Here is a 288,358-nt window from a genome sequence, read left to right as displayed (position 1 = left end):
TTAAGGCATACAATTTTAAGGTTGAAACAGTGTGTCATGCTGGTTTCTCTCACAGAAGATTTTTCTATGATCCCTGCCAATTAAACATGACCGTCCCCCAGTATCCCCTCCTTATAGAACCACTCTGTGAACCATAATTGCTGTAAGTCTCAATGTCTCTGTACTGTCTCTGTCTGTTTGTCTTTGTCTTTCTCCAACTGTCTCCGTCCCTGTCTCGCTGTGTCAACTCTGTATTCATTTCAAAGCACTTTAGCAGCATTAGAGCTGATAGCTGTTCTAAATGCTTATTAAAGATTAAAATACTCTGCCAAACCAGAGCCATCCCTCTTTTATGTGTCTTTGAAATACAGTGAATTAGAAAGGGAAAGAGCGACGGAGAGGCGATGAGAGACAGAGAGAGGAGGAGAGAGAGAAGAGCTGCAAGCTACAATTTAATTTTTGATCCAAACCAGCAGTAACTGACACACACTTGTGTGCTTTGGACACTTGTAGGTCACTGACTGCTTCCTCTGTGTGTGTGTGTGTGTGTGTGTGTGTGTGTGTGTGTGTGTGTGTGTGTGTGTATGTGTGTGTGTGTGATGCTGTGCACTCAGCTGTGCAAGCTGCCTGGGAAATGTGCCGAGTTGACAGAAACACAGCAGTGCGTGTACGTTCATGTGCGTGTGTGTATGTTTGTGTGCATTTCTGTCTGTACGAGTGTGTGTGAGTGTGTGTGTGTGTGTGTGTGCAACAAGCTGCAGTTGCTTCAGTCAAACTCTTGTTATATTTATAACAAGGGATAGCAGCCTCAGTCTTTACATGCTTGCCGCACTGCTGCTGCTGCTGCTGCATGTTTCTCTGTTCTCTCTGTCATCAGAACACCTGGGATCTCTTCATCTCACATTTGACCTTGGTACAATGTGAAAACCACCGGGCTGCACGAACAGTGTTACACACTTCTCCCTCTGCTGTGGCACACACAATTTTCCCCCTAGGTTTTATGGCTGCATTAATCATATTGTGGCCACTAGGGGGCAGAAACAAGTTAACAGACACACAACCCTGGCAAATTATTGCCTTATAAAGCTGACATGACCAATGTGTTGCCTATGCCTTGCATATTTACTATTACAAGCATAATCATCCCACTTGAGTTATGATTTTGGCCACTAAAGTCAAATTACTGTTCTCCATTAGCTCTGTCTCTGTTACCTCCTAAATATATATATATATATATATATTGAAACAGATGCTTTTGTCTGCCTGTCCTTATTCAACAAATGGCACAAACAACACAATGTCAAATGGAGCACCACTGCTTCCATTTCTAGACTAACAAGGGAGACCAAACCGAACCGAGAGAAAACCTGAGAGCTCCAAAAACTGGTACAGAAAACACACCAACAAATTGTTGGTTGATACATTTTTAATTGGTGAAATTTGTAGCAGCGATTAATGATTAATCATCAACATCCCTAGTTCAAGATTCTTCATCAGCTCTTGGTTTAACTTTGTCTCTCTGAGCGCTAATTTACCCAAAACAGCTGCATGCTGCTGCTGCAGAGTTGATGACAGTAAAAGTGCCATTAAAACCAAAACAATGAGCTAAAAGAGGCTAAAAGGCCTCATAAGGCTGCACATCTGGGTGGGCTTGTAACTGCATAAAAAATATTAAAATATTAACACAGCTTTTACATAAAGAAGGCTGTTACATTTGTTCCTAATGCAATGAATAAGTGCACAAAGCTGTGGTTCACTCCTAACACCGCCAGAATAAAAAAAAAAACAACCTTTAAAGGGACAGGTCACCCTAAAATGAAAAAAAAACCAAAAACATATTTTCCTTCCACCTCTAGTGTCTTTAGTGTTATTTATCGATCTAGTTTGTTTTGGTGTGACTGTCCGAGTTTTGGAGATATCTGAAGAGCTGTCTGCCTTCTCACAAATATAACTGAACAAGGTGGCACTTCGTTCCTCAAGATAACCCACAGACCTTGTTGTGAACTGCCTCATGTAGGGACTACTTTATTTATATGGTGCAAAGAAAATAGTTCCTTAATGGAACTGCACACAGCAAGGTCTGTGGATCATCTTGAGTAACTGGGTCATGGTTTCTGGAGAGAGAAACAGTTTTTCAGATGCATTTGTTGCCATTATATTCAGGAGAAGACAAACATCTCTACAGCTTTTATCTCCAAAACTCACACCAAAGCAATTTAGACAGATAAATAGCACAAGAGGAAAAATATGTATTTTTGATTTGGGGGTGAACTATCTCTTTAAGAGCAAATATAAACCTGTCAGCGTCTGTTCAACAATGCAAGTATTTTATCAATACTTGAGGATTTCACTGAATGTCTGACCTATTCTCACTGACTCTTTATTGTATTTTGCCTGTGTATCCAGGATTATGCAGTGCGTGGGAACCATTTAGCGTCAATGTAGCTGTGCAATATTGTTGAAATCTTGGAGGGAGACTCACAGCTGCTGGAAACAACCTGATTTGAATAATTTACTGGCCAACAGAACAACAGAGAATCCTACTGCATGTGTGCTGGTGACATAATCTATCAGCATAATCATTTAGCATAGTTTTCTGCAAAAAAAAAAAAAAAAGACGGGGTTTTTTTTTACTGACTTGTGAGCAATTATGCTGGGTTGAATATGTGTGTGTTGTCCTGTATATCTAGGTGGGCAGCAGATGAAAAACAACAAGTACTTTTTCTATTCATGTGGCATCAAAATCCCTTTCAGGATGACAAGAGTGTGGGAAAACAAAAATGTGTGAAATGTTGCAGTTGAATTGAGAGATCAACAGTTTTATTTGCTGATTTATAAGATGTTGCTCATGATGGCATGGCACAAGTCTGACCAGAGAGCCTGCCCTTGCCAAAAAATTGCATTTGACTGTTTAATTCACAAATTCACCTATTTTGACCACATGCAATTTTCATCTCAGATGTTAAATCTATTCATGTGAGTGTATATGACGTGTTTACTCAATGGGAAATGGAAAATGTCACATTTTCACACACAGATTGTGTTTGGTTAATCACTGAGTCATCAAAAATGACCCCCGATGAGGCACCTTTGAGAAAGACCCCTGTGCCCTGCCTTGACCTGTGACCTGGCAGTTGGAAAAGGTCACACATTCATTACATTATATTACTTAAACTATGTTCTTCCTGTGTCTTTTGCAGCTCTAAGGCTGTGGGGTTCTCAGTAGGTTGTTAAGTCTGAAGATTTTCTCACTTACTGTAATCTCTTTGATCTGTTTCTCCACATATTTCATGGAAATAATCTTTGCAAGAAAAAGACTTACTCAGTGCCTTTGAATGATATATTTATGGGTTGTGACCGTAGTTTGACCCGGTAATTCCTTTTTTCTACTCATTCTTCTGGCACAGTCATGACTAATGCTTTAAATCTGGGGATCAAGAAATACCCTGAATGATGTATGGCAGATATTGTGTGTGTGTGTGTGTGTGGGTGGTAGGGTGACGAACCTTTGTCATGATGATGGAATCGCAGACTAAGTTCTTCTCTCCTGCTGTGACCATATGAGCTCTCCAGCTCTGCAGCTGAGAAATCGTCCAGTTTCACTTTCTTCACCAAGAAAGAGCGAGGCATGATGGGACAGTAGTTGCTCCTACACTCAGACAAGAAAAGCACACTCTTCCTCTGTTTCCCAGTCCACTTCAAACTGACCAAAATCTATATGTCAGCTCTTAATCGCCTGGTTTTCACTGTAATGTCCTTCCTGGTTTCAGCTACTAAAGGTGCGTTTGTTCCCTCCAATCAAACAGCCACAAAAGTGGAGAGGTGACATGGCTTTTTCACGTGCTGTTGTTTTTTAGCATAACTAATATTTATTTTTGCTCAGGTTATTTTTGGATCCTAGGCAAAAAACAGACTGTTATTTTTAATTCCTGGGGAAATGTCTGTTTTCTTTGACAAGTTGGCACCGGAGGACCTGTGGAGTAGGTCAAAAATAAAAAATAAAGCAATTCCTGTACTGGCTATAGCCCCGGCAACATGGGTGGTGGAAACAGCCGTAAAAACGTCGCTTTTTCCTTCTTTATTTGTTTTATTCCGCTGCCTCAAAAAGAAAGACTGCCGTTATTGTTCTCGTTCCAAACCGTTGGTCTTCAGCACGCGGACAGCTCCCAGGACAGTTCGTCGCGTGCCCCTTGTCTCGTGCTTTCAGCACCGGACAGCTCCCCTCGGAGCAAGACTCTTTTCCGCTTTCCCCGCGTGCCACAGCCAACCGCCAGTCGCGACTGTCCGTTCAGCACCGGAGGAAAAAAGAGAGAAGAAAAAGAATACGAAGTTTCCACCGGTTTGATAATACCTCAACTCGGAGCGAAACACACACTGGTGGAAATTCCCATGCAGGTTGGTCAACTCAATCAGGGTTAGTTTTTGTCGAAAACAAACCGTTAGATGTACCGACGGTGCCTGCAAAAGAAGCGGAAAGGTAACGAGGTGTAACGGTCAGAGAACTGAACGTTAACAGGGTTCAAAAAGACAACCGTTGACTCCAGAAAACGCCTCGAGAATAAGACTTAAGCTTCTCAAGAAACAGTCAGCCGAAATGTCCTCACAGACGGAGACAGAGGTGCAAACACACTCGGGAGAAAATTCCAGTGCAGGTGAGCCAAGCTTTCTTTTCTGCAACCGTTAAATGTACCGGCGGTGCCTTCAACAGAAGTGGAAATGTAACGACTTGTAACGGTCGGCCAGCGGTCAGAAAGAATGGAAGGTTAACGGGGTTCAAAAAGACAACCGTTGACTCCAGAAAACGCCTCGAGAGGAAGATTTCAGCTTCTCGAGCCAAAGTGTCTTCACAGTTCCTTAAAAATATTGCTCAAATAAACGTTAAAAACTACCCTTGGAAGACCATAAGAAGAGCTCATCTCCCCGTCGCTAACTCTCTCTTTCACTCTCTCCTCTCCTCCTCCTCTCTGTCTCTCTTCTCCTCCTCTGCTCGGCGCGTGCGGAGCTGCGGCTCGTTCTGATGCACGAGATCAGCTGTTGCAGCTTTATAGGCCGCGAGACAGAGAGGGAGAGAGAGAGGGAGAGAGAGAGAGAGAGAGAGAGAGAGAGAGAGAGAGAGAGAGAAAGGTGGGGGGGGGGGGGGGGGGGGTGGGGGGTGGAAGTGCTTAATTTTATTCATCAGAAGAAGAAGAAAAAAAAGAGCATCTTGTCTTGTGGGACCAGCAGCGGCGCGCGGTGATGGCCGGGCAGGGATTTAATGACGTAGTTTAAAGTGCACGCTAACGCTGATTTTTATGGCAATGAAATTAAAAGGCAGGTTGGATTTTTTTTGGTTCCCAAAAAGATCCCTGTAGAAATGATGCTCGGGACAAATGATAAATAAGATGTGAACATTACTGTAAACATTACATTTTGGGAGCAATGCTGATACTGATATTACAAACATTCTTTATACATAATATATACAGAATATACAGTAGGGCATCACATAGAGTACATAATCGATCAAAATGAGTTTCAAAAATCGAATCAAAAGCCAGAATCAGCGATTGTCCCAGTTGTTGTTTTTCTCTCCACCCCTGCCTACTTTTTTCCAAAGACAAAAACAACACAGCATATCACATTTGACACTTATAACCATATAGATTGTTTAAAAGAAGAATTTTAAAATGTAAATGACAGCTGTCAGGGCGTAAAACAAATGTATGATGTATGAATGTATGTATTGATCTTTACAAATCAAAATTTGATAGTCTAATCATCAATGCAAAAAGAAAAAAGTTTAAATCAAAAAATTTGAGTTGAATGGTGACCTTAAAATCAAAAGTCATTTTGAATCGTGGAAAAACAGGAAAAAAAAAAAAACACCAACAACAACAACAAAAAATCATTTCAGGGCACCAGTGAATGACTGTAATTATCTTAAATTAAAGATACCAAAATATCATGGAATCAATTGATCAGGCATTTCATGGGTCAGACCTAAGGTTGTCCAAAGTATCAATACTTGAATACTTTTTTGATACCACATCTTTAAAATGACAGAGTATCTATAAATTATAGTATTGAAAGCTAAAAAAAAAGGGATTTAAGTCATTCAAGACAGTTCAATGCTGTCTTTAGTGTCCTACGTGAAATTTGGATGTCAGCATAACATAACCAGATAGTGTTTAGTGGCCAGCACTGTGTGCAGGTTGTTTATTTACATTTTTTTTTTTTTTTATTTGAGCATACCATGTTTCATTGCATCCATGATTTGTTTGAGTTAAACATGTTAGTGAAGTAACAGAGCAAGAGATACAAAGTGATGAACTGATGAAATTATATTGTCAAAGCACAACAAGCACAATCTGGCATAATGACAGATATTTATGTGACAATTTCAACAAGTGAAAAATTGCAGAGCAATCTGTTTTATAAAATTTATTACTGTGAATGAAAAGGTACAGAATAATACTTCTTATGTGGAAAGAAAAATCACCCTCCCACCTCCCACTCTAGCCTTTCTCAGGGACTGAGATCCATCAGATCAACCACTGTAAACCAACTTCTTGTGGCACTGAACACAGGTCAATGATTTTACACTGCAGTCGACCAATTGAGTTCCTTGTATGCAAATCAGCTCTCCTCCTGGGCCAATCAGATCCTCTGTGTGTAAATCCAGACTCAGCTTTAGCCAATGAGTTTAGTTAATGTAACTGAGGTGAAGGTGTTTTTTCCTGAATGGTCTTTAACAGAGCCAGAGAGAGGAGGGGGGGGGGGGGGGAGGGTCTGTCAGAGCTTCACAGGACTCTGTGTTACACAACGTTAATTTGCGCATGTATGTGTGTCAGACCAAAGAGACGTGCAGCAGAGTGATGATGCACTGTTATGGTGTTTACACACTCAAACAAACAGACTTCTCCCTCCAGCCAGTAGACAGCAACACACACACACACACACACACACACACACACACACACACACACACACACACACACACACACTCATGCAAAGCCCTACCCCCATTCATACTCATACAGGCAGGCAGGATGATGGTGCGTGATGTAATTCAGTGACGTGTGCATTTATGTAAGTTCTATTCACTGAGGTCCTTGGAGTTAACCTATTTTTATATTTCATTGATAAATGTTTGAGAGAGACAGAGACAGTATGTCTTTGAGTGTGAGTGTGTGTCTTTTTTTAAAACTCTGTGTGTGTGTGTGTGTGTGTGTGTGTAGTTAAGTGCATTGCAGAGTATTGCTTTTTACCTTATCGGTCTGTCTGTCTCTTTGGTCATCACTTAGCATTGCTGCTTTATTTATGCCTTGATGCATTGTGTTCAAGGACTTTCTTGTTCGCTCGCAGATGGTGCATTAATAATAATATTAGATATAGGGGCTAACAGTACGTGTTTGCACAAGCCCATTCTCCCAAAGTGTCAAACACAGCAGCTTGGTCAGAAGTAGGGCTGTCTCACCACATTACTACTGTGGCCAAAAAACAATATTATCTCAATATCCATAGATAATTTAAAAAGAGAAATTATTTGTTTGTCAAATTTAATAGTTTATTGTGTGTTTTGTGTCTTTTTTGGCAAATGAGTTACACTAAAAGTGTGAGGAGGTGGAGAGAGTCTGTAACCATAACTATACAACAGCGTACAAAAAGTGCAACTACACTATGGGTGCTGAAAGGCAACCAGGTGAACTGACAATCAAAACAGACACAAGGCCCAGCAATGTTATCATATGTGTATTATTAACGTGATAGCAAATTATTATTATTTTTTAAATATCACGGTTGTCATTAATACAGGTATATCGTAACACAGCTACTTCAAAGTTAGTCTGACTCACCTGATGCACACTGCAGGTGTGAGTCCTGCCACTGGTTGCATGTTTCACGCTGCATCTGCAAGTTTTCAATTCTGTAATATTGTTGATGACCCTTTCTGCCCTCTAGAAGGTGATGATATGTCAACTTAATGTTCAAAACTTGACTCTGCTGCCCCCAATTGGCCACAAAAAATCTGTTACCACTGTTTAAAATGTGAGTTTCAATGAGAATTTCCCTGAAATTGGATCCGTTAAATAAATTACTGAGTTCTGGTTGTATAAAAGAAAAACACAGGCAGTGACATCTGTGCTTTATACGGTTTATACTTGTTGAGCAAAATGAAAAGACTCCTTTTCAGCTCATTTATAGTATGTTGACTGCAGAGAGAGACTTGCAGAAAGAGCAACAAGGCAGATATTGAATGCACAATATCTGCTGGTGGGGGATGAGAGCGGTTCTCTCGCCGATTGTCTTTCTGTGCCGATCGATGACACACCAGGAAATACCAATTCTATCTGGTCTGTTTCTACGATGGTGAAATTGTCCACTCCTCGTTATTTTTTCTGCGAGCCTGCGAGTGCAGCTATACTGCTGAGCTCAGCGAAATATATCTGTGTATGTATGTGTGTGTGTGCATGTGTGTGTGTGTGTGTGTGTGTGTGTGCAGAGGCTGTGGGGACATGTGGAGACTGGAGACTCATTAGCATAATAATAGACTCAGATGCATGTAGACAGGCAGGCGGTGTGCGAGCATGTGTGTGTGTTTGTGTGTGTGAGTCCTGTCAGGAAACACAATCGAAGGGTCCTTGTTGACTTTTCATTCCTCTGTCTTTTAAAGAGCTATTTAAATGACAGGGTTTTAAATAAAACTCCATTCAAATAGAAGGGTTTTACATATAAAGCAATATCCAGATGAAAGGGTTTGTAAACAAAAACTGACAGAGAGAGATACAGAGCAGCAGGCAGGGGAGAAAACAGAAGGAGGGGGAAAGACAGACAGAAAAACAAAGAGAGGGAGCGAAACAGAAAAATAAAGAGACAAACCACTTATAGAGGACAAATGGAAGGTCAAACAGGGTATTGAATGCAAGGAGAGACACAGAGAGAAGCAGCTCAGTGTAACATAACTGTCACAGTGGCTAGATAAAGGTAGTGATGGATGACCCTGACTTTGATTCCACCAATTCCTTACAACACCAATTTCCTATTTTAGTCTTTAAATGAGACCCACTGGGAAAAACACTAAAGACGAACCTTTTCGTTCTAATTATGCATCTCCTTGTCTTATACTTACAGTGCTTGATATTGACACAGTTCATGTTGATACGACAACGATGATGATGATGATGATGGGTGACAAATATGTCTTTTGTCATTGCCCTCCAAAACAACCCATATGAGTGTTTTCTGATCTGACAGCCCTATTGCAGGGCAACATTGTTTGTCAGCGCCTTCCAAAACCACCACAAGAGCCTTTTAAAGCTGCGAATTAACATTAAAAAAAGATCCATGTGATCTCCAGCCGCTGTTTAGGTTTGGTTAGGTTTAAGCAGGTTAGTGTGTGAGGTTAGTGAAAGCTCATAATCGTGGTGGTGTGAGGAAGCAGAAGGCAGCAGAGCTCTTTCATGTTGAATCACCACCTATGTTGACCCGACCGACCCCAGCCTCCTGCCTACAGCGTTCTCGGGATCTAAAACAACTTATGGTTTTGCTCCAAACAAACAAAACATATGATTCACATGCGAGAAAGAAAGAAATCCTTGGGCTGTATTAGGTTGAACAGATGTGGTGCTTTCATGGGAGGACAGTCTCTTAATGCTCCTTGTCATAGATTCTTTTAAGTCTACGTGATTGCTATTTTTATTTTTTGTTTTAATGATGTTGGCGGTGAGGGCTGTAAATGCTGGAGCGTGCTCTGAGCTGCATGTAGACAAACAAGCAGAAAGTTGTTTGGAGATGTTTGTGTGTCTGTTTTTCCTTTTATACCTGTACATACTATGAGTGTGATGTTTTCATGCTTTTTCTTTCCCACTTTGAACCTGCGTCCAAAGCTGGCACAACCTGTGATTGATTGTTGACCCTCAGACCTGTGCAACACTTTCTTGAGATTTGGGCGGCGTGCCAATCCATTCTCATCCCTGGTCGTCAAATACCGACATATTTGTCACATCCCTCTGTGTCTCATACAGACACACAAGGTACATTATAGTGTCTGTATGAGATGCTGCATTTTTAACCAGTGATTAACTTGTAACAGTCACAATTTGGTTATGGTTAGGCAGCAAAACTACTTGGTTAGGTTTAGGATAAGATCATGTATGTTCATTTAAGTATGTCTCAAGTAAGTCACATGATGTAAGTCAGGTGAAATGCATAACATTAAGTAACTTCTGCATGTATATCTATATTTGACGTTCAGGGAATGAGGCTCAACATTCAAATATCTTTCTTCTGTGTTCAGAAACTTCAAATCCTACTCATTTAAGACATACCACTGCTGCTCCGCATCCATACAGCCCACCTCTGCGTATGCAAACTTTCTCACTCTTTATACAACATCACCCGGTGCAGCTGGGTTTACACTGAAGTTCATTGAAAGCCTGGTGCGTCTCATAAAGACGCTAATGGGTACCTTGCGCGTCCGTATGAGTTGCTGAGGGGCGTGACAGTATGACTGGTTTGGCGCATACATCAGCTCCTCTGTGACCTATGTTTACCCATAACACCCCTCTCTGCATACACCTGGGATGAGAAAGAGAAAGAAAACACATTTTATATTCTGTCTTTTTTCTAGCGAAATACTGGATATTTTTATAACTTCAGGCTTCCAAAACAACTTGAAATAAAACAACCTGAGAAGGAAGAATCACTGTGGTTAAGTAGACACTGACTTGCAAAAATGGTTAAGAATAACCATCTGTACTCAATTGAATTCAGTCTACAGGACAACAGTAAGTTATTAGCCAGAGATATGTCTCATCTAGTGCATTAACATGTGAACAGTCCAGAACGTGAAAAAACAAAGGTAAAAAGGGCAGTAGCACACAGCTGGCCTTAATAAAACAAAACAAAGAATAAAAGAATATCACCAGTAAACCAGTAATGTCCATGTCATTAAGATACATATATGACCCTGCATGTGTGCTATGAATATGTATGTTGTATGTATAAGATGTGACCCTGGACATTAATATGTATTGGGTGGTAATGAGGCGAATGGGCAGATCAGATGGGTCCTTTTTAACTGGTCACATGTGGCTCATTAGGGTAGGGCCACACAGAGCACCTGATACCCTCAAGATGACTACGGCACCCCAAGAATTATTTTTTATGTCATCTCGGTTTTGTCAGGCGACGCAGACAAACAGAGGAGATGAGAGACATAAGTCTACGTTTGGATCTGAACTCACTGGACAGGTATGTGCTCTCTCACGTAGCCGACAGGAACGGTTACGAGGAGGTAGAGTGAAGTTCAAATGTTGATGAGCGTGTCCCGGGGCAAGTCTTTCAAGTCTCCCGCAGCTGACCCTGACCCCTGACCTATTGGTGGAGCTTGGGAAATCAAAAACAGAATCCATCCAACAGGAATCATCATCACACATCATCGCCATAACCCTGGACATGCGGCGACAAAGGTGGATAGAAAGTAGCAGGACAGATAGTTGGACCCATATTAACTAGGCACATGTGTGTCATTATAGTCAGTTGATATAAGACAGCTGATACCCATGTGGGGAATATGGGGTTATAGAGTCATAACACTGAAGCACAGTGTCTCTTTGTGCACCTTATAATGTTTTTCCTTTTCATACAAGGCCATATAACACATGGCCAGATTTTAAGGGCAGTAAACCTGGCCTTGAATGTGTTCAGCTAAATTTTAGGGCTTCAAGATGGTTTGGGAGGTAGACGGGCAGAGACAGTAAATGTAATAAAAGTCAGACAGATAATTAGGTCCATATAAATGGAGCCACCTGATACCCAAAGACCTCAAACAAGTGATGACTTATAACCATTTGCAGTAGATTTTTAGCATATTGACGTATACAGCAAGTACAATTACACTGCCTGGACGTTTTTAGTCTGAACGATCATCCTGTAATGGCTAATCCAATTATATTGCTTCAAAAATGCGATGAAATTGCAGTTTTAACAGAACCAATAATATCGCAATTTTGCTGAAACTCCAATCCAATCAAAATCCAGGAAATGTGCTGTCTCTGCGTTGATTGTGCAAGGACTGATATTAAACTGGGAACAGATTAGTCGTAATGAATCCCGAGCCCAGCTTGAAAACTTTCCAATACTTGAGAAAGATCCAACTTGTTGGTGATCTTCCTGTAGTCCTCACTTTAAAGACAGAAAGCTGTGCTCTTCACTGATGCTTTTAAACACCGAAGGTGCTTAAAATCTCCACTCTTTATTGTCCAAACACTTCAGGGACGGTTCAGTGGACGGACCACAGCAGGATTTAGTTTGTTCAATCAATCCAAAGCCATCCTGGCTGAGCTGTTTGCAGACACATCCCCTGGTTATGTCTTTTATGTTGCCACGGTCCAGCATTTTTGCAAGAAGTTCAGTACACAGCAAAACTTGACTGATGATGGCAGGTGTTTATATGAGCATACAATTTAATAATCTGCAAGAACATCCCTTCAGAGGCTTCCCACTGAGCACCAACCAGGGTTTCAGTATTGATTTCTAGTTGAAAACTGATTGATATTCACACTGAATGTCCAAGACTGTTTTTCACCCTCTTTTCAAGCAGATAAAATGCAGTTTCAACATCAACACATAACGAATCATCATATTGATAAGTAGTTCAGTTGTAAATTGAAAGAGAAATTATATTGATTAGTGTGAATGCATTTCTCTAAAGTCACGGGTGAAATCTGGTCTACACAAAGACAAAATTTCAGTGCGCCAGGATGTTTTATAAATAGCGACAAAGACACATCAGTGGACAGGAAGATATGGTTATTGAGTGGATTGAATAGTTTGCTTTCATCCTGGTGACTGGGGTTTAAGACTTGCATGTTACAGGTATTTTTTCTGGCTTTCAACTGAGAAATTTGGATGTAGTTTCTTAATTAGGCACCAAAGTGACAATAGGCTTTTATTTGCACATTCTAAAGGATGAAAAATGTCACTGTTGCAAATCAAAATGGTCTAAATCTGAACGTTCAATCAACGTCTTCAAATAGTCTGAAAAAAACTTTCACTTTTGAACTAATTCTTAACGTCTTTTGACCGGTGACCATAGTCATCTTTTAAAAGTCTTTTCAGTGGAAAACGCTCACAGAAAAGTGCCTGTGACAGTGTAATACCACCTCCACGTCCTTCACTTATGATTTTAAAACTTGGCAATAAAAGAAGGAAAAGCGCAGCTCTCTGTCAGAGTAAAGAATGAGCAGCAGCAAATTAGATCACTCTGAACTGTATGAAAGTTTTCTAACAGCAGTAAGGATTCATTTCGAACAATCTCTTCATATTTTAATGATTCGAGTCTTTGTACTGTGTAGGATAACTATGTTTCTCGGATCTTGTGTTTCTCAGCTCTCTACAGTTTCATTTTATCTCTTTAGGCCTAAATTGAATTTGCCATTACACGGCGATCTGAACACCCTCCGACATCGCTGATGTATTCCTCTCCCGGTACAATATACCGGAGGTGTCACACAAATTTTTCACTGGCAGTTTTAAAAGTCAGGAGACGCCACGTACTGGTAATGACACAGTTGAGTTTTTTTTTTTTAAAGTTATTGCTGTTGTAAAAATAATTATGACATCAAACTATAACATTTAAATCTAATTTTATGACATTTTCTTGCGCAATTTTTGAACAATTTTCAGCCCCAACGCACTAAATCATTGCTCAGGGTGGCATTATATGAACATCATTTTAACATGTACTGAAGCTTAATATTCCTTTCTTAGTATGGGGCAACACATGTTCATGACAGACAGACAGATAGATAGATAGACAGGTTTATGACTCATTAATTCAAACAAAGACAGCTTATTAACCAGTCTGTGTTCACAGCTGGCTTACACCTGATACCTTCAGTATCCCCTAGACTCCTTTAACCACGTGCATCATTTTGTGTGTGTGTGTGTGTGTGTGCGTGTGTGTGTCAGTGCATGGTCCAGTGGTGCTATAAAATGATAAGAAATGTTTTTACTGGTTTCTCTCTGGCGCCCTGCCCTCCACCTTACTCGTCTGGAGGACAGCTCATAGTATCAAAGTACTCAGACACATCTATCATTTTACATCAAGGACTGAGTTTACAGTGGAAACAGCAGAGGGCACAAAATGAGACACAAGTACAGGAAAACAAGAGGACCATGATGAAAAGCTAAATGAGACCAGCACTCTAACAATGTGCTCACCCATCGGTCACATCACACGCTTTCTCTGATCTTAGAAATGGATGTAAGAGGAGGATTACACGTCTCAAGATGGAGCTTCAGTCATTCCAGTGAAAGCTGCTCAACAGATGCAAACCTGCAAAAGGCTGCTCTTCCTCTTTGTCCCGTACTCACCAGTTAAACAGTCATCTGTGCCTGCAGTTTATCATCCATGTTCAGGCTTACTGTTACGAGGTGACAGGAGCAGAATGAAGAAAAATAACATGTATGGAGGAGGCTGGGGTGGATGGATGGGTCAAAAAAACAAATACACAGAGAACCTTTTTTCTATTCAAGTATATGTATTTAATATGTAGGCCTGATATTGATATTGTTTGATATAATACATATACAAATTCTTTATGTTTGTTTTAATAACAGTTAAAGGGGTAGTTCACCCAAAAATGAAAATTCAGTCATGATCTACTAACTCACAAAACACTGCTCACTGAAAACAGCATTACAGTATCTCCTAAACATGCAAGTGACTGGTGACCAGTTTTCAGACATAAAAAACAACAGAACAAAAACATGAAATGCCTCCATACTGCTCGTCTGGTGTAATCCAAGTCCCCTAAAACCCCAACTTGACAAGTTGACTGAAAGAAATGTTATTTAAACTGTTTTTAGCCTAAATCGTCACTGTAGATGCTTAGCTTGGAGCCATGTGCACAGGCACACTGTCTGTGTGTGCAAACGGCATGTTGGGGCTTTAAGAGACTTGAATTACGCCAGATAAGCAGTTTCTCCAGCTGTTTTTTTTTTCCATTTGAAAACTGGTCACTATTCACTTACATTGTTTAGTTGATTCTGCAACACAGTTTTCATGTGAAACTCCAGCAGTGTTTTGCGGCATAACATAATAAACCCGACCCTCAATCTGTATGAGGGTGATGATGATGGTTTTTGATGAACTGTCCCTTTAATGGATGAATTTAATGTTACCAATGATCGAAGAAGGAAAGTGCTTACAACCCTTACAACCCAAGTCGTATTGACCCTAAACTTAACCCAGTTTTGTGACCTAAATCACCAAATTGCGACTATTTTACCAAGTGTTTAATGTCATGTTTTTTAAGGTCACATGACCTCCATGACATACTGTGGGTCCAGTATAGCCTGATGCTGCTGGATTTAATTTCTTATTAAAACAATATTCATGCACTGATACAAATTTCTTGCTCTAATGAGATTTCATATACATTTCCTTTATTGTTTTCAACAGGAGTTCTTCTGGTTGAATGCACGCAGTTAAATAATATTTCTACATCCTTTTGAATGTTGTGTTTGTCTGTTTTCTAATCGGAGCGAATGCAACCAGCAGGAGCACCAGTGATGCATTTACCCTCCCTACTGTTGTGTAAATTAAGACATCTTCAAAGGCTTCTGTTCACAAAGTTAGTCAAGTGTAGACGATGTCACCTCCCCAAAAATTCAAAGGGAATAAGATAAATCAGCTGAAGTAACTGGAAATCAGCTAAAATTAGAGCCGCAACAAGCGAAGCAAAGCCAGTTTTGATTGGCAGTGATGTTCTTGTGATGAAGAGATATCAAACTGCGATATCTGTAAACCAATCCACCTCTGATTTCGAAGCCACATGCAGATCTATTTTAGCTCAGGTCTGAGCTGTGTCAACATGTTGATCTTCATATATGAGGAAAAGACGGTTCACATGACGCTCCTCCCGTGACCTCAGACAATTAGGTCTCCATTTGCAAACATGAAAACGTCACACCTAAGAGCAAGTTATTTAAATCGTCTCTCATTTTGTGCAACAACTCAGCAGAGAGAAGAGATTCAGGGGGTTAATTGGGTCTAGGGACACAGCACACACACACACACATACACACACACACACACCAAATCCTCTTAGCTTTATAATGAAGGAAGTAGAGATGGGTAGAGGAAAAGGGAGGAACGGGGAGAGAAACATGGTGTAAGAGAGAAGAAGAGAAAGAGGGCGAGGATGGAGAGATGAGAGAAATAAAGAAGGAGAGGGAGACAGAGATGCAGGTCAAGATAAAAGGATAAACACAGAGGGATAAAAAAAAAACGGAGGGGATGCTGTGATGGAAGGAACAGAGAAATAGGAGACAGAAAAAAGTTGAAGGGGTGACAGTTATGAGTGGATTGTAAAATAACAATGCTTTGTTGCCATGGAAACAAACATTTTTATCAGCCCGGGAGGCGAGGAAGTAACCTGCTTGTTAAACCTCCTGTGCTATCTTGTTAAGCTGTTGTTGTGTTTGTGCGAGCAACAGAATGTTTGCAGCTGTGGCGTTCCCTAATGAAAACACTGTGGTGGGCACACGTTCTGTTTTGGGTTCTTTATTCTCCCCAGATTTTCAGATTAATTACTCTATTCTCTCTCAGACGAATGTGCAAGGGTGTGTTATGTTTATAAAGTACACTCTTAGAAATAAGGTTTCCAAGAGAGTTCTTCGTGAAGGGCTGAGGTTCTACCCAGAACCATTTGTTTCTGAAGAACCCTTTTGTGAAGAAAGGGTTCCTCCCTTGTAAGACTTAAGGCTTTCATTAAAAACCCTTTTCATTCTTTTCTTCAAGGATCGTTGAGATCCTTGAAAAACTCTTTCGTCAAGGGTTCTTCAAGGGTTCTTTGTACCATGATATAGGCTCACTTGAACCTCAGCGTGGGTTCTTGATAAAAGCCCATGGACTATAAAAGAGTTGTTGGTGGAACACCCTAGGTGGGTTCTAGTTAAAACCCATGGAATATAAAAGGGTTCTAGGTAGAACCCCCTAGATGAGTTCTAGTCAGAATCTATGGAATATAAAAGGGTTCTAGGTAGAATCCCCTGGGTGGGTTATAGGTATAACCCTTGAAATATAAAAATGTTCTTGGTAGAACCCCCTCGGTGCATTCTAGATAAAAACCCTTGGAGTACAAATGAGTTTCTCAGTAGAACCCCCTGGATGGGTTCTAGTCACAACCCTTGGAATATAAAAGGGCACAAAAAGGGGTTCCTAGTAGAATCCTTAGATGGGCTCTAGTTAAAACCCTTGAATATAAAAGGATTCACAGAACCCCCTTGGTGGTTCTTGTTAGCCTCTGAGGATTGAAACGTTCTGGATAGAACCCCCAGAAACAGTTCTGGGAGGAACCATTACACCACTGAGTTGATGAGAACTTTTCACAGATTGTTCTATTGTAGGTACGGCCCTTTATGTTGGGTTCTGAAAGGATTCCAAATGAAACCTTTATAAAAGGTTCTACCAGGAAACCCAAAAAGGTTCTCCTATGGGAATATGAGGAACTGTTTAAGGTTTTCAGTCAGCACCTTTATTTTTGAGAGTGTGTGTTTGTATTTAGGCCACAGTGAGTTTGGGAAGTTGAAAACTTTTTGTTAAAAATCTTATTTTAAGCTTCATTAATGTGTCTTTTTCAAAGGGTGAAAACATAAACATCAACAAAATTTGTAATTTGCTTATAGAAAGTTTTCACAAAATAAGATGAGGGTCTGATATTTTATGAACTCTGTTGTTTGGGACCAAAACAAGCAACCAGATGTAGTCAGGCTTGTTTTCTTATCAGTTTGGACACAATAGAGATCATTTGTATTCAAGCAAAGCGAAGAAACACAGAGCCTAAAAAAGTAATGCTGCTTCAGTGTTAACACAAATACCACCCATTTTACAAAGGAAAATGTTTCTTTCGTAACCCTCTGGGGAGCTCTGTGATCACAGACAAAATACTCAAATCAGGTCAGTTCATATCAGCAGCTCACATACCTCCTCGCATGCTAATGCAGCACATCCCTTTTCAGCGCAAAGCACTGTCAACAAAAAGATCAGATCTAAGTCCTGCACCTGATGATCTGAAAGCAGACTGACAGCCTGTCTGATGGCCTCCAAACAGCCGCAGGAGATCCGGCCATTTTCTGGTCATGCGTGAACATAAAATGATAAAGCAAATCTATAAAAAAAAAAAAAAAAACAAGTCCAATTTCCTAACATGCTGTTCTAAATCTTTGTGCAGCTGAGTTCTACATCTATTCGTTTGATTAAAGTTAGAATAGACTTCATAAGATGTTTTGGATACTATTTATGGGTTACATTCAAAAATTATATCTGTTTGTAAATTTATTTCACAGACTGCAGCACAAGTTTGTGATAGTATTTCCTTAACTAACTAAGTAGCTTTGTTGCTTTTATTTTGAAAGTCTACATGGACATTGCATATTTATTATTGGTGACCCGACTGTGGAGCCCTGCACATGCAAAAGAGACACAAGAGAGGCACCTAGAGCAACATTTTGAAGCGATCAAGCTGCTGTATTTGACAAGTCAGGGGTGTGAACAAGTCTCCAAAGCTGCAAGCTGCACATAAGTTGCTGCCAATACATGGTGTGGTTTTTATTGCGAGGCAGTCACAGGGAACACAACATATACACCAGTGAGGTTAGCCCTGACAGCAGCCGTTCATTTAAAATGCATCTACAAAACACAACAGTGATCAATGGCATTTTTCCTCGTTTGTTTGAGTTCGCCAATAAAAGACGAGACAAAACAAACAAAAGACTTGACAGGGGGAAAAAAGCACTGACCACAGCAGAAATATCAACAGTTATGGCTGAATTAGAGCATTTCTCAAAGACCTGCAGTTTTCACAGCCAAAAAAAAAAACAAAAAAAAAAACACAGGATGTCATGGACAGGATAGACAGAAGACCACAAAATCATTTTGGGTCCTGCTCTGTGCCTGAAAAGTGACTCATCCACATGACGCAGATGATGGAGCTGTATTATATTCTGTCGTTGTCAATGTCAATTTATTTATGTAGAATTTTAATCTTATACGCTCTATAGTGGGTGGATTATTGCACAGGAATTTCTTGGTCAGCTAAGACAGTAAACGGATCAGGGGAAAATATCATATAGAAGTTTGGCTCAAAAAACACATGCACCAGCCAGTCCTTCTCCATCACTTTTTCCTCATTTGCCGTGAACCTCGGCCTCCCTCTCCGTGATACTGCTGATTCCAGTGTCACAGAGTTGCAGAGCCATGCAGTTATTCCATTGAGTTATACCGTATCTACTCTGGTGGACGAGAGCGGGATCATATCTTTCGTCTGAGACGGAGATGAAAGGCAGAAGTTATGTGTGTAATCGCCAGAAACCACATGGACCACACTGAAGTTTTTTTTTCTTTTTTTTAAGACTAAATTAATGATAAGGGGTAAAAGGCTTTGATGTCATTATCAAATCAAAAAATCTTTTATCTTTATTTTTTATCATCAGGGTATTAAATTACATTTATTTTCCCATGAAAAGAGGAAGGAATTCTTCTCTTTTCAAAAAGATAGTACAATATTTCTGACTATTATTTTTATTAACTGACTTTTTATTAACTGTAATGAGTCCCGGATGATATTTGGGTTTTTTTGATCACTTTCCTAATTTGTCTGACAACTCTCCAACAAAGGATATTATTGCTAGATGATAGTGAAATAGACTGACTCACTCCATCTGTTTTCATGCGTGTGTGCATGTGTTATAGGACGCAGGGGGAACAAAGGATTTCCATGACACAAGGGGCCCAGGACAGGACTGAAGGGGAGGGGAGGCATGGGGGGGGGGGGGGGTTGTTGGAGGAGCGGAGGATAAATTAGGAAAACGTCGCCCAGCAGAGCCGCGGACAGACTCTGGAGGAGTCGAGACAACAGAAGAGGGGATCAGGGGATAAATGAGGAATAAATGACAAGGAAGTTTTAGAAAGACATGCTTTAATGGTTTTAGGGTTGAGCACTTTTGAGGGCTTTTTTTCTTTGCGGTTTCTGAGCCTTGGAGTCATTTAACTTTGTCCCACAAAGCTCAGTGGAAGTCTGGTTAAGTCAGCTCAGGTCTGCTCAGTTAATGGGCAGCTGTGTGGACCAGTTAACTGAATTTTGGGGGGGGAGCTTGAAAAGTCAACTCAAACAGCCAAAGTCGCTCTGACCTTGCACAATTTTAATCCCTCTTTGTCGTCGCCCGAAAGCCGTTACCGCAAAGTGAAGAGCTCATTTATAAAAAACACAGATAAACGACATTCTCAATCAAAACAAATCAACACCAGTGTCATTGATATTCATAGAGTTCACCATGAAAAAACATGATTTAGTAAAATTAATACAAATGCAGATATCTGGTTTTGCAAATGAGCTCTTCAAATGTAAATTTCAAATTTCAAATGTCAATAAAGCTCCAGCATAAATACCAGCCTGATTCAAAACATCTGAATCTCTGCATACATCTCCGTTTTCTTTCAATAAAGTAAAAGATTAAACAAAGCAAACTCCCCAAAAATTACTGATTTGTATATGAAAATGCCGCCTCAGTTCTGTGCTTATCAATATGATGAAAAATTAAGTCATTTGCAAAACCATAATATATTTAATTTGTTTTCACTATAACATGGCCTCATAGCAACTCAAGCACGATAAAAACTTTTTCATGATTATGTTTGGATGCTCACAGCACTTTAGGGAAAGATTGTGGTGTTGAAAGTAAAAGATGAGACGAGACACGATCACGCAATTAACATTTGACTGAAACCCTGGTCTTTCATAACCACAACCACAGACGTTTTATTATCTAAACGTTACACACATCCGGTGTCCATTCAAAGTGCTTTCTATGACCACCATCTCTCCCACATGTTGGCACTTTGTCTCCTGAAAGAAATCCCATCAGAGGCAATGTATTCCTCAAAACACGACTGGCAAAACAAATTAGTGTTGTATTTACTATAATATAGGGCCGAACATAAAGGCAAGTTAGTCTGATTGTTGCTACAAAAACACGAGACCTGTATATATTTTATTGATTTGTGTACTGACATTATCCTGATTGTTTCCAACGACGGTCAAATGTAGAGAAATCCATAAATTATACAAAGTAATGGTTTCCTACTAGCTGCTAGTTGCTATAACTTTCAAGAAAACACGGAATATGTCAGATACGTTCAGCGTGAATAAATCTTTAAAACATTACCTCGCCTGTGAAGTTCTGCCTGAGTCATGTCAGATAGATTTTCATCTGTACTGGTGGCTGTTAAACAAGGAAGACAACAACTCCCATGATCCCATGCTACTTCGCGATACCAGGAAACTTGGAGGTTTGTTATTGTCTTGATGTGAACAAGACAGAACTTACATGTTGTGTGTTTAACAGGATAACATTGAACATGAAATCTGTGGGGAAGTTTTTTTTGTTTTTTTTTTACAGGACCAAACAGAAAGATGTCACTGTTCTTTCAAAACAAAGTGATTTGGTAAAACATGTGAAAGCCAAAAAAAGCTTTATCTCTATGTTTCTCTTTCTCTTCAAGAAAGTAAAGCACAGCAAGCAGTTATAGAGTAACACCAGGGACAAAATGATATATGAACAATTCTGTGTTTTTATCTGAAAAACACCAGAATTAACAGTGACTCTAACACAAAATTCATCCCAAATATTGTCTATTTCTGAAGACAAGTTTAACCTACTACAATTAAAAAGACAAAAATTAAATGTCAGTTTAAAGTGTTAGACTTTTCTGCTTATTTTTGTTTAGTTTAAGCATTTTACTGTGTTTTTACTGTGTGATTTGATGTTTTTATTCAGTTGTTAGTTGTGTCGAGCTGAAGTACAGCATGTGAACGCTCGTCCATGTTGTCACGCTTTTCTGGAAAATGCTTTGTAAAATCTGGTTTGATGGTTGATTATCAGCGCTCACCCAGACGTCTGTTGTTCCCCCAACAATAGACTACCACCACCAGCCTCTCTCTGTACGTATGTGTGTGTGTGTGTGTGTGTGTGCGCGCGTGTGTGTGTTAATCATGCAGCTCTTATCAGCGACCGTCAGACCTGCAGAGTCTCCGATGTGCTCCCTGCTGATAGCTGCAAACACAGAGGTCTCCTCCCCCATTGGGGTTTTAAATAGAGAACTAATAGACCTCGGCTTGGAAAATAAAAGCCGAAGATCATTACCAGGCAAGAACGACAAGTCGGTGGAACAGTAACTAGAGTAACAAACAGCTGATGATACACTGGCCTCTTGATGTGCAGTCGCTGAGTGGGAAGGAGCTGGGAAAAGACACCGCTGTACGAAACGCCTCCATCTGACAGCAACCACAATTTACACAATCCTGCTGCAAAATCTGATGAAAACATGCTCCATCAAGCAGAAGATCTCAGCTTTTTATTCAACCCCATGCCATCTTTTGCATGCAATTGATAAAAATGCAGAAAAGATGTCTCAGAACTGAAGGTTTCAGGATGAAAATCACAAAATATGAAATCCAGAGGCATTTGTTTTGTTTTTAAATCATATTTAAAACAAGCTACATCTATAAAAAACAAAAGCTTAAAAATTTGAGCGTTTTCAGGAAGCATTTCCTGGATCATATCAGTTTTACAACCTGAGGTACTGGAGGTCAGACTGAGACGACTGCGTGTGTTCGAATTCATGTCCTGCAACTCGTGACTCTGACTCTGATTTCAGCTTTGACGTTGAGAGAAAGACGCTCAAAGAGGAGGGGGTGAAGGATAAAATCAGTCATTAGAGTCTATTCAGTGTGTCCCTGTGGTGCCAATGGAAAGGCTCTTAACCTGCTGACACACACACACACACACACACTAACACAGAAAGAAAAGAGAGCCGTAATGAACAGTCGAGGGAGTCCATTGCCCCCTCTGTTCACATTTAGACTCTTGATTGGCCGAGACCTCTGACCACGAAGGTCAAAAGGTCGGAATTGTGACCCTAAGGACAGCTGTGTGTGTGTGGGACAGAGGTCTGACTTGAAGAGGTTCAGAAGCAACAGCCAAAGCTCTCCTGAATATTTTGATGGATAACTTTAATGGCCAGACGCTGATGCGAGTTCACAGGATTTCCGATGAATAAACACATCATAATGGGTCAGTGTGAATAGCAGGTCGGCGGCTCGTGAACTCGAGGTCTGTTTGGTTGTGTGGGAACTCCAGGCTGCAGTTGACAGCTCGTTAACAGAAGGAGATTTGACCGCCAGCCCCAATCACTCTCACCCCCCCACCACCACCACCTCACCCCCCCTCCAGGCTCTGCAGCAACAAGGTCAAACACAGAGGTGGAGGAGGAGGAAGGCGAGATACAGGCAGGAAGGTGTTTGTGCTGATATTTCACTTAACCACACACACACACACACACACACACACACACACACACACACACACACATGCCTGACATATGAGTGGTTGAAGAGTCTGTCTCCAACATGTGAAAAGTTTGGTCCACAAAAACAAGATCTGAGGCTTTGAAGATGGATGACGAGTCCGCGCCACTTCCTCACTTCCTCTTCGTTTCCTTGCTCGTCTCTTTTTCTTTGTGTCTGATCAGCAGTTTATGAACTCCTGCAGAGTTCTGTGAGATGCTTCCTAACAAACAGTAAGGAACCCAGAAACAGCAGATGGACAACAAAAGCAGCGGAGAAAGAAACCGGCACTTGTTATAGTGTAATCAAGTATCCCATACTGAGCTTAGTATTGCCCCATTAACGTTGTCAGCTGGTAGGATGGAACCAATAAGATCTCACAATGTTTTTAAGAAATTATTATTATTATTTTTTTATCTCTTCAGTAAAACGAAGACAATGTGAAATAGGTCCCTCGTAGTGATAAACCAACAGCAGATTATGACCCAAATCTGCAATCCCCTCAGCTTTATGGACCTTTATGGAGTTTCAACTCATTTTTTAGCTGTCTAGTCTACAACTTTATTGTCTGGGTTCACTCTCACTGCCCTCATGATATTGTTTTCATTTGTGGTAGTCAGCTGTTTTCAGGGAAAAAAAAAAGCTTGAAAAACCAACTACCTGCCACTACCTGCTCAGCACTAAATAGCAAACAGACTCAGTTTTCTGTGTTTGTGAGGGTCTGCGAGGGTCCGCTGGGCTCCATGTGATGATAAGGTTCATTATCAGAGTTGTTGAGACCGCATGGACTCGTCCACGGACTTTTCCATGCTGCCACTACAGATGGCGATCCACTGTGCATGCGGAGCGCGTCCCCCAAACGGACTCCAGAAAGTAATATAAATAGAGCTATAAGGCATCGCTGGGGTTCACAGCTGTCCATGTGCGTGTCTGTTCTGGACTATAATAGAGGCCTTAGAGCCTAGTTGGGGAACATAGTGAAGAATTTAGTGCTAAAGAGACAGATATTTCACTTTAGAGATGGTGGAGACCAAAAACAGAGCAAAAAGACAGTATATATTGGACTTAGATTCGTCAGGTGAACACAACCGTTACTACAAATGAATGACAATGTTGCTGAATAAATGATGAATAAGGTCTTTCATAGGTGTATGTTTTTATATTGTTTGTGAGCCCCCTAACCCAGGACATTCTCTCCAAGAATGACTGAATGACCTGGTATACAATATAGAGTATACATCTAACTAGTAAAGTTTTATGTCTTTCCATTACTAAATTGTCAATATTTTCATCGCTACAGTCTTTAATAAAAATTATTTCCCAAGTTTTTCCTGGCTTTTTCGGAAAGTAGTCTCGGGTTGCACTGGTAGAAAAGTTTGACAGCCTGTTTTTAATCTGTGTCTATCCTCGTCCATCACTCTACAATCTCTTACATGCATGATTTAATTTGAAATGTAGCTTCCAGCCAGTAGCAACCACTTTAGATTCATGGTTCACCTCCAAAATGTCACTAAAATAGGGGGAAATGACCAATTTTAAAACTCAATACTGCCTGTTTGCCTCACTTGCACACATTGTGAGTGTAGATATTGTAATTGAGGCAACTGGTTGCTGTTTATGTTTTTGTGCTGCACCACAGTTTGCTCGTTTGCAACAGTGTACCATGTTTTAAAAATAGGCACTAAGTGCAGCCAAAAGTTTTGCACAGGGCAACTTGTGGTCAAACTGTTGAATGGGGAAAAAATATATATAAAGTGAACAAATACCTGAGCCATTGTTAACAAAGCCACATCACACCCATAATTGCTTATCATTTCAACTTTCTCGCTTTAATCTTGCCGAACGTGACAGTAATTGTGGGGTGCAGAGGCACATGTCAGCGGAGGGATCGACTACCTGCAGAGAGGATGAAAAAGATGACAAAGAAAAGACATAAAGGTGATGAAAATCCTGCAAAAATCTAAATTTAAGTACAAAACTGAAAAGTCTTTAAGATGCAATTGACAGTTCAAAAATCAATCAGTCTATAGCAGGATGTGTGACAAAATATAAAAATAAACAACAGAGGCGAAAGGGACACAGAGGTGTAGAGATATAGGAAGGTAAAGAATTGGGCCAAGCAGGGATCAGCTTCACACCGAGATCACAGACATGGAGCGTTGTCTGTCTGTCTGTTTACCTCCCTCGCTCCATCTTTACCTCCATCACTGTCTGATTTTCTTCTCTCCGTCTAAGCTTGTCTCTGAGAGAGAGAGACAGGGAGAGTCAAAGAGACAGAGAGATAAAAGATAAGCAGAGGCAGAGAGAGAGACGGGGCTGCAGTAAAAACAGGCAGTTAGAGGAGAAAGGAAAAACGAAGAGAAAGAAGGAAATGCAAATAGTTGTTTTATGGCCGGGTCAATGAAAGCAACAATGGTCCTCTCTCTCAATTTCTCTTTTTTTTCTCAATAGGCTGCGGACAGAGCAATAAGGTCAGAGAGAAAGATCACACCCTGATCAATAACACCATCTCCTGCTTTTCAGATTTCAAAAAAGCTCTCGACTCCATCTGGCAAACAAAAAAATTGACTGAAAATGTAAATAAAAGTACGTAAAAAAAACATTAAATGTTCTGTAAAAACTGACGGTATGGGACAGATTTCATCACCTGAAAACATAAACATTACTGTAAAACATGGTCGCAGTATTATTCCAGTCTTGTTTAATTTACTGTATGCATCAAAGAACTGACAAAATCACAGGAACAATCAGATATCCCTGGCCTCCCTCTGTTAGATTCTCAAATTAAATGCCTTTACGTTTGCAGATGACTCAGGAATCAGCTCGGTCTCTCCTTCACTCTGCACACAAGCTCTTATGCAGCCATGTGAGCGCTGTCCACAACTATTCATGTGTAAATGCCCTCGTTATTACTGGAGGTCCTTTTCCTTTCCAACACTGTTGTGGGGCCTTTGGACAAATTTTAAGCACAAGGAGAGGCCACTTATGAAGTGGGAAAAAAAAGGAAAGGAGAAGCCGCATTTGACATCTCCTTGAAAACATTTTAACAACAGCTGCTTATAATAATGTAGATGAATCTGTGATGAAAGAACGTCTGCGTGATGAGGAAGAAGAATGTGTGTGTCAAAGATGAAGATTCAACAAACTTCTGGAGCCAAGACGACTGAAAGAAAACGATGAGAGAATTTCAAACTAAAAATACTTTAAATTCACTATAGATTTGAGATATTAGTTCTAGATGAACCCGATCTTTTACACTGGAAGTTCATTAGTAACACTTTCAACACTTTCAGTGGACATATGAGCATGTGAGTATTGTTATAAGGCAGTCCTGTCAGCCTTTTTTGATTATCCTGGCCTTGTCTGCTATACCATATATATGTTATATCACAGCTCAACTGTGAATCTGAAAGGTCAAGATCATTTAAAGTGGAAACCTGACATACTTCAGTCTTATGGTACCAAACAACCCTACTGATCATCTGGGACTTCTAAATGCAAAGTAGTTCCTTGAAAATGTCTGCTAACCCTTTTTTTTTCAAAGACATGCCCTAAAAACTTTGTTCTTTGTTTTAGAAACAAAAACAGGGAAATTGTCTCTATTGAATATTTAGAGACTGTTTATGAAACAGTCTCAAATTAACACTGATGCCTCTATATGACCTATAAGCGATTAAGACCATTTGTGAGAGGATTAGCTATTTTTGTTATTTTTATTAGTTATATTTAACGGGTGCTAATGCGTTAGATTCTCCTTGAAATCAGATGAAACAAGCCTGTGTTTACATTTTCCCAAGAAAAGTCACAGTGAGTAATAGGTTAGCCAGTTAAAAAGAAGCAGGAAGACATCTGTTTTCCCATAATTTTATTTTTGGTGTTGTATTTTGTGGTTATTATGGTGGAAACACTACCGCTTTTGTCCACAGGGGCTGCCAAAATCACTGAAGTATGACAGTTCCTTGTAGTTGCTTTAAAATTATATCCAAGGCAATTTAAATTTTGCGGTGAATGATCTTAAAGACAGACTATACCAACTTAAACTCAGCTAAAATTATTCAGATTTATTATTGAACAATTATATGGTGTAGCGGGGGCCCACAGGAGTCCACAGGAACACTACAACCAATGGATGTCAAGCTGAATTTCACTAATTTAATTGTTACAAAAGTCAAAATGAAATAAAAAATGTCTTCTTAACCCTTCTTAATCCCTCTTCATATTCTGCACCTGTTTAACAATATATGCCAGAAAAATCTACGTCTTTGTATTCTTCAGTGCTTTCAATCATGTTTTCGTCCAGTAAAACAAAACATGGTGTGCTTATGTTGGCTTGAACAAACTAGTTCCAACCAATAATATCATGACATCCAACGATCAATCAGCAGCATGCAGCCATTCATTAGTTAGCTTGCTAGCAGCAGCATGGTATGTTGGGTTATGACACGCCCACTTTCACAAATTTGAATCAAATACCTCCGAACATTATGTCCCGCCATCCTTTTTCACTTGGAAAAATATGTCACGATTCAGAAGCCAGAAACTCTCAAAATGTCGTTCCATCTCAACTTTAAAAAAAAGAAAAGAGAGTCTCTGTGTTTCTCTACAATCCAAAGAAAGAGCTGATTGAGTCTTTTGTTTCCGTCTTTGTACAGTGAAAAGCCAAAAAGCGAGAGGTGCATATGTGCGGTATACGTCTGTGTTTGTCTGTACGTGAGTGCGTGATTGGACAGATTGTGAGGAGAGGAGCAGTCGAGGAGATCATGATGACAAAAAATAACATGCACACTCTTAGACATATACACAGGAAGAGAGGGGATGAGGAGTGTAATCATCTCCAATCAAGATGTTATTGATTTGCTGCTTGATTTCTCCCTCTCTGTCTCTCTGTCTGTCTCTGTCTCTCACCAGCACCTGGCTCTTGTCACAGTGGGACACTGAGGCTCAATGGCAGCAGTGAGACAGACAGTTACACATCATTATCTTTCCGTCTTACACACATACATAAAGTCTCTCCGTGTGTCTGTTCCCTGGTCACTGGCTGCGAGACGAAACTCACACAGATGTTTTTTGCTCTCTTCTGCTCTCCAGTCGTGATTGGCTGCTTGTCTGCGGCCACGGCACCTACACACAAACACACAAACAGAAGATCCTTCAGTTTCCAGGAGACTCAAGTGTTTCCAGTTGAGACAGAGAGCCTCTAAACTTCACTTCTCATCTACTGTACAGTAACCTGTCAAATCTCATTTTTATTATCATTTTAAACTTAAATATGAAGGCACGTGGTTTGATTATAAGGTCATCATTTAGCCAGTTTTTCTGTCCAAGTTCTATGTTATATATAAACATTATACAGTATACATTGTGCACTACAGTAATGTGCACTATTATTAAAGTTAGTATATAAGAAATTGGTATATTTGACAGTTTTTTACAGACAGATGTCAACACAGCAGCAACATTATTGAGTCCCAGACTCTCTTGTAAAATTTTGCAGTTTTGTGGGTTGTTGAGTTTGGATAAACTTTATAAACTTTGTGAAATGATTTAAAACAAATTCTTAATTATTTGTGTCTTGTTATAAAGCTGCCATTAAATGTAATGCACTAATACTGTTTTATGCCAAAATAAGTCAAGACTCAACTCATGTCTGTGCAGGAGGCCAGAGTTAAAGAGTCTCTTGTGTGTTCAGCTTTCAGTATTTTGTAGCTTCTAACTGAATCTCTGTGGTTTAAATGACGGAGGCAACAAGCCTGTCCACTCAGATGTTTCCATCACATACCTGGGACTACTGCAGAGTCATTTGACCTGGAAATGAATGCCGATTGTACCCTTTCCCTTTGAAGACAAAAGACATATATTTGTTGCTGTTGCACAGCATAAAAGCTGTTACTTCTTTCCTCATTTAAAAAACATTGTGCCATTTTGTCCCTTCTGCCTACACATTGCTGTGCCGATGTGTAAGATACTCTCTGTCACAGCTCAGGCTGCAATTTCAGATGGCCGTACTCCTGTAACACCCCATTTACGCCTAGTATTAAAATGTGATCTGTATCCAGATACATATCCAGATTCTTGTACCGATTGCGTTGATGTGGTCAGGAAGATTTGAACACAAAACATGTACACCTTGCAACAGCATTTTCCTTATCTGGATAAAGTATCTGGATACTGATCACAATCTAATGCCAGGTTTAAATTGAGTTTAAAAGATTGCAGTGTTAATTTTCTAACTTGCTACCCTTGTCTTTTCTGTAGATTTTCTACACAACTAACTGAAGGAGTCACAAAACAGACCCAACTCTTCAGAGATGCGCACAATTAACTTTTCCACCATTTTTCTCTGCAATAAAGTTGTAACTGCCATAACTTTCTTCTCCTATTGAAGCCAGGATCCCTTTGGATGTGAACTGTGGAGTATGTTTGGGGTCAAAGGTCAACTTAGTGGGCATTTAGCTGCACAACCTTGTGGAAAACCAGTGTTTTGCTCACCACTATGGCTCAGTCTGCACACTGTCGAAAAGTAGAAATATTATTTTATGCCAAAAGTTGATGATAAACATGTCTGTGTGTGTGTGTGTGTGTGTGTGTGTGTGTGTGTGTGTGTGTGTGTGTGTGTTGATGCGCAGGTTGTGTCTTTTGTGTTTTAACAGACCAGCCCACAAAATCTGGTTGCAGTCTGCCAGAAAAAAAAAGCTGAAGGAATCACAAGGGGTTCCCCAGATGTGTGTGTGTGTGTGTGTGTGTCAGTGTGTCCACAGCCGTATGTTAATCAATGCCGTTAATGTAGCAATGAATTAGTAGTTTAGATGTCACGGGACGCTTAACACAGCTGATCCTTACCAGACACCCACACACACACACTCAGCCCACAGGACCCCTGGGGACCACAGGCGGACATTGTATAGTAGGCTAATTATCCCAAATTGCTAAAGTAGTAGAGAGGGTGTGTGTGTGTGTGAGTGTGCGCTCTCACAGCTGCTCCTGGTGTCAAGCCTTTGATAGATGAGAGATAGAGAGAGTGTTCATTTACTGCTCGGAGACACACACACACACGCACACACCTGACTGCTCATTTATTGGTCTAACAGATTGGTCTTTTGTTGCTCAGTCGCTGGTTCACGCTGGAAGAACCGCTGAAGTTCAGACTACGACGCTCGAGGGGAAAAGCACCCTGTCGTCAAGCATAAATGCCTTAAATGCTGCAACCAGACCTCCTATGAAATTTGTGGTTATAATTAGGAAATAAGAGGCGTCATAAACAGACAGTAGCTTGACAATGAACAGACGCAGGGGAGAGTAAGTGTGTGATGGATGAGTGAATATGATTGCCTTCAGTGCTGACAAAAAAGACTCCCAATTCACTCACAGGGGCTTCCTATTGTCGAGGAAGTTTTTCACTTATCCAAGACCAAACTTTTAATTTATATGTAGCTTTTAAAGAATAAAGAAGGCAAACTTCTAAATTCAATCATCTCTCAATCATTTTTAAAGGTGTACATCCTCGCTGGGAGCGAATGGACGTCGGGCAAACTGCTGCAGAAACAGCAGGATAGTCGCGAAGCGTGGAGAGACGGACTAAGCCAAGACTGGAGCAAAAAAGTTTGTTTGATCTGATAAAATACACGCGAATGCAAGAACAGAGAAAGACAGATTGGATATTTCCAAATGTTCTTTTTACTGTTGGAGAAGCTCAGTGAGATTTACCCTGTGGATGGAAAGTTTAAGCTCGACTGGATGTCGAAGATACTATTAACCCTGATGATCCACCCAAAGTAGCCAGGAACTACTTTTCAAGGAACTAAAAGATTCCTTCAGCCTGTTCTCGCCACTGCAGTCTGCAGACCCACCAAGATTAGGCAAATCAGTCCACTGACGTACGAAAAAGCAAATCTGTTTTATAAAGTGGTGGCTGAAATAAAACGCTGTGGGTGCTCAGCCAATCATAAATGTTCAGTGCTACAAGCCCCACCCCTAAAGTTCCTGTTTTTCAGAAAGCACTACCTCCAGAGCAGGGACTTTTTTGGGGGGTAAAGCTTAATTTAGACCCTGATCCCCACAGTGGAAATGCACCAAGTTCCTCCAAAGGTTTTTAATCCCTCCGGTGGCCTTTCTACTGACATATAACTTGGTAGAAAGACCAACATAAAATGTCAGGTTATAAACTCATTCTATAACACTAATATTCAAACTGACCTGTACTTGCCAACCCTCTGGATTTTCTTGTGAGACTCATGTTTTCATTGCCTTCTCCTTGCTTCCTCCCGGGGAAATCACAATTCTCCCGTATTTCTCCTGATTTATGACAAATCTCTGACACTGTACAGCGCGTATAAGCCCCTACAACTCTTAAAGTCTACTGTTTCCCCCACGGCAACAATATTGCTACAGCAAAGGTTCTCCTTAATAAATCCATGCTTGCACCTTGTTGTCCTCAGTGAGTGAGTTCAAGAGTAAGAAAAACTTCAGAAAAATTTCAGAAGTCCTAGAAGTAAAAAAAAAATTCCTGCTTCTTACGGAAAGTTTTGAAGGAAAGGGGCAGATTTGTGAGCAACCTAACTAACACATCTCCTGGGTAACAGTCCTGGTTTTGTTTCACTCATCCCTCCACTTAATGCTCAGTCTTTATACTACGTCACCTGACATTCTTTATATGTGTTTTATTGGATGCATCTACGCTCCACAGAACTTAATGTGAAGGACTGGTGAATCACCTGCATGCAAAGTTGAACTTTGGCATATGCATGCCACTTAAAAGTATTATGTCGCGCTATTTATACTCAGATTGAAGAGTCCAGACCAGGCTGCTGCAGTTTTTTCCACCAGAAAATCTTTTTAATAATAAGAGATACCTCCAAAAAGTACAGTACAACGGACATCCAGCCGCTTGGCTCTATTTTGTTCCAGTTTACAGACAATAAAAACGGCAACAAAAAACCCAATAATGTATCGAAGGATGTGTAAAGCCAATATACGTTTGATGACTTCTTCTTTTTTTTTTTCATTTTCACTGACATGTTGTTGCCCTGAAGTAAAAACTAAATCTTTCCTATCTCTGTATCTATCTATCTATCTGTCGACTATTGTTTCTGTCAGCACATTTCTTCTGCAGGGTCAGAGCTAAATTGTTAGGGCAGCAAGGAAATGTTGGTGAAATTGAACTTCATTTCTAGATAGATAGATAGATAGATAGATCCTCTAATCCTTTGTCTTCTTCCCATTTCCCTTTTTTGTAAGACAATGCTTCCCCCTTTCTTCACCTCCGCCCATCCATCCATCTCCTCATTCCTCCGTCCCTCCGTCTCTTCGATATTGATGAAGTGACGGGGCCACAGGCTGAAAGACACCACCTCATCTGGTTTAAATTACCTCCAAACCACACACACACCTGCACCAACCAGCACCAGCACGGCTGTGGGTAGGTCTAGAGCGGCGGGAGGGGGAGAAGAGCCTCTGGGATATGTGATGGGGGAACGCCCATGACCCCCGACCATACAGATAAACACACACACACACACACACACACACACACACAACAGGGAGAGAGCAACAGAGCGGGTGGGGTGTGAAATAAGCTGTAAGGCAGAGGGGATATTAAGCTGCCACATGTGTTCTGTTTACTATTCTCTAATTAACCCCCAGGCTGTCTTATAGACTACACACACACACACACACACACACACACACACACACACGCTCTCTCTTCCACACACACAGACGCACACAGAGTATCTTGTCTGCAATAAATTGGCTCTGGTGTCATACAGCCTGAAAATCATCAACAGTGATATTTAGTTTCCAGCAGAGATCCCAAAAACCCAGTATATATGTGTGTATATAAAACACACCGTTCACTGTACATAAAGGAAAAGTGTGTGTGAAGATGCTGACCTCCAAGTTTGACTTCTTTACCCGTCCCGTGGTGCGCAGGGGGCGGCCATCTTACTCATGTCGATGATGGATGGCTCGCCAGGAAACAGGGACTTGAGATGTATGAGTTTCCTCCACCTGCATCATTTTGTACGTCCGAAAGAAGGATTATTGTTGGGCTGCAGGACTGCCTAGAACTGACTGAATGTCTCAGATCATACAGTGTGGAGGGAAAGGCTTTTTTGTGCTCACATTTGAGTATATGCGTGAGTTATATTGGAGTGCATTCATCTCTCTGGATAGTTTTAGTGTGAGTTGCTGAGTTTTGGAGATATCGGCCATAGAGACGTCTGCCTTCTCGCTAATATAAAGAACCTAGATGGCACTCGGCTTGTGGTGCTCAAAGTACCAAAAAATACATTTGAAAAACTCAACAACAATGTCTCTTTCCAGAAATCATGACCAGGTTACTCAAGATAATGCACAGACCTTGTTGTGAGCAGTTTCATGTGGGAACTATTTTCTTTAGTAGTAGGAAATCTAGATTCTGGCGAAGTAAGTTCCTGCATCAAACTGCTCACAACAACGTGCGTGGATTATCTTCAGTAACTGGGTCAGGATTTCTGGAACAAGACATTGCTGTTGAGTTTTTCAAATGTAGTTTTTCATGTACAAGCTGAGTGCTATTATATCAGAAAGAAGGCAGACATCTCTATGACCGGTATGTCCAAAACTGTACAACTCACACCAAAACAATCTAGACGGATAAATAGCACCAGAGGAAAAACACATATTATTGATTTTTTTTGAAAAAGCTAAAGTTATCAACATTTCCTAGTAATATTAAGTCTTCATAATGATAAGCCAACAGCAAAATATAGCTGAGTAGAAATGCCAACATTTAGACCATGCTCTATTACTCTTCCTGTCTCCACCTACTATTTCTTTACCGCACTGTGAAACTGTGCTTGGGAAAAGGTAAAGAAAAATGTAAACTCATCTAGTCTGTGTGCCATAAATAATTTTGTCTGATTTCAGGGGGAAATGGACCTGAGCACAGATATTTAGAATAACTATATAGAAATAGCCAATCTCCTTGCAGATGTTCTTGTTCTCTTATGTAGGTCATGTAGAGGCATCAGTTTGAAATTGAGAGTGTTTCATAACAAGTTAAAATTTCTTCTTGCTGCTTTAATTCAGTGCCAAATGTTAGTTTTTATCTTCCCATTCTGCTGGGAAATATCTTGTTTTGACAACAGCAAAGACCTACATAGGACTTTTGAAGTCTGCTATGACACGTGCTGTGTTATCTCCTGCTTTACATTTTTGCCAGAACCCATTGTGTGCATCCTAAGGCCTGACAAACAACGCATTATCTTCCTTATAATGAAGCTGAAAAGCCAATACTTTGTACAGTACATCGTTTAAACCAACGGTTGGCTACTAAACTGGTTCTTCTCAGACATTTGCTGGTGCTGGTGGTGATTTTTCATCGTGGTTACAGTAGTAAACATGCGGTTAAGGTTGGGGAATGATTGTAATCCTTTACAAAAAAAAAAACCTTGAAAAACAAGGCAATTGATTCTCGGTGTGTTCAGCCTAATTGATTAACAAGTGAATGGAAGCGAGCAATGCTTCGTTCCACTTCAGCATGCTGTCTTTTCTGTTACCACCCCTCAGCAAGCTTCAAACAAGCACAGGATTTCACCCAGGAGTTGTAAGATACATGACGTTATGCAGCGTTGTGCATGAACACGCTGAAGGAGTGTCGTTCATTGAATGTGGCCATATTTTTGGTGAAGAGTGAACTGAATGGATCAGTCTGCAATCAGTGAATGTGAACATGAGTCATGTTCACTCCTGAGTGTGATATGGTGCTCACATCATCAGCTGATAAAAGCAGAAGTTTGGTCACAGTGGAGAGAGACGGAGAATACAAGTGTGGACAGAAAAGTCGAAGTGATATAAAAACTTTGGTTGATCATTTAGCATGAAGTGTATGAGCTACACTGTAGACTGGAGTTTATGTTACAGTGACAAGAAGATCCACATCATAGTCACTCGTCTCCATTGTCTCGTTTCCCTCTTTGCAGTTCTAATGTATGATGGTGTGTTCAATTTCAACTGGAAAGTCAGAATTTTGACTTGCCAGTTGAAAATATCAACAGTATATCGGTGTCCCTTGTAGGAGGAGGTTAATTTTTTAAATTAAAGGAAGAAATGAACGTGAACTAGTTCATTTTTGGGACTATGAAATTAGTTCAAAATTCTGAACGTGAACTAGTGCATTTTACTCTCTGTGAACTGAACTTTGAGCTAGCTCTTTCCGAACTTGCACAACACTGACGTTATGTGCATCATGTGACTTTTGCCTTGCAAGTCGCTTCAGTGACTCGTTTCACCGTGTTACATCATGTGTCAATTACTGTATCCCCAAACACTGCCTTATTCTAAAACTACACAAGTAGTTTTTGTGCCTAAACCTAAACAAACTGCAGCATTATTCTCGTGTTAAAAAGAAGGCTTCTTTGGCAGCATCTGATTAAGCCGCTGAAGGCGAGTTGCGATGACAATGGGTTGGGTTTCCCCGTATTACATTCTGACATTACCACCCTCATTAGTTGACAGACGTGTGCAAGGCATCATGGGTAGGCTTGTGAGCTCTGCAAGCACATGTATGAAACGTGCTCAAAACACAACACAACTTCATAGCACCACTAATGGTCAAAAACTCCGCGGGGTTCCTCTAATCCTACTGTCACTTCAGGGCATTTCCACATTTCCATCACAGAACAACAGATCTGCAGACAGAAGCAGAGTCGTTACATACTTACTTTCATATAAGCCAAGTAACAGTACTGCTACATGACAAAGATTGTGTAAAACTGTTAAGTATTTAAACATCCAGTTAATTTCTATTAAACGTGTGTGTCAGGTCTGTATCACTGTGACAGTATCTTGTAATATCTCATCACTAGAATGCAGACAACAGTAAAAGTATTCTCTGCAAATATTAAAAAACAAACACTCAATGTAGAGACTTAAAAAAATAAAAAACATAAGGGTGGAATATATTTTTTAGGAACAAAAGTTTATCTGAATCCATCACATGGTTGGCATGATTAACACGCTGAGACAATTGTTCTCTCTCCAATTGTTCTCCACAGTTCTGCGCTGCACAATCTTTTTATTGTGTACTATATCAAACTCAAAACTTGTGGGGAAAAAAACATGAACAATCTTAATTATTTCTGGAAACGGTAGCATTTAAAGGGGAAAGTATGTGGTCATGCAATGATATCACCAATAATGCAATCAGCTGTCACCAGTAATGCTCTCATCTCCCCTAATAGAGTGAGTCAGAGAAGAGAAGAAGAGTGGGCGGACACTGGCTGCGTTTCGAGTGTTGGAAAATGAGCGGTTTCTTAATAGAATTCACCATGGTGCCTTTTCCTAAGGTGTCACACACAGATACGTACACACTGAACACAGGAACACACACACACACGGATTCACACGTGCACGCAGACACACACACACACACACAGAGGGCTGGGGGAAGTGAGCAAGTCTAATTGAAAAGAACCAAGCAGAGAGAAATCTGATAGCTGCAGTTTGGCCTGAGGGGGGGAGGAAAAAATGGGAGGTGAGCGGTAGAAAAGGGAGAGAGACGGGGTGAGATGAGGAGACGGAGGGGGACAAAGAGGTAGAGACAAACTGATAAATGTCATGAGGTGATGACTAGACTGCTTCTTTTCACTTTTTTGACAATGTTTGATGTTTATCTATGCCATGTGCCAAGATCTCCAACAACTGTGATGAAAGACTTGATGGAGCAAAATTTAAGGTGAGATTTCGCCTTTTGGGGCACATCCATGTTTGACAATGTATGCCAAAAAAACTGGTGCAGCAAGTCCCTTCCCAGATGGTTTGTTACACTGTACCATCTGTGAAGTCGTCCTTAGATACTGTTTGGAAAAGGGCAGGCACTTTCAAAAAACACTTGGCATGTGATTGTCTTGATCGGTCCTGACTAACTTCAACCCTCGTTATCGCAGTATCTACACTAACCTCTTCAGGAGCCACCAATGTTTGCTTGAGACGAGTCACTTCCATGGATGCTTTTCGCTGTCATCGCTGTCACCTAAAACCACACCTGTAGGTGTCAGTAGTCCCTCCTAGGACCTCCTGGGATCGAACACGACCCCTGAAACTGACAGAGAATTCACCGTCAAGGTCATTCACAGAGTTTCCTAATGCTTTCCTCAGCATCCTGATAGCATTGATTGTTGCCAAAGCAGCTAACTGCTGTTAACTCAGTTAGCCACACAACTAAGTTAGCTGACTCAGCCCGGGGTGCCAGGAGCCAAACTTGGCAAGAAAACCACATTTTTACTGCATTTCCTGTCATTAAACCTCTGTTAGTCTCGGAGACAGTATTTCGTCCAAGTCTTGCCGTGGTCACCCAACAATATCATTGCTTTTATTTATTATATTCTAACATATTCTCCAGGGGGATCTACCACTTCAGTATAATGGAGATTATTGGAATATCACATGTGTGATAAAGTGACATAAAAGTGACATTTTTTAGTCATTCTGACCCTATGAACAAACTATGTCCAGCAAAATATGTGTGTGTATCACTACTGTGTCTGAGGTGAGATCAACAATGAAATAACTGGTATTAAAAAGTTGGTTTTAATTATATCTACAGCCTTATATCAGGCTATAATAAACTTTGACTTGACTTACACTCAACAATCAACTGTCTTTCTCCAGAGATGCTTGTAGCTGCTTTAACACATAACAACAGGCTCCATAATCTTGTATTTATTCAGGTTCTGCAGTGTTTTTGAGATAGATCCCTCGGCTGATTAAAAACTAGGTGTAAAAGTGTTTTTCGTGCTGCAAACAAAAATTCTGGTCGGCACAGTTGTCACCGGTGTTTGTCGAGTGCTGACTCAGTCAGAGCTGTCACTATTTCCTCAGCTGTCTCACTTTCCTCTGGCCTTGCACATTTGTCTCATATTATTGACTGTTTTTATGTCTGGCTCATGTGGTGTGTAATCATTTTTTAGCTGTGACTGACAGCTTGTATACAGTAACTCACTGGGCTGAGCTGTCACTCACACACAGAAAAATAATGGTGCTAACGGATTGATGCCATACTGTAGAAGAACCATTTTTGGTAACACTTAATGAGTGTTATTGTAATGGTTTTGAATAGTTACTGCAGGGGAAAAAAATGAGGAGCGAAACTGCTGCTGAACCACTAGTTAATGAGAAACTCCTAATCTAATTTTACAGAGTTTCTAATGATTAGTTGAAGATTTGTTAATGAAGAAAGTGAGGAACAAATCAAGAATGACTTGGTAATTCAATGAATGGTTAATAATCACTTCCATAAAAATTCCTAATGGCGGACTGTATGGTAGATAATGAAGAGTTACTATAACAGACTGGGAGATCCAAATATAAATGAGTTGTTATGTGGTGATAAGTTTATGAATATCTGTGAATCTGGTCCCTGATAAATTCTGAACCGCCTGGTGTACGGCACAGAACTAATAACAACTCATTCATTACTAATTACTTGAACATTACTTACTTTTTTTTGTCCCTTCAAAGTGAAGTGATCTATAATACTGAGTAGTTACTAAGCACTGAGTTATTACTTTATCATTACCTGCCCATAAAATACACTTTTTGTGTCTCTTCAAGTACAGTACTAATAACTAAATTTAGATTTAAAAATTAATAAATAACACAGAGCCATTTTAGGTAAGATACCTCTTCCACTGATGTGATCCAAGCTGACCCTCCTTCTATTCATTTGCCTCACAAAGTGTCCACTCAGTCAAAGAAAGTTATTTCTTCAGCTTCTTCCAACTTCTGTCTCTTCACAGTCTTCAGACCTGAGACCTGTACGTGTCCCGAGTGTGAGCTCCTTTGATCAGGACAAATCAAGAAACGCAGAGTTTTCTCAGGCACATTGTTACATTAGCATGATTGTACCGAGATTTAATGTTTCATGTTTCACTAACAAGTTCTGCTCACTCACTAATTAAAAGTGTTTTCGCCCTGTTAGTGCATCAAAATTATTTCCCACCATCTTTTCTTCTTTTTTCTGCGGATGTTTTAGCGAACAGCACCGTGACAAAACAGAGAGAAAAAAGAGTGAGAGCCCTGCATAATGTCCCTTTGTCCTGCCCACACACACACACACACACACACACACACACATGCACAAACACACACACACACACACACACACACACACACACACACACACACACACACACACACACACACACACACACACAATGACATGAGCACACAAAGTTTGGACACCAACATGGACTAATGAGAGGTAAGAGTAATTTGTGTTACTGAGATATAGTAACAGCAAAGGACACAAAGTGAATTATATTATAACCCAAACAAAGGCCATGCACACACACACACACACACACACACACACACACACACACACACACATATACACGCACACACACACAGCAGCAGCAGCACGGTCTTTGTCTTGTTTCCACCGTCTTAACTCTCACATGTAATTAGCCTCACTCTCTCTGTCCGTCGCAGATACCGATAGCACACAGGAGGGGGTCAGTGTGTGTGTGTGTGTGGGTGGGTACGGGGACAGGGGGGTCCGAGCGTCTCAAGGGACAGGTTATGACAAATAAGATTAATGTGTCCCCTATTTCCAGACTGGTGCACTGGCCTCTCCTCTGCTCACACACACACACACACACACACACACACACACACACACAAGCGTCATAAAAAACACACATACACGCCTCCCTGATAGCTTTTTCTCTCAGGAGAGGCTCCATATGGGGACTGGAGTCGGGTGGGATCGAGGGTGTGTGTGTGTGTGTGTGTGTGTGTGTGACACTCTAGGACGTCACCTTTCTGTCTTTTCCTTTGTTGTCACGCCTGACTTAAAAATAATTATATTTAAAGATAAAGTCTTTGGAGACTCTCAGCTGCCTTATTTTACTCTTGTATCAAAGTTTTAAAGATGTTTCTTTTTTTTTTATCTTTGATCCAATAAATGCATGTATGTAAACAAACCCAGGGCAGGCAAGATTAAAAATAGATACATGAATACATAACAGCTAAAACTAAACCTGTGTCCTACTTGCATGATGGTGTGTTTGTGCAAACTTAACAAAAAACTTTTTTTTTCTAAATCACATGGACTAAATTCCAGTAGCTCTACGTCTAAATTCAACCATAAAATCAGTTGCTTTTTCAGTCCAGTAGATGGTGCTGAGTTTTTTTCAGGTGGGGTCAGCAGAGGTCATGATCAGCAGGACTGCTCAGCCTGTCTGCTCTACCATCACATTTTCTTCCAGTCGTCCAGAGTTATCAAGCTGCAGATGTAGAATTAAATGTTTTACCAGCACCAAAATCACCAAAATGTCTGGTTGTGTGTGCATACGATACGTCAGAACCGATATTCCACTGGTCAAATTAACTTGTACAGAATTTCCGACGGCATCACGAGTGTTTCAGAGGAATCGGCGGCGTCCATGGCTGCAAGCTGTTAAACGCGTTGACTGGACTGAGGACGCGATCAAAGCCGCGCGTGTTTGCAGCGCACATTGGCAAGCTGTTGTGGTTCACCGTACTTAAAATCGCAATAATGTCGTATCCTGACTCAGGTGTTGCGATAACATCGTATTGTGGAGCCTCTGTTGATTCCCATAGTAATGAACTAATGTTATATATTATATATGTAAGTCGTGTAATGAAACATTCAGTTTTTGTGCAGTTGTCGAGGAAAAGATGTGAAAGAAAAAAAGAATCCAGAAATGAAATTACACTTCAGAAATCAATGTTTTTTTTTCCTTTCAGTTGTTCCTCTTTCTGCCTCGTTTGACTCCTTTGGATGTTACTTTACATTTCTTGTAGCAATGTGTTATTTTGGGTTGTATGCAAGGTTTAATTTGCACAGATTGAAAAAAATTGATCCACTCTGAAACCGATTACTACAGATTGTTTTCTGGCAGGAATAATTACACAGGTATATGCATTTCTGTCAAATGTCACTCACTTTATACTGCAGTGAATAACTGATTCCTGCATTTTGGAAGGTAATTTGATGATTTTGGGGCATGTTTTTCTTCCTACAGATCATCTTGATGTTATTTTCACTGAACATTATACAGTATATTTCTTCACTTCTTTTATGCGTCTCATTTCCTAAAGTTTAACGACATTTGGCTGCAGTTTCACCAACAAACATAACGTGTCGTCTCACGGTTCAGTTGGTTCGACTCCTGCAACAATTTGATATGAAAGCTGATCTGAGTTCAGCGCTGATAATGCTGTCAGATACGTCGGCAAGCGCGGTGATGTCCTCTGAGGATCTAAAATGTGTTTGTGCGCTCTGAAGATTTTTTTCTCGGTGAGGGAAAGTCATCTATACACACACACACACACAAACGCTTGTGAACCGGCACGGCCCTGCCCCTTTTCACCCTTGACCTCGGCTCTTTTGGCCCTCCATGCTTGACTGATCCTTACATATAAACCAGGACAAAGAAGAAATCTGTCTCAGTGTGTGAGAGACAGACAGAGAGAAAAAAAGAGAGCAGGAGAAACAATCTGAATGTAGTGATGATGATCCTGATGAGACTTACTGTTACCCAAAATGACTAAAATCAACTAAAGATTACAGGCAATTCCATTTTCTTAGCAAACGCATCTTAATTGCAGCCAGATGACGCTCACTGGCTGTAAACTGGTGGGGAGTTATTTAAACTGCCTGCAGATGTATATGTAAGAGACCCCACAATGAGTCTTGCAGCCACTGAAAAGTAACACACAGTGTGAAGCTAATAGAGGAGAAATGAGAGCTGAGCTGCTGATTCATCCCTGCTGTAAACCCACATATTTAACTTTTCTCAATCATTGTTGCCGTTGAAACATGGCCAACAATGTGCATATATTAATCCTTACATTTCACAAATGTGTACTCATACTGTAAAATAACACTGGCAGTACAAGAAATAGAGTTTCCTGGATTATTTAAGAAAACAATAGGACTATATTGCAGCAAGTTTCTGTAAATATTGTAGCTTCTTCTTTGAAAATCTTTTTTTTCAGTCAGGTTATCTTGCTGCTTTAGTTACTTTACAAATCAAAACTTTCACTCCTACCTATTGTGAGTTTCTAAATTGTGAACTACACATCGTGACTTATATACAAAGTATAATCCATTTATGGTAGCATTACAATGACGGGGGCCATTCTGCTGCCTAATGAGAACTTTTAGTCCTTTTCATTGCTATATTACTGTTGCAGCACTTTTACTTGTAGCAAAGTTTTTTTTCAAGGGGAAGTTCACCCCAAGATTGAAATACATAATTTTCCCTCCTACATGTAGTGCTATTTATCCATCTAGATAGTTTTGGTGTGAATCAGCTTTGGCGAGATGCCTGCATTTTCTGGAAATAAATAGCACTTGCACTCAAAGTGCATAAAAACATACATTTCAAAAGCTCAACAGCAAAGTCTCTTTACAGATATCATGTCCTGATTACTAAAGATAATCCACAGACCTACTTTCTTCATATGGAAATACACTCGCCAACTGCATCACTGTGCTTGCTCTCGTCGGTGAGTAGATTGTAGAAAGAAAATAGCTCCTTTCTTTTGATTCTTTGAGCACCGCAAGCCGAGTGCCATCTATATATAATATTGGAAAGAAGGCAGACATCTCTGTGGTCAATATCTCCAAAATCCCACAACTCACACCAAAACAATTTAGGTGGATAAACAGGAGTACAGGTAAGATTTTTGATTTTTGGGTGAACTGTCCCTTTAAATAAAAGATCTAAATTCTTCTTCCACTGCCCCTCTTCTATCTCCTCGTGAAAGCAGAGGGTGTTTTTGAAGAATAAGTAAAACTCCTGACATTTTGTCAGCATTTTGAACAACAAGTTTCGATCAGTTTCAATTTAATGTAAACGCACCGTATGAAACTTTTCAGTTATCTGTAGAGTGTGAAACACTAAAAAAAAGAGAATACCAGCTTTAAAAAGAATCTTCAGTTGGTAAAATTAAGTTGTTTCAACTCAAGTTGCTTTAAATTAGATGTTAAGGCAAATTAACGAACTGTGAATCCGTTTTCAGTGCTTTGAAACAAAATGCTTTCAGTGACCACATTTCCCAAAAACCCAAGAACTATTTTCTCATTCATACTCCACCACCTGCAAAACAACCACACATCAACAGCACGGTTTGCAATTGCTAACACACTGTTTTCAAAAGTGAACAGTGAACAAATTTCGCGCATTTCTAGCAGAGTATTTACAACAAAATGAAATAACAATCATTCCAAACACAACTGATTGCAAATTTCAGCTGAAAGCCACCCAGGCGTCCCGTTTTCTTGTCACCAAAGAGACAAAAGGAGACGATGAGTGATTTTGTTTGGAAACACGGATCAGCGATGAGAGGTTGGTGGGGAACGAGAGTAGGGTAGGATTAGTCATCCCAGGAGATGGATCGCCAGGGAAGACACATTTTGATGTTTTTTTGTTATCATCATCGCAACCCTTGAATTTCAGGAATTTGTATTTTTGTTTAAACTTTGTTTTAACAAGTGAAATATGCAAAAATATAGAAGAAATAAAGAAGATTGAAGAAGATTGCTGTAATTAATTCTTGTTACATATAAATTACTGTAACAGAGTCAACAAAGTGAAGTTCATCAGTTATGTAATGCTGCCTGTTAGTGTTTTTTTTTAGCTCAAGTCTGCTCTAAGTGACAGTTGAATGCTTTCTGAGTGAGAAATATTGTCAGTGTCCTGATCGAACGAGCTTATTTTGAAACCTGTATGACGTGTTTTGTTGGTCTGAGTCACTTTTGAGAAGACAGTCACTGCTCGGCCAAGACGCGTGTTGGTAATGCGGACTGTAAGATAAGATGAGATAAACTTTATTGATCCCACACCGGGGAAATTCACATGTTACAGCAGCTCAAAAAGTACAGGTAGAAAAAGGGGTGAGTGATAACAGAATACTTATAAAGATAAAATAGAAGAATGTATATTTAAAAGAATATTATTTAAAAAATAGAAAGTACCAAATGATAATAGTTTTAAAAAAGTGGTTTCAGGATTGACAGATTCTTATAGTATTAGCAGTTGAAAAAACTGTAAAAGTAGCCAATTTCCAGGGTTGACCTGTATCGGCACCTTCACACTATCTCACCTGGATTCTGTTGCCACTGACTGGGACCAGTTTTCTGCGTGCACTGGTGTTGTCTGTGTGTCAGGTGGAGGGACTTCACTTTGCTGTGAGCCAATGGCTGAATGTGCCTCACTCTTTAGGTTATTTAAGCCTCATGCAGCAAACACCGCTGTCTCTCATCCTCTTGAATGTTTCTATCTGCAGGACAAGGTCCACGCCACATGCCGCAGCCCCAAGGCCAAGTTGGGCCTTCTGTAGGAAGTGCGATGCCGGCCTAGTCTATGGCAACATCTCAGAAGTCTGTCATCGAGTGACGTTTAAGTGTGACATCTGTAGAAGCTGACCATTCCCCCTCCCTAAACTTAGATTATTGCTCTGTTGATTTTAATGTATTATATTGGTGGGGATATTGTCTTTTGCCTCTACTAAACTGGTCGTCAAACTGTGAACCTGCAGCTCCACTGCAAGTCCTGCAGTGGAGCTGCATTTGACTTACAATAGAATTACCTTCTTTCTGAGTCAGCAAGAGAAAATGGCAGCTCAACTGCAGGAAGAAAAATCTGGAGAAGACGTAGACGTCATGATACCAAATGCACAATTAGAGAAACCTTTTACTGAAGTAAGAATAGTTGGTCAGCTGTAATTTGAAGTTGTTATAATGCACGCTGTCGTCACTAAAGCAAGAAGGTGAATTAGACTACATTGCATTACTTCAACTACTACTGAAATACACTTTTTTACAGTGTACACAGAGCATGAATTTCACCTCACTGTTCAAAAGTTCAAGGTTTGTTGTGTTTGTGCAGTCGTCTGTTTGTAGGTTCAGTGTGTGTGTGTGTGTGTGTGTGTGTGTGTGTGTGTTTCTGTATGTGTGTGTCAGCCCCAAAGGTATAATCTTTTCCCCTTGTACTCCCGCTGTGTTTCTCTCTCCCCCCGATCTGAGCCTGTACCCCCGACTGGGACAATGAGTGTGTGTGTTTGTGTCCTCCCGGTGTGTGCATGTCGCAAATACCCAGGAGACGCACACCCCATGGGATCCCTGACACACACATGCCTGAAGGCCCCCAGGAGAGCACGAAAAAGCAAGAGACGAATGAATGGATAGAAAAAAATTTGCTTTTAAAAAAATCTACACAGCTCTGTCTCTTGGTGAGGCTGAAAACCATGCACACGCTTTAATTGCTGTGGTTTTTTTCAGTATTTAAATTTTATTTTTAGAAGTAGAAGAAGAGTTGGTAAAGGGGGCTTTTCTGGAGAAGAAGAAAGGAATAAAAAAAAAAGAGGACATGAGGAGAGAACAGATGAGGCAAAATCAACAATTTCTTAGAACTAATTGGATTAATAGGAAGCAAAAATTAATGTGGGATGATCTGGTGCATGAGTGTTCGTGTGTGCGTGTCTATGTGCAGCAGTTCAAAACAAGACCGGAGACGCAGATTTAGACAGACAGAGAGAGACAGATTTGGAGAGAGGAGGAAGGACGAAAAAAAGAAAATCACCAAGGGAAAAAGACAGAGAGAGAGAGAGAGAGAGAGAGAGAGAGAGAGAGAGAGACGGTCCTCGTCTCTGTCCTGGTCTGAAACTAATTGGCCCAGGATTAGAGGAGATTATATATAAAAAATACTGAAAAATTATACAAAGCCTTCCACAGGTCTGGTTTCCATGGCGATAGTCTGATGTGCAACAGTGCAACAGCAACAGGGAGAGAAAATAAAACCAGTTGCTGCTTTGATTACCAGAATGACACACTTACAAACCAGTCGTACGAGACTGTTTAGGGGAAGAGTGAAGCTCATTAGAGATCCGTACAGGTAGTGAACCTGTAGCTCTGCCGCTAGTCTTTTATTATCAGTAACAGATTTACAGCCTGTTGACGCCCAGCAGCCACACAGCGTAAGAAAAGACTGCTTATCTGTTTGTCAGCACAAAAATCCTTATTCATCAGAATGCAAGCTACAAGAAACAACAAGAAAATCCAGATTGAACTCGTTGATGTTGATGGAATAGTTATATATATAGTAATATTTTGAGAAATTATGGATGCAGGGGAGACAGGTTATAACATCAGCTCACATTAAGATGTTAAACCTCGTTCAAGTATGTTTTCATTAGTGTGTAATCACCTGGTAGATCAGTTGGTACAAACTTTGCTGCATGCAGGGACCGAAATTAACTTTTTAGCTCACCAGTCAAACGTCTGCTAGATTGAAAATTCAACCCGCCAAAAAACTTTTTACCAGCCAAAATATAAAATGCATTGCTTATCATGCAGCTATAATAACTAAGGTTGGGTACTGTTTGAACCAGTACCGATACTGGTACTTGGAATTCGGTGCCAGTACCTTTTTTTGATACTTTATGCTTTCTGTAATAAGTTTAAACCCATCAGTTTCAACATTTTTTTTAAGCTTATTTTTTGGATGTTTTTTTGACTTTACAGAAGACAGGAAGGGCAGTAGAGAGAGAGAGGGGATGACAGGCAGCACATGGCCACACACAGGAGTCGAATCGAATATTTAGAGCATTTTGCACAACACATACACACACAAATAAAATTGTTCCCTCTCCAAAATCATCCAGCAGCCTGTCAGTCGGTCACCAGGGCGCACTAAAACATTCTTGTTATGTTACTAATAAAACTCACACACTGCTGTGGTGTACTAAATATGTTGGTAAGGAGTTTCAGGCACAGCCAAAGCTACTTTTTTACTTACGTGAATCACTTGTAAATCATTATTATCCACCTCTGACTGTCATAAGAGTGCTAATTTCGTGTAACTCTCAGCAAGTGAATACACCATCTATGCCTGCTTATGCTTATGTTACATGATATAATACTGATTATAGCATGTAGCAGAACTCATTATGAAAAAAAAAGGATTTATTACTTTTAAATCTAGAGCCATATCTGTTGAATGCTCCTTGTAAATGATATTCAGATACTAAATTAGATGAATGATGACATATTAGGGAGAAACACAAAAATGGATAAACCCTTTATGACATACTGAACAAGAAAGGAACATAAACACGAAAAAGTTTTAGACAGTCTATGGAAAAAATAATCATAAATGTCTTACAGTGTTTTTAGAGAGTTCTGCCATAAAATCAAGTTTAATTGGTTGCATTAATCACAAAAACAGTCAGCAGTGGGAGGACTGTCATTTCTTTTTCTCAAGCCAGTGCACATGGCAACAGACAAAACGCTGGAAATTTCAGGATACTGAAAATTAGTTGTCTTTGATATTTAAAAAAAAAGCGTCTCATGTCTAACTATGTTCAAATTTAAAAACTGTGAGAAAATAAGAAAAGGGCAGAGGTGTGAAGACAAACAGAAAGCTCCTGAGGCGTCTGAACGAGAACACTTCTCAAAAATGTTAAACTTCAATTATTCGCTGAGACATCCTCTTGTTTCAACACCCAAAAAAGCAGCTGCCGTTAATTAAAAACAGGCTTCTACCTTTCAAAAAAGCAGCTGATACTCTGTCTGATTATGGCTGCTGTTTATGGATCTCGGCTAAAACGCTCGCACGTGCCGCTCGAGGCTTCAAATCCAGCTCCGTATATATATTTCAGTGTTCGAACAAAGGCTTCGCAACATGTCAGCTGTTGTTTTTTTCCTTTCGGTGTCACGCCGCTGGTTCGTCTGTGAAATGCACTCGACTCAGAAGCGGGAAGCTTTCCTCCCTGTCAGTCTTACAGGCTGATCAGACAGGCTGAGGCATCAGTTTTTTTTTCCCTCATTGCTTCTGGAATATATTCTTCAGTCTTCAGAGGAATTTAAATGCAGACACTTGTACCAGTGACATGCAAATAATCCAACAACCAGCCGGTGAACCAATGACTAGAAACTGTTGTTTATTGGTCAAATATGACACCTTTCTGATTTTATTTTGTTCTGTTCCTTATAGTGACAGGATTGTATTTTTGGGGTCTTTCTTATGGTGGTCTCAAGAGCTCAACTCACAACAATTTAAAGGTGCCGTGTGGAGTTTTGACCACTAGTAATGACCACAATGTAGATACATGCTAACACAGTCTGTTTTATCCTAACTGCAGTCACAAACCATGGTAACATTGCGCCCCAAGGGTACACAAAACTAGTTTATGCCTTTGCAGTTTGCATCGTTTCTGCCTTTACTTGTGATTTTTGTATTTGCAGCATGTTTTTTTTTATTTGTTTCAGGGCCACCATACTTTTTTATAATTTACATATCATGTTTATTTATCTTTGTTATATTCTAATTACATAACCAAAAGATCCCCAATTCCACCCAACAGCCCATTTTTATCTCTCTTTCTCAGTCATACAAACACACACACACACACACACACAAACACACACACACACACACACACACACACACACACACACACACACACCTGGTCTTCTCCTCCCTTTGCTCAGCCAGATGTTAGCATTGAGATTTTGGTGTAAAATCAAGTGTGAGAAATGTTTTTAATTATCTGGCCACCTGGACAGGATTGTAGCATGGAGACACACACACACACACACACACTCACACATACGCACGCATGCACGCACACACGCACACACGCACACACGCACACACGCACACGTATTTATTTTGCATAAAATAGCACTACTTGCTTTGACGCATATTGACGTGTAATGGTTCCGTTTAACTTAAAAAATCTGTTTTTTGTCCAGAATGAATGTCCTCACTCAATCTTATTTTGTGACTCGCAGGACATCATGAGGATAGAATAACACAGAAACACACACACACACACACAAACACACACACATAGATTGTTTCAGGTAACAGATGTTGTCCTTCTTTTAATTAAAGTCAACAAATTAAGACATTGTACTTACTCACTGCTGCAGAAACAGGCCTAATAACACACACACACACACACACACACACACACACACACACACACACACACGCACACGCACATGCACGCACACACACACATTCTTCTATAATCGGCTGTAGGGGAATACTGCAGCTTGTTTAGAAACTCAGTGCAATCTTAATTATTATTCAAGGGCAGCAGCAGATATTCATAGACTTTGATGTTCTTCCTCAGACAGTTTTTAAGCTGCTGTTGTGCTTCAGCAGGTTTAATGCTCTTACTGAGAGCTTTTGAAATCACAGGTTTGATTCCACTGAGTGGACATGGTGTGTGTGTGTGTGTGTGTGTGTGTGTGTGTGTGTGTGTGTGTGTTTCAGCCCACTGAGCCACAAACAGCATCATGGATGGTGCTGACACGTCTAATTACGAGATCTGTTTTCCTTTGTCTCTTCATCTTTACCAATCTTTCCCCACAGTCTACTCTCTTATGGCGCTATTTTTTTTCCCGCCAATTACCCTAATTTCCTTTGATTGGCTGCAGCTTCTGCGCTCTGATTGGCCGTCAGTGTGTGTAGATAAAAAGAAGTGAAATCCCTCTTCTTCCAGTGTGATCCATGGGACCTTTAGAAAAAATGAGAGTTTTCACACTATACCAAATAATTGTAGAATCATACAATATAAATAGTCTGGTTTCCTTAAATTCCATCAAATTAATCTGGGAGAGGAGATCGCTGAGGAACTCTGGGAGGACGCCCTTGATAAAGTACATAAATCATCTATCACATTACAAAGGTTAGGCTCTCTCGAATCTAAAAATACGTGAACCCAACATGTGACAGGTGTCACCAAGCTCAAGCGAGCCACGCTCACATGTTTTGGTTGTGTTCTACTTTGCAATCCTACCAGGAGGGAATCTTTAGATCCGTGTCCAAGGTTACCGGAAAACTGATTGAACCTAATGCTATGATTGCATTATTTGTTGTATCCTCACCTACAGTTTCACTCTCCTCCCTAGAGGCAGCCTTTAGAGCCTTTGTCACCCCTCTTGCCAAACGCTTAATATTGTTCAAGCGGAAATTTTCAAAATTCAGTAAGATATGGGACCCTTTTTTTCAAATACGTACAAGAGCTGGACGTTGGAGAAATCCCTGAGTGACTGATCAGGTACCTGCATGAATTGTGACCTAACGAGCAGCAGACTGACCAAATATATTTTGTTTATTTATTTAATGTCTTTTTATTTATTCACTTACTTAGACTTTTGCTTTATCACTATTGTATTGACCAAATGTTACTGTACTGTTTGTATTGTTATTTATTTGCTTAATTCTGAAAATATTAATAAGCAGATTGTGAAAAAAAGGAATTGTTTTCATAAAACTCTTGGCTAGGTGATTGGACGCACCGCCTGTCTATCATGTCTAACACAGGCTAACCTCGGCAAATCACGTCGAACTCTTGCCAGAGCCAGCTGGGAGAAGAGCAAAAACATTTTTTCCATCTGGAGAGAAGCCTGCAGTGCCGTTCTTTGCTCTTCTTTCAGTGAAGAAATGCTCTCCAGTTTCTGCACTAACCTCTTAACCAGAAGCTGCCGTTGTTTGTTCGAGACGAGTCGCTTCCATGGATGCGTCTCACACTTCTGGTGTGAACACAAACAAATAACTTAAAGCCTGGCAAGATGCAAGATTCTCATGTAATCGCATTGTAGGTAAATTACATTAACTGAAAAACAAAAATAATTTGACTTACTGTATTTTGTAGGAGGCCCCGGGGAAGACCCAGGACACGCTGGAGTGACTATGTCACTCGGCTGGCCTGGGAATGCCTTGGGGTCCCTCCGGAACACCTGGAGGAAGTGTCCAGGGAGAGGGAAGTCTGGGTGTCCCTGCTCAGATTGCTGCCCCCACGACCCAGCCCCGGATAAGCGGAAGACAATGGTATTTTGTAATGGATTAAGAAAATAAGACTGCATTACAAAAATAATGTAGTGGACAAGGTGAAGATTTTGTTAATGTAGGAAGACACAGTCTGTGGCAGACTCCACCTGTATGACTGGACCAGTAAAGTCTTCCGTTCCCTGAAATGATGAAGAGTCTCATGGACACAACAACAAGAGTGCACATATTTTATTTTACCAGCACTTTATTGTTTAATGTTCAACAGCTGTTTGACAATTAAGTGTTAGATGAAAGAATCAACACACAGAAATCAAGACTGTTTTTTTTTTTTTTTTTAACCGAAGACTTTCTGCCACCAACTTTTTTCTTGGCTATTGCAGAGTTCTGACTTGCAGCAGGTGAAGGTGAAGCTTGGGACGACATATCTGACAGCCAGAGTCGTTACGTCGCAGTCAGCATACCTCAAACAGCTGGTGTAGACGTTTTCTGAGGGGAGAAAAAAAGAGACACACCGTTAGTCTTGAAACATGCCTGTTTGATATATTGAGTCAATTTTCAATTATCCAACATTATCGATCCAAAGTAAAGTATTGATCTATGTCGTCATCTTTCAAATGCACCTTCATTTTGAAATTCCAGTGGCCTCTCTGTCACAAATGTCTGCAAGAATACAGACATGAATGATTTGTACATAAAACTATTAATTGACTAATTAATATTTGCTCACTCAGAGCAAAATCTCTCCTGATTGAACTACTTTGTGTTCTTGATTACTGTTTTCACCCCGCCACATCACGTTTCAAAAAGACAGTTTCATGTTCTGAAAAAGTAATTTTATGACTTTGACTTTAAAGCTACTACAAGGAACTTTCATAGTTTGTTGATTCTGCTGGCCACTGTGGACAAAACCAGAAGTATTTATATATATATTATATATTATTTTTTAAATTTGTACTTTGATTTTATTCTACAGAAATGGGACCAAGTCATTGTTTTCCCAAGTCCAAGTTCAAGCCCCAAATCTTAAAATTTGAGTTTCAAGTCCAAAGCAAGTGATAATTCACTCTTCACTAACCGCTACTGTTCTGCAACTTCAAATGTCAAACAAAGCTGCCGTTGCTGCCCTGCAACAGCATCACCGCCCGCTCAGTCAGCCCCACCCCAGCATCCACCTGCAGGCTCCGACAGGGAGTCCAAGATATGTCCTCTATATCTCTGTGTAAACATAATCTGCAAGGAGTGGTGAGGTCGGAGCCTAGACGCCAAACTTTAACTATGTTCTGCTGCTGCAATAAACATTCTTAGACGTGAGTTGTCTGACTGAGATATTGTTTCCTTACCACCGCTGGTGAGTTTCAGGCAGGCGTCTTCACCTCCGTTACACTCCTGTTTGACTTCACAATCGGTGGACGAGCCACCAGGGCAGGAGTAACACTGCAGAGACACTCCTGGAGGAAAGAGACAGAGTTCATGTGATTTAGGTTTATTACTTCTGTCTGAAGGCCACAGTTTAGTGTTTTTGCTTAAGGTCAGTCATTGGACGTGATAGGCAAGGCAAGGCAAGTTTATTTATATAGCACCATGCAGACACAAGGCAATTCAAGGTGCTTTACAAGAACAAAGAAATACATTAAAATACAACTTTAAAAGAACATTAAAATTGTGTTTGAGATCATTGAAAACAAAAGCTAAAAGCAATGATCTGAGGGGGTCTGGGTGCTTCATAACGTACATGTAAATCAGAGATGTATTTATCTTATGTATGAATCCTTTGACACACAGGAAGCCAGTGCAGTGACCTAAGCACTGGTGTAATGTGCTCCACTTTCTTGGCATTCTGCAGCGTTCTGGACGAGCTGCAGCTGTCTGATTGATTTTTTATTCAGACCTGTGCACCGTCACAATAGTCCAGCCTGCTGAAAATGAAAGCATGAACAAGTTTTTCTGTATCTTGTTCAGACAGAAATCCTTTAATCCTTCATATCTTATTACGATCTGAATCTAGAATGACATCAAGATTTAATAAATGATAAATAAAAGGACGCTTGACTTGCTTGTTAAACAATAAATAAGTCCCGGACTTAGGCAAATATAAATATATTAGAATGCTGTCAATAAACTAAACCAAGAAGCCACGACACAACATTGCACAGTGCAAACTGCACGTCCTGAGACATCATAGAAAATATGATGAATGGAAATTTATCACTGACTCTGCACAGTAAGCATGTGACACAACAGCCAAACATGCAAACTGCACACACCGATCTGCCAAAATGTTCCCTCGGGCTAAGATGTTTTCCCTCTTTATGAAACATGGAATCTCTCTGACTTAGCCCCACTCGGCTGAGCTTTTCAGGAGCGAACAAAAGAGCGAGCATTAATGAAAGCAACAGATTCCTGCTTCAACCCCCCCATCCCCCCCACCCCCATTTTTTTTTCTCACCAAATCCAAACATGGCAAAGCTGACAGCCAGGCACAACACCACCGAGCTCCTCATCATGACTGCAGGCACTGTCACGTCCAAAAATCAAAACAAAAAGAATAATTCACAACAATGTCACAGCTGGAAAAAAGTTCAGAGAGCTAACTTTGTAAAGATTAAAAGAAACTGAATGACATGTTTCCACAGGTTTCACCTCTGCATTTACCTTTTAACTGGACTTCAAAAGCTGAAAAAACTAACTGAGATGAAAAATTTGCAGGAATTTTCCTCCTAATGAGCAAAATATTAATTGAAAAGGACAGAATGAGATACAAATGATGACATAACTGATATAAAAGCATCACTGAAATAAACATTTTCACTATAGGTTGTTCAGTCGTCCAACACTCACCTGTGAACGCGAAGACTGACCTCCAGCCCGTGAAGACGAGGTTTTTTTGTAACAGCACCAACAGCAAAATCAACAAAACCACCAACAGCTCATTTGTTTGGGTTCACAGTCCATGTTTGGATTCGATAGAGAAATCTAAAATATTGGCCAATACAGTGCACTGCTGTGTAACACAGAGAAAGAAATAATCAGTCGTCTTCTGTTGGAACATGCATCCGTTTTTCTAACTGTTTTCATCCATTTTCTTTCTTTATTTATTTTTTTTTAATATCATAACATCTCCAGTTGACAGTAGGTCAGGTGACTGGTCCCTGCTGCTATTGCTCTTTTGAATAGCATTGTGGACACCAATACCCTCATAAGATATTTAGAAATATTTTAGAATTAGCTTGTAAACACTTAGTAAATCATTAATAAGCTGCTACAACACATCTTATAAACAGGCAACTGTGACCTGTCGCTTGCCAAATAGTGATCCCACATTTATCTGTACTGTTAAGCCACAGATCTGCATTTAATCACCACATTTTATCAAATTAACATTATTTTTAGTTTTAGTCCAATTTGCAGTGGTGGAAAGAGTACTGAAAATCTTTACTCAAGTGAAAGTACAAAGTAAAAACTACTCAGAGTATTAGTTACTTTTAACTCTTGATGTCACCGTCACTACTCCAAACTAGGTTTGCAGATTTTGTGCGTTATCCTACAATCGATTAATCATTAATAATTTATAAGATACAAAGAACATGTTTATTTCCTCTTTTTCTTTTTCTTTTTTTTTGTCTTTTATCAATTTAAGCAAAGTTTAATTTCCCTTATTCAACAAATGACTCTGCCAGATAAAACAGTGTCAAATGAGGGGCAATTTACTGCCATGAATATTGATTAAATACATCTTTAATTAGTTAAATGGCAATTAATTTATTAATCATTAATCGTTAACATCTTTACTCCAGATGTGTTCTGCCACAGCATTTTTTTTGTTTGTTTTTTGTTTTTTGTTTTTTGTTGTTGTTGTTTTTGTTTTGTTTTTTATTTGTATGTTGTGATTTTCATTGGCTTGTTTGCGATGATTACTATGATTTTACTATGATTTTAAAAGTAACTTAGTAGATTACACCTTGTAATGAATACTTAAGTATGAGTAAAAGGAGACACTTGAAAATCTACTCTTAAAAGTAAAAGTACCCAAAAAACTACTTATATTACTGCAATTTGAGTATCTGTAATAGTTACTTCCACTCCTGCTAATTTGATACGGTTTGTTATGTCTTATTAGTGTAGTGCAAAATAAAGTGGGACGTCTAAAAGTTTAAACACATTCAAAACAAACATTCCCATGCTGCATTTTTCTGTCAAGAATAAAAACTGCCAGGAGAGCTGTTTTTTTTTTTATTATGAAATTTTCCCTCTGTAAAGTGTCTCAACCTCCCTCCGCTGTCAGCAGTGACACAGGTTTTATGTCAATAAACATTCAATCAGGACTGAAACTCTTCCTCCGGGTGTTATGAGTTTTATAATCCTGATTTCGTATTAAGTCTTCTTTTCTTCCTGCTCTCTGTCTCCGTCTCTGTTTCTCTCTGCAGATCATTGTAAGCTTCACAGCCTGCTGGAGGCGTGAAATCAGAGTTCAGAGACACGCACGTACTCATATACATGCACCACAAGCATGAAATCAAAGTTCATGTTACAGTTTTGAGGATTTTCTTTCTGGACCTGCAGCTTTTTTTTGATCCAGTTTTAGCCTCACTGCTCAGAAGAGGAGAGATCATTTCACTGTGAATAATAGATAAGATTATATTATAACCTGTAACAAGGTTGATTGAGTAAAACCTTTAAAAGTTGTCCTATAGAATAATAACAATCAACTGAGGTTTTATTTGGGAGTGTGGCCAGTGTTTAATTCAGAGGAGTTTGAAGTGTAATTGTGAATCAGTTCTCTAGGCATTTTCTCACAGAGGTTTTAAACGTCACCATCTGAAAGCAACATGACTTTCCTTCGCCACTGCAGCTATTTAGGCTAATGACGGGCCGTCCTGCTGCTCATTACTTCTCGTCTGAGGCCCGGGCTGCAGCCTGGTGTAATGAGGCAAACCGGAGCTTTCATTTCTTTCTGGTGGCGGCGCGGCTGTTAGTGGGTTTCTTCTTTGTGCCTCGGCCTACGCAGATGTTTACTACAAGCCAGACAGGATTTTCTTCTTATTCGGTTACATGCTAAGGAAACTGTCTGCACTCTCGTCTCTCCGCGGCGTTAATGTGTGATATCAGCCTTGTTCTCCATCAGAGGCGGCGGCTTGTAAAGTGAAGCCGGAGGTCAGTTTAGGTCAGGAGGTCAGAACTCTGCAGCCAGTAACAGAAAAAACAGAACTGTTGTTGACCACATTCACACTACAGCAAACTAGATTTCAGACAGAGGAGAGATTAAAGTAGTTATTTAAAGGGTAACTCAAACAATTTTATACTTCAAAGTCTATTTACAGGCGCTGGGGAGTACATATATGAAAAAAGTTGCCAAAAGACTTTTGTGGCTCCAGAGGAAACTCCAGAGGAAATTAATTGTTCCACTTGATACCCCTCAATAAGCCAGGATTGTGGCATGGTCCTTACCCGTTCCCGAGCTGATTCTGGCCTTCCTGTTGCCGCACAGTGAGCCCTCGCTTTCACAACTTAATCGGCCACACGCTTGATTCTGTTGAAATGGAAGCACACACACACACACACACACACACACATACATACACACAACTGATGGAATAAGGAAGTTCTTTATAACATAATGTTAAACACCTGGAAACCTTTTTTTGGAACATGTTGACCTTTTTCCTCTAAAAATCAGGGCACCCTGGTAGGTCACATGCAGCGGCTCGGGTTCGACTCCAACCTGCAGTCCTTTGCTGCGAGGATTTTTCTTGCTTTTTGGAAGTTGGAATCCATGTTGCAATGTTTTAGGCATTTTCTGCAAGGAAATTGCAAAACAATCAATCTTTCTCAAGAATAGCGCATCTGCCCTCAATGCAGGAACGAGGTCCACCACCTCACATCAATTCTGATCCATTTTTCCAAAAAATAAATGCTCAATCAATAGATGACAAGTGCGTCTCGACATGACAAATCCAAAGCTTGTTGTGGTAACGTCTTTCGTTGTGTTGCTTCAGGTATCAACCCTTCTGTTTCTGTAATACGTTCATATGCAGCTGAACAGGTTTTGTGAAAACATGATGCCATTTTTCAAAGTATTGGCCAGATGGTAGGCTACTGCAGTGTTTCCCAAACTTTTTTTTTTCCTGAGGACTCACTTTTTAAAAATTACACACCATCACAACCCAAGTCACAGTAACCCTTATCAATAAATTCTGGGAAGGCTTCATTCGTGCATAAATAAACATTCCTGACCATTTTTACTGCCATTTCCACATCACCTTATATTATCTTGACGCTTTGTTGAAAACATAGGCACATGTTAAAACTTAAGAAATTAAATTAATTTAGGCAAAGTCAACAGGTCATTCATTGTTTTTTCCCCTCTTATCAGGAAAACAACATAGGACATTTTATCCTACTCCATAAATGGGACACAATCCATGCATTTAGGTGGAATAAACAGGCTGTCATTTTTTCCTCTCATCAGTAAAACAGTGGTTTACGTCTTCTGCATATATAAATCTTTAAGTTTCCTGTGGCCCACAGTATTTGGGAATGACTGGATGCAAAACAACAAATGTTCGCTGCCTGTATGTACAACTTATGATTTGATATAATGTTGGACTGTCCACATTCATTTTCTCTTCCTTTTCTTCTGTTTCTCATTTTCTTTCTGTTCCCATCCCCCCTCTTTGCTTCATTTTCCTTTATTCTATTCATTCACTGTCTTTTGTTTCTTTTTTCTTTCAGTCTGCCACCATTCCTCTCTGTCTTCCTCTCATTTCCCAGTCCACTGAGTTAAATATGGGAAAACCAAACCAATCAGGCCATGACATGGTTATTATTTTTAAGTACTGATTTTTTTAATTCCCTCTCTCTCTTTCTCTCTCTCCATTACCATTTGTCCTCTTCTTCCCTTCCTCCACCTCTTTTTTATTCTCTCTCCCTCTCAATCAGTATTCTGTCCATCTGCAAGGTTGAAAGATTTCAGCACCGAAAGATTTAAACCCATGAATTAATAAATCATTAACATTTGACCAACGTGTGTGTGTGTGTGTGTGTGTGTGTGTGTGTGTGTGTGTGTGTGTGTGTGTGTCCCTTTTCGAGGATTCTCAGAAAAAAGCCAGCCTACTTACCATGAATTAAAAGAACATCTATACACACTCACAAGTACACTGAAGTGTTCACTCAGAAAAAGAAAAAAAAAATCCTAAATACATGTAGATTTGCACAAACTGCATGTATTATGCTAATCACGCTCAAACTGTGTTAAGTTGCTCACCTCATCCAAGGATTGAAACACATGTTTGAGCTAATTCAAAGCAAACCGTGTGCATTTTAGGTGTTATAATATCTTCAGCGGGGACGTGGGACTGCAAGTGTTCGACAAATGATGCAGCAGCAAAAACAGGATAATGGTAGAATGAGAAAGTATAGAACAGTAATAATAATAAAACTCAGAAATGATTGCACCTTCCTTCTCTTTAATTTCATTAAACCTGCAGTAATATTGTTTTGGGCCACCAAGGGGCGGCAAAAACCAGTTAAGAAAACGAGACTGACAGTATATGTTTCTTGTAGTTTTTTTTCTTTTATAGAAATACAATATACTACATCCCTGCAAACTGACGTAGGAGGCACGCAATTAAATGTGATCTGCAAAATACAGGCACAGACTGCGAGTGGGAAACGATTTAAAACTCAGATTCTCTCAAATATGTGCATCTTTTTAAGCCCACCCTTCTCATCAGGCTATGTTGAGTATTTCAGGTAGGCATGTATCAATATATTGAATATTGCAAGACTGCACTAAAAAAAAGGAAATAATATAGAAAAGAAAAGAACATATTATAAAAGGACTGCTGACTGTGGCATTGTTTATGTTTTGCAGTTGTGCATACATAATTCAAACATGTCCAAAGACAAATAAAGCTAATTTTTTTTACACACGCTTCCGTCACTTGATCTTATTAAAGAAGAAAAACAGAAGCACTTTAAGTTAAAAGGAAAAAGAAATTTAACGTGAATAAAAATGCTACACGCATCAGACATCAGACATTTTTGAAGTCATAATTTTTCTTTTTTTTTTTCTTTTTTTTTAAATATCACAATAAATCTGGCATCATGGACTTTTTCCCCCATGGTATTATCTTACCTTGGGTTTTTTGTAACATCACATCCTTATACTCTGGGCTCTGCACAGTGGAATAGTATTGTAATACTCATTATATCATAAAATTGTAGTATTATCCTATCATGACTTAAAGGTAGAATCAGTGATTTATGATTCCAAATTTCCATATTTGTCCGAGCTGCTCAATGATTGCTGTCTCTCATTCGCAGGACATCAAATAAAGACGTTTTGGGTTGGCAAAACGTCCCAAGCACAGCAAAATAACGAGAAATACAGGCAGAGGGCAAGTGATGATTGAAAGGAATAGTGCTTCTCAGTCTACATATTTTAGTTTTTTTGAGGAAAATGTTGCCATTATGCCTTTAGGTGCCATGATAATATTGTATCATGGGGCCTCTGGTGATTCCTACCCATAATATACTGTATTTCCATAGTTATGTTACCTGTAATACACTCCTGCATGCAGCAGCACGTGTGACACTGAGAAAGTATAAGGACGTACACTCAAACATTCAGATCCCACAGGACAGCAGTTTTCAACTCACAAAATCGGTCAAATTCAGGACACTGACAATTAAGTGGTGTAACTACCCTTTAATTAGATGTAGGAAGAAATAGTGTCCTCATTAAGGACATAATTAACTCAATCAATGAACGCTAAAGAGCGCCGAAATACCAATTAAACTTCACATACATGTACAGTACCTGAAAGGATCGTGTGTGTGAGTGTGTGTGTCGGTCATGTGAGGGTTAATACAGTAAATTAATAAATGTATGGAGCAGAGAGAGAAAACGCCATAGGTAGTATAATTATCTGGAGTGACCTGAGTGTCCATGCATGTAGGACATTCCTGCTCTGTAACTCTCTTTCACTCTCTCTCATCCTCTCCTCCCTCCGTCTTCATTGTTCTTTGGGACAGAAACACCTCAGTGACTCTCTCCTGCCTTCACTGTCCCACTTCACCTCCCCTCTGATTCTTCTTCTAATGTTTGAGGCAGATTTAACCTCCGCCGCCCCCCATCGTCTGACGTCCATCTCTGGACTTTAAAGATCACAATAAAGAAAACGTCAAAACCCTAAGCAGTAAGTATTATCAGCAAAATGTACTTCAAGTATCAAAAGTAAAAGTACTCATTGTGCAGTAAAATGGTCCCTGTTTTATTGCAAGTATTATATATGATGTTTTTAGAATAATATTACTCCTGCATTAAAGGTATAGTTCACCCAAAAATGAAAATTCAGTCATTATCTACTCACCTTCACACTAACTGGGGGTCGGGTTTAGTTTTTCAGTCCACAAAACGCATAGGAAGACAGTGCTGCTTTCAAAAGAATGGAAGTGAATGGTGACCAGTTTTCAGTTTTGTGAAAAAAAACAACAACATCTGATGCAATCCAAGTTTCCTAAAGCCCCAACATGACAAATTGACTAAAAGATGCTATTTACACCATGTTTTTAGCCTGAATCTTTACTGTAGATCCTCATCTTGGAGCCACATTCACTTGCATGTGCACACTCTCTGAACTAGGTGTGTGTGCGGTGTGACGGTGTGTAAACGATGTCAGGGCTTTAGGAGTCTTGGATTATATCAGACAAGCAGTATGGAGGCATTTGGAGGAGGTTTTTCTCCAGCTGTTTTTTTTTTCCGTTTGAAAGCTGGTCACCATTTGCTTACATTCCAATGCTGTTTTCCTGTGTTTTCATTTTTGGGTGAACTATCCCTTTAATGTGTATGCTATCGAGTAGTTTATTTTACAGCAATGCATTATATTCTATAGGGACAGAGCGCAATGCATCGTGCTCTGAAAACCACGTCCACCGGGGAGGAAAGATTGGCGCCACAATATGAAGTATTTAAACGCTAACAAAGTGACTGCAGCTCGCTAAAAACATCAGACGTCAGCACTTCACTGGATTATTTTAGCACCATATGTCTACCAGAGAGGAAAAGTTAAACTGACAAACTCAATATTCCAGTAAATCTCAGTGTCCATTGTCATTACTTTGCTTTTCTGTGAGAAACAGAGTATAAAGAAGGTAAGATTATTATTTAACCCAACATCAAAACCAGGTCTTTTATAGCTGAGTTATCTTGTCTGGACAAATTAGCCGCCGTAATCAAAGCATAACCTTACTGAGTGTCAGGATCCCACAGTTTCCCCATTCATCACGCTGACGTCTCACGTCTGTATCCACTTTTGTCTTCTTAAAGATGAGTTTTTAGGTCCAGCAGCCTATTAAAAACTGTGCAGTACAGAAATAACAGACCTTGAAAAGCTGTAAATGACCAATCAGAGACGAGTATTTAACAAAACATCGTAATAACTGCCATTAAAGCTTTAGTCTAAGAGCTAAACCTAAGAGGCTTTATGCAACACTCCTAAGTGAACCCCTCAGTTTAGGGGAATATTTTGCACAGAGGACAAACTTAAGTTTGGTTTATGCAAACATGCAAACACTGTTGGTCTGTTGACTGTTGCTATGAAGAACAGACCTTTACTAAGGACACAGTAATGATCATAGATTCAGGAGGACCAATAAAAGCATTTTAAAATGAATATTTTGTGTCAGATTATTGATTTTCTTTAATAAGTAACCATGTAATAAGAAGGATAGTGAGCAGGTAATATTGCAAAATAAACCCATCAAATTCTCACTGTACATTATCTCTTACATAATGTCTTCTCTGTGACTCTGGGGGAGAAAAACACTCAAGTAAGGATGCATAAATAATCTCAGCTCTCACTTGGAGGCTGCAAATCTCCAGGAGCTGATATGTGGAGTTTTAAAGACGGGCTGATGAGTTGCATTGTGGGAATTGTAGGATCTAGTGTTTTTGGAGCTTTACGCACATCAGGGAGAAAAAGTAAGGATATCTTGGTGTCTACTGCTTTGATCTTTTGACCTTTATTTGTATTCCAGTAAATCACTGGGAGTAACTCTTTTACTGTAGGAAAAACCAAACCCTGCTGCTCAGTGTGTCAGGACAGATGTTATGTAGTCATGATGTGGATCGAATCCATCCACAGTGTGACTTCTCTTCCGCCTCCCGCCTCTAAATCCATCCATAAACAAACTCTAAATGATGATCTTCATGAACTCAAAGCAGAGAGAAGTGGGGTGGACGAGGAGATCTTATATCCTTCTTTCTTTTCCCTCATTTCTCCCTATCTCTCCGCTCCATAGGAAGCATGTGCAGCTCTGTGGGAAATTGTCTTGGGAGATTATCAGTGTGTGTGCATGTGTGTGTGTGTGTGTGCATGCGTGTGTGTGTGTGGATTACGAATGTTTGGTATTTATTTCCAGAGCTCCAGAAAGCTCTGTTTGACTTTTTCACAACAGGGGGTCTTGCTTCAATCACATGCCCCCTGTGAGTGTGAGTGTGTGTGCGCGTGTGTGTGTGTGTGAGGGAGAGAGTGTGTGTTTATGACCGTGTGTGTGTCTGCAGTTATGTTTGTGTGTCTATATGAGTGTCTGTGTTTGTCCACTTGCAACATGTGTGTCTTTGTCCTTTTTTGTGTTTCAGTACATTTATGAATCCTCGTATGAGTGTGTGTGTGTGTGTGTGTGTGTGTGTGTGTGTGTGTGTGTGTGTACATGTGGGTGTGTGTGTCGTCCAGGGAACATATAACTGGATTAGCGGTCATGCTTTTATTTCTGTAATGGAAACATCAGCCTCATGAAAGAAAGTAGGGCTGAGGCCAGGAAGCGAGTGTGCACGAAGACGGTGGGGGACAGAAAGAGAGAGCAGTGATACTCAACTTGCGGTCCTGGGGCCAAATCTGGCCCCCCATAGGGTGCCGGTGACCCTGCAACCATTTTCCAATTCACAGTAACAATAAACTGATTCACACTGTTTTTCCCAGGAAGGAGGGACAGATATGTCAGTTTCGTGTGATGAGATAAATGAGGCTGTAACAGAGAGAAGACTGATCTTTTTTTTTCAGTGCAGGAGGATGAGACTGTGAGCTCTGCAGGGGAAGATGATACACACCAGTTAGGGCTCAACACTTTGGTAGCACGCACTTAGTAACCCTATGGTAGACCAATTAGCAAGACTTTCATTCTTCTATTTCTTTTTGAAATGTTCCGTAATTTTCTATCAGTTGACTGACTGATTAACAGACACATTGTTTCAGCTGTACTTGTATAAATTATATTTACAACTAAACAACATCAAAAGAAAAAAAGACAAACGTGCAGAAGGCCTTTTGGAAATAGATCATCACAAAGAAATGGAGCAAATATCAATTAATGTTTGAGCAAATAATGTGTTTGCATGAGTAGACTGATATACAGTGACCTAATGGAGATGATGTGTGTGTGGGTTGTGACTTGATGAATGTGTGTGTTGAGAACATCTACAGGTTTGCGTGACAGACAGTGAAACAGAGAGCGACGTGACGATGGGGGGTGTAAAAACAGGTCACTGGATGGACAGTGTGTGTTTTGTCTAAAAGATTAACAATGTGCTGGTCAATGTGCCTGTGTGTGTGTGTGTGTGTGTGTGTGTGTGTGTGTGTGTGTGTGTGTGTGTGTGCGCACGCAGGGGCAGATGTCCAGGGTCCCATGCCATAAGCGAGCTTGTGTGTGTGTGTGTGTGTGTTGCTGTCTGTTCATGTGTGTGAAGTGATGTGCAGCCAATCAACTCAATATCTTTCCCGTCAGTGATTTCTGAGGCCGGCAGCGAGTGACTGACTGCTGACACAGTTTCAGTTCTTGTTTCAGACTTGAAGCAACAGCAGAAACTCAGAATCTTTGAGTCTCACAGCACCAGATAACCAAATAGATGCAAAGTTATAATATATAACAACTGTAGATTTTAGTAGACACTGGGTATTGTGTCAACTGTAATGATTTCATGCATTAATGAAGCTATAAGTAGCATTTCACCACACTGATACACAGTACAATAGTGGAATAATGTGGCAAAAAAGGTGAAAAATGTAATGTAAAAATGTAAGTTCCAATTAGAAATGAATGAACAAAAGCAAAAACATAACTTATTTCTAAATAAACTGCTGTTAATTTGAAATCTTAGTGATTAATAATCTTAATTATTAAAACATACTAAAGTACATTTATTAACAAGTGTTATTCATTGGCCCAAGTTAACAGCTAGCCACTGGTTATGAAGCTCTTCTTAAAGTAATAATAGGTAATAGCAATTCAAGTTGAGATATCATGTAAAGAAAATACGTTATTGTGTATTTTTGTGTTGTTTGGGGGGTTACAGAAGTTTAACAGCACTGCAGCTCAAATGCATTGATTTCTGATTGCACAGAGCAGCTGCACCATCTAGTGGTTAATACAGTAACATGCACACATAAATAGGCATCAGTGTGATTTTAACGTGCAGAGAGTGTGTTTGCTGTTTCTTATTCTACAAAATGAATGTGAATATAAGTACCTGTAGTTAAACTGCTGGATACAAACTTGATCCTTTATCTTGAATAATGTGGAAAGTTATTTCAAGTCTATTTTTGATTGTTTTTTTTCTTTTCCTCTTGCCCTGCTGCTTCGTTTCTATCGGTGTCTTGACCTCATTCATTCAGTTAAACACTCAGCAGAGATTTCCAAAGTGTGGGCTCTGGCCTCCTGGTGGGCCATGACGGTACTGCAGGTGGGCTGCAAGAGGTAATTAAAAATAAATAGTTTTCAATTTTGTAAAAAGACCATCAGAGCCAATTAAACAAAGCCATGGGATTCATGTTATTCTTCATTTATCTGACCCATTTTAACCCCCTCACATTAGTTTTTTGCTAACAAGCAAGTTCAAGTTCAAGTCACAGTGTCAAAACTCTCCACACCTCCACCAAAGCAGAAGTCTATGTAGACCAAACTGTCATTTGTCGTCACTTTCGCATTTTCCAAAATCTATTAACTCATCTTTGTTTTCTTTTGGTAATTACAGTTTTATTGCAGCCCTAGAATTCAGGAATTTGTCAACTTTTTATTTTTCACAAGCAAATGACAAGGCCTATATGTAAAGAGAAAATACAGTAAAGGACACTGAAGCAAATTAGCGTTAGCAGTTAGTTTGTGTAGCTGAGGTTAGAAGTTGGTCTGTGTAGCAAACGTTAGCGGTTGGTATATGTAGCTAACATTAGCGACTGGTCTGTGTAGCTAACGCAAGCTGTTGTTCTGTGTAGCTAACATTAGCAGTTGTCCTGTGTAGCTAAAGTTAGCAGTTGGTCTGAGCAGCAAATGTTAGCGGTTTGTCTATATAGCTAATGTTTGTGGTTAGTCTGTGTAGCAAATGTTAGCAGTTGATCTGTGTAGCAAACGTTAGCGATTGGCCGCTGTAGCTAATGCAAGCTGTTGTTCTGTGTAGCCAAAGTTAGCAGTTGGCCTGTGTAGCTAATGTTAGTGGTTGTCTGGGTAGCTAGCATTTGCAGCTGGTCTGTGTGGCTAACGTTAGCGGTTGGTCTTACCTGTAATTTTTTCTCTAAATTAATAGTCGAGTCCTCGAATGGTGACAGCATTTTCACAACAAGAGTTGTAATGTGTGCACACTATGCATGGTAAGATATCTTTTTTATTATTATTATTATTATTTTTTTTTTAAGATTAAAATTGTAATTCTGGTAATAATCACCATTTTCACAAAAAATACCTGTAGTCTGACAACATCTTTTATTTCTATAACTGTAATGCCTACATGAAGGTGTGTTGAACAGACCTTCTGTGCCCTGGTGACGATGGGTTTGACAGACAGGTATAGGACAGCACGAGCCACGTCTTAGCCAATCACAATCCAGAGTCCAGATCCAGGTAAAGTGCAGGTGTTTTTAACAGCCGTGAGCTGAGCTCTACACAGTCCGATGTGTCTGTAGAAATACCTTCAGACTGTCAGTCTCTACCTGCCTATCTCTTTTTTTTTACTGTTTCTTCTCTCTTTTAAATCAATCCATTCTTAGTTTATAAAAGTATTTTTTTTAAATAAAGTTTCGCGATGTTTTCCTCCGCGCTGCTCATTCTTGCCAGTTGGGGTTTGTTCGCTTCTGTTTCGGGGTCTCCCGCCGTGGAGGAAGCGTACCACGCTGTGGTGAGCGTCGTGTCTCCGGGACAGCAGCGACTGACCGGGGAGTCGCTCCGCTCGGTCTTTAATACACTGGAGAAACGTGTGCAGTGCGGCGAAGTGCCGTGTGAAAAGGTGAGTTTTATTAGGCTTAACTCCGCAGACAGGTAACAGAGCCAGGTGAGGTGCTGATTGCAGAGGCTGCCGCAGTGTGGAGAGAGGTCGAGGTCCAAATATTATCATGTAAAAGTCTACATCTATGGTCCCGTTGATAAACTGTTTTAATATGGGAATTTAATATAATACACCTATTTATTAAAAAAAAAAAAAAAAAAAGCTTTATTAAAATATGAACATGCAATTACAGGACTGATTTTCTGTGCGCACCAAACTTATGATAATAGAACTTTCTAATTTAATAATTTTCTCCTCTGTGGTTATTTTTCATGAAATATGTAGTAGATTGGAATATTTTGGTCCTGTTGTTGTTTGTCCAGAAAGTGTGACCAGAGATAAAATACACAACTGTCCAAAATTTTGGAATCACCTGTTACCGCCTAATGACGTTTTTCTTTTTTCCATCATTTTTTTTTTAATAAGTTAAAAAACAATATAATTCAGACAAAACTGTTAAATTTATATTTCAAATATTTTTTCCCCCAGTGGAAGAATAATTAAATAATTTAAATGATTAAAACATTTAGTGCCCATAGTTGCATGACAGGGAAGAACACTTGAATAATAATAATTTATAATATTTTTCCCGTACCTGCCGATTTTTGATTTCTTTTCCATCCAGAAAATTGTAAGTGATCCTCGAGATCATGATTGAACCACAACGGCGATGACATCAGTGGTTTTCAAAGTGGGGTCTGGGGACCATCAGCGGGTTGTAGGGAAGTTTTTGGAAGTTGGAACTACAGGGGAAGAAGAAGTGTTGGTCATTTGGATTGATTGTCGTAGTAATCCTAGTTTGATCCACATTGATTGACTATCAAGACTTTATCATTTCAAAAAAATGAAAGAAAAATACACAGAGTGGATTCCTGAGGACAAAATCCTGTCATATTGGGAGTCTGTGGTCTAAATATAATAAAATAAATAATGTGTAATATAATATATAACACAATAAATAAAACAAATTCACGCATGACAAAGAAGTAAAACACATTTGTAATAAATTTCACATAAACTCTTTCAGGAACCTGTTTTTCTTTGGATCCTATTCATCGGATATTCTCATAGTGCAAACTTCACTTCTATCTCTATTTTGAAGCTGTAAGAATAGCTTTGCTAAAACGACTCGCCTGTTTATTCCAACTTGTTACACTGTAAAAAAATAAATTAATTAATTAAGTTGATAAAATGTTTAATTTCAAGGCAACTGCCTTCACTACATTCACTACCACTCAAACTTGAATTTTGAAATAGAAAGGTTTGCCAACCTGTAATCTTTTGTTGAGATAATTCACTTTTCTTCTTCAGTTAAACTTGAATCTTTGAGTTTTGGAAACAAAAATCACGTTTCAAAAACTGTTCATACACTGCAAAAAAAGAAAAGTTGGGTCAACTCAAAATTTCAAGGCAACAAACCGATAAAATTTTAAGTTGGACAATTAAACTAAATATTTTAAGTTTTGCTTCTGAGTTTGCTCAACTCTGAATTTAGATTTTTATCAACTCAACAGTAAGTTCTACTAACTTATAATTTTACATTGTAATAACTTTTAATCCTTACTTCAACTAACTCTCTCCTAAGTTGGACTAACTTATAATTTTACATTGTAATAACTTTTAAATGTTACTTGTGCTTACTCTCTCCTAAATTCTAACTTAATATTTTACGTTGTAATAACATTTAATCCTTACTTCTACTAACTGTCCTGTAAATTGTACTAACTTATAATTTTACATTGTAATGACTCTACTGTAAGTTCTTACACAGAATGCACTTTAATTGGGTTAAGTTAGTATATAGAAGAATAATTCAAGAGGAATTTAAACTTGCACACTGCAATAGTTTATAATGTAGCTCAAATGTGTAATTTAGAACCAATAATGTATAATCAAATGTATAAATAATTACAGATGCAACATATACATTCAAAACATTTGTTTTATTTAAACTGTACCAGCATCAAATCCCTTCCAACAGGGCCAAGTACATGCAAACTAATGAGACCCAATTGTCCCAGTAGTAGCTGTTTACTTGTCCTACATTGTCTACTTTTAAACTTTGAGACTGAATAAAAGATCAAACACGTGTCATGTATATAAGACCATACAGAATCAGTATGATACACAACTATGACTCTAATAAATCTGTTAACAAGGTTACTGAGCACCATAACTTCTGGTCTCAAAATATCAGGCATAAGTCATGTATAAAAGACCATACAGAACCCGTACGATACACAACTATGAATCTAAAGTATAAAACATGGTGTTGGCTGGACAGAAGGGAACTTTTAGAGGTCAACAACTCCAGATCCAGAACTTGTGGATTCACGGAAGGAGTTTGTTTTTGAGAGATCTGACCCTCGCAGAGAGGTCTGTACCAAGTTCCATGAAAACCTTCTGAACAGTTTCAGATGTGTACCTGAGATCCTTTGGGTACTTGAGGTTTAACGCATAGATCAGTCCAAAGAGGTAAGCAAAAGCAGTTGGCAGGTCAGGGAGATCTTGAAGGACAATCTCTTCTTCCACAAAACAGCGACACTCACGACACTTTGAGGCGCTGCGCTGTCATCATCCTCCAGCCCAGTGAGGATACCCACAGCGAGGCCCTTCGTCTGCTCCACTTCTGGGTCAGTGTCCTTGTGTTAACAGACAGGAAAAGACCAACACGTGGATTGCAAGACATTAGCCGTTAAAATACTGTGAATCGGAATAAGCTCCAACTCTAAAATATTTCCACATTATAAAATAAACATTTTTTTCCAAATAGAATTAATTATGAGCTTGACATATTAACTATTTCCACCCCATACCCCAGAATCAAAAATTGAACCCCCATACACACATACATACAAGTACAAGTACAAGTGTGCCAGTAACACAGACTCCCCCCGCCCAGATATGAACTATTCGATTGTTTATGTGTAGCCTATTTGAATAGAGAGGCACACAGCAAACTACGATAACCTAACTTACTGCACAGTGGATTGAGCCGCAGCATGTGGCTAGCTCGGCTCTCTCTGTCCCTTCTAACATAAAACAGCCTGCTCACGTGCTGCTGTCTGGGAGCAGAGACGAGCATGACTGTTATTACCTTGTGTAATAACACCTTCAACATTTATGAAAGATGAAATAAGATGTCGGCTAAAGCTGCGACCACAATTTTGAGTTGAGCACAAATTAACACAATACCAACCAGTCAGAAGACAACATGCTGTCATATTTGAATAGGATTTGCCCAGACAAGCTAATGTTACTGGCTTACCTGCTGCAGCCCTGCTAGCATCAGTTAGCTGCTAACTGCTAAGGACTGAAAAGCCTTGTGTTTAAATGTTGAAAATGTGTAGGTCGCTTTCTCCATTACGAGACAACTCAAAATAAAATTCCCGTATGATTTAACGTTAAAATAAATTAAATTAAAGGTTGTTTAAAACTTAACCTGTGCAGACTTCAGCACCAAGGCAGCAGCACTCCAGCTCCTCGCAGCAGCGCACAGCCACGAGACTTGACGTGAAAAATGCCAACTCGGAAAGTTGGCTTTCCCGCATTTCACAACAAAGAAAAAATGAGTTGGCAGAACTGTTGTCCCTTATATTGAACCACAACATAAGGATTTAAGTATTAACAACTCACCAAATTATTTTGGGGCATACAACTGTCTTGCTTTGTTGTGCTAACTTAGATTATTGTCTTAAATGTCAAAAAATACAAGTTGGCTTTTTTGCAGTGTGTGAACCTGATCTGTCGTTATATGGGTGCTTGAAAATTATACAGTTGCAACTGAAGATATTAAATCAATAACTTGTATTTGCTCTCACTTCAGTGAGTTTACTGAATAATTTTTGATATCTAAAACTTCAAGACTCGTGTTTATCCACAGAATAACAAAATGTTATTTGTTGGTCACCGTTTCAAAAATCAAGAGTTTGAGTTGGGCTCAAGTCAAAAATTCTACTGAAGTAAGTTGCCTTAGAATTTTGAGTGTTTTCATTTTTTTGGTTCTTATAGTTTAGACATTATTCTGTTCTTAAGACTGAAACAGGAACCTGTTTATTTAAATCTGATGCTAATCTTTCAGTGTCTTTGAACAATGACTGGTGATTTATCATGTGTAACTGTTGCCCAGAGGTATCTTTGCCTTTTCATTTGACATTCTGGTTAAACATTGTCCTCAATGTACAAAACTATTTTTTTTTGCAAACCCTTTATACAAAATAACTATTTCATTTATTAAATCTATTTGCAAAGAGGACTTCCTTCAACCTAAAAGCATGAAAGACTATTCAGAACTAAAAAGTCGTCCTGCTCACCTGACTGAATCAAGCTTTTGTAGGAGACGACTGCAAACTTTTGAACAGTGAAGTAGCTTTTATTACTGGGTTTATTCATTAATTAATGGTGGCCTCACAGTAAATTGAGTGTATGTGGGTCTAAGCTGTTGGTGAATTAGATTTTTGAAGGCAATTTTATTTATATAGCCCCAACAGACCGTACTCTTTATAATATTATTTAGTATCAGACCCAGCAAGTGCTAACACTTGCTGACTGGCAAAGAAAAACTCTCTATCATTGCAATAATATTGCACATGAAACCTTATTTTCAGACCTTTATTCTTTTCTATCGAACACTTCTTTAGATTTTGTAATAGTTCAATCTATGGAGGCATTGCGGCTCTGCATACATGGCTTAAATGCACCTGTTTTATTATAAAATCAAGCTCTCTGTCACTTTATCGGGGCAAATGTTTGACAAAAAGGACTCTCAAAGCTTATACAGGCATCAAATAGAGTACTACTTGTGATGATGCTCTATGACGATACTATATATGTACTTTGTTGTATTCAAAGCAATATAGTCACTGTTTTCATTCATCTACCAACTGTTTCCAGGCAAAACCACTTTATCAGTGTGACTGAGAGTGAAGTCCCTGAACTTCACGAACATGTCAGCTGTAATCTGCATGAGAGGGCAGCGTGTGGTTAATAAGTATCTGCTGTCATACAGCAAAAGTTTCTGGCACAGAATATAACTGCAGATAATACCCTGGATTATATATTATACATTTAATTTAGCTAATAAAGACGCGATATCAAATGAAGCAGTGGAAGTGTAGAGACAAAGACTTCTGATACAAGTTGCCAATAGAAATTTTATAACAGGTAATTTAAACAGTCTATAAAATAATAAATGTAATCTGACTGACAGTGAGCGGGTCAGATAGATATAAAATGTCATGCCAGATGTCAATGAGTTTGTTCTGACCTTGTGAGTTTCCTGTTCTGAAAGTTTATAAGCACAGTGACCTCAAAATCAAAAACACATGTATTTCTTCCTACCTGTTTTCCCCTGCTGTTATCTATTTAGGTTATCTAGTTATTAGTTAGATTACTTATTTAGAGTCTTGCAGAGTTTTGGCGATATTGACCAAAAAGATGTCTGCCCTCTCGTGAATCTCAAATATAATGGAACTAGATAAACAGAAAAATTCAACTAGTACTTAAAAGAAACTCAACTTACAAAGGACAAGACCTTGTAGCGCCGGTTTCACATAAGAACAGTTTTCTTTCTACAGGACACAGGAATTTCACGGTGGCCAGTTTGGACATATGGCCCTCAAAAAATGACATGTATTTTGGCAATAATGGCCTTTGATGCCCTGCCTGTTCTGCCCCAGCTGATTTCACCATTTTCCCCTCTGCCTGTTTCCTGTCAGTACAGTTTTTAGACAGTTTAAGAGTGATGTAAGATGAGGACGAGAAAGGGAGCGTGTGAATATGGACAGAAGTGTCGACGTGATATAAACTTTCCTTGACCGTGAAGCCTGATGCAAAAAACAAACTCATTTTTATTTAATTACTGTAAAACCTCTGCAGCAGCTGCTTTTTTTAATCATGCTTACGAGGCTGCTGTTCCATGTAAAATCATTAAATTATGATCTGCGTGTTCTCCTCTCTCTGTGCTGTCTGCGTGCATAGTGTGACCTCACAGGTGCTGTTCACCAGCTGATCGGCAATGAAACTGGGAACAGTGGAAAAAATTTTACCATCAGCGTGTCTCAGTTCCCTTCTCTCGCCGCCGGATGCGTCCTCTACCTTTCGTCTCCCGGCCTGGTCTGCAGCGCGGTGAAGCAGGGAAGGTGGCTAGAGGAAGTCGAACGTCTCCTGCATAAAATCACACACGAGGAACACCATGAGCACCAGCGTGAAGAGAGCGAGCAGCACCACGACCATGATCACGAGCACATAGATCTTCATGGATTAAAGGTGCTGTTCGGAGAGCTTCACGACCACTATGAGCCCTCAGACGGAGAGGTGAGCGCAAGACTACAACAGACTGTTGTAGTCTTATTTGGAAGATAAATTGGAGGCGTCTCAACATGGTTAACAAACCTTTTCTCAAGGGTCACAACCACAAATGTTGCAGACAAATTAATTAGATTAGACAGAAAATGGGCATAATAATTGACTTTTTGGTAACCAGGGAGCCAGCTCATGACCTTCCCTGTCCTCTGACCTAGTTTGTTCATTCATTCTGTTAATTGCAGTGTTAATCGCTCAACATATCTTATCATACTTGGGCGATGGCAGCAGTAGACCTACTAGGCTTTGCCCTCTACTCAGCCACATCACCGTAGCAACCGTCATCATGATGAAAAGTGCCCTCTTTAAATGTTTATGCTATAATATGCTTTAAATGTTCATATTATAGTTATCTTGCAAATGTTTCAATCAGAAACCAAACCAACCAGCCAGAAAAAGATTTAATAATTATTTTCCTTATCACGTAATCTGCAAAAAATGTCAGAAAATCGTGACAAATACATATGATAATTTGTGAAAAACAGCATATTGCTTGTTTTGACTGTCTAACAATGCAAAACCCAGTTCACAATTAGGGCAAGATGATATGGAAAAAAATCTAATATCACAATATTTTTGACCAAATAGCTTGATAACAATATTGTGACAATATGCTTGGGTTGACTTTTGCTGCTTTCATAAAATATTACCAGAGATTTTGATAGTAATGTGGATATAATGACTTAGTTGATGAAGGCAAATAATACAACAGCAGTCTGATTATGTTCAGTATATTAAATCACAATAGTTTAATGTACCTTTAAAACCTAGAAAATACTTATGCCATTTACCATGTAAAGACATATATCAATAACGGAAGTGGGACTGACTGAAAATGAGTTAAACAATTAATCAATAATCAAAATGGTTGAGTCAGCAAATAAAATTCTCTGTTGTTATACCTATATTTTTTCTCCTTCCTCTCCCTTATCACCGTGGTAACCAGAGCTGTGTAACAGCCAGTGACATCATGAGAGAGGTCAACACATCAGCATCGCCACACCAAAGACTGGAGGTGGGTGCAGTTTTGGGCCGCGTCCTGTATCACGCCTTGCAAGGTCACTGCTTCATTAGCCGGTTGCTGCCTGAGGAGAGCTTCTTCGTGGACTACATCATGGGCCGTCTGGGGTCAGAGAACTTCACCGTCGGGGGTAAATATGTCCTTCAGAAGCACAGGAAAACGTGGACGCAGATGCACGCATAGACAGAGCTGCAGAGACATTTAGATTTCATATTTTTCACACGTATTGTTGTTGTTGTTTTGCTCAAGTGCAGGTTACGCACTCAAAATATAAACACAATATTTTAGTTTTTGCTTCCATTTTTCATGAGTTGAAGTTAAAGGTCTCAGACTTCCTCTATGCACACAAAAAAGGTTTATTTCTCTCAAATATTGTTCACAGATTTGTTTATGAATCCGTGTTAGAGAGCACTTCTCCTTTGCCAAGATAATCCATCCACCTGACAGGTGTAGTACAGAATTATTGCACAGGTCTGCCTTTGACTGGTCACAGTTAAAGGACACTCTAAAATGTGCAATTTTATCTTGAAAAAAGACATTTATTAGGCACTGAACTGTGGCTAAGCACTAAAAGCCGCCTCACCAAAGGTTTTAGTCCTGCACTTTGGAACAACTTAAAGACTGTAAAGACTGAAGCCTGAGCATCTTAGAGGTCGGCCTGGTTCATACACTGTCAGCATCTGAGACAAGTACGCCGGTACAAGACCACAAAGTGCTTTAAAAACAAGTACACAGTCCTGGTCCAGGTACCGGTCCTGGTAAGCATCCGGGCTGCAGAGTTCTGGATCGGTTAAAGCTGATTTAGGATGTTTTTGGAAAGACCAGACAGGAGAGAACTATAGTAGTCCAGTTTGTACAGTTGTTTAGAACTGTATCAGAAAGATTAGAGGAAAAACAGATAAAAACAGGACCTGATGGGTTGGGCTACAGGCACCAAATTTGTTTCCCAGGAGAGCAAAAGTCGTACTCTGTCTCTGATTGGCCTACCCAGATATAATCCACACCAATCACTCCTCATATCTAAGGGTAACCTATCCACGTTGGCAACGAGTCCTAGTCAATCAGAGGCAGAGTAGGGCGGGTCATGACTTTGTCTGAGTTAAAAAATGGTATCTGTAGCCCCATGTGAAATAGCCACAGTTCAGTGCCTCATAAATGTCTTTTTTCAAGATCACATGATGCACATTTTAGTGCCCTTTTATTGTGACCAGTTCAAGACACACCTGTGCGATAATCACGATGCTTGATCAGCATCTCCATGTGCCACACCTGTCAGGTGGATGGATTATCTTGGCAAAGGAGAGACTAACTCAGCTTTTAACAAATCTGTGAACAAAATTTAAGAGAGATAAAACTTTTATGTGCACAGAAAAACTTTTCTACTTCCAGTCATGACAAATGGGAGCAAAAACAATTTTTTGTTGAATATATTTGTGTTCTGTAGATTTGGAGGCTCTCATGCGGAGTCTGAACCTCGGACCTGACCACGGACACGACCACGGACACGACCACGGACACGACCATGGACACGGACACGACCACCACGAAGACGAACACGCTGATCACGATCATACCGTTTTAAGACGGAGGAAGAGGAGCAGTCATGAACATCATGAGCTGCATGCAGGAAACACCACCTGGGATCAGGTATAAATACCAACACAGAGAAAAAAAATCACATTTGATTAGCAGATTGATCATAGATATAAGGGTTTCATTTTATTAAAGCACTGATTTAAACAGTTTTAATCACAGTATAAATGGTTTGAGGCTGTACAACTGATTTCAGTCTCTGTAGCTGGATAACTAGCTGACGTAAAACAACAGTAGGTGTCAGGTGTTTTTCTGATGGCTTCCACTGTCTGACAAATGAGCACATTTCTTTGCATGCTCACTATTAGAGTTTACTACAGTTTTCATAGACGACCATGAAAGTAAATTGTTTCACTTTACTTCCTCCCAGCTCTGTTTCTCAGCTGCGGAGCTGGTCCGGATCTACCATCTGGCAGACAACAGCTCTGCCTCCTCCGGCCTGGGTCGGTCCGGCCTGGCCCGGCTCAGCCCCGCGCTCGTCCAGCAGATCCTGAGCGGAGCCTGTGCAGACGTCACGGAACCGCTGTCGCCAGATAGACTCACCAAGGCTGAGAGTAAGTGTGTGTGGTTCGGAAAAGACTGAAAGCTCTTACTTTCACCTGTTACTGACAAAACTTAAGAACAAAACTTGAAAAGTGCCTGCAGGTTGTGGGTAATCACGCACCCTGACCATTAAGCCTCTAAGTGAGAGGTTCTCAATCTTTTTTGAGTCGTGATCCCTTCAGAAAAATAAAGCTGGTGTTTGAGCCGCCTGTCTAAAATTCCCAGTCTAAAACACGGCCCCCATTCCCCAGTAGTTTTTTAGGTTTGATATTTTATATTACAAAATGCAAACACCGACAACTCACACCTGCAAGTAAGGCGCGCCACATCATATAGTTCCAGATTTAAATTAAAGAGCAAAATACACGATGTATAAATGTAGTTACCATTAATTATGTAGACTCAAAATAATGAACAGGAAAAATAAGGTAATCTGCTGAATACATCCTCACGAAAATAAATCTCTTCTAACAATATTTTTTGGCATCGCTGAGAGCTGCTTCCTGGCTGTCATTATGTGCTGCTTGCCACAATTATTTGATTTTATTATGTGGAAAATAAAATAAAGGATGAAGTGTTTTCTTCCTTATGTCCCTCATTGTTTTATTTCTTATTCAGGTTGTTCAGTTGGCTGATGTAAATTGTGAGGCTCTATTGTGTGTATGTCTCGTGAAGGTTTGAAGGTCATTATTATTATTATTTAAGCTTTTGATAACTGACCTCCACTTCTATTCTCCCTTTCTCTTGAAGGATACCTCTATGCAACCATTGCCAACGTGATTATAACACTGATGTCCATGTTTGGCATTGTGATACTGCTGTTTACGTCCTGCACCAGCGCGTTCCAGTTGTGTATCCAGTTCTGCATCAGTCTGGCTGTAGGCTCACTGACTGGAGACGCCTTACTGCACCTGCTGCCTATGGTGAGTGATTTTCACACTTTTTAACCGTATGAGCCGCATTCGTTATCCACGCCAGGCACAAACCAGGAGGGGATTATGCGATCGGTTCTGTGAGTTCGTGTGTGCGTGATCTACGGACCCAGATCTTGTCCAGAACTTGTCTCACATAATACTGGAGCAAACAGCCTATTTTTTTTGTGCACAATCATGGCTGTTTGCTGAAAGACCTCTGTGATTTACAATTTTTTGAATAACCTTAAAAAAATTTTTCATGGCTTCACACCGGCAACAGACGCATTGTGTTTTCAGGTCATGAACCATACATGTCAATATGGTGATAACTTTAATTTTGACAAAAAAAAAATACACTTACTACCTTTTAATTAAATTCATTCAAAGTCTTCATACAAACATTATATGAGTCTGGACAGACATGGATGTAAACTGCAACTTGGCTTGTACATGGAGGCATAAAACGTCAGGCTGTAATTTTAGTTTTTCCTTTGTTACTCTTTTTTTTTATTACTACATCAAGTTGGATCAAAATGACTCGTGTATCAAAGTGTTATTTTAAAAAATACAGTAATAATGATTTTGTTAAAAATAATTATTTTAGCAGTGACTTGGACCAAACAATAATAGTACTACAGAGCTGAAAAGTCCAGTATTCAAATAATATTTTATTTCTGCTTTGTGGACGTTGCAGGTATATGATATACTTTATAACCACGAGGAAACCAGGAACAATGGTGTTGAATTTCCTGCACACATTTTGACGTGTTCTTGCGGTCTTTGCATCCAGTTTCTAGGATTACACGTGCACTCAGACGAAACCGAACATTCACACGACGGCCACGAGGAAGAAACGCCAGACTACGTTTACAAGACGTTGGTGTTGATCGGCGGAATCTACTTCTTTTATCTGATGGAAACCATCTTCTCCCTGGTTGTATATAAAAATAATCATCATCATCATCAACATCATTATGCGGTAAGAGAAAAAAAAACAGTACGAATAAAACGGATAAGAATATAAGTGCAGAAACAGACACAAGGTTTACGTGCCAGTCTTGGGTATTAAAAAGATGCTACTCTTCAAATATTGCTTTTGTGGGATCTTGTTCTTAATTTCAGTTAAATCAAGACAAACTCACTATGAATTATTTAAAACTGATGTTCTTTACCTCCTCAAATCCTTCTTTTTCTCTTTTGCCTTAACTGTCAGACTAACATAACATTAAGTTTTTTTTTTCTTTCTTTGTCTCTTCAGGAAGAATCAGAGCCTCACCACTGTGACCATGGGAGGGTTTTAGAGATGTATCAACAGGAAAGGAGACAAAAAGTTAAGACACAGTCAACATCAAAAGCAGACCTGGTGAGAAACCTGAAGACGAGCAAGGATAAGGAGGGATACTAATCAAAACTGGGAATATTAAGAAAACAAATAATAATAATGATAATAAAAAGAACTGGCATTTTGCCTGTTGATATAGCACAAATAATCCTAACATTTTTGGGTGAACTATCCCTTTAAAACAGTTGCGAGGTGCCTCAGTGTGTGAGAAACCCTCAACAGTTTATAAAAACATGGAACTTATTACTTTCACATTTTAATCAATAACGGGACATGTTATTGATTTGATTTCTGTAACATGAACATTTCAGGTTGGACATGAAGACACTGAGAAATCACTCACAGGACAAAAAGAGCAAACCAGGGGTGAGGATTTCCAACACAAAACAAGCATGTTATCATTAAATTATTGACGCTACTGAACCACTAACTATGACATCATCTGCCTCGACAGAACAGCGTCTGCTGCCTTACATGATAACTATCGGTGACGGGATCCACAACTTTGCAGACGGCTTAGCGGTGGGCGCGGCGTTCGCCCTGTCATGGAAGTCTGGTCTGGCCACATCACTCGCTGTACTCTGCCATGAACTACCACATGAACTGGGTAAACGACACACACACACACACACAACACACACACACACACAGTCAAAGGCAGGCAGCGTCTGGTTTGATCGGCATCATTTATAAAACAATTTAACAATTAACTTTGACAGAAAACCACGTAGATAACTACTTTATTTATAAAAACTCAATTTGATGTGGAAGCTTCCCAGCTAACATGTTCCTATAATATTCCTTACAGGTTTCTATTTGGTAACCGTCCCACAACATTTTAAGAACACTGTGCAAATGTTTTTGTGTAACATAGCCTTAAAGCCATCTAATAACCACATGTCTGCAGAAACAAACAGAAGATGCACCAAAACGCTTTGTTTACATATTAAAATCACAACATTTTTCTCCTGGGGGAGGAGCCCTCAGACCCCTACAGGGGATTAATTATACGAACATGTCACCTTCTTCACCTCATATTAGTTTGCAGGTCTGCACTAAGCAGACACACACACACACACAGACTGACAGAGTGGCAGGCAGGAGGAGATAAATCCTCGCTCAGATAATCTCACAGGGCGATCTTTTTAAGCTTATCTGTAGCCGAGGAAGCGACGCCCAGTTTATCCAGGAACACATAAAAAGCTTTGCGTTATAAACACACACCCAGTTCAGACGGTGTGCACGTAAACGTGGCTCCAAGCTGAGGATCTACATTGAGGATTTAGGGGCCACTGTTTAAAAATATTAACGTCTACCCCTGATAAGCTCACGTATAAATCGAAGAACGTTTTTACGAATGAGGCGTCTGTTGCTCTTGTGTCTTTCCAGGTGATTTTGCCATTTTGCTCCACTGTGGCGTCTCTGTCCGCAAGGCTCTGCTTTTAAACGTCGGCAGCGCCATGACCTCATTCGTCGGCCTGTACATCGCTCTGTCCATAGCCACTGACCTCGTGACCAAACAGTGGATAGCCGCCATTACTGCAGGACTCTTCCTGTATGTGGGACTGGCTGATATGGTGAGGATCAAACTGGCGTCAAAATAGGATCAAGTAGAAACGGATGAGACATTGATTTGTAACTCCCATCTCTCCTCTTTCTCCCTGTAGCTGCCCACCATGGTCCACATCAGCAACAAGAGACCCTGGCTGACGTTCCTGCTGCAGAACCTCGGCCTTCTGACCGGCTGGGGTATTCTGTTGCTGCTGACACTTTATGAAGAGAGAATCAGTTTCTAAAACAGTCAAGACACACATCGGTCCGATCATTTTGCTTCTGATTGAAACTTTGGTCGAGTGTTTATGGGCATTAACTCATGAATGACCACGATGAGACCCTCAGGGACAGAGTGAGGAGGTTTAAGTGGCAAGATGACCCCTGTTCCCAACAATGACAGTAAATAAAGATGGAGGACACTACTCCAATTCCTCCCACTGCACAAAAGTTAAGCCAAAATGCTACCATCTTGCACTGGTGACATCTGGAGATCGAGATGCTCTGGCCTCACTATTGCAGAGACGTCCAATTTTATATGCAGTCATTGGTTCACACTAACAAAAAGATTAACAACCTGTCGTTGGGAACTAATCCAGTCATGCAAACTGCAGCTTTCTTTGCCACTCATACACCTTAAACTCCAAAACTCCTCACCCACAGATGTGGTTACTTGATTGTTTTTCAAATGTTTAATAAAATATAAAGTTTTATAAAAGTTAGGATTTATTACAGTACAGACTTCTGTAGTGGCCTGTATTGTAGGCAGTTTAGAGAACCTATTAAAGTTACTACAAGGAGGTTTAAACTAGTTTGGAAAAGTCTTCATTGCCTCTGTGTGACCTACATACGTAAACAAGGCTATGGCTATTTTATTTTTGACGTTATATTTTATGGTTATTATGGTGGAATCACTACTGCTTTTGTCCACAGGAGACTCCAAAATAAATCAATCAAAATATTTTGAGTTTCTTGTAGTAACTTTAAAATTTAAAAAAAGGATCATTTATGTTATATATAGTGAAAAAAAAAAAGACTAATTTACCTTTTTACAAATGAGATTTCACTCCTCGCCCTTTATGACTCATTATGTAGCCATTTATGAACACACATATCATTCACTCCCAGCTGACTTTTTACTGACACATTAAAGTTATTTTGAGTGTTAAAGAGCACCATGACCTGTTTTTCTGTTAGTAAAAGTGTCAGTTCAGCTTTTTTTTCTTGTGTATGTTGTTTCCCCTTGAACTTCCTTGTGATTTACATGAATTGCATGTAATACAGTTCTGTACAGCATATTTTAAGTGCTTTTGATTAAAAGTGTCTGTTGATGAGTATTCCTGCCTTTGTCTCAACTATGGATGCATTCGGACTGTGGTTGTATGCGGTACTTATTAATAGCCAGTGTATAACCTACAGTAGATGGCGGTCGACACGCCCAAAGTTTGGAGAAACAGCGAGGAGTACAGAAGCTGCGCAATGTACTGCTGTGGACAGGATCAGCAGCAAAACACACTTAAGCCATCAATATCAGTGCAAGACAGCCTCTTCCATCAGAAAACCACAGTTTTATGAGCCAAATGTTGGCCTCTCCAAACCAACCAAACTCCATGGGCAAAAACAGTCGTTTTATCTCACAGAACACAAGAGCTGCTCGTCCACTGCTGCCTTAAACGGTTAGTGCTTGTGGACTTCTGTTAGTCCAACCTTAAGTTTTAAAACACAGACATCATAAAATAACACACACTAACAAACAGCTTGAGACAGCAGTAGACCAGCAACTCCTGTGTCCTGCAAGGTAAAATTACTGTTTTTCCCAATGGAGTTTGGTTGGTTTGGAGAAAGTGATATTTGGCTTATATAACAGCAGTTTCATGTTGGAAAAGGCTGTCTGACGGCAAAGTCTTATGATGGCAATATTCTAAATATAACATACGCTTACGCTGATATTGATTTTTTCAGGTGGATGTCTTTTTTAAGTGACTAAAATACATGCCAACTTAAATAAGCCAGATAAGCTTGAATTTGCCTGAGGTGTGTCTTTAATTAAAAGTGACTTGCTGAGGTGGTTTGACCTCTGTAGAATCTAGTCTAAAGGAACCCAAAGCAAATGGTTCCTCTGAGGCGTAAGAAGTCTGCTTTTTGTTTCTGAAAATATCTTAAATATAATATATAATGTATTTATTTATTCAGAGCTTTGGACTGTATCCATGTCGCAAGAGTTCTACTAATTTCTGAAAAACATTTTGTGATTCTCAACTCATCAGAAAACCTATTTACAGGTGTGTCTTATAAATAAAGATGTCTAGTTGTTTTTCCCTTGTATAAAATAGCTGTCAGTTTGGGATGAGAGCAGGTGCAGTGGAATCACCCTTTTGTTTACCGTCAGCCTGCAGACAGATCGCATCCGTTGACTTTGTGTGAATGAAGCCAGAGGTGTAGTGGAAACTTTACTTTATCTTCCTCGTCTAATCTTGATCTACAGGTTATGTGAGCGTCTTCATTAGGGACAGAGTGCGCTGACAACTCATCACACAGAGACAGAGACATAACCTATGCATATACAGTATAATCCCAAGCATGACCAGCGTCTGACTTTAACTATCAGACAACATGACACATTTAATGACCACATTTATGCTGCGGACTCATCCTTTAAGCACACGCTGTGAAAAAAAATCTGCAGAGTACAGCACAGCCGCTGACGAAAGGAAAAGCGGATTTCCCTGAAGTCAGCTTTCCAACAAAAGCAATCCATAATTCTTAACTTCTATTGTACATTTTCAGAGGTTTTACGAGCCCCTGGAGTCACGTAATTTACTGTTCTCCCCCAATAAAACATGCAATAATTCCCTCTAAAACTGGACCTTTGAGCTTCTCATACATTATACAGCATACTTCATCGCCGGCAGATTTTACAGACAGGAAACGAAAAGAAAGGACAGACAAAGGGAAGACTTGTAACTCCAGATAGCTGGAGGGGTAGTTCATAAAGAGGTTTATCAGGCAGTGATAAATAAAGATGACAGACTGAGACGGGAGAAAGAGCAGAGGACAGTCAGTTCATCACAACGACTCTTGGACATAAAAGTGACATAAAATGTGACATAAAATTCTGCACAGACATTCATGGTCCTCACAGGGTGAATCCTACTGACTGGCAGCAGGTTTATATCGGCTTTGACTGAAATATCTCAACAATTACTGGCGTCCAGAGGATGAACCCTGACTTTTCCTTAAGCGCCACAAACTGGTAAATTAATCACCATCATCATGTCAATATCTACAAATGAATTGGCGCAAAATTTGGTACATAAAATAAATACAAAACGACTTTCACACTGCAGAGGGCTGCACTACAAAGGAAGCCTGGCTTTTCTTTTTTTGCATGAGCTGTCTCAAAAACAAAACAAAACCAAAACTCCAGTCAGAGAGTCAACTTTCTTTGTTAACCCAGGTTTTCTTCTTCTTCTTTCTTGCCCTTTTTTATGGTTTGGAAATGCCTGAATATTCCTATTTGCACAACATTCATTGCAAAAAAAAATTCAAAAGACACGCACATCCATAGGCCCAGACGGATGGGTGCTGGATCATAAAAGCACCTGTAACAGAGAAGGAACGATCTGCACAAAAAAAACCCTCCTCTTTAAGGAATTGATTTGTGTGACTCGTCGAGCTCCAGGCTCTTCCTCTGACTGAGGAAGAGCCTGGAGCTCAGTTTGTGGCCCCAGACTCCTAACATCACGCAAATAATTTGCTTAAACAGGAGCTTTTTTTTTTGGTGCGTGCATCTTTCCTTCTCTGTTCTGACATTCATGGTCACCTGAGAATGCGCCCTGGTGATTCTGGTGATCCTCTGACTTTTTCTCTGGCGCCACCAACAGGTCAAAGTTTTAATTTCTCCACGGCTTTGATTTCTAAACAAAATGCCTGCAAATCTAATGGCCCTCCCTTCATCTTCAGCTGTGGATGATTCATGTTTACTGCTAGTCACCACACTACAGACTGAGTGGGTTTATAGCTGCTGCGGTAGTGGACCAATCACACGTCACATTACATTTAAGAACGCTTGTGGCAAAAAAAAAAATAAATAAATAAAATGCAATTTTTTTGTTTTTTCTAGATCTGGGCAGAAGTTATGATACTGCTCGATCCTGGGTTATTTCAATCGATCCCTTAAAAGTCTGACAGAACTGCTAGTAAAGTTGTGGAGCTTTTTTTTTAAGAGCTTTGTTTTACAGTGAGCATGGTTACTTCATCCCTTAAGTCATAATAATACAATTATATTTTTTCCAGCTGTAAATTATTAAAAATTTCCTTTATCCACAGAGTAATTTTGTTTTCTAATGATGCAACTTTATAATACTTTCTTCAGGTTTATATTTTGCTTTGCAATAGAGAAAAGGCAGTTCTTTGTCTCTAAGCTATTCTTGCCTGTGTGATTATTTCAGAGCGGCTCACGGGATTTTTTTCACAGAAGACATTTTGACATGTTTCAGCAGGACAAATTGTTCATGTTGTCTTGCTGTCACGCTGTCATGACCTCCTGGGACACTTGAATAGAACAGAGCCATTGTTAATGTTACTGGTAACACCTGAGCTTTTCCTACAATGACAAGCCACAACGGCTGCTGTGACAAAGGCCCATTGTCACAAGTTCACAGGAGAGATCAGCTCCATTTCACCCAACCACATTTTTTAAAAAGTATTTTTGTTGCTGCCAAAATGTTCAAGAATAAAGTTTCAGCTGTCACCGTCACCATTGTCACTGAACTTTACTTAACCTTTCCCAGAAGGGGCTGATTTCGTGGTCAGTTTTTCTTTTCCTGGCTTCTCTCACTGCATTACGTATATTATTAACTAAAAGCTGATACTACCAGAGCACGCTGCTGTTGACCTCTGAGTTAAGCAGTGCATAACCTTAGTGTAATAAATCCAGAGATTGATGAACAGTGGAAAGATGACCATGAAAGTTTGTTTTCATCTCTACAGCTCAGTCAGCTGTCAGAGTTTGGAACTGTTAGCCAAAGACTCCTCAGTATATATATGCTCATCAGGCAGATTTCTTCACATTTTACGACATGCTGTCAGAGCCAGAGCAGATATGTAAAAGCCAGAGTCCACCGTCCAGAAAGAAGAAAGCTCAGCAGCAGCAGAGCTGCTTCTTATCCTGGATTTTCGCATTGCTGCGTTTCACTCGCCTCATTCTAAAGAGCAAGTTTTAGCTTTCAGCTGGATTCATTTGCATTAGAAAATCATTTTGAACACGTTTGACATTGTTTGTTGTTATGTTTGTATGCGTCACATTTGACATTTCTTTCAGTTTCAAAACATATTAAATCATAGGTGTCAAACACATGGCCCATGGGCCAGAACTGGCTCTGCAAAAGGCCCAATCTGGCCCACTGGATGACAGCAGTCATTAATTTCAGACCAGAGTACAGTTCTCAGCAAAAAATGACAAATACTTGCTTTGACCATATTTAAAGATATTGAACATTGTGAAAAATATTCAGTAAAAATAATCTGCATCAAGCTCCTGTCTTTAAACTACTGGTGGAGCCCTGCTGCTAAGGCTCTGACAGGATAACTTAAAGGAGAAATCTGTAATATATTCACAGCACTAAATCATAAAATGACCATGATATGTAAACAGATATTCAGGAAACATGTTAAATACTCTTTTCTCTGACATCCCCCTTTGAAATTTCTATTCCGGGCTAGAATGACTTCAAATTAATGCCAAACGTTCACATAAGAAATCATCAATAATCTTTTAGAAGGAGTGGAGGTTTTTAACAGTTAAATTGAGCAAAATGTTAATGGTGTTCGGCAGGCAGTGAGACAGGCCATCACTTAACTCAAACTCCAGAGTGTATGTTTTCAGATCAGTGCGCTTTTATTTTCAGGATAACAGGTTCAAAAAAAAAAAAAAGCAGTGGCTCAAACATTGACAGACAACTGACAGCTATAAACAGTTGATCAACTTGTACTGTCAGACTCATTGCTGTTTTTATTGTCAAATTACAATGTGCCACTTGTTTGCGCTCCTGCGGTGTTCCTGCAGCCCGTCTACGGCTCCAACTCGCCATTTGGACTGCTGCACTCATTTTTCAACATGTCGTCACTACACATTGCTCCTTTAAGCTTTTTTGTCTTTAGTTTCGGTGTTGTGATGCGACTTTACTACACAGGAGTGGAAATGTCTGGAAGATTTTGCAGATCTCAACAAACTAATGAAGAATCATAAAGAAGTAAAATACTATACTGTTCAGTTCCAAAATATTTAAAGAGATGGTCAATCCACTCTCAGGTCGGATGTTAGCTTAGCATAAAGCCTGGATGCTGGTGGGCATGCTGTTGTTATGCTAAGCTAAGCTAACCAACTGCTGGCCGTGGCTCCATATTTACCAGACAGACATTAGAGTTGTTTCGAATTTCTCATCTAATTCATTGCCAAATGTCAAAGCTATTCCCTTAACTCAGAAAATTAACTCTAAGCCTTTCCTTCCCATGATGCAACAGTCACTGGGCTGTGACTGCTCCTCACTTTTAACTTTAACTAGAAAACATGGTGACTGTTCTGAAACTACACACCAAACATAATGACGTTCAGGTATGCAGTTGCACAATAGAGCTTAACTCACTTTTCATATTCATATTTCATGTCTTGTCCACATGCTGATGTTGAGTAAATATTTAACAAAGGTTGAGGAAAATTGAGGAAAATCCCATACGATGGTCAGGAAATGATTAATCACACATACATTTTTCTGTGACAACGTACCCCATTGAGCACTGGTCAATATTTGCAGTCTTGTCAAATGTTTAAAGTTTCCTGAGTCATCAGTGACATAGTTCAAATCCCGATTTACTCTTCTCTTTTTACTTCCTCATACCAGTTCATTTTGTGGACAGGACTTTTATTTTCTGTGAGGTTTCAGATCATGTACAAATCAAACAAACCAAGATAAGAGGGTTTTTTCAACGATATAACACAAACCAGAAATTAGTTTTTTCAGCAGAGGTAGTCCTGAGATATTTTAAATAATTTTTACTGCAAGTTTAAAGGTAGAAAAATAGAGATTTTATTTAATTACAGCCTGCAAAGAAAAATATATATGTACACTATTTTTGTGTATTAAATTTTACATTATAGAAAATATCAAATGTTAAATAATTCAACATGACGTAATAAAAATGATTTCTGGTCAAATCCATCAAAACCAGACAACAGTAGCATGAATGTGTGAGTCCGTGGATGGTGTGTGTGCGCAGACCTGTGTGTGTGAAGACATGCGCATGTGGTCGGTCACTTGAAGCAAATGATTTCCTGAGTGGCCAGTCTGATGAGCTGGTTAAAGTCGAACTGGATGTACTTCCTCCAGTAGCGTCTGTCCTTGCCGTAGACTTGAGCAGGATAACAAGGACTCCCTGAAACAGAGGGTGGGGTTCAACTTTGGCCGAATGCAAAGCACACATCTGTTGACCCACAGCTGAAAACTGAACTTAATGCCAGGCTCAGATTATTAAAGCTCGTCTGGGATAAAATGATAGAGGTTATGGACTTTTTCATTGTCCCTTTTGTTCATACGGTCCACCATGCTATGCCATCCCTGATTTGCTTCTCCTAAATGTTGCAGAAATCTGGCTCAGAGCTTTATTTAGAGCAAAACTGAATTTTCTATCATACTATCTGACCCCAGCCTCAGTTGGTTAAAGAATCAAAGAATACACTCTGAGCTTGACATTGCAAGCTCTCCATTTCTTCTATAGATGATCCTATAACACCCTCTAGAGGTTTAAAAGTCCTTTAGGTAACTTTCACTGGATGACCTGCTGTTCAGCTTTGTAGTTGAGGCACTGAATTGCTAAAGCGGACTTTATTCATTAACAGGCCCAAACACACTGAACACATTTAAAGTTTTGAAGTCTAACTGTTTTAAATGGCCAAAATCTTCTATAGTGTTGGCATTTCATGTAATGTTATAAATACAAATAAAGAGAAAATTACCGGGGGTATCTGTAATATAGAACATTTTTGCCTGAATAGCGACCTTTTCCTAAAATACTGCTTGTTCTGTGGTGCAGGCATGTAAAATCTGACGCCTGCAGTCGGCCATGAATCGACGCACATCAAATGAAGCGTGTCAGTCATCGCTTTTGCTGCATTTCAGGCTTCAGAATTTTAAAGCTACATGATTCAGAGTCCTGCACAGGTCCAGGTTTGCAAATCCGCACCCACAAAAGCTGAATATCAGAACCTACCCATACTCGCAACTGAGTCAAATCCTGACCATCATTAGACAAACGGTCACTAACTTGTCCTCTCAACTGGTGCAGCAGCTGAGCTCCTGCAGCTGTCATCAGATTTGTGTGTTTATGTGCTCTCACCTATGCCGTGTAAGATTCTGGCGACAGCTCTTCCAGAGAACTTCTCATCACTTCGGGTGGAGAGAAAACTCCTGATGTCCGCTCTGATCTGATTCTCCCAGTCTAACAACTACAAACACACACAAATTCACAAGTAAACTGCGATGTTCAAACAATTCAAGGCACAGATCTGGCGCAAACTCCTGGTAACCATCCCGAGTGTTTTTTACCTTATATTTGTCGAGCTCCTCGAGGTCCAATGGTGCGAGCGCGTGGCTTTTGTCTCGCCTCTTGTCGAAGTACTCGGAGAGAAGGCTTTTCAGCTGGAGGCTGCGACTCTCATCCAAATCGTCGACGCAGGACGACGCACTGTGGAACGCAACACTGCAACACAAATCAGACACAAGTGTCAAAGCTGTCACCCATCAGCAAACCTGCATTCACAAACGGCCTATTACATTAATTCATCATGAATTAAATTAGTTTTTTAAAAAAGTAAATCAAAAATTCAGATTTTTGTGTCATTTATTTTTGTTTTTGGTTGATGTGATCAGTTACAACAAAGTGGAAACAGAGGCAAATAATCCAGTGAGCCAATTAGGAGCTACAGTACGTCTTCTCTTTCAACAATCTAAAAATACATTTCAAGGCTGTGAAAAAATATTTGTAGGTTGTTATGACACATTAAACTGGAGGGCAAGACAGATATTCAACTTTTCTGTATCTGCGTGTACCTTTTGAAGGCCTTGAAGCAGGCGGTCAGCTGGTAGAGTTGTGTTCTCTCTTGGTTCTGCACTCGATCATGGAGGAACTGACAAACTCTGTCCATCTCCTCATCGCTGAGGTCGCCATAGGAACGGAAGTAGAAGGATAAGGAGGAGAATTCAACGTGGACACCGCTGCGTCCTCCAGCTGAAGCACAAATATTGAAGTTTGTTAGTTTGCTGAGGGTCTCTATTCATCAGCTTAGCTCTGTTCACTTTTTTTTGCCGGTGTCTGTTTTCTATAACACAAATAAAGGCGGTAAGACAGTTACAGTACAGCAGCGTGATTCACTACAGTGCTTTTCCCTGTTTGTTGCATGAGCCTTTTATCCATCTGACACAACTTAATTCAAACTGTGACATCTTTTTCTCTGCTGTGTTTGTGCTTGGAGTTTTTTTTAAGTCTGCAAACCAAATCTACCCCAGGAGGATTAAAAAATATTTGAAGCCCACTGAAGCAACATCAAGGAAAAAAGAAGAACCGCTCCAAAAGACAAACAGAAACTTACACACCATGCTGGCTTTGTGCAGCCTTATAAGGGTCAAATTCAAGCACTTTCAAGGCACCTGAACAAACCTGAACCTCGACTCTCTCAGCCTTTATCATCACGTCTAAACTGTGACACCCATGTTAGTCAAAGTAGCTTTCTAACCTTGAAAACTTAACAGCTAAAATTGAGCCTTTTCCAAACTCTCAGTTCTTTATATGAACCCTGACTGTGAAAAACCCAAACCCACATTTAACACCAGAGATGTCAGTAAGAGTCAGAGTGGTGCCAAGCTGTACGTATATTTGTAAAACTCTCATTAGAGCGTACACGTACCTCTATCAGTGCTCCACTGCAGCTGTCTGAGTCCTCTCTTCACAAGAGGAAGCTGCCATCCCATAGTGTCCGCCACTTCGACAACATCAAACTCCACGTCAGCACATGACTCCACTCGCTCGCCTGCCATCCGCATTCTGGCCAACACCACAGCAACCGGAGGGCAACTGTGTAGGAAGCAGAGTAAAATAAAATAAACAGCCTCCTCACATTTATGTAGCTCTTTCAGAGGTCTGTATTAAGGCATAGTAAAAAACATTTCATACATTTTAGTGATTTTCTGGAGCTGTCTTGGTCCATCGTAGCAGCTGACTTTACAAACAGACAGCGTCGGGTGGAGAAGTTCGACAAAGCGCTGGGGATGCAGCTCCAAGTAGCAGAGCAGCGTTTCTACACCTGAAATACACATAAAGAAAGAAAGAGAAAGAGTATTTTCAACAGGTTTGTTCTAATTTTTCTGCTGTTACTCCTACTTTCTTGTGGATTTAGTGCATTTGGAGCATTAAAGCTCCCAAATAATACTTTATTCTGAATAAATTCATATATATATAGCTGTCCTCTCGCCTATGTTTTGATTGATTTATTCAGGCATATGCCCATGTGTGTTTCCACTCACCTTCCTCTGTGATGTCCAGAGTCTCCACAGTCTGTTGGATGGGAATCGCTCTCTCATGTGTGTGACACATTCGCTCTTTAGACCAATCACTGCTCTCCTCTCCCTGGTCCCTCAGCCAATCCGCGGCTCCTTTCACCTCCACATCCTCGTGCTTCATCAAACCATCAGATTCTTTGTGTTCAGCTGTCTGCTCCTCTTTCTCCTCATCCTGCTTCTGTTGCTTTTCCTCTCCTTCATCTCTCTCTTCTTGGAGCTCTGCTGCATCAGGATTTGACGCCTCCTTGCAGGAAAATAAGGTCACATTGTGCAAATAAACTAAAACTAATCAGCCACAAATTATTTAACTTCAAATTTTCAATTTGCTTCAGTGTTAACAGCATTTTATTAGGTTAGAGAGTAATTATTCTAATTACATGTGCAGCATACGGTACTGATTGGTCCATCTGTGCTACGTCCTGCTGAGTGGAGGGATTCAGGCTGCTCTCCTGATCACACACATCCATCATTTCCAGCAGATCCGAGTCTTCAATGTCCTTCACACACAGACATTTTTACTCAGCAGAAAGTTTCGGTTTTAGCACTGAAGCCATTTGTAGAAGTACATGGAGTACATGGTGGAGTTACCTGCAGAAGTTCCTGTTGTTTCTGGTGTATCTGTCTACATTTGCACGGAGGGAAAACTTTCTGCACCAGTTTCTTTACTGTGTAGAAGTCCACTGTGTCTGCATAGATATGACGACGGAGCTCATGGAGGTCCCCACCCTAAAACGGACACACGCACAAATTCATTTATACAAATATACAGTGTAGGTGACAGCACCAAAAAAGACAGATATTTATAGTCTTACCTCAGGGTCCAGAAAGAGGTGACAGTGCGCTGGTTCTCCATCTCTTCCTGCTCTCCCAATCTCCTGAACGTAGCTCTCAAAGCTCTGGAAAAACATTTTGCAGTAAGGGAATACTGATTAATATAACTTAAACAATAGTTTTTGCACAGAACTTTGTTTTTGCTTGTAATATCAGAATTAACGGTCAAATGTATTCGTACCTTTTGAATATAATTAGAGTTTAAAATTAACGATTATGTTCATTGTTGATTAATCTGTTGTTTATTTTCTGGATTAATCGGTTAGTTGTTTGATTTATAAAATGTCAGAAAATGGTGAAAAATGTCCAAAGCCCAAACTGTCGTCCTCAAATGTCTTGTTTTGCCCCAAACCGAGTACATTACATGTAAAAGTTTCTTACTTGCACAACGATTCAAAATGAAGAAGCAGTCGGTTTCGAAGAGATTTTGCTTTAGATAAATTAGGCCTGTACCCACCTTGGGCATGTTGTAGTGGACGATACCACGGACGTCAGATTTATCGAGGCCCATGCCAAACGCCACGGTGGCCACCACGATTCTGAGCTCCCCGCACATGAAGTTGTTCTGGACACGGCGGCGCTCTGACGCTGACAAGCCGGCGTGGTACGACTCCGCCTGCCACTTTAGAGGCTTGCGGATCTTCTTCCTCGCTAAATGTAGAAAAGACAGAAACATTGACTTAAAAGCTACAAAAGCTTTCTGTAACAGCTTCTTTTATTTAATCTGACGTGTCTGATGTAGTCATTTTACATTTCACCCCTTCCCCTAACATGTTATTCTCTGTTTTAATCAATCAAAAACATCCCATGAATTATTCCACCCTTACCCAGCTCTTTCTTTCTTTGTCCAACAGGGTTGTTTTGCGTCTGACTGCTGCTGCTGCTGGTTTGTTTGTTTTCCTTCAGCAGCACCCCCTGCAGGCAGGTCCTGAGCAGCGCCGCCACACGGACCGTCTCCTCTCTTCTGGTGCAGTAAACGATGATGGAGTCCAAACAACCAAAACGATCCCCTTTCAACAAGGAAACTAAGGCCTGAGAAGATAAAGGCAGGAGACAGAAAGGAAAAAGTAAGAGAACAGCAAATATGTCACAACAACTAAACGTGTATAAAACTGCTGTAAATCTTGCAGCTACATACAGACAATTATTCTTAAATTTTAGACATTTTTTAGTACGTTCAAGACCCTTTGGATGTAGAGAAACATGCAGCTCATCACACCTGATCCTTCTCTCTGTCCATGGACACAGACAGGTACAGATTAGGAGGCACTGCTGCAGATCTGACTGCGATGCCGTCTTGATCAGAGATGTCCAGATGTCGAGCGATGTCCAGGGCAGTGGACAGTGTGGCTGTGGCCGTGAGTCCCAGCAAGCACTGCACTCCTAAACGCTCCCTTAGAACCTACAAAGACACATATGTAATGTGTTTTTCTGATGTTACCCCCCCCACACACACACACACGATCTTTAACCCACCTTACAGAGTCTGAGGTAGCAGGGTCTGAAGTTGTGTGACCACTCTGAGACACAGTGAGCTTCGTCTATACAGGCGAAGGCCACAGGAGGGAGCTCCTGAGCAGAGGGCAGACACCCCGCACCCGAACCACCTCCACCAACCAGAGCCTCCGGAGAGAGGAGCAACACACACACCTGACCCGACTTCACCTGGAGAAACAGAAGAAGGAGAGCACACACACTGAGCTGAGCAAGTTTCAGGATTTTTCTTTGGTTTAAACATCATTACTGGACTGTGAAAACACCTCTATACTGTTTACAAAAAAGGGAATTATAAATGACTGAGTGTGGGAACATTTTGTACTTATGTATTTTATATTAAATAAATGGATGAATGAGGAGAAGAGTTGTGAGATGCAGGTATGTGGCTTTAATTTCAGAAATCTTTACTGTCTCCTCACTGCAGCTGTTACCTTTTCTATTGCAGCTTCTCTCTGCTTCATCGTCATGTTGGAGTGGATACAGGCTGCCTTCAGATTGGCTGGCAGGCCAGACAGCTACACACACACACACACACACACACACACACACACACACACACACACACACACACACACACACACACCAAAATCACAGTTCAAAGTAAGTGGGTATATCAGCTCTGAACTATTCAATCATGACTAGAAATGTCAAAATTTTGGTCAGAAAGTTAAGTTAGGTTAAGATAAGCTAAAGATAATTTTAAGACCATTATGAATGCGTTTTAAGATCAGTTTCATTTGTGCATGCACAGTTTGCTTTTATGTTTTAAGGCCTAAAATTCAGATTACTGGATGTTACATATTTTAAGGCCCTGCAGAAACCCTGGAGAGGTGAATACCTGATCATCCATCAGTGAGACCAGAGGTGAAATGACCAAAGTGATGGATGTTGATCGCTGTGCATACAGGTAGGCTGGGAGCTGATAGCATAAAGATTTACCCATCCCTGTGGACAACACTACGAGGGTAGAAAGACCTAAAGAAAAAGTGAGAGGCAAACATAAATACAGAGATTATGTGTTGCTGTGTGGATGTGTGTTCTCATACGTGGGTCCTGTAACATACCTGACAGGATCCTCATGATGGCTTCCTCTTGTCCTGGTCTGAATGACTGATAGCCGAGGTCTCTCAGAGCGGCGTACACCTCAGCAGGAGTTTCTAAACAGACACAAACAAAACGTTTGAACAAATGTCCAGTCTGTTTTTATCCTGTGTGTATTTAATTATACAAGGTTATCAATGTAAAGAACACAGTAAGCATTTACCCCGGACTTTCCCATCATCTGTGAGATCATACAGCGGTTCCACTGGTGGGGGAGGAGCGGGACGTTCATAGTCAGGACGAATCACATTCAGCAGCATCTCGTCTTTCTGGTGACTGTCCACCTCCTTCTCCGGGTCCGGCTGCTCCTCACTGATACTGGGAGATGCCACTGGAACACGCAAACACATCAGGATTTACACACACAACAAATAAACACAAAAATAACTGTGATACTGTTAAAGTTGTTTTCATTACTGCAGCAAAATTACAGTATTTGATAGAAACTGTAACTCTGTAACATGAGTACCCAGCGGCTGAGGTCGCAGCGTCCCTGTTGCCCTGGCAACCTCCTCCAGGGTGGGCAGTTCAAATGGCTCTTCTTCAGCAGGCGGGTCTTCAGGAACGGGAGGAGGAGGAGCTGCAAAACGGAGGTCAGAGGTATTTGTTGTTCAGTAATTCAAACAATTCCTCACACATAATCCTGATGTATTAAAGCAAATAGGCTTCAACTTCAAAGAGATCACGGCAGTTTAGCTCATACAACACCATAAGAAAGATTTCATTAATTGTTGAGGAGATGAATAACTTTAGGAAGATCAAATACATAGTTTTCATACTTATCAACACATACTTATGAGCTGAAGCCACAATAATGAATTTCAGGGAAACTTAAAAACAGAAACGGTTGTTGATGTCTTCCCGATACTGATTTGAGTCTGTCTCATTTTTTTTGTTAAACAGTCCTTTATTTGTGAATGAGCATCACTGTGTTTTACCTCGTCCCTTGCAGTCGATGGCCCAGTGTCCCGTCCCTCCACACTTGTAGCAGGTGTCACCCTGCCGATTGAACCCTCCTCTGAATCCACCCCTCCTTCCTCTGCCAAAAAATCCACCACCTCCACCGTAACGTTCGCCTTTCAGCTGGAACTTCTGCATGTACAACTAAAAAAACACATGAGAGATTCATGACAACAGGGTTAACACAACTAACAAGTGTTTTTTTCAGTCAGGCAGGTTGAAGTTTCACCTCTGAAATATTCACAATTTCATGCTGTTTATTTTTTGTCGCTGTCAGTGTGGAAAAGCCTCAAATGTGGATGATTCTAGTCACTACACTGTGCAATCAAGATATATGTATAATAACTTAAAGCAAAAAAGTTGTCTTTTTCCACTTAAATTGAAAGAATTTCTCTAAACACTAGCCACCAGTCCTGGACACATAAGTGTAGCACTCGCACACACACACACACACACACACTCAAAACCTACCTGTTTGCGTAGACCGACACCTCTGAGTGCGTATCCTTTGACGTGAGATTTCTTCTTCAGATTTATCTTCACAAAGTTACCCTCCACACCTTTCATGCTTCTATACAAATACATGAAAATATTTTTTGTTGTTGTTCACAGACAAATAGAGAAGTTTTAACACTGTTTTACACTCCAGAGACGTGTGGTCTTACCTGGGTCTGACGGACTGACTGTGATACATTCTCTTGGCTCCAAATTCCTCCTCTATTTCGCCTAACAAGTTCTCCTGAGGAGCCTTGACAGGATGAATACTGTAATTAAATCATCTGCACAAGAGATAAAGCACAGTATGATGAGATAGAAACAAACTTGCGTACCTTTTTTGGTACCTTGGTTTGTTTCTTTTCTTCTGCGTCTCCATCTTCATCCCCCTTTTTCTTGGTTCTCCTCTTCTTCCCTCCTTCTTGAGCTGGGCTGGAGTTTACATCTGAGCTCTCCTCTTTCTTTTTGGCTTTCCTACGCCTCTTCTTCACTCCTCCTTCCTCCTCCTCTGTCGTCTCTCCCTCTATGTTCTCTCCCTCTCTCTGCCTTTTCCTCCCTTTCTTCGCCGCACCTTTGGATTTGTGACTAGTCTCGTCGTCGTCTTCTGGTGTCGGAGGTGGCGTCAGTCCTCTTTCCATCTCCTCACCTCCCTTCTTTTTAGCTTTTTCTTCCCCTCCTCCTCTGCTTTTTCCAGCATTTTGTCGAGCAGGTTTCGGTGCACCATCGCTGACTATCTTATCACTAGTAATGCTCTTAAGCCCTTCATCTCTTCCTGAGTCTACTGCTTCTCTTCTTTCTCTTGCATCCATTTCTTCTTTTCCAACTCTTTCATCTTCTTGTATTTTTCCATCTGTTTCTCCTTCTCTTTCTACCTCTGCTCTTTTCTTCAGGTCTTTCTCCTGGTTGCCTGCTCCAGGCCTCTCCTCAGCCTCCATCTCTCCAAACACCTGACACCTCTCTAGCCACTTTCTGTCTACAAAACTAAGTCTGCTGGCAGGAGAAGGCCTTGCTCCAATGCCTCTACCTCCCGCTCCTCCTCTGAAACCTCCAGCGCACCGTGGGCTTCCTCCCAAACCAATCGGAGTTCCAGCACCTGCAGAACCAACACCCTTATGTGGAGTTCTTAAAGTTTCAACATCTGTTTTGTCTCCTGAAGCTCCTGTACTTTCATTCAATTTTCCTGTCACTCCTACATCTCCTCTTAAAGATCCTACTCTACCTGGAGAAGACAACGATGACAACAGGGCAGAGGATCTTGCTGGAGACGGAGCTATACCAGAGACATTCAGACTTTGTGAACTAATAACTTTACTACTCTTACTACTACTACAACTAGTGCCAACATTTGCAGGTTCTTCACAAGACTCTTTGAAAGGTTCAAATGGTTCAAACTGATCTTCAGGCTCCACCGGGTGGAGTGATGGTGAAGCCAGGGACCCCAGGCAAGACTTTACTCTTCTGCAAACAAGGACACAATTAACGAAAGCTCTTTCATAAAGAACCATTAATGATCACTCTGTTCAAACAAATGTTTTTAAATGGCTATCTGGCTCATTCTGTGAAGATTCTCAGTCATCCAAGACATCTTCTTTAGGAGCTGTAGGTATGCAACTGGAGGTGCTTGAGGTTCTTCATAAAGATTATTCAAGAACCTCAAGCAAGTCCAGTTGCCTCTGTACAGCTGCTAGAGAACATTCTGCCTAACTTATGATGGCAGAAGTATAAGTATTACTGCTGATAAAGAGCATGAATTACATTTGAATGTTGGGTACATAGCTGCGAAAGTCATTAAAAACATTGTTTTCTGCTGTTCTCTGCTCTGTAGTGCTGTAAACTGCTAGTTAGTTAGTTAATTGTTAGTTGCTGGTAGCAGATATAATTGCAAAGCAATATTCTGCAAAACTTGATGAAATATTTAGCAGTAAGTAATGCACAATATTGACATGCAGCCAACATTACTGTACAATATTGTCTTCCATGTAATTACCTCGGTGAGAAAGGGCTGAATTCAGGGTCAGTGGAAGTGGTCTTGGCAGGGATGGGGCTGTTTGTCTGTCCAGTTTGTCCATCTTTCAAGGAGTTTAGAGGCATCCGACCAGGAAGGACAGATTTCTTCAGCGAGACTGGCCTCTCCTGGAGTAACAAAACAAAATCACTGCATCAGCACTAAAAAAACAAAGAAACAATTATTATTATTATATCAGACTTGTTGATTTTATCCTACAACAACAAGGAAGCCCAAGTTTTTAAGTGTACTGTACTATAATGTGGTGTGTGTCAATCCAAGTGTATCTCACCTTACTGAGAGCAGTCAGGTTGTTTTTAAGCTTTAGGCCATAGTACTGGGCAGAAGCCTTGAGACCGTCTCTGTCCTGCACCGTCAGTTGGGGAGTAGATGCAGGCTGTGCACTGCGGTTCAGGTGAGCACCCCAACACTCTGACTCCTACATAGATCAACAGCAGGTAGTAAGTCATATCAAACAAATTATCTTACTACCACAGTCACAAACACACTTTGTTCACCTTGTTCACCTGTACCTTCTGGGCTGTGTTGACCTCGGCTGTGGATCTGGACTGTTCAGCATGTCCGCTAGCTGCATCCCTGCTGCTGTTTTCTTTGGCTTGTTTCAAACTTCTGTATTCCTTGTACAGCTCTGGAATAAAGACATGTAATTAGGGATGCACGATATAGATAAATAAAGTATAATTATCTGCTTCTCAGGACCAATACCGATAAGATAACTGAATCATTTCACATTTTTGTATTTTCAAAAAAGTTCATATAACCTGTAGTTTATTCACACCTGAGGGTAGGAAAGGCTAAGATGGATGATTTAAAGGTCCAGTGTGTGAGATATATGAGGATTTATTGAATGAATATAGCAGAAACAGAATATAGTATTCATAAGTATGGTTTCATTAGTGTATAATCAATTTTTCGCTACCTTAGAACAAGAGATTTATATCTACAGAGGGCACAAGTTCTCTTTCGACATGCTGCACCGCAATGTTTCTACAGTAGCCCAGAACAGACAAACCAAACACTGGCTCTAGATAAGGCCTTTCTAGTTTTGTGTGAGTTATGCAGCTACTGTAGGGTTTCCTACATGTTTGGCAGGGGAGGTGAAATGATGTGATTGCAATCTGCAAGCTCACCACCAGACGCCACAAATTCCTACACACTAGTCCTTAAATATTCCTTAACTCTGACCAAACGAAATCTAACTGACATCACTACTGCTACGAAAACAAAAAACATTTCAAAGTCCTCAAATGTCCATATATTTTTTCTAGTAAAGTTCATCATTTTGCGTAAGAATTAAAATTTCACAGATTTTCTCAAATCAAATGTTATTCAAGCCAATATTTATCAGCTCTAATTTTCCTCATTGGAACAATAAATAACAATATAAATTTCCAATTATCGGGGTGATATGAAGATATTATATCAATATTGTGATATGAGTCTAGATATTATTCAACAGATTATTCGTGCCTGAGATATAGGAGCCACAAATATATTCTTCTGCAAATTATGCATTGTACTCACTCCTGGTCTCCTCTGGAGCTTGATCAATGTCCTCCTGGAAATTAAAGACCATTATTATATTAAACTATAATGGTATCAAGAACACTGTATAAGTAGGCGACACGTCTCCTGGACAAACAGAACCGTAATGAATCCACAAAGTAAAAAAAAAAAACATGACATGCATGCAAGGTACCTTCAATCAAATCAATGTGTTGCAGTTCTGTTGCTACCTGTTATCTTAAAGGTCAGCTAATGTTTATCGTTTAAATTACCTTGTTCGGTTTCTTCTGGTGCTGTTTGACAAACTCCTGCTCCCAGTTTTTCAGCAGCAGTTTAACCTCGTTGTAGCGATCCATGGTAACGTCGATACTCCAGACAGGTGGAAGCTAACGTTACGGCAGCATGATAGCTAGCTAACGTTATAAACGCAACCTTGTTTCTGGCATTTCTCAGAACCAGACAGTGAAGACTTTGTGATTTTAAAGAACCGTGAGAGTTACTTCTTCTTGCTTCCCCTTCTCTAATAAAAGTTATATCCAGATAAGCAGACGAAAATGTCACGTTTGTAGAGCACAACTATTATATTAAAGGACTTTCTTCCGCTGTGTGTGTTGTTTACGATTTTCCCGCGCCGGAAGGTTACAGCTTGTGTTGCCAGATAACTTCCTGTATCCCCCACTCTCACAAAACATACTTTTCTTTATTGCACGGACTCAATTTACAAAGTAAAAAACTTTATAAACAATGAGATAAGGGTCAAAACTATAGTCTCTGTAATAGTTGTTATTTTGTCATTAGTAATGGCTTATTAATCCGTTTAGGTTTACGAGAAGAATGAGCCTGACAGGCACCACTTCCTCAGGCTGCTACAGGCTCCGCCTTCTTCTTAAAGGGACAGTCCCAGATATACAGAACATCAGGTTTAAAATTTGCCACCATATCCCTCTGCATTAATATTATGTATTTTTAAAGATATAACAATATACTGGAAAGTGCAGTGGTGGAGAGGAACAAAGTATATTTATTCAAGTACTGTTCTGTACAATTTTACACTAGTATTAATATACTGTATTTTTTACAGCACCACATTTATTAGTAGTTACTCTATAGATTAAATTTTGACATGTAGCTTTGAATTGAACTATTATATATTGAACTAACTACTATTGAAGGCTCAAAAAAATCACCAAATATTTCACATAAAACAGCAAAAAAGAACTTACAGTTTATTTTGTGGCCCTTTGGAGGGGTCTGACCCCCAGGGCTGGAAGCAACTGGACTAAACTGTACTAAGTATTAAGTGGTTAGATTTAGCTCTAGCTTCAGCAGCTATGACAGTTAATACTCTTTACACACTGATGTGAGATATAATAATATAGCAATCATATACATCTGCAACCATTCAAGCACCCAAATAATGACAAATCATTAAAAGCTTGCTGTGACCAATTTTTGAAATCAGATTTTCAGGGGTTCCTAAAACTCAAATATTCAAGTTTATCTAAAGAAGAACAGTAATTAATCTAAACAAAATATTACAGATTGGCAAAAAAAGTATTTCAAAAAACAGTTTGAGTTTGATTCAAAACTTAAAAATCTAGTGAAGGCAGTTGCCTAGAAATTGTGTTTTCTCTCATTTTTTTTTAGTGTATTCGAATACATTTTGTTTAAGATACTTTTGTACTTGAGTAAGATTATGAATAAAGGTCTTGATTTGAAAACTTCAGAGACACTGTAAAATGAAAAATTATTTTTCCAAGTTTAACGTCGCTTAGGTTATTGCTCTGCTACTGATACATCAATGTGTCAAAAGATCCAAAAATCAACCATCAAATTAATATATGGAGGTTTTACACCATGTAATTGTTATAATTCTTATTCCCATTCCTATTATTACATTATGAGTGTTTAGGAATGGTTGCACAAGTGGGTTTATAAGAGTGGATACCCATATTTACTGATAAATAGCAATTAAAACTGTTATCATGGATCTTTTTGTCTCCTGTCTTTGTCTTATCACTGAGGCTTTGAACATGTTTAATACCATTTAATCACTCTTCATTAAATAACAATGCACAGACCATCAGACAATAAACATCTGACATTTTTTTCTAAATCCAGTGACATTATTGTAATCAGATAATTGTTGTAGTGCAGCAAAACATATTAAGACATTGATGAAACAGGAAAACACATGGTAAGAAAGAAAAACACTTTTATTGTTAGGAAGCAGTGTGTACAAAACTATTAACCGTGGAGTGTAAATCATATCACAAAGGCTATGGCTCTGATAGTGAGGATGGAGATATTTTACATTCTTCATAATGAGATGTCGCTTCATTCCAGCTGGGAGACCTCATGAAAGTAAGCGCTGAGCATCTTGATCCCCTGGACGTAGTTGGTTCTGAAAATGGAAAAATGAAACGGTGAGGAGCTTCTTTAAATCTGCGAACAGTCCAATGATCCATCGTACAGATCGTTCAAATTATCCCGGTGATTCTGATGTACCTGTTGAGCTTTTCGTTCTGGGAGTGAGCGCCATCGTCGGAGGATCCTACAGGGAGCAGCATGACGTTACGTCCTGTGGCCTCCTGGAAGGTCAGGGTGACGGGGATGCTTCCACCCTCACGAGTCAGGTCAGGCTCCACGCCGAAGACTGAGGCACAGAGAGGAAGAGGAGAAAATGTGAAAAAAAAATCTCTTTTCATTCTTATCCTCTGCCTCTCTCTTTAACAGTGATTCAATGAAGTAAGGAAACAAAAAATATTTTAATTTCACTTTATTAATGAGAATTTTCATTATCAGTTAGTTGTTTTGTTTATAAAATGACAGAAAATAGTGAAAAATGCCCCTGGAATGTTTTGTTTTGTCCAACAAATAGTCCATAACCCAAAGATATTCAATCTACTGTCATGCACAACAAAGAAAAACTTAACAGAAGAGTTGCCGATTAATTTTCTGTCAACTGATTAATCTATAAATTGTTGCATCTCGACCCAAATTCTAAAAAAAAAATAAAAAAATCCCACTGAAGCCTTTGTGGTATCTAAATCTCAGTTTTGAGATATTCTTTTGTTATCACTATTTTATAACTTCATAACTTTCCAGAAACTCGTGCTACTTTTCTCCCTCAAGTGTTTTTTCTGCAAAAGTTTGAGCACCACAAACAAAACTCCTTCAGCAAAAACCATCTACACGGCTATGTAAAAATGCATGTGAGTATGAGTGTGCGTTTTGAGTGACCTGATCCTTTAATCACACACACGTCTAAGAGTCTTGCATCAGTGTGTACCTGTCTTCATGGCCTTCCGACCAGCCATGTAGTGTGGGTGGTTGAAGTCGGAGACCCAGGCCTTGGCTCCGTGGCCCATGCTCACTTTCATTTTGTTGGGGCTTCCCAGTTCAGCAAACTTCTTCTCCAGGTAACCCAAAATCTGGATGATGATGATGAAGAAAAATATGAGTGAAATCAAAGCACCAAGAAGATTTTTAGCAAGCGTGTGAGGACATTTCGATGCCTAAGCTGAGACACTTCTGGCAGCTCTTATTAATGAGAAACGGCAGCTTCAGAAGTTATTAAACTGACCTCTGAACGTCCAGGATTGTGATTTTGTCAATCAAAATAAAAAAGCCTCCTTATATGATACTAAATTAGTGTCAGTTTCAAAACATTACTTCTCAAACATGCATTTACACTATGTTTTCATATTTGGTCCATGTTGCTTGTAAAGGATTATGGAAAAACTTTTTTTCTTCTCTACTTGTATTTTTTTTTCTTGTTGTAGAAGCAATATTCTTTCCAAAAAATGTGACTGAGTGACTCATCTTTATGACACACTACCACTCACACACAGTCATCAAGTTTAAAATTTCACTGACGGAGACTTAATTGTACAAACTATGACACTTACAGCGTTGTGGTCACATGGATAATACCAGATGACGGTGTCAGAGTGAGTTGCGGTTTCCTTTTTTATGCACATTAGAAAAGGTTGATGGAAACATCAACATTCTATTAAACGTCCTGAATTTCACAAACAAAGGTTTTTATGCTCGCTTGAGGTGGCTTTTGCCTTTTTTTGAAAAAGAATTAATGGAAACAACTTTTCCAAATAAGTCTCATGGCTTTATGATACATCCATGATTCCTCCACACAGATCTAATGTGACCTTCGTCATCATAGACCATCGTGTTTTCTACATAGTTTTTTGTTGTTAAAGGTTCAGCTGGCGCTTTTTTAATTACATCATCTTGTTGCACCCTCTTCTTCTGCAATGGAATAACAGTTTTCTGAATTGGGACCAACGACTGCTTATCTCGACGAACCAACTCCTGATAATCTCATAATGGTAGCTGATGGAAACAAGCATTTATTCACATTTTCTTTGCTGATTTGTTTGGAAATTCAGTTAAAATTTCTGATACATCTGGATGGAAACATGGCCAGTGTTAAATATTGTGAAGATATTTCCCGGTTTACCTGCTTCTCCACAACTTTGGGGTCCATGTCAGGGACGAGGCGGATGGAGAACTTGCCGATGACCTTGCGGGGGATGACAGTCTTGGCCCCTGCTTCAGCGAAAGCTCCCTCAATGCCATGAAGAGAAAGAGACGGGTATCTCCAGCGGTGCATTAGGATTAGCTCCTACGAGGAAAAAAAAAAAAGAACCAGGACAGCTTAAATTAGGATGAATTACCATACAGTAGTCTGGAGTGATGCAGCACATTTCTGTCTTTGAATGACGCCTTGCCTTGGTGTTATGCAGCAGCTGTCCAACTCCAACGTCTTTGCAGTACTCATCAAGGTCAAAATCAATTTTCTCATACAGCTTTTTCTCCTCTTCTGTCAGAGGGGCCACACTGTCACAAATTCCAGGAACCAAAATCTTGCCCTTGTTGTCGACCAGGGAGCCTGTTCAGGTGGACGCAAGCACAAGATTTAAACTCTCCTATCAAACTTTAATGTGCAGGTCAAAGAAATAAAATGTTTTACTACCAGTGTTTCCCTCTAAAACTGAGATTATAGCTCAGCTATCAGGTTCACTTACCCATGAGTGCAATCAGGTCGGTCATAGCTTCATGAACAGAGCCGCCAAACACCCCTGAGTGCAGGTCTCTGTCGCAGCACTCCACCTTTAAATTTAAAAACAAACAATTATTTTAATGCGAGTCCTCAAAATACCATTTCATAAAATCACATTATACTGAAAAACTGCACTACAGTAGGTCTAGGGTCAGTTTTGCCAAAGCCCGATTATGAAATTTAAACAGCATCACAATCGGACTCCACCTCGATGAAGAAGTAGCAGATTCCTCTCAGACCGTAGGTGATGCAGGGTTTGGTCTTGCCGAGCCAGTAGTTGTCGGAGATGCAGACGTAGTCCACGTCTTTCAGGAAGGTGTCTTTTCGAGAGAACACCAGTTCATCCAGGCCCTCGGATCCAGACTCCTCCATCCCCTCGAAGCAGAATTTGATGTTGATGGGAAGCTCCTGCAACAATTATGCTTGTTATTTTGACATCTGCACTCTTGAGGCGCTGGTTACTTCCTATTTATGTTATAGAAAAGATTACTTTTACTCTGCACTTCAAGAAAAAAGACTGGATAAAATGGGTCAAATATGTGAATCCTTTAAGGCCTAATTTTGCAGAAGTATTGAAGGACTGAACCTTTAATGTTGTTTTATTTAACCTCAATGATTTGTTTTCTTTTTTCTCCTTTCCAATCTCCCTCTGACATATTTGTCATTGCTCCTGTGTGCACTTTTTAACTCTCCCCAAAATGTACAAAGTTCTTAGACTATGGCTTGTCTCGATATATGCCTAACTGCAGCTCTAAAATAAAGATTTAAAAAAAAAAAAAGACAAACAGTTGCATTTTTACATTACTGTGTCAGGAAAATGTGATTCAAAACAAGAAGCAAGTGACGTGACCTGGTTTAAACATTAAGTGATGGCTGGTTAAGACATGCGACATGATTTCACCCAAAGACCTTTGACCACTCAACCTGCTGACGGCTCTGAAGTGATCAAGAAGCAAATATAAATCCAGCTCTGTACTTCAACACAGAGGCAGTTCAATTCTGAGAATGATGCAGAATCATTTGGGAAAATAAAAGTCCCTCAATTCCACTGTATTATAAATAAATATTCTCTATCTTCAGAGTTTTATCATAAAAATTGTATATTTTTGTCCTGATATTCACATCTTTTAAAGACATTTTACACCTGTCTGTGGAGAATTCCCACACGTAGTTATCTGAGTTCTTCTTCATTCAATGCAAGACTGTAAATAAAACTTAAACCTGCAGTGCAGGACCTTTACACATAAATGAGCATCTGTTACATGCAATCCCTGGCGAAATGAGTTCATACAATGCCATTCAAGCCTAAAACCTCCAGGGAAATCTCTCAGTATTTTGCAGTATACAAGAGTTTTAAAATCTGGTGTCTGTGGCGACTTTCCCACGCTGCCGTACCAGTCATGAAGCATGTTATGTCAACTGGCAATGCCTGTTTTGCCAGAGCTGAAGGGAGGAGCAACCGCCGTGACAGACAAGGCTACACAATATTCTGCACTATTACTAGTGTGCCGATGTAAAACAAAAGATACTTAAGGATAATAAAGCTCAGTCATAGTGTTTACATTCTGCCCAAAATACATCCTACATCCTGAGCAATTTTTTATGGAAACTCTAAACCTGAACTGATTTGTCAAACAATTTGTTAAAAAGAGAAACTTTGACAGCGAAAGAAAGTTTTTCTGCCAATATGCGCATGATTTGGGTGTAACCTACAATTATCACGCTGACACCCAACTTATCAAGTTATCAGTAAGCTGCTTCAGGTTATTTTTAGATAGATCATAACCAAACCGAAACCAAAATCCTGTGGGTTTGTTCTTATTATATTGAAAAACTCTGTACCACAATAATCAACAACAAGTCTTGTTACAGAGGTCTGCCACAATTTGTATTTGTTTTTTGGATAAATTACAGAAAATGTTTTTCTTAGCAAAAAAAGATAGAAAGCTTGCTTTGTGCAGCAAACTTCTCGTACACTAAAGGAGCTGCTGCTGCTGGACCGACGAGGTTTGATTACTTGAAGCAGGACGCACGCTAACACGGCAAACTAGACTTCGCCCCCGAAAGCAATTTAAACTTTCTGTCACTAAACGCAGTTCCAACGTAAGAAACATTCTTTACCTGGCCGATTTTCTGGTAGGCCTCAATGCAGTTAAACCAGGCCAACACGGGACCCTTGTCATCAGTCGAGCCTCTTCCATAGAGCTTACCTGCAAAGAGAAAACAGTGTTTTAGTTTAAAATCTGGACTTTTATTTGATTGTAGCAGCTTTCAAGTTTTTCTTCTGTAGTTGAAACGTAGACCTATCTTAAATGAATGAACACAATAACAACATTCATTCATCCACTCACTCATTTGATTAGCTAGCAGCACATGCAAAGTTAAGGAACCCTACCACATGATAAAAAGAGGAAGGCTGAACTATAGTGTTTGTCAGCACAGTAAGTCAAACTCTCAGCTGGACAGTTAAACATGACATAAGCAAGATCAGAGCTGAGCAGACAGGAAGAAGTGGTGGTCATTCCTTCTGTCAGCTGACAATCACCAGAAAATACACAAAGACAAACCAGCAAAACAACCCCATAATCATTATAATGTTTAAAATGAAAGTGAGAATAATGATGCAAAAATGATCATTCCGTCTAATATCGCATCTGCAGTGTCAGAATCGCTCAGCCCTACTGTCGATCATGAACTCCAAATAAATGCGACTTGATAGTGTAGAATAATTAATCATAAATCTAATCTTTAGTGCTTTATCTGTCAAACACAACAGCAAATAAGGAAGCTGACCAGGTTCATTAGTGCTGATTAATTGCACAAGATTGCAGGGTTTACAGGAGTTCATACGCAACAGAGTTAAGTAATTCTGTGTTGTTTAATGCTCGACAAAAACAGCCTCAGAATTGTAACATTATTACTGTGCTGCAGCTGTATTGCAGTGTAAATTTTAATAATGCATAATGACCAATTTAAGAAAATAAATATTTGAATATGTGAAAATGAGTTTATCCAAACAAGCTGAACAACATCTGTCATTATGGAATACTTTTACTAAATAAAATGCTTCACTTGAGCCCTTTTGCCTTCTGTAAAACTGCCTGCAGCACTGATTCTTGTTAAATACAACATTACCTGTTCAAGGTTTGCAGATAAGACATGATTAAGACCCTAAAACATGAGGTAACTGGGCTGGACTTTGGAAATATGGAGCAAACTGTGATGTGATCACAAGCACAAAGCTGATAAAAGCTCAAAGAGCATTTAAGCAAGGCATCACTTTTAAAGGGCGACTACATCTGCATTCTTTTCTACTCAGCCGTGAGCAGTGACTCAAGCTCGATACCCTCCTCTCCCCTCTCTCAACCTGGGTTTATATGTAAACACGTCATCATCCAGAAACCTGAGGCATGTTATGCAGGAAAAAACAGCATTTCTGACACTAAAACATACACATTCCCATCAAAATGTGAATGTCTGGATAAGGATCACTACTGGGAAGCCACAGGAGTACTTATTTTAAAAAACTCAAACCTAAATGCAACAGACACATCCTTTAAGTAATGATGAAAACAACTTGTTAGGTGAAACCGAGGTGTGAATGACATGTGCAGACCTTTAAATATAAGGTTCTGATACTAAATTACCAGTTTCATTGTATTCTGCAGCCTGGTCATGGCTCAGTGAAACCTCATTTTCCCTTAACTGTCTTGTTTTTTTTGTCTGCAGAGACACGTTGGTCAATTATTTCAGTGATATTTGATGCTGTGAGTTTGCCAAGTCAAAAAACGAAAGTGTTGTAATCATTACATGGAGCTTTGGGAACAGAAACCCTGAAGTTAATATCATCACAGCTCGTCTTACATGCCAAAATTCCAGTCTACCTCAATACCTTTCAGTAAAGCTGTTTTGTTTTGAACTGGCAAAACTTTCCAGTTCATATCGAAACTGCTCCAGGGTGACTTTGTGCCAAACAGAAACTGAAAAAAAAAACAAAAACAAAACCATTCTGCTGTCACCATCTTTCTCCACCAGAGTGAAAGGCTCTGTATCCCAGCCGTCGTCTATGTTGGCCGGCTGGACGTCGAGATGGCCGTAGATGCACACGGTCTTCTTGCCCGGGTCTGACCCCAAACGACCCAGAACAATAGGGGGCAGGGGGATCTCCTCACCGGTGGAAAGCTGCACCCACAAACAAAAACAACAGCCCCCTTTTTAATAAAAGGTTATGGTTTACAAAGTACGCGCATACTGTTAAATTAAAACAACTAAATTTTTAACATTAAAAATTAATTGAAATGATGGTGGGACGCATTCCAATTATGTTAGTAATATTAACAGCACCACATTGACCAAAACAGTGGTTATATTAGGGAAAGCAATGAAAAGCCAATGCATTAGCAATGCGAAGATACAGATAAATAGACAAGACAAGCACCAAATGACAAACGACACTCTGACCTTCTGTTTGCCGATGTCCACCAACTCCACTGTTCCCCCCAGCTTCTCAATGTCCTTGGCTGCCATCTCCATCATCTTCTTGATCTCCCCGCGCTTCTCAGGCCAAGCAGACACACTCTGGACTCCCACCCAGTCTGCGAGGCGCTGGGAAACGACACATACATTTTAATGTTGTCTAAAATAACATTATCGATGTTTCACACAGCACTTCTAAGTTCTGTTTTTTGTAACAGCTAGAGTTAACATGTCACTGAGACTGCTGTGATTCCATTTGCTGATTAGTTTTCAAGATTTACGCAACAGCATTTCATCGAGTGAAGACAGAAATTTGGCTGCAAGTTGACCACAATAGCAGTAGGTCAAACAGGAAGTAAATCAAAACTGAACTGTTACTGAAGGAGCTTACCTGCACGTACAGATCCTGGTGTTCGTCCACATATTTGAAAAGCGCTGTGAGATGAGCCATCTTTGCCAGCGACAGGAGCTGAGGGGTTGAACAGGCAGAATGGAGTGAGAGCTACCTCTCGTCCCTTTGCTTTCTTATGGGAGGACAGAAACCACGCCCTCCTGCAAAATCCTGCTGACTGCTGCTGTATTTGTAGCTCTCCTCTGTCATGCACGCACACGAGTGGTCAGAGTGGCGCAAGAGCATGTGTCACTTCAGGAAGTTGAGTTGGTGAAGGTATTATTAATATTAACAATATTATCAATAATATGGAGAAAAACAGGGACAAAATATAAAATTACAGCATAAAAAGGTGGAAAGCTCACTTCCACTTGTAGGTATTAAGTCCTGTATTATCACTTACAAAGTTGTGCCCCTGATTAATTTACAAGTTTCATACATTTCATTAACATTAAGGTCTCTTTATTAGAAAGGTCCAGAGCAAATAGTTAACTTTCATTTACACACACTTCTGTAGTGAATCTACATGCGTGCAGTGACATGAATTAAATACTGAAAACTGCACTTTAGATTTTTGCTTGTAAATGACATAAAATAATAATGAACAGACATACAGGACAGCTGACAAATGCAGACATCAAGTTTTATTTTAGAGCTGCAACAATCAGTCAAATAATTGTTTAGTTGTCAACTATTAAATTAATTAACAACTAGTGTCATAATCAATCGTTTTAATTTAAGAATAAATGTCCAAATTCTCTGATTTCAGCTTCTTAAATGTGAATATTTTGTGTTTTTTTTTTTTTTTCTTTTACTCCTCTTGTCAGGAAAACTGGATATTACATTTTTTATTTGGAAGACAGTGATCAACATTTTTCACTATTTTATGACAACTAGACTAACTGATTAATCAAGAATATAATCGACATATTTGTCAATAAGTAAATTATCAGTATCAATAATTTCAGCCCTGTTTCAAATCAGCAGCAACTGTTTATATTTATCTTATTGGCTACATTTCTTCTTCTTTATATTTTTCCAATTTTTTATATTTACTCTCGTTTATATTGGTCCTACTGTTTATATTTCCACGTTTTTCTATTGTTCATGTTATTTAAATTTCACTTTGTTTGTACCATTCCTGTTTTTATTTTTCGTCTTTAAAATGTTTCTATTGTTTATATTTCCTTTTGATCATTCTGTTCCTATTATTTAGCTAGAACTCTTGTTTATATTGCTTGTAAATTATTTATTATTGATTGGGGGTTTTTTTTAAGCGATGCGTGTCTCCTTCGCAGCTGTCACGCTGCCAATTTCCCCGTTGTGGGATTAATGAAGGATTATTTTTACTTTAACCGCATCAGTGAGGGCAAACAAAGTGTGTAAACTATCCACTACACCCCTGTTTATTAAAATAACATAACAACAAAAAAGACGATCTTTCAGTCAGATGCTAGCTTGTCTTTAAACCGAAACTAGGTCGTGTGGTTACCTAACTCTCTGGTTAGCTTTGACCGAAAACTGACAGTCTGCTATCGAGGTTAGCTGACCGGCTAACTAACTTAACCCAAACGCACCCAAAAGGCTAGCTGGGTAATTTCACGACACACCAGACCAGAGGTGACACATCTTCTGCAGTGCGGAGCTTTTAAAACGCATAACAGAGACATTAAAACTACCTGTGCCGTTATAATGACTTACCTCGTATTAAAGCCGTGCTGCGGATGTCCACATGTGACTCCTCTCACCTGACAGACAAACAAACACACACTTCCTGTCTTTCTTTATGACGCTGACACGTACCGTCTCTGTTTTATGTAAAAAAGCAAAAAAAAAAAAAGGCAAACAGAACAGACTTCAGCACCACCAGCGGAAACAAAGTAGCAGTTTGATTGTATTCGTGGCGCAAAGGATTGTGGGTCAGCGGCAGATGCTTCGTCATGTTCGTCTGTGTGGTCCAGAAACAGTGTACAGAGGAGAGCGGCCACCTCCAGAAGATCTGTGCTTATTTACAGATTATCCTCAACGTCTGGTCTTTTGAAACTAATGACTTCTTATGACAGTTTGTTTTTCGATTCTTAATCGATCAGACCAGAGAGACTGGGGATCGTAGTAACACTTTTTATTTAAGCAGCAGTAATTCAGTAATTGTGCAAGATCTCTCGAATTTATGGAGAGATGGTACCCATATATCACAAATTATGTAAATTACACTTAAATTATTATTTTTTTTTCATATATTTTTATTGGAAACCAGCATCATACAAATGGCAAATACAGCATGTAAGTATAGAAGTGTGCTCCAAGTGCTCGACCTCCTATTTCTGGTGTGTTACACCAGAAATAAAACAACGCCTTCCTCCAAAGTTTTGCCAAAATTATTTTAGAAGTTGTTCCTGCTTCATGAGTGGTTTCATTCATTTGTTGGGTATGACAGTCGTATATGTCTGTTTCTTTGTATTGTTGTAACTTGTAATTTTTTATGCTTTTACGCTGCCCTCCTTGCCAGGTTACTCTTGAAAGAGATTTTTAATCTCAGCAAGGCTTTATATATATATAATACATACATATATAATATTACCACCCACCCCCAAAACTCTCACAATGACCACACATAATAAGAAAATGCAATAAAATAATGATAAAAGGATGTATATTTCAAAAAGGGGGTGCACTGAGAGTCAGTTGTGATCCAGAGAGATCTGCTTATTTACATACGAGACAAGAGGTTGCCACCTTTTGTAAAACTTTAATATTTCTCTCTTTTAATGACAGAAAAGACATTAAATCCGTTAGCCATGAAAAAGTGGCAAATGAGCCCTCAAAATATAAATCTGAGAGAGGAAAATATAGAATGAAAGCTATATTTAAATTAGAGGGAGGAAACAAGTGATTTTTACAAATAAGGCCAAATGGAATTGGAGCAGAAAGATTAAAATGTTGCCTGAATTGTTTCCAAATTTTCAAGGAAGACTGAAGATCGTTTTTAATGCATTTGGGACAGAAAGAAGTCAGAGGGGTGCAGACCAGAGCAACCCGAGACAGTGGGCAGGAAGAGTTATCCATTATGCACCAGTTACCCAGTAATAAAATAAAAAGTTAAGCTTCTTGTGGTGGGACTGTTGATCTTGGCTGATTTTCAGCCTGGGATTTTTGTGTTGCTGTAAACTTGTGTTCTGACTTGTCTTTTGTCAGTCTTGATTGCACCATCTTGGCTTAATGTTACACAGTTCAAAGAGCAAGGACAACAAAACAGAGCAAAGAAACTTGAAATTTTAGGCCACAACAATTCCAAAGACAACCTGTAAAATCCTGGAGGGACTGGCCATGTACTCACTTAGACAATTTGTCATTGCACAGGCCTGTTTAGTGACACTTTAGACAAAATAAAGTGCTTTGTGCATGCAGTTGACTGAAGATTCCATGTCCTTTGCACTGCTTTTAAACACATTCATGCCCAAAGAAAGAGAAAGGCAGTTCCTGTTTGTAGTGCTATAGTTTTGCTTTTAATTCTTGTTACAGACTTAGTGTCAGAGGCTTAACTTTCTCAGTCTCTATACAAATGCTCCAGCAGTTTTATAAGCAGTCCACTTCTCATTTTTACTCAACTCCCAATGTTTGTTTTCTCAGGACATGAGTCAGTGTTCCAACCCTGGTCCTCAGGGCCCACTGCCCTGCATGTTTTAGATGTTTCCCTGCTCCAACACACCTGATTCAAATGATCAGGTTGTTGTCAGGCTTCTGCAGAGGCTTGATGAGCTCATCATTTGAATCAGGTGTGTTGGAGCAGGGAAACAATACATGCAAGACGGTGGGCCCTGAGGACCAGGGTTGGGGAAACACTGTTGTACAGGACTTCAGTGGTCCACCCACTGTCTTATGAGGTCCTGTTTGCACCATTTACTCACAATTGTTTTCCTGCTCACCATAAAAGAAGTGCCCTTGTCCTGTACATTTCCCTATATAGCATAACACATCTTGATTCATAATCACCTCTACAAATTCTGATGAGTGCGTTCCTCCAGCATTAAAAGCTTTAGTCTTTTAAGCGATGAAGAATCACTAGCTTCCTTAAGTCTCTCCACAGCCTGAGCTGGCAGTTGCATGTTGAACATGACACTGCAAGTTTAGGTACAACTAGCTAAAATACAACAAATCCTACAATCAAAAAAGGTTGAAGTGTCTCACTGTGGTGTTAATTATTTCCATTAGCCCCTTTGCATGTTCATTCCGTTTAGTTTTCCCTTCATCCACAATACAGTGGAGAAAGTCTTCAGCTCAAACAGCAATGAAACTGTCCTTGAACCTATAATTGCAAAATGTTGATCTGTTCCTAAAACTGGGGATAAATACAAGTATGTAGTCAGAGCTGAGCTTGATTAAGGGACTATAAACCCAATTATGCAACCTTTGTTCACCACTTAAGCATGCCTCAAAGTTACCAAGGGAGTAACACTTCAAAAGATGACTCAGATCCCAGACCAGTTATGTTTCCCATCTACATATCACAGAAACCACCAAGACCCGTTACTGTATTTAAAATGTTTATTTTAGTCTTCAGCTGCCAATCCTCATGATGTCTAGAAACAAAGGAAACAGATTAGACATTAAAGATGATTGTGAAACACTTTGAAGGTTCAGAGACTCACCTTTCCATCAAAGCATCGCTCTTCACATGTCTTTTCTGCTGGCCTACAAACTTCTGTTGAGCACATGAAATAGATCTACAGGGGGAAGAAAGAGTCATTTGAGACAAGTTTGTTCATCCTTTAGTGACAGGTTGCCTCTACAAAATCTCCAGTGAAGGAGATTTATTTTACTTCTACAATTTAAATTGTTCTTTGCAATCATAACAGTAAGAGTCAGTCAACAGGTAAGGTTCAGTCCAAGTTAATATATCCTTTTTGCAAGTTAATATATCCTTTTTGCAGTCTTCATTTTAGTCTGCACCTGTTGCATACAGAACAGCTTAGATCATTTAGACCCCAATGGTTTTCTGAATACTCACCTCCTCATTTAGGTACTTGTTTGTCTTCTGATCCATAAACTGGAAGGCCTTGACCACAAATCGCCTCTGGTGGCGATTATTGGGAAGGTCACTGACTTGAAGGATGGACACCCCTTTATCATAAGGGTTGGCGCACCTGCAGAGACCAACATGACTCATGAGTTGACAGACAAGCTTAGGTTTTAAATGCATGTGTAGTGAGGTCAAACATGCTTACCCTTCATACACAAGCACCAGTGCGTTCTTTGCAGAGCGAGGGTAAGCTATACAGTAGTTGACGAGAACAACTGCGTCTGGTCTTGGAGAGAGCAGGTTCAGCTCGAGATGCACCAGCTTGCCAAGGAGCAGTCGCAAGGGCTGATGGTATGTGGGAAAGTAGCTTGAATATGTGTCATCTGTTGGAAGATGACGAGCAAAGTCATTAAAATTGACCAAATGTAACAATTTTAGTTAATTGCTTAGCCAACTGAAGTAAAGACTAATTCTTTCAAACTGAAAATATACAGGAAGTGACTTTGTCAAGATAAGGAGGCATTGTGCATATGTCTACATAATTGAGTCAACTACCTTCAAGCTCAGTGTTTTTTAATCTTGCTGACAAATGCCTCCATCTTCTAAAAATGCTAGAACCAGTAGTAAAAGATAACACTGAACAAGCAAAACCAATTGGAAATTAAAATACTCCACCTCTGTTCAGAAGTAGCTCTCAAATTGTAACCAATCTCAGCCCAGTAAGTTTCAAGACTGAACTTTTAATTTAGACTGGAAAAATAATGCACACAAAACCTACCCTTAGCGATTCTCAGCTGAACAGCATATAAGCCATTGCCGACGACTGATGATGGCAAGTTTGAAGGTGGGGTCTTGACCATGTAGCCAACACTGGCCAGAGATCGCTGAGCAGTGCCAGATTTGCTGTAGCGGCACTCGACCATAAACCTACAAAAGACAGCATTGCTTTCAAAGTGTCACCTACACATGCATGTAGTGTGAACATTAATATGCCAGTGTGCTGCAAGACCAGATTCAGTTACTAGGACAACTACAAAGTGCTGCACAAATTATGCATTGATGAGCTTTGAATAAAAGTTTGATATTTATTCTGCCATGACTACTTGATTTTCGAAGCACAAATTCAATTGCTAGATATAAAAATGCTAATGTTTTAAGATGCACAAATGCTTCAAAATTCAGAGTATTTAGTGATTAATTTTGACTCAGACCACCACATCAGCATTTTAAGCTCGTGTTAGGACCCTATTTGAGGAATCAAAACCCACAACTTCAAGATGAGGGAACCAGAGGTGTTAGGACTCACTCCTGCAGCTTAGGTCCATGATTGGCAGAGTTGTGCCAGCAGAAGTGCAGTTTAACCCACTAACCTGAGCGGGTCACCTCTTGTAATGATGCCATACTTGAGGTTCAGAGCTTGGACAATAGACTGCACTTCAGCCAAGTAGATCTTTGTCTCACCAACTTCCTGTCAAGACAAATGAAGCTTTTCATGCCTCAGGTCAAGTTATAACAGTACATTTACTGCCTGAGACCACTAGCATATTTGAAGTGCATTCTTAAATATTGTTAATGATTCATCTTTAGAGGAAAGCAGTGAGTGGTCTGTTTCAGAGTGATTGCTTAAAATGTCAGAATTACAAGACTCTGCATATAGTTACCAACATTAAAATCAGAAACCCAGTTGCAACATGTTGCTCAACTAAGACAACCAATACACTGGCATGTCAGGGTGTGAATCTTTCCTCAATGATAATTTTACACAAAAACTGAGTTTAATGGGCTTCAGCATTAAATTCTGTTTTCCCAGCTACTTAAGAAGCATCAGCACTCAGTGTAAGGTAAGTGTCCACAAGTCTTATTACTGGCTAAACACCTGTTCTATCCAGTTTTGGACCAGAATGAGATGCAACTTCTTAACGCCACAACCTGACATCACTTGACAAGGCCAAGTACCATTTTAGCTACAAGCACAACTTGTTAAAATTGCATGGAAACCAAATCATAAGATTTAAGGGAACAACTTACATAGGCACGAGTTCCACATTCGGAAACTTTGAACTTAAAGATGGCAACTTTGGTATTAACAATGACTGGTTTACAGTTTGGACTCCCGGGGATGACGAGCTTGGTGGGGTCCACAGGGATGGATGCAGAGTCGGGGCGGATGGCAAAAACAAAGTGTTTATCTGCAGTGCACTCTAAAAGAGGGGAAAATCGCACCAGAAAAAGCAATTCAAATACAAAGAAGATTCTCTTGAACAGGGAACAGAGCAAGAAAAAGACGCCAAGGCAGTTTTCTAGCAACATTGCTGTTGAGGGCTATATTTTCTGTCTTGTAAGTATATCCACCCATCTTACCCTTTCTACACGTTTTGTAGAACCATCTATGGCTCACTTTGCACTGTCACCTTGAATACATGGTTCCTGTTCAGATGTTTGCAAAAATCTCCTGAAACAGAAGCCTTACCATCCACTGGGTAGTAGCAGGCAGATTTAGAAGCGCACACACAACATCCCATCTTTTCACAGTCCGAGGATGATATTCCTGGCTGACCACAAGTCACCCTCTCCCCATCGGCTACAGCACAATCTGAAACAATTTAGAAGCAACCACACATGTTAAGTTGTTCAGAATTTCATATTTTGCTCATTTTCTGCATCAAGGTTGCACTCACTTTGTGCCTTTGACGGTGCTGTTGTTGCCGCCGTTGTTGTTGGCGGCATGGTGGTTGAGTCTGGGCACCTTACTGTGGTTTGGCCACCGGCACGAAGGAACTGGCTATGGTCCAACTTTCCAGTCCTCTCCTGCTCACAAGATGCAGCAGCAACTCGCGTCTCACCGAGCTCATCCTCATACAACAACTGCAGGCTGTAGCTGTTAATCTGCAATTTATGAATACGAGCTTTTGGGTGAAGACATCCAAGCAGAACTACATCGATTAAACACGATCCAGCTTAAGATTTTAAAAGATATGACAGAGCCAAAGCTGTGACTTCAGTTTCATTACACATACATGACAGGTGGCTACAAGTTTCACATTGCATCCAGCGAAGGGTACAGTTAATGTCTTCTCATAAGGGTCCACTTCATATTCACAAGATGCTTCAGCACTCATGACAGGAATCAGGCCCTCTGTGCCTGGTGGGGGAAAAAAAAAAAAAACATAATTAGCATGCATTCAGCAAAATTAAGACCATTTCAAATTAACGGACAAGTACATACCTAAACTTTTAACTTCACTTAATGGACCTTCTGGCAGAGTAACTATGAAGCCAACATCAGTGCAAACCACATCTAGCTCAGGAGAACTCTTGGTGCTGCCGGCCCAGGTCTTTGGCTGGACCTCAGATACCACCTGGAATCCATTGTATGCGCCGCTGTCCCAGAGACTTGGGTCAAAATCCGTTTCTACTTCAGTTCCATGGCTGGTAAAATCGTAAGAGTTGTCGTCATACACTTCATGATGCTCCTCTTCCTCGTGCTCAGTGTAGCCATCTGGAAGTAAGAGAAATGGTTGTTGCAGGTGAACGCAGTCAAAAAGCTTCAGCCATTTCCTTATGTGTAATATTTGTATCAAGTGTAAAATTTAACATTTTAGTGCCATAAGCCTTGAAAAACTTCCACATTGTACTACAGCTAGCCCAAACACATTTCCATCTGGCTCTGAAGAACTTGAGGAAACTAATTTTACATGTAGTAAACATCTATTAGAAACACTCCTCTAGTTGAGCATTTAACTTAAAACAAAATTAGATTAAAATGGTTTAAAAGCAGCTAATAGATAAAGGCAACAGAAAGGCTTTTTAAAGTGTCAATTCTTGTTTTACTTGCATGTTTGTTGATGCATCATGAATAAACTAGTTTGGTGAAAGTGTCACCCAGCATTTTACAGACACCAAAAAAAATATTAATTTAAGCCAGAATCAGAATTTATTTCTCAAATTACTCAAACCACTTGATTAGGGAAGTATTGGCAATTAATTTAAAATCATTGCAGCTCAACATGACCATTTCTAATTAATCTATATAGTGTCTCATGTCACCCTCTCCTTCAGTTTGCAAACATTAATGCAACAGGTCATGAGACCAAGTACTTAAGGCTGCAGCAGCTAAAACCCTTGTGTGTTTGAGCAAGTGTCTTTTATTCCTTCTTACTTGGAAAAGGATGAACTGTCACGTCTTCCTTCAAAAGTTACACATGGTCTGGTTTTAAAGAACAACTTTAGGGTATATACAGGCCCTGATTTACTGAGCTGGCGCCACAATAACAGGTGACAAGACATTTGAAACACACCTAAAAACGGTAAAGGAGTACTGTGTCATTCGCAGTGGTTTACCTGATGATGTAACACTCTGTTCTTGAACCCAAGGGACAAAATCAATATGTTCCATGTCCCAGGCTGAAACCTGCAGCAGAGTCCCAGTCAGGACCACCAGCAGCAACTCAACCCTGATCCCAGCCATGGATCCAAGTGAAAGGCCTTTCTGCAGACGCTGAAAGCCAGATAAAGACTGGGCCTCCTGCTGCAAATAGTGGTGTGAAGTGAACTGATTGATTGCACCTGGCGGCTGCTGATTGGCTCTTGCTGCTCAATTAAAGTTGCAGGTGTGTGAATGAAAACCGCCTGTTTGCTGCGAAGGAAAGGCCAAGAAAAGAAGAGAGGCTAATTTTTTAGTTATTCTAAAACAAATAAACTGACCAACATTTTATTATGTAACATTTTATCTTCCATCTTATTTTACATTAATCGTGGCATTTTCTGTTGTATGCTCTTTCTATGTCTATTTTCATTCTATACACTATTCTTAACTTTATCTTATTTTTTAAATATTATTACTATCAAGTTGGGTTTATTTTCCTTCTTATTTTACATTAATTTTATGGCATTTTATCCCTGTTTTATGGTCATGTGAACCGCCTATTGCATGTAATTTCTTTGAGTTGCATTTCTTTTGTGAAGTGTTATACAAATGAAATATTATGACTATTATTTACTGTTTTCTTTAACATCAATTTTGTTGGCAAAAATGTGGCAGTATAAAACACAAGTTAGAGTAATTTAAACTTTAAGTTGAATTTCGTTTAATATTGTGCAATTCAGTGTGTATTTTTCGATGCCACTGCCACAAAAAAAACAGTAGTTTTTACATAAAATTCAAATTCCATGACCAGAAAAGAAACAGGAACAGATGGCCTTTTACTTTTCACAGATCGTATAAATATTCAACAATACATACTTAAATACAGTCACTTAAAATAATCAGTTCCACCCAAATACCATCATCTTAACGTAACCAGTAAGTTTGTAATTCTCTCATATTTTGTCCCTAAATTTTTCAGCATTTTAAATCATTGTCCAGGGAATTCCACAGTTTCACTCCATATACTGAAATACTGCCTCAGTGCTGTACATACATATGGACCATGGAAATCTACAGGCACCAAATGTGTCCAAATACATTTCTGGACAGTTTTACAACACATGAAACATAAATCTGTGCTCAGCTATAACTGGAAAGTATTTTCCAGAATTAACTGTGAGTAATAAAGAAAAAAAATACCTTTCTACATCTCTAACTTTTCACTAAGCATGTTAGAATTTAGCTAATAACAGCATGGATATTACTTTTTACATTTAGTCAACACTGGGTTTTCCTTCAGGTGCTGCATCATATTATAAAGTGTCCTCCTCATGTACTGTATGTAAATTTCGTTACATTAAAATAGATTAAATGTACATTAAAATAGAATCATTGTGTTGCTATACATTTCAGACTTGAACCTAATAAACCGGTGACTCAAAGTGTATGGGGTGTCATTAACAGTGTATTTATTTCCACTGAATTTCAACATAAAATTAAACTCAACTATCTTTTTCTTCCAGTTTCCATACTAGAAGCTAAATATCCATTTAATTTCAGTTTATGAAGTTAATCCATAACGATAAATCAGAACTTTTCTCTTTAACCAGTAGAATTATATAAAAGACAGACATTTCTTAGTGTGGCAAAAGAATTTATTGTATATAATTAAAGTACACAAACACAGATGTATTCCACTGCTGCACCACAGGTCAAATAAACAAACTATTCGATACCCTTCGTCATTTAAAACAACAGATTTTCTCTCTTATATCTCTGTTCTCTAGAGCCAATAAAAAAAACAACAAAAAGCCTGGATGCTTTTTAGCAACGAGAAATTCACTTGTAGGAGTTGGCTTTATGTTTGGGCATAAAGTTGAAATTCTTCGGTACAGGTCCAAGTAGCATTTCACTGGAAAAAGATAAAAAGAATAGAGGTTATAATCAGTAAATTAATGCATACATTTAAGAGTTAAGCTTGGTGTCTCAGACTCACCTAATTCTGACCCAGTCACCGACGTTTTGACTCGCCATCAGCGACTCCAGGTAGTTTCTGCCCATGTAGTACGGAGGTCGCTCGTTGATCTTCTGAGGCACTCGCTCCAACAGGCCCACTGGAATATACCTGACAGACAGAGATAGGCGGGAAACAGAAATGATAGCCAAACACTGTGAGATGACACCAGAACTATCAGTCAGTTTGCTATTAAAAGACTGTAATACTACCACAATGTTCATATGGAGTCTGTTTCTGTATCAAGTGACAAGCAGCGATGAATATGGCTGGTTCACATGAGAAGAAATACAATATACTGAAGAGCACGTCACTGCCGACCTGCACATGAAGGAGAGCCACTCCAGCATGAAGTTGCGGGTCTTCTCCACGCCGCGGGTGTCGGAGCCCCAGTGCTCCAGACCAAAGTTGGTGAAATCCCTGAGGACGTCCAGTCGCTCGCTGGACGAGATGTCCCAGTGTCTGCTCTCCTTTATTTCGGTGAAGATCCAGGGCTTAATGAGAGCACCTCTGAAGACAGCCAAACACGAGAAAAATCAAGCATGCAGCGCTGCATGGCAGAAACAGCTTAAGGGCTGAAACTGACTCCCACTTTGCTAAACTTATGCATGAGTTTAAAAAAAAATAAAAGTGACCATTTGTTGCAAAGAGTTAAATTCATGGCTGAACTGCAGGCACACCAGTGGAGGCTGAAGAGTGGCAAAATGTATGAGAATATATGACAGACATAAGACATTTCTTAAGGCATCCTGAAGATTAAGGGTTAAGAGTAGACCATGTAATAACTTGACATATTAAATATTTTGTCTATACTGTGTGTAATCATTTAAGTGGCACCAACCTTGCAATCATAATACCAGAAACCCCAGTCTCTCTTGCTTTCATGGCGTCCTCATAGGACAGAATGTCTCCATTACCTGGGACAAAAAACACAGATTATCTTAGATCACCTTATCACCAGCAGCCTTTGCATGATTTCACAACCTTGAGATTTCTAATTTGTATAAAAGGAAATTTTCTTCCATGTTAAAATATGTTACATCCTGTCCTGTTCTGCACTATTTGCAGCTGCAGCCTTTGCACATCCACGTACCAAAAAGTGGGACAGGACTGGCCAGTTTAGAGCAGGTGTTGATGTAGTCCCAGTCAGCTAACTTCGTGTAGCGCTGCTCTCTGGATCGGCCGTGCAACTGCACGAAAACAACAGCATCAGAGGTGCGTCATCATATTTGTGTGATGCTTACATCACATCTCATTTGTTTAAGAACGACCACACGGAAAAAGAGAGGAAAGCAGATCATGTGTGGCTGATTTATTACTGGTTTTTCTACCACGACACTCACTGTGACCATTGAGACTCCCCATTTCTTCATCTCAGGGATGAGCTTGTGTGCTATGTTGTTCTTCTCCTGGACACCAGTGCGGATCTTGACTGTCAAAGGGACATCAAGGACCTTCAAGCAGAAAAAGTCATGTTTTCATTCAGCCTTAATAGTCACTGTACATGTAATCCACGCCAAAAAAGGAGACTGTTTTCGTGGTACAGTTGCACTCTTTATTTGTTTTGAATCAATACTTGTTGTATTTCCAGCACACTGAAAAACATAGCTATAATGCTTTACATCATGTAAAAAGATCCAAACTTACATAGTTCATTCCCTTGATTATCTCTTCAAACTTTCTGTTGCGTGTCATCAAGCCACAGCCGCCACCCTGATGAGGCAAAGCAAACAAACACCATCTGTCTGAGAGCGTCATATTGATGTTTAATATTTCCTGCAAAGTCTCGACATCTGTGCTTTATACGGTCAATCATAAAAGACAAAAGTCTGTCTGACTGTAAAACTCTTACACCTCATTGTACCATGTTAGGCCTTGCCATGTTTTGTGCACTGATTCTGTCTCAACCGCTGTTGAAAAACAGATTTATTGTCTGTGATGTGACAATGTTGATTTTGGGACAACTTGGTTTCAGAGGGAGTTTACCTTCTTGTAGACGAGGTCAATGGGACATCCGGAGTTGATGTCCACAAAGTCAACTTCAGTGTTGTTGTTGATGAGCTCTGCACACCTCGTCATGGTGTCGGGGAAGCAGCCCTCCACCTGGAGACACAGCGTGGACTTCAGAACTGAAGAAATCTTCTCTCACATAATAAATGCTCTTTACAGAAAAATAAACACTGTGTTTGTGACAACAACATGAACATAGTCAGTCTCAATAATCTACGAGGACATCACCTGGACGCCAAAGATGTCTTCACTTTCGTGCCGCTTCAGGAGCGCCCACTCTGACTGCTGCCCCTGCAGCAGGTTTGTGCACATGGCCATCTCCCCACAGGTGATGTCTGCTCCAAAGCGCTTGCAGACACGACGGAAAGGCAGATTTCCACACTGAGGAAACAGAAGGAATCATCAGCCGTCTTTCCATCTAATTGTCAAGCAAATTCAAAGCAAACATTTGCAAGTTTCTATGAGAGAAAAAGAGAGGTTTGCACGATTTTCAAGCGGGCAAGTTGTAATTATTCTTTAATGCCAGCTCTATTCATGACAGCAGATTCAACCTCTTTGTCATCGTCTTCTTCTCTTGGAGTGGAAACAGCTGATCAGTCATGTGAGTTAAATTTTCCCAACATCAGAACATATTCAGAAGAACTGAGCATGTTAACTTTTTGAAAAAGGCAAAATCCACCTAAAGCAAGCATTGGTTTTTCCGCAAAACTGTCATATATGGAAATGTTGATATGATGGAAACACTGCTATTAATGAGGCAAAACCCTACTTATGGGTCAGCATTCAATTTAATTTGGTATATTAGTGGCGTATTACTTCAGCACTCATTTCAGTCAGGAAATACTCACAGTGGTTAGAGGAGCGAGGTAGAGCTTGTCTTTAAAGTCCACCTTGAACACAGAGACAAAGAAAATACACCCTTAGACATTAACCCACAATACCAGAGCAGAAATTTTATTTGTGCAGATATCCTCTTAAAGCTACTACAAGGAGTTTTTAACTGGTTATTATACCTTATGACCCTTCATGACCTACATAAACAAACGAGGCCATTAGTCTACCACCACATCAATTCTCCCAGAAATCAGTTGAAACAAGCCTGTGCTTATATTTCCCCTGGCAGAGTTACAATAAGTAGTGCGTTAGCCAGTTAAAATAAATCAATGGGAGATTTTTATTTACGTATTGAGGTTATATTTTTTGGTTGCAGCAGTGGAGATGCTACTCATTTTGTCCACAGGGGCCCTCAAAGTAGCAAAATATTTAAGTTTCTTGTAGTAGCTTTAAATTCTTATCAGTATCAGCTGTTTTTTTTATTATTTTGTACATTTGTATTGCAAGAAAATAGATTACATAATATACCTTGTGCTGTTTAAAATTAATTAGTCACCAAACAACTTTAGGAAAATATTATTTTGGGGGAAAGACAGTTGGTTGAGATGTACCTGTTTCTTTTCACATGGACGCAACTTGATGACATCCGCATCGGTCAGTGGACCGACAGTCTTCACTGGAGGCGGCTTATCTGGGCTGGCCTGCAACAGATCACAAAAATACTAGTAAAATAAATACTTTTCACTTTTCGATCCCCCCAGCCCCAGCCCAAACACCCAAAGCAAAGACTCTGTAATCAAATAATCGAACAAGAGACAAATACAGCTGTTTGTCCATGAACAATAAACCTTAAAGAAGAAGAAGAAGAGAGAAAACCTGCCAGCTTCTATGAGAGAAAAATTCTTTTTTTTATTTATTTATTCTTTTATGCCGTCTTCTTCTCTCAGTGCAGAAACAGCTGATCAGTCATGTGAACTAAATGTTTGCCGTGTCAGAACTTATTTGGAAGAGGCGTTTCCATCTCACTTTAAGTTCCTTAACTCTTTTTCAAAAAACACTTCAAGCAAGTGTCAAACTTTTACATGTAAGAGGAAGTGCACTGAGTGGAGGTTTGTACCTGTGTTTCTGCTTCAGTAGACGCATCCTGCTCCCCTCCTGTTGGACCTGCAGCACAAGCATCACCTGCGTGTGTCGAAAAACCTGAATTATACAACTTAATTTAAATCTATTCACATTTTGCTCAAATATACTTTAATTAAATATGTCTTAATATACAAAACATTTGGGAAATGAACATAAAACATGTTTTAATGAGCAGCGACACCATGCAGCTAAGGAGCTTTTAAATCAAGGATAGAAGATTGATACAGGCTGTCATTCAACACCTGTTCAACATGAGAAGAAGATGGCAGACATGCTGCTGAACTAAAATAGGGTGAGCTGATTAAATGAAAGCTCCAATAAGTGCCACTTCAGAGACACTTCCTTTTTACAGCTGATTACTGCACTTCTGTCAGTGTCGGTTTAATTTAAAACCACTTAACAAACTCATTAGAAGACAACGACTGACAGGAAAGGAGCAGGAAAACTGGCAGGATGCAAACTGTGAGCTTCACATCTGCACTGCCATGTGTGTTTTTATTCTACTAAATATATCTAAAACCTCTTCATTCCTCTTACCGTTCCCTTGCTGTTCTTTTTTGTTGTTCGAAAGTGTCTTGAGGTACTCCGCTGACTTCTTGAAGGACACCGAACGCTTCCTCAGGCGATTCTGAAGGTCTTTAGTCAGGCTGTTCCTCACCATGCTCCTGCCCTCATACTTCTTCATCAGTTCTGCGTTCTCCATGGTTTTGAAGTCGGGTGTAGTGTGCGCCTTGGCGAAGCGACAGGTGAGACCGTAAGTACACTTTCCGAATGTGTCGTAGAGGTAGCAGCGTTCCCCGATGTCAGCGGGCTTATTGGCCAAGTACCGTGCAACATCGTGCTCAAAGTTGCATTTGTCTCCAAAGTGGCATTCCCTATTGTCCTGCATGAATGAGAAGAGTCATGACAGTAACTATCATGATGGGAAAATAATGCACGTAGTATCTGTGAATGGTCTGTTACATTTTAATACCTGAATGACTGAGAGACAGAGTCGTTTCTCATCATAGGTGGTCGGTTTCATATGTGGCCTTGACTTATTCTGTCCGCGGAGTCGTTTACCGTCTTGTTTTCCCGCTTTATTTCCCTCCTCAGGATCCAGTTTGAGCTTTTTGGCATCAGGTTCCACCACAGACGTCTCATTTGTCTCCTCAACTTTGTCATTTTCACCGGCCTTTTCTCCTTTAGGGCCCTGCCACTCGGAGTCTACAAATCCATGAAACTTTTCTTTGGTTGTTAGGAACCTGCAAATTTAAGAAGAAAGGGAAATCATGAAGAACAAATGGACAAAATAATACCTGAGTCCAGTGTGTAATGAAAGTCAACAGTCAACCGTCTTACAGACCTGTGATTTGCTAAAGTCTCCTGTCACAGGCTAGATTTTCTAAAGCCTGAAACCAGAGCCAAGAGGAGGAGGAGAAGTCTAGTTTTCTCTCAGATCACTCAAATTACATCATGCTTAAATATTATTAACGAACCTTTGCCAAATGACACAATAAATAACCTGCCTTCCTCAGCTTTCACTGCTAAAATCACATTAGTGGCCTCTGAATACTGGTGCAAGAGCTAAATCCATGCTCTGTTTAAGAAGTCAACTGTGTTCACTATAGCTGCAGAGACTTTTTGCTGACCATGTCGTTCTGATGGCTCCATCGCACAAAGAAGTGTGCAGTGTGAAGCGGTTACTGGGGGAAGGGGGAGTTGCAAGAGGCAGACTGGTGTGGTGTCAGCATTACAATGGACTGTCATAACAACAGGACTGAAGGACAAGACATGATGCGGTGAAGGGACTCGCACAACTTCACATTATTCTAAAACTCACAGAGAAAGGAAAAAGTCTGAGGATCCTGATCAGGACGACTCTGATGAAGACCAAAAGCCAAAACACTTCAGTTCTTTATCTGCAAGTTGCTGGAGTTTTTGAATTGTTCACACAGGAGAGAATGGTTCAACGGTGCCACAAACACACGAGAACACAGTTTCATGCATTCTTGTGTTCCACAGATGGCTAATTACTTACTCTGATTTGATGGCAGCTACACCCTTTACAGCTACATCTGTCCTCCGTTCAACGGTTTCCTCTGGCACCTTTTCCATCACACCTTCACAGGCCTTCTCAGATTCTTTTTCTGAAACATGGCGATACATTAGCCGATCACTTTGAATCCTGCAAACGTGCAGCTTTTGGGGGTGGAGGGCTAAAGGGTTAGCAATACATAAAAAACTTTCCAGTCATGTGATGAAAAAAACATTTAACAGAAAGGGAAAACAAAGAAACAAGTGTACATAACAATATTTATCATAATATCAAAAAAAAAAAAAAATGAGGACTTCAAAAAATGCGCTTAATTAAAAAATAAATCTGATGCGGATAGTATTTTTCGATCGTGTAAAACCTCTCTACAGTAGTGAGCTATGACTTAAGCATGAGCAAAAAAAAAAAATGGCATGAACCGTCTTTAGCAAATAATGTTTGAATGTATGTGCAATTGCAAAACATAAACAATGCAGCAGTCAGTAGCAGTCCTTTCATAACATAGAATAAAAATAACGAAATATAATTATTAACCATGTAATACTACAGCAGATAATGTCACAATACATAATTTTTTTTTTATTGATATCGTGATATTCAATATATTGTTACACCCCTAGTACAGACATATATACAAATATACTTGTACTAAAGGTGGAATCAATGAATTTTAACTTCTTCTTATAAAATAAATACCCAAAGCGACTAATCGATAGTCTAAATATTTGGCAGTTCGTTTAATGTATAACAAATAATTGATTAATCAGTGCAGCATTAAACCTAACCTATTGCTATGGCTATGACTGAAAACAATAAACGAAGAAAAGGTCAAATAAAATATAAGAAAGCGCACAGTGCACCAGCTATAAACTGATTATAAGAGTATACATTAAAGTACAGCATCAAATTGTAGTGATGCTTAACATCAAATGATGACTAGATGATTATATTCAGGTCCTGAGCTGCAAGTTTGTCTTACAAACCATGAAAAACTCTGTACTGCATGTTTAACTCATCTTCATACAAGTTGACTTAACGTCAGCTGTAGGTTAGCTACTAAATTTAACATCCATATAAACTGCCAGTCGGATTAAAGCGGATTAAATTAGCTCAAATTTGAGTCACTTACCTTATTACTTTTAAAGCTGTCAAAGTAAACATCTACTGTTGCATGCTGTGCTCGAACAGTGAGATTAACTAAAGATACTGATCCTGCTAACAAGCTAACAGCTAACGGCTGTTAGCAGCTACTGGCTCGCTAACACATTAACGCTAACTTACAGCGATTAAAAGTCTCGTCAAGAGTGAAAACTAAACCAATACAGGTAACTTTGATTATACTTCTGTTCCCCTAACATGCACAACAACAATCCAACAGCATGAGGAAGCGGGTGTGCAGCAGTTCAGCGAGGTCCGTCCTGTACTGACCGACGAAACATTGGTTCCGGATAGTTGGGTGTCTTCAGATTAAACTGTTTAATGTTTGTAGACCGGATCAGATCATTGATCAGATTTCATTACTCTTTGTATATATGTTTGATAAACATGTTGAAACAACTTGAGATACTAGTTTTTACGATGGCAAAAAACCCCACCAATAATACTTTTTTCAATTATTTTTATTTTTTTTATTTTTAAAAGAAACTTTTTGGATCTCACGTTTATTTTTATTTCAGGACTGCATGGTTACATGAATACCAACAGCTTTCCAATGTGACTTATTATGGCAGAGTACAGGGCCATGCATGAGGTGGAAAAATGAGAAGACAAAAATTTATTTTGCATTTTGAGTCAAAATAAATGAAGAAGTCAAAATCAGGCATAAGGAAAAAATAAATCAGAGGAGGATGATATTTTTTATTTTGCAGTATGAGAATAAAGTGGACATGTCAACTTCCCAAAATGCAAATAAAAAAAGAAAAATCATCTTACTCGTCATTGACCACGAAAAATAATTTCACATTAAGGGGAAGGGATTTTTTAACAGATGCCAGAATTACAAAAATAACCTTCTTGTCAATAAATACCTAGATATTAAAGCTGAGATTAGTCAATTAATCGATTAGGTGATCACCAGAAAATTAAGCAGCAATTGTCTTGATAAATGGTTAATTGTTTATGTGTTACATGCCACAAATGTCATAGTTCCAGCTTCTCAGGTATTCTCAAATATCTTTTTTTGTTTTTGGTTCACTTGTTGGACAAAACAAGCAATTTGAAGGCACAACTTGGGGGAGAGGAAATTGTGTTTTTTCACTGTTTTCTGACATTTTTGACACTTAATGATTAAAGGCACAGGAAGCAAAACCATAGAGAGTTGATTGTTGAATTTGAATTACATTATGCTTCAAGGTTATGAAGCATTTGTCCAGTGCATCAAAAACAAACTGTGTGCCCCGTCTTTAAACAAGAAAAACATTCCAGCCCTTCCAGATACATTTCAATATTACAAAAGAGACACCAGATAAGTCAGAAATCATATTCTGGTTACTACACGAATAAATAAACTCTTTAAACAACACATCCAACATTATAATACAGTTACATTCAGTCATCTGATGTGGCAGAAAGTTTTTCCATCTTTGCCACAAACCGCTTTTTGCTCAAGTCCATCACACCAATGCCGTTCTTCTGGAAGTCGTATCCAACTTTCTTCAGCTCCTCCAGTCGTCCTGTAATGTTCATTATGCTGTATTCTAAAACCTTTGGCTTCTCCACTATCTGCTTGATTGTTATTCCTCCCTTTAGTAGACAGTCCAGTTTAGAGCTCAGCGTGTCCGGCCCAATGTACAAAACCATTGGATATCTCGTGATCAGTTTTTTCAAGTCAGCTTTCCGACAGCCGAGTGAAATCATTTTCTCCTGGAGATTATTAAAATTCTTCTTCAGATATTCATTGGAAAGGTCCAGAATTTCTGCCCCGGGGCCTTGAAGAAGAGCGAGCAGCTCTGAATCGCTCAGTTTCAGAGAAGCTCTCAGAATATCGATGTTTGTCTTGACTCTCTTTGTGCTTCGGATGAGAATATAAAGGTTTCTGGATATGACGGCTTTAGCAAACTGCTCTGTATTTATCCCGCCGAGTTCGGCACAGGTGTCCTCCAGAAACTCCACCATCTGCCTGTTGAGCTCAAAACTGTTGGAGAACGTCCGCGGCGCCGTCGTCAGCAGCCGATGGAGGTCTTTGGTGCTCAGACCCAGCGAGATCAGAAAAGTGATGTTCTTCTCCAGGTTCTCGTTATCACTAGACCGGAAAAAAGACTCGGGTGAGCGATCCAGAATGGTCACAATTTCTTCATCGGTCTTGAAGATGTTTCTCCACAGCTCCCAGCGCTGGTCCAAGTGTTCGATCGAGCGGGTGATGGCGCGAGGATAACGGGATATGATGCTGGCGATGACTTTGCGGCTGGCACCTTTGCCTTTCAGGAACTGAGCGAGGCCTTGCTCATTAGTTAAGGCTTTACGAAGCACCCCGGGCTGACGCTTGCGTGCCGAATTCACATCAACTCCCATGAGGTTTAGGTTCTCCAGCAGAGATTCATTCTCTGGGTTCACTGGTGGCTTTGGCTCAGTACTCTTAGGAGTAGAACTGCAAAGCCTCCTGGGATGGCAGGTTGTTGCCAGCTGTATTGGAATGAGCCCAAAGATGCGCTGCATCAATGGATGGAGGCCGAGCAGGGCCCTCAATCCAGAGACTGCTGCCATTGTTAATGAGGATGACTACACCGATACATCCCTGCAAGTGTCAGTGGACCTAAAAGAAGAAAATAAACATGGCTCATTTAGCTGAGTAATAACAGAGAGACAACTCAATGTTGAGGTATGTGGTCAAAATATTGTGATATTGGAGTTTGTCTGCCTCGTCTAGTGATAATATAGGAGCTGCTTCCATCCCTTGGAGTACATGAGCTGTCAGTCACAACCTACATGATCAATAATTATTGATATCAACTGATATGAAACTTCAGTTTTTCAGCTATATCACCGCAGCTTTTGTTACATATTGTATTCAGTCATGATGCACTAACAAGTCTGCAACATTTTAATGTTGTAACTGGTCAGGTTGGAGCCAATTTTAAATACTAACAACGCATCATATTTTATTTTTTTGATCAGATTTTGTGTGTAAAGTCTGACTCTGCAGGGTAACTCATGACTACAGCTGTCAGATAATATAATTGTGTATGAATGAATGAATATTTTATTCTTGAGTCTGAGTCAATATATAGTGGTAATATAGCACATCTCAACTGAACTTGGAAATAATGGTTCTCAAGTCCTCACTCTTCTAATACATCAAATATTTTTGCTAAGTGAAAAAAGAGTGAGTTAAGTGAAGTACTTGATGCAACACTTAAGTTAATCTTACCACTACTGCAGTGTTCATATGAAACTGAAAGTAATATTTGTTTTAATAATGGTTCTGTCATACAGACCAACTATCAGCTCTTAAATTTATGTTAACTGAGAGAAAAACGGGTAGTATGTTTAACTTGAAATAGGACGACAGTGCTCTTACTCTGATACTCTTATTTACAAGCTAACATGTAGCTATATTAAATCAATGTGAAATCGGTCGGTAGGTCGCAGTAAAGTTATCCTGTCGTGAAACCGTCACAGCTTAAATCACGTATAATTTATTATCAGTGTCTCAACTCTTGTTCTTTTTGTAATTAAATAAAATACATACCGTTTAGTTTCTCTCTGTTCAGCGACTACTACTTACATCCTGTGAGGTTTTAACAAAAACTCGAAGAACTCTCGCGAGATTTGTCTGACAAGCTCCCCCAACCGGAAGAATAACGCTAATTAGCGCCATCTAGCGTATAGGAGTTATAATGACGTCTCTGTCCATGTTCGACCACTAGATAGAGCTAAAGGGCTTTCATTTGAGGGTTACAAGTTTCTATTCATCACAGAGCAGTACTTCTACTTCTTCTACTACTGGGTAGACAAAAATTACAGTAAATATACAATCAGACACAATTACAAATAGTGACGTAATTATCCGAAATTCCACCATTGTTTTTTTTTTAAGTAACCACTACATAGATGCTTTATTTATGTATTTTTATCCCTGTCATTTTATTAACTTTTACCATTTTTGATACATTTTATTTACATTTTATTTACACTGCAAGGTGTAGTTCTGGTAAAGATACAAAATCCCTTTTTACTGTTTTATTTTAATTTAATTTAATTTATCTGCCAAAAGATTAAAATATACCGATATGTATCATTCTGTGTACAATTTTAACTCTTGTTTGGGTGATTAACCCCTCCAGAATTCACAGAAACAATACAAAAGGCATGATCTCTGTGTTCTCAATGGAGAAGACTTTGCTATTTTACTCATAATGTCAGAAATAAGTATTCAGTCACTTACAAAGTCTTTAGAGTGTAATATTACCATTCCATTCCTAGATATAGGGACGGCACCTGCATACCAATTATTCAGGAAAGCACAAATATTGCAAAAGAAACAGATACTTCTTCTATCTGAATATTGCTCATTGTTACTCGAAATAAGTCCATAATTACCACTGCATAGTTTAAAAACACTGTATCTACTTCAGTCAAGTACTGATATACTGTCATCCCTTCAACTTAAGGATAATTTTACAGTTTTTACTTGTATATCTTATTTTTCAATGTCGCCCACTTAAAGGGGAGGGGATGGTGCTCCTCAGACACTTGATAAAACTCAGTTAAGCTAGAAATGAAAAAAAGAAAGAGCTTGATGAAAAGTACAGCATGAGGGTGTGGAAATATATTACATAATTAATTATATGCTGATTTTAAATCACTGTCATGCTTTGTGGGCACAACAATTGCATTGCCAATGAATAATGGGTTAGAAAATAAAACATTTGCACAATTTAACATGGCTTCTGCTGTTGATCTTTTCAGTATAATTATAAAAATACTTGTTGTTGGGTGTATTAGTGTGTTACAGGCATGAATAGTTAATTAATGTCAGACATACAGCTGATGTTCTTGATGCCCCTGAGGAACAAGAGAGCATTTGCCATGTGGCGTGGCTCACAGCTTAGCACTGACAAACCTACTGACCCACCGCGTCTCTGTACTGATGAGTCCCACCACTCATGAATATTTTAATACAGAACAGTGATATCTTCAGGATGCAAATGAGCTTTGAAGTGAGGAGTTTTGGTGTTTTAGTGAAAACAGCTTCCTCCACGTGATCAAGTCTCATTTTATTTCGTCTCAGTAATCAGCAGGATATTTTTTTTTTTCATCAGCATAAACACAGTTCCTCTTTTCTCACACTTGTCCAGAGAACTTTTGCGTGCATTTGCATAATGATGTGATCGGGAGCAACTCTTATGACTCTGTTTTTGCCTGTTTTCAATCATTTTTAGTGTAAGACAAATGATTAGAGGAGAAAAGACTGAAGAAAGGAAACTGTAGCTGCATTTGTTTAAGTTTAAGTTAATAAGTTTTATGCACCATCAAGCACATTTTGCCTCTCAAAATGCAACTGACGATGGTGAAGAAAAAGAGGGGAAAAAATAATTCAAGCAAATCCAATAGGGACATCAGACCCTTCAGTGCTTGGGCCCTAACTAACATAATAAATGTATTAATCTCTTAGTCTGGTATTTATCATGAGAGATAATAGAGTTTGGCAGTCAAAGGTCAAAATAACAGCTTATGGACATAGAAGTTATGGATTTCTGGTGCTTCTAATGTTAAAATCTCAGAAATCGTGATGATTGAAATAGTTTTTGCATATTATTCTTGCATAAAGTTAATGCTTGTATGTGCCCAATAATTCATGCAAAACCACATGAATTAATGAATTCATGCTTTTTCATGCATGAAGTCATGTATGAATTCATGATAATTCATGTACCTTTACAACAAAGTGTTCTCAAATTAGTTTGAGATGGATGACTCGGTGTCTCTCCTTTCCCTCAGCCATGCTTTTATAAAGCGCATGCTTGTAATCACAGCTAATACCTATAATTTTCTCTAATTTTTGCTGTCTGATTCCATTTTAATTTCAATGTGTCCATTTTCTCGCTCCCTCTGAACTTCTTGGAAATGTTTGTGTGTGTTTTTTTCGTGCATGAATATGTCTGCTGTTGTGTTTTTCATATTAAATGGAATTCTGTCCTGATCTATTTGCTGTGGTCTACTTGGTAAAGTTGCTCGGGTAACTGCTGCTGACACAGTACTCCTTCAGTGAATCAATAATTCACAAACTGTCGAAACTTTCAAACGCTCAGTGGTTCCTGTGGACTCTGCTGCGCAGACAGCGGGTGTTTGCAGGTGGGATCAAATTGGTGAGAATGTCCAAAAGAAGATGGGTGGAATTCAAAATCTGTCAGACTATAAGCTGTTCAGCTCCCGTCAGCCGAAGACACAGAGCCTCCTCTCCTGCTGCTGCTGCTGGTATGTTTTAAACGATTCTAAGAAGCAGAAGAAACTTTCACTCTTTGGTAACTTCCAGTCCTGCAGGGTTTCCATGAGAAAGTCATATTTTTTATGAATCATATTGAAAAATTCTACATTCATTCATACTTTAATTTAAAGATGTTTTTACGTAACATTTATTCATTTCCCACTACGGCTAAAAGTTTTCAACTGCCTAAGGTGGAGTTCACATTATGCAAATACACATACATTATACAAGCTGTATATATACAGTCTTTAGTCTCAAGATCCGTAATTTGTCTGTTTTGGGGGAAAAAGAGATCAAAAGTGTAGTATCCAATATTCTCAAGTATTTCTTGACAAATCAAGTGTAAAAATTTACAGAAAATATAACAACATACACAGTAAAAAAAAAACAAAAAACTATTTAGTGTCTCTGCTGCCTTAAAATTTTAAGTTGACTGAATTTGAAAAGTTGACTTGAGGTTATTTTGCAATGATACAAAACAAATAAACTTTATATTGATTCAGATGCACTTGAGAAAACATGTTCAATAAGCTTAAGACAACAAGTTGAATCAACGACTCATCAGTCACACTGACTAACATGGCAAATTTGATTTCCGCTTAGATTTTCTCAGTGGAAATGAAAGATCAGTTCTTCAAACCATAGAAAAGAAGGGAGAGTTTTAACTCTCAAACAATGCATGCTGGGAAGTCTGCTGATCATGTTTATTTAAAAACTTAATTTAATGACTTGATTAAACTCTGCACAGTACATTCATTCAAATCATCAGTTTGAGTCAAAATACTTTTTTAGTTTTTATTTAGAAGAAATCATATTTATAAGTTTCTTAATATTAGAAATTTTAAGTTTAATTAACTCGAATAAATAAAACTTGTCTTATTAAAAAATGTCTTTCCTTAATAAAGTGGGGTTATGCTTATGTGAAATTGACTTAACATAACAACAATGTGTATTTTGTATAATAATTAAATTATTTTTTAGTATTGTACTTACTTATTCAACCATTTACAGCATATAATTTTTAAAATATATTTTGTTTGTTATGCATAGTATAAATGGGACAACAACTAGCATCTCGTTATACAACCCTGTAAAATGACAAACTTAATCTTGAATATTTAAACAAAACAAACAGGAATCAAAGAAATTAGGCAGAAAAGTAGTAAAATAGTAGTAGTAAAAAGAAATGAAAAAAAAAGAAATACTAAAAAGACATGGCTAAAATCTTGGTCACAGCCTTGGTTGTTATCACTGCTTCCAGGCCTCTGAATTGCTGCCCACATCTCCAATTTAATCAGCGGTTCATGAATGAATGAATGAATGAATGAATGAATGAATGAATGAATGAAGTGAACCAAAACAACATTTCAGTCTGACTGTCAGGATTTGTTATCACTGCTGTAAGTTACATCCTGAAAATGTCTGCAGGAGACAAGAAGTAAAAATTAGTTATTTTAATGATATAAAAAACTATTTGTGGACTTAAGATCAACTCCACATGGAGTCTGTAAGTTAAATATTTGCCACCCCGTCCTTTATCGTCTCCATCCGTCCCAGAAACTGATGCCAGTCTCTCATGTTACTTGTCATCCCATTCAGCCAAGGAAGCTCAAATGTTTCCTCTTCAAAGGAGAATATGTTTATATCAGTGTTGTTGTGCTCAGAATAGCCCAATCAAGTGCCAAGCTGTAAAATGAGAGGTGATGGCTGAAGTCTTCAGTAGAAAAAAAAAACAAAAAACACTGCTTTGAAATGAAAATATTTAGTGTTATAAAAGAAACCTCTCAACTGGGATGGCTCTGGCAACCTCTCCTCCCGTTACCATAGAAACTGAGCAGACGTTTTAAGCAGGACTCAGATTGTGTGAAATTTATGGCATTATGAAAATCATCAGATATGGTGGTTGTATTATTAATGTTTGCGATGCATTAAGGTGTCAAATGATTCCGCCATGTCTGTTTTACCTTTACCAATTCATCCAACAGACAAAATAACAGAACCGTGTGGTTTATTTAAGAAGTTTTAAACAACTGTCTGATTACTAAGCTACAGTGGTGGAATGTAACTAAGTACCTTTACTAAAGTACTATACTTATATACAATTTTTAGATACCTGTACCTTCATATTTTGTAATTTCTTCTCCAAAGAGAAATATGGCTCTCTTGACTCCACTACATTCATTTGTCAGCTCTAGTCACTGGTCACTCTACGAATCCAGATTTCACATTCAATGATCTTTTACAATATGCTGGATTATTATAGATTAAGCTATTAAACAGTATATAAAGTGGTTAAAATCAGTGGCGAAGAAAGTACTCAGATCCTTTACTTAAGTAAGAGTAATAATTCCCTGTGTATGCAGTATATCCAATAATATACTATTTGTAGGCTGACTATTATATCTTCCATCAAGCAGTAATGTTTCAGTAGAGTTTTGTTATTCATTGAGGTGGAGCTGATTTCCGGGTGTTTTATATAGAGCTGCAATTTATGATTTAACTTAACTGAAAGACACACCCTCAAATGTCTTGTTTTGTTCACGTTTAAGCCTCTAAATTATTAAGTTTACTGTAATTTAAGATGAGGAACAGCATGGAGCAAGTTGATACATTTGACAAACTGAAAACTTTAAATGTTTGGCAGCTGTCAGGTAAAATCAACGGAGAAACAGTATCCTACAATATTTCTCTCTGAAATGTTTGTGAAGTGTAAAGTGTCAGGAAATGGAAATATTTAAGTATAATACTGATACTTGCGCTCAAGTCCCGTACTTGAGTATATATATACTTGGTTACCTCGCAGCACTGCTCAAAACCTGCTCCGTAACTATATTATAATATCTCTTAAAGTATTATTGATAATAGTAATCCAATAATATGTATGACAAATAAAACACTGAGTACATTTTGTACCTTTTATTTTGTTCTATTGTCAGTCTAGTTTTACTGAAGTAAAATGTCTCATTACAAAATAATCTGATCCAACCCTGCAAACTGTAGTTCTGGGCGGTGAATATTTGGAATTATTATATGGCTTTGTTAAATACTCGATTCTGATTGGTCAATTAACATTTTTAGTTCTGTTATTTCTGTACAGCAGACCGTTGGTACGTACTGTTGTTATGAACAACAGACCGTTGCTATGGATACAGTTATGAGTATAGCCTAAAATCATTGTTAAATCACTATAATCATTTTAAAATTAATATTTTGTGTCAAAATATCAGTGATTTACCAATGAAACAATTCCTCTAGAGTCTATGATCAGACCTGTGTCCATTGCAACGGTCTGTTCTTCATAACAACGGTCTGTTGTACAGAAAAAGCAAACCTTTAAATATTGTCATTGACCAATCAGAACAGAATATTTGATAAAGCCATGTAATGATGTGAAATAAAGTCTTTTATGATGATTCTGTATCATCATATCACAATAACGTTCTGCTCACTTAACATAGAGCATTGCGACATTTCTGACCGCACGTGAAGGCAACACTAATGGAATGCGAGGGGGCGTGGCTGCCGTGAAGGCACCTACGCGACGTAATCATAGATGGGTCTCATGTTTACGTGGAAAACATGGCGGCGGACTACCAACAAGGAGACAGCACCTAGTATACGCGAGTGTCAGCGAGCTGGAGTCCAGAGGAGAGATATTTAACCGTTAGTTTTTTAGATTTAACTCGCTGGTGTCTCGCATGAAGCAGTTTCCCTCTTGTTTCAGCCACAGGGACCGCGGTGATGGAAGACGAGGAGCGGCAAAAGAAGCTGGAGGCCGGCAAAGCAAAGGTAGGATTCTCAGTTTTTGGGTGTTAGCATAAGTCACAAACACTGCTATCATTGCTGTAAAGTAGTAAGTTGATGTTGCCGACAAGTTGTTTTCTCGCGGCTGGGTCCGTCAGCTGTTTTTTGGTCCCCCCCCCTCCCCTTCGTATCCCCCTCTCAGCTGTCAGTCCCAGCAAACATGCGCCCTGCTCCGGTCTGACAGCCGGCCAGGGGGGGCTGGCTCGCCGGGCTGTTAGCATAGCTACTGCTAGCCACAGACGCCTTTGTCATGCTTCATGTCACACGTTACTCCACTGTTTGAGTTTATTCTTCTAAAAACCGACGTGAAGGAGTGAGCACACAACGCTAACTTGATCACTCATAAGTCAGGCCGTCACATCGTTATCAAAGGCTTATAAACGCCACCTGAAGTGAGGCTGACAGGCTGGTGTAACAGGATTTACAGGACATATCCCCACTAGCTAGAGCAAACATTGCCCCACATGCCAGACTTGAGCTATATTGGCTTTATCAACACACATTTAGGTCAAGAGGATAGCCCCCACTCATTCAGTGCCTCATGTAAAACAGTGTTGCTATAATAAAGGAAAATGCTGGACTTAATTAAGCCTTGTATACCTGGATTGGTGCGTGTCATTGGCTTCATTAACCAGCAGCAGCAACATGTAGGTCAAGAGAACAACCCCCCACCCATTCACTGACTCATGTATAACAATGCTAGACTTATAAACCTGCATTGCAAGTCATTTTTATTAATTTTGTCTCAGACATGAACCTTGTTTCATGCATTAAATGGCAATAAAACAAATTGCACACTGCTCTGTCTGAGCCATGTTTTTTAATACCCTAATATTTAATGGCTTTCACTGGTGAAACCATGCAGCAGCTATTTATATTTGAATACACAAACATCTTGAGTATGAATCCAGTTAATAACATGCAAGGAGATCTCAGATAATCATTTGAAGCTGATCGAACCACTGTGTGATTTGCTGACCTCCACTTTGCACATCTTACAACTACAACTTACAACTTTTTAAATCTGACATTTTACAGACTAAACCGCTAATCATGTAATGAAGGAATTAATTAACAGATTAATCAACAATGAAAATAAATTATCATGTGCAGCCCTAATCTTGAGTTTGAATTTTATTAATAAGATACCTGCAAGGAGATCTTGACAGCATGATATATTATCATTTGAAGCTCCTCAGACCACTGTGGAATTTGCCGCCCTCCACTTTTTGCATCAAATAGATAATGTACAGTATGATAATAATAACACACCCTGGCAGTCAGAGTAACAATTTAGTGGGTCTAGAATTAATCTTGATAGCCTCATTCCAGCACAGAAGTCTCAAGTAGTTGTTCACCACTGTTGCTCACACACTGCTGACTATATAACTGTTCATCACAATTGCTGTTTTTGTCCAGCTGAGATTCTCTATAACCCTCAACAAAGAGATGGCATTGAGAATAAAAATAAATGTTGTCAGGCAGACTTGAAAAGGTGCTACGCTCCAAACACTTTCCATCCTGATTCTGCAGATATAATATGCTGTGTTTGCTGTCTCCTTTGGTCACTCCAGGTTTCATACAGGGCCTGGTGCTTTGGCTTTTAGGTTAGCTCAGTGGGAGAGACCATGAGAAAGACCATTTCCGTGGTTTTGGCTCTGGCATTTTGGTGTATAAAAGGCTCCTCTGTACTGCAGGAGAGTTTGACTGCTGTTTTTTTACACAGTACCATGTCACCATGGCCTCACATGCAGGAGAGAAACTTCACAAGATATTTCACTGAATAGCACATTGATAATGGTTCTCAGGGATATCCAGGACATTATAATTTGTTCTAATAGTCTCACAGACTCAGATCTTGTAAGCTCAGATTGAGTCCAAGCTGATACATGTCTGAGTCAGTCAGCAAGATGATGGCATAACACACTCCCTCTCCAAACTTTCAAACCGTAAGACCTTTCTTTTAAACTAGTTAGTTTAGATATAAAATGCATAATCAGTCTGTGTGGCCTACTTTGCCTCAAAAATTAATCAGAAATGTATTTTGGTGATAGTTCAGAGGACGTTTGACAACGTCAGAAGAGCTGCTGTGATTTTTCAGTGTGGAAATCGGAGACAAAGAGCAGTGACAATGTAGGAAAATGTCTTTATTGAATCACGTATAGGTAGAGTTCATGTTGATGTCTGAGTAAAACTAGAGCTGTCAATCATGTATTGTGCAGCCAGCTTGAAAAGATGTCTGTCCCAACCAAGTGCCTATTGAGTCATAGCAGACAATGAGCAAAGCGTAAACTGTGGGCTGCTGTTGCCTGGCTATTGTTTCATGAAGCCATTAGCTGCAGATGTATTGTTGCTCGCACTTGTCTCCGTGGTAAAATGGACCATATTGACAGGAGCATTACAGCATTATGGAGTTGCACGTGTTCAGACTTTGGCTCAGCTCTCCAGTTACATGAGGCTTTGAGTTTCTGTTTTTGAGACTCTGTTGTTGTAAGTGACCCAACACTGCAGTGATGAGCTCAACATGGTGTAAAGATTCTGGGTTAGTTATATATGGCCCTTTGCCATACACATGAGCTGGCCTGACTTGACTTGGTTTGACTTGTCCTGTCAGCCCAGCACAGCAGGGGTTTGCAATTCTATTGCAACAGGGATTCTTCCTTAAAGACGAGCAGACGAGCTTGACGAAGGTCAAGTTGAGCGGCTGCAACATGGTGGATAAGCCATTCATATAAGTCTGGGTTAAACACACTGTTTCCTTAAATTATTTACAATAAAAGTCCCATGTTGTTGCATTATTTAAATGTTTTTATTATGAAGCAGCACAAACAGGAAATGTTTTCATTCGGGGGTTTGTCAGCAGTAACTTAACACAACTGCCTCCACAGCTTTGGCCAGTGTCTCCAAAACAATGCAACGCATGCCAAAACATTATAGATGGATAAATAGTAGGGGTGTCACAATTCCTATATGAAATCAAAAATCGATTGAAAGGAGCTCTCAATTTCAGTAATTGAATCGAAAGGCAAATTGAGTGATTCTCCCAGTATATTTTTTCTCTCCCCCCGCCAACTTGTGGCATCTGTTGTGTGTCCAGAGAAAAAAAACACAACACCCAGAAGATAACACAGTGTAGCTTACCTGCAGTTATATCGCACTTGATACCATATTGACTGAAAAAAATCAGATTGGGCCTTAAAATTATAAATAATGTCGAATTGTGTATTTGGAGAATCATGCAGGTAAGATTAAAAAATTGAATTTTTGATTTTGGGGCGAACTGTCCTTTTAAAATTCTCTCTGTTACTTTCTGCCAACCTCTCACTTCTTTCAGGTCCACACTATCTAAACATAGAGTCTGCAGATGCTTCAACAAGGCCTCTGTAAAGTCACCTTATAGTGCCACTTATAGGAAGAAATTGTGTAAATTGCCTGTGTTGTCCAGTGCAGTTACATTTTATCAACTGAATCATCTTCTTCTACTCAGTTTTTTTTCACTGCTGAGCGGTTTCCATTGATTTTTCTGTTCTTTTTGTCTGTACATCAGTTCAGTTCTGTCTGTCTATTACAGACCGTTGAACAGCACTCATCTTTAATGAAACTTCAGGGAACGACATGTGCCAGCCCATTTGCTGTGCCAGCATTTTCAGAATTATTCTGATTGGCTCAGGGGGAGAACACTGCAGTGTTTTTTTAAATTTGGCCCAAGGGATGCTCGCGTGCATCTTTCATGGAGGAAGGCGTGCTTATTTGTTTCTCTACTTAACTGATGTGTCTACTGGTCACTGATTAAAAGTAACTTGACCAGCTTCTGTCATTATGATTGATAGGGCTGATGTGTTTGCTTGATATCATTCTGCAAAATGAGGCATCAGGGCAGTGAATATCTGATGGTTAATGTCACAGATTTGTAGTTCTGTAGTTTTTTTTTTTATATAGCTGTAAAGATATATTCACCTCAATTTGGAGAGAATATTTGCTAAACTATGTATAATGCAGCAGCTTTCAATAGTGCAACCACAAAAAAAGTGCAGGTGGGTTTTCAGGTTCAGAATAACCTAAAGGTCAGTGTCACTGTCAGGCAGCATTGGAGGTTTTGAGGACAGCAAAGGTACAAGTTGATCTACTTAGCTTAGGCTTGAATGGTTAATCCTTTAGATGACTAATCATGGATGTGCCCTGCACAGCTCTATGTGATGAACAGACGTTGACCACCATGGCTCATTCGGTGTATTAATTAGCTTAAATGACATGGCAGAGTTTTACTTTTATGCTGCAGTCTTTATGTTTGTATATATAACACTGAATTCTTCTGAAGCCGTGGTAGTATCAGCTCTGTTTGAGAAGGGATTGGCAGGTAATTAATTGAATGTGATAGTCTAATAGCTGTCCAGATTTATAGAGCCTGGAAGGTGCATTTCTAGAAATATTTGGGGAACACTTAACTCTCTTTTGAAATATACAAACGCTTGTTTTTCACTTGAGGCGACAGTGCAACAGCCAGCATCTTGCATAAAAGCATAGATGTAATCTGAAGCTGCTGTTGCACACCGCAACTAATCACTAATGTTTAGATAGTATACCATGCAAGAGACTTTTTGTGCTTCACTGTCAATATGAGAGAAAAGGTTTTCAGTATGCATATTCCTAGAATAGCCTAGTCATCACAGCTTTAGTGCCAATTGTTTGTTTGTCTAAAATCAAGATTTAACGCTTAGGATGTATTCACACCAGACAATTTTTTGCCGTACTTTCAGTTTTTGTTTGGTCACGCACTACGATTTTTATGCCAATCTAGTTTGCACCAAATAACAATCTTCAAAGTGTTAAGTCACGATTGTCTCTCCTAAGAGGTGTATAAGGATCTTATAGAGCCAACAGATGCAGGTTTCATTTCAAAGCGGAATAGGGTGAGGAGGACATGCAGTCGTCTTATAGGCGAGAGTCAAACCCAGGATGAATGTCATGCACTTTCAGCAGGCCAAAGTCCAGCATATAGTTCAAGTTCAGGACCTAGGAATGGGATGAGTTATAACAGAAAATAATTAAGGCCCATGCAACGGCACTATTGCATGTGAAAAGACAAGTTTTTAAGCATTTCAGCACGGTAGTATCAGAGATAAATCTGTTGTTCTTCTTCTATAAGGTGGTGGTTCTCTGGAGTTGGGAGGGCGGCTGTGGCAGCTGGGGCCAGAATTAGGGAGTAGGAGGATGGTGCATGAGCACCTTGTTCAATCTCTGATATCTACTTGTGGCTATTTTGGTTGATGCTGCAGTTGCAATATGATTTATGGGGAGCGATAATTTTTATGCCATTGTTCTCATTTTCATTGAAAAACATTTGAACAAACAAAGATGTTTACTTAAGTCTGTAGAATATGATGTGATGATGAAGCAGCACAAATTTAAATTTAAAATGGTACTTTGACACAATTTGCCTTTTAACAAATATATCACTTCTGATTTTGATAAAATCTTCAATTGTTCAGCCCTAGTTCAGGCAAAGGTTGCATGACTTTGATCGTGGCTTAGATTTGTTGAGTCAAAGGGCACAAAAGGTTGTGAGAAAAAGCTTATTGCTTTAGAAATAAACCAGGATGATTTGTTGGTCTGCAGATTAAACTCATTCTTCACTGGCAACATGTACGTGATGAGAATCAGAATAAAGCACTGAAATGACTCTTTACTCCTGTGAACAGACTTCAGGACAGGAGCAGTTTTATCTCTGCAGTCTATGTCTGAGACACATATGTGCATATACAGCCTATATATAATTTATAGCCAGTTCTCTCTTTTAAATGTTTCACAGATGAAGCTCCACCTGCTGCACCAGTCATAAACCAGGTGGGGCAGAGGTAGCTTCAGTTGCAGGTGCTTTGTTTTCAGGGTTGTTAACTATTGTTGATCACTAACTTGAATGTGTGTGTAAAGCACGAGATTTGTTGCCTCAAGTAGTGTGGTGTTGACTAACACAGTGTTGCTAGCAGTCTCATTGACACATGACGTTGCCCCCCCCTTCACCACACTGCTGTATTTCTGTATTGCTTAAGTATTTTTAGCAGCGTCTCTCACAGGCATCCAACAAACTCCGGAAAACCTCTCTGTTACTTATTTAATGGCACATTTTGTAAGTAATTACTGGTAGACAGTATATTGAATAAGCATCACATGTACTAAACTACTGTTTCTACTTGTTTCTGATAAAAAAAACTAAAGGCTGCAGACAGACTCGTGCATTCAGCGCGCTCTTTCCTAAGGCACAAAACTTAAGATCCTCTGAAGAGTGTTGACTTTTCATACGTCATCAGTTCAGAAATGCAACAGAATTGCTGATGTTGAACTGTGCTTGGTCAGCTTTGTTTTTCGCTTATCATGGTGCACCACAAGCAAGGCAATCCCTAAAACTATTTTAAAGAAAGTTTTATTATGTATTCATTTCTGCCTTGATGAGAGTTTGCAGAGGTGAGTTTGAGTTACAGCCTGATGTTAAAGCGGGATAGGTGGATAGAATATTCTTTATGGCAACTGTAATTTATAAATGTCATATTTATATATTTTTATTTGACACAGTTTCAGTAAAAATCAATTAATATGCTGTCCATGGATAAGCAGAGGGAAATGTAGCCTATGATTTTTGGCTAAGTCATGGAATTAAAAGCTTCACGAATTAAAATATTCAACACAATAGAAAATATATGTCGTTACAGATATAGCTGTGACAAGCCAACATAATTTACACCATTTCATGATAGATATTTTCTTATCGTCCAACCCTTCTGCAAGGAGTTGTTTTTATAACATCCTCAAACTTATCTTGAAACACAAAATATCCTGGTGTTTCCACAAAGTTATGTAAGTAAAAGGCTTCTAAAATAAAACAAAACCACATCTTTGTAACTTCATTTTTTCTGGAGCTCGGTACGTAACAATTTGCTTCAGTACTATCAGGTATCGAATAATGCCTTGTCATTTCATACCAAAGTTTGATACCTTAGGAGTTTTGACAGTTGTTTATGTTATTTAGATTTAATACTGCACAAACATACCATCAGTTTTTTCATTTTTTCAGGTTGAGTAAAGTGCTTAGAGTAAAAAGTTTCTCCACTGCACTTCATCAGAAAAAAAAAAAAATCAGTTTACTGGATGTTGCTGCTGTTGATGCTGGTAAAGTGCTACTATTAGATGTGGATAAATAAAAAGCCCATGTAAAAAAATATGCCTGTGTAAATGTTTTCAGACAGCAGATGGTGATACACCTACGTAGTCTCTGTTTTTCCCAGATGGTGATGCAGCTACACAGGCTCCAGTTCCCCATATGTTCAGCCAATGCTCTGTTCTGCACAGCCAAATAGGGCAGCCTGCTATGATAAGCAGCTCAACGAAAGGCTGGGGTTCCCGAGACTTTTCCAGAAGTCAGGGTGATTCCTGCTGGCAGGTCTACTGCATAGCGCATATTACTGACAGTGTGTAATTCTGATTGAGCCAGAATTAAAGGAGAGCCTTTTCTGTTGTGTTTACAAAGTCAGTCAGAGTCTGCGAGCCTGGCATTCATTCATATCTCATTCTGCATGCTCTGGTATGTAATGGATAGAGCTCTTGTGGAAACAGATAGATGGATATAGCCTATATTTGGATGAGGGGTGGGGCGTGCGTGGAGGTGCAGAGGCACAGATCAAAAACCCTTTGAGCTTTTAAGCTGTGTGTTGTAGGTGTGGGACGTGACCACGACGCCCACTCCCAGCTCTGTCGTGTCAGCCTCTCTAACCTTTTGTTCAGCAGCATCACCAAACCAGACCTGTCAAAAAGTGCTTACTTTCATACTGACACTGCTGCTGCAGGAGAGGGTCACTTTTCAAGGAAAAATGCCAAATATTTGCTGGTTTTAGCTTCTTTAATGTCAGGATTTGATGCACTTCTATTGTAAACCGAACATCTTTGTGACTGTTAATCAAATAAAATCAAAGTTATCAAAATAGATCGCATTTGGCTGTGGGAACCTTTTACTGTTGTCTGACATCTTAAAGACAAAACAATTAACTGATTAAATGAGAAAATAATTGGCATATTACTAAAATAATGAAAATAACTGCTTCACATCCACAGAGCAAAATATTTAAAAGTCAGTTTACATTAATTGATCACACTTAAAGGTTTTTTCCTGTTACCAAAGTCTCTGTTTACATTCAGTGTTATTTACCAGTATGCATTATGCGGATCCTTGACGTAGGACTGCACTGTATGGCAAAAAATGTACATTTTGATTGTTGATTGATTATTAATCGATACTGCAATTGCGATATGATTCATGATTAGGGGGAATGATCAATGATTTTTTTTTTTGTTTTTTAGCTCTCATTCATCTCAAAAAAAAAAAAAACATGTTTTCTTACATCCGGAGAACAAAATTTGAAGGCCAGGGCATCTCTGCAGCACTACAGTACTTTATTATGAAGCTGATAATGTTTTGATCAGTTGTGCAGCCCTAGTTTGAATTATTCCTTCCTTAAAAATAATTTGCAAGGCAGATTTTTTTGGGGTAAAATTTTTAATTAATTTTGTCAGGTGTTTAATCACTGAGACAAAAAAACAGACATTCCCCTTTCGTTATTTTGTCCAAGTTTCTCAGTTAAAGCATGAAATAGAATTGACAAAATTTGCTACATCTCAGAGTTGATTAATATCTCAATATAAAATAACATATGATTTGATATAAACGTTTGATTTGTATTTTTCAGTCATACTGAAAATGAAAACGTGATGATGTCTTCTCAGACATGAACCATTTTGCCCCAGAAGAAACGCAAAACAAAATCCACGTCTAAACCCCTATCTGCCAACCCTCTATGTTAATGTGGATATAGGCTTATGATCTCTGTCGTGGGGTAGATCGTGGACATTTCCAGGACAGGTGAGCAGGCATTAGCACAGTATCCTTGGTAACAGTCTGTCTATGGCAATGGCAATCCATGCGACAGCTGTGGCGTGACACCTGTAGCCCTGCCGTCTGCCCCGCTCAGCTGACTCTGTCGTGTATTTGCTGTCACTGGTTCCTCATACATAATGGATGCCAGTAGTGCCAACTGTCCAGGCTGTGTAATTAGTCTCATCATTTCCCTGATGATGGTGATTCATGTAAAATACCCCTGCTGCTGCTTTTGTTTATACTATAATATTGGTTTGTCTTTAAAAAAAAAAAAAAAAAAAAGACACACAATGAGAGTTAATGTGTAACGGAGGATGACTTGTTAGAAACTAGTTCTGTTTAGTGTACTTGTACTTCGAGTGTCACTTCACCTCACCATTATTTATTTCAGGTGGTTGTGTTTATACAGTTTTTAAATCAAATTAGGAAGAAGCCTGTGTTACAAATGATAAACGTTACAAACACTGAACAACAAAATGAAGAAATGTTTTTGATTTGGGCTAGTAAATGAAGGATCAGTGCTTGATTAAATTACAGACAAGTAATTGCTAGTTGTTTTGATTAAATCATTTTTTTAAGCTAAAAAATTTACCAGTTTCAGCTTCTCAAATGTGAGGATTTGCTGCTTTTGTCACTGAATTGATTACGAGTTGATTAATGATTAATCAGTTAGTTGATCAGCAGCATAGTTTGGAAAAACATTGTAAGTCAACTCAGTTTGTTGCCACATCTACAAATGCAAGTTAAGACTCTATCATGCAAAGCAAGTTCACATTTCAGATTGTCTTTTGGAAAACATGGTTGTTGTGTCTTCAGGGTTAATGAGGACAAGGACCATTCTGGTTGTTACCAGCATTAACTTAAAAAGCATTTGAGATGGTATGTGGGTGTGTGTTGGCGCCCAGTGTCATCATGGTTAATTTTTACATTTGTGAAGGTTCCATTAATGGTGAAAGATAGACAGAGGTTTTGGAGCAACATGTGCTGCCATCCAGACGACATCTTCTTCAGAGACGTCCCTGTTTATTTCAGTCAATTCCAAGACAGTTCTGTACGTGTTACAACACTGTGGCTTCATAGTAAAAGAGTTCATGTACTAGACTGACCTGCCTGCAGTCCAGACCTGTCTCCTGTTGAAAATGTGTGGTGCATTATGAAGCACAAAATGCAACAACAGAGACCCCGGACTGGTGAGCACCTGAAGTTGTATATAAAGTGAGAATGAGCGAGAATTTCACTTTTAAAACTTAAACAAGTAGTGTCCTCAGTTTCCAAACACTCGCTGTTGTTTCACAGTGGTAAACATGACTCTGTCCCAACCTTTTTTGCAATATGTTGCAGGCATCAAATTCAGAATGAGTGTATATTTACAAAAAATAATTAGGTTAATCAGTTGGACCATTAAATATCTTGTATTCAACTAATCATAGGTCAAAAAGTTTTTGTAAATCTTTGCATTGTTATGTGTTACACAAAATCCCAACATTTTTTGGAACTGGGGTTGTACTATTTTATTATTTTCTGGCCTTGAGTACAGGAAAGCAATTATTCAAAAGTTTAATCAGTAATATAATTCATTGTTAGCTGCAGCCCTGAATTCTTTGAAAGACAATAGACTATTAAGTTTTAGTTTCTCCTCAGTGAAACAATTTATGAAAGAGATTGAGACAGGCTAATTATCATGATGCTGTCATGAACATTAGTAAAGTTTAGGTCAGACTTGTATGAAGTCCCAGATATGCAACATAAATTAGCAGAAGCGCTCCAGTTTATTTTCACTGATATGAAGCGGAGACTGATTCTTGTACCTGCAAAAAGTTATTTCTATCACAAATCTTTGAGTATTAAAAATGTAAAACACTTCTCAAGAAAGAAGAGACAGCATAATGTTCTGGTGCTGAATGAAGCAAAGAGTAATGAAAACGGTGAAGATCAGACAGATCGTTGACATAGTTTAAAAATGTAATCCCTTTAGTCAGTCAGGATTACCACCTGGCACAGCAAGAGGCATGTGTCGAGTCATATGGACACAGGGAGGGAGGACTCGCTCGGAGCGGGAAAGACGCCTTTTTGGGGCACACAATGTTTCGCTTGAGTTTCGCCAAACTGTGTAGACTCAGAGTAGGTTCATATATTTTCTTTTTTCTTTGTTAGAAGTATAAACTCTGTGCTGTGCAGACTGTGAATTAGGTTAAATCAGGTGGTTCATGCCCTTAAGTCTAAGCATTAGGGTCAGATAAACAAAGATCTAAAAAGAAGCTACAAACGGACACGTAGAGTAGGATGTTTGTTGAAGCGTTTTTCTTTTAACTTCTAGGGAGCACAATTGAAGCCAAAAGCATAATAGTTATCTTGAACACCTGCCTTTTTCTCCTCTTTCCCCTCCAGTTGGCTGAGTACCGCCAGAGAAAAGCTCACGCGGACTCCCAGAAGAAACAGAAGAAGAAGAAGAAAAAGAAGTCGGCTGAGGACTCGGAGGGGGACTCGCAGGGAAGGGTGGAGGTTGAGTCGGATCAGCCCGTGGGTGGAGAGGAGGGCTCAGGTGGAGGACGAGATGGATCACAAGAGGGAAATAAAGACCCACCTACCACAGAGTTTACCTTCGCCAGGACACTGCAGAGTGGAGAGACAGTCAAACATGACCAGACCTACACCATAGAGGTAGACTTTTAGACTTACTCATAACAGTTCAGTACTATCAGTAGTGATTACTGTGTCACCACATGCAGAAAATAAGTCTATTCATTATTTTTAATGCAAGAAAAACTGTGCAAACTGTAGGAATTAGAAATATATTTTCATTACATTAGCATTATTTTTAATTGATGATAAATCCCTGGAGAGTCAGTAAATTTTTTAGTTTAGGTGCCTTGAAAGTGCTTGAATTTTATCCATTAAAAGTACAAATCCTGTACTGTAACAAAAAATTGATTAACAAGACAGTTGCTAGTTAATTTCCTGTTGATCAATGTATAATTGATTAATTGACTGATGGGTTCAGCTCTAAAATTAATACACAAATACTTGCCATTTTGTAATGAAATCTTAATTTATTGTACTAATTTGACCAAACACGGGTTTATTTTATGTGCTTGGATTTTAGAGCGGCAACTATAAAGTTGCAGGCAAATTGTTTCAAATTCAGTAAAAAAAACTTCCATAAAATTAGTAAGTTGCTGAGCAAATCTGCTGCAACTTGTGGACTTTTAAAATAAAAAGATGCCTTTCAGGAAGGATTTCTGGGTGTTTCTATGTTTAAGTTGCTGTGAAGAATAGATTCAGCCTCCATTCAAAATTCAGAACTGGTTTGAACATGCCCATTGTTTTTTTTTATCTTTTCTTTATTGTTTTATTATAAGATCTAAAGGGTCAGTGTGTTTTAGGATTTAGTTGCATCTTGTGGTGAGCGTGCAGATCGCAAACACTCCACCTTGCGTGTACCTACAGTGGCCACAAAACTCACGAAAAACGTGAAATGGCCTCTCTAGAGCCAGTGTTTGGTTTGTCCATTCAGGGCTACTGTAGAAACATGGTGGACTCTATGGAAGAGAACCTGCACCCTATGTAGATATAAATGGTTCATTCTAAAGTAACAAAACACAACAATTCTTATTTTCAGCTGATTATACACTAATGAAAACTTACTTATAAATATTACATTCCATTTTTGCCATATTCTTCCAATACATCCCTGTAAATCCGACACACTGGACCATTGTATAAAAATTAAAAAATATATATATATTCGTTCACCTTTCTAGAATTTTCCTCCAGAGTTGAGTCTGTTCAGGTTCACTGACTAAATACTTTGAAACAGTATTTAGCCCAGCATTACATTCAGTGATAGATGAGTCACACATAATTGCACTAGATGTACAGTATAATGTTTATTCATGAATCTGTCAGTAATTGTAGCCATTTACAGTTATTTTGGACATATTTAATGCCATTTTAGATATTAGCATTCCTCTGAAGTGTTTCGTCTGTCTCTAATGTGTGTGTCTGATGCTGCTGCACCCGGAAAGTCTTTCAACTTTAAGTGCTGCAGGTTCATTTAATGGCTTTAATTTTTTATTATTGACATGTACTTATAAGAGCTGGTAAGAGTCGTATTCATGGTGGTAGATGTGTGTGAAAATGATCACTGTCTCCGCCAGAGTTTTGTTTCTGTTGTCTCCTGGAGCTTAATGAGCCCGCTGTAGCTGTCATGACAACCGGTCCCACCGGGAGCACAGATCAGCGTTGTTGGATTTTCAGCAGGAAATAATAGATAAAAAAAATGTTTTTGTTACCTTATTTCTTTCAGAATTTTAAAATTCAGCGTTAATTATAAATGAAAAGAGTCCAGGTGGAGGTGAAGATCTGCAGCCTTGTTTGTTTTGCACTGATGACTCACACAGTTTAATCAAAATGTACACTTAAAAAATAGTTACTGACATCTTTTTGAAAGAAAACCTGTGAATAGCATGTGACACCATGTAAGCATATTTCACTTAAAGTTTCCAGTTGTACATGAATATTTACTTTGGCTTATCAGAGTTGTTATTTCAAAGAAAAGCCTATTTTCCTTATAATTGGTTCTGAATTGCAGTGTTTTTACCCTGAATCTTCTCAGAAAATTATCAGGAAATGGCGGACTCTCACAATGAGACCAAAATGCACATTACTGAAAATCAAGTTACTGAGGCCCTTACAGCTTAGTTTACAAGTTTGGACTTGTCAGAATGTCTTTAAAACTTTAATACAGACTTGATGCTATAATGTTGGAAATGGTCACTGGAAAACTTGAATATAGGATGAGGAAAAACCTTTTTATATTATTTTCTATAATGTAAACAGTTGGCTTTGATTTATAATCAAGCACAGTGCTACGGTGCAAGGCTCCAGCAGGGATAATATTGTTTTATACGTTGGTGCAGTGATGCTTTGACGATCATTTTTATTTTGCAGAGGATACAGTCTGTTGCATTGTTGCGTGCACGTCTTAAAAAATTCACAAACTTCTGGTGAAGCAGGGGATTTGGTTGAAGTTTCAGCTGCTTAGTTCTTCCTTTGCATAATACATCATTGCCAGATAACTTAATCAAGCATGCTATTTGAAACAACAATACAGGGATGATAAAACTCAGCGTTGATGCACTCTAGGAATTCATTCATTTTTCATTTATAAATACTACTGCAGCCTTAGCAAGCGCTGTTGCTTCCTGTTTAAAAAATGGTCAGTCAATTGATTTTTTTTTTTCTCATAAAACCTTTAAACAGCTCTGCTGCAGGATCCTCCTGCTTTTGCCACTGTTATTATTTTTCTTCCTAGGAAATCTTCCCTCCTATGCATGGAAATGAACCAAACTTTCCACATAGGTCCAGTTCTATGCCAAAAATCATCAACAGGTCCTGATGGTGGTTTTACAGAATCCGTGCCAAGTTTAAAATTCCTAAAAAAAAAAAAAAAAATCAGCCAATGATCAGTTTGCAGCATTAACCAGAGTGTAGCCCCAGTTGAGCAGAAATGTTCAGATGCTTGAAGATGTAGTAATTATGTAGTCCATTACTTTGTTTTTCTGAGAAACTCAATGTCTAATTAAACCTTAATCTTTTTTTGCTCAATTGGCACCAAACTTGCTTCACTGCATCTTCAAACTACAACTGATCCAATCAGATTTTTGATTTATCAAAAATTGAGCCCACAGTGCATCACAATATTTTATTGTCAACAGCTTCCGCAAATCCTCGAATTTCAGAATTTAATCTCAAACTATATTTTTAAAGATATTTTGAATTCAATCCTCATTCACACTGTTTAAGTCAGTGGGAATAGAAGCACCTTAAAACATCAGTTTTTCACTTGTGGAGCCATCAGTCTTTGTATAAATAAACTACAGACATCTCGATGTTGTCTAGATGAAGTAGACAAACTCTCTGAATTTTGTCTTGACAACTGAATGTTTGACAATAGTTTGAAATATGCTTTTACACACAGCTCTGCTGATTTTCTCAGTCATAATGCCCGCAGGTATGTAGAAGCCCTATGTGGTTTCTCACCCAGCAGATAGCTCAACAGTATTGTGGCCTGAAGCTATGAGTTTGAGCTCTGTGTGATGCAGAATAAACAGGCTAACGAATTCTCAGACATTGTGCTGCTTTAGTTGTTTCTCTGCTCATACGCTCCTGATTAAAATGAATCGATGATGAAGAGGGAAACATCTGAAACATGCATGGCAGTGTGCTCTCAGGACCAGGGCTGGGAAACACAGTCCTAAGCTTCTCTCTTTTAAATTAAGAAGTCTTACATAAACATTGTCTGAGGAGTTCTGCTAACGGACTCACATATGTTTTCATGTTCCTCCTCTTCCTGCTTCTTCTTCCTTCTCAAAATGCCCGACCCTGACTCAGTGCTGCACAGCAGCTATGATTGATGTTGGGTCTGCAAGCTTTACAAGCATACACAAACTTCAAACCTGCAATGCATTGCTGAGTTTCGAGATAAATGGAAAAGTTTGAGCCTGAACATTCACTTGTCTCAGTGATGATTCTGATAAATAAATATTCATCCACTTGTATAATTCAGCAGCAAATCTAAAACTGTTTAAAAAATATGTAGAGACCCGAGGGCTCTTGCAGGTTTTTTTTTTTTTCCTCTTTCGTCATTCAAGCCCTCTCGGCCTCTTTTATCGGTGCAGTGCAGCCACTCTCTCCCTGAACCCACTGTACACTTGATGCAGTACATGCCCACAAAACTCCCGGTTGCCATGGAAACAGACAATTGCCTTTAAACAGGTTGAGATGCGTCGGTCTGCGTGACCAATTCCTGTGGCCTTGCACCACTTTTTAGCAGACCTTAAGGTTGATTGAATGTATGAATGTTTTCATTGCACAGAGTTTTTTTTTTTTTAACCTTGAGAGCGACCCACATCCTCTCTAGTACAAAAGACTGTGGGACATGCTGTATTTTTCTGCTGCATGGATGGGAGCTGTTATGTATCACTAACAAATGAAACTCGTGAATGTTAACAGACCGAGCCATTCATGCACGGTATGTGTGAATCATTATGTAGATACATGGTTTAACCATTCAAAGTTAAATTATTTTATTCTTCTCTGTGGTTTTGTTCCCCAGATTTCTTTGCTCATTTTTCCAGACTAAGTGGTCATGGGGTTCAGTTCTCTTCAGATATCTTGTCGTGATGCTGATGGCTGTGAGCAGGAAGGGGTTGCTGTGGAAACACAACAGCGTCAAAGTTTTCCATTCTCAGGTCTTTCACAGGCATCTGAAAGAGATTGTAATTGCAAATACAAGTGTGTTGACTCATTGAGGCCTCTAATGCGTAAGCAGTAGCAAGTAAACTTTGCATCAAGGCTCCCTTATCAATGAGGTTGCAATAAAATGTTTACATATTATATGTCACTTGGCCAGTGTTCGTCTTTGTGCATGTTGCTGTTAACAGTTTGAGTGGATGTTCAGGTTACACAATCAGTCAAAGCAAAACCTGTCATTTCTGCCCTGTTCTGACTGGGCCCCATACAGTTTCAATTTGTGACCCAGGAAGTAACCTGAAAATAGACTTCAATAATGGCCGTCATTACTCTGTGGGAGTGAGAAAAGAACTGTGTGGCATAAGTAGGTTAGGCCCATATTTGAATGCTGAGTGCCTGCTGAAATAGGACATATGGCAGGCATTGTTTCAGATAGTTATGATTCAACATTTTGTGCATTTTGATTAAAGATCAGAAGACTACTTGAACATTTCACTAACTATAGTCGTTGTATTGTTGAGCTACAAATTTTACTGCAGCTACATTTATTATTGTTTAAAGTACTTAAATTAATTTACCTAGATTTTGTTGACTTGTAATTATATGTTTATTTGTGATTAATATCAGGGATAGATGCTTATATTTTTAAGCCATGTTCCCACGGGTCTGTCAGAAACGTATTAGCAGTGTTAGCAGGCTTTATAAACCTAGACTCCAGCACCCCGACATATCTGTAGCTGGTCAGCCTTGAGTACTGTTCGCTGTTCTTGTAGGATGTTGAACTAAAAGTCGTGAAATAATTGGACTGCAGGGTTCAACATTAGCTATGGCCAATAAGTCACTCTGTGGTCACCAGATATTCCATTTAAGTGGCCCCTTTGGCCAGCAAGTTTAATCCCTAAACTGCAAGAGCATTTAGATTCCTTTGGGCCTTTTAGTTCAACTTTCTATGAAAACAATAAGTGGTACTCATCGCAGGCTAGCTTCGATATATCGGGTCTACTAGAATGGGCTAACTAAGCCTGGTCAAAGTGGTAACATGATCCTTACAGAAAACCCTGAAACTCAACACGTGGACTGTGAAGAAACAAAACAGCAACAAAAATTTAAGAGTGAATGGAAGCAGAAAAAGTGGCTGGAATATGATACATCTAAAGATGTGATGTACTGCAGTGTGACACCAGTTTCCTCAACTAGCCAGAAGTTTTTCATTTCAGATAATGCCTTCAGGAAACACCACATGTGTACTTAAAATGTACTTTGGCCACCAACATTAGGGGCTTGGTGTAATATTGTGTTGGTGAAAGTATGGGAATAAAACATGGTGGCCACCTCCATAGAATATTTGGTGGCCACAGAGGAAATTTTTGTGGGTCACGGTTAATGTCGAACCGTGGATGTGCTTTTGTTGCTGTGTCATTGTGTACTTAACTTGCTTAATTTGTCTTGTGTTACGATTAAAATCACTTTCAAAATGTGGTATTGATGAATTTCTTTTTGTCTTCACTGTTGCAGCCGGAGAGTGAAGTGTCCACTACTGCTGAAGATTGTTCCTCAGAGGTGAGATGACCTTTCTGAAAATATGTATCATCACCTTATGACACGAACCTCCTTTTATTCTCCTAGTGAAGGGCTCATTGCCTGTGTGCTCATGCAGTGAGCGCGTCACTAGAAGAGTAAGCATGATATACCTGAAGTATCCAAAGAGCACCAGTATGTGACTAACTGTTGTTAGTTAGCTCGGAGCTAGCCACCTAATTAGCTGACTCAGGCCTGGGGGTGCCAGTAGCCAAACTCAGCAAGAAAACCATGTCAGTACTGTATTCCCTGTGGTCAAACATTTTTGTCTTGGTTAATGTCTAGTTGTCATGACAAAGACATCTTAAACTATGTCAACTTTGCATTGAAAATGACATAATTGACCGAATGACACTTAATAACAACCGTTGTAAATGTTCATTAATACTCCTTCATGTTCACAACAGGTATCATGACACGTTTATGACCAACTTACCAAGTTTTTCATAGCTTATCAGCCATGCTGGCTGCGTATCTTTGTTGTTTTAATTGGAAATGGCTCTAGTGAACAGAAAGAAGAGCAGAAGGAAGAGGATCACTGAACACATCCACTGAGTCTGAATATTAGACAAGTAATAACAATATCACATGATGGTAAAATCTGCCTTTTTGTGGGTTAAAGGGCTAAAGTAAACCTAGCCTTTAATTTTCAGGAAAATAAGTGATGTTTTATTCTTTGCCTGTCCTCAAACTGCACTCTGAGCTGGAGTTTATTCATGAAAGGTGCTACAGAAGTTCAACAATCATGCTTGTAACAATACTTACTCAACGCCAGTATCGTAATCAAATTCTTCTTCATTTCTTGTTGATTGTCTGCTTCCTTTTTTGTCTAATGTTACGTGATACTACATGTTAAATCATTAAGAACAAATGTTTTCTCAGTAATTGAGAACTGTTTGAAATTTTAACTGAGGATGATTTCAGTGTGATTTTATTCCATACTAAACCCAACAAACCAATGATCACTCCCGAAATTCATGCAAGCTTTTCCGTCACAGTTCCCAAACCTTAATGTTTCATTGACAGCACTGTGAATTAACAGGTAAATGGATGCCATGATGAGATGACAGAGAGCCTAATGATGTCTTCGAAGGATTTTATCTGGGTACAGTAATCCGATCAAGCAGTTCTTTTGGCTCTGCTTTTGCCCCTGCTAGAAAACCCTCTGGCTGCTGAATGTAACTCTGTCTTTGCTTCTAGTTAAGCACTCTGCAAGATTTCCTGTAACTCACTAACCAAGCCTGTTTTACACTTATACCTACATACATGTTAGGTGTCTGAAAACTGTGCTGTGGGGAAAAGAAAAAAATTGTGCTTGAAATGACAATTTTGAAGAGAGGAGTTTGGGACTGAACAGGGCTTTTTGACATTTTAGAGGTGTAAATTATCTCTGAAAGCTGGTGAAGGAGAGGAGAGTGAAGAGCTTGGAGGAGAGAGGACTCAAAGAACTCTGCTCTGCTTTCACTGAGGTGCAAAGACAGACAGCAGGGAGGTGCTGATCAGTACAGTTGTGACAGATGAGCAGCACGACTAGAAATGGTCAGTGACGTGTTGATTTCAGTGCAACTTACAGTGAAATGAGGAGAGATGTTGTGATAATACAGTATATCAGTGCTGCCATAACTTAACATATTTCAAATTTAACTTAAAGGATTCATGATAAAGATTTTTATTCCTTAGTGTGGGATGTAACACACATAATTATTTTCCAAATGATCAGCTTTCATTGAAAATGTCAGCGTCTTTTTTTTAGAGTGTAATAACGGTGATATGAAAGCGTTTCTGTCCCCTCTCTAATTATCATCAATTATGCAGAGTCAGCTAGGTCAGATACTTCTTTGAGTTTTAATAGAATTTGAAGGGAATCTAAAGGAGACAAAAGCCGTTTTTCCACCCAAAGTACCGGAGACTTTTAGTTCCAGGAACTGGAATTGAAAGGTTCCTTCAGCCCACTGTCATCTGCATTTCAAGAATCTGCAGGTAATTAGCTGAATTTAGTTATCTTGCAGGACTTATTAACTCCCACTAACAGAACTTTGCCTAAACTGCTTTGGGTTATTGTCCACAGCGATCTCCCTTTTTTGGAAGATGCAGCGAAGGAAAAAAAAGAGTATCAATTTTAATATTAACATATTTACTACACATTCCTTCATGTGGCTCCCAGCTCTTGTAACTAACTGCTGTCGCTCTTTGGGTGGTGACGAAGTGCCAAACTCACACTTGAAACCTCATCTTAATGGCTTTACTGAAACCCAGTAAATGCTGTAAGAGTGCTTATTTTCCTGCTCAGGAGGAGGTGGAGCCCCTGCAGCAGGTGACAAAGGGTGGTACTATGCAGGATATGGAAGATGCTCTAGCTGCCAAGACCCGGGCTGTGGAGGAGCTGAGTCGAGAGCTTGAAGAAATCAGGGCTGCCTTTGGCACAGAGGGAGTGCAACAGGTAAATGTTTTGTTACTGTATTATAGGTCAGACAGTGGGAATCTTTTGACATATTTAAACATGATTACATCTTCCATTTGATTTTTAATCACAGCTGAGTGTGATACTGTCTGTGCTCAAGCAATCGCATCCTCTTCAAATTATTTGCCATCCTGCAAACAGACCTGTAGCTCTAAATGACCATTATCATGCCAGTTTGATGTGAAGATTTTGTAAAGGTGGGAGCTTCTTTATTCCTCCATCAGAAAGCTCTGTAGCTTTAACAATCAGCACATTCCCTCCTTCCTTATGATACCCAGGTTCAGCCTTGAAAGTACTGTATGTTTCTTTCACTCCTGTTTCTAAGCTTTCTCTTTCTCTTCCCTTTTCTCTTCTCTATTCTCTACACATATGCATTTTCCTTTTATAGCTGCAGGACTTCGAGGCTGCTCTGAAGCAGCGAGATGGCATCATCACCCAGCTCACAGCCAACCTTCAGCAGGCTCGCGAAGAGAAAGACGAGATCATGAAAGAATTCCTGGAACTGACGGAGCAAAGTCAAAAACTGCAAATTCAGTTCCAGCAGGTGGGAACTCTGAAAGTTTAAAGTCTAAACTGTTATGAAAGCTATTCGATCTTACACCACAGGCTGTTTCACTACCATTATATTCCCCTCCTGCTTGCTGCTCATGTATTCAATTAGAAATTAATTTGTGTGTGGAAATATCACAGCTGCAGGCAGGCGAGACGCTGAGGAACACCAGCCACAGCAGCACAGCAGCTGATCTTCTTCAGGCACGGCAGCAGCTCATGCAGTACCAACAGCAGCTGGAGGAGATGAATGTCGAGGTCAAAAAGCACCAACAGAGGAGCAGCGAGCAGCTGGAGCACATCAGCCAGCTCCAGCACAAACTCAGTGACGCCGAGATGGTAAGTTGCCCAGTGTGATCCTGCAGATATCTTTTAGACTTACTCTGTTAGATGTAAGTGGATGTCTAATAATTGTTTTTCTTTGTAGGCAGAGAGAAGATCAGAGGAATCATTCACACTGAGAATAAACGAAAAAGACCGGCTGATTGCTGAACAAGAAAAAGTCATTTTGAGTCAGGAGCAGTCACTGACAGAGTTGAGAACAGCGGAGGAGTCTTTTGCACAAACACTGAAAGAGAAAAATCAGCTAATTTCAGAGCAAACTGCAATAATCACAGAACACGAGCTGTCATTGACCTTGCTCAGAGAGGAGCTGGTCCATGTGGGACGGACTACAGATGAGAATATTATGCACCAGTCAAATGAGAAAGACCTGATAATAGCAGAGCAAGGGAGAGTCATTTCAGAGCGTGACTGCTCTCTTACGCAGCTTGAGGATGAGCTGGAGTCCTCTCAAAAACGCCAGAGTGACCTCCAGCAGTGGCTAGCCTCAAAAGAATCAGAGCTTGAAAGATGCATGGATGAGTTGGAAAGCGCCAAGTCTGACTTGGAAAGCTGTAAAAGCGAAATAGAGAGTTGTAAATTAGAATTGGACAAAGAGCGAACTGAGTTAGAAACTTGTAAGGGTGAACTTGCAACCTCCAGACAGAAAGAGCGAATGTCATCCAATGAAATCATGCAGCTCATGGGCACAGTCGAGGACCTGCAGAAGCGTTACCACCAGGGCAGTCTGTCTGAGAGTGACACCATCCAAAAAATGCAGGAAGAGACTGTGAGGAAGCTTGAACTTCTCAGGGCAGAGCTGGACGAGATGTACGGCCAGCAAATAGTCCAGATGAAACAGGAGCTTAATTTGCAGCATGCAGCGAGAGTGGAGCAAATGACTGCAAAACATTGCACTGAGATAGAGCTTCTAAAAGCACAACTTTCTCAAAGCTCCACTGTTAGCACTGTGGAGGTGGAGACTCTCAATGCAAAGATCAGAGAGCTTCATGAGACATTAGAGCAATCCCAATCAATGCACGATAAAGCCAGACATGAGCTCAGCCAAGTCACTCAGGAGAAGTTCAACCTGCAGGCCAAGGTTGAGGATCTTCTCCAAGAGCTCCGTTCTGCTAAAGAAAAAGTGGAGCAGGTCTCCCACAGTCTTATCTCTCAGGAAAGCCAACAAGGTGAACTGCAGCGCCTCCAGGAGACCATCGACAATCTGAAGAGTGAGCTGGCTGCTGCTCAGGAGGCGGCAGAAGAGGCGGAAGCAAAACACGAGTCAGAAATAACCAACTACAAGATCAAGCTGGAGATGCTGGAGAGGGAGAAAGATGCCGTGCTGGACCGCATGGCGGAGTCACAGGAAGCAGAGCTTGAACGACTCAGGACTCAGCTTCTGTTCAGCCACGAGGAAGAGCTCACCAATCTGAGGGAGGAATTGCAAAGGGAGAGCTTCTTGAACACAGAAAACCTTCTCAATGAAGCTGCTGTCAAGCACGAGAGGGCGCTGGATGAGCTGCGTGTTGGTTATGAGGAAAAACTGCATTTGTTACAAAGGGAGAAGGTGAGTTTTGCCACAGAGCGAGATGAGCTTTTGCACCAAATTCTTGGACTAAAAGAAGATCTGAAGCTCGCTTTGCACAGCTCCAAAGCAGACGAGCTCGTTCAGCAGCTTCAGGAGCTTCAAGTAGAGCTCGAGGAACTGAGAAAGGGAGGAGAAGAACGAGCTCAAATGGAAAAGGAACTTCAGACATTACTAACAAAGGCAGAGGTGCTTGAAAAGGAGTCAAAAGAGAAAGAACAACACTGGGAGAACAAATGGAAAGAGCAGGAATTGGAAAAGGAGACGCTGATGGAGTCTAATAACACTTTGAAAGAAGAGGTGGACTCAAAAAATATGAAAATTGAGACACTCACAGCAGAGAACAATCAAATACAGCAACAGGTTGTTAAACTCAGTGAGGAAATAGAAACACAGAGGTCTACTTTCTCTTTTGCTGAAAAGAATTTTGAGGTAAACTATCAGGAGCTGAAGGAGGAGTACACATGTCTTATTGAAGCTAAGACACAGTTAGAAGAGCGAACGCTGAAGGAGACACTTGAGTTTGAGGCAAAAATTGCCAGCCTTCAGTCTCACATTCGCGAGCTAGAAGAGAGCAGCAGAGATTTCAAAATGGACACAAAAACAGACCAGTCAGAAAAAGCTGTGATAGAAAAAGATACTACTGAGCTAATGGAGAAGCTTAATGTTACTTTGAGTGAGAAAGAAAGCCTGGCTGGGAGGCTTTCCGAAGTTACAGAGCAACTGACGTTCGCAGACAGTAAAGTGGGACAGCTGGAAGTAGAGCTGATGAGAGTGAGACAAGAAAACGCAAAGGTTGTCGCCCGAAATGAAAGCCTCGGGAAAGAACTGGAAAAGAAGCAAGAGATTATGAGAGAGCAGGGGAGGGGGCAGCATGCCCAGAGAAAGCTCCAGCAAGAAGAGCAAGCTGTTGAGCCAGTTTGTTCTTTTGAGGATCATCACCTTCAGATTCAATCTTTGCAAGAGGAGATAAAGGCTCTTCAGTCCCTCTTACAGGCAGCTGAGTCAGAGAGAGACAGCATCCAACAGACCCTGGAGCTCCAGAGGCTTTTGCAGACTCCGTCCCCAGCAGCAGCAGCGGCAGCAGCGGCAGCACAGTCCTCAGGGGAGGGACCTGTTGAAGGAAGATCCTCCCCGCACAAGTCCACAGCCTCAGGGTCAAGCAGGCGCAAGAGACGGCAGAGGTCGAAGCAGGAGCGCAAACTGGGAGCCGCTCTCTCAGACTGCAGAGAGGAACGACAGAGGGAGGAGGAAGAGGAGGCAGCGGTGGAGGAAGAGAGAGCTACAAGTGCTGCAGAGCCGGAGATGCAGCCTCAGATGGAGAGCCAGGTTATGTCATGTTCACAAGAGAGGGCCGGTAAGGAGGACTCCACAGACGGGTACCAGGGAGACGGAGGCAGAGACTCCACCAACAAACGGGTAAGCAGCACTCACTCACATGCTTCTGCTGCACCACTCTCCTGCAAAACAAACCCTGCTGCCCTTTTCTCTGCTGCCTCTTTAAGTCTGATTAAATTACATGTTTGATTGAGTGATTAAAGGGCTTTTCACAAGAAACTGCACGTCAAAAGAAAGCGCAGTGGAAATTGCATGCTCCAGACATATCACGTTCACAATTAATGCCGTGATGGTTGAAATTGTCACGAGCTTCATCAGAAATGTGTGGACTGCGTTCATAGCCAGATGAAGCTCTAGCATTGATCAGAATGTGACTGAGGCATTTCAGCACTGACATGTTTTTTCTCTTCTGACCAACGGTCTTCATTGCAAATTGCCAGAGTGTCTGCAGGCATATTCCCAAAGGTAGCACTGAGCAGCACAGTCTGACGCTTGTGTTAAAAAATAGTCATGTGTTTTTAAGTTACAGTAAGTGGGGTTAGAACAATGGTGAAGAGAAAATGCACATGCAGTACAGCCTGTGCAAGTGTCAAGACTCCATCAATATTCTGCTCATTTCTACTTTTAAAGGGGCACTATACAATATTTATATTCTGCTTTTATTTGATGTTGCTTGTCCTCAAACTGAATTTCGTACTGGTTTTGAAGGACTGAAAACAAAAAAAGAAAAAGAAACAATCACCCATAGTCTAATGACAGCTTTGATTCATTGCTGTTGTGTAGAAATGTGTACATTCTAGTTTCTTTCCATCCTGCAGGGAGTGAAGGGTTTGAGGTGAGAAGCCATTTTACCCCAGTCACTTCTGTGTCTGTGTCACTTCAAGCTGTGTCTCAATTACACCAGGCAAAAGATAGTGTGCAGTGTCTGTCTGCCATTTCATATTCGTGTTTCATATGTTTTTTTTTCACCTCCTGGGTTGGAACACCACATATGGTCCAGAATGACATCTTTTACTCCACTAAAACCCTAAAACAACTAAAGAATCATTGTAACATTTGCTTCTGATGCTTAAAGGCGTGGGAAAATCACCTTTTATTGACTCTGTGCTTAATAATCCTTGTGAGTCCTTTTATGTTTGTACAATCTACAACAAGCCTTACAGGAAAAAATCAAAAGTACAGATTTTTCTCTGGCCTGTAGTACTATTTATCCCCCTACAGAGTTTTGCTGTCATGTGCCAAGTTTTGGAAATATCAGCCATAGAGATGTCTGTCTTCTTTCGAATATAATGGGATGCAATGGGACTCGGCTTCAGTGATTTTCAAAAATAAATTTGAAAATCGCTCGTGTCTCTTTCCAGAAATCATGACTCAGTTTCTCAAGATAATCCACAGACCTTGTTGAGGGCAGTTTGACGTAGGACCTACTTTTCTTTCTTCTGGGAACTGCTTTCTTTCTACTAGAAAAGAAGTAGTTCCTGCATGGAATTGTCCACAACAAGGTCTGTGGATTATCTTGAGTAACCAGGTCATGATTTCTGGAAAGGGGCGTTACTTCTGAGTTTTTCAAATATATCTTTTGACGCTTTGAGCACCACAAACCGAGTGCCTTTCAGTTATTCATTCATTCATTATATCTGAGAGAAGGCAGACTGATATTTCCAAAACTCACACCAAAACAATCTAGATGTTTACAGGTAATGTGACGTGTGCAGGTAAGAGGAAAAATATGTATTGTTGATTTTGGGGTGAACTGTCCCTTTTAAAGCTGTTATGAGACCTTAATAACACTCCACATGGGTGAAACTAAATTGAAATAAAAGCAACTAGACTAGTTCAGAGTCCTCTTGCAGGATAATTTGAACAATACTGTAATTTCTTCACATACTGTACAGTAACTTTCTGCTCCCCCTCAGGAAGTGATGGTCCATCTTGTCTTTATGTCCATCAGTGCCATATTTGTCTGAATTTGTTCTAGGGTTAATATGTAAGACAGCTGAAAAAAAAAGTACAATATTTTTTATCTGCTTACTTGTTCAGGTGAGCAGACATGGGACGGGCCTCCACACTGAGCCTGTCGGGTGTCAGAGAGCAGAGGAAGAGGGAGAGACTACTCAGCATGTAAATGTCACTTTAGCTCACATCCTGCCTTTTGCTTTTCAGTGTCAGTACATGCTTTCATACATCACACAGTGTGCTGTAAAGGTCAATAAATAGGTGCTCATACCACAGAAATACAGCTCATATCCTTACCCTACATATCTTGTTTGTGAGGTTTGCTAAAATGGGACTCGCCAAACTCTCTTAACTGCACAAGTGTGTTGTAAAATGCTCCTTTCAGCCTGATGAATACCACCTGTTCATTATTAGATACTTGTTCATGAGATTTGATCATTCGAATTACCAGCATCCCCAAATTGCCATTTAAAGCTGCCTGTTCTGCTATTTGTTCAATAAAAATGTCACTCGAGAGTAAGAAGAAGATCTGAACTGCGGAGCTTTAAGTCCTGCAGCCAGGAGTCTGCAGATAAAAACAGAATAAATTTGGCAGAGTCAGTAGTGGTATCAGAGGACTCAGAACAATTAGAAAATATTACAGCTGCTAACAAAGCGTTATCAGAGCAGAGCCATACTGTGACGGGAGAAAAGAGGGAATGGGAAACATCTCTCTAAAATAAAGGGGTTGATGTTGTTAATGCCCCGAAGCAGCTGTTGGGGTAAGTGACTTTTTTGAGCAACTCCTGAACTGAAAGTTGCAGTGCCAGAATATGCCAATTAAAAAGCAAACAAACAAAAAAAAAACAGTATTGTTTCCTTTCGTGTATTTTACTATTTTATTTTAGTTCATTTTGGTGTTGTCGGACAACATATTGTCCCAGAAATAATTGCGATTGTGCCACTGATATAATAATCATATATTGCAGAGCAATGCAAGTATTACTAAAGTATACTCAAGTCTGGCCAAAAATTATTGAAGTCATTTTGTGATAGACCTAATCGTACAGTTTTTAAACTCCGAAGTCATTCAGATTTAGGCATTATAAAAGTGTTTGTCCTGCTGTAGAGAAAGATTTATTTCTTTCAAACATAAAAAACAAAACAAACCCCAAAACAAAATAAATATTCAGCAGACTTTCATTAAGTAACAGAAACGAACATTTCATGTCTGAAAAGGAGTTGGAGGAAGGAATATGCTCATCTAGTCTTACCCTATTATATACCAATCTATCAATAACCAGTATATACATACATAATACAGTCAGTCCCATGAGCAAAGTTTAAAGATGAAAGAAAAGATTATAGTGACATGAACATTTCTGAAAGCCACAAATTCTTTAAAACCACTCGCCTGTGCAGCTTAAAGCAAATATGCACGAGTAGTTCTTACAAGAAGCTTATAAACAAATGAGTTAAATAGGTTTTAGTAATTTCCTCTTTCGTAGAGGTTATGTTTGTTTGTAGATTTTCATTTGAGCAGTAATTCTGTTTTTGTTGTGTGCGTATGAATCAGCGGCACATCACAACACAGCTGCCATCTGTTTGTTAGGCGCTGACCGTCTCTCGTCTGCATGTTTTTAAGCAGCAACATCTGAGCGGTTACAGAATTGAAAGGACTCTCTGTGCTACTCAGATGCAGTGCTGCGGACGGGGAGATTGTATCATAACAAAGCGTTTTAAATACAGCCTAATTAAAATGTAGAGTGCACTTTAAAAGCATCTGACATCAAAGGTAACAGAATCACAATTCCATAATTGTGTAACCCTAACGAATTTGTGCTAATGCATAATGCATAATTAGAGTAAGAGGCCTCAGTGTTTGCCTTTTGTTCTCTGTTACAGAAGTGATAATAGCAGACCTCTCATCCTGAACACAGATGGCTCGTGCTACTCCTCTGTCATAAAAATAGGATTGGTGGAATTATGTTATTTAATCATTTAGCTCCTCTGATTAGCAGATGTATTTACTGTGCTGCGTAATTTAATTTATGATAAATTATGAGTGATATGCATCTGTGAGGCATATTTTTTTTTAATCAGTGTCATTTAGTGTCATCCTGTTCAGCATTTCAGGAATAATAAGACGAACAGTCCAATTTAAAATCAAGTTAAACATGTGAAAAATGTTCCCAGTGGTTTATTCCAGCTGTGTTAATGTAATGATATTTCTTCCTGTGGTTTCCAGGGTGAGTGCATGTTGCAGATGGAGGCCCAGCGAATCAGCCTGTCTCAGATCCACGCCGCCCAGCTCGAGCTGCTGCAGGAGGAGACGGACGCCCGCACACACTCTCTGGAGCTGAAGCTGCAGAACCCGGATGATCACGGTGGCCAGGGTGAGCAAACGAGCAGTCGGGTGCCTTTGCCTGCATTTTTGTTTACTGCAAGCGGTCCCCTCGGAGAGGCTTTTGATTTATCATTCGTGATGGATCCACACGGAACAGAGATTGTTTTTGTGCTTTATTTATTGTAGTGTGTTTGTCAGTGCCTGTTTGAAAGCTGTTAAACATTGTGACTGTTCAATTTGATTCATTAAATTTTGCTTTTTTTTTTTCAGATGAGCCAAAAATCTTCAAATACCACAACATGTTACAAGCTGTGTCAAAAGAATGCAGTGAGATAATTCAGGTGATTATTGCAGACAAATAGTTTTCTAAATGAATTTCATTTAAGGGCTCAGGTTTTTGGAAGTGGGGTTGTATCAGGTACTTATCGATAGTCAGTGTATTACCTGCAGCAGATGGCAAGTTGCTTACCCCCAATTTGTAGAAGCAGCAGGATACCAGTGTAGGAAGCTAAGCAATGTACTGCTGTGGACAGGGTCAGCAGCAAAATGTACCTAAAAAAATTAAAATCAGTTCTAAGTGTGTGCTACATTCAGAATATTTTCACCACTTTACCTTGCCATTAGACAGCCTTTTTGATGGGAAACTGCCGTAATATAAGCCAAATGTAAAGACTCCAACCAGACTCCTTTGGCAAGAGGAATCCAAACTAACGCCAAAGTCACACGGTAGCACAAACAAATCAACAGGTCGAGGCAGTGGTGGTTTAGTAACTTTAGTAACTGGGTTTGAAGAGATCAGTATTTGTCTTATGTAATGTCAATTTCCTGCCAGAAAAGGCTGTCTGACAGCAAGGTAAAGTGGTGAAAATATTCTAAATATAGTGCTGATCCTGTTTGCAGTAGCACATTGTTTAGTTTTCCACACCGGTACTCCTGCTCCTTCTCTAAACTGAAGCCATGCCGACCGTCGTCTACTGTAGCTAATACGCTGACTGTGGACAGATATCTCGTACAACCCCACTTCAAAACACCCCAAACTATCCCTTTAATGTGTGTTGCCAAGTTACCAAAACGTGCCACCTTGCGTCTGTCTGCTCTGTCTTCAGTGTTTTCAAAAGATGTTTGGTGCAGAGTTTCTGGAGAGTGTTGATGCAGACAGTCGGCCACCCCCTTCAGTGGAAAGACCGGAAACTAGTGAATCCACCTCCATCGTACTGGAGGCCAGAGGTAATTTGTCTGTTTAAAATTATTAAATTAGAGTTTAAAACAAGTATTACAAATAGAATAACACATATTTCCAGTATAAGTAGCACTGTGGGCCAGTATTAAATTAATTTTATACCAACAAATTGCTTTTAAATATCTATCACATTCAAACCTAGCAGCAAATTTACACATATTAAAATCAGATCTTCCAATTTCTCTACTGAGATCATTAGAATTTAATCTAATCTAAAAACAAATTACTCTCTCTGATGTAGAACTCTACAGAAATCTTCAGCAGGTGAGGGAGACGATTGAGCAGGAACATCATCGACTGTCGCAGCTTCAGGCGCTGCTGAGAGCTGATGGGAACAAGGTAAAAACTTGCACGTCTGTTCCACATTAAATAATAATTCCAGGTAGGTTTTGAGTGTGTTGTCGGTTCACACTATAAGACTGGAAAAATAAAGTCATTGAAAGTCATTAATGAAACAGTATTTGTATACAGTTGCATACATCTTGTGTAGAGTTGGTATGTGTTATGGAATTGGCACACAGTGTTTGAGGAATAGAGAAGACGATAATGCTATCAGACACACACCGACAAATCTGTTGGTCTCCTAGATGATGGCAATGCAGACGGCATACGATGAACTGAAGAGCAGCAGCGAAAAGGAGATCTCTGACCTGCGGGTGCAAGTTTCCACCCTAAGCTCTTCTACAAGCAAAGGTAAATCTGAAGTTTTCCTCTCGAACAAAAAATGAGAAGCCAGGTCGGGCAGATGATGATGTCAGGTCACTGAGTAAAAGCACAGAGGTGTATCACAAGATGACACACAGACAAAAGCGCACTCTTTTGTAGCTTTATTTCTGCTCTCTGTGTCTGGCAGTATTTTAGAGATTTAAGTCAGTATTTAGCCTGAATATCTACCTGCCACTCACGTTCTGCTTTTGCAGAAGTGTGTTTTTAAATTTACATCTGTGATCAGCAGCAAAAAGAAATCAAACAGTAACACTCTCTGAGTTTTATTTTTTAAATGCATGCATCTAGCTAGCTGCCATTTAAGACAAACCTTTTCTATACATTTTGCAAATCCTATATACAGAATATAAACAGTGTGAATGTATTCTTACAAACTGCAAACATATGCTAACCCTTTAATTTTTCAGAAAAGGTGCAAAAATCTTGTTCTCCGTTGTTCTCTGTTATGTGTTTCTTTCACTGCACTGAACTGTTTGTTCAGTCCCTTTTTGATGCTGTCATTTGCTGCTGCAGTGAACGATTTTTCCCAGAAGGAACATTAAAGTTTCATCTAATCGATCTGAATCTTAAATGCTATCCAGTTGAATTTCACATTTCATCTCTCTTATCTATTAGATCTGGAAGAGCGGGCTGGTGCACCATCTACCTGCCTCACGGAGGAATTGCAGAGGCTGAAGGCCGAGGAGCAGGAGAAGCAGCTCCGGCTGGAGGAGACTCACAGGCAGGAGGTGGAGCGTCTCCGGGCTCACTACCAGCAGCAGGCCGCAGAGACCGAGGAGCGATACCTCACTGAGCTCTTCATGCTGCAGCAGCGACTGCAGGAGGTCACAGGCACTCAGACCCACTTCAGGTGACGACCACAAACTCTTAAAAGTTTCCACATATTTATGTATTCAGACCTAAGCAACATAAATGTGCACCCAGCTGTCCTTATATAGATAATGATATGGACATTTAAGAAATGTTACACACTGGAAAACTTAAATAATATAAATATATTTTCAAAGAGGTAGTTTGGATTCTTTTTTAAATGGGGTTCAATGAAGTACTTATCGATAGCCAGTGTATTACCTACAGTAGATGACGGTCAGCTCACCCTCAGTTCTTGGAGAAGTGTCAGGAGCACTGGTGCAGGGAGCTAAGCGAAAAAAATTTATAAAAAAATCGCAAATCGATGTCAGTTTAAAGTTCAAATGTTGCTCTCTCCAAAGCCACCAGACTCCTTTCCCGAAAACAGTAATTTTACCTCAGAAAAGTGGACTTGCTGGTCTAGCGCTGCTTCAGTTGGTTAGTTTGTTTGTGTGACTTTTGTCTTTGAAAGGCTTAGTTGTGATTCACCGAAGTCACACAATAACACAAACACACTTACCAATTGATTGATCGACAGTGCACGTGTCAGAAGAACCACACACTGAGCTACATGAGCTTCTGCAGATAAGATCAAATAGATGCTGGTCTGCACATCCTGTGCAGCACATGGAAGCTACCTGACCTAGTTCAGATGACAACAACAAAGCCTTAACTAATGAAATATTCACTAGGTTGTTTGAAGCCTTATTCATACCTTTTCTAACCCACTAACCTATAAAAGTACCTTTTCAGCCATTCCAGATGGTTTCCTGAGGGAAGGGATCATCAAAACAAAATTAATGTGACCTTTTTAAACATGCGCCACTCAGTATATTGAATTAAGTTATGTTTCTGAAGAACTTCAGGTTTGCAGTGAAAGAGCAAAAAGTGTTATGTGCATGAATTTGTGTACCACCCATGGCTCACCACTAGAGATGTGTAACATTAGGATTTTATTGATACCAGTCTTGATACCGATACTGCTTATAGATACCAAGAGTTCGACAATCTTGGAGTGACTACTCGCTATAATTTGGTGCAACAAATAAGGACATGACAAGAAAAGATGGGAAAAGTTTCAACTGTTATTTTATTATTACGTTTTTGCAGAAATTTAAATGAGTTAAATTACTTCCTGAGTTATTGCATTTACATGAAATTTAATAAAATTTAGTGAAGTCAGGCACACTTTCGAGCATTTTTCCCTGTGCACTGTTTATGTAACGCTACATAAATACCAGTAGCAGTGTTGTTTGTCCAGGAGCTCATCAATATTTCAGTACTGACCGGTCAGGAAGTCGTTTAGTGTCTGTTCTTGATACCCACCCTTACTTACTACACAAGTACATGCTGTGTTAGAACAGAATTACATAGAATTAAATGTAAGCTCGTACAGGAGTTGTCAGCTAGTTTTACTCTACTGAGTAAAATATGTATATATATTATACATTGAATGCGTCAAACTTTTATACTTGTTTGAGGTTTTAGAAAAATTAATTTTGACATGCCATTTTTTCTTTCTGCCTGTCCAGTGTTACAGAATCCAGCTCTGAGAGGGTGGAGGAGCTCAGAGAGGAACTACTAAAGGTTTGGCTGCTACATTTTGCCCTCATCTAAATCTTCCATGTCACACGCATCACATCTTACTACGAGCTCAAACGTGTACATGCATTAAGACGCTATGACAGTGAGGGTGGGCGGGAGGGGGCAGTTGCAGCCTTTAGGCTAAAACGTGCCCTAAATCCCCAGCTTTGCTCCAGAAGCAGCATCATGAACGGCCCTATATCTTAACGATTAAAAGGGTTGGACGTTACGTAACCCGCCGCTATATCGCGCTGCTCCTGCACCGAACGGACGCAGTCTAGTCTTGGCGGCTGCATGAAAGGAGGATTCTGCCTTGCGTGAATGAACTGCCCTCCATTTAAGCCATCTCTCACTCACGTCACTCCAACTTCCATCGTATCTTAGTTTGTCTCTCTTTCTAACCTCAAAGTTGCCACAGCTCGAGTGAGTGTGACTCTTACTTCTCAGTGGAGAGATCAGAGAAGAAGATAGCAGAGCGGATGACTGACAGGAGCTCAGGAGGAGCGAAAACAGGGTGAAACTGTAACAAATTTGTGCTGATACACTTTTATTTTTGGATTGGACTTGCGGCGAGGGGTACTGAAGAAGCCAAATGACCATGAAACAGACAGGGATTCATCCCAAGACAAGAGTGGTAGTGTGTTAGGGGAAAATCTCGCTGTAATGTAATGCAAGGCATCTCTTTATCACTTCATCATCCCGGGAGGGTGTAGAGAACAAAACGGTGTATTTAATCGTTGTTAAAGGGCAGGCGGGTGGCGTCAAGCTACAGTAAGAGGACATGTTTATTTCAGGAACAGTCCTGAGGAACTTTTATTGTCCATAACTTCATATTTTGCTGTTAGCCTGTACATTAGATTTCATTTTTCCACCTTCCTTTCTTCATCTTCTCTTCTTTCTTCACTCTTCGCAGGACCTGGGCGAGGAGGAATTGTCGGAGGGAGGTGCGGAGCTGCAGTGGCCCGCCAGGTCTGCAGGCCTGACAGCACAGCTGCAGGCGCTGAGGAAAGCTCTCTACCACAAGTATGTTCAAGAAGTAGCCGCTCTCAAAGAGCAGCACAACAGGGAGCTGAGGAGACTAAGAGAAGAAAGGGAGCCGGAGTGGAAAAGAGAGGAGCGTCAGGAGGAGAAGAGAGGAGAGAAGAGGGAGCAGGATCTCAACGGTATTAACGGCACTGGAAGCTCCATTGAGAGCCTCAGGGCAGCTGGGAAGGAGGAGAAACAAGACTGGGAGAGAGTGGAGGAGGAGGTCGCCAAGGTAGGTGACCATGCATTTTATTTTTATTTTATTATTATTATTTTTGAAAAGATAGTACCACAGATATTTGCATAAAGCCCTTTTCCATTTTTTAATATATCCAGGCACATATACAGAAAGAGGTATTTAAAAGCTGCAGTCCTTGTGAGCTGTACTTCTACTTCTCTCACAGATGTGTATAGTCATGAAAACCTCGACAAATACAGGTTTATTGTCTTTATACACGTGTGCATCAATATTCACCTGCATAACATCCTGCAAATCTACACCGATCTACCAGCAGTTTGGTGTTAAACTTTCTTACACATGCCCTTCTCGTTCTTGTAATAAACATGTAACCATATACAACAGGTTCATATCAGGTAGAGGAAGGGAGCATGAAGTGTTAGTGGAGTCATACAAAGTCTGCTTTTCCTGGACTTATAAATTCAGTGCATTTATTACAAATTTGGTAGAAGAAAAGACTAGGTTACTTAGTCCATTTAAACATTTCTACTGATTGATTGTTTTTCACTGGCCAGCCAAAGGGCCCGCAGCAGCTTTGTATCCCTCCTCTGTTTCAAAAACAAATAAAGAGTCTCCAAGTTCGGGGTTATATGAGACTTGTCTCCAGCACATTGAACTCATATCCTTGTATTTTTCCTGCTGTAAGGTCTTAAAATATCTCACAATATTTTTTCCAGCAGTGTTCTCATTCCATGGAGTAAGTTGAGGACCATTTAAAGCTGCAGATTTCCCCCAAGCCTCCTCAGAAACATCCTTGCTTCTTTTTCCCACTTTTCTTTAATGTGCAACACTTCTTTTAGCATGAAAGAGAGCATTGTACAATCTAGAAATCCACTTATTTGATACCAAACTGAGGGCCCATTTCAGTGATTTTATAGAACTCATATTCTGCTATCAAATAAATAAATGAATCAGTAGGTCTGTCCTTCTGATAGTATTTTATAGTGTCATACATCTTGTGTCTAGTCAGCATCAATAAAACTGGTAGCAGAAGACAACTGGAGTTGAAATAAATAGTGAATTTGCTGGTTGTAGTGTCTAAAATATGATTATTGGCTTATTTTAGTCTTGGGTGATAGTAAACTGAATATCTTTGAGTTGTGGAATGCAGGTCGGACAAAACAATTAAACATTTAATTCAATAATAAGGATTGCTAACTTGACCATGGCAAGTAAAATGCCATGTTGAGCTAATAAATCTAGTAACTCACTTGCCTGACTGAGCAAGTGATAAAACAGAATTAAACTATTAAACTATTTTGATGATCTATTAATCGTTAAAATAAATTTTCGTGCAGAAATGGCAGAAAATGATGTTTCCAGCCTCTCAAATATGGAGATTTCCTGATTTTTGTTTATTGTCATGTTAATCTGAATGTAATTGGGTTTTGGACTGACAAAACAAGACATTTAAAGACATCAACTTGGACTTCAATTTTCTGATATTTTATAGTCATTGTAGCCGTAGATTAAATAAGACAATTAACTTAAGTTTTTGCTGTCATTTCATAACTGCTGATAAATAATGGCTGAGTTAAAAATTGAATTTGGGCAGGTGAAAAAAACATTAAAGTTAATCCCTGCTTAAAGATGTAATCTGCGCTTTTAGAAAGTGCATTTTCACTTTTCCCTAATGTTTAAAGACCTCACAATTAGTTCATTAAGAGAAAATAATCAGCAGATTAATCTATAATGAAAACAAGCCATAGATGCAGTGCATTAATTTATTCATCTCTGAGGAAACCTGTATGAATGGAAAAACACAAAAAGAAAGAAGGAACCACACTTGATGCCAGATTTGCTGAAAGCATTTTAAAAGGCAGCACTTTTAGATCTCTGTGTCTCTGCATCAAATCGAGTCCTAAGACGCGCTCTCTGTGGATTCATGTTTTCTGACAGGCCATAGTTCAGATGTCCGTGGAGTTTGCACAGCAGACTGAGCTGGCTCGAATCAACAAGCGCGCCTGCCAGAGGTGCACCTCCATGCAGACCCAGTCGGACGACGAGGAGGTGGAGGAGAGGGAGAACGAGGAGCGGACTCCCCGAGCTTCCCCCACCCCGGGCGGCTGGCTGGAGGAGGTGGAGAAGGAGAGACTGGAGAGGGAGCTGGAGGAGAGGAACGCAGAGATCAGGAAGTTAAAAGCGGAGCTGCAGAGGACTGAATCTGGAACTGATCAGGTTAGTGTCACGTAATGCGTGGATTTACTCTCCACTTTTCACCACACTCCACCAGTCTCACTCATCTCATCTGAGAGGATTCATTACTGCTGTGTCATTAATTTTCAGAAGCATTGTGTCGCAATGCAGGTGTTACATCGATTACTCTAGCATTGATTATGTATCCTTAAGCTAATATTAATATTTTTCACTGCTGTTTACCTCTCAAGGTTACAATGCAAGTATTTATTTAAATACTGCAGTTAATAATGTGGTTGAAGCAGTTTTATCTTGTTGTATTTGAGCCAGAATTCAAGTGTAAAACTATGCAGCAACATGTTGTAATTTGCAGCAATATTAATGCAATATGTCTAGAGCAGGATTTTGTTTATTTCTTTTCTTCTATTCTTGTTGAATGTTTGGTTTCATCCTCAGTGGGATACACTGAGGTTTTGTGGATGTGCACACAGCTATTCTAGCCTCCTAATAATTTAATTTTGCCAGTATTTGACAAACAGTAATTTGAATTGTTGAGTACGGTACCTGATTCTCTTTCCTCTGCACCTTTTATCCCACAAATAGTACCAAAGCATCTGGAACAACATGTGCATACACACACTTGTTAATCTCCTCTTTTAACAGGATACATCTTAATTCTTTGACTCTTACATTGAAAGAAACTTGTGATTTGAGTCTTTTATTAATCATGTAAGGTGCCAGAATGCATTGAAACATGTCAGTGTCTCAATATTTATTTGTCAGTGAATATTTTAATGATTTCACAGGAACCATATTTGTTTTTCCACTACTGTCAAAAGAATAGCATCATAAATTCTTGATCATTCATATTTTCTCGTCTAATCTCCTCTGCGTGCACTTGTTTCTTCGTATTGATTTGGGATTACTGTTTTTTTATCACTCCTCATGCCTTGAAGAGCTAATCCCAGGCCCTGCTAGGCTTTCACTAACCATTTATTGCATGATTAGGCTTTAACTGTGTGATAGCAGTGGCTGTCAGGTTCACTTGTCTTCGTCAGACGAGTTGCTCCAACACAGTGATTCAGTCAGGATAATTTAGTTTCGAGAAAAGTTCTTAAGCTTCAGTAATTGACTCAGATGAATTTTAATGATGAGGAAAATGTCTCTGTTCTTTCTCTGACAACACTTAATTAAGATGTTTTAGAAGTGTTATGTTATTCCCTAATAAATCCCCCCTTAATTATCTCAGTTCTGCACCACTAGAAATTTCATCAAGGTGTGAAGGTTCATAAACGTGACGTAGAAAGCCAGAAGGGTCTTTCATTGTGACATCACCAGCAGAAAGCTTTTATTTTGGACAAAGCATAAAAGCAGTCATAGTAAGTGCACAAAGTGTACATCATGTGCACACACGGCGCATGTGATGTGTGCTTGTGTCTTATGGATCATGTGGGTTTAAGTCAGGTGGAGGAGAGGTTGTATAAAATGTAGTTGTGTGTTGATTAGCAGAAAGCAGAATGTCTATAGTTAAAAAAACTATTATAGAACTGTGACAGCAACATTTTTCATCACCAGTTTTTGTTAAATATACATATATATATATATATATATATATATATATATATTATATTGTTACATTTGTTAAAAATGCACAATTCCCAAAGTGTCACTATATTTTAAAACATTTTTCTTAATTGCACTAAAAAAATGAATGTTAAGTTGGCTATAATACTAAAGTATTTATTAGTACACAGAATGTTTTAGTTGCATCATTGTATTTTATGTTGAAAAAACATTAATATATGCATTTACTAACTTTGAGTTAATATGGTGTGATATTTTATGTGATTTAAAAACAAATTATCCAGTGTTTTACGGGGAAAAACCCAGACAGAAATCCGCAGGCAGATGAGGGCCATGTGACACAGGACATCTTGTGTCAGATGTACTCATAACTTTTCACACTAAAAGTTTTTTGTGTGTGTCCTTTCAAAGTGACTTAATATAACCACCACTCTCAAATGTTTTTTTCAGAGCCAAAAACTACGGATGCGTGAAATCAGCTCTTGGATTTTAAATGATGACGTTGTAGTTTTCAAGTTTACAAAACAAGCTACGTGATGAGATTACGAATTATTGTCAAATAATAATCATTGATCTTTGTATTTGATCATTTAAAACATGATTGCTTTCAGTGTTTGTATGCCGTTTAATGCTTTAGATTTTAGCTAGAGATATAAAGAATCATTTGGTTGTTAAATGCTTTAAAAGACTTCATTCAAACTTGAATACTATATTCATTTAACTTTAAATCTGTTAAAGTAATTAAAATAAATATATTATTATATGTGTATTATATGTGATTTGTATGTTAATGTATGTAAATTGTAATGGACAAAACAAAGAAAGAAACTTTCAGTGTAATGCAGAAGTTTTCAGAGTGTGAGACTGCAGCTTGGAAAAAATCACCCCCTCATAGCCTAATAATATTGCTGTCTGACATAATTTCAGACTAAACCAAATTATTTAAAAGCATTTATTAGTTTCTGACTCTGGGAAAAACAGTAATATTCTCCGGTACTGTATTCCGTATTCCTCTTTAACCAAATCCCTCATTTAGACTCTTCTGTTTGATCTCCTTTTGATAACTAAAGTAATAACAATTGTAATATTTTTCATTTCCATTCATTGACCCTCCCCTGCAGCTTTTATTTTCCCCAACACAATTATCAAAAGTGGGAACATTTCTGTCTCAACAAACATGTTCAAGCTTTACAAGCGTCTTCATTTTTCTGTTTTTCTCTCAGTGAGCACTGAATGTTGTCTGTTACTCAGGAAACTGTCTGAAGAAGTGATTCTTTGATTGAGGTCGGTGCCAGTCTCACCCATCTGCAGTCTGTGTGCACAGTGTAGTAGTGTCTGGGTTGTCTGCCTGTCTGGGAGTGGGCTGACTGGAGAAGCGGAGTTGTATTTCTGCTGTTTATCCAGAAGGTGGAGCTGTCTCCCCTGTGAGCCGCTCTGCCTCAGGTGCACCTGTTGCCATAGCAGCACAAAGATACTAGTGTTTCTCTCGGCTCCAAGGGAGTTGGTGCGTCTTTGTGTGTTTGTGTGTGTCTGTGCGCTCGTACAAGAGCAGTGTGTGTACGTGCACCTCGCCGTGCCTGATTTGAATTCACTTTTACTAATGGTTGCACGTAAAGCCACTCTGTCGCCTGCTGTCCAGAGTTCTCAGGAGTCTGTTCATCCAACTCGAAGTTTGTAATGACGGGACTGCTGTCTGTCTTCTCCCTCCTGCCTGTCCAGGGCTTAAAGAAGAGAGGAGACGGTCAAGAAGAAGTTGAGGAAGAGGAAGATCCCGGGGGGCCGCGAATAAAGCGGGCTGGTGGAGGCAAATTATCATCGCAGGATGATGGAGAGTCCTCCGATAAAGACACTGAAAGGTAGTGCTCAAATGTTGGTCAACAATAAAATTAAGTTTGTGCACAGAGATGCTTTACACAGGAGAAGATTATTTAGATTTGTAATGAGTTGTTCCATCATGGTAACCTGTTGTTTGTTTGATTATGCTCTACATAAAGCAGGTAATGATGAATATTGACTTTCATTTGAAGCCAGAATAGTCAGTTTTTAGTTTGTGGTCGGTCAAAGGCTGTCATTAATTGCCCCAAGCCTTTCTGTCCCCCTACTGACATTTTGTTTTTGAATAATATGACGATTATTCACATTTAGATGCTCCTCTTCACTGTGGTTCTCAGTAACATGAATGTTTTTGCTGCTTTCAGAAATGTCTTGCGTCAGGCCAACGAGAAGCTCAGTCAGGTGCTGGTCGAGGTCCTGAAGACGACGGCGGCGGCGGAGGAAACGATGGGCCTCCACATGCAGAGCCTTTCTGCTTCTGGTGGAGCGCAGCAGGCTGCACCGCCGCTCGCCGCCACACAGAGAACCACCTGGCAGAGAGTTAACACGGAGCCCGTCAGACCTGCAGGCAAGTAACATCAGGCTTCAGTCACAGTTCAGAGTAAATGCTGGTGTTGATTACTGGGCAACAGGTTCGACAGCCCGCCCACCCAAATATGCTGGCTCAGATGTTGGCAATTCGCTGGAGGTGAAGTTTGTAGTTTAGCAAGAAAGAAACTACTTCTAAGAACAGATTAAAAAGCCTATGAAATGTATATGTAATAATAATGTGTATGCTCACTAGTGATTGGCCTCCCAAATCCACATTTTGCATTTTAAAATGCTCGGTCTGTTTGCATTTATCGAGTTTGTATAACAAAAACATTTGGTGCACATCTGTTTTAAACCAGATTTACTGGAATGTTGAAATCTGTTTTTAATTGGACTTTAACTTGCAACACAATACAACACAGCATTGATGCCACATCCAGCGTGTTGTTGGCAGCTAACCTCCTCTCCTGCTAATATATTCCATCGTGACCGAGAAATACTGCACCATGACTACATAATGATATTGCATGAACAAAGAGTGGATCCTCCTCTGTTTCTCCATCAAGCCTGTTGCTTTTTTTCTCTATGATGGAAACACAAACACACAATTAAAGTATTTATGCACTGTACAGCTGTCAAGCACAATTCAACTTGAGCAGAACAAATAACAGCGTGAACAGTTGGTCCTGTAATTCAGATGTCAGAAAATGATCAGATCTGCCTGCCCTCTGAATGGTTCTTTATAACTGAAGGTTGAGGCTCCATGGGAGCTAAAGACAACAACGTCTCATGTTAACAAGATAATCCCAGAACTTCATACCTAATAACAAACCTAAGCTACTCATATTTATCACCAAACTAGAGTACAGCTAACTCAGAGAGTTGCCATGTCCGCCAAGTAAATCTGGCAACTTGATGTTCTAACCAGGCAAGTGGCAAAAAGAATTCTACTATTTTGATAATCCATTTATCATTGAAGTAGTTTTTCACAGAAAAATGGCAGAAAATGCTGTTTTCAACCTCTCAAATATGGAGATTTCCTGCTTACCTTCATTTTATTATGAATTTCACTGGATTTTACACTGACAAAATGAGACATTTAAAGACATCACCTTGGACTAAGATTTGAATGGACATTTTTTACTGTTTCCCGACATTTTATAGATGTTACTTCCCTCGAGTAAACGTGACGATTAACTTTAGTCTTTGTTGTTATTTAATAACTGTAAATAAATTAAACAATTTGCATTGGGGAAAGTAAAAATTGACTTTGGGCGAGCCTATTTCTGATCCGCAACTGAAAAAAACAATGACACTGAACCCTGCATTAGGCTCATTCTTTCTTCACTTTTAAGTGAAATATAAATTCTGAAAATGTGTGATTAGAATGAAATTTCATCTACAACTAGAGATCAGCTCATCTGACATGAACCCGTTTTCCTTTACATGAACTAAAATGCCCATTTTATGTTACACATTTTCTCAAAAGCCAGTTCTCCAGCTCTGCTGCACATGCTGCAGACCTGTGTTGATCCATCGTTGATGCCTTGCACATGGTCACTGCCTCTCTAATCACATGCTTGCATGCAAATTATGCTCGGTGTTTGTCATATTACGTGCCTGACAGTTTGTATGTACAGCGGGGGCAGTACCTCCCTAATCTAATCATGTCTTTTTATGTAAATAACTGTCAAATGACGCTCAGGAGCAATATTCCAGTAAAACACAGAGAAGCACCAAACAGAGGGGTGCGATTGTAGCCTACTGCTCGTGTCATGGCACAGAGCTGTACAGCTCACAGAGAGACTACAGGACTGTAGGCGTTTCATGAGATGGTTTAATTCTCAGTTCACCAAAAATCTGTCCCTTATTTAAAAGATCTTTTAGATCATGCCATGTTGTTAAATTGAGTTGGATATGACTTATTGTATTTGATCATAGGCCTGCTGTTATTTTAGACATTGTAAAAGTTACACTGAATTCAAATCTCGTAAATTCCAAGTAGAGTTGTTCAGATCTTAATGCCAGTATTGGAAAATGCCTCAGATATCTTGTAATTTATTATCCCTGAAACGGGACCCTGCTGCTTCCCATCAGCGGCCTGTGTGCCAATTTTTTCCCCCAGAATGGTGAAGACATTTTCAGTGGCCTTCAGTCTCTATCTGGCCTGATTCAAGTTACACGTAAATAAATACAAACAACAACGATAGCAATCATGCTTTTATCAGATCAGTGCTTGGTATTGGCTGATACACAACATTCAGGTTTTGGAATCGGTATTGTGAAGTTAAAAAATGGCTCTGGGACACGAAAAGAATGAAATCCTGTAATAACCTGCAACTTGCATAATGCTGCTGGAATGATAACTCGATCTCTCTCTATGTAGGTCGATATTGTGATAGACTAGATATTCTCATGTCGTTACATGGCAAAAGTTTTGTCTTTTCCTGGTTTTAAATGCTGCATTACAGTAAAGTGATGTCGGTTTCTGAACTTAAAAACTGTACTATTATTCACTTTACCCATTTAGTCATTATATTCACATTACTGATGATTATTTTTCAAAAATCTCAAAAAATCTCATTATGTTAATATTTTGTGAAAGCACTGGTAGTCATTCCTATGATATTGGCACAATATTGATATTTTTGGTAAAAAAATATTGTGATATTTGATTTTATTTGTCACCCAGCCCTACTGTTGGGTACTTTAATCTACAACACTGCATTATATTGTATAATGCATCATATATTTCCACTATTTGAGCATTCACTGTATGTTACATGAGAGAAATGTCTCTATTGAGATACATATTGGATAAAAATATCAAGATATTATTAATAAGCCAAATCACCAAGCCCTTCCTCTGTGCTGCTCTGTCCTGAACACTGTTCCAAAGTGAAAATGGTTTCATATAATGAAACTTGTGCTAAAATACAAAGCTTGACTCATGTTGTTCCTGCTGTTATATTATATTCCTCTGAGAATGTGAACATGAGGTTACAAAGTTGAGTAATTAGATGCAGATTACATCACGAAACTAGGAGTCATGTCAGTGTGGTGTACTCATTTGAACCAGATGATGTGTGCCTACACCCTTGTTATTGTTATGTAATTAGCCCTGCTTGGCATCCTCTTCTGTTAAGAATACAAACTGCACATGACTAGCACTTTTAGAAGTTGCACTACACCAATCCCCACACCAATTTTATTTTATTTCATGTGAGCTTCAAATAGCTTTGAGTATCTGAATATTTGTATGATTATGTTGATCATTCCTTCATAGTTCTTTATTTAGATTTATCCATCTAAAGTTTGAGCATGTCTGAAGAAAGCTGTAATAGTTATAAATATCTGAGGTGTATGTGTGATGTCTTTCTGTTTTCTGTCCCTCTGGTCACTCTGCAGGAAGTCACCAGGGCAGCGAGACCGGCGCGGACGACGTGAGTTTGTGGTCCGGGAAGATGGAGGCAGACGAGGGTCTGGAGGCGTCCCAGCAGATGATGGAAAGCCTGCTGCTGGGAGCGGGGACTCAGCTGGAGAACGAGGAATATCTGATGGGCATCAGCAGCCGACTCCAGACGGCTCTGGAGAAGATGTTGATGACCATCACCGACACCACAAACCAGGTACAGACTGCTGTACCATTCTCCACTTGTATTCAGAGTTGTATTGTAAACAATACTTTTTTCAGGGTACCGTGCTTTTGAATTTTTCTGTGGCCCACAAGAGGCTGCATGCAAATCAGGCTGGCGTGTGTTATAAGATAAATAAAACTAAGATACGTATCTCTGTGATATTTTGAGACATCTCAACCACTGACCACATTATCTGAACCACTACGGTATTGATTATGTCTTTTTAAAGCACCTGCATGCTGTGATTTGTTGCAGTAGGATTATAATCGCTCTGCACCTGCCATTCGGTCAGTCAAGGCTCACATTGTAAGTCTGGGCTGGTGGGCCACAGAGGAACTCCCTTTGGCTAAAAGAACAAGATGTTTCACAAAGGTGTCTCTAGAAACTAAAGAGACAAAAAGATGATTGGGGGAATCACCAACTCCAGAGCAAATTAACTTACGAGTATTTATTTACTTTGTCAGCCACAACAAGTAATAAACTGCTGTGTTTATTATGTAATGAATCTACTGCTGTAATGAAAGAGTACAACATGAAAAGGCACCTCAAGTCAAATCGTGGCTAGTTCTCCTGAGGACTCGGAGGAATATATCTATTAATATTATACTAGAAGAGTTATTTGAAGCGATTAATTGATCTTTATTCCGTGTAGCCCATGAACACCCTGACAAAAACTCACATGTCTAATAACAAATTGCAGCTTAACTAGGCACCATATTATATCTTTGCCGGGGCCAGTTGCCAGGCAGCCAGCAGTCGCCAGAATCTGACCAAACATTTCAATACTTGACACTTTTCAGTAGTCAATACTTTCCAGTGAAACGGGCCCTTTGCAGGTGGAGATTTCAGAAGAATCCTTCATGAACAGTCCAGTGCGTATTTGTGACCAATGAACAGAAAGCTCCAGTGACACATTTAGGCTGTGTCAAAACATTTAAATGCCCACACTCGACACTGTTAACCCCCTCTGTGGGTTTCTACGCCTGTTCATGGAGGCATAATGGGGATGAGACTGCAGAATGTGGCCGGCAACAAAGTTGGCCTGTCTAGAATTCACACACAAAAGAGCTGCCTCATTCCCACTGGTTGCCTATAGATACGAGCTGTATTTACACTGGGCTTTTGTCTGGCCGATCGGCCAATCACAGTCCAGTTGGGCAGAACAACTCCACCCCCGCCTCAGGCAGTCCGTGTGGTGCGCTCCCCGCTGCGTCCAGCGTCGCCCCACAGAGACGGGGCCGGTTTAACTAGGCCACTGAGTGTGTTACTGTAACCGAGTGCACAGCTCATCTTCCCGTTGGCTGAAATTCATGTGTTACTCACGCTGAGATGAGTTTTATCTTGGCGATCTAAAAATAGCTTAAAAGAAATATCAGCCCAAGCATCAATGATGTCCCAGCATCCATCTACACAGTACATGTTGGTTGAATGCTTGAATGTTTCCTACTGAATCATTTAAAGGCTACATTCACCACATTTCTATTACAATACACCCACTCTCTACTGTTTTTTCAGCCATCTTCTTAGTGGTTTTTATTTACTTTATATATTTTGTATCACTGAATCAAAATAGTTTTTCTTTGACACTTTATTATTACACATACTGAAGCAACTACAGCTAAGGCTGCAACTTATGATCAAACTCACTCAGCGTTTACTCTGTAAAATGTCAAAAAAATGATGAAAAATGCTCACCACAATTTCCCAGAGCCCAAAGTGACATGTTTAAATACCTTCATTTGTCCAACCAGCAGTCAGAAACCTAAAGACTCTTCATTTACTGTCATAAATTAGAAAGGAAAGCATCAAATCTTGTCAGTTAAGAAGATGGAACCAGCAAATGTTTGTCATTTTTGCTTGAAAAATAATAGAAATGATTAATCAATTATAAAAAATAGCTGGTAACTAATTTTCTTCTGATCGACTAATCGACTACTCTCTAACTACAACTGATTCGGTGTATACATTTTTTTTATACCTGTGTCATAAATTTGAAATTCTGATTTGTTCCATTATCAATGATCTAAATACTTTCTAAGAAAAAAATGCCAACAACACACTGATTCCCTCTTAAAAAATATTATTTTTAATATTATAATTATGAATATTTTCTTCATCTTCTGTGCTGGTTTTGAACTGCTGGTCGGACAAAACATGCATTTATATTTCAACAAAGCCATCAGAGCTGCAGCTATTAGTCGACTGAAATAGTTGTCAACTATTTTTATAAATATTAAAGCAAAAATGTCATATTTTCCTGCTTTTCTTTGTCATTTATGACAGTAAATGAAGAGTCTTTGGGTTTTGTTTGTTGGTTGGTTGGTGATGAGCATTTTTCATGGATATTGTGATTTTGATAATATAGTGATTAATTGCTGCTGCCATAAATAGGCATTTGTCACCAGATTCTGACATTTTATTGACCGAAGGATTAATAAATGAGGCAAGAAAAAATAAAAATAAAAATCTTTAGTTGTAAAACTAGTAAAGACCCACTATAGCTTTTACAAGCAGATTACATTTGTTCACTTTACATCTCCTCCAAGTACACACAATTAACAACACAATAAACTTGCAATCAACAAAGCCGCTAATGGTTTGTTCAATGATTTTCCTGCTGCTATTGATCTGATCTACATTAGTCTTGTCTGCGAGCGGTGCTGGATCATCATGTCTTTCCTGCGAAGCGTCGTCGTGAACGGAGATTGATGTAACAAGCCGGTCAGGAATGTTAAGTGTCTTTGTTGAGCTGCTCCTGCTGTAAATTATTTGCCGGGGGAAGGTGTTTGTTCACTCATTGCTCGCTCTCATTATGTGCCGGTGAGACGCCTCAGTGAGACGTGGAAATTGTTCATGTGCAGTGAGTATGACAGTTGACATGCCAAACAGAGACGGAAGGTGGGACCGAGAGGCAGCATGTCAGGACGCCTTAATTGTTTTTTTCTGTGGCTACGTAGGGAGGGAATCCAGTTTGACAACTTTCTGCAGTAAGGGCGTGTGTTGTCTGTGGGCTATCTGTGTGTGTGGGGAGAGCGTGTGATCTATTTGCAAACCTACCTGGCCCACTGGCTCTAAAGATCGAAGCCACACCTGCTCCCCTCCCACTTTTTCTGAACAGTATCCTGCTGTGTGCGATCAGTGGAGGAAGTGGAGGAAAAACCAACTCATCTTGAGGGTGAAAACTGCCCTGGAAGTCTGGGATTTAATCTTTTATTTTACATAGAGAGAAGCAGAGTGAGTATATCAGCAGTGAGTGACTGCCTGGGGTAAGTAAACCTCGCCTGACAGCACAGAGCGCTCCGGCTACAGTGAGTAATACTGTGGTATGAGCACGGGAGCATGCGTGGAGAGGGAATGACAGCAGTCCTAGAAGGAAGTAAAGAGGAAAGAGTGAAAGACCTAAGATCCGAGCGCTGTCATTTCAACCTCGGCTGGCTGCCGCTGAGACTAAACAATTAAAAGGGGCCCCTGGGAGGCTTCCCCGCAGGTCAGGGTTGCTACGGCCGCATAGTATTGTTAATGAATCTCCAGAGAGAGAGAGAGAGAGCAGAGAGAGAGAGAGGAGAGCAAGCCGGAGCAGATGCGGGGGTGTGAGCTTCACCGAGCGGCATGATATAGTTTAAACTGAGGAAAGAAGGTCAGAGAGCGGATCAGAGATCTTCAAAGAGGACAGCAGAGGGAGGAAATGCTGGTTGTTGTGTTTACGGACGTCCTGTGGTCATGTTCTGGAATGAACTTCAAGCTGCCGGACCAAGATGTGCCTTCCACCTGCCGCCGAGGATGACACTTTTCGGAAACGTTGCCGGATGATTTTTCTCTCTCAGTATTTACCTGAAACTTGTTCTACCTCCGCCAGGCAGAATGTGATTGAGATGACGTGAATGTCACCCCCTCCGAATGTTGTTTACTCTTCTTGTGTGTGCGGCAAACGCATAGAAACTGTTGCTTGGAGCTTTCCACAACTCACTGCTTCATTCCCCCCTGGACTTAATTCTCATTTGCGGTGGCGAGGCTCAGCCCGACGGATCATGGCAAATGGGAACCTCTTTTGATGAGACCAGGAACGGAACTCCGACATAACAGACCGAGGCTGCAAGTTCCTTTGCCATGGATTCCTACCGCTCGTACTGGAACTCGAGCATGCAGAGCACAACGTGGGTGGAGGGGGAGGACCAGGATGTGTACGAGGTGGAATCTCGGGTACCCCTGCCCCGACCTTTCCCGCTGTGCAGCACCTTGAACGAGAAAAACGCAGTGGTGGTGCAGACCCAGATCTCACACGTCAATCACAGGACTAACGGTCACCTCCTTAAGGTGATCTCCAAAATCTCCCTGCCCACTCCTCCTTATACAGTAAGTTTACACCTGGTAACCCACACTGTGCCGGACAGTTTCTAAATTATACAGAGATTGAGTTTGTGTTATTGTAAACAGTCATATGCTTTGGTTAGAGAGAACTGTGCTGCTGATTAATATTTCACAGCTTGTTCTATGCAGCTCAGGTCTGTACATGCAGATGTCATGTAATTTAAATGTCATTCCACGTAGGAGCACACAGCAGCTCTGTCTGTGCTGCCTTTGAAACAGCAGGTGTAAGATTATATGACTTCTATGTGGCAGGGTCACGTTACCACTTCCTGGTTGCCATAATGTTACAATGAGACCTTTGCTCGGGGGAGATATGGAAATATGTGGAAAGTAACTGTGGGATGAATGTGAGCGTGTTAACAGATTATTGCATTATGATGATTTCATAGCTGTGCCACACGGAAAATGTGCCAACTGTCACCTGAACCGGAAGGTCATGACACAAATGTGATATGATTATCGCAGTTCATGTTACATCAGCGCATAGTTTCATTTTATTATCGACTTTTGAACTTCTGTTGAAGTTACATGTACAGACACTGTGAAATGTGCTGCCAAACCATGTGTAATAGTGTTATATTTTGAAAATGACAACAAAATGCTTTTCAAAGTAAGTTGAAACTAACTTATAATGCATAATAACAATACTTAATTTATTAATTGGCTTTCCAGCTGCAAATCTGGTATGAAATTAGTGCTAAAAGTTTGTTTTTAATATAAATTTGTGACTTAATTAACTAATATTCAAGTTCTTTTCTTGTAAATTTGTGATATTTTTCTCAGAAATCTGCCACACTAACCTCAAAGGATATCTGAAGTTTTTTTTTTCTTGTAAAATTTTACGACTTTCTTTTCAGAATCTTACCCCTGTTCCTTGGCTTTGTATTTTTAACTTATTTTACCTACAACAACCCCAATACACTGTCATAAATATATATTCAGTAGACAAAATCAGTTTAGAAAATGGGCTGGAAGACATGATTAAAATAAATGAAATAAAACAAACAAACAAATAAATAAATATCTGGATTCAGCATGTAGCATGTTATAGGTACTACACATTGAAAACATGAATTTGTGTCACAATAATGTGACCAGTTGAATACTGTTCAGCTGAAATCAATAAGCAATAGAAGGAAATTTTGGCCCACTTTTTTCCAAACTTGCCAAAGAGGGAAGGTTCCTCTTCCATCCTCTCATGTCTTTTGGACAGTTTCCAGTAGAACAGGCAGCTGTATACCTCAATATCACCTGTTGTGATATTGAGGTTTTTAAAAACTCTAAAGAGGTGATCTAGAATTAATCATTAAAGACTGGCCTAAATCAAAGCATAAAATTTTACCTCTTAGTGTTTAAAGCAGAAATTCTGGGTCCTACACAGGGTTCAACATTAACCAAGGCCCTGTGGTGCGTGACTACAAAAACATTCTCTGTGGCCACCAAATTTTCCATGTAGGTAGACCGCTGTGGTCACCAAGTGTGAGGTTTCATCAACACAGCGTTGCATTTCCACAGACAAGCCATGTCCTTCACATTTTTTTAGTTAAACGTTCTGTGAAAACAGTGAACAGTGATGTTTGCCGGTTTGCTACAGATCTGTCAGGGCTACTTAAGTAGTAGTAGTGAAGAAGAACTACTCAAACTGCTACCGCAATCCTTACAGAAGATCCAGAAATGCAAGAGGTGGGCTGTGAAAACATGAACGGCAACAAAAATGTAGGAGTTTAGGTGGCTAGAATGACATATATAAGGATGTAATGTACTATGGTGTGTGCCACCAGTTTTCACAACTAGCAGAGAAGTTGAACTCATTTTACGTCTGAAACATTACATCACAATTCATGGGGAAAGTGGACAACACAACTGTCACAGCTAAGGAAGGCTGTGTTAAGTTGGGTTGAATAGGTTTTTCTGTGTTCTTTTTTACTGAAGTTTACATTTTGGCCATCAAAAATGTGCTTTATCTCTACCCTGCCTCCTAAATGACCACAAAAATTATACAGCTGTTTTCACCGGCTGAGCAGTTCTCCTCATGACGAGTAATCTGATCTTCATGTGTAAAATCAGCGGAGTGCTCCTTCAAGGCAGAACAATTCATACTGAACGTCTCTTCTTTTAAGCTTTTTTGATGCAAACACCGGTCTTCCTTCCTAACCCTTCTGCCTGTTTGACACCTTCTCTTTCCTCTTCCTCCCTCAGCTTGAACATGCCCGGATGACCCAGACGGAGCTGATGCGGGAGTCTTTCCGCCACAACCAGGAGATGAACGAGCTGCTGCAGAAGCAGGAGGAGCTGCAGGAGAGGCTGACGGAGGAGGCCCGCGCACGCGAGCAGCTGGCTCTGGAGCTCCACCGCGCTGAGGGTGAGTTCTTCCGAATAACTCTGCTTTTTATTGATCGATTCTTAGGAATCATGGTCTGCATGAAGTAAATGATTGAGTTTATCTGGCGTTTACTACATTACATTTAATTTGATTTAAATGTGGGCCAGTTTTAAAGTTTTATTTGCAGCTTCTAGCTTCAGTGCAGCATCTTCATAGGAAGAAATGAATGAAGTAGTAGCTGTTTCTCTGTGGACTCTAATTATGACGTGATAATGTGTGTCAGAATGATTACAGAAAACAGAGAGCATAAGGCACTGGAGTGAAAATGCATGTGTGCATGTGTCTGGGGGAGGGGGGTGTTACAAGGAGTGATGGGATCAGCTGTTTGAAAAAGGAGAGTAAAGGAGAGTGGGACCATCTGTGGTGAGAAAGCGACAAATGGTAATTTCTGTCTGTCAGCCTGTCTCTGATTTGTGTTTGACAACTAAATTACGTGGATTTGTGTCAGGAGGTGAAGGTACTTGTGTGAGAACAAGTTAAAATCTATTAATCCTGATTCATCAGGAAGTCAGGGGCTTATTTTTTGGCAACAGTTTCAGTGCTGTGACAGATCTTGTCGGGGCGACGGCAAACTCGACGTCCCATCCATGTCAGAGACAGCTGGCTCTCGAGGGTCAACTGTTGCGACCACATCCACTCTGTCACACAACAAACCCAGTCGACTGGGCTGATTTTAGGTCACAGTTTGGCAAATGTGCTGTACAACAGTCACGTCTTTGTTTCTGGCTCTTTGTACACGCTGATAGTTGGTGAGTTTATAGCTTTTTGTAATCATATATGGTCTTTTACTTGAGATGCATCCTGTTATAATGTTTGTTTTCTGGATTCCTGTGCAAATATTTGAGGTCATAAAGAGTCTTATACGATAGACCTTTAAAGAGGGAGATCATGTGGCTGGTTGTAGGGCTGCAACTAACAGCTACTTTCATTATTGATTAATCTGCTGATTAGTCTTTAGAGAAATCATTTACTGTATTAAGGATTATGACAAACTGGCATGTGCAGCCCACAGTGATGTTTTTAATTAGCTTGTTTTTGCTTGAGCAACTGTGCAAAAGCAAGAGTTTTTTTTCTGGTTAAACAAAAGCAGCAAAACCTCACATTTTAGAAGCAGAAATTTTTGTATGAGTTGTTGAGTTTTAGAGATGTCTGTCTTCACTCAGATGGCACTTGGTTTGTGATGCTCAATGCGCCGGAAAATACATGTGGAGAATCTGAACAGTAATGTCTCTGTAGTTTGGTAGAAAGACAGTAATTTCTGGAGTGCATTTTTTGAATTTGCGTCTGGTTGAATGTAAACAGCAGCTACAAGAATGTGATGATAATATGGTCAACATCTTAACATAAAAAGTTCAACATCTCAGAAACATTGTTCATCAGCTTTGAGTGCCAAAGGATCATCAGTGTAAACACAGAGTCCGGCTCCCCTTGTCCCGCTGGAGTTTTTCACCATATGATCATGTGGCATGCGTTCTTCATTAGCTTTTAGGGTGTGTTTAATATCGGCTAAGCCTGTGTCTCGTGGACATCTACTTGTGCAAATGTCAGAGATGTCAAAGAGAAATAATTCTCCTCCTATTGTTTGAATGATCCACGCAGGTAAAAGCTCAGGGTGCGGCCTTTTCAAACTGGTTTTGAATGAACCCAAGAGACAGGCTCAACCTGGAAACAAAGATCCTCTTCACTGATTGATGGAACGTATTATATGTCAGTGGAATCTCAAAACAGGATGAAAAGTCTGCTTTTGTTAAGCTTTAACAAGGGAAGGGGGCTAAGTTGGACAATATAAAGACCTGGATTTATTGTATTGGAGGCTAAATGTGATTATAGATTCCCAGCAGAGCTCTGTGTGTTGTTTTAGCCAGTAATCGTGTGCATCTGATAGCTGTGTATCGTGGAGGGATCCCTCCTTAGGCAAACTTTGCACACAGCTTTGGCTCCTGCTCAGATGTCTGTAATGACATGTTATCTCCTGACAGCACAGGTGACATTTACCTTCTGCCTCCGTCTCATTTTTAAATGACACACATGAGCTACAAACAAGAACCATATCAGAAAATATTCACATTTTATCTCGGATCTGATCTCATTCCAGCTACAGTCAATGAAGAAATGGTTTCTCACCAGTCTGTTGGTGTGTGCATAGTTACCTCCTGCTCTGTAGCTATGGACTGAATGCCATCCTGGTGCTTCATGCTTGCTGACCTGTGACAGAGCAGTACAGTAATGATGGAGCATTTCATTGTGTTGTTTACAGCTCAGTCCTGTACTTCACGTCAAGCAAAATGGGTCAGACATGCTCACTTGTGTTCGCCTCTACATTTGTATGCATGTTTGTGTGCATGTTTTTGTAAGCTGTTGTGTTGTCGGTAACCTTGGATTTTGTATCCGGCTGTTAAGTGCTCGTTTATCTGGATCGCTGCCGAGTGTGTGTGTGTATGTGAGACTGAGGCTAGACTCAAGTAATTCCACTTAAATTCTTCTGATGAGCAATTCCAAGAATGGGAGGGTAAGAAAAACACAAAGACTGAGTGAGAATTTCTCTTTCAGCGCTCTTTATAACTGTCCTCTTGTCTCGTCCATTTTCAGGTCTGATTGATGGCTACACGGGTGAACGGGCTGCGCTGGACGAGCAGTTGCGTCAGAAGGAAGAGCTCCAGCTGAGCCTCGAGCAAGAGCTGCAGGTGAGGCATTCCAGCTGCAGAGAGGAAGACAAATAATTACCTTTACGTGAGACATCACATCTTGGTACCAACTGAGGTCCCAGACCAGATTTATCCTCCTTGTCAAGAGGAGGCTTCTTTCTTATTGTCAACAAATCCTGTTAAAAGACATAAACCAACAATAAATTGATCCTATTAACAAGTATGGTCTGTGCAATCAAAATCAAATGTATCTTATATATTAATAAGGAATGTTATATTTATAAGTGAGCATCATTTCTCCGTGCAGGTGACAGGTAGCCGGCTGCACGAGTTGGAGCAGGAGAGGCTTCAGATGCAGGAGGAGCGCGAGCTGCTGTCACGGCAACAAGACGCCATGAGGGAGAACGCCGGGCCCCGCGAGCTTCGTATGTATCCCAGAATCCCCTCACCAAGGATGTACTCAGATTTTTTTAATGGCTTACTGACAGGAAGTTATCATCCTCACAGTTTAAAGGAAACCTTTATTGCATTCTTGACCTTGTAGTTATCATATCACCATCTTCTTTTATCAACTGGCAGTTTGTTTGGTATGGTTGTATTAAAAGAAGGTCACTCACCTAAACCATAATTTGCTCCTTGAATTACACAGGACAGGTAGATTTGGTGTGAATTATTAACCCAGAGACCGTGTCAGCTGCGTGTCATATGCCAGCTGTTATCACTGTATATTTACAGTATACAATACCGAGGTCTGCGTCTATTCAGGTTTCCAGGAAAGGGCCACAGCTCTGATTTAAAGGTGCACAAGTCTCGTATTGATTTCTTTTGTAGTCTTGTTTTGCTGTGGCCTAATGAAAATGACATCAAAAATGTATGAGCTGTAATTGGGCTGCATAACCAGCAGCAGTAATTGAGAACAAGGGTCAAAAAGTCAATAAAATGTTTATTTTTAGAAGTTTTTTTCAGTTTAACAATGCTAAGGCAACGTCTTATCTACATTTTTTTAAACACTCACTACCGCTACGTGTGCCACAAGTCAGAGTCCTGCATTCAGCCAGTTTTGCGACCCCGCACACAAAGCTGGGTACCAGAACTGAACCTGTTAATATAAGTCCTGTTACTCCACCTGAGACTAAACCTGAGACTAAGTGCTGCAGAAACACAAAAACTGTATCAGATAATTTTGCATTATAACCCCTGTAATATCAAAAAGGTATCCCATGAGTTCATTCTCTGTTACACTGGTGAGTATTCTGTATCCAAGGGTGTAAATCAAATGGGCTTTTTCAGAAACCTTTTCCTTTCACAGCATCCTTTCTACAGCCTTGACCTTCTGCTGTGAAACCGACAGAAAAGCACTGCTGATCTACCTTCACCTTTCTCTCTTCTCTCTCTTATTTTTCCTGTTCATGACAAAAACAAACAAAAAAAAAACCCACAAGAGCATGTTTACATTCCTGTGCTTTCTTATTCTCCTGTAGGCCTAGTTGAAGCTGCAATGGTTGCAGCACCTGAAGCAGGTGTGTCCACTTTGAGCATGGCTCAGTCATATCTACTATATGTTCTTCTTATGATTGTCCACTGTTAGCTGAGTGACGGTGTATCTCTAACCCTAACCTGGCAACTCACCAACACAGCTTGGAGCTTGCTTGCTATGGGCTCATGAACTCACTAAGTTCAATCACTAACCTTTTGCTTCAGCTTTTCATTTTGACTGATTTTTGTCCTGGTTCGTCATTTTTAATGTCTTGGAGTCGGTGTTAGCACTCATTTTAGCATGATGAAATGAAAGTAACGTTCAGACACTTACATGTAGCCATTATTTCCTAATTGTCAATCATCTGCACTCTGAATTAATGCATCTTTTTTAATCGTTATATATATATATAAGCTTATTTTAGATGTCTTGAGTGCTTTGAGTGAGATGGTTGGCCGTTGAGGAAGTCCCTTTCCCCTGCCTGTTAAAGCTTATTGGGCATGGATATTGCACTGTCCGGGCTGTCCACATGTCTGTTCTGTCATTTGCACTCTCTCACCTTGTTACTTTTGCACTAATCCTGCGGGGTTTGATCCTGGGTGAACCGGTGTGGGTTGTTCACTGGTGGCAATGGAAGACGGGGCGTCATGATGGGGAATCATGTTCAGTAACCGGGTATTTTGTCGGGATGTTGACCGAGATGTCGGAAGAATCTGAAGTTAGCCAGATATAGCTGTGAAAGTGAACACCACACATGGAATTGCAATCTTTGAAATGTGACCAAAAGCAAAATCTGCATTAAATCTGATCACACGGCTCACAGACTTCAGATTCTTCTGCAGTTTCATCTCAGTGTCAACTGAAATCAAACCTGAATGAATGATTTACTCATGCTGTCCACCTTGAGTTTGACAGGCAGCGATGCCTAAACTCTCCTCCTCCCCTCCACTGTACTCTGTAGACCTGCTGGAGGAGACGGAGAAGCTGATGAAAGAGAAGGTGGAGGTGCAGCGTCAGGCGGAGAAGGAGAACGCTGACCTCCTGAAGCAGGTGAAGCTGCTGGAGGCGGAGCTGGAGGAGCAGGTCAACAGGGTGATCGAGCTGGAGCACGCTCAGAGGACGGAGAGCGGAGACCTCCAGCAGCAGATCCAAGCTCTGGAGAAACAGCTGGAGAAGAACAGGAAGTTCCTTGACGTAAGTGACAAAAAAATCAGGGTAAAATATGCCTTTATTGATATATTAATGAATTCACATAAATAGAGAAAGTATTTTAAAAAAAATAGAGATAAATAAACCAAAAATAAGAACAGAGGTAAGAATAAAAACTAGCTAACAGCATATATGATTATTTAAGTAGCACATTACACCAGATAAATATATGATTAAGTAAGTTGCTGCTTTCATGGTCTGTAATTACATTAAAGTAAATTTCTTTTGGTTTTAGACTGTTGGTTGGACAAAAAAATGCAATTGGCTGGAGAAATGTATTTACATTTTCAAATCAAGATTAATCAAGAAGATAATCTGCATATTAATTGTTAATAACTTGGTAATTGTCTGTCATGAGTTTACTGAGTCATAGTGTCATGTAACAAAAGAAAACAGCTCATTACAATATGTATAGGTAAGAATGATGAGCGTTTCTTCTGACTGGATATTTTGTGGCAGTAACTTTAATGTTTTTCCAACACCTTTATGTCAGAGCTGAAAGGTTAGTTTGCATTTTTGCAAATGTAATCACCCATATCGGTTTTTGACAGTTGACAGAGAGACTTATTTGAATGTTGGCTCATGAAGGCTCACTGTTATTAAGTTAGGGCAGGAATAACAGCTACAAATTCTAATTATATAGGTTCAGGCTCAAGCTAGCCAACCTATACAGCTAACAGACGCCATATTTGGCTCATCGTCTTATGAGTTGTGTTCTCAACTCATAATTGGGCCGCTTGGCCAAAAGTTGACATGCAATCGTCTAGATGTTTGAGTTGGTAACAGACAAATACGAAGGAAGCACACTTTGTGTTCATGTAATTTTCTAAATTAAATTATTCGTCCAATCCTTTTTCACAGACGCTGACGTAAAATAGAAATCCTGATTTCATTTCTGTTTCTGTTTGTCAGCTAATCGTGCAACGTGTTTGTCTGTTTAGTTTGTGATTAATTACTGAAGCATGAAAAACTAACTAATGAGATTAATGTGATCCTGTTAATATTTTCTGTAATCGTATAAATCTGATGTTCTCATGGAAGTAAACACTTGTTTTGACATAAATCGAGACTCAGTGGATCAATGGATCCTCACTCTCTTTAGAAATGCTGCTGGAACTTCCTTCACGTACTTACATCCATGTGATGTTTGCCCTAATGTTTTCTTACTGGAGTAAACAAAGACAGCTGGGGCTGCAATGATTAATCGATTATTAATCGACTATTAGACTATTTGACTGACTGATAAATGGTTGCTTTGATCGCTAATCGCTGTGAGTCATTTTTTAAGAAAAAGTGTCTAAATTCTCTGATTCAGTTTCTCAAATATGAATATTTTCTGGTTTCTTTTGTCCCTTATGACATTAAACATAATCTCTTCGGGTTGTAAACAAAACAGTAAAATCAAGGACATCACTTTAGGCTTTGGGAAACACTGATTAACATTTTTCACCATTTTCTTACATTTTATAGCCCAAACAACTAATAGATTCATGAAGAAAATGACTGACAGATTAATTGATAATGAAAATAATCATTGGTTGCAGCCCTAAAGACAACAGCAGCTCTACATGTCAGTTCTTACCTCATCAGGTGGTGAAGCAAATGAGTACAACCAGCAAATAATACAAACTTTATACATAAATAATTAAACACTAGCCACTAGTCTTTGCATAAGTGCTCCGTTTTTAGTTGTTGCAGTCTGCAGAAAGACAGGTTTTAATAATAGTTAAACTCAATAAATGATTCTTTGAAATTTCCTTTAATAATGATAATAATCCAATAATACATTTTATTTGTATAGCACCTTTTAAAATGTAGTTGCAAATTGTTCACAACAATAGATAAAATAAAAGCATTATAGAGAGAACAAGTAAGAATAAATTACAATAACAATTGAATGGATTAAAAGACGCATGCAGCAAGGTATTAATAGTAGGTTATTTTAAAAATGTGACGCAGCTCTGGTTTCAGTGGCCCAGTTAACCCTGATTTTCATTGCAGTTCTTTGGATCTCTAAAAGGAACCCACCAGATGATCTCAGGCTCATAAGGAATTAAATAGGCATTGATATACTCAAGTCAATTAAAACCTTAAAATCCATTCTAAACTGCACAGGTAGTCATTGTAATATAACTAAAATGATGTCTTTGCCACTAAGGGAAGCCTGTACTGATGTCAGTACATGCCCACTTTGTTAATCTGATCCAGTATTTTCATATGCCTTTATTTACTCGTCTCACGCTCATCCTGTCTTCATCTCGGTGTCCAGGAACAAGCTGTGGACCGGGAACACGAGAGAGATTTCTTCCAGCAGGAGATCCAGAAACTGGAGCAACAGCTGAAGAATCCACAGAAGCAGCAGACCGGCACCGAGCAAAGAAACCAAGAGGTAACAGGAGAAAGCTCAGTTCTCTGCCAGAGGACGTGGCTTGAAAAAGAGATGCTTATTTTTCTGAACGTAACACTGTTGCGGCTGTGAACACTGAGCTGAGAGTCACACAGCAGAACAATAGAGCTGCTAGAGTTACCTGTGCTGCCTCGAAAATGATACCAAATAGTGGGAGTGTTACGCAGAATGTTTGCCTTTGTGGTCCTTAGAAAGTTGTGTAATAGTGGGTTTTATTTGCATGATCACAAAGTACACAGTACAGAATGAGGTTTGGTAATTTTAATCCCTACTGTGGTGTGGCGTCATGACTGGTTTTACTTCCTCAGTGCTAACTTTTGTCAGTTTACAGGCTGAATTCAAATGTTGTTGCTTTAAGTTTCACTCATCGATAGTTTTTATTAGCAGTGGATCAAATGATAATGTGTGACGTGAAAGCTGTTGCCTGTAGTGACAAACCCACAGTGAATTATCACCAGTCTGCGGTTCCCCGCAGCTCTACAGAGTGTTTTAGTGATTCAGCTTTTTGTTTTGGTTTTTGCAGCTCACTTGCCTCACTCTCACTGCTCTCATCATCCAACTAGTTTTTGAACACACTGGAGCCTTTTAGCAGCTAAAGAGCCAAATATGTCCAATTTAAACGCATGCTAATGTCGCTCTGTATCCGCTGGATGTGTAAATAGGCTGTAACTGTTCAGGTTGTAATTTCTAGGTCATCATAATTGCAGGTGTGTGCACCTGGTGGCCAAAATAATTTATTTTCATTCATTTTTTTTTTTTTGCTTTGATTTTTACATTACAGAAACATTACACCTGCAGCATGAAATGACTGACAAAACTTAATCTTTATTGTCTATTGTTGTTTATCATTTATAGCAGATGTTTTCAGACAGGGGGTCTGCAGGGGGGCTCGAAACAGTTTCAGGGGAGACTCCGTGAACAGAAAGGAAATATATAACATCAGTTATTACATTAGTTATTAAAAGCAGATCACATAGAATAGACTAAATGTGTGATGTGTGACAGTACTGGGGATTTTATTCCAGTTTTTTCCTGCTTTTCCAGAGTCAGAATCTAATAAATGCCTTTGGAGAAACCTTTTTAATGTATTTGATGCAGTCTGAAGTTATGTAGAACAGTAATATTAGGTTATCTTAGCTCAATTGTTGAATATCTGTGACATGACACCTCAGCAGAGCTCAATTAATTGCTTAGTTGCCAACTATTAAATTAATCAGCAGCTATTTTGATAATTAGTTGATTTTTTTTTCGTTTTTAAGAAAAAAAATGTCCACATTCTCTAATTTTAGCTTCATAAATGCTCCTCTATGACAGTAAACTGAATATGTTTGTGTTGTGGACAAAACAAGATATTTGAAGACGTCATCTAGAACTTTAAGAAGCAGTGATCAACATTTTTCACTATTTTCTGACATTTTATGGACCAAACAGCTAATCGATTAATTAAGAAGATGATCATCAGGTTAATTGATAATGAAAATAATCCGTAGCTGCAGGCCTTTGTCAGAGGGGAGGTCCACAGTCTCCGACTCTGAAAACCCCTGATTTAAAAGATCGGTTGCTGTACGGTTGCTAGTCTTCCCTGTAATCATTTGATTGCTGCAGCCATTGAGTCAGTTTGTTATAACTTCCAGCATTTAGTCGTGTCCCGACTGAACTTTGATGGCCACATTTTCCCAATTTAATCTCATTGTACACAGGAAATATTGAGGAGTATTTGACAGTCAATCAGTAGTTAAAAGTTTTAACCTGCCCTTTAAAGCCATCATAGTCAGCTGTAAATAGCAGAAAGGCATTTCTCTTTGTGCATCAGTGTCATTACTGTTTGGCTTCTCTGGAAATTACGTCAGTAACTGTCATTTTTCATCCAATCACAAACTAGCCTCCAGTTCACTCCAGGCAAGGAGAAATATGATTTTGAACAAGACTGTTGCAGCACATTTGAAGCGCTAATTATGTCCTCAAACTAAACGTTTATTGTAAAGACATTAAACAGTTAAATTTGCTGGTTTATGGGCCCTCAGTCCATTTCACTTGCCCAATTGGAAACATCATTTGACAAGATAAGATAAGTCAGTTATGCCACCAGGGGAAGTTTTAATGCTCAGTGGTATCATGTTGTTCTCTGTAGTTTCCTTGCTGTCTTTGTAACTGCTGTGTCAGCAGTTTGCCTCTGCTGCATGTTAGTCTCTGACCTGTCTGAACAAAGATCGTGGTACTCCCCCTAAATTGTTTCCCCCTAAATAAGACAAGACTTGATTAATATAATTTGTAATTTCAGGTTTGATTTATGCTATACTGTAGTTGGCTATTACATCTGTGGTTTCTGCTTTTTTTTTTTACCCCAAAGATAACCTTTACAATTTGTGTCATTTCCAGACTCCTGCCGCATTTTTATCACTAAGTGCTTTTTCTTCCCCCCTCTTGCCCTTGAACTCTCCACCCTCTGATCCTTTATGCCTCTGCCTTCTCTCTCCCGTGGCTAATACAGGTGGATGGAGTAATCTTTAAGGTATTGCTTCTAGCTACGTGTAGACTCAAGTCTCCCCCAGAGAGCATTTAGTGCATTTTAGTGATCCCGCCCATCCCTGTAGTGATTAATGGCCTGTCGTCCGTCTCTCTCCTGTTTGATCCCTCTCTGCTGTGTGTCTTCATTTGGAAGCGACTGACCTGAAAACATCGTCATTTCTCACTCTGCTCCTTCCTCTTGTCTCTTCCTTTAATGTCCCAGTATAAAACTCAACAGCAAAACTGTGAAGTACATGACGGGCGCCGTCAGTACACAGAGAACAGATGCTAAGCAGTGTACTGCTGTGGATGGGGTCAGCAGCAAGATGTATTTTAGCCACTTAAACTGATATAGATTTTTAGCCTTGCCTTTTTTAAGTGTACGTTATATTTATAGTATTTTCACTGCTTTACTTTGCCATCAGAGAGCCTTTTCTGACAGTTTGTGTTATTGTGTAACTTGGGCGAGTCTGAACTTACCTTTAAAAACACCAAACTCACACAATAACACAAACAAAGTAACAGATCGAGGCAGCTGTAGACCAACAAGTCCTGTGTTCTGCAAAGTAAAATGACTGATTTTGCCAATAGAGTCAGTTTGTGTGAGAGGGAGAGACATCGTACTGTACAATGGTGGTTTTTCATCCGAAATACTGTCAGACACCAAGGTAAAGCAGTGAAAATATTCTAAATATAGGGTACACTTAAACTGATAATGATTTTTAGGTGGTTAAAATATGTTTTGCTTATAAAACTAACCATTTAACACTGGTTATTTGCTACATTAGCAATGTTTTGGAGGTAAATGAAAAATGACTCTATCCAAGTTTTATCGGAATACAAAGCAGGAAATTTGATGAAAAAAACAACTAAAGTTGAGTATAATTCCACCCATAAATTAACCACAGTGGACACTGTGGTAAAGTAAAGCTTGCAGAAATCTAAATAGACCATTCAGTGCAGAAGAACTCTCATGAAGAGTCCATCCTACACTGGAGTCACATTCATATTTAATGAAGTGAGGGGGTGTATTTCATCTGCCTTACTACAGTGTCAGCATACAGTCAGACAGTCTTTTATGAAGCAACTAGAGCCCGACTGATATACGGTATGTTTTGGCCCAGTATTGGCCCGATATGGGCCTATCACAGATATATTGGTTTTGGTGTACATGTTTACCAATATGCACTGATATGAAAACTGTTTTACAGAACATGTAATGCAGAAAATGATGTTTGGAGTGATTTAGATTTCACACAATGGGGAACTCTGACTAATATCAAACAGTACTGATGTTTATTTAACTCTTTATGTTATTCATATTTGTTCTTTTCTACAAGTCGTTGCCATATACATATGTTAAATTATTTAATATATACACTAAATATATAATATTCTTTAATAAAGTTATTTGTTTAAGAAAAACAGCCCTCTGACTACCTTTGCATCGTCATATTGATGATCCACATAGAAAAGGTTTGTTTTACTTCCAGCTCAAAAAGCCACTATATTGGCCATCACAGTTGTAAATGAATTCTCTTATCAGTCCGGCTCTAGAAGCATAATTTTCTTGTTTGATCAAGCAGTGGGATCTCTTCTTCATCTTGATAAAAAAACATTTCTTTCCCAGTTCTGAGATAATCCTAAACAAACCTCCCGCCTGTGGACTCCTCTTCCTCCCCTTCATTGATCTGCTGATGTTTTCCCTCGTCTCACAGATGGATCAGTCACCTGCCAGCGGTCCTCCTGGTTAATGTACTGCTCTGTGGTTTGCGTCCCCCTGAATGAAATCTCTCTCTCTCCCTACTCTGTCCCTGCACCTCTTCTTCTCGCTCTCGGCCCCCTCCTTTCTCAGGTGGATCAGCTGACCTCCCAGCTAGCTGCACATGTACCAGCTATGCTGTAGCGAGTGGTGTCTGAGAGAGAGTGTCTCATTAACGATCCCCCCCCTCGCTCTGTTTCTCTCCTCTCTCTCACTCACTCACTACCAGGTGGAGCAGCTGACCTCCCAGCTGAAGGAGAAGGCGGATTGGTGCAGTGAGCTGCTGCTCAGCTCAGAGCAGCTGCGTCGTGAGTTGGGAGAGCGCGACGAAGAGATTGACAAGCTGGAGAGCCGCATCCGCGAGCTGGAGCAGGCCCTGCTGGCCAGCGCTGAGTCCCTGGAGAAGGTGAGGAAGGGGAGCAGCAGCAGCAGGAGGAGGAGGGGGAGGGAGGAGGAGGGGAGATGAAGGATGTGCAGGAGCGGCGAGAGAGAATAAGCAGTCTGAACAATACTGTAGCTGTGCAGCATGGCAGTGGGTGTGTGTGAGAGGATGTAGATGAGGTGACAGCTAGAGGAGGAGCGGGAGGAGGAGGGCTGGGACGCGCAGAGAGGGAGAACAATGTGTGGGTGGGTCTTCTTCAGCAGCCCCGGCAGTTCGCTGCTGGTGATGACACTGAGCTATGGCTAGCAACTGTCAAGATTGCCCCCCAGTGTCGGTGGAGGGCTGTGGTGAGTGAACAAAAAGAGCAGTGGAGGAAACGCTCGGATGACAGTTCCAGCTTCATGAATAAGGATACAACATGGACAGCGTGCATCCTTGAAAATGTTTTTGAACACAAGAGTTAGCTCCTTCGTGACTCTCTGTGCATTTTGTAAATAACTGCTGCGCTGAATAGTTTCTTTCTTATGTGTTGTTGTGTGTGTTTGTCGCAGGTTGAACAAAAGAAGCAGCATGCATCCATCACAGAGGCGAAACACTCCACACTGGAGTCTCAGTTACAGACGGAGAGAGAAGCTCTGGAGCGCAAAGAGAAAGAGGTACCGTGCTGCTCAGTTTCTGCTTTGATTAAAAACAGTACAGCACGCTGACTCTGAACCACATATTTATTTAAATGGTGGATATTTTAACCTGACGATCCACTCGGGAATGAAATGGTGTCCATTTAAAGGAGCAATATGTAACAATTGCCCGTCCAAAAATGAGTCCTGCCATCCAAATAGGGAGTTGAAGCCTAGTTAATATGCCATCTACGATTGAAGGGGGTTGCTTCCCCCACCTCCTCCTCCTATGATTTGAGGAAGCTCAGGCAGGCTGCAGGAACACTGCAGGAACACTGCAGGACGTGAGACATCATAAATTGACAATAACAAGCAATGAGAAGTCCTCGACTGTAAGTTGAACAACTGTTTATAACAGTCAGTTGTCTGTCAGCGTGAAGTTAAACTTGTTATCCTGAAAACAAAAGTAGCCGTAGTTCAGTGACTGTCTGTCTTACTGCCTGAAAAAAATTCCATTAACATATTGGTCGGTTTAACTGTTAGAAACATGTGAGAGAAAAAAATTTCAAACGAGGACACTGCGGCTGTAATTTTGTTGTCAGAAGTTTTTCAACTTATTATTTTTTTCTCACATTTATTCATTTAGGTACAAACAATTTACGAGTGGTCCAACCCTGTCAGATGAAGAGTCAGATGCAGTTACTCTGCTAATGTTTATTATTTGGTTATCCAAACCAATGTAGAAATGAATATGCTTCTTCATCCTACAGAGAAGAGCAATTAGTATTGTCGTGTCTTTTGATACGATGAGCTGTATTTTCTGTTGAATTACAGAAATAGTGAAAATTTAATTGCTAACAAGTAGATCAGAGAAAATCTATGAGCTGCACATTCAACACAGTCTCGTGGAGTCTTGTCATGTTTACCTTTTTCGCCTCAGATCTGTAACCTGGAGGAGCAGCTGGAGCAGTTCAGGGAGGAGCTGGAGAACAAGAGCGAGGAGGTGCAGCAGCTTCACATGCAGCTGGAGATCCAGAGGAAGGAGATCAGCAGCCAGCAGGAATACCTAGAAACCCGGGACAGCATGCTCCAGGTAAACAGCCGTCCCGCTGCAAGAACTTTTCATGTACTTTTACCTGAGATTGTGAGGATTGACGCCTGCCACATATTGTTTAAAAATATTTTGCTTTACACTTATAATCTCAGCTCTTTTATGATAAATCTGTTTTTACTAATTAAAAACTATTGCACTAAATAACTAAAGATAAGCTGCTGGTAAGTTTAAAACAGTTGACTGATGTGTTATGTGTGACATTGCCAGATCAGTTTGTACTTTAACTGCAAAAGTACAATGAAAACTGCTCTCATTAGTTGTAATAGAAACTTTTCCTCATGCTTATACCACTCTTATGTTCATATATATTTCTGCTCACTAACTGCAGAAAGACTTTGGTTCAGATTATCTTTTTTTTTTTTTCAATGAGATATTTGCTCTGTTGCTAATTTTAGTTTGCACGTTTTTAGGCTTTTTTTGCACATTATTCTGCCATTGAAGACTCACTGCCACTGTCGGAAACACTTTCCTCTTTGACGCAGTCAGTGTACTTTCAGCAGTCCGCCACAAGGTTGACTCTGACTGGGCTTTCGCGTGACGTGTTCATTAATAGCCATCACATTATAATCTCTGACTTTTGAAGGTGATGGAGGAGAAGGACAGGGAAATAGCACTTCTTAATGAACAGATCACTAAGCTCCAACACATGGAAACAGCCTCTGATAACAAGGTAACACAATATGCATATACGAAATAGAACAAAAAGTCTATTTCGAATACGCATAGCTCCGTGGTAGTGCATCACTGTGTGTGTTTTCTGGTTTCATTAAGCCTTTTTTTTGTTGACTCCATTTTCTTGGTGTTTTTTGTTGTTATTTTTATTTTTTGGCTGTTTTTCATTGGGTTGTTTTTGCTTGTATTGTCTCGGTAAGTAGCTCCACAGCACCATCATCTGTTGTGAGGTGATCATTTGCTCATGCGAGGTGGCTTATTAAACCTCTGAGTCTCTGAAAAGTTTTTAAAATCGGGTTTTGATTTGATTCAACCGTCTTAAATACAAATGTCAATAAAAGCTGTTTTATCTTGGGCCCAAAGAATCTTTCTAAGCACAGCAGGGACTCAGAGGTTTATCCAAAAAGAGGGATATCTTTTTGTCCCCCCCTTAAATCTGATATTTTTATATTTTAATAATGTCTGTATGTTTCTCAATAGGAGATTGATGGCAGGGACGAGCTAATTAAAGACCTGGAGTCTCAGGTGGAGTGCCTGCGCAGCGAACAAGAGCGCCTGAAGAGGAATAACGAGGAGGAGCTTGACCAACTGAATGCAGTCATAGACAAACTTCAGCAGGAACTGGCCAATATCGAGCAGAAACAGACTACAGAGGAGGACGAGGACACCAAGGCTGAGCCGGAGATCACCGTGTCGGGGCCGAGCAAAGAGGAGTACGACGAGGTGAAGCAGAGAATGGACCTGGCCACCAAAGAGCTCGACACGCTCAGAACAGAGCACAGTAAGCTGCTGGAGACGTATCTGCGCTTGAAAGAGAGCGCAGAAGCTTTAGCTGAAACAGAAAAACAGGAGAGCTCAGAGGCCGAACTGGAAGAAGCTCTCAGAGAGAAAACTGCAGGCCTCGTGGTCATGCAGGCGCAGGTACAAGCTTTAGAGCAGAGTGCGACATCCAGAGTGGAAGAGCTGGACCTCCGTATCCGGGAGCTTGAGGACGTGGTTGATGAAAAGGACCGCGAGATAAACCGCTGCCGCCTCCTCGTGGAGCAAACACAAAGCCACGCAGATGGTCTCCAGCAGAAGGTCTCTAATCTGGAGAAGAATCTGAGGGAGAAAGTGGCGGCGGTGCTTGTCAGCCAGGCCACGCTTGAGGCCTTCCAGCAGCAGCAGCAGTCGCAAGGATCCAAAGAAAACCAGGAGCAGCAGAGACACGCTGAGCCAAACGTGAAGCCAAGCGTGGAGTCGCACGTCCACGACTTTGGCGACTTTGGTATTCCCCAGATGGACTTCAGTGGAATCAGCGATCAAGCGAGACAAGTTCCAACGGGGAAGGTGGTCCATCTGACTCAGAGGCTTCGGGAGCTGGAGGTGGGACTCAGCGGGATGCAGAAGGACCAGGAGCTCCAGAAGCAGCTGCTCTCCAGCTCTGAGGAGGAGGTGCTGGAGTATGAGAGGAGGCTGTCTGTGCTCATGGATCTGCTCAGTCAGATGAAGGCCAGGACACACGACAGGACATCACTGACTGAGGGGGTAAGATAGAGCCGCACAGTACCAGAACTTAAAACTTCAGTACAATACTAATATAAAAAAACAATAACCAGATACCTGTTTAAATACCACAGCAAAAAGAAAAGTCCAGTCCAACACTGTCTGGTTTTGCTGCAGGACAATAAAACATTAGATCTTTTTTTAATATAACTTTGGTACTTGCGATACTATAATTAATGGATACTGTATTGTTATACATATTTGGTGAAAAGCAACTGATACTATTGTGGCAGTGTTTCATTTTGTGCTGTTAACAACCCAGACCACCAGATAGCAGTGTTGGTCTTCACTGTTCTGATTGCACTGATAAATGATAAACTCTTTTAGCTCAGATTTAATGAATATGGAAATATTCTTTATACTATGATGGTTTTCCTAAAAGTAGATTTAAAAAAATTAGAGAGACTTTATATTAACTAATGTTTTTTTTTTTGTTTTTTTTTTTTTAACTTTCTCTGGTTAGTCAGTGAAAAACCAGTGAAGTTATGGAAATTAAATGAACTCTCAGTACTTTGTAATGATGCACAGTTCTGATAAGTTTGAATCTGTGTGACTTTTACATCAGGCCTCCTCTTCTGATGAGCAGCCGGCTGTGTCGGAGGTTCTTCAGGAGCTGCGGGAGGTCAGAGATGAGGCCTCGGCCACCAAAGAGCAGCTGGAGAGCTACAAGGAGAGCTGCAGCCGACTGCAGGAGGAGCTCCGAGTATGTGACTGCCTCTTAGTGTTCATACTTCTCATTAGAGTGTTTCTAATGTTTGGTGAGACTAACGAACATGTACTTTTCTTTCTAGCAAAAAACGGATGCAATAGAGAGACTGCAGGACGAGCTTAAAAAGGCAGGAACAAAAATTTGATCCTACAGTAGTTTCTATTTTCTACAAAGTATTTCCATGTCTAATATTTAAAATTTGTCACTTTAGGTGTCATCCGAAGGCAGTGAGGAGGCCAAGGTGTCTAAGCTTCAAGACGAGTTAATGGATGCTCTAAATGAGGGAGCTGCCACCAAAGAGGAGCTGAACAGCTGCAAGGAGAGCTTGGAGAAGCTACAGGAGCTGCTGCAGGTACAAACTAGAGCCAGTTAGACGTTTAAAATTTCTACAGTCACGTCCTGTCATGTGTGCCGAGTTCAGTGAAATTCATCTGTGGAAACCATCCTTTTTCTCCCAAAACTTTGTCATTATAAACTCATTTTAAAATGATTCTTTTCATGTGGGCAGGTTTGAGCTCATGTAACTGATATTTAAAGGACTAGTTCGAGTTTTTGGGGAAATTTGCTATTTTGATATTTACTGTTTAAGTGAGAGTTAGATGAGGAGATCGATACTGCTCTCTTTTCCATACGATAAATATGTAGCTGAGCTAGCAGCCAGGTAGCTTAGCTTAGCATGAAGGGAACAGCTAGTCTGGCTCTGAAAAAAGTTAACAAAATTCACATATCATCTGCTCTAAAGCTCAATAATTAACACATTATATCCAAACCACAAATGCAAATCGAAATTTTTACATTTATTTTTAATTAGTAAACGTTTTTGATTCAGATTTTGTTACTTTCAGACGGAGCTTAGCTGTCTCCCCTCTTTTGACAATCAGAATTTTTGTTCTTTTTCTTCTTCTCCTTCTCCTCCTCACTTTCCGCTAGTAAGAAAATAAGCACATTTCACAAAATGTCGAACTATTCCTTTATGTATATCAGCTCGTTTCATCTTTTGTTAAACTAATATTACATTAATATTACTTCACCTACGTGTAAGTGTTTATATATATTCATTTTAATCACATATTGTGTTTTTAAAGGAGCGGGAGATGACCATTGCTCACCTTAAAGCAGAACTTTTCCAAGTAAGTAAAAACTTCACTTTTTTAATATGTTGTTAAATAAATTCAAAATATTTAAGGCTTTACAAATGTCTGTTGTTTTGTCTGCTTCACTATTTTTCAGTCCACGTAATGTTGCAAATGAATTACACTCAGAATACAAGTGTAGGTGAAGAGAGAATCTGTAACTGTGCAAAAATGTATAAAAAGTGCACTTAGGATGTAGTGAAAAGGAAACTAGATAAACTGATCAGAGCAATATTATCAATGAATTGATATTTCTCTAAAACTGATAAGATTGTTTCTTATCATGAAAACATCATATTCTATGATGATACCTGACTGTATGTACAGTACGTGACCACCTGTTTAATCACCCTCCAGGTACAAGCAGAAGAAGAAAGAGCCAACATGGCGGAGCTTCTCCAGGAGGTCAAAAACGAAGCGGCTTCCACCAAAGAAGAACTCGTCAGCTTCAGGCAGCGTAATGAGAAACTTGAGGAGGACCTCCAAGTCCGTGAAGTTTCCATTTCTAAACTCAAAGCGGAGCTCCAGGAGGTAAAACAGAACGTGGACACCACCAAAGAAGAACTCAACAGCTACAGGCAGCACAATGAGAAACTGCAGGAGGAGCTGCAGGTCCGTGAGCTCTCCATTTCTAAGCTGAAAGAGGAGCTCCAGGAGGTACGAACGGCCTTGATGAAGACAGCAGATTCTGGTCCTCCGTCACCGTCACCTTCGCCTTCCCCCTCTCCGTCTCCTCAGCCTCTCTCCTCTGCTTCTTCCTCCTCCACCACCCAGCCTAAAAGGAAAGGAAGCAAACAGCTGGCAGGCAAGGGAAGCAGTGCCAAAGACAAACCATCTCTCTCCAGAAAAAACTCTGCACCTTCCAGCCAGTCCTCCAGCAAGTCTCACAGCTCCCGGCTGAACAGCGGCTCTGAGCAGCAACACGTGGCCGTGACGCACTCGTTCACGCAGACCGAACCCCTCCAAATGTCCGACCTCGGCCCGGAAAGAAAGTCTCCAACCAAAGACGAGGTGGAGGAGGTGATCGGAGAGTTCCAGGAGAAGATTGTACAGATGCAGGAGCTGCACGCAGCCGAGATCCTGGACATGGAGGCCCGGCATATTTCAGAGAGCGAGAGCCTTCGTAGGGACGCACAGGCTCTGGAGGACGAGTGTAAGGCGCTTAAGGTCGTCATTGACAAGCTGCGCTCCACAGAGGTGAGACCAGGAGACAATAACTGTCCTGAACGTCCTGGTTCCTGAGTAGTAGTAGTAGTAGTAGTAGTCCAACCATGCCTCTCTGAGAGATATGACATACAATATCATTATTATTATTATTATTATTATTGATTAAGAAGGAAAATGCAAAAGTAAGAAGATTAAAAACCCAAAAATATTCAATGTACAATAAAAGAAAACAGAGAGAAGTAGTAAATTCACATATTTCAGAAGCTGAGACCAGTAAACATTTGGCTCTTTAACTTGATATGTGACGTAATCAATCAATATCAAGCAATTATTGCAATTGTTTCCAATTAATTTTCTGTCACATGACTTATTGATCAATTGTTTCTGCTGTATCAGCGTTTTCATGAAATGTACAGTGGCTCAATGTTTCAGAAGCGTTACATATTGAAGATGTGGATTATTTGTGTTGTTTTTACAGTAAAAGAATAATCTGAATGATGTTTAATCTTTTCTAGGCCCCTTCGTCAAGACAAGACCGTCCTACATCACAGTTCAAAGATGGCTACACGAGTGGTAAGACGCAACACTTTGATGCAGCACAGTCACACTCAACTACTCCTCTATTTAATCACTGTTTCTGACAATGATTAAATGTTTTTTTCTCCAGATTCTTTGTGTGTTTGTCAGCAATTTGCAGAAATAACCTGAGTCGTGAGAGCGTAGTGTGCTCAGCTATTCTTGTTTCTGCCTCAGTGTGATTCTGCTGTTACTTTATATGGCAGTAGAGCTGAGGTTTTTGGTTTTTACTCTACACGTAGCACTTTCCAAAGCTTAAAATAGTTTTTCACGGCAGCCAGTGTTTAATGTAACACATTTTATTTAACACTGGTAATCGTTATCATGCTGTAAAGCTGCTTCATTGCCATGAGAAAGCAGGAGAAACACTGATCCTTCAGTTTGAATTAACTTCTCACATTGACCAAGACCCATTTCCACATACATACGAGTGTCTGTATTGTAACAAACAAACCTGAACCTGTTCTTTAGGTACATACCATTACTTTTGTCCTCTTGCAGACAGCAGCTCAGACTACAGCCAGCGGACTGGATTTGACCTCCCGAGCTTGCAGCAGGAGTTCAGGACGACTCCAGAGGGCGCCAGGAGAGAGACTGATGATCCGCTGCCTGACCGGATCAAGGTACAACCTTAACTTATTGTAAAAGCTCAGCAATATAGATCATACTGAAATATGATATGAGACTGGGATTTTTAATTATTATACTAAAGAAAATGTTTATGCATGATAATACAGTATTTTCTTGGTCTTAAATTAGTTTTAAAGGTAATTGACTGTTTTAGCTGAGGTATTACAGAAAGACAGTAAACTCTATGACATTTCTGTGTGCCGTTTGTCTGTTTAGACGTTGCTGCGTGAGGTGCACCAGGAGGGCATGCAGGTGCTCTCTCTGTCAGAGCTCCCTCTGTCTGAAGGCGAGCCGAGCGGCCAGTTCAACCTCCAAGGCTGGGTGAAGGAAAGAGACGCCTTACTGGCAACCGTGGAGTCTCTCAAAGGCCTCATCAGCCAGATGCAGACGCACAGAGAAACGCAGGTAGAGGAATGAGGAACAGTCTTCACAGAACACTACTAGCAATGGTTTAAATGTCATTTTTTCACTGTATGTGTGTCTTTATCTGTGTGTCTGTGACTCGCTGCAGACGTCAGGCGGTGTGGACTGGCGTGCGGAGCTGCTGGATGCAGTGCGACAGGTGTTCATGAGGGAGCGCAGTGTGCTGAAGAGCGCCCTCTATAGCCAGTTAGACCTGCTGGACACCAGCGATGCCATCATCCACCTCAATCAGCTGGAGCGCCGACTGGCTGAACAGGTTGGAAATAACACCTGAATCTGTAACCTGGAACTGAATTTCTCCTCAGTGTTCACTGTTGTACATATAAGTTGAGTTCAGCCATTTTAATTAGATATTTTACATCATAGCTCCTGAACCAAATATGATAACACAGAAAAGGTAACATCTATAACCAGCTGGAGATTGTATATTTGGTGCTTCCTTTGTTCTTGTCCAGGTGAAACAGCCTTCCCTCGTCTTTCCTCTGCTTTGATTATCACCTGTCCTGGTCAGTAACCAAATTCATGTTGTGTTTGTGATCCTGATGCAGGACGTCCAGCACAGAGAGGCGATGGGTTCTCTCCGCGCTGCGGACAGATCCAGTCTCATCTCTGAGATTCATCAGCTCCGAGGTCAACTGGAGCAACTTCATCCAGGTGAACCAGTTAAAACCTCCTCTCACTCTGCTGTGACGTTCTTCGAACACTTTCATATTCACTATCTAGTGCCATGTGTTCATAATTATTTTGTTGTGATTTAGGTGCCCAGCCTGGCGTGTCACTGGGCGGTGAAGGTAGCGTGAGGGAGCAGAGGGAGGGAGGAGGAGGTGATGGAGCAGCGGAGGCCGACAGGCTGCTGGTAGAGGAGCTGAAGGGTGAACTGTCCCAGACTAAACTGGAGCTGGAGACGACGCTCAAGGCTCAACACAAACACCTCAAAGAGCTGGACACGCTCAGGTGAGACGTGATGTTTGTTCACAGAAGTGTAGCAAACACACCTGGACACATTTCACCATCTATTAAAGTAAAATTATTTAACTAAGACAGATTATTTAACTAAGGAGATGCAACAGAGGCCTGACTGAAACAGGGTTGTTGCAGTTACATGATGCACATCATGCTTAGACCTGCAGATTTCCCCCTTGCATTGACATCTGTTGGGAAACAGTGGTGTAGTTGAAGCTAGAAGCCCTGGAGGGGTTGAAGTATTTTGTATTTCACAAGAAATAACCTTCTTTGGGGGATGAAGACTTTGTCAGCCTTGAACAAGTCATGACTTCATTGAAACAGGCCTGAAGCTGTTTTTTTTTTTTTTTGCATTTGCATTTGCATCATGAACTGCTGCACTTCTTTTAAAATGTTGTCATTCTCTGACTTCTATTTCTGTTCTTATTCAGATGGTTTTATTTCTGTCTTCTGCATTCCTTATTTTTATCTTTCTGTAGTTTTACTATTATTATCTAGTCGGTTTTATTCCCAGTCTCAGTCACATTAATTAATATCCCTGTTTTATGTTCATTTTATTTTCACTTTCATTTGAAGGTGTATTCTATTGTAATCTATATCTTACTTTCACTTTTATTTCCTTATTATGTGGGTTTTATTTTCTCTTTTATTTTACATTAATTATGCATTTTTTAATGCAAAGAATTCAATTCATGTAATTTGTTTGTGGTAAAGCACTGAGCAGCATTTCTTGTGCTATAAAAAATTATATTATGATAATAAACAATTATTATTTGTTACCTTATGACCCCTCATATTGATCTATCTTAGATCCCTTACTGTGCTTTAACATTTGAATCACACGACTGTTAAATTCAAAACTTCAGAAAATCAAAAACCTCTCTATACAACTAAGAATATCCATGACCTTTCATGTCATTATCTCTGTCGACAGGGTGGAGGTATCGCAAAAGGCCACTGAGGTGGAGGCACTGAATGACCAGCTGATGGAGGAGAGGAAGAGGAGCAGAGATCTTCAGTGGGCCGTGGAGAAGGAGAGGTGTCGAACTGGGAGGAACGAGGAGAGTAAACGAGAAGAACTGGAGGTGAGAGCCTAAAAGTCTGAACTGGGATGGGGTCTTACATAAGATCTGTTGCATTTCTTCTTCCCATGTAAGAATATTTATTTGTGTTGGGAACACATTAAAAATCGTCAATTTAAAAACAAGTGTATTTCCATTTTCCTTCAAGGACCTGCACCTCACTCTGGAGGAGCAGAAGACCCGCGTGGCCCAGCTGACCCTGACCCTGGATCAGGAGCGCCAGGCCTCCTCTCAGGTCTCCCAGCAGGCCGAGCAGGAGCGTCTGAGCCTCCACAGACGCCTCCAGGAGCTCCAGGTCCAGCTGGAGACGGAGCGAGCCAAAGCCCTGGAGATGAGCACCGCGCTGGGGAGGGAGAGGGAGCTGCGGACGGGTGTCTCCTCAGACGGCAGCCCCTCCGATGAGCAGCGTGTTGAGGATGATCTGAGCAGGCTGGAGGAGGAGGGGAGTCTGCTGGAAAGACTTCAGAGAGAGCTGGATGACAAACACGCACAGGTGGGATTTTATGTCCTCTGCTTAATTTGAGTGTCCAACATCTGTCCACATCAGTAAAATTAATTTCAAATCTGTATTTATCCTAATTTTTCTTCTCCAGGTGGTGCACCTCCTCAGCCAGGTGGAGGCCCAGAAGCTCGAGGTGGTACGAAAAGAGGAGGAGCTGACTTTGGGGAGCCAGAGGTCGAGACGGGACCAGGAGGCGCTGCTGGAGGCTCGGGCCCAGCTGGAGAGGCTGGAAGCACGAATGTCTGAGGCCCGGGAGCAGCTGGAGAGAGAGACGGAGAGGAGGAAGCGTCTGGAGGAGGAGAAGGAGAGACTGGAGGAGAGGTTGCACCAGTTTAGTGAACAGAGAAGAGGCAAGGATGCTGATGGCCACACTGTGAGTATAAACTGCCATTAAATCCTGATTTTTATTTATTTATTTTCTTTTACACTTTAGTTAAACTTTTATAACTTTTATAAACATATGAAATCAACAGATTAACTTATAAATGAATAAACAAACCCAAAATAATAACACAAAAATGGAAAATATTTGTTTGGTAATCACATTTTTTGTAGTTCATCCATTCTTTCTTTCATCAATTAAGTCAATTGTCCTTTTCATAGTATTCGGCACTGTTTTGGGTCCTTTTTTCCAGCTGGGTTTCATGCACAGTGTGTCAGTTTTTTCATTATGGAGATTTTCTATACTGTCTCTGTCCACTGTTCCTGAGTAAGAAGTTGTTGTTTTTTTTTACTAGAAATTAACAATATTTTTCCAGGTACCTTTTTCCAGGTACATTTGTATATTCTCTTCAGTAGAATCAAAATGACACAGTTACAGTACCATGATGCTCATACCTTAGTATCATCTTTATATACAGTACATTTTTCTAAAACATTAATATTTAGTGGTATTTTCAAAATATATGTAAGTGGTCCGCATCTGTTATTCCACACTCAGACAGATTATTTGTTTTTAATATTTACTCTTGAGTTTGGGTGTGATTTTTTTTTTAAATCTAACTTGTCAAAGAGAATTCCCTCCTTATCTGTGAACTGGTGGATGCATGATGTATTTTTTTGTCATTTTTCAGTTGTGCTTTTCCTCTTCTTTTTTCAATCCAGTTTCATGTGAAGTAAAAGCTGTTTTGTTATTCTATGAACCGCAGGCTGCCTGGCACAGCGAGTCCACCGACCGCACCAAAGACTGGGTGTTCCAGCAGAAGGCAGGAAACGTTCAGGCAGCGGGCTCTGGCTCGTCTCCCCACCTGGACGTCTCTCCAACAGGACGCAGCAGCGGACCACACCACGGTCCCTGGCGCACAGTCGACAAGATCCTTGGCAAACTCCACCTCGTTTCCTCGAAAGTCCGCAGCATGGCGAGCAAGAATACTGGCAGGTAATTACAGCGGCTATAATCAATGCTTTTATATCAGTAATAGATCACATTTCTACAGAATTGCTGGAATATAGCTTTATGGGAATTTACTGATTATTTGTTATTCATATATGTTGTGTGCAGGCTGACGGCAGAGGTCGACAGTGAAGAGTTGTCCTGGATGCAGTCCAATGTTGATGAGGTCATCACTATGCTGCAGCAATCCCCAGGTCTACCCTCCATCCCCGAGGTCAGAAACTGTTTGATGGTTTAAAGAGTCAGTTAGGAAGGTTTCAGTCCTGATTGATTTGGACACGTATAGTTACTGGAGGTAGAATTCTGGGAGCAGCAAAACAAACGATTGTTTTATAAAGTAGTCCGGTATAATCAGCCTTTTTTCCATCGATTTTATGCTGCACACAGCATGAGTCTGCAGACAGCAGGGCTCAGTGAAAGAAGTTAGTTACTTCGCTGAGAAGTTGGAGGTGTGCCGCCTGTCTCCTGCTGCTTATCATCGGCTCACTGTGGCTGCTCCTGATAGTTCCATTACTCTGCAATATTTCAAACTGAGCTGCTGTCAGAAAACGATGAAAATAATCGTTGTCTTCTTTTGTAAACATGTTTTGGATCAACAAAAGCATTTAAGTGCCAGTTAGGGCTGTTATTATATCTGACTTTCTCAGCAAGTTAGTGGTTCCCAAACTTTTTTCCGTCCTTATAGTTAAGATATTCAAATCTAATTTTGACCATCTCAGAGCAGACAAAACCTTGGCGATCTCCTGGCACTCAGACTCCACTTGGGAACCCCTAGGCTGGGAACCAATGATATACATGATATTATCATATGTGCATTATTAACATGATATCAATATTTCTTTTTTCTTTAACATCATGGTTGTTGTCAATATTGCAACACTCTAAGTGCTAAGCCCATTTTCTGTAATGACTTCATAATAAAAGTCAACTCATGTTTTGCCAGTTAAATGCTTTTCATGTTAAATGCTGCACCGCAGGAAATGTATGGTTTACATCGGCAGCAATTTTGGAACCCATCACATATCCTCTGCCAACAACTTAGCATAAGTTGTTAATTTGGAGATCTGGTTATAAATAGATAGGTTGCTTCAGCTGTAACTTAATACGGCATATTTTCCATTAATGCTGCCACAGACACACTTTGGTAGCTGCAGTAGAAAACAAGACAAAAGATAAGAAGACAACAAGTTAAGAAAACAAACAAGAACAAGTTAAAGCAGAGATTAATAAGATGAGGTCTTCTATTTACAGTATATATTATAAATAAGGTACTTGTATGAGGCAGTAAACAGTGATGGTACAAACAGTCTGTATTATAAATAATCACCTTGTGTTACCTGCTAAATTTACTTTCAATGAATGATATAAAGAAGCAAAATATGGAAGACTAAATTCTTGCCAAAACAGTTAACTCCAACAGAATAATTTTCACTTTTCTGATGATCTCAAATCAACTGTTTGTTTATATTAGCATCTGTTGAGCTCCTGTGTGTTTCCCGCAGAGTGTTTCCCTGCTGGCAGGAGGTTCCTCCAGCTCCTCCAACTCCCTGACGGAGCGCCTGCTGAGGCAGAACGCCGAGCTGACGGGTTTCGTCAGCCGCCTGACGGAAGAAAAGAACGATCTGAGGAACCACACGCTCCGGTTGGAGGAAGAGCTCCGACGCTACCGGCAGGCTGGAGGTGGATCAGGCGACAGTGTGAGTACATGACAGGAGCGCTATGTGATCACTTCAGTCATTTCCTCGACTCTGTACTCAACTGTTTTCAGCTTGAAGACTTTGATTAAAATTTCTTATTTAATTTTCTCCCACAGTTCAGCGGCAGGAGAGGCGCATCGACGATGGACTCATCTAGTATGCTGCTTTCCCAGGAGCGGGAGGCTTGGACAAGAGAGAGGGTCCGCCTGGAGAAAGCTTTACATCTGGCTCAGGCCCAGGTGGCCCGACTCAGGGGGGAGATCAGGAGCGACACCCTGAGAGAGATCACTGGACCTGAGGCCGACAACGCTGCACTGAAGGTCAGCTAACAAGTCACTGTAATTCACCTCGTGTTCCAGGAGTTTGTAGTCAGTTAACTGTTGTCACTCCAGGAGGACGACTGCAGTAGAGAAAGGCTTATCTTTTGTTTAGATTTCAATGTCAATTATATTAAACATAAAACACTATTGAACAGTCCTTGACAGAGAAAAATACCCAAAGCAAATTATTAGATGCCCCTGTGGTAGTTATCAAATAACAACAACAGACTTCATTAATTGATTGTCATCATTAATCTGGGGCTGCAACATCTATAAAATGTCGGAAAATATGGAAAAATGTCCAGTGTCCCAGTTTTTCAAAGTCTGAGGATATGTCTTGAAATTGATTATCAAAAGAGTGTATCAGTTTAAAATTTGCATTATTATTTTTTTTTCAATGGCTCATAGTTTTTCTCCTTTCCTTTCCTTGCAGAGGATGTATGGGAAGTACTTGAGGTCAGAAAGCTTCCGCAAAGCACTGATCTACCAGAAGAAGTACCTGCTGTTACTGCTCGGCGGCTTCCAGGAGTGCGAGGAAGCCACGCTGTCGCTCCTCTCCAGGATGGGCGGCCGACCGTCGCTGTCCAGCCTGGACTCCCTCAGCCAGCGCCGCCGGGGGCTGATGCGCTTCCGCTCTGCCGTCCGGGTCTCTATTGCCCTCTCCAGGTAGGCAGCCGGAGGCTCTGTTTGGTGTAATACTTTCTTTCTGCTCATGTAACAAATGAGTCTAAAACCCACATTTTCTGTTCAGAATGCGTTTCCTTGTTAAGCGATGGCACAAAGCGACAGGGATGAGCTCCACAACCTCCTGCAGCATCAACAAGAACGGAGCAGGACAGACATTAGGTGACATAAACATCTATAATGTTCTTTTCTGGCTTCGGCATGTTCAGTGTAATTTGTAAGTGATGCTCATTAAATCTTTCTTCATCTCTCTCAGGTACAGAGGCCAGAGACTCACCGTATCTTCACCCAGGGAGCGTGGAGATGTACAGAGACAGAGGAAGTGGAGGAGGAGGAGGAGGAGGAGTCTCCAGCGGCAGGGGGAGAAGTGGACGTGAATCGCCGAGATCGGCCATCTCCTCCACACACCACAGGTGCAACATCTAGATAATAATGATATAATAATAATAATATCTAGATTGATTTATAAAATGGTAAAAATAATGATCATCACGGGAAACCATATATATTGACATAAAATAATAAGAACATATTTGATTGGCTGTCTAACTAACTTATTAACTACTAATATTATTCAAAAAGATGTCTAACCCAAATTTAGATCTGTTATAGTATTTAGTTATATATTACGGTTACAGTATTATATAATATTGTGTCAGTTGTGTTACTGAAAGGTTGATGTCTGTTGTTGTTGTGTAGGTTTCACCTGGCTGGAGACCACGGAGCTCTCACCTGTTCACACCTGCAGAGCTACGACCCCGACCGAGCGCTCACCGACTACATCTCCAGACTGGAGGCGCTGCAGAGGAGGCTGGGGAGTGTGACATCAGGTAACACACACACACACACACACACACACACACACACACACACACACACACACACACACACACACACACACACACACACTCACACGCACACACACTTAAAAGACACCAAAAAACTCATTCCATAAATGTTGACTGAGTTCGTTCTGCTCTGTATAGAATTTAAAATTACACATCACAAAAGAAATTATCCATATTTTCTGCTATTTTTAAGAATATCAGCATGAGTTGCAACACTGTGCGTGTGTGACTTAAACATTTTTATTTTCCCCACAGGTGCTTCTTCGTATGCTCAATTGCACTTTGGCTTGAGAAGATAGATGCCGTCGAGTTAACTTTGGCTTGAAGAAACTCAGTTGCCTTTTCTCGTGCTGAGCGCTCTGCTGTTTTCTATCAGTCTGGTGTGGACTGTATCTTTCCATGTGGACCAAAACACATTTTTTTTATTAGTGTACGACATGTTGTATTCAGGCTTTTTGTCGCCGGCACTTGAAAAACAGCTATGTTTGTAATTAAATCTGCCTCTTTGTTGTGGATGAACTACAATCATGTATATTTGTCTAATGCTAATTTAAGACCTTGTGATTAATTTATATGTTTGTGTTGTATGGGTGACCGAGCGTTATGTAGAGAATGTTTGGGTTTATTGTTAAGGAGGCTGCTACTGGATATTCTACACTACACTGTGTTTTGTTTAGGCCAGACAGACTACAGAGGACATTTGTAGAGAACGTATTTTTGTAAAGTGTAGGAGCTTTGAATTTTCTGGGTATTTTGTCAAAAACTGAAATAAAGAGGACTACATTATTTGAGAAAGTTGTGAAACTTTCATTTCTTGTCTATCCGTTGATTAGAAGATTCAAATATCTTCTCTTCTACGAAGAGGAGTTTATCTGTTCCCGGGGATGTGCTGCTCACTGTTCCATGTTAAACCTTAACCCAGTGCATGCTATTGTCCCTACAAAGCAAAGAAACACAAAAACTTACAAGGTCAAAACATTTTGGAAGTTTTTTTTTTTCAAGATAACTGACCTTTATACACTACTTATAAACAGATTTGCAAATATGATGAAGGTTGCTGCAGTGAAACAGTTATTATTGAATTATTTTGGCGTGTTTAGGTGATGATTTTTTTTTTTAAGTTTATTTAAAGAAGGAAGTACAAATGGAAATGTTTTACATGATCCACAGTTTCTTTCTGGAACAGAAGAATCAAACATCACAAAGGACAAAACAAACCGGAACATGTTGTGGAGAGCACAGTATTTTATGTCATTTCAAGCTGTTTCACACAGTCCCAAGTCCTGTGAACAAGAAGACAGCGTGTGCAATGAGATGTAACTTGATTTTCACACAATAATAACTAAACAAGGTCCAGGTGCAAAGTTCCTAATTAGTACAGATCACCTTTAAAAAGCAAGAAAAAGACAAAACACTTTATCTCCTCAAATGTAGGATGATCTGGATCGCAGCATTTGCAGCCATGACCTTCTTATTTAGTGTTTTTGAAAGCAGCTGCAACAAACGTCCATAGTGTGTTGACTCTGGAGCCCCTTGTGGACAAAAAGCAGTAGTGTTTCCACCACCATAACCACAAAATATAATGTCAAAAATAAAATGATCTAAAGAAAAATCTCCTCCTGCTCTTTTTTTTTTTTTTTTTTTTAACAGGTTAACATACGACTCACTGGAACTCCGCCTGGGAAAATTAAAGTTTCAGTTCCAGTCTGCATGTAATCTGATTTCAGAATCTGACCCGGTGGCAGGTATTAAGAGCAACTATGCAGAAACAGCCAATCTTCTTCCTGATGGTCTCGTTAACTTATGCAGACCACATAGAGGCATCAGTATTAAACTGAGACTGTTTCGTAAGTAGTTAAAAACTCTGTGCACCAAGGGCTTACAACTATTTACACTGGAAGTTGTTTTACAGTTATTTCTTCAATGTGTTTAATGCACTAAAGGTCATTTCAAAAGGCCTGTCTGGTAAAGCAGGAATAATAAAGTTCACTGGTTAACTGCCGAGAAAACCAGCGTCCCACCCAAATCCGGGTGGGTGCTCTTCTTGGTTTTCCGCTGAATAAAATTTTCCAGTGCTTCAAGAACTGAATGAATTGATGAAACACGCCACCAAGGCACTGTGTTCGGACGATATCTATTCTGAAAAATTCACATTGTGAATATTAGCATCTGTGTTCCAGTCAGAATCATACAGTCAGTGTAATTATCTCCGGAAACACACGTTTCAAAATTTCATGCATTAATGTTGACATTCAGGAAAAAAAGAGCAGGAAGAAGCACAAAAAGTTAAAAGTGCCTTTATCTAATTTTTTTTTTCCTAAATTCAAGTCCCAGGAAGTTGGAGCTTCACTTCAAACACTCAGGATGTTTGACCAGTTTTTTCCAGCGGTTTCCTCCGGTCTCTCACTGCTTCCTCCTCTTGTATCTGATGACGGGGTTGTGCGGCGTGTGAATCATCGTGGTGTAGTTGATTGTGGGGAAATATCCGTCCACCAGGTCGAAGTCGTACATGCGCAGTAAAGTGGACCAGATGGTTTTGATCTGGACGTAGGCGAAGTTCTCGCCGATGCAGCGATGGCGGCCTGAGAAGCAGACAACAAAAGAACAGTGTTGATTTATTTTTTTCACACAAGTAATAAGCATTTTTGTCCATCTTACAGTGCATTATTTTACCTAAATTTAATGTGTCCCTATTTACCCTCTCATAAAATCTAGTGTCTATTAAAGGGTCTAATAAAAAACATTATTTCTTCATAGTATTTTATTAGTTTTTGTCTAGTCTGACACAAAGTATGGCTTGTTACATCATCTAGTGTACTGTTGTGGCTAATTAGGGTATAACTACTGGTTAATAAAGAATATATTATTTATAATTTTTGTCTAATTTACAAAATATGTCTTGTTATGCCTTAGTTATTAAGATTAGTGCACTGTAAAATAAAGTGTGACTGTTAATTATAGTGCACTCAGTTTTAAAGCTACAGCTAATAGTGAAAATAACCTGTTTTGTCTTCTTGACTTTGAAGGGAACATAAAACTCCTTTCATAAAAGTGACTGTAAAGAGGTTTTTCGTACCGGCTCCAAACGGCACATAGGCAAACTTCTCCCCCGCAGCGGGGTTGTCGTTGAGGTAGCGGTCGGGGTTGTACTCCATCCTCTCGTCCCAGGTGTCGTACAGACGGTGGTTGACAGTCGGGGAGACGCAGACCTGGTGGCCCACAGGGATGGTGTATCCTGCTGCGGTCTGAGAGAATAAGAGAGAAAAAAAGTGATTCTACAAGATACTAAGAAAGAATGTATTTCTATAACTATTTAGCCTATTCCTGTCACCTGCTTACTTTGATTAAAGCTGAAAAGAAAGACTGAAATAGTGGATTGAATGAAAGAGAAACAAGATCTGAGCCCTTAAAACAGGGAAAACTTTTTACTGAAGCCAGACACTAAAAAGAAACAGGAAGGAGTAACTTGTAGAACATGCTGGATATGCTTCAGGACTTGTAAGTGGAACAGATGTAGTTCCGCAGGTGTTCTTACCTGAGGAGAACGAGCCATCCTCATCATGGTCATGATGGGCGGACGGAGACGCAGCGTCTCCTTCAAACAGCGCTCCAACAGGCTGAGATCTTTCAGCTGAGGACAAAACCAGGACAACACACACTGTAAGCAGGGATGTTCCAATATATTGAATACTGCACTAAAAAAATGTCTCATTACAGTACCGGACTGCGACGATGTCTGTCTATCTATGTCAAGTAAAATCTCTTTTTTTTCTGAGAGAAAATGAGGCCTGTACACATGATTTCAGGATTATAATTTACCACAGTGCATGTACCTGCAGTAGCCTGTAAACTGCATGATACAATTAAATGAACTTCTACAACCAGGAGGGGGAGCACCACCCCCTGTTTAGTCACTCACTACACAGGTGGAGACAGAAAACTGTGGCATCTAATGCAAAGCTGTTTTAATTGTGATATTGTGACTCATTTTATGATTTCATTGCAAATGACTTGACATCATTTTGTACTTTGGTGTTACCCTGCTTAATCGCTGTGCATTATTTTGTTGAATTTGGTTTTTAATCAGGTTTTATATAAGGTCGTGAGGATAAGTGTTACTGGAGTGGCTTAAGTTTCTGTTGCATGTTTTAATTTCATTTAGAATTTCAGAAGTTTTTGAGTTTCTAAACTTCAAGATTCAAGTTTATCTGAAGAAAAAAGTAAAAGCATATTTTGGGGCTTTTTGTTGCTTTTATTGTGATAAGAAAACCGAACGAAGACAAGAAAAGGGGTGGAGATGATCAGCAAAGGGCCACTGGCTGGAATCGAACCTACAGCCGTTGCAGAGGACTGACAGCCTCCGTACATGAGACACACACTGGACACTTGGCAAAATTTGTTTTGGTTCATTTCACACAGTTTGAGTCTGACTTTAAACCGAAACATCCAGTCAGCTGCCTTGAAATAATGAGTTTTCTTAAGTATTTTTTTTTTACAGTGTACATCGTACCCAGGCTCACCTGATCAAAGTCGAGTGGAGGCAGGTCGTCTCCGCACACAGCCTTCTGCTCGGCGTAGCAGCGCTCCTGCAGAGCTTTGTCTCTGGCCAGGAAGAAGCCCATCCAGGAGCTGGTGGTGGAGGACGTGTGCTGACCCGCCAGCAGGAGGCCAATCAGCATCCCCGCGATCTCGTTATCATTCAGGGGTCGTCCATCTCTAAAGAGGAAGCAAAGTCCTTTTTTTAGAACAGTCATATTTTAAACATTTTAACACCTGTTCTTTGTAAGCGCATTTTTTTTTTTTTTTTGGACTGATATTGCAACTGTGACATGATTTGCAATATTAGAAGGAATGATAACTTTTACATTTTATTTTAATTTTCACTGAAAAACATATTACAATGATTATGGTGTGATTTTTTGCAGGGATCTTTACCAAACAAACATGTTTTCTTAACTCTTCAGAACATATGTTAAAGTGTGTGACACAAAGTCTGCAGCTGAGCTTGGATTTAAACCCACGCCGTCTTACTTGTATGTGGCGTCGATGAGGGTCTGCAAGATGTCGTCCACTTTTTCTCCAGACTGTCGGCGCTTCTGAATCACCTTGAAGAAAATGTTCTTGATCTCTCTGTGAGCTCTGTCCCTTTTCCTAACAAAGAAAGTTACATGTGTGTTCAATACATTTGTGAAAGATGAGTAGAGATGTGTTTGTTTTCCTTTGACAGTCCCTACAGGATTTCGCAGGCATTTTTCGGGATTGTTGCAGCCTAGAAGTCCTTTTCTAAAAAACTGTGATGCATGTTGCCATGGTTATAGTCTTTTGTCTTTGTCTTTTTCTTTTTTTTGCAAGAGCAAGTGAAAATTGCAAAAAACCAAAACAAACAAAAAAGCATAAAAAAAAATCATGGGGAACATGGGGAAAATTTGTAAATGATGTTCTAGTCAAATGAAATTCAATCTCAGCTTCGTCCTGCAGCAGATGTGATGTTGACTGTAAACAGATGTGTGTGTCCTGAGCGCCTACAGCTGTCCTACCTGAAGCTGGGCAGTGGCAGCCAGCCGGGCAGCAGCCAGGCAGCGTGACTGAATCCTCCGTCCAGGTCGGCGTAGAGCTGGGCCACTCGCTCATTCAGCATGCTGCGGATCTCCTTCCCATGAAGGCAGCTGCTGGCTGTCAGGATGATCAGCTCAGCCAGAGCCTCAAACAGATCTGAGACAAGCAAAAAGTTCATGCATTTGGGATTAACATAAGACTCCTCTCACCGTCAAGTGACAAACTTTACAAACTCCACAAATATTTGAAACAAGTGATTAATGAAGGATCTTACTCTTCTCCCCACTGTCTCCCCATCTCTGAAAATACTGGATGGTCTCTGCCTCGATGATTTTCACATGTTCCCTAAAACGAGCAATGTTCAGTCCGGTCTTCAGCATCTTCTTTTGTTCCAGAAAGATCTGCAACACATTAAAGAAAGCCTGTATCACACAACTGCAAAATGTAGTCATTCACATGGAAGTGTCACTAAAGTTAACAGTTAAGGTGGACTCACGGGGTTCGGGACGTCATAGGCTACCCCTTTGCCAAACACCGGCGTGGTCAGTTTGGAGTAGACGTCCTCTGCATTCAGGTCCTCGTTCTTGCTGTTGAACATCAGCGAGGCCGCTTCGCTGCCCAGCAGGTAGGTGAACGTGCTGCCCACCATGGTGAAGCTGAACACAGGGCCGTACTGTGGGCGGAGAGCAGACGTGCAGGGGTTAAATCAGCGCTTTGGTGTTCAGGAAAAAATGAATCTGAGGGGTCGCCAGACACACAGTCAAATTTCTCTCCCGTCTTTGCTTTTTTCCCTCCACTTTTTGAATTATTTCAGCCTTGCCAGCCTCTGACACTTACTCAAATTAAAAAAACAAACAAACAGCTGATTTAAAAATCCTGAACAGGGTAGAAAGGTCAGGAAGCACATGCATGTGTGACTCACTGTGTGTTAAAGGTAAAATAAGATAAAAATTCAGAAATCCATCAAGGTGCTGCATGTCTTTGCATGAGTGCAAACTAGGGCTGCATGATATTGTAAGAAAATCATTTTAGCATCACAACTTTCATTTTCATTGCAAAAAAAAAAAAAGATTTTGCAGTGTGAATACTGCACTTGGCCATGTTACAATTTTTTAATTAATTGAGCAATTGAGCAATAAGGCTGCAACTAATAATTAATAATAATAATAATTAATAAGCCCATTTTGACTCATTTAAATCGGTTGATGACAGCCCAAAATCGAAATATATATAGTTTGATATTATAGAAGATTAAACAAGTGATTTATGATCAAAACTGTTGCAGACTAATAGACTAATACTGTCAGTTCTACCTTAATACTTACTTTTTCATAAGCATTTTCAAGAAATTCAATGGGGCTCTTCCCAAATGCAATTGCATGACCCAGGAAGGGGATGCTGGAGGGGATGTAAGGTGGGTATTTCTGCAAAAAAAAAAAAAATTAAAAACGATGCAGGATGACAATAAATTAAAAACTGACAATGCATTTCAACAACTGGCATTTAATTTTTGCTCTCGGCTGACTTACCAGATCTTTGTCTGAGGCCTGTTTGAGCAGCAACTTGAAAATATATCCCAAAGTGAGGGTGATGACAGAAGCTGCCAGAACCGTGGTGGTCAGGTTGTCGGTCACTCTGCCAACAGTGTCCCCGAACAGCCTGCTGCTCATTTCATACAAATGCATAGACATTTTTACCTTCCTCCGCTGCGTCTGTCCTCTCAAACAATCGACACTTTAAGTCCACTAAAGCCCGGAAGAAATTCACTTTACGGTGGCGAAAGTTTAAATCATTACTTCAGTGAACGAGTGGCCACTTATTCAGAGTTTAAACGGCCGCAGTTCATCTGATGTTCATCTTCGTGGACCGTTGATAATATCCCCCCAACATCTCTACCTGTCAATACTGGTCCTGCCCCCGCCTGACCAACAGAGGCTTCCTATTGGCCGCTGCCCGCGTGTCCGTCAAGCAGCCGCCGCTCTGATTGGCTGGCGGTACCTGAACCGATGTCTTGCTATATGATGTCACTCGAGCAGGACGACGATGATCTGCGCCATCGATTGTAAGATTTTTTTTTTTGATGGACATTCGTTGTCAAAATGATTTTATTTGACTTTTTACGTTTTCATTTCCGTTAAAACACGTTACCGTGTGGTTTAAATGTTCTGCTTTTATTTTTAGTCTATCAGAGGGGTAATGAAATACACCTGAGGAACAAGACATCCATAATTTATTGTAAAAAAGTTTTGGCTAGCGGTTTGATATCGATAAGGATTCGACGAAATAAAATAGCTTAACTCCTCAGATTGTGGGTAATTTGCACAGTGGCAAATTTGGCATATTCATCTCAAGAAAAGCACAAGTTAGTGTTGAAATTTAGATATTCTGTCAATCTAAAGAAACATTTTCAAGTAAAATCAATACATCTGTGATTTATGGAATGAACTTGACGAAGTTATTTTTATTTCTTAAATAATATCTTTTAATTTTGTAGGTTTCGTATGAGCCAAACAATATAAGAATTATGTTCTATATTATATAATATACACAAAATACATATACAAAATAGTTTTTTATGGTATTGTTACAAGGTCATTAATGTATTTCTATAGTATCTTGTTTAGTATTAGCTATTTTTAATGCTCTCAGGCCTAGTCAGAGTCCAATAGGATTTTCATCTTTAGGATTCCCATTCATTTATAAAATTCCTGGGAAAAAAGGTTCTTTTAGGATTTTCACAGTGCTGTTGTTTTTATTGGTCAAATAAATCCCTTAGGATTCCTATAAATTACTACGTTTTATCCTTTTATTAAAAAAAAACAGTTTTTAATAAAGCATTTTATTCTTGACATGCTATTTTAACCTAATTGTCAACAGTTTAAGTTTATTCTCATAATGCAGAAAAAAAACCTTCCTCCTCTGATTAATTTTTTCTTAAGTCTGACACTCAAAGTCCGGCTTTATTCTCGAAATGCAAAATACAAACAAAAGATTCCTTCATTTGGCCCTAGTACCCTGTCATACTATGTGCCAGACTGTGTTATAATTTCCATTCAATCCCTTTTCTGAATGAAAGAATATGTGGTTCAAAGTTTTCAAGACAAACTACCAACACATCCTCATACATCAATCCGTTTATTAAAACAAAACATTAAATAAACTTATTTACATGCAATCAAAATATATGACTCATCAAAATACACAATGTGAAGGTGTGACAGGTATCGGTAAGCCTAATGTACAAAATGAGGCATTTTTATCCAGAGTTATTGCAGTCAAATGTGAGTAAGAAGAACCTGCACTGGGATCTTTGGCAGCTGTGGCTTCTTCAACAGTTTTTCAGCCGTAAGCATATTTGTCTGTTGCACCTTTATCATTTGGAGTCATCTGTCCGCTCAGCTTCATCAAAAGCTTCACAATAAGGCCAGCCTGAAAGGAAATGAAAAACATATGCGTTCAGTTTTAACAGAATTTGAGCTGCTTACAGTCGCTATTTGTGATTAGGTTTTATAATACTACTTTAGACATCGTTCCCCCAAATAAATCATTTTAAAAATAAAGCATTACCTGTTTTGTGTGCACAATGAAGTTCATTTTATTGTCACCACTGTGTATCTGGAAGTACTGGTCAGCGTGTCCAAGCTGCCACATGAATGTGCCATACTCTAAACTGATGAGAAGGACCTGGGAGTGCAGAGAGATTTAACCAATTATCATACAGAGCATCTACAAAAGAGAGGCATCAAACTAAATGTACAATTAAAACACAAACCAAAAATCCATATGCACTATAGTTAAAAATAAACTAAGTCAAGATCTGGGGTTTTAATTGCAAACAGTAACTATTAAGAGATATTCTACTACAAACTAAGCTTAAAGGAAGTTCACCTAAAAATTAATTTCAGCTATCAATAACCTCTTCCTGTGTAAGTCAACACTGTACATAAGTTTGTTTATCATCCAAACAGCTGGTCTCCACCTTGTAGCTTCATTTCATTTCCCTTTTAAATCCAGTTTTCCCCTTGTGAAGCTTAATAAAATATAAAATAAAAAGAAATATTCAAATAAGACTGAGATATTCCAGATGTTTTGTGCATCAGTCTCTAAACATTTCCCCAAAATTCAGCCTGACTCATCCTATTCTTAGAAAACTTTGGGATCTTCACTAGAATTTAAAATAAAGTTCTGTGATTTTGAAGCAGTTTTTTTTCCTGGTGAAGAACAGTGTACCTTGTTTTCAGTTTTTCAGGGATTCCACAGGTCCTTATGTAGTCTAAAATCCAATCATCTGAATTTTGTTTTGTGGTGTTAAACTTATTTAGTCAGGTCTGTCTTGCTATGCATAAAACTCATCACACAAAGTTCTACATTTGCAGATCACATGGGACGGTTTGGTGTGTAGCTGATGGTGGTACCTTGGTCTCCATATTCATGAGGTGCAGCCCCTTCGTGTTGACCCCGACGTAGACGCGGATGACTTTGTGGTTGCTGGCGCTGGCCTTGGTGTAGACCTGTCCCGTGAAGAAGGCCGCACCGTAGGTCGGGATGTCCCAACAGTTTTGCAGGAAGAGCCGCTGCAGGTGGTGCATCTCTTTACTCACCCCCTCGCTGGTGCTCAGCGCCTGTCAGAGAGGTGGAGAAGAACCTGTTAATCGACCCAGCAGAGGGATTTCATTTGACGAGGAGTTTTTATTGTGAAAACCTGGAGCGTACTTTATATTCATGCAGAATCCTGTTGGTCCAGTGGTATGCTTTGCTTTTCACCTTCGATATCGGCACGATTGATTTCAGGTTTTCCTCACTGTTGAAAATAAAACAGAGAAATGATACTTCATACACCAACTGTGTATGTCTATGCACTGCAAAAACAAAGCTTTGAACAGAATTTAACATGTTAATGTAAATGTGTTCTAAAACAGTGTTTTACTTGAGGAATCCCTGCTTATGCTTCTTGCTCTCATAGTTGCCGTAGATGATCTGCAGGAGGAGGCTGGCCAGTGTGATCAGTTTGCTGTCCGGAGCAGGAAAGAAGCCTTTCAGGAGGCAGTGACGGGCTTCGTCGAACAGTATGAGAATGGCCAGAGGATCCTCCGCCTGGAACAGAACAGTAAGCCACAGAGTGACGAGTGAAACCTGACATGTGTTGAGTAACCGTATCAATCACCATCTTACATTCCCAGTCAAAATGTCTTCGGCTTTAGCTTTTTGTACAACACAAAGTGAGCTACCTTTTTCTCAATTTCGAGAGGCAGCCGGACGTCCCTGCGGAGGAAGAGCTGAGGCGTTTCCCTTTGAGGATCCAGCACCGTCAGGTCCGTCACGATCTCCGTCCAGATCCGCAGGTGCTGCAGGGGCTTGTGGTACGGCTTCAGCTGCAGGTCTGATGCACAAAATGAACACCGATGTTACTGCAGTCTTTTTTTTTTGTTGCAATGGTAAAATGTGTCTGAAGTTCTCTGAGCAGATCGTGGTGTTTGGTCACACTCACGGAGGTTCTCAGAGCAGATCCAGATGGTAAAATACTGCTGGGTCTCCTGTGAAAGGCGCATGCCTTCCATGATCTGCTGCACCGTCGTGTTGTTGCCGTGCTTTAGCTCCACAGAGCGATACGAGCCGTCCATGCGGTAGATGCGCACCTTCTCATACTGTGGAACACACATGCATACATACCATAAACAAAACCAAGTGAAGCTGTTATCAAAAAGCAAAATTAATGTGGAAAAAAGTCTGCAGGACACATTAGACTATACTTGAGGATATAGCACCATCTAATGACCAGCAGATTAACTGCAGAAAAATGATTAAAAAAACAAACAAACAAACAATCAAACAGACATCACATTTCATTACACACCCCTCCAGCACTTCGTCTTGCATCACATTGCACATTTCATATATGTAAGCACAGGCAATTGGGGCATTACAATTATATACACTGTGCCCTTTAAACAGATTGGAACACAACCTCTTTACTATTACAAACATATTATGAACCACAAACAAAAGCCTGACTTAAAGTTGTAGTTTCTATTATTTGAAATGGGACTGTACTTATATTATTCAGTGTATTCCATATAGCAGATGGAGATGGATATGTACCTCTTATAATCCTAGTTCAAATAGTCTGAACTATCCCTTATAATGTCATAAAAATGCATTTATGTTGCATGTATGTTTAGATAATAAACTTAATCTTCATAATGATCAGTGTCAGTGCCAGAAAAGAAAAGAAAATCCACGGCAAACTAATAAAAAAAAACCCTAAACTAAACATATATATAAAGTAAAAACTTAAAAAAGACCAACCAAAGTGGAAACTGTGTGAGTTCAGCAACAGCATGAATACTGTGGTATATTATGCTGATGTGCAGCTGGTGTCGTTTTTGCTTTACAAGCACAGTAATTAGGTTAACGTGATATGTGACTCACAGGTTTGCTGGTGGCTTGCTGCAGAAGCTTCACTGTCTCCTCCCATTCGTTCTGCTTGTTCTCCTCACACACTTGCAGAGGAGATCTCTTCTGCTGGTCTTCTATGTGCTGTTGGTGGCAAAGTAAATGTCCGTATTTAGTAGCTATTGTCTACCTCTATAGTTGTTGTGTGTGTCATAATGCATAAATGCTTTATCTAAAATAAAGCAAACACTTTTTTTTAACTTTTTAACGTCTGTGTGTCACACAGTCCTGTGTGATATGCAGACATTAATACATTCAACATTCAAGCTGTAAACATTTCACTGGTGTACACTATAACAATACTGATAAAATGCCTCCTGTTAATGAATATTACTGAAAAAGGGACTTTCAGATTCTGTTTAGGCAAAAAAACTTGAATACAGAATACAGTCACAGTGTTTCCCTACAACTTTTTCCCTAACTCAACAAAATGTATTAAATTGTGTTAACTTTTTTGATGCTTCACTGCTTTTTTGATGCTCTACTCATGTTACAAATCTGCATAGTTCCTAATTGAAGGTAGTGCATGTAGCTGCAGTAATGACACCAAAGTCCTGCTAAAATGTGAAGTTTCGTACCCGGTCGATCTCTGGGTGTTGCAGCAGGAGTTGCACCATCTCTGCGTGGCCTCCTCTGGCTGCAAAGTGCAGTGGGGAGCTGAGCTGGCCGTTAAGCAAGTTTGGATTACAGTTTCCTTTCTCCAGTAACAGCTTGGTCGCCTCCACTTTACCGTGCCTGGACAGAACCAAACAAAAGTTAACCAAACTCATCATTCACAAGAAAAATTTAAGTCCAACAGAATGAGAGCTTTTGGATACTTAAGACTCTTGTGGAGTGTGAAAGCAGCGTCAGACTTACCAGCAGGCGTAGTGAATGGGAGCCCAGTGGTCGCTGTCCAGCTGTTTGACTGAGAAACCGCTGTCCAGAAGCTTAGAGAGCAGCTCTGTATCTCCTTCACAGGCACTGCGATGGAGGGGGAAGTCATCCACCCACTGGCGCTCCCTGCAGAGAATATGAATATAGTGTTTAATAGACATTTTGGGTTTGTTCAGACTGCAGGAAAATTTTAATTGTTCATTTTTGATCTCCAAGACCGAATGTCCACACTGTCCGTTATTTGCAAGTGATCAGATCTCATTTGTGTGACATCACCAACCTTTTTGCTCGGGTTGCTGAGATAACAATATGGGTATCAGTAACTAGTATGTACAAGGTACGCTGGCTTTCTAATGAGGAAGCATGAGGAATGGACATCATCTTGCCCTCCAAGCAACTGTGCAGTTAAGTTGAAGTGAAGAAATCTTCTGTTGCACCTGACAAACTCAGCAACAGAAGAGGCTTGTTGTCCTCCATACCGTTCTGCTAGCAGTAGCATGGATTTTGGTCAGGCGCTCTGATTGGGGATGTGCGTGATTAGTTGTCTAGTCAATTGAATGTCACCACCCTCACTAGTCAACGCCAGAAATACTAGTCAGTTAAACTGTTTATTAACATTTATTAATTAATCCCAAGTTAAATGATTCCTCTACAGTGTTTTGTAGCCGCCCACTACTCATCAGGGCTGCAGCACCGGCAGATGGCAGCCCTTCTCTCTCCTCTCACTTGTGCCTGTATGTCGTTGTTATCAGCGAAGTGGGACAGGTAGCATCTCAAACAGCAGCATTTGTCAGTATTTTGACTTAGAAAATGAAAGTAAGGTTGTGCGCGGGCTGTTTCAGAATGAACTAATACAACCACTCCCCTGTGTTCAGTGCGTAACCACACTCACCACAGGCAAGTGGACGTGCAGGACGTTAACCTGCAAGCTGCAGCCTGCTGCTGCAAACACTGCTAACTTTAACCAAGCAGTGCGACCGCTAACATCAGCTCTGGGTAAACAATGTCGTCTACCTGTAGACTCTGTGATTTTTATCAGTCTGAAAAGTTAATGCATTTAGTTTGTTGTTGTCACATTTTGTGGGATAATGTGCAAAGTTCATAACATACAGAACAAAGTGCCTCACATTTCAGCTGCATTTAAAATAAGATTTGGTTGCTGAAGAACTGGCTTCAAATTGCTCTTAATACACATACTATTTTTCTGACAATGTTCTGTCACACAAAATCAAATTGGAATCATATCTGAAACCACCTCCACATGTGGCTTGGATCCAATTTGATTTTATGTGGGGTTTTTGCTGTCCGGACTTTCTAAATGAATTTGTTTACAATCCAGATTTGTGGATACGCCAAAAAAACAGGAGCGAAGGATGCCAGTAATCCCAATGTGGTTCATGTAAGAATAATTCCTCACTTGTCTTCTGTCACACAGTTAGGACCATGTTGCCACTTCTCCCTCTTTGGGATCTGGATCTTGGAGTAGTCGGGCGCTCCGAGCCCAAAGTATGGGTTGATGATAACTTTGTCCACCTACAAACAAAGGGTAGGACAGGCCAAGAATGTCAGAGGTGGGGTTAGACAAATATTTACATTCCCTGTTTTCCAAATTATTTTCTTCTTGTGAAGAAAAAAAAAAAGGCTGACTCACTCGGTTGGTGTACTGCAGGTCAGAGCCATAAAGCGGGTTGAGGATACACATGTCTGCCTTCTCCAGGGACATCATCTTGCTCTTGATCTCCAGGGCAGTGTAGCCCATGTGCAGACCCTCGTCACTCAGCTTGCCCTCGCTGCTGTAGGCCGGGTTGCTGACGTTGGTCTTCACCCGCTCCACGGGTGCTGGTCTGAACAGAGCGGGGATGGCGTGAGGCACGGTGTGCTGCTCTGCTAACCATCTGTGGAGGTCAAAGAGGCACAGTTACAGCTCGGTCTCCCTAAAGGCCTCACACAAGAAGACCACGCTTCCAGATGTATTCTCACTTGTCTAAGGCCAGAAGCATCTTTGAGGTGATGGAGCAGAAGTGAGCGCTGGTCTCACTGCAAACCCGCATGATGTCCTGGAAGCAGTAGAAGCTCGGGCTGCCGGCGCTGTAGACAGGCTTACTGTTGTCTGTTCAGAAAGATTTATTAAAATATAGCATGTACAGCCTGAACAATATTTGAATTTAGCAAGAGAGGTGGTTTGTCTTTTTCTCACCTTTAACACTGACTGGCACAACAAAAAGCGAGGCTTCTTTCCCTTCATTGTCTCCATCAAGGGGGAATTTCTTCATATGCACCACACGCTTCCCTGAAACCCAAAGCTGTGTTTAGATCAGTGGTTCCCAACCTGAGAGATCAGGAAGGGTTACAGGATAAATCAAATAAGATATTCATCCATCCATCATCTACAACTGCTTAACCTTTGGAGGTTTCTCGGGGGGGCTGGAGCCGATTCCAGCTGACACTGGGCGATAGGTGGGGTACACTCAGGGTGGGAATCTCAAGGCAGCTCATGATTCAATTCGATTCTGACTCAAAGGGCCACAATGTAATTACAAAATGATTATCACTGCATCCTGATACATAAAAATGTTTGCTTGCTATAGATGATTGACTTTTTTCTCACTGTGTGACCCCTTACTACTTTTAAAACAGCTTTATTATAATGGTCCATAATTAAGATAAAATAAGATAAGAGAGAACTTTATTAGTCTCGGAAGGAAATTCTTGTGCCAGAGATTGCTCCAAAATTACAGCACAGCACAGAATGAAAACAATAGAGTATGAAATATAAAGTGAAATATAAAATATAGAGTGTGTAAGGAGTAAGTGCAAAACAACAGTGACTTATAACGTAAGTAACATAACTTAAGTAAAACAGTAAGCTAAAATAAACTAAAGTAGAAAAGAAGTTTTGGCAATGACATTTTTATTATATATATTTTGTACCTGATGAATGTAATATTGCACATGATATCAGACTTAATATTGTACATGCTAATAATAATAAAAATGATGACAAAGTTCCAAGTAATACTGCAAAATATTACATGTAATATTGTTGAAACCACAGTATACAACTAGCCAAAGATGTAACATACTACTTTGATTATTAAGAAATTTATGTACAAGTTCTTTAAGATCGAAAAAAGTAAAAATGACACAAAACATCAAAGAGTGACTCTGGCGGGCTGCAACTTGGGACGGTGCCAGAAGAAGAGACTTTCATGCACATACAGGAAACCAAAATGCTTCCATATGCTAGCATAAAAGCATATAAGATCTTACAAAACTGTTGCAGACGATCATTATGTTAAGAATTGGCCTTTAAATTTCTGATTACGGACTTGTCTGCATAAGTACGGTAGAGGGTAGCAAGGTAAATCTGAAGGGGAAACAAATGATTTGTCTTAAACTCATTCATCCATCCATCTATCATCTATAACCACTAAACCTTTGCAGGGTCGCAGAGGGCTGGGGCAATCCCTGCTGACACTGGGTGAGAGGCAGGGCACACCCCGACCGGGGTGCTATTTCATCACAGGTCTTACACGTAGCGTCAAAAACAAACATTCACACTCACATTCACATGTCTTTGGACTGTGGGAGGAAGTAGCACCCGGGGAACACCCACTCAAACATGGGGAGAACACACACGCTGCCAGCAGGTTCATACAAGGTGAAAAGAAAACCTCTTGCTGTGAGGCGACAGTGCGAATAACTGCACCGCCATGCTGCCCATTTATTCATTCATAAGATTAGAAATGCTCATGAGTGTAAATGTCACACTCACCTATGAAGCCTTGGTTGTTGGATATGGGTCTGATAGTTTCGTCAACATAATCCAATATGGATTTGGATTTATCTCCTCCTGCTTGGATCTTTGTTGCCAGGAGAACTTTCTTTCTTTTCTTTTCCTTCCCCTCCAAAGGCACTTCAATCAGCAGGATCTTTACAGGAACCAAACGAGACATGGAAACTGAGTTAAGAAAGAAAATATTGAACTGGAAAAGTGGTTAATTGGTTGAAAATCTGTTTAGACGTCCTTGGCTGCAGGCGGCCTGTTTTCAGACTCGTTTACCTCATAGGCTTTGGCTCTGTACTCCTTCGAGCTCAGGCTGACTTGGCTCTTCGGGCGAATGACAGCAACAAACACATCCTCGAGGCTGTCCTCGTTGCCCATGCTGCCAACTTTTTCTCAGTCCTGAAAAATCATGCTACACGAGGGCCAAATGCTGTGGAGAGGCATCCCTGAAACAGAAAATCACAGGGGGAGGAAACATAAGTAACTTCATGCTGATTAGAATGACAACCATCTTATTTATGTCGAAGTTAAAGCTGGAGAATCCTGACAAAACAAATATCATAGTAACTGTACTTGATAACAAAATACTAGTAATGTGATGATACTTTGAATACAACTGTCTTTCAGTACCAATGCCAGCACCCTTAAAGTGATACCAATACCAAGAGAATACTTTTCCCCCACTTTATCCCTGAAATAATCCTTCCAAATTTCACGCATTTATTTTTTTTTACCATACACCACAAGCATGTAGTGTAGCCATACTTTCAAATGTTTTGGTGGTATCTCAGTGGCAGTGAACCGGTCACACACTGCATTAAACTGAAGAATGATTGCAGTGATTGGCTGCAAGCAAAACCAGACAAATACTCTTTTTTTTCCAAACCCTGTGCACAGAAAGGATCGAGTGCAGGTTTTGTTTGACTGGAGAAGTTTCAGTTCTACTTTTCTGCATACAGTTTAGCTGAAACTACTGTGGTTGTCGATTAATCATTTAAAGTCATAGTTCAAGAAAAATGTAAAATGTTCTGTAGTTTCTGCTTCTCAAATCTGAGGATTAAGCTGCTCTTCTTTGTCATTTGTGACAGTAAGTATTTTGGGGTTTTGGACTGTCAGGTCAGACAAACAGGTGAGTTGAAGTACGGGTGGGGGATATGGAAAAAAAAACAAATATACTATTTTTGATCAAATACCTCAATATTGATGTTTATCTATATTGGGCCAATATTGTAGGGATGAGTGTTGGTGCTAATAGAAAATATTAACACTCAAGATGCACCGATCGATTAGCCTGTGACCAGAATCAGACAGTTCTCATTTGATCACAACCACAGCTTAGACAGACATGTCAAATCAATAACTGAGAAACCCTGAGGTGATGGAAACTGTTATTCATGCTTTCGTGACCAATTGTTTAGATGAGCAAAAAGTCCCTCGTCCGTCTCCAGCTCATTCAAAACTCAGGATTTTGACTCGATCCAAGAAACATGACCACGTCTCGCCCATCCTTGCTTCTTTACGCTGGTTACCCGTTGCCCTTACAATTGGCTTGAAGATATTATCGCTCATTTACAAACCCCTGAGAGGCTGAGCTTTTAGTTCCCTGTGTCCGTTTCTCACTCGCTGAGATCCTCAGATAGAGATTTGTTTCTTGAGGGGGATGGAGCCTTTGCAGCTAGAGCTCTGACACTACCTGAAGAAATCAGTGGAGCAAACTCTGTCTCTCTCTTTGTGGTTTGTAATGTTTCATTTTCTGTTGCGTTCTGTATTTACTGCAAAACACGTTGTAACTGAGATTTGAAAGGTGCAATATAAATAAAGTTTATTATTATTATTGTTATTGTTAGAGCTGCTTGATATGGTAAAAAAAAAAAATCATTCCAATTATTTTAACTGAAACTGTGATTGCGCTACGCCAAACGATTAGAGGGAATGATCATTTTAGCATTAAAATTTTCATTCTTACTGGAAAGAAACCTCTAACATTTTTCTTACATCTGGATAACAATAATTTTAGGCCAAGGCATCCCTGCAGCACTACGGTATCTTATTATAATGCAGTTTTTTCCTCTTTAAAAGTAAATTCTGGTTCTGCAGTTTGGATACTGCACTTGACCATATTGCAATTATTTAAAACCAGGAAAAGACAACTCTGTGATGAGCATTTCTTCACTATAGACCAAAACATTGCCCATAAATTAAGACAACAATCATCAGATTAATCAAAACTAATAATAATCATTACTATCAGCCCTGAAATAGGCAATTCCTTCTTTCCTTGAGATGAGTCCGTTATTACTTTTAGAACAAGGCCACACAACATTTGGGGTACAAATGACTGCATTACATTTAAAATACATATTAAAAGTATAATTTTTTTTGCCTTATAACTGTGGTTATAAGGCACCATATCACAGAGGCTCATAGCAGCTTTAATCATGCCTCATGATCGTTTTATAATAATGTATTTCGCAGGGCTTCAGGTTTTACCCAGTTGTACAAAAATCAACAACGTTAAACAGAAAAAACAACAAATTATAGACAAATAAAAGAGTGAAACCTGAATATCTTTCAGTCAGTTCAGAAATCAACTTGTTGAGTTCAGAGGGGGGTCACGCCCCGGAAACCAAACACTCTGCTGTCTTTAGACAGTTATTACACAAACTATATTATATATTATATTTTAGATTACACCCCGTGTTGCTGAATACGACCAGTGCTGATTTATCTTCTTGTTCACAAACATTACGATCAACTTTTTTTGACCTGAATCAGCAGCAGTAGCCGGGATGCTACACTCATCATCATCTTTTCCGCTCGTTGAGCCGCTGAAACTTACCGAAAGCGACGTGACTTTTCCTCAAACGGACGAAACGGAGTATTTCTCGGCTCTCGTCGAGTTTCGGTTTGTTAAATGAGACAGTCCGCAGACAGGTGACCGCTCCAGGTAGACTTCCAGGGCAGATATTTGTGTTGAAGCGGTAGCAGGCCTGTAAGTTTGGGCAGGTCTGCAGACAAACAGAGGAGTCGCGTTACGTTTCAGTGCAGCGGCTGCGGTCGGACAACAGAGAACTCTGGCGGTGAGGGGGACTCACAACACTGAACTGCAGCTGTCAGTATCTTTAAACTGCATCCGTTTAATTTACCTTAAAATAAGAGCTGTTTTGTAAAATTAATGGTACATTCATATAGTATATAATTACAGGGGCGTATTTTATCAGTTAATGTTTTTTGTGAGTGTTTTTTCCCTCGTAATTGTCTTGTTATTTTAGTATGAGGCTACACTGTGGGGCCCTTTAAAAGAATCTTTAAATGAAAAAATAATTTTTGATGAATAAATAAAAGAATAAAGATAAAAAATAAATAAATAAATAAATAAAAATGTGGAAATATTAGGAGAAATAAAAAAAAACAAAAAAACAAAATTGCACAATTTTGGAAAAATTAAAAGAAATAAATTTAAAAAAGAAATTGTACAATTTTAGACATGTGGAAATATGAAGAGAAAAAAATAATTTTGGAGGAATAAATAAAAGAATAAACATGAAAGGTAAAAATAAATAACTAAATAAAAATGTGGAAATATGAAGACAAACTGATAAAAGAATAAATAGATGTGGAAATATAAAAAAAAATAAGGACCTCAATTTATTTTCACATTTATTTCTGTCTTTTCATTTATATGTTTCTAAAAAAATATCTTTTGCCTATTAATTACTCTATTTTTCTTGTTTTTTTTAACATTCATTTATTTTTATGTAATTTCATTTTGTTTATTTTTCCTTACTTTTTTTGCTTACTACCTTTGCTTGACTGAACATGTGTCCTGCCAGGATTTGTTCTTTATATTTCCATTTTTTTTTTTAATTAAAAAAAAAAAATAAAAAAGCTAGCTTTGGTCTGTCCACCAGTTGTCAGTCAGCTCACCAATTAACATATTATCTCTTTTTTATCCATACAAGAGCTAAAGGGTAAGGTAAGGTGTTTTCTGTTTTGAGAGACTCTGGGAAGTTACCAGCCAAGAAATAGTCCCTCTTAAAAGATGAATTGTCATTTTTACACTTCAGTTTTTGTACATATTTAGCAAACAAGATGTAACTTTTTAATTAGTATGCATTAGAGGTATTTAAAAGCAAATGTTGACAGAGCCAGGCTAGCTGTTTCCCTAAGCTAAGCTAATCGGCTGCTGCAGCTTTTTACCTGACAGACGAGAGAGTTGCATCGATCGTCTGCTATCCACATAAAAGGCTTTTCCATTAAGGTAGCCAAGTGCTATATACAGTAAATGCAGTCCTTTTACCAGTGATTAATTACTGTGAAATACAATAAAAAGGGCCAGTACAATGTCCCAGAGTGCATGTTGATGTCCTGAAATTACTTGTTTCTTCTTGCTCTGTGCTCTAACAATTGACTGAGTTGGTTTTTCTCTATGAGTAATGTTTGCAGTGTTTGGCTGCAGGTAAACTCATATAAACAGTCATTTTCTTCTACATCTGAGTACAAAAAGGATCAGTTAAAGGTACTGCTTGACTGGAGACGTTTAGATACTACTTGGTACTGGGTTATTTCAATCAGTATGAGCAGGCTGAAGTGTGTTTTGAGAGACCCACAGATGAAGCAGGAGTCCCAGTTCAAAAGGGAGAGCATTTTATTTTAATTTCTTTGTAGATTTCTCTGTATATGTCTGTGTGTGGTCAAAGCTTGAATGCACACAACATAGCCAGGGCCAAATACACAACAAACAGAAGTAATTGCACCTGAGGGGTCTGTTGCCTCTGTGTTTACTTGCTTCTGTTGTTGTACCTGCCCCAGGTGTGATCCTGTGACTGCTTGAATTTGTAAACTGTTGGTTCCAGTGGAGATTAAATGCATTTCACAAATATACGACATGATCAACTATTTTGTACATTTTTATTGAAGAGACGGTATAAAACTTCAGCATATATGGACATGTACTTCAACACAAAGCAGCTGAAACATAGTGGTCTCTTTGAAACAAAAAAATAGCACACAATATTGATAAAATAACTAAAACTCTGCAATAAGATTATCGAGTGCAGCTCAAGTGTACACAGCACGGCTTTGGTCTTATTTATATATATGTATATTATAACATAATTTGTATTTTTCCATTGGTCCATGGCTGAGAGTCCAGTTTGTTCCCAGTCTTGTTGCCACCAAACCCAGAGGACGTCCTCTCTCTGTGTTGGACCGTGTTTAGGACGAACTGTCTTTGCACTGACTGAGCACCTCCTGCATCTTCTTCTGGATGTCCTGCACCCGCTTGGACCACTTCTCCCGCACCTCGTCTTCGTCGTCCTCTGTGACGGCTGTGTAGGCCATGAGGGCGATGAGGCCCATGTGGAACAGGTGGGCGATGTGTGAACAGCGGCGCTCCATGATCTCACGGTCGCCGTCGCAGTTGTCCAAGTACACCTTCAGCAGGGTTCTTCCAAACAGCAAATTGGTTCCCATCACACCGCGGTAGTACACATCCAGGCTCAGATCGGCCCTGTCTCTCTCGTAAATCTTCTCATACTCTTCCATGTAGCTCTGGCTGTTGGTCGGATCTTTCTTCACCTTCGCCACCATGGTGTTGAACGCAGCGTACTGGTGCTTGATGTGCTCCTCGTACCTGCCGTAGGTTTCGTTCACCTCGTCGATGCGGATCTTCTTCAGGCATTGGTGGTTCTTTTCGGAGATGCTCTGCAGTTTGCTGTTGACCTCCTGGAAGTCCTTGTCCAGAGGGTGGCCCTTGTCGTCAGCCAGGCCCTTGCGAGCCACCCCAACCAGGGAGGAGACTATGCCAAAGATGGGGTCGATGGAGGAGGCGAAGGAGGACAACTTCTCCACGCAGGTGAGCGCTGTGACTACAGTTTTCTTGATCTTTTCTGCATCAGCCATCACGTCGTCTTCTCTGCTGCCACGTCAAAGTTCACAAGGAGCGAGTCTGGAGGCTGGAGAGATTTAAAAAAAAAAAAAAAGCACCATATGTTCTTAGCTTCAGCTTCAGCTTCAGGTTACGACTACAACAGCCCACTTGTCAGCAGCTGCTGCACGTTCGCCATATTGTGGAAGGTGTCATCTTACACTCTAATAACAACAGGTGGGGGCTCGTGTTGTTTGCAGTGATACACAGAGCTTCACCATGTGAGCAGAGGAAGAAACTAGGGCAGAAGTAATGACTATTTTCATTATTTATTACCATTGTTCTCTTGATTAATCAGAAAAGAGGAATTTCTCACAGCCTTTGTTTATATATTAAAATTAATTATTTTGTCATGCAACCAACACTAAAACTCAGCAATATTTAGTTTTATGTTATAGAAGATTGAAAAGACCAGCGAATATTTGTTCCTGAGATGTTGGACTTTGTTAATTTCTGGCATTTTAGCTTTAAAAATCACTTACTCATCGGAATAGTTCCCTTTTAAATTTTTTATCCATTAATCAAAAAGTTCTCGCAGCTAAAAGAAACTTGTTTTTGTACTTCCACGATGTTTTAAAAAATTAAGTATTTAGGCTAATGCAAGTCCTGTGTTCTGAGAAATTATTTCATGTCATTGTTTTAATAAGGCACTTAATTGCAGTATTAAAGATGACATACCAGAAGTCTGTCATTAGTTTCTGAGACCACAGACCAAAATCCAACACTGATGCATCCTACGCATAGTTTTGGTATTAATCATCCTTGTCAATGCTGTCCTGCTGGAAAAATAACTCTGGGACAACAGTGGGTGTGTCTTTGTAGTAACGCAAGAAACACTGGAAATAAACAAATACTTACAGGTCATGACCTCTCATATGTCATTTTTTTTATAGTTCAGATAACTTCCAGTGACCATTTAGCCCCTTTAACTTTAACTTAGGGTGTGTTACTTTGCATGTTTTCAAGTCTGATTCTTTTATTTCCTGATTCCTAGCCACACACACACACACAAATCATTCATATTGTAGTTTCATTTCTCCAGTCCTAGCTGACTCAGCTATCGCACAGTGTTCAAACCTCCTTCATATCATAGATTACAAAGCACTAAAGTGACAGATGTTTACTCACCAGAGATAAAACTGTTGGTATCCCTCTGTCTACTGAAGCCGTCTGACTTTCCTCTCCACCATTTTCCTCCCTTATAAAGACAGCCCCTTCCTGCCAAATAAGGGAGCCAACACGAGGAAGTGACTCACGTATGCCCTCGGCTGATTGGATGAGGGGAGTTCTTCCAGATGCACTGCGGCTGCAGGCTCCAACCACAAGGTGCAACACAGGCTGTGAATGACTTGAGTATCCTCTTCATTGTGTTGTTTTAATTGTAGGTCCCCAAACCAGTATGGGTGACCAGATACCACAGAGGTTATCAGAGACAGGAATGAAAGACAATGCCATTCTGTGTACCCAGGAAACACCCTGACTTTCAATGTCATATCTCTGCAGTATCACTGATACTGACAAGATTAAATTAACATTTTAAACAGAACTTAAAAACAAAGTTGGCAATATTCTATAATTTTGTGTCCAGACTGATGGATTTGGAACAAGTCTTTTAGCAGTTACACTCACAGAGTACACACAGGTAAAAAGTCAGTTTACACAAATTACAAAATATATATTTTCTCACTTTTGTCAGTTGCTATCAGGACAAATTTGGTTTAATTTACCGTCATTTTGAAATGCAACGGAGATAAATGTTATTTTATTTGTGGTTTCCCAGAAATGTTTCCATGGGGGACAGTTTTCATAGTGATTGTATAAAAATGTATCAGCATTTGTTGTCGTGTATCACAGCAGATGCGGCAGAAAAAACTAAACTGCACTGCTGGCTTTTAAAGTTGAATAATAGCAATAATGTATGAAAGATGTGGAATATTTTATGGTTTGTTGAAAAGCTGTCAGTAAACTGACTGAATTGCTGGCTTTAATTTCTGTGATAGAAGCAAATGATGAGATTTAAAAGTTAATTAAATCAAAGTATGAATGAGCAAATAAAAGTTGGAAAAGAGAATGAATAGTTGTCAAAGTGTGAAAGGGATGAAGGATGTGAAACAGTGTAAGCTGGGAGCTGAGTTGCATCGTGTCGCTTATCACTTGGCACTAAACTGCATTGCTGGCTTCAGTTTGTATGAGGAAACTCGATACCGTGGAGTAAAAAGTGGTCCATCTCTTAAACAAACTGGTTACCCGTATCCCTAATGCCCGTTAACTTGCATAGTTGAGGAGCCTCTTAAATATGTTGGCAAACTAGATGCCTAACAGTTTTTCTTCTTAAGAAGTTTTAGAATGTGTAAGTTTAGAAAATGGAAAACTGAATCCAACACAGGGCTCAACATGTGCACTGCAGTTGTGTGCATTAGTGACTTTTCCCAGTAAATTTTTACTTACTGTTGAAATCTGAATCTAAAGCGTTCAGCTAAAAAAAAAAAAACTGACATCCTTTTATAATAAACAGTATGAGTTTTTTTTTTTTTTACAACTGTCTGCCTACCTTATTCATCTTATGTAATTAGAATAAACATGTTCCTCTGTGCTTCATTCAAGATAAACTGTCTGTTCCACCTCATGTGACATTTTTACATTTCTGTTCTGTATGTCACCTTCAGTCGTTCCATCCCATGATGAAATATTTTCTATCATTCTCTGAAATGCTGTGTAACGTAGGATGTAAAAAATATGGACTTGATATGAATATGCACAGTACTGACTAAATCAGGGGTATCAAACTCATTTTGGTTCAGGGGCCACATACAGCCCAATTTGATCTCAAGTGGGCCGGAGCAGTAAAATTAAAGCATAATCTATCGATTATTCTGCCGATTAATCGAGTAATCAGATAAGAAATACTGTGTGTTCCACATTTTTTTCTATTACATTACTTTTGCTTTATTTAAGAACAATGGTAATATACAAAAGAGAAGATAAGACAGGTCTATTAAATGAACAACTATAAATTGCTAAAGTAAAAATACTCAGTAAAGTAACTTTACTTTTACTGTAGATTTACTTTTACTGTTTTTACTTTACTTTCTACTTTTTTTTTTTTCAAGTACAAAGGCAAAAGTAAAGGTATTAATGTCTGCAGAAACCACAAACAGAAGATGGAACTAACTCTTTTAACTGAAACAGTCACCAGAATGTTTTGTTCACATGTTAAAGTCACAACATTTTTCTTCTGGAGCAGGACAGACGCTCCCAGACCCCCACAGGGGACTGATTTACCAACATGCCACCTTTTTCTCCTCTTATGAGTTTGCAGGTCTGTATTTAGTCATCAAAAAATACCAATAAGAATACCATTAAAGTACAAAAAAAGCAATAAAGAAACAGGAAAAAAAGATGATGCCATTCTGTGTACCCAGGAAACACCCTGACTTTCAATGTCATATCTCTGCAGTATCACTGATACTGACAAGATTAAATTAACATTTTAAACAGAACTTAAAAACAAAGTTGGCAATATTCTATAATTTTGTGTCCAGACTGATGGATTTGGAACAAGTCTTTTAGCAGTTACACTCACAGAGTACACACAGGTAAAAAGTCAGTTTACACAAATTACAAAATATATATTTTCTCACTTTTGTCAGTTGCTATCAGGACAAATTTGGTTTAATTTACCGTCCTTTTGAAATGCAACGGAGATAAATGTTATTTTATTTGTGGTTTCCCAGAAATGTTTCCATGGGGGACAGTTTTCATAGTGATTGTATAAAAATGTATCAGCATTTGTTGTCATGTATCACAGCAGATGTGGCAGAAAAAACTAAACTGCACTGCTGGCTTTTAAAGTTGAATAATAGCAATAATGTATGAAAGATGTAGAATATTTTATGGTTTGTTGAAAAGCTGTCAGTAAACTGACTGAATTGCTGGCTTTAATTTCTGTGATAGAAGCAAATGATGAGATTTAAAAGTTAATCAAATCAAAGTGTGAATGAGCAAATAAAAGCTGAAAAAGAGAATGAATAGTTGTCAAAGTGTGAAAGGGATGAAGGATGTGAAACAGTGTAAGCTGGGAGCTGAGTTGCATTGTGTCGCTTATCACTTGGCACTAAACTGCATTGCTGGCTTCAGTTTGTATGAGGAAACTCGATACCGTGGAGTAAAAAGTGGTCCATCTCTTAAACAAACTGGTTACCCGTATCCCTAATACACGTTAACTTGCATAGTTGAGGAGCCTCTTAAATATGTTGGCAAACTAGATGCCTAACAGTTTTTCTTCTTAAGAAGAAGTTTTTAGAATGTGTAAGTTTAGAAAATGGAAAACTGAATCCAACACAGGGCTCAACATGTGCACTGCAGTTGTGTGCATTAGTGACTTTTCCCAGTAAATTTTTACTTACTGTTGAAATCTGAATCTAAAGCGTTCAGCTAAAACAAAACTGACATCCTTTTATAATAAACAGTATGAGTTTTTTCTTTTTTACAACTGTCTGCATACCTTATTCATCTTATGTAATTAGAATAAATATGTTCCTCTGTGCTTCATTCAAGATAAACTGTCTGTTCCACCTCATGTGACATTTTTACATTTCTGTTATGTATGTCACCTTCAGTCGTTCCATCCCATGATGAAATATTTTCTATCATTCTCTGAAATGCTGTGTAACGTAGGATGTAAAAAATATGGACTTGATATGAATATGCACAGTACTGACTAAATCAGGGGTATCAAACTCATTTTGGTTCAGGGGCCACATACAGCCCAATTTGATCTCAAGTGGGCCGGAGCAGTAAAATTAAAGCATAATCTATCGATTATTCTGCCGATTAATCGAGTAATCAGATAAGAAATACTGTGTGTTCCACATTTTTTTCTATTACATTACTTTTGCTTTATTTAAGAACAATGGTAATATACAAAAGAGAAGATAAGACAGGTCTATTAAATGAACAACTATAAATTGCTAAAGTAAAAATACTCAGTAAAGTAACTTTACTTTTACTGTAGATTTACTTTTACTGTTTTTACTTTACTTTCTACTTTTTTTTTTTTTTCAAGTACAAAGGCAAAAGTAAAGGTATTAATGTCTGCAGAAACCACAAACAGAAGATGGAACTAACTCTTTTAACTGAAACAGTCACCAGAATGTTTTGTTCACATGTTAAAGTCACAACATTTTTCTTCTGGAGCAGGACAGACGCTCCCAGACCCCCACAGGGGACTGATTTACCAACATGCCACCTTTTTCTCCTCTTATGAGTTTGCAGGTCTGTATTTAGTCATCAAAAAATACCAATAAGAATACCATTAAAGTACAAAAAAAGCAATAAAGAAACAGGAAAAAAAGATGATGCCATTCTGTGTACCCAGGAAACACCCTGACTTTCAATGTCATATCTCTGCAGTATCACTGATACTGACAAGATTAAATTAACATTTTAAACAGAACTTAAAAACAAAGTTGGCAATATTCTATAATTTTGTGTCCAGACTGATGGATTTGGAACAAGTCTTTTAGCAGTTACACTCACAGAGTACACACAGGTAAAAAGTCAGTTTACACAAATTACAAAATATATATTTTCTCACTTTTGTCAGTTGCTATCAGGACAAATTTGGTTTAATTTACCGTCCTTTTGAAATGCAACGGAGATAAATGTTATTTTATTTGTGGTTTCCCAGAAATGTTTCCATGGGGGACAGTTTTCATAGTGATTGTATAAAAATGTATCAGCATTTGTTGTCATGTATCACAGCAGATGTGGCAGAAAAAACTAAACTGCACTGCTGGCTTTTAAAGTTGAATAATAGCAATAATGTATGAAAGGTGGAATATTTTATGGTTTGTTGAAAAGCTGTCAGTAAACTGACTGAATTGCTGGCTTTAATTTCTGTGATAGAAGCAAATGATGAGATTTAAAAGTTAATCAAATCAAAGTGTGAATGAGCAAATAAAAGCTGAAAAAGAGAATGAATAGTTGTCAAAGTGTGAAAGGGATGAAGGATGTGAAACAGTGTAAGCTGGGAGCTGAGTTGCATTGTGTCGCTTATCACTTGGCACTAAACTGCATTGCTGGCTTCAGTTTGTATGAGGAAACTCGATACCGTGGAGTAAAAAGTGGTCCATCTCTTAAACAAACTGGTTACCCGTATCCCTAATACACGTTAACTTGCATAGTTGAGGAGCCTCTTAAATATGTTGGCAAACTAGATGCCTAACAGTTTTTCTTCTTAAGAAGTTTTAGAATGTGTAAGTTTAGAAAATGGAAAACTGAATCCAACACAGGGCTCAACATGTGCACTGCAGTTGTGTGCATTAGTGACTTTTCCCAGTAAACTTTTACTTACTGTTGAAATCTGAATCTAAAGCGTTCAGCTAAAAAAAAAAAAATGACATCCTTTTATAATAAACAGTCATGAGTTTTTTTTGTTTTTTTTTTACAACTGCCTACCTTATTCATCTTATGTAATTAGAATAAATATGTTCCTCTGTGCTTCATTCGAGATAAACTGTCTGTTCCACCTCATGTGACATTTTTACATTTCTGTTCTGTATGCCACCTTCAGTCGTTCCATCCCATGATGAAATATTTTCTATCATTCTCTGAAATGCTGTGTAACACGGGATGTAAAAAATGTGGACTAGATATGAATATGCACAGTGCTGACTAAATAATAAATTATTTAAAAAACATAAAATAATGAACTTAAATACACCCGAATATATTTAATGTAAAAATATGCAAGTGGCTTGGGGACAAACAATATATCTGCTTTATATCTTTATTTATATCTATATTCTCCATCATATGGAGAATATTTACTGTATGTGCACAGTAGTGCCACATTGAACATGTAATTTAAGAAACAAGGTATATCTAAAAATAAATAATTAAAAGATATAGGCCTATTTCAAATATATTTATGCATTTACTTGGTGAGAAGTTGTTTTAAATATAAGTTTTCATCATATTATTTGAGTAGAGACTGAGATCCATTATATTTAGTTGAGTACAGATTTACATCTTGTACTTCTTCAAAAAATATATATTTACAATATATTAGTACATTTAATTAGTGGAAAGAAAAATTAAATACAAGTTTCCATTATATCAGTTGAGTGCAGATTTACATCTTGTGCTTCTTGCAGTCGTCCACCAGATGATGATATTTGTTGTATTAAACTAGCATAGGCCACGCCCCGTTCATCGAACGTCCATCCCCGCCCACAGTCGACCACGCCCCATTCCGCGTGCCGCAGCGAGGGACATCTATGCGTAAATATGGCGCACTTGTATGCCTCTCTGGCGACGAAGCGGAAGCGGAAACACGGCGGAAGGATGTCGATTCGCAGGATGAATTATGTGAGAATCAAACAGTTCATGTTGCTGTCCCGGCACTTAATTTTTTTATATTTTTTAAATGTATAATTAGCTCAGTTCTCCTCTATTTGTTCATTTTTTGCCTGCTAAGGTAAGATAATCCGTTTTGTGTTTGAGCCAGGCTGTAGAGTTTAGCCAGTTAGCTTGAATATTAACTCAAAACAGCGCTAGCTTCATACACAACAGAGAATGGAAGTGAGAGGGGCGCTTGATTTAAATACACTGACAGCCCTGAGCAACCTGAGTTCACTCGTATTACCACTCCTCTCGTGTACAAGATGAAAACACCGCCCAGTTGGGACGACATGTCAAAGAAATTAAAGCTCCCCTGGCCACTACATGAATAAAAACTAACAATGATTATTAGCTAACTAGTTGATTTCACGAGCCTAACATAAAAAGCTACCTATCTGTATAGCATAGCGTGGGTGCACGTGCAGTGGTTGACTGTAGCTAAGTACGTGTAATGCAAGTCAAGTACTGTATTAAAGTACAAATTTGAGGTACTTGCATTCTACTATTTCCATTTCACTTGCAACTACCACTCCACTACTTTTCGAAGGGAAGTGCCATACTTTTACTTCACTATATTTGTCTGACAACATTAGTTTCTAGTTATTTTTCGGATCACAATTTTTCACATACAAGACAGGTTTATTTACACAGCACCAGGCAATCTAACTTGCTTTACAGGGGCATAGCAATACATTGAAAACAAGACATTAAGAAACCATCAAAATTGCATTTAAAATCCAGGAAAACAAAAGGTGAAAACAGCAGATAAATAGTTAAATATTAAAGAAAATGCATTCGAAAACCAATACAAAACATCAAGTGGAATCAAATAGTTATATATTACCTGAATAAGAAGTTACTTACTTAACTGGAAAGCCACACTAAAGAGTACTGCTTTAAGCACTAGCTGACAATTTTTTCAGACCTCTGGTTCAGGAAAGTTTTTCTGCAGGTGGGGAGCATAGAATCTGGAAGCTGCTTCAGTTTGCTTGGTTTTGGTCCTGGGAATACTTCAGAACACTAGTGTCCAGTGAAAACCACATACTGTTTACCATGTAGGATAAATAAACTAATTACAAACCCTCTTTGATTAGCTGGTAAATGCATGATCACAAAGCTGAAAGAATCTTCTCATTTCCTCAAAAACCTTTGTAATTGTTTCTCAGGGGAGGATGAGTGCGGAGGCGGCGGATCGGGTAGCTGCTGTGACCAGCAGCAGGCCCAGCACGCCACTGCAGACTTCCTGGTTTGAGTTCCTCCTGGACGGCAGCCTGCTGGAGAAACACCTGCAGAAGTCAAACCCAGGTCAGCTCAACGTCACTAATGAATAATAATAGTCATTATATAATGCCTGGTGGCAGATGTGTAGATGTCTCCGAATCAGATAAGTTACTAACCAGAGTGATCAAAGTTTCAAGGGACTGTATCAACTGTGACACAACTTAATCCATCTTTATCTCAGTGAGTTGACCATGACTAAATATGTATGTACTCCTGATGCTGCAAAGTATTAATGAAAAGTGGGTACAAAAAACAAAATTGCAAAATAATCAAATAAAATGGCACATAATAGATTTTCTTGAATGCAACAGCCTAAAAGTATTTAAGGTTGGATGTATTCTTAAGTCAGTATTCGCTCACCTTGAATGGATGGACTGTGTGATTAATAATGTGTATATGTGTTTCAGATCCGACACCAGTGCAGCTGGTCATCCAGTTCCTGGAGCAGGCGTCTAAGCCCTCGGTGAATGAGCAGAATCAAGTGCAGCCTCCAGCAGACAACCGCAGGAATCGCACGCTGAAGCTGCTGGCGCTGAAAGTAGCTGCGCACATGAAGTGGGATCTGGATGTTCTTGAGAAAGGGTAAGAGTGTGTGAAAGGCTGTTTAAACTTATAATGTTGAGGAAGTCGGTGTCACTTTTCTTGGTTTTAATGGCTCTCTGCTGGCGACACCTGTGGCCGGAGGCATTATGTTTTTCGGGTTGTCCTTCTGTACATCCAAACCAATTCTTGTGAACGAGTTTTAAGCTGGTCCACCGTGCATTAAAATCAGTTCAGTGGGTATGAAAGGGTTTCAGAGTTGCAGAGATTTGTTATTTTCAGTTTTTTTTTTGAAGTGGGGGTTATATGAGGTACTTATTGATAGTCCTACCTACCTACCTACAGTAGATGGTGGTCAACAACCCTAACCCCTAACCCGAAGTTTGGAGAATCAGACAGAATTGCCTGTGGACATTCTGCAGCAAAACATATTTTAGCCATCTACAAAAAGTTTTAGAATATTTCGCACCTAGACTCCTGCTGCTTCTCCTAACTGGGGGCATGTCGATTGCCATGTGTTAAATGTGGGAAGGGCAAGTGTCTAAGTAATTTCACAGAAATATGAAGTTGCCAGCAAAGCAAACTTGAAAATGTCTCTAATCATTGTTGTGCATTCTATCAAAATATATGGACGATTGCATCATGTAATGATTTATTTTTTCTCTGTCCTGGCAGTTTGACCATTCCAGTCTTAAATATGTTGCTGAACGAGCTCCTGTGTGTGAGCAAAGTCCCACCAGGGGTGAAACATGTGGACCTGGACCTGTCCACTCTGCCTCCTACTACAGCCATGGCTGTCGTCATTTACAATCGCTGGTGAGTAAGATCCACTAAGAAAACGAGGTTGCACACGCCAGCTGCATTAGTGAGACTGTGGTCAGTTTAACTTGTTTATTTACTGCCATATCTCAGAGTTTTTATCAGTTTAATTCATGTTACTCTAAAAAAACATGTAGAAAAAGGAATAAAGTATTTAAATGGAAAGAATAACAAAGGAATTTTAACAGTCTTCATGTTTAATTTTTGTGTCTTTCAAAGGGCGATCCGAACCATCGTGCTGAGCAGCTTTCCAGAGAAACAGACCAAACCAGGACCTCACCAGATGAACATGTAAATTCTTCTTTCCACTGCTCTGTTAATTCCCTCTGACTTGGAACAAACTGACAGCTTAGGTGAAACTTATTAAAAAAAAAAAAACAGGACTATAGTGAGTTCTTGTCTTTTGGCCTCTCCTAGGTTAAATATTGTGCAGCAGGAGAAAGAGATGACTGAAAACATCCTAACTGTGGTGAGTTAATAGGGTTTTTTGACGTATTATGTGTAAATCTTTGAATACTGTCATGAACTATACTTATATGATAGATAGATATGTTTCTGTGTGTCAGACAGTTTTGATTTTGTAAAGTTCTAGATAAACAACATTTCATGATCTCACCCTTTCCAGTAATCCCTGTTTTGTCCTCATCCACTGTCAAAGAAACTATTAGCTGAAATGAAATATACTTCTCCATTTTCTGTCCTCTCCTGCCCAAAGCTTAAAGAGCAGGCGACCGACTCCATCAGTGTCCTGGAAGGAGCTCTGCAGCTGAAGAAAGACTTCTATGTTCACACCCTGAGAACTCTGGATCTGCTGGCTGCTGATGCTGCTGCCAACGGAGAGACAGAGTCCTCAACTGCAGGGCTTCGCATCAGTGCCGATGAGCTGCACTGTCAGGTTAGTGGACAGCACAGCGTCGTCCCGCTGGGATTCATGTTGTACTTCTGCATGCAGATTATATAAAACCGTTTGTGCTTCAGGAAATGTTGTGAATAAGTTTTTACTCAAAAACTTTGCATATACTCTTGTTTAATTGGGCAAACTGTACTTTATGTTGCAGGTGCATTATGACCTGGGAGGTATTTTCTTCCAACAAGGCTGCACAGACCAGCCAGCCTATCAGAAAGCCCGGGATCACTTCAGACAGACGAAGGAGCTGTTAAAGAAGGTATATTTCTACCTGAAACCGACATGTTTGCCCCTAGTAAATTTTGTGTATCTCAGGCATATATATTTATATTTTGCAGCTGGACTCGACTGTCCACGTTCACCTGGATGAGAAACGTCTGGCCGGCTACTGGAACGCCTGCAAAGCTTTGACTGAAGACTGTGACTCAGACTCCCAGACCACAGCCTACGATCAGATCAACAGTCTGATCCGGACACAAAACTACCAGGTTGCTTTTTTTTTAAAACACATTGCATCATTTTTTTTTCACAATGAGTTTGTTACAACATTTAGTTCTTCTTTGGAACTTTTCACTTTTCACTTTTCACCCCCACCCATCGATAAACTCTGAGCCGTCACTGTGGGTAAAACAAGTTGACAAAATTATATCAGTAATGTCGAGCAATAAGACGCTTCACTTATATAAGCCAAAGGTTCATTTACTTAGTTTCACGAGTTCTCAGGGATAATGCTCTTGGAATAATACCAAAAATCTTAAAATTTGAAATGAAATTATCCCATCATCATATTTGTTTGTCTTCTGGTGTCAAATTAGTGAGCATCAAGTGATCATGATCAAAACATTCAATCCAAGTTGATATGAACAGCTAGTAAAATAAATAAAGTAGCAGTATACATTGGTTGTTGTGGGTACAAAGGAATTTCTCACAATTACATGTATAGTAAAAATTTAGATGTGATGATAAAGGCTTCGAAAGTGCTTGAATTTAACTCTTAAAGAGCTGTATGAACCCTGTTAATAAATTGCACTTCTTCTCTCTGGCAGGCTGTCATTGAAGCCTTCATCAAAGACAACGTGTCCCGCAGTTTGCCAAACCACTTCAGACGGTCTGTTCTCAGGGAGTTTCTGTACAAAGTCCAACAAGGGTGAGAACATATTTCAACCCCAAATCAGAAATAATTCAAACAAAACAGTTTGCACTGTGACAAAAACCTATAGATACATGATATGCGTTGAAACAAGGTTCTGCTCTGAGATATCAGACTGATGATTATATTACACCATGCAATTTAATTTATCTGCATTTTTTTATCTGAATAGTCACAAAGAAATCTAGCAAACAACCCATTTCTAACACTCCACAGGGAGTCGGGCCTGGATGAGGTTTGCCACAAGCTCTGTGTTTGCAACGCCATCCGAGATGCTTTGGAAGGAGAAATCCTCAGTGTGCGTTTCCAGCAGCTCCTCCTCAAGCCCAGTAAACGGATGGTGGACTTCATTTTAGAGGTACTCACACCCTCGTGCTGTGATTCTAACTAATAGTAACTAATGCTGGGGGCGTACTAGAGCTTCAACTATAAATGCATAATCTTCATCACAAACGAAGGATGCATCCATCTTTCCTTCACTTTCTGATACTAAGAGATAAAGCTCATCTTATCTCTGTTCTGCAGGTGTGCACACTTTCCCTGGAAAAGGAGCGTCCATCTGAGACATCCAGAAGAAACATGGCCAATTTCATGAAGTGAGTGACAGCAGAGTCGGTGTCACTTTTACGTGCTCAGTGCAACAAATGTTGAAAGGGTTGTCTTGAAATTATAACACAATTGATGGACTAGCTGAAGTGACAGTAACACTGTATCATCTTTTAAACGAGACCGTTGTTATGTGGCAGGACTCTGTGTGAAAGCTTGGAGGAGCTGCCTCTGCTGTTCGTGGTGTCGTCTCATAAGCTCTTCATGGAGCTGCTGAAGGAGGAGGAGAGGAAGGTCCTGGTGGAGCAGATGAGGAAGAGATCGGCCACGATCAACCTCAGCGCCAAGCCTCTGCCTTCTTTTTACGACATTCCAGGTACAACGCTGAGATGAGGTACTCTATTAGGTATTTATTGATAGCCAGTGTATTACCTGCAGTAAATGCAATCGGCACGCCCCTGTTTGGAGAAGCAGCAGAATTATTGGTGCAGGAAGCTAAACAATTTGCTGTTGTGGACAGGGTCAACAGGAAGACATATTTTAGCGACCTTCAAAATCAATATCAGTTTAAGTGTGTACTATATTCAGAATATTTTCACTGCTTAAGTTACCGTCAGACAGAATTTTCTAATGGTCAAACTGCCGTTACATGACACAAATCACTCTCAATTAAACTACCACCACTGACTATCAGTAACTGCCTTATACCACCCCACTTCAGAGAATCCAAACTATCCCTTCAAAGCGTTGGACTTCATGCATGTTGGTTCGTTCCTCTGCAGCTTCAGCGAGTGTGAACATTGGGCAGCTGGAGCAGCAGCTCATCCTTTTACTGGAGCCGCGCAGGATCAGACAGATCCTCATCGAACTCCACGGGATGGCCGAGCGACCCTACTGGAGGGTCAACAGTAAGGTCAGAGCTCAACAAACTGATACTGGAAGACAAAACTGTCATACAATAACTCTGCAATAATTTTCATGAGCAATAATAATTACTCCGTCATATATGATTCTAACTTGATGCACATTTTTGACATAATTTTACATCAATAATGTATCTCTATTGCTGAAACAATTGCTGATATCAAAATCATTAAGGATTTATAATAAAGCTCCTATATAATATAATCAACATGATTACATTAAAACAGTGTTAAAATTTAAGATTGATTTGCTAAAATACCACTTTCTGTTTGTGTTTACAGTGGGAGGTTCCTCCAGACTACATTAATGTGATCCTGGGCATTAAAGACAACCTGACGAGGGATCTGGTTTACATCCTCATGGCCAAAGGACTCCACTGCATATCAATAAAGGTGTGTTCACATGATCAACTCTCAGAAATGTAACTTCATACTGTTTTTCAGGCTCATAATTATGCATCAAAATGGAAAAAGTTAATGATCAGTGAAGAAAGTTTGAGCTTTCTGTGGACCAACTACTTTATTCCAGCTTGTTCAACTTTATTAACACTAAATCATACCAAATGGCTCATCACAAACATTAAAAGGGGCATCAACAAGCAGTGAGAATCATTTAAAAGCTGAAATGTTAAACACCTGGATCATGTTTTCCTCCTCTCTCAGGATTTCGCCCATGCACGGCAGCTTTTCTCTGCCTGCCTGGAGCTCGTTACCGAGTTCTCCCCGAAGCTGAGGCAGGTGATGCTGAACGAGATGCTGCTGCTGGAGGTCCGCGCGCACGAGACGATGGCGGCCGAGGGCAGCAAGGAGCGACCGCCCCCCGACCTGGTCAGCAGAGTCAGAGGATACCTGGAGATGAGGATTCACGGTGAGCGAATGGAATAACTGTGCTGTGGTGCTGTAACCTTAGAACAATTTGTCAAAAGAAAGATTTAACTCTTTAAGACTCCAGAATTTTAACACAGTGGAATGGGCAGAAGCCACTTTTAGATGCTCTAAATTACAGGATGTCCTTGTCTTTGTCCGTAGATCTGCCTCTGCGGCAGGTGGTAGGAGAGGAGTGTGTCGCCTTCATGTTGAACTGGAGGGAGAACGATTACCTGACTCTGCAGGTGCCACCATCTCTGGTCATGAACAACCCGTACATCAAGGTAAAAAGTCTTTTGTGTCATTGTCTTTATTTCACCAAGATGTTGTTTCATGAGGCCAGTAACATTTATCTAAGTTAAAGCTGCCTTCTGCTACTTTATAGTTGTTACGTTAATGTTGGCGTAACTTCTGTACTCTCTCTGAGCAGGTTTTAAAGTTTAGGACATCTGTCTGTGGTTTTCTCTTGTTTAAATTGGTCCCATTTGTTTCCTTCTGGTAGCTCGGCCAGCTCCTGGCCTCAACATGCAAAGAGCTCCCGGGTCCTAAAGAGAGTCGTCGCACCGCCAAGGAGCTGTGGGATGTGGTCGTGCAGATCTGCAGCATGTCCATCCAGCATAAGAGGACCAACGACGGCAGAGTGGGCCTCATTAAACACAGAGAGTCCTCCATGGGCATCCTGTACCGGTACGCTGCAGACACTTCAGATTTTATTATGTTAACAGTCATATGCTGTATAGAAGAATACACAGGGGAAAGACGTGTGACCATTCTGGTATATTTTCATTGTCAAACCCATTTAGGAGCAAATTCATCACTTTCATCAAGAAACTTCGAGTAAGTATTCAGTAAGCTAAACTCAGTGTGGATAAGATCCATTTTAATTTGATGAGGTGCTGTTGATGCAAAGTTGACAAGTTTCATCTTATTTCTCACAGGAGCCGTTGGTGCTAACAACCCTCATCTCACTGTTTGTGAGGCTCCACAGCATAGTGCGGGTACGTCTCCAATCTGAGCTGCATTTGCACTGTAGTCTCATGTAGGCTGTGTGGTGGTACGATCACAACACAGTTCAAACTGAATCAAAAAAAAAAAAAAAAAATTGTCTCTCGCCATAGACTGGCGTTCATATTTTCTCCACATTTAGGTAAAATGGCGTACACTTAGATACACTATATAAAACAGGCAAAAATTATATAATAAGATATAACATGTCATTGGCTATATGAGGCACTCAAATGGGTAGTTTGACTGTATTGAGTACTTTTACTTTTGATACTTGAAGTATTTTTTCCTGATGATGCTCACGTAACAGCAGTGTATAAAGAATCTGAATATTTGCTCCACCACTGCCCTGAATAACCAACTGTTATCTCTTTCTTTAGGATGATATTGTGAATGAAGTGACAGCAGAACACCTCTCAATCTGGCCATCTTCTCTTTCAAAGTAAGAGCATTTTTTTCTTAATGAAACATGAAAGATTTCTCAAACAAAGACATTAAACGTGACATCGATCTGTGTGTGTTGAGCAGCATTCAGGCAGTAGATGTGGAAGCTGTGGCTGTGACGGTCAAAGAGCTGGTGTCTTACGCTCTCACCCTGAATCCCAATAACCAGTCGTGGCTCATCACACAGGCCGATATCTACTTTGGTAAGAAAATGTCAGAGAAGACTACATTTTTGGGCTTTAATAATAAATTCAGTACTTTGTTTCTGCAGTCAAAATGTATTTCATCCATGGATTTGGTTGAGGGTCTTTTTTCTAAAATGCTCACACAGGGATTTAAGCAAACGGTTTTTTTTGTTAAATTGTTGGGAGAACCAGATGTTTGGGGTTTGTGCCATCAGGAATGACAGGGAAGGTGTGAATCACTGAATTAAAGTTGAGTTTGTACTGATTCAAACATCTCTTTCAGGCAAACACCAAAAATCTGGTTGCTAAATTGGCTACAGCATCTCAGGGGAGAATATACACACAGCGTCGCCCAGATGTTTCAGTTTGTCTAAAGCCTTCCTTTTCACCTCTCTCTCTTCGTAGTGACCAATCAGTACTCTGCTGCACTGAACCTTTACCTCCAGGCTGGAGCTGTGTGCTCCGACTTCTTCACCAAAGTTGTTCCCCCTGATGTCTACACTGACCAGGTACGTCACACACGTTACTCACCTGTTTTTTAATAAAACATTACACCTACGTTCACAATGAACAGCTCCTCTGCAGCAAAAAAAAAAAGACATTTTCACTCACTGACAGTTCATTTTTGATCAAATCAATCAATATCAATAAGTTCCTCAACAAACACCACTTCTAAAAACCCAAACTATCCCTTTAACATACGTTGTTTACTGCGAATTGTAGTTTCAGTCTACTTATGCACTCCTGAGAGACATTAAAATAAATCTGTCCTCTAATAACACACTGACTGTTGTTTGCAGGTCCTGAAGAGGATGATCAAGTGCTGTTCGATGATGAACTGCCACACACAGGTCAGAGTTCAGTCTATTTGACATTTTATTTTAACTGTTCCTGCTGATCAGTAGTCTCCATGAGCTGTTAGTAAAATTGTTCAGTAATCAGTTTGTTTTTGTCATCAGTATTAGACTGATGTCCAGATCAGTGTTGCCCAATTGGTTTGATGTTATCCTGCCAAATAATTGTTCAAAATCTGCCTGGATTGATGAAAAACCACCCAAATATTAGCTGTAATAAACTATTCAAACGATTTCATAAACAGTAGCAATAGCATTGTGGCTCATGATTCATTTTCACGCTGTTTGCTCCAGTATTTAGTGCAGTTTTTTCCCTGTTAAACCAGTTTGTCTCCTGTTCTTATCAGGTTGCAGTTCTCTGTCAGTTTCTGCGAGAGGTCGACTACATGACGGCTTTCAAAGCTCTTCAAGAACAAAACAGGTATGACCCGCGCGACGCACACAACGGTAACGACCAGCAGCACTATTTTGAACATCTCTTACTTCATCCTCTTTTGTCACCACAGTCACGATGCCATGGACTCGTTCTACGACTACATCTGGGACGTCACCATCCTGGAGTACCTCACACGTATCCTTCGTTAGTGATTCATGAGGACCAATGGAGAACTTCAGATACCCAATACCTGTCATCTCATCTCTGTGGGGCCCTTATACTAGAACACTTTCAAGAAACATACTGTTAACTTTGTCATTTTTTCTTCCTTGACTGTGTTCAGATATTCACCACAAACGAGGCGAGACTGAGAAGAGACAAATAGCGGTAAGCAGTTCAAACCCCACAATTAAAGGGCAACTTCAGTATTTTTTTTAGTATTTAAGTCAAAAGGCTCAAGCGAAATATCGAATTTATCACTGGTGATAATTCTGCGTTTGAGACGTCTGAGGCTGAAATTTCCAACTTCCAACCAAAAGTAAACAAAGAACATGACTGTGACAAATGACCTCCTTCAATAAACACAGAGGGTCATAAATGAGGCATGAGGTAACAGATGCCTTATACTTTTACTTTATGCCACTTAATAACAGGCAGTATATTTTGACTGAATGATAGTTTAGTCTTGAATGGGAGCTACCATTGTTGTGACGGTCAGACAGCTGTCTCTTCATGAACTCAGGGGACATAGATTTGCCCCAAGTTCACAAGTAGGAGGCCGGAAAGTTCAGAGTTTTGTGGAATGCAGCATCAAGTCACAAGTCTCAGTTGAATCAAGTCAGATTTCTGCATATCTCCAAGTCTGTGCTGCAAAGCGCTGCATCAGTCGTTAACTCTTTGTTCCTCCCGTAGATAAAAGCGATCGGACAGGCGGAGCTGAACACCAGTAACCCCGAGGAGGTGCTGCAGCTGGCTGCACAGAAAAGAAAGAAGAGATTCCTGCAGGCAATGGCCAAGCTGTACTTCTAAGAGACCACGGTTAGACTTCTGGGGGGGTGGGAATGTACATTTTATTGTGGTAGAAAATAAACTTCTAAATAAATACAGTTGCTCATTTTTACACAATCATTTGAAATGACTCTTTTAAAAAAAATAAATCCATGACTATCCATTACCCTGAGTTACACACACACACATACAATGGCTTTGTTACAATAGCATGGTGAAGATAACTGAGAAACACACTGAAGCATACACACTTTATTCAGCCAGAGCTTCCATCAGGCCTCATGACAAGTGCAAACTGCTGAACTCAAACTGAACTTCATTGTTTCCAAGTATCTGTTAGAGATCAGCTGACAGGTGAAGTAGCAACAATGCTTTCAACACCATGTAAAAAAAAAAAAACAATTCAACATTTCAACTGACCCTGAAGCAGTGTTTTAAGATTTTATCTCATGACTTTACATATTCAATATGCTACAATATACAACAATTGCACATCACTTTCAGTAATAGATCATTTCCTAGAAATGACATTTACAGCAAACATTGACACTTTTTAAAAAACACATTTTTCTTTTCTGAATTAAAGCACCCAGTTGCTAAAACGGCTAAAAAAGAAAAAAAAAAGCTTTGGCCAAGATTTAAGAGTCTTTAAAATACAGGCACATGAACCTGGATAATGCATTCAGTGACAGATTTCTCCTCAGCAGGCTTTATGAAATAAACTCCCATCCAGACTCAATATTCCAGTTAACAGCCTGTTGCCTCAGCTATTAAGGAGCAGTTTCCAGTAAAAACAGGACTTTGTGGGATTTTAACCCCGAGTCGTCCTGGTCCTCACACTCGCTTCAGAGTCTCTCCTGTGGTTCAGTGTGTACAGGACTTCTCTGTGCTGTTGGGAGGAGTAGGGAACTGGCTGTTCACCTCCTTTTTACTGACATACTCCTAAAACAAAACAGGTTCAAAGTCAGAAAACATTCAGTAATACATACAGTAACATCATAGTTTGTCATTTTGGCAGTTTAGTTTGGACTTCAGCTTTAATGTTACTGAAAAACAGTTTTAAATCTGCCGAGACACGTTTTTTCCTTTAAGCTTAAAGGGAAAATTCACCACAAAATCAAAAAGACATACACTCTTGAATATAATGGGACTAAATGTCACTCAGCTTGTGGCGCTCAAAGCAAAAAATTCAACAGTGAAGTCTGTTTCCAGAAATCATGCCCCGTTTACTCAAGATATTCCACAGACTTTGTAGTGAGCAGTTTAATGTGGGAACTGCTTTCTTTTGAGTAGAAAAAACATTTTCAGTAGATTCTACCACAGAAAGAAAATGGTTCCTACATGATGTTTGGAAAGAGACGTTGCTGTAGAATTCTTCAAATGTAGGCTGATATTTAAAATATCACCGTTGCAGCATTTTCAAAATGACTTTAATAGGTTTTCGTTGTTCAGTAAAACTGAAAATTCTCACTAATCGCACCACATATCTCAATTTCAAAATGACTTTTTTTTTTTTTTAACATATCTTGCAGCCTTACAGTTGAATTGCGTGGAAAGTATGTTTCATGCAATTTGCAACCTGCAACTAGTTGTGTGAAACTTTCAGTTCAACTCCACCCTCACGAAATCAAAAGCACAAAGTGATGTTCTTTGAACCAAAATATTTGTCAGCTGTGCGATGTAATATCCCAACAAGCAGAACAAGAAAATACTAACCAGCATGGTCATGTAGTCTGTGTGCGTCTGGATGTTGTGTCTGTCGTCTGTCTTTACTTTGATAAAATCCTTCAGCGTCACTGTGCCGCACCAGCCCACAGATTCTACAAAGGGCGCCATCCAGTTAACACACGGCTGGATGGCGTCTTTCGACAGACCTGAACAGACAGAAGAACATGTTTACATGCACTGAGTAACATCGCAGTGGGTCACGAAGTGGTTCAGGTCACGTATTATTTTTTAAAGAGCAGAAAAGCTCAGCCACTATGTAGTTTTATCTGTTTGGATTTACAGCTGCATTTGTGCAAAAAAAGGTGGAACACACAAATAAGAAACCCTAAAATATATTCATGTGATGTGGATATTTTATTTTTTGAAATGTCAGTGTTTCCTAAAGTGACATCCTCAAACAGTCATCAGCTCTTATTTTTCCACTTGATTTTTTCCATTCATATCTAAATTTCTATAAATGTAATAATCTCAAATCTTACCTGAAACTTTTTCAATTGTTTCTGGATGAATGAAATGGGACAGGACTGAGGCAGCCAACACTTGATACTGGAAGTCCAGAGAGTTTATGTTGAGGATACACAGATCCAAAAGCTAGAAAAGTCAAAAAGAAGGCGAGACAACGGGCATTAGTTATGAGCCAGACTTAAACTGAAGTAATTAATCAAGTATATATGAGCTTTAGTCCCTTAAGTTGGTCGACATAACTAGATGACTGTATCATTACCAGCTACAAAACAAGTACTAACACGTGTTATTCATTTTTGTTGTGACTGCATCCTAAGGTTTTAACTTTGAGACAGAGGTTTGTGTCCGTGTGTCGGCTTAAAAAAAAAAAAAAAAAAAAAGGAGCGTCCCACCCAAACACCTACACGTGTCATTTGTACATAAGTGTCCTGAGGAAACTGCGGCTCCAGCAGGTCAGAGTTGGTGTTCATCGAGGCCATTTGGAAGTAAAGATTCAGCCACGACACGGCTGTTTCAGGACAAAGGTTCCAACTCAGTGCCTGGATAACAAACAGAAAGTAGAATTATGAAAAAACTGAAGCCTTATTTTAAGTTATTAATGAAGAATACTGAGTCGAAACATGACCGCAGTTATTACTTTCAAAATGATCAGCTCCATTTGAAGAATCTCATCTTCGTAATAGGTGCCTGCGGTCACGTAGGCCATCTCTGCGAGCTTTGGAGGAGAGGCCTCCTACAAGGAAAGAGAAGAGAAATTGAAAACTTTACTGGGCACAGTCAGACGCATCAAGAAAATAAAATATAGTTGCCTCTGTTACAAAGATACAAGTTTAAATTGGGTTCTCTACTTGAAGATGTCACAGTGCTGCACTGGGGTGGGGGTGGGGGGGGTGGGGGGGGGGTGAGACCTGATCTCTCCTTGTTCTTCCTCACCTCCATCTTTGATGCTATAAAAAGACAAGTGATCCCGATGAGCTGCAGCATCCCCTTTTCTATGTTGTTCTGGGTCAACATGAACCGGTCAAAGTAGTCCTGTGCCAGGTAGAACGTCTGCCGGTGAAGAGTGTAGGCCTCGCTCACCTGGTAAAACCCAAGGACAAAGAAAAAAACTTTTCGTGAACCTTTTTTGATGCAAGATCTCAGTGTAAACGATCAAATGAGTCAATTTTAAAAAATTGTCTCACATGTTGAACTGAGAAAACAATTAAACAGGCTGAAATCCTATTTAATATACTGTCTGTGGTTGAAGCGAGTTGTTTTCCACAGACTCCAGGAAGCTCAGGCAGGCTGCAGCAACACTGCAGCAGCACAAGACGAGTGCAACATCGTAACCTGACTATAACAAGTAACGAGTCCTCCACTGCAAGTTGATCAGCTGTTTCTAACTGTCAATTGTCTGTCAGTGTGAAGTTAAGCCTGTCATCCTGAATACAAAAGCTCACTGCTCTGAAAATACACTCTCTGCCTGCCAGACACCATTCACACTTTGCTCAATTTAACCGTTATAAACATCTACTCCTTCTAAATGATTATCAGTGATTTCTTATGACTCATAAACAGACACTATCTCACTCAGTGAACATTCAGCATTAATTTGAACTCTAATTAATGTGAAACGGGCAAATAATAACAAGTTACAGGCTGGAATAGAATTAGAAAGCGAGTATTTCAACTTTGGATGTTTCCTTCACCTCTGATGACATATCACAATCATTTTATGATTTATTACAAATTCATACTTTGAGGTAATAAACAAGGCTTGTGTGGTAACATGCATTTTTTAAACTCACTTGAGGCACTGAAGCAATAAATTACTGAAGCATTCTCAACATAAATTTAAAATGCAGTTAAAAGACGCACCTCGATCAACCAGTCGAGGAGAATTGATCTCATTCTGGGTTGTATTAACGGGTGTTTCTGTATGAAACTCTTGCTGTGCCTGTAATTCTGCTCTTTGTAGACCATCTTTATCCACACGTCATCAGAGGATCCCCATCTGTAACATGCAGAGAAAGAGGCGCAACGATTAGTCGATTAATCACTGTAAAAATAATCTGCAGCTATTTCGATAACTGATTGATAGTCACCTTTAAGTAAAAATTATACACATTTAGTTGTTCCAGTTGCTTAAATGTGAGAATTTCTTAGCTTTAAGTGACAGTAAATTGAATATCTTAGCATTTGGACTGCTGGTCAGACAAAACATGATTTGGTGACATCACCTTTTGCTCTAGAGAAAATAATTGTTAATCACAGCCGTACAGAGAAACATGTAAACTATTTGGCTGGGGGTCTCAACAAGAGATGATTGAGAGTCAAACCAGGGCTGAATAATGTAAAATAATCACCCGAGATGAGGCAGAGGTGACGGTCGAACCAAAGAATCTCCTGAAACGAGAGCTGCACAGTCGACCCGCACTCCCTTCTCAGAAGTCTCGATGAGAACACAAGGCTTGGCGACACCTTCAAGAACCATCTGGTTCTGAAATGGAAATGGAAAAAAAAAAAACTGAATGAAAAATGTGTTTATACGCAGCACAGATTATTTCTGTTGCAACATACGTTTTCATTTTGTTTGTCTACGTTTCGCTCTTTGTAGGGCTGCTAATCACCTACTTTGTTTGGTCATAAAGAATTAGATTGATCAAGTGATCTTTGATCGATCTACTACCAAATAAAGATTTGATATGTAACTGATTATTTGTATGAATGTGCTCTATATATTATCTGATATTGAAGTAAACGTGTTTAATATATAGGCCTCTAGGTTTCATAGGCTTGTAATGCTGTCAGAGAATATGCAAAATATTCCTGCTTTGATTGAATGGAAAATTTGGTATTTTTTGGTATCATTTTTTAATAAAAATTATTGTTAATGTTAGCAATGATCAATTAAGGGAAATGCTTAGAATTTGCAACCCTGGTACAAAACCAATAGATAGAATATTATGAAATAAAAGAAAGGGATGTACCTTCTCACACTGTAGTTTTGACAGGGGCTGAACCTTTTTTCTGTTGCTTTGCTGAAAAGACAAGTCATTATAAGCGGATTGTCAGATCATCTTGAATTTTTTTTGTCTATATAATCACAAATTAAAGTATGCAGTATCCTCTTTAATGGTTTGTAGGACTCTTACCTTAGTTACTTTGCCTTTCTGCCCTGAAGCATTTTCAGATCTTTTCTGCTGGCGACCACTGCAAAGACATCAAACTGAACTCAACATGGAGCTGAAGATTTGACAGCCAAACAAGACAGAATAATAATAATAATTATGATTCATAAGGCAACAAAAGAGGCCATTACCTTCGTCTAGTCATGGTTTTGTCTGCTTCAGTCTGTAAAAAAAAAAAAGAGAACAGTTAAGAGGCAAAGTTACTGTTTGTTTCAAAACCAGGAAGTTAGGCCACAGATGGAAACTGTAACAACCAGCTGCAGCTGTCTTGGCTTGTACAGAACACAGTTTCATGCAAAACTAAGACAGATGAAAATACACAAACCCGCATTGTTTCCGGAATACTTATCATACGCGCCAACATTATTAATGAGCGCGTAAAATGACCACTGGGCTGCAGCCACCACCCGCCAAACAAAACGCTGCTGCTAAAACTTCAGTCTGAGACTCTTTATGTCATCTACATGGACATTTCTGTCCTCATGATCGTGCAGTTGCATGTAACAAAACGACCATGAGCAGCACAAAGAGGCTTGGGACCCGCAGTGAAGCCCCCACAGCTGCAGCAACAACACAAAGGCCCAGGGAGGACATCTTGTGCCAAGTGCCACTAAGAAAAAGCTCTGAATTCAGCACTAACACGACCACACAGTCAACAATTACTTAACAACTCATCTTTTATGGTGCATTTTATTATTTCTATGCCACAACAAGTTTGTCTAATCGTGATTTAGATGCAGTACCATAATATTTATAACCAAGAAAAGACTCGGAAACTTTAATTTACTCATTTAAGTTCAGAAGATGCAAAGTGTGCAGAAGCAGAAGTTTCTAAAACAGTCTCCACTTTCAAACAGCCAACTTTAATCAAGTTAACGTTAGCTAACTTTGATGCTAGCTCGCTAAACACAACTCTCTACAGGCTCTGCAATAACCAAGTTTACAAACGTGCCAGCAGCAAAATAACAAGCAAACTGCTGCTTTAATTGACGCATGAGTTTAAGCACCTGCACAGAAACGACTTAGGAAAAGTTCGGAAGTGTTAAGATAAAGCTACTAAGTTTAAGAGACCTGCTGAGCACCACTGCCTGCAGCTTACCTTCCTCGGTTCCGAGCCCAAATCAAACTAGTTCCCCGTTGGCGCTGGCGCCAACAAATATGCGTCTGCGGCACATTGCGCATGTGTATAAATACTCCCAACCCTAAACCATCCAGCCGGAGGTTAAAATGGTTTAAGAGACATTTAAAGACAGTTAAAGGTGAGTAGCTTTAATTCCTTTCAGATTAGTTTCTAACTCGTTAACACTGGACTCGAGTTTGTTCTTTAACATGAACTAAACTAAACTAATAAATAAACGGAGAAACAGTCGTTCAAGAAAAGGTGAACGTAGTTTGCGTAAATCAGATGTTTGGTTTAAATATTGATATTTAATTTCTTGTTTGAGAAAAAGCGCGAAATAACAAAGGTATTGCATGAATTTAATCTCATTCTTTTCTTTTTGTTGCTGTCAGTTGTATTTTCCGGTTTGCCGGTGGTGGGCGGAGCTACAGAACAGAGCAGCCAATAGGAGGGAGAGTTGAGTTGAGCGCGTGCTCCTGGAGCAGGATGTAAACAAAGCAGGGAGCTGTCAGAGGGCTGACCTGTGTTAGAGACGGCTTTAAACACTGACTCGTTTTCATGTTCATGTGTCACGAAGCACAGACAAATTAAATTAACGTTTAAATGTATATAATGTATTTAACAGTCAAATTAGTTTTTCACGATGAGACACTACGGAACACTTTGGCCAAAAGATGCACCAACACAGACTTGAAGAAATGTCGCCCCCAAGTGTTTCTTTGAAATAGTTTCAGGTTGTCAGATATATGTACTCACATCCAAGGTTATTATCGTAGCTCACTAAAATCAGACTAAAAACTAAAACTAGATGTGAATAAGCATTTTAGTTAACTGAAATAAATAAAAACTAGACTTTAGAAAAAAAAGATATAAATTAAGCAATATTCTGTAATTACAAAATAAACAAAATTGAAATTGATTAATTAATTATTAATATACAGGAAATGTCTTTAGTTTTCTCTTCATTTGTTCAAATTTGTCATTTGTACATATATTTATTGAGAATATGACTGCCAAAGTATTTGTATGGCAGATACCCCCCAAAGTAAATACTACTACTACTACTACTATTACTATATTACTGCTGCTACTACTACTACTACTACTACTACTACTAGTAATAATAATAATAATAATAATAATAATTATTATTATTATTATTATTATTATTATTATTATTTCAAAACAAAACATTTTAAAACAATAAAAACTAAATTTAAATGAGCAAACCCACTCAGGAAACTAACTGAAACTAAACTACAATTAAAACTAAAATTAAAAACAAAGTAAAAACTAATTAAATATAAAAACATAATAACTGTACGTATCACAGTCAAATCATTTATTTTCCTTATTTCTTACATTAAGGTATAAAAAGTTGAGTAACAGGATGAATCATGAACGATTGTGACGAATCGTTGAATTTTTTTTTTCTTGTGAAGGTGGCACTTCAGAAAAGGTTAGGGAACCACCGCAGTAAATATTGTTAATTCAGTACATTTTATGACGGTGATTTTTATCCTTAAGTGTCCATGACACACAACTTTATACATCTGAATACAAACTCCAAATTAAAGACTGAACAAGTTAAATCAGTTATACAATATGCTTTTGTTGTAATAAAATAAAGTAAATGGACTGAGGTAATGCTGAATGCCTTCGAATGGCTTATGCAAGAAAGGGTAAGTTTTTAACATTATGGATGTGGTTTTAGTCCTGATATTTATACATCAGTGACAAGACCATAGGCTCCACTTCCTGTAACAATACACTAATGGGAAGTTCTGTCACATCAAATATCGAGGGAACGAGAGGAAGTCACACTGATGTGTGCGAACAGTAGATGCTGTTCGTCACTTCACACTTTGAGCTTCAACTTTGAGCAGCGACAATAGAAGCTGTTTCCCTTTCTGTGAACAACATGAAGCTCCTGAAGTTCATTTTAATTTTACAACTGAGCTGTCTTTGTCAAGGTACTGTACACAGATTCATACACTTAAAAATTTGTTATTTAAAATTTATTCACAAAATATCAGTTCTGCTGTGAGTTATATACTTTATTTTGGCTTTATAGAAACCAGCTCTAACTGAGACCATACCAGACTTTTTTGGCTGCATAAACTTATTACTATATTTAATATTGTTGTTCAAAATGTGTTCTGACTTAAACTGGACCCAGTTTAGCCTAAACTTTAGCTAAAAGGACAGCAGCACATTAAATTTTAAGAAAGAAGATTATCGTTGTCAGTGAAGGGAAATGCTAGGACCTATTGTCTTGTGTGTCACTATATTTTAATGCTATTTATTACAATACAACTATAAAGTTAACATGGATAAAGAAACACAGCACTATCTGAGGGTTAGAATGATATTTTGGTAAACCACTGGCAAAAGTATCATGAAGCTGGCGAAACCTTATTCAGTGTATTTCAGGAGAAATACAGTAACTTGTTTAAGTAAATGTAGAACTGTGTTTAGTGCAGTTATACTTGCTTTTATTTCTTTTTTCATTTCATTTATTTTCATTTATTTAGTTACTCTCAAGGACCATTCACATTGATCACATGCTTGTAAATGTGCCAGTTTCAGCCATAAGGGTGATTTTCGACTGTTGTCCCTCGGCCTGATGAGAAAGAAAACATATACAACATATAAGATTACAGGTAGAGAAGAAGAAACAGCACAAAAGGCTTAAAGGAGTAAAGTAGCATCATGCAATGTGATAACGAGACAATTAAAACAAAACCGTTATAAGCAGACAATCAACATTTAAGCAGTTAAAACATGACAATATAGAATCACATCTCCAAAGACACAACGTATCACATTAGATTAAAGAAGACACACTGTATGTTTTGTAAGTTTGAAGTTTAAAAGTTCATCCGTTTCATTAGAAAAACTATTCTCCTTAAAGAAAATTTAATTTCAAATAATCAAAAAGTTAAAAACAGAGAGAAGTAGAGTTATGGATGAAAAGTAGGTTACACAAATTTGTGGGATATTTTAATGATAGACATGTATTTAAAAAAAACATTTAGAATTGTTAGAATTTTTTGTTTCATTTTTCTAATCCTTATTTTCAGCGTTGCAATCTTTTCGGCACAATCGTGTAAAATCATGCGTTTCACAGAATCTTTGAATCCTTTAAATGATTTTAATTCTTTGGTCAGGTGCCTAAATGTCTAAAATTGCTCAACAAAAAGAAGATAAAGGTGGTGTAAAGTATAAACTGTGACAGATTATGTAATTATATTGGGGTTATCTCTTGTCATGTTTTACTCACACACTGCACCCCACACATGTGCTGAAACACCTCGCAATAATCACACTTGGTCAAGCGGTTACGCTCCAGTCCTGAGCTGTGTTTGATGTGGCGTGTTGCGTGTTGGTCTGTATGATGATGGTTATGTTGATGGTCACAGAGTTACCGACAGTTAAAGTAATGAGCCTTTTCGAAATTAATTTCAGCTTCGCACAACTCATCCGCTCACACAGACCCAACCGATGTCCCGGTGAAAGCAGAGGAAGAAGAGTTCAACAGTAAGTGAGATGTTTTTCTGGGGTGCAAATGTTATTATTCAGGAAGATAATTTCTCACACAGACACAGACTTACACCAGCATTTTTCACACTCCTTTCAGTCCAGAATCAGGATGAACACTTAACGCAGAGGATGTACTGTATGTATATTTCTGCCCTTATTGTCACAGGATGTGGGGGTGACCTGCTTGTGAAATGCAGCTCGATGAATTTTGCAGGTGCAAAGTCTAAGAGTGAGATAGCAACACGTTCACCCACACAGACTGGTTTGCTCTGCAAGCAACCTTTGCTGTTGTGTGTCTCTGTGTGGCTTTGTGCTCAACTGCACTGCCAATCGCACAGTTTTGTCCCAGAGACATCTCAGTCCAGTCTGTTTTCAGCGGTAAAATAAAAAAGCCACATAAAATGAACATAATAACACAGAGCGGAAGAATTTAAAGATCATAGTAAATATAAAAAAGGCAAAAAATAGAACATATTTTGTTCCCATTGAAACAAACAGCTAATGTGGGTGGAGAGAGAGAGGGGATGGTATGACATAAAATAAAGCTTCCTGATCAGAAAACAATACTCCTGAATTGGAAAGACAGAAATAACATTTCATCACCTCAGTGGCATCTCAACAGAAAGACAAACAACTTTTCACAGTTACTGGACCCAATTTATTAATAAGCCTTGCCTCACACAAACGGACATGAACACCTTCTCACCTCAGGTGACCTCACTTCTCACCGTAAAGAAAACTATCAACCTTCACCAGGACCCTCCCTGCATACTTCATTAGCTAACACAAATATCTGTTCTAAACTATTCATTTACTTATGCATCTATTATTATTTATTGTAGTATTTCCTTAAAACATGTAGTTCTTCTTCTTCTTTGTCTTAGTATTATTATTATTACATTTTACCTTTCATCACTAAATACATAAATAGTATAAAAAATAGATAGAATTATTAAGACTATTTATATGTGCCATGTAAAGTTTTGCACGTCATTATTGGGTGTGAATTGGGCGCCATTATTTATTATCACTATTATGTTGTTTTTGGCACCAATTTTTTTTTTTTTTTAATTGATGGATATGGAGAACTGGCACTAAAGCAGCACCTGACTGGTACTGAAATATAGAAAAGCCCCTAGAGAATAATGCATAAGATCATTTTCTATTCAAAAAAAAAGTTGACAATGAATTTCAAAGAAAATATGTCAGAAGAATGTTTTTAACACAGTTTTATATGCAGACTTTTGTATAAATTGTGATTTTAGTTAATGTCCAAGGAAAAAAGGGTGGAAACCACAGCACATTTGTCACCCTTGTCACCATTTCTGTATAATCTAAACATGGATTAGTGTAAAATACGAATAACTTAAACATTGACAACTACGTGCAAGAAAATTTCTTTGATTAAGACAAAATGACTGAGCTGTGCTATCTGAAATTCAAAATATACTATCGATGTTTCGATGGCTTCAGAGCAGCAGAATTGATACCAGTTTTAGGTTTCACTGAAATCACATGAATCATGTTGTTTTTCTCCTCTACGTGTCCTCAGGTGACCCTTATGTTCACAGTCTGTCTGGTAAATGCAACTTCACGCTCAGGAAGCCAGGAAACCTGAGCAGTGCCGCGGTGCCACTAACAGCAGACTCCGTAGACACGCTGGTTAAACAGATCTGTCATGAGCTTGACTGTGGCAGAACCTATCAAGTGAACACAACCGAATCACCTCCCAACACCACCTGCTTTCATGACTGTGTGTATCAAGATGGTCGTCTGCAGAACTGCTCGCAGAGCCAGGCAGATCACTGTACAGTGATTGATGCAGCTGTTTGTGGTAAGATTTTTCCTCTAACATGTTTCATAGTTGCACAAAAAGAGGAGACACCATTAGACATTTTGTTTTGTCCAGCACAAGCTCACCGCTCTTTCGCAGATGTGCATCCCTTTAGAAAAACTTGCACTGGGGTCCTTTGTTTAAATAATCCCAATGAATGAAAAACATGCCATGGGAACCACTTTGCTCTTGGCTCATATGGTCACAGTCAATCACATACGTACTTTTCTACATGATGCATGTTTGAGGTGTAAAGGTTTGAAGACCTGCCCTGTGCAGACATGCATGTGTGACTGAATGGTTGAGTGAAAATATTTGCATGTGTGTGTGTATGAGAGCAAGACAGAAAGAGACTGAGACACAGAGCTGTAGATTGTAACTCGCAGTAGTCACTTAGTGGTGGTGACAGTGAGTCACATGACTGTGGTGTAGTTTGTTTATAGCCTAGCATTAGGTCTTTACTACTGCCGATTGCATTTATGCTTCAAAAATCATAAAAATTTAGGTTAAAGTTTAAGTGTCAGAAACTTTTGCTTATTTTCTGCATTAATCCAAAATATAATGGAAAAAATCCCTTTGGGAACCAGAGCAATGCTAACTTCTGGGTTGGCCTACAAAAATACATCATCCCTGCAGCAATCTACTGGAGCAAAACGTTGCAGCACTTAGGATGGCTTAATTGAACATATTTGGTAAGATAAATCAATTAACTCCTTAGGTATTCATTTTTAGGTATTCACTATTTCCCAGTCTGGTTAAGTTGACATTGTTTTAATGTCCTCAGGCCACCAGGTCGTGCGGCTGGCGGGAGGTTCAGACCGCTGTGCTGGACGGGTGGAGCTGTGGAGGGATGATAGATGGGGCACAGTGTGTGACGACCAGTGGGACCTGCGGGATGCCAACGTGGTGTGCGCCCAGCTCGGCTGTGGTTACGCCCTCAATGTGACGGGACAGGGCGGCTCCTTCCCACCCGGCAGAGGACCCGTCCACCTGGATGAGCTGAACTGTACGGGCAAAGAGGAGAACCTGTGGGCCTGTCCTGCTGCACAAAACGAGACTGACTGCGGACACAAAGAGGACGCTGGTGTCATATGCTCAGGTCACTGTCCACTTCAAAAACATATTCATATTTACAGACAAACAATATAATTGATTTGAAACTTGAATGAAATTAGAAAGCTGGACATTCATGGAAGTTTGACAAAGAAATCTTAACTCCAAGTCTACTTGCGAGCTTTCTGGAGTCACTGAAAGCCCCTGAAAAGAAGAAAGTATGGCATATTATTTTGGTTAGATTACATGAAAGTCCAAAGTATAATATTTACAGACATGCTAGCAGCTATATGAAGCTGAACTTTTGAGCTACATGCAAACATCAGCATGCTTAAATGCTAACAACGACTGAGTTAGCATGCTGATGTTTAGCAGGTGCAATGTTACCATGTTCATCAGCTTTGTGTAGCTGATTAGTGTGCTAATATTTGCTATTTGGCACTAAACACAAAGTATAATTGAGGCTGATGTGGGAGCTGCGAATGCCATTAGTTTTGCAAGTCATACAATAAACCAAAGTAAATTAAAACATCAAAACGTCAACATCATGACCATGTCAGGAGAATTCTTCCACATGAGACCATAGAAGTTTTTTTGGTTATCCATCCAGTTGTTGTTGAGATCAGGCTGGACGAAAGCGGTGGACTGACTATGGACTGGCTTACTATAATCATCTAGCATGTCTAGAAAAATTAGGTTATGAGACCAAGTCCTGTTAATGTTAACCAATCCAGACAGTGGAAAGATACTAAATGCTGTTTTTGTTTGTTTTGGTTGGCTCAAATGTAGTCAAATTTACTGTAAGTGGCCACTAAAATGCCCAAATCATGTAGGTTATAACTGTGATGTGTAAATTACCCCTCGGTGGATAAAATCTCCAAAGAACAAATATGAAGAACACGACTCAAAACGGCTCACTTGGGAATGATTTTCTTGATGTTAATCTACAACAGAAAGCACTGTAAAAAGTTGAGAAAACTTGCAATTGCAATTTCAACTTACTTCAATAAATGTTTGTATTTTGAGCCTACCTCAAACTCTTAGGTTCTGAAAAAGTTTTACCAACTACTTATGTTTTGTTGAGATAATGTTTTAGTTTTATTCTTCAAGTAAACTTGTATCCAAAAATTGTACTTCAAAAAATGAGTAAACTCACTGAAGTGAACATGAATAATGATTAATAATTTAAAACTTTCAACTGAGACAATTTAATTTTCAAGCATCCAAATAAAGACAATTTATTAAACAAATGTTGGGGTTTCTAAAACAAAAAGATTCAAGTTTATTTAAGGAAGAAAAGTAAATTATCCCAACTAAAGATTATAGGTTGGTAAAACTTTTTTGGTTAATTTAAAAAAAAAAGAGCCAGAACTTTCAGAGCTGTATTTTCTGTGTGTCTCTGTGCAGAAATGAGAGCGATCAGGCTGACTGGAGGTCTTGACCGCTGCTCTGGTAAAGTGGAAGTGCACCGTAATGGCAGCTGGGGAACAGTGTGTGATAACTGCTGGGATAAATCCATGGCCTCCAGAGTGTGCTCCATGCTGCAGTGTGGTACCGAGCCCCTGCAGTACTCCCAGTTTGTTCCTCCTCTCACCCACAACAGCGGGGCACAGTGGTACTATCACTGTCGTCGAGGCGAACAGAGTCTGTGGGAGTGCAGGGAGATCGTCAACTCACCTCATCTGTGCATCGGCTCAAAGGCATCTGGTGTCATCTGTGATGGTGAGTGACACAGTTTGTATGTTTGTGGTTGTTGTTGTGGCTGTTGGCAACAAAACACAATCGATCAGGCTTAGACATGTTAAAACTTGAGGGAACAGCATGTGATAAATTCATTTCGTTCGTTTCAAGTCATATTTTACTTAAATAAAATGCACAAAACGGAAATCAAAAGCAGATTTGAACATGTATTCTGTTCATTTCCAGCAACTGTTGTGCTCTTGTAAAAACCTATACTCTCATTTTATTATTTGTGGATGTAACAAAACAAAACTCTGGTATGTGCAGCATTTCTTGTTTTTTGACCTTATAATGTGCAAAAAAAAGGCATGAATATTTGAATAATGTAAGTGCAACTGCAAAATGAAAACAGTGTAACAGCAGTTATTTTATGCAATAAATAAGTTTAAATTATTTACCGTTTGTTTATTTTATGATCATAGCAAAATAACAAGATTGATAACTGATAAAAGGACAAACTCCTTTGTAAATCTTCTTCTTCGGTTTGTTTTTCTAACAAGGAATAAAAAACAAGCAATACCACAATGCTAGAGGGGAATCTTCAGAGAATTTCTCATGAAAAGACACAACGCAAAATTAAAAGGAAATGAGAGCTGCCTTATAAATGTCTGCCAGCCACAGACACTGTAGCTCATGTTCCCAGTGACCTTAGAGACTTAATTCAAAGGGGAAGTGACACGGTGGACTGGAAATCTCCTGAAGCACTTCTACAATTCATTTTATCAATGATTTAAGCAATTATCTTGTTACGAACAGTCAGATTGTGTGCATAAAAAGTATCTTTTTATGATTAATGCCTGTGTTTTTGATTTATTCCTCTTTTCGCCTGCAACAAAAAAGTTAGTCAGTATTTACAAACTCATATAATTCTCGTAGAAATTAAGGATAATTTCGCTTTCTCTCATTTTTGTCCTGCAGGTTCCCTTGGGTTTCCTTCAGACACCACAGATACCACAGCTAATGCAACTGTAACAACCAGTCTGACAACTGGTAAATATGTTTGTTTTCTTATCTGACTTCAGTAGACACGTATTATTGAAAAAAACTTTGATATTCTCTGAGATTTAAGTGGTAAATTTCAGAGAACAAAATCACAAATTTACAAGAAAAAACCTAGAACTTCTCAGAGATTATAAAGTTATAAATTTGTAAGAAAAATAATTTATAAATTCCGTGAGATTAAAGCCACAAATTTACGAGTGAAAGTTCAGATATTATCTGAGATTATAAAGTCACAAATTTACAAGGGAAAAAAACTAACAAATTTACCAGAAAAATTTTGATATTCTCTGAGATAATAAAGTCACTAATTTATTGGGAAAAAGTAGTCATATTTATTTTTTTCATCACTTTGCAAGGTTTTTTGGTTCCTAATTTATAAAACCAGATCCTCCAAATCAGCATGACATGCATATAACATGAATATGTCTCAGTATGTTATAAAAGTCATGGAAATGTGTTCAAACAAACACTGAGGATTGTAGTCATGTGAGTTTGAAACAGCTACCAGAGAATAATGCGTTTTTTTTTTTTCTGTCCATCCCAGAAGGTGCAACCACGTTCAGTCCTGCTGCAGGTTTCTCCTTACCGCCTGCAGAGCTTCTCAGCACCATCGCTCTGTCTATTCTGCTCCTCGTGTTTCTCATCACAAACACGATACTCTGCTGCCACTACAGAAGAAAACACGGTTGGTTCCCACCACTTTTTTCTTTTTTGCTGATCTGAAAAATTATCCGATCCGTTACTCAAAACCGTGATACGATCTGTGAGCATCCTTTGTGTGTGTGTCTGACTCTGCACACACCTCTCATAAGTTATAGCCACTAGTTAACCACACACAGCATGCTGAGAGGAAAAAGTATGCCAGGCTTCTTTTTGTTTCTATATGTTTCTTTTGTCATGGGCAAAATGCATTAGAGAGATGTATCATTTTACTGTCAAGTGAGTTGCAGAGGCAATGAGGCATAGGCTGTTATTTCACTAAAACAATGCAATGTACAGACATATTCACATAATTTTGGACTATTACAGTATAAATACAACAATAACAATAATAATTAGAAGAATTTGAATTGTGATTTTCTCAACCTCTCATTTAAACATATCAGTACTTGTTTATAACATTTGTATATATACACACAAATTCAATATAATATGCATAAATATAAAATATAGAACTTTTATAACCTTGCTGTCTTGCACAAAGTGAATAGTCAAACTGAATAAAAGCACAAATACATTTAAATACATGATTTCTATATCATTTAATTATTTTTTACTTTATTATTAGCACTACGAATAATAAAGGGCAGATTATGAATCAGCACCATGGAGCAAATTTGTGGCCCCCTTTTAACTTTGAGCACCTGCCCCTCCAAAGATCTCTGCACGGCTATGGTCATAGAGGATATTTAACTTTAGCAACACCGAAGGAATGGTCCACCTCCTTTTCACTTTCATCCACTGCAGAAAATTTCTCTGAGTTCACATTAAGTGGAGTCCAACTCCAGGAAGTTTGTTTTGAAGCCAGTTCTGGTTCAGTATACAGTTTAGATAAGTGTAATGTGGAAACAAGTCCCAAGTCTTAATGTAACCGTGAGTTTCCAACCTCACTGATTTACAAAGGTACTTAGCTTTTAAGCTTTAAGCACTACCTCGCTAACTGTGCTAATATTAGCCTCAACCTCCTGTTCTCTGTGCAACTTCAAATGTTGAACAAAGTTGGAAATTGTTGCGCCTCTGTCATTTTTGACCCGCATGCGTTGTGCACTGCAGTTCATGTTTTGTCGACCACCTCACATGCAAACAAAATGATCTTTGGTTGTGTAATTCTTCATGGTTCTGTCCTGCAACCTGACTGGATACTGTCAGATTGGTTCAGACAAAGTGGATCTGGAACTGGAAATGAGCAGCATGAATGTTAGTTAATTCAGGAAATGAACTATGTGTGGGACTTTTTAAATAACTTGTTTTTTTTTTAATCTATGGGCTTTTGGGAGGGTATTAAGTGTTTTTCAAGTCAAAAATCTCCAGTCTAAGTGAGGACATGAGTGACGATTTGATTTTGTCGAATGTACAGTCATCAAATTTGTGACTCAAGTCTGACTCACTTACTTAAAAGCCTCCGCCATAAACTTGAAAACCTCTAAACAAAATATATTTAATAATTTACATGAAGAAAAAATATGTAAATAATTTGCATTACTTTCACCACAGTTCCTTCAGCACTGGGAACTTATACTTCTATTACAAAGTCCTCTTAACACAACTCTGTATTAGACACCAGACACTCAAGACAAACACAGCACTTCATGCAGTTTGTAATAATCATCTGTTCTCTTGGTACTTATGTTCACAGCGTTCTTGCTCCAGCAGACGCGCAACAGCCAGCGACCTTCCTCCGAACATCATCACAACAACTACCAGGACGCCGTCAACCTCGTCAAGGTCACCGCCACCCAGCAGGCGGATGGTCAGTGGCTCAACATTTCCAAGAATATTATAAATCAAAAACTAATCTGTGTGAGCAGAATTTAACACTAACACGACTCAGTCTTTTCTCTCTTTATACCCTGCACATGTACATGTATTCATATGCATGCACAGTGGTGAGAAAGCATCTAGTCGTCTCACCAAGTCCTTTTATTTTTGTGTGTTTGTCTCAAAAAGTGCCCCCCAACCCCAGGTATCTTTGGACCCAGCTTAGTAGTGCTGACAGCACGTCAGTAGATACAGACTATGAGCAGTATGAGCCAAGCAATGAGCCGTCTGTCCCTTTATCAACCTTTCGGAGTGAGCTATGTTCTTTTATTTCCTCTCCGTTTGAGTGTATTCCTGTGTGCTTCTCAATCTTTTGCCTCTTAAAGATGTTCTCTTGCTGTGTTGCTGCAGCGTTTTGCGGTTAAAGCTGCTCTGATGTGTGTGTGTGTGTGTGTGTGTGTGTGTGTGTGTGCAGTTTGTGCAGTTCAATGCACTGAATGTTTGCAGGATGGTTTTTGATTAAAACAATGCCTCCTGTGCATCATTTTATGTACAGACTCTCAGAGGTACAAAACAGACGGGAACCCTTTGATGAAGCCCTCAGGTCTTGAGAGCCTCTGTGAGGAAGGTGAGTCACACTGGAGTTTGTAAAGATGTTACACAGAGACAGAGACGTTACACTTTGCAGAATTCAATAATATTTCCACAGGACAGTTCTGTCGTTCCTTGGAATCATCAGCACATAAAGGACTGCACAAACACTGACAGAGTTGTAATCACAGCTGGGAAACTTTTACCACTGTAGGAATGTTTGGATCAATAAATGTCACATATTTTTAGCTTCATTTGTTTGTTTTTTGTGTATTTACACATTTAGATCATTTAAAAATGCACAGTATATAATAATTACAAAGAAATGTGAAGGAGAATTGCCTAAAAGCCCTGCAAGGTCTTGCGGAGTGACATCTCCAGACAACATATTAGAGAATTATACGTTTCAATATCTCTCTCAATAAAATGAATCTGTAAAAAACTGAGACATAGTTCAAGGTGGTCTTCAACAGCATGTGTTCCAAAAACACCCGTCTTTCACACAAATATAGTCATTATATCGTTCTATTTATTTAACAAGCAAATCTTTCTCGTGTTAAATTGATATGTTTTTGGTTCTATTCTGTCATAAACGCAAAAAATTACATGGAAATGAATAACGGTTCTTTTATGTAACATTTTAATCTTCAATTTTCATTGCTGACATAAAGTGAGTCATCTCTTCTCCAATTAAAAAGTAAAAGTAAAAGTATGTAGCCTATCCACCCAAAATGTGCGTCACAGCTAACGTCTATGGCTCAGCACCTTTTCTACGAAATTTACCGGCAGCTAGTAGTGTTGTAAACATTAGATATGCTAATGCCGAATATTTAAAATGCTTTCAATACTATTTTACACAGTAATGATACTCAGTTTCTCACTCTCTTTTCTCTTTGGCGGTGAGTTATCACACACCGCCGCAGTGCCTACATAATCCCGCCTCCTCTCTCTTACTCACAGTGTAGGTATCAGTGTAAGGTATCATACTAAAATGAGAAATTCCAGTGTCATGACAATACTAGCTGCTAGTCTTGAGTCTCCCTGCGTATGCCAAAGCCAAAAAAAGAAAAATCTCTGAGGGAAATGGAGATTTTAATAGTTGTGGCTCCAGACTCTGAGAGTAACGGGTGCAGATTCCTGTCGTAGCCTCTTACCCTCGCCTTTCCCTAGAATAAATTCTACGATTTCAGCCCTTTTCTCACACGATTTTTAAGCTGCACAACTCATTTTAGAGTCGTCCTTAATTTCAGCTTTGTTGAGCTGATCAACTGCTCCCAAACATCTGACATGTCAGAAGTTTTGGTGGTTGTCGGTTGAAGCAGAGCCACAAGTCGACTCCCAGAGGTCAGTGTGTTTTTCCTCACTGCACCTGTGCGAAGTCGCAAACGTAGCGTCAGAAACAGCCATGGCGACTTGACATGTCATGTTGACAGAAAACATAAAAACACACACACACACACACACACACACACAGTCGTCTGTCACACTGTTAAATTGTTCTTTGTCTTTAATATTATCTCCTAATTTTCATTTTTCAGGCACTGAACCCAATGAACAAGGGATGGGAGTCTTTCCAGGCCATGATGTCATACCCGTAGAAGATCAATATGCCAGAGTGTCAAAGATATCAGTGGACTCATTTGAGAGCTCCAGCACCTCCTCTGGGGAGTGTTACGAAAACACAAATGGCTACGTCATGGTCAGCCCCGGTCAGTCCAGTTCACTCGCTCTTGTTTCATTCAACCAGTGCATTGTTGTAACTGTAAAAATGGTAACTGTTAACATGCGTCTTGGCTGATCCAATCACAAACGTACAGCTTTGAGTACATCTGTTCACACCTGGTATTCAAACACGTCTGCGTATCCAGTGACGACTTCCCTGCTCTGTATGCAACCAAACACGTAGCTACATCAGCACAGTCTGAGGCAGACAAACGCAATATTTTTACAGAAAGTAAGAAATAACTTAATGTAGAACATTTGCAGAATTTACAAGAAGGCCTGGATAATTAAGAATTTATTGTAGACTGCGTGTCACAAAGTTCTTAAGTCTCCCAACACCCAAAATTGCATTCTTCATGGACTGTTTACTGTTTGTAAAATTTAACATGCATCAGTTGGAGCAGTGTGTTCGAACAGGTGCTAAATGTTGGCAGGTAGACAAACTTCAGATGTGGAGTAGCTACCAACGCAGCAATGCTGTGACTGTCAGTGTTTTTTTTACATAAAAAAGAAACAAATTAATGTATTTCATTTAATGCAGAATTTACCAGAACGCATGGATGATTACGAATTATCTGTTTTGAAAAGTTTCTTCCCCCTCACAACTTGCAAATTGTACTGAGCCCACAAACATCTGCTGCAGGCAAGAGAGCCTAAGCACGTACATTTGCAGCACAGTGCAGCAAATGATGCACTTTACAGCGCATCAGTTCTGCGGGTGCTCCTGCAGCGTAACCCAGGACACATTGCGTACACGCTGCTGCAAGACTGTGGTCACGTGCAGCCCAGAATGTGATCTGAGCGATCGGATCTCAATGCCTCCTCAGTGTTGTCTTTGGTGTGTTCACATCTGCACTCAGAGCTGTCCACTTGTGATCAGATCACTCCAGTATTGTGCCAATACTGTCATATCATTTTGATATACTGAGGGAGGGTGTGGCAGCCTTTTCTTTTTCTTTTATCGCTTTTGAAATTTATGATTCATTCCACCGCCTCACCCCCAAAATTTGCATACAGTCCCTAAACCCAATATGTGGGTGTTTGTAGTTCAGAGTCAAGAAAAATCCCACCCTTGACAGAAAGCTGTGTTTCACTTCATCAGGTAGGAGGATATGAAAGTTGAACGCCAGACTAAAACTGTCTCAAAGGCTTTCAAGAGGATAGATAAAGTTTATGGAAACTAAACACCTGACTTCTGTGCCATGACAAATTACAGAGCCAGGCCCGAGCCAGTCAACTGATGATACCTTTGATCCAATAAGAGGCTACAACAACAATCAACTTCACTCTGGCGAAGCAACAAACATGCACAATGCAGGTAAATGTCACTCAACAGATGTTAGAGGAACAGATGTGTTGGAAGTTTAGATACATAACGTTTGCTGATCTTCATTTAGGAGATGAAGATGACGGCCCCATCTACTCCCCTGTGAGTCCCGATCAAAACACTTCATCTGAGGAAGACTATGATGACATCGGTGCTTAATAAATCTTATAAATCTAAAGCTGCAAAACTGCACGGAAAGGAAACATGAACTTTTAGACCAACCACCTGTTTCGACCCAAGAAACCCAAGAACCATCAACTGGGTGATTAACAGGCTAAAAATTTTAACTGCATTTCAGTTAAAATAGGTCAATTTAGTTCAAAAGTGTAAATCTAGGTTACATGTAAGCATTGTTTCAACAGCATTTGACATTTTATTGTGTAGAACCTGATGTTGATACATGAGTCACGTTTGTCCTAGACATCTAAAAATGTTCTTTTAAACCAAAGTCTAACCTGCAACTTATTGACTGCAGGTAATCCATCAAAATTACCAAATTGTTGCCATTTTTCCAGTTGTTGTTTTGGGGCTTTTGTGCCTTTGATTTACAGTACAGCTGAAGATATGGCAGGAAAGAAGGAGAGAGAGTGGGGGAGTGACATGAAGCGAAGGGCCGTAGACAGGGGGCAAGCAGAGGACTCACGGCCTCAGTACACGGAGCAGATCCTCTACCAGCTGAGCTGCCTGGCCACCACATTTTCCCAGCTGAGTGAGCACAAACTGTTTTGAATACACTTTAATGGTGCAGTGACGCTCAGACAAAAGGCAGTCAGATGCTTACTGAGATTTGAAAGATGAAAGGCATCACGCTCATGCATTTTTCTCCAGAAATCAAAACCTTGGAGACAAATGACAGGGAATTTGGGATGCCGTGAAAAGGATAATGCTTGTTTAATGTTGAAAAGCTGCAGCTGACTCTAAAAGTTGTCACATCCGAGCATCCTGGAACTGGACTTTTTAAAACAGTCCACGCTTTTTGTTGCATTGCCACACAGAACAAAAAGACTCCCGCACCCGGTCTTCTTCACCTGCAATCAGTGATATTTAATTAATGACAATGTTTTGGTTCAACAAACTTCATCGGGTTATTCTATTATTTTGTATGATTAAAAGACAAATCTGTATTATATGTACTAAATAAATACTAGTACTAAGTACTAATAAATCATATAATGAGGTATGTCATCAGAGATTAAGAAGACATGTTAAGCTGAAATACTCGCTTCTCTGACAACATGACAGCCGCAGTGTCCTCCTTTAAAATTTCCATCCCGGATCACAATAATTGTTTTTGTTTGCCTGTTTCATGTTAATTATAGTTCAAATTAATGCCGAATGTTCACCAAGTGAGTGAGTGTCTGTTTATGAGTCATAATACATCATTAATAACCTTTCAGAAAAGAGTAGATCTTTATAACCGTTAAATTCAGAAATATGTTAATGGAGTCTGGCAGGCAGTGAAGCAGGCAGGCACCATTTGGACTGAAGTACTCAAGTTTGGACACACAAATGTTGAACCTGTTAAAGGTTGTTGTCCTGAAACATTGTTAGGCATTGTGAGGGAGTCTTTTTTCCCTGTATGGTCGACCTATGGTCTTTACCTGCGCACTCGTCGATCTACAGGTGTGCAAAAGTTTTTGCTCTTTGCTGTGATGTCATGTAAATACAATTTTAGCAAAAATGTTCTGTCTAAAGCAATTTTCACATCTCTGCAGTTTCCTGAGATTAAATTAACTAAAACCACTGACTGCCTGTCAGATGGGAAATCAAACTGAGAAGTTAAGGTATGTTTAGGTGCTCTGTGAATGTAGTAGAAGTAACTGTAAGATATGTATGAATATATATGTTTTCTTTTAGATTTTTTTTTTAATTTAACTAATGTGATTGCATAGCAGTTTTCTGTAATGTGTTGAAAGAATGTACTGATGTTTGGATGTAAGTACAGTCAAACTACTATAGCTGTTGATTCAAACTGCCGAATCTCTATAATTGTGATGTGTGCTACATGGCCAAAAGTATGCGGACATGAGACACCGACATATTCCACCTGTAAGAGTCAAGTCAAATTTTATTTATATCAAACTTTGCCTCATGGGGCTTTATAATTTGTACAGTGTATGACATCCTCTGTCCTGAGACCCTCAATTTGGGTTACAAAAGCTACTAAAAAAAAACTCTTTTCACAGGGAAAAAAATGGAAGAAACCTCTGTAGTAGCCTGACATGCATGAGACAGAGATAGACATGTGTACAGAACAGACCAACAGAGTCACATAAATACAAATTAATCAAAATATTTTTTTAGAAAAGCCAGAAACAATAACAAAAGATATAGTTTGATGACATTAAGTAGTGTGGGATCATGGGAGCTGTTGTCTTTATTTGGATGAGGTGGATTACATTCCAATCTAACAATCCATATAAACTATTTGTAATCTATTTGATGATCAATCTTGACTGATTGGTTGAAATTGGTTTAGGACATAAATAAAAATGTAAAACAAACTAGTCTCTCAGCCTGAGAGAATAAATGGCTCTTCAGTCTTGAGGTCAGCAGCAGATACTTCTGTATCGTCTGCACAAAAGTCTCTGTCCATATACTTTTGGCCATATACTGTATTCAAATAATCCTGTGAGCATCTGTAAAACTGCAATCACCACAAGGTGGCAGTACAAGCTTACAAGTAAATAAAGGCTGGAGTGAAGCCCTCACATGTAAAACGGCAGAAAAAACTTGTAATCCCATAAAATATTTTCCAAAGCAATGTTTTCCAGGCCGTAACACTGTGTGACAAACACCCACTGGTGCTGAGTGAGGGCGAAGTCAAAATAATGCACGGTGAAAAAATTTGAGAGGGAAACTCTGGATCCTGATCGGGGGCCAACATAAACCATCAGTGCAGTCTGAAACCAGACCTGGCACGGCTCTGCTTGGTCCATTACATCTGCGGCAGCTGCAGAGCATCAACGCTTCCTCCTGATCCAAAGTGATACCTTAAATCTTGTTTTGTGGAGGTAAATATGACAAACTGCTTCAAAGCACCTGTAAAACTTTTTAATAGGGTGCAGCAGCAGCAGTGGTGGTGAATGCACGGATAAACATGGATTAGTTTCAGCTCAGCTAACGTGAGAAGTGGGAGTGATGATGCATTAGACTGATAACCAGCAGAATTGGCTGTTTTTTGACTGGAAGGTATTTGGCAAGGAAGAGGAGGAGGAGGAGGAGGAGGAGGAGGAGGAGTGTGTGAGTGGAGGCGAGAGGAGAGGAGGGGGAGGATGAGGGGGGGTGAAGCCGAGGAGAAAAGGAGGAGGTCGGCGAAGATAAAACGTGTCTGAGAGAATCATATATTACACTCAAATTTAGTCCAGAGCTCAGCATCGAGATAAACAGGCGAATTAACGACCAGATCTCCTTATGAAACTCAATCTCTTTCACATGCCAGAGAATCCAGCACACACACACACACACACACTTTCTCACACACACACACACACACACCAACCCACACACCACTTAACAGAGAGATTCCATCTAAAAGTATGCGGTCTGATATATTACAGATCCTCCTCGAACAGTTTGCTTTTGTTTTATTCTGCCCCTGAAGATTGATAAGTCAGAATCTTAAAATCTGCGGATTTACAGTCCTGATTAACATCAAGGGAAAGAAAATGTGGTGCACTAGTATTTCAAGAAGCTTGTAGTGTTTGAGGGATTAGAAGATCAACCCTGTGTTTTTACTTTGTTCATTAAATCAGTTACACACAGAGGATTACGGCTCCCTAAGTCCCTAAGTTGCTTAAAGTGTCCTGACAACTGATCCTGGGCCGAGTTTAAACTTTTGAACTCTGTTTGTTGCAGGAGGCCTGGAGACGACAGTACCTGACTCATACTAGAACCTGACATTATTAAAGCTGCTGCACTTAACGACAAGAGTTTAGACAGCTAGTTTTTTGGGACTTTTTAGCATCAGGAAATCTGTTGGTGTGTCACACTCAGCTGTTTAAGTTCCTACTGGTGTTTTTTTCTGTCATAAACTATTCTGAAAAGCCCAGTGTGTAATATTTATCAGGATTTAAGGGCAGAATATGGTAGAAGTGGACTATAATATTCAAAAGTATGTTTTCACTGGTCTATAATCACCTGAAAATAAGAATTATTGTGTTTTCTTTAACTTAGAATGAGCTATTTATATCTACAGAGGGTGTGGGTCCTCTTCCTTGTCAGCTGCCATGTTGCACCGCCATGTTTCCTAAGTTGCCCAGAACTATAAATGTATCATTGCTGCTCAGCCTTGCCTCCAATTTTTCCCAGTGGCCACTCACAGCATTGCAGCAAAAATACTCACCACCATTATGAAAGAGACATTTGTAAAATGTTCACAGCATGTCTCAAACTGCAAACCAGGACAGTTATGACTTTTTTTATATTTGTAAAACTTTCCTCAAGCCGAGAAAAGCGATTTAAAAGTCTGCAGCGTCATCACAACGTAAAGTCTATGCGCTGAGTGGGAACTTGGGGGCGGGGCCAGTGAGTGAAACACTACTGGGTATATTTAGTGGGCTGTATGACCAGGAGGTAAACCCAGAAGCTAGAACATTTTTTGGCGTCTGGCAGGTGAGCAGTTCTCATTGGACTGAATGTGCGTCACCTTTGCATTCGCTATGTAGTTTATTATAATACATCTATGCCAAGAGCAGACAAACCAAACATTGGCTCAAGATACGGCTTCCTGTCCGTGAACGCATCTTGTTTAGATGTGAATTTGTGACCACTTTGCAGACTTTTGGCCATGTGATTACGAGTGGATCCATGTGTCTGCTGATATATGGTTAGTCTTGCATAGCCAGACCTCTACAGCGTTCAGCAATGGAGACACGCACAGATATTCTGATATAGGAGAAAAAAATGCCCAGCCTTGTTTGCATTTCTTTAAACTAATCACAAATGTCTTGAGCTGTGCAAAGTACAGAATAGAGCTATGGTGCTGCCGCTGCAAAATAATGTCAATGCTCAGCTTGTTGTGGTGGAACATTTGCACGTTAGGAGGTGAGCTCTGGAAATAAAATGACTACATCCCTGCAGACGAAAAGGTAGCAGCCGTTAGCTTGTTAATGTTCGTACCATTAGCATCCCAAGCGCTAATTTGCCGTTTTCAGCGTGTAGGTTGCAATTAGGAGGTTGTTCTTGTTTCCTGGAAACTTTGAAAACATAGACAGCGAACACTGCAATGCTGCCTGAAGCAAGCGACTTGTACCAGCAGAATGCACCCCGTCAGTCAGACTAAATAAATGGTTGAAAGCTCCCTAGATAGCAACTATGTGAACCACGAGCTTGGAATATTTTATTACAAAATTTACAGAGCATCACATTATTGGATAACCTCACTGAAACACTGTTTTGATTCTTATGACAAATACTTCAGACCAGGTTCCATGTACCATTACAACAATAAGAAGAAACCACAGACTGTAACAAGTCTGATTAGTGTCTTACTTCACTGTGATGCTGTAGGTTTTGCTCTTGACTTGGCGCTGCTGTTTGATTGCCAGGGACATGTTGTAGGATGGACTGCAGCCAGTGAAATGCAGTGAGGTCATCAGTTTAGGTAGAGCCCCAGATGGTTACAGACCCGAGCAAAAAAAAATCCACTCCAGCTTATTAATCAAAGCCTTTTTTCCTTCAGCCTGGCGATGGCAAAGATTTATACTAAAGCCATTAAATTCACTAATATTCCCCTCTCCTGATTAGTCACCCTCACAGTGAATCAGCCTGTAGTTTGGCTGTAAACGACATTACAGCCTGCTGGGCTGAAGCTTGGGTGCGCTTGCGAGGCCCGGTAATAGTGTTGATTACTCCTCACTCATTAGGTTGCTTTCACTGCCGCCGCTAAGCCCTCATCAGGAGGTTTTTGGCTGAGCGGCCGGGCAGGGGCCCTGATCCAATTCACCTTTAAAGTTCAGTGGACCTGTCTGGGTTGCCACGGGTCAGTGCATCGCTCTCCATGCTGTGCACTCCCAGAGAGGCCCTCATTACCTCATTTCCTGTTACTACTGTACCAGACAAGCGTTTGAATCTCATGGTTCGGTTGTGTAAAGTTTGCAGTGTTTGTCACAGATGGTGTATTAAAACTCTGGAATAAAACACTTGTTGGAGACTTTGGAGAAGAATGAACGTGATGATCAGTCATAATTAGCAGTTTTTACGGTGGCCTAGAGGTGCAAAACATGACAAACCTGGATGACTCATTAAAGGACCTATATGTACGAATTAGCCACTGGTTGAGTTGATATTCTAAAAAAATAGGGGGCTACCTTAATTGCTAAATAGCCAACGTTAGCATTGCATCAAGTCGATTTTATTTGCATAGCGCTACATTAGAGTAGAAGTTATCTCAGGGTATTTTTCATATAAAGCAGGTCCAGACTGTATTCTTAACTCATAACATTATTTACAGAGACCCAACAGTTCCCACCAAGCAAAACTAAGGTGAAAAACTCCCTTTTAACAGGTGGAAAGCTCAAGTGGAACATTGACAAATCAGAAAATACAACAAAAGTAGAAAACCAGAATTCTTCAGTATAATATTGCTGATCAAATCTTGACCTTCAGCCTTATCTCCCAAAAACTATTATGTTGCAAAAAACGTTAAAATGGAATATATCAGTAAAAAACAATGTATTTCATTTTTTCCCCACCTAAATAGGCAATCTTGCAATACACTATGTAGTCAAGAAGAGATTTTTTTTTTTTATTAATATTTAACCAAAAATGATAATCCTTCTCTGACCTTGAAGGCATGGTGTGCAAAATGTTTCTAAAAAACAATGCATGGACTCATAAACATAATGGCTTGCAATCATCACTTATGCGTGTGGTTTGTCTGTGTCTGCAAATATGCTGCTCTCTGCGTGTATTTCCTCATTTTCTCATTATGCTGTTGTGTTTGGCGAGGTTTACCAACCCAAAACATCTGTAATTTATGTCCTGGGGATTTGACTCAACAATCAGTTATCTTTCTGATGTGTTCAAGAGCAGCTCGGACAAATCCTACTGATCGTATGTTTAACTAAAGTGCCATTTCAGTGTTTTATAAATGTTTTCAAATAAACGTCTGTGAACATCATCCAGTCTGCAATTGTGGTGCCACCACAACATATTAATGAAAACAATTGTGTAAGAGTCAAAAGTAATTTTGAGGAAAGGAAGGTTGTCATTTACTACTCACTAAAAAGTTGACCCAGTTCAGGTTGAAATTACACCCACCAACAATGGATTAACTGACATTCAAAGCTGCAAAGGATATTTAGAATTTAGATTTTATTTTATTTTATTTTCTGCATATAGAAATAAGAACATCACGTATAAATCTACAAATTCATGTAAATAAATGCATCGCCTCTTACAGAAAATGGCAGATACTTTATACTTTATATAATGTAGTACAAAACATTACAATAAAATAATTTAACATTACTTTCACACTTTCTGCAGTCCGAAAAAGGTGCAGGCTGAAGCTACAGGATCAACTTTGACCCAGTGATTTTTAGTGTTTCAGAAAAAAAGTTGTTGTGTTTACGATTTTGCTAACATGTCTTTTTGTGTTTTGCACTTCAGGGCCACCGTACCTTCCTCATAAGACACATTTATTAGTCTGCATAAAGAAATGAATCCCAACTTGAAAGCTGGCCTGGCAGTGCAGCGTTTAGCTCATTAACCTTTTTTTCTTCTTAGCACCTCGCTGCAGTTAACAGTCTGTGGCCTCTTCCCCACCAAGACACATTCATGTAGCTGCCAATCAGGTCAACGCTGCAATTAAGCTGCTTTAAACTTGTTCAGTGGTGCTTGGAGGCCGTAAAAATACTTCCGTTTGAGTGTCAATGGGAGCCTGTGGTGGTTAACGCTGCATTCACGGGAGAATACATTGTGTCTAGTTAATGTAAGTAGTCTGGTCAGCAGGTCAAAAGGGCAACGTGACTGAAGGATACGAGGATGTGCAGTCGTTTCCAGCTGTTTGAGATAAACTCCAACAGTTTGATAATTAAGCCTCAGAGTATGACTTTTTTTTCTTCTCCTTCACTTTTCCAACATTAAAGTTTCTCAAGCAAGTTAAGAATTTATGGACACATTTCCTTGTTTGCCTCCGACCAGATGGACCGAGGTTTATGAGTGTGCGGTGCATGTCGGACAGCGGCATCTCGCTCTCAGTACCAGTCAGGCAGGACAGGCGTCATCAATCTTGGTCTGCAGTGAATGGCAGATTGGCTGCCATAAACCAGGCCTGATTGCAGTGTGCTGTTCCCTGCCGCAGAGTTTTCAGGTCAGGGGAGGCATGGAAACAAAACCCTGCATATACAAACACTGTGTGTGGGACAGTGTTGACTGGACCACAGTGTAGGATGGTAACTGTGCATGTTTGCACCACAGGAATGATTCATTTATTTATTAGTCTTGTCAATCAAAGTGATCCCGTTTAATTTCTTAAACATTAGACGAGAATAGATTTCAGATGGACGGACAAAATTAGAGAATAATGAAATAAAACTGAATTCAAGAACTCTCTGAACTGGGACTGTCTCCACAATTTAGGCAAGGTCAGACCAATCTGTCCTGTACCCCGGGATCCACAGGATTTTAATTTAAAGGTAGAATCAGCATGATTTGTCTGAACTGTTCATAAATGCACCAGAAAGATAGGTGATTGTTGAGTGTCATTCTCAGGACATCAAATTCTGACATTTTGAGTCAGTAAAGCGCAGCAAAATAAAGAGAAAATAAGAATAAACAGGCAAAAATATTGCATATTATGCCTTTAAAGTCAGGGCCGTGACATCAGGTAATAATGCAGGACCTGCTTCAGTTGATTTTGTACATTAATGGTGCAAATTTGTAACAAATTTGCAGCTCCAAACCACAATCAACATGTACTGAATCTGGGACTGCATTCACAAACATTGTTTGAATAGTTTCTCTGCTGTGTCGATGTTTGTACTTTCAGGTTTCTGCTTCATTTTAAAGTTTCGTGTTCGGCAGGTTGATGAGAGGGAATACAGTAACGTTACCAAGGTGATTTACAGGACAGGATGATGGAGACATGGTGGACTCGGCTGGTGACAGGAGGTGAAGCAGATCAGGAGAGAGCTTGTAAGTTAATCTGCATACATCATCCATTGTGTTCATAAGGTCATGAGTATTTCTTTTTGTGAAGTTTTAGTAAATTGTAAGTCTTACTTTAAAACATCCTCTTCTGAGCCTGCTGTGTGTGGACATCCAGTAGAAATGAAATGAATGGCCTCACAGTAATAAAGTTTGTGTAACTGTT

General features: G+C 39.7%; 15 protein-coding genes and 1 long non-coding RNA gene across 18 annotated transcripts in view; 4 read left to right on the top strand and 12 right to left on the bottom strand.

The window, feature by feature from the left end:
* LOC146313281 (transcriptional repressor scratch 1-like) overlaps positions 1-4,980 on the bottom strand; it is a 13,071-nt gene extending 8,091 nt beyond the window's left edge. The window contains exon 1 of the mRNA XM_084739503.1: positions 3,486-4,980. Within this exon, the coding sequence (XP_084595629.1) occupies positions 3,486-3,609 (124 nt within the window). The 5' untranslated portion in view covers positions 3,610-4,980. The remainder of the gene's footprint in view (positions 1-3,485) is intronic.
* Positions 4,981-25,195: 20,215 nt separating this feature from the next.
* LOC146313280 (uncharacterized) lies at positions 25,196-33,461 on the bottom strand. The gene is made up of 3 exons (XR_014772078.1): positions 33,261-33,461; positions 28,374-28,493; positions 25,196-25,268 (listed from the first exon to the last, which is right to left on the bottom strand). It is a non-coding gene; the product is annotated as an uncharacterized LOC146313280 (long non-coding RNA).
* Positions 33,462-51,404: 17,943 nt separating this feature from the next.
* LOC146313279 (CD59 glycoprotein-like) lies at positions 51,405-54,022 on the bottom strand. Its single transcript, XM_084738975.1, has 4 exons — positions 53,843-54,022; positions 53,637-53,705; positions 52,531-52,638; positions 51,405-51,676 (listed from the first exon to the last, which is right to left on the bottom strand). The coding sequence occupies exons 1-4, from the start codon at positions 53,991-53,993 to the stop codon at positions 51,525-51,527; spliced, it is 480 nt and encodes a 159-aa protein (XP_084595101.1). The 5' UTR covers positions 53,994-54,022; the 3' UTR covers positions 51,405-51,524.
* An 11,842-nt stretch (positions 54,023-65,864) lies between these two features.
* Positions 65,865-80,284, top strand: slc39a4 (solute carrier family 39 member 4). Its single transcript, XM_084739828.1, has 12 exons — positions 65,865-66,461; positions 72,480-72,815; positions 73,810-74,014; positions 75,329-75,531; positions 75,848-76,031; positions 76,771-76,943; positions 77,725-77,913; positions 78,193-78,297; positions 78,588-78,642; positions 78,731-78,883; positions 79,666-79,853; positions 79,944-80,284. Exons 1-12 carry the CDS (start codon positions 66,261-66,263, stop codon positions 80,070-80,072), a joined length of 2,121 nt encoding a protein of 706 aa, XP_084595954.1. The 5' UTR covers positions 65,865-66,260; the 3' UTR covers positions 80,073-80,284.
* A 6,607-nt stretch (positions 80,285-86,891) lies between these two features.
* recql4 (RecQ helicase-like 4) lies at positions 86,892-99,576 on the bottom strand. The gene is made up of 28 exons (XM_084739740.1): positions 99,129-99,576; positions 98,875-98,908; positions 97,863-97,978; positions 97,622-97,768; positions 97,312-97,457; positions 95,660-96,782; positions 95,495-95,577; positions 95,301-95,400; positions 94,808-94,973; positions 94,339-94,449; positions 94,033-94,200; positions 93,833-93,925; positions 93,607-93,743; positions 93,200-93,283; positions 92,748-92,936; positions 92,491-92,673; positions 92,099-92,303; positions 91,729-91,922; positions 91,253-91,336; positions 91,029-91,166; positions 90,818-90,937; positions 90,405-90,684; positions 90,055-90,184; positions 89,789-89,955; positions 88,935-89,112; positions 88,431-88,584; positions 88,222-88,330; positions 86,892-87,261 (listed from the first exon to the last, which is right to left on the bottom strand). The coding sequence occupies exons 1-28, from the start codon at positions 99,210-99,212 to the stop codon at positions 87,140-87,142; spliced, it is 4,845 nt and encodes a 1,614-aa protein (XP_084595866.1). The 5' UTR covers positions 99,213-99,576; the 3' UTR covers positions 86,892-87,139.
* Positions 99,577-101,054: 1,478 nt separating this feature from the next.
* On the bottom strand, positions 101,055-110,656 carry cndp2 (carnosine dipeptidase 2). Its single transcript, XM_084738965.1, has 12 exons — positions 110,508-110,656; positions 108,807-108,884; positions 108,401-108,544; positions 107,959-108,121; positions 106,061-106,149; positions 104,147-104,347; positions 103,905-103,989; positions 103,608-103,768; positions 103,337-103,501; positions 102,149-102,290; positions 101,365-101,512; positions 101,055-101,260 (listed from the first exon to the last, which is right to left on the bottom strand). Exons 2-12 carry the CDS (start codon positions 108,864-108,866, stop codon positions 101,194-101,196), a joined length of 1,425 nt encoding a protein of 474 aa, XP_084595091.1. The 5' UTR covers positions 108,867-108,884; positions 110,508-110,656; the 3' UTR covers positions 101,055-101,193.
* A 2,736-nt stretch (positions 110,657-113,392) lies between these two features.
* Positions 113,393-118,325, bottom strand: LOC146313275 (zona pellucida sperm-binding protein 4). Its single transcript, XM_084739458.1, has 11 exons — positions 118,168-118,325; positions 117,053-117,325; positions 116,844-116,968; positions 116,505-116,712; positions 116,297-116,419; positions 115,855-116,027; positions 115,197-115,294; positions 114,605-114,753; positions 114,032-114,209; positions 113,815-113,950; positions 113,393-113,530 (listed from the first exon to the last, which is right to left on the bottom strand). Exons 1-11 carry the CDS (start codon positions 118,292-118,294, stop codon positions 113,444-113,446), a joined length of 1,677 nt encoding a protein of 558 aa, XP_084595584.1. The 5' UTR covers positions 118,295-118,325; the 3' UTR covers positions 113,393-113,443.
* A 1,500-nt stretch (positions 118,326-119,825) lies between these two features.
* Positions 119,826-126,370, bottom strand: dus3l (dihydrouridine synthase 3-like (S. cerevisiae)). 2 transcript variants are annotated; one of them, XM_084738899.1, is made up of 15 exons: positions 126,214-126,370; positions 125,167-125,437; positions 124,731-125,076; positions 124,168-124,232; positions 123,662-123,751; positions 123,065-123,106; positions 122,445-122,597; positions 122,193-122,309; positions 121,854-121,919; positions 121,550-121,660; positions 121,300-121,396; positions 121,048-121,123; positions 120,528-120,716; positions 120,189-120,317; positions 119,826-120,104 (listed from the first exon to the last, which is right to left on the bottom strand). In XM_084738899.1, the coding sequence occupies exons 1-15, from the start codon at positions 126,339-126,341 to the stop codon at positions 120,032-120,034; spliced, it is 1,953 nt and encodes a 650-aa protein (XP_084595025.1). In that variant the 5' UTR covers positions 126,342-126,370; the 3' UTR covers positions 119,826-120,031. The 2 variants fall into 2 exon arrangements, with proteins under 2 accessions (XP_084595025.1, XP_084595026.1); XM_084738900.1 differs by having other exon boundaries at positions 124,168-124,214.
* Positions 126,371-128,656: 2,286 nt separating this feature from the next.
* Positions 128,657-130,984, bottom strand: mterf1 (mitochondrial transcription termination factor 1). The gene is made up of 2 exons (XM_084738901.1): positions 130,916-130,984; positions 128,657-129,979 (listed from the first exon to the last, which is right to left on the bottom strand). Exon 2 carries the CDS (start codon positions 129,928-129,930, stop codon positions 128,776-128,778), a length of 1,155 nt encoding a protein of 384 aa, XP_084595027.1. The 5' UTR covers positions 129,931-129,979; positions 130,916-130,984; the 3' UTR covers positions 128,657-128,775.
* A 6,233-nt stretch (positions 130,985-137,217) lies between these two features.
* On the top strand, positions 137,218-217,148 carry akap9 (A kinase (PRKA) anchor protein 9). The gene is made up of 55 exons (XM_084738599.1): positions 137,218-137,443; positions 148,770-149,042; positions 155,151-155,195; positions 156,256-156,318; positions 157,504-157,653; positions 158,063-158,218; positions 158,365-158,562; positions 158,651-161,551; positions 163,511-163,591; positions 165,654-165,801; positions 166,023-166,093; positions 166,859-166,979; positions 167,234-167,331; positions 167,580-167,685; positions 168,334-168,568; positions 170,100-170,154; positions 171,065-171,409; positions 173,315-173,593; positions 176,855-176,991; positions 177,334-177,536; positions 180,908-181,128; positions 187,705-187,867; positions 190,478-190,572; positions 190,841-190,958; positions 192,015-192,053; positions 192,972-193,204; positions 195,489-195,608; positions 200,126-200,302; positions 200,830-200,934; positions 201,836-201,988; positions 202,593-202,679; positions 203,162-204,208; positions 204,792-204,929; positions 205,018-205,062; positions 205,147-205,287; positions 206,021-206,065; positions 206,426-207,265; positions 207,751-207,808; positions 208,313-208,434; positions 208,658-208,846; positions 208,953-209,120; positions 209,413-209,518; positions 209,623-209,818; positions 210,762-210,912; positions 211,058-211,402; positions 211,503-211,784; positions 212,560-212,789; positions 212,913-213,018; positions 214,307-214,501; positions 214,618-214,821; positions 215,255-215,487; positions 215,573-215,667; positions 215,762-215,918; positions 216,205-216,335; positions 216,609-217,148. Exons 1-55 carry the CDS (start codon positions 137,396-137,398, stop codon positions 216,650-216,652), a joined length of 12,492 nt encoding a protein of 4,163 aa, XP_084594725.1. The 5' UTR covers positions 137,218-137,395; the 3' UTR covers positions 216,653-217,148.
* A 432-nt stretch (positions 217,149-217,580) lies between these two features.
* On the bottom strand, positions 217,581-223,805 carry cyp51a1 (cytochrome P450 family 51 subfamily A member 1). The gene is made up of 10 exons (XM_084738597.1): positions 223,439-223,805; positions 223,235-223,333; positions 222,406-222,582; positions 222,184-222,310; positions 221,891-222,065; positions 221,385-221,504; positions 220,874-221,069; positions 219,889-219,984; positions 219,430-219,598; positions 217,581-218,935 (listed from the first exon to the last, which is right to left on the bottom strand). Exons 1-10 carry the CDS (start codon positions 223,598-223,600, stop codon positions 218,757-218,759), a joined length of 1,500 nt encoding a protein of 499 aa, XP_084594723.1. The 5' UTR covers positions 223,601-223,805; the 3' UTR covers positions 217,581-218,756.
* A 1,223-nt stretch (positions 223,806-225,028) lies between these two features.
* krit1 (KRIT1 ankyrin repeat containing) lies at positions 225,029-236,221 on the bottom strand. Its single transcript, XM_084738596.1, has 17 exons — positions 235,865-236,221; positions 233,302-233,471; positions 233,014-233,170; positions 231,436-231,528; positions 231,219-231,348; positions 230,890-231,133; positions 230,656-230,771; positions 229,221-229,364; positions 228,941-229,097; positions 228,339-228,446; positions 227,398-227,554; positions 227,138-227,289; positions 226,837-227,003; positions 226,623-226,710; positions 226,325-226,531; positions 225,477-225,593; positions 225,029-225,338 (listed from the first exon to the last, which is right to left on the bottom strand). Exons 2-17 carry the CDS (start codon positions 233,401-233,403, stop codon positions 225,249-225,251), a joined length of 2,229 nt encoding a protein of 742 aa, XP_084594722.1. The 5' UTR covers positions 233,404-233,471; positions 235,865-236,221; the 3' UTR covers positions 225,029-225,248.
* Positions 236,222-237,655: 1,434 nt separating this feature from the next.
* On the bottom strand, positions 237,656-240,220 carry rpz2 (rapunzel 2). The gene is made up of 2 exons (XM_084738346.1): positions 240,083-240,220; positions 237,656-238,982 (listed from the first exon to the last, which is right to left on the bottom strand). The coding sequence occupies exon 2, from the start codon at positions 238,927-238,929 to the stop codon at positions 238,243-238,245; it is 687 nt and encodes a 228-aa protein (XP_084594472.1). The 5' UTR covers positions 238,930-238,982; positions 240,083-240,220; the 3' UTR covers positions 237,656-238,242.
* Positions 240,221-246,278: 6,058 nt separating this feature from the next.
* Positions 246,279-257,380, top strand: ints8 (integrator complex subunit 8). 2 transcript variants are annotated; one of them, XM_084738344.1, is made up of 28 exons: positions 246,279-246,434; positions 247,525-247,663; positions 248,047-248,221; positions 248,855-248,995; positions 249,218-249,289; positions 249,416-249,467; positions 249,714-249,893; positions 250,057-250,164; positions 250,244-250,393; positions 250,952-251,052; positions 251,272-251,413; positions 251,581-251,651; positions 251,802-251,977; positions 252,384-252,514; positions 252,807-252,917; positions 253,188-253,392; positions 253,554-253,675; positions 253,894-254,078; positions 254,195-254,228; positions 254,330-254,389; positions 254,777-254,838; positions 254,925-255,043; positions 255,431-255,534; positions 255,826-255,876; positions 256,227-256,300; positions 256,386-256,450; positions 256,599-256,642; positions 257,168-257,380. In XM_084738344.1, exons 2-28 carry the CDS (start codon positions 247,531-247,533, stop codon positions 257,282-257,284), a joined length of 2,985 nt encoding a protein of 994 aa, XP_084594470.1. In that variant the 5' UTR covers positions 246,279-246,434; positions 247,525-247,530; the 3' UTR covers positions 257,285-257,380. The 2 variants fall into 2 exon arrangements, with proteins under 2 accessions (XP_084594470.1, XP_084594469.1); XM_084738343.1 differs by having other exon boundaries at positions 246,287-246,325.
* Positions 257,306-262,850, bottom strand: LOC146313267 (G1/S-specific cyclin-E2-like). The gene is made up of 11 exons (XM_084738345.1): positions 262,761-262,850; positions 262,594-262,651; positions 262,429-262,479; positions 261,805-261,938; positions 261,317-261,452; positions 260,390-260,536; positions 260,094-260,189; positions 259,861-259,995; positions 259,471-259,582; positions 258,980-259,137; positions 257,306-258,205 (listed from the first exon to the last, which is right to left on the bottom strand). The coding sequence occupies exons 1-11, from the start codon at positions 262,772-262,774 to the stop codon at positions 258,128-258,130; spliced, it is 1,119 nt and encodes a 372-aa protein (XP_084594471.1). The 5' UTR covers positions 262,775-262,850; the 3' UTR covers positions 257,306-258,127.
* Positions 262,851-265,580: 2,730 nt separating this feature from the next.
* Positions 265,581-279,632, top strand: LOC146313266 (T-cell differentiation antigen CD6-like). The gene is made up of 13 exons (XM_084738831.1): positions 265,581-265,722; positions 267,218-267,289; positions 268,845-269,126; positions 269,911-270,225; positions 271,587-271,901; positions 272,838-272,909; positions 273,466-273,606; positions 275,278-275,391; positions 275,589-275,711; positions 275,956-276,027; positions 277,529-277,699; positions 278,929-279,030; positions 279,110-279,632. The coding sequence occupies exons 1-13, from the start codon at positions 265,671-265,673 to the stop codon at positions 279,196-279,198; spliced, it is 1,920 nt and encodes a 639-aa protein (XP_084594957.1). The 5' UTR covers positions 265,581-265,670; the 3' UTR covers positions 279,199-279,632.
* The last annotated feature ends 8,726 nt before the right edge of the window (positions 279,633-288,358 follow it).

The sequence above is a fragment of the Lutjanus erythropterus genome, chromosome 16 (assembly GCF_056507025.1).
Source record: "Lutjanus erythropterus isolate fLutEry1 chromosome 16, fLutEry1.hap2, whole genome shotgun sequence".
Lineage (NCBI taxonomy): Eukaryota > Metazoa > Chordata > Actinopteri > Lutjaniformes > Lutjanidae > Lutjanus > Lutjanus erythropterus.
This window is presented reverse-complemented; position numbering and strand designations above follow the sequence as displayed.

Coding starts and splice junctions, on each gene's coding strand:
- LOC146313279 (XM_084738975.1), bottom strand. CDS start 53,993: ATGTTTATTTCAGTGATGCTTTTATATCAGTTATGTCATCATTTGTAT. Junction 52,639..53,636: donor CTTTGCCATGTTTGGATTTG/GTGAGAAAAAAA, acceptor TCTTTCCTCCAG/GAGTGTCTCTGCAGTGTTAC. Junction 51,677..52,530: donor CCTGAAACTCACCAGCGGTG/GTAAGGAAACAA, acceptor TTCTCCCCTCAG/AAAACGTCTACACCAGCTGT.
- slc39a4 (XM_084739828.1), top strand. CDS start 66,261: ATGTTTTCCTCCGCGCTGCTCATTCTTGCCAGTTGGGGTTTGTTCGCT. Junction 77,914..78,192: donor ATCATCAACATCATTATGCG/GTAAGAGAAAAA, acceptor TTGTCTCTTCAG/GAAGAATCAGAGCCTCACCA. Junction 78,884..79,665: donor TGAACTACCACATGAACTGG/GTAAACGACACA, acceptor GTGTCTTTCCAG/GTGATTTTGCCATTTTGCTC.
- recql4 (XM_084739740.1), bottom strand. CDS start 99,212: ATGGATCGCTACAACGAGGTTAAACTGCTGCTGAAAAACTGGGAGCAG. Junction 96,783..97,311: donor TTCAGCCCTTTCTCACCGAG/GTAATTACATGG, acceptor CCTTGTTTGCAG/AAGAGTAAAGTCTTGCCTGG. Junction 91,167..91,252: donor ACCTCTTTCTGGACCCTGAG/GTAAGACTATAA, acceptor TGTCCGTTTTAG/GGTGGGGACCTCCATGAGCT.
- cndp2 (XM_084738965.1), bottom strand. CDS start 108,866: ATGGCTCATCTCACAGCGCTTTTCAAATATGTGGACGAACACCAGGAT. Junction 108,122..108,400: donor TGGACATCGGCAAACAGAAG/GTCAGAGTGTCG, acceptor TTGTGGGTGCAG/CTTTCCACCGGTGAGGAGAT. Junction 101,513..102,148: donor TCGGAAGGCCATGAAGACAG/GTACACACTGAT, acceptor TCTGTGCCTCAG/TCTTCGGCGTGGAGCCTGAC.
- LOC146313275 (XM_084739458.1), bottom strand. CDS start 118,294: ATGGCTGGGATCAGGGTTGAGTTGCTGCTGGTGGTCCTGACTGGGACT. Junction 115,295..115,854: donor AATGTGGAACTCGTGCCTAT/GTAAGTTGTTCC, acceptor TTGTCTTGACAG/GAAGTTGGTGAGACAAAGAT. Junction 114,210..114,604: donor TCAGCTGAGAATCGCTAAGG/GTAGGTTTTGTG, acceptor ATCTTCCAACAG/ATGACACATATTCAAGCTAC.
- dus3l (XM_084738899.1), bottom strand. CDS start 126,341: ATGTATCGCCATGTTTCAGAAAAAGAATCTGAGAAGGCCTGTGAAGGT. Junction 125,438..126,213: donor GTAGCTGCCATCAAATCAGA/GTAAGTAATTAG, acceptor TTAAATTTGCAG/GTTCCTAACAACCAAAGAAA. Junction 120,717..121,047: donor TCTGGTATTATGATTGCAAG/GTTGGTGCCACT, acceptor GGCTGTCTTCAG/AGGTGCTCTCATTAAGCCCT.
- mterf1 (XM_084738901.1), bottom strand. CDS start 129,930: ATGGCAGCAGTCTCTGGATTGAGGGCCCTGCTCGGCCTCCATCCATTG.
- akap9 (XM_084738599.1), top strand. CDS start 137,396: ATGGAAGACGAGGAGCGGCAAAAGAAGCTGGAGGCCGGCAAAGCAAAG. Junction 200,303..200,829: donor GCGCTGAGTCCCTGGAGAAG/GTGAGGAAGGGG, acceptor TGTTTGTCGCAG/GTTGAACAAAAGAAGCAGCA. Junction 213,019..214,306: donor GTCTACCCTCCATCCCCGAG/GTCAGAAACTGT, acceptor TGTTTCCCGCAG/AGTGTTTCCCTGCTGGCAGG.
- cyp51a1 (XM_084738597.1), bottom strand. CDS start 223,600: ATGTCTATGCATTTGTATGAAATGAGCAGCAGGCTGTTCGGGGACACT. Junction 221,070..221,384: donor CTCATCGACGCCACATACAA/GTAAGACGGCGT, acceptor CTTCCTCTTTAG/AGATGGACGACCCCTGAATG. Junction 219,985..220,873: donor CTCCACTCGACTTTGATCAG/GTGAGCCTGGGT, acceptor TTTTGTCCTCAG/CTGAAAGATCTCAGCCTGTT.
- krit1 (XM_084738596.1), bottom strand. CDS start 233,403: ATGGGCAACGAGGACAGCCTCGAGGATGTGTTTGTTGCTGTCATTCGC. Junction 231,134..231,218: donor ATGCTTCTGGCCTTAGACAA/GTGAGAATACAT, acceptor TGACCTCCACAG/ATGGTTAGCAGAGCAGCACA. Junction 227,290..227,397: donor GATCTGCTCTGAGAACCTCC/GTGAGTGTGACC, acceptor TTTGTGCATCAG/ACCTGCAGCTGAAGCCGTAC.
- rpz2 (XM_084738346.1), bottom strand. CDS start 238,929: ATGGCTGATGCAGAAAAGATCAAGAAAACTGTAGTCACAGCGCTCACC.
- ints8 (XM_084738343.1), top strand. CDS start 246,302: ATGTCGATTCGCAGGATGAATTAT. Junction 249,468..249,713: donor CTGAAAACATCCTAACTGTG/GTGAGTTAATAG, acceptor TCCTGCCCAAAG/CTTAAAGAGCAGGCGACCGA. Junction 256,301..256,385: donor GCTCTTCAAGAACAAAACAG/GTATGACCCGCG, acceptor TTGTCACCACAG/TCACGATGCCATGGACTCGT.
- LOC146313267 (XM_084738345.1), bottom strand. Junction 261,453..261,804: donor TCACCTCTGCCTCATCTCGG/GTGATTATTTTA, acceptor TGCATGTTACAG/ATGGGGATCCTCTGATGACG. Junction 258,206..258,979: donor CAGACTACATGACCATGCTG/GTTAGTATTTTC, acceptor GTTTTGTTTTAG/GAGTATGTCAGTAAAAAGGA.
- LOC146313266 (XM_084738831.1), top strand. CDS start 265,671: ATGAAGCTCCTGAAGTTCATTTTAATTTTACAACTGAGCTGTCTTTGT. Junction 275,392..275,588: donor CGCCACCCAGCAGGCGGATG/GTCAGTGGCTCA, acceptor TGTCTCAAAAAG/TGCCCCCCAACCCCAGGTAT. Junction 277,700..278,928: donor CTACGTCATGGTCAGCCCCG/GTCAGTCCAGTT, acceptor GACAAATTACAG/AGCCAGGCCCGAGCCAGTCA.